This window comes from Hyperoodon ampullatus (assembly GCF_949752795.1).
Source record: "Hyperoodon ampullatus genome assembly, chromosome: 1".
Taxonomy (NCBI): domain Eukaryota; kingdom Metazoa; phylum Chordata; class Mammalia; order Artiodactyla; family Ziphiidae; genus Hyperoodon; species Hyperoodon ampullatus.
In genome coordinates this window covers 215,824,411-216,112,768 of record NC_136914.1, presented here as the reverse complement: position 1 = coordinate 216,112,768, position 288,358 = coordinate 215,824,411, and the positions used below count along the sequence as shown (strand labels likewise).

General features: G+C 44.3%; 3 protein-coding genes and 2 pseudogenes across 6 annotated transcripts; 2 read left to right on the top strand and 3 right to left on the bottom strand.

Moving 5' to 3' along the window:
• Window positions 1-2,638: 2,638 nt before the first annotated feature.
• On the bottom strand, window positions 2,639-7,574 carry EMX2 (empty spiracles homeobox 2; the record flags this gene model as incomplete). 2 transcript variants are annotated; one of them, XM_079707208.1, is made up of 3 exons in its annotated part: window positions 2,639-2,827; window positions 5,052-5,236; window positions 7,163-7,574. In XM_079707208.1, the coding sequence occupies 3 exons, from the start codon at window positions 7,572-7,574 to the stop codon at window positions 2,660-2,662; spliced, it is 765 nt and encodes a 254-aa protein (XP_079563334.1). In that variant the 3' UTR covers window positions 2,639-2,659. The 2 variants fall into 2 exon arrangements, with proteins under 2 accessions (XP_079563334.1, XP_079563335.1); XM_079707209.1 differs by lacking the exon at window positions 5,052-5,236.
• An 83,658-nt stretch (window positions 7,575-91,232) lies between these two features.
• LOC307049405 (non-histone chromosomal protein HMG-14-like) lies at window positions 91,233-91,537 on the bottom strand (annotated as a pseudogene). The gene has a single exon. The product of its transcript is annotated as a non-histone chromosomal protein HMG-14-like (transcript).
• Window positions 91,538-150,670: 59,133 nt separating this feature from the next.
• Window positions 150,671-235,202, top strand: PDZD8 (PDZ domain containing 8; the record flags this gene model as incomplete). The annotated part of the gene is made up of 5 exons (XM_079698083.1): window positions 150,671-151,536; window positions 178,453-178,578; window positions 198,125-198,227; window positions 226,888-227,050; window positions 231,942-235,202. 5 exons carry the CDS (start codon window positions 150,671-150,673, stop codon window positions 234,143-234,145), a joined length of 3,462 nt encoding a protein of 1,153 aa, XP_079554209.1. The 3' UTR covers window positions 234,146-235,202.
• LOC307048858 (gamma-aminobutyric acid receptor subunit alpha-5-like) lies at window positions 166,294-167,676 on the top strand (annotated as a pseudogene). Its single transcript has one exon. The product of its transcript is annotated as a gamma-aminobutyric acid receptor subunit alpha-5-like (transcript).
• A 4,932-nt stretch (window positions 235,203-240,134) lies between the features above and the next one.
• On the bottom strand, window positions 240,135-277,343 carry SLC18A2 (solute carrier family 18 member A2; the record flags this gene model as incomplete). Its single annotated transcript, XM_079707692.1, has 15 exons — window positions 240,135-240,239; window positions 246,708-246,841; window positions 246,980-247,099; window positions 248,820-248,883; window positions 249,920-249,971; window positions 250,140-250,218; window positions 262,821-262,916; window positions 265,496-265,556; window positions 265,626-265,669; window positions 265,777-265,866; window positions 266,581-266,673; window positions 266,946-267,029; window positions 267,306-267,364; window positions 275,465-275,816; window positions 277,223-277,343. 15 exons carry the CDS (start codon window positions 277,341-277,343, stop codon window positions 240,135-240,137), a joined length of 1,554 nt encoding a protein of 517 aa, XP_079563818.1.
• Between the last annotated feature and the right edge of the window lie 11,015 nt (window positions 277,344-288,358).

Genomic DNA, 288,358 nt, shown 5'->3' with positions numbered 1-288,358 from the left:
CCCAAGGAGTCTGCGTGGAAATGCACCATAAACAGCCAGCGTTCTCCAGAGAAACAGAGAGGGAGAAAAAAGGAGAGAAAGGCAGAGATAAAGGGGAAGAAGAGGGAGAGAGGCCAAGAATGAATTCTACTTTCGAAGTAGAGGAGGGGAGGGGAAAAAAAGAAAGAAAAATTTCCATAGTGCCCTATAGTCCCCACACGTGCATGGAATGTCTAATCTTAACTTTTCAAGGCAGGATGTTAACAAAGCTTGTATTTTCGCCCTGCATTGTAACTTGGCCTTATCACAGTGTAAAGGGTGGGGAGATTGTCCTAAATTATGTCCAGGCAGCCCCCCTGGATCCGTGGATTAAGAGATTAAAGGAGACCACTGGGCAAGGCCTCCTCTTTCCCCTTCATATTCCTGGTATGATAATTGCTTAAACTGATTTGCACTTTCACAAAAGCTCGCAGGACGCTTTGTAGCTCGAACAGAACAGACGAGGTTTCTCTATCAATGGAAATAAAACTGATTAATGCAGCCTATCAGGATAAGAAGCAAATGAAGCATGCAAAAACAACCTCGTACCCCCAGAAGGGGGAAGGAGGGGCGGGGGGAGAAAAGCTAAGTTTCCTCCAAGACTGGGTACAACTTTTTCTTTAATGTTAAAATTGAGAGTTGAAGGTTTCTCAAAACGCTTGCCTTATAAGGCTGCTGAGGCCCTTGGGCTCATCCCCTCACCTTTGGCAGATTGGGGCCAGAGAGAGGAAGGAAGGAAGGAAGGAAGGAAGGAAGGAAGGAAGGAAGGAAGGAAGGGAGGGAGGGAAGGAGGGAGGAAGGGAGGGAGGGAAGGAGGGAGGGAGGGAGGAAGGAAGGAAGGAAGGGAGGGAGGGAGGGAGGAAGGAAGGAAGGAAGGAAGGGAGGGAGGGAGGAAAAGAGGGAAAGAAGGATAGAGAGAGGGAGAAGGACAATTATGTTTTGGGGTTCGAAGTCAGAAACACAGTTTAAAAAGTCCCAGGATCCTGATTCTGCTAAGTGTTTTCCCCAATCTTGGGGGAATACTCTTCAATGCATAACTATATGTCCAGTTTTTTTTTAATAACTAGAGGTTAAGAGTAGTAAGCATTTTTAACCTGAAATTCAAATTAAACTCCCTCTTTAGGCTGTGTAGTGGGCAGAGGTCTGGATGGAAAACTTTTCTCCCATCCCTTTTCTGAAGGACTTAAGTTTTCCTAATCCTCTCCCTTTTCCACCCTCTTCTCTCTTTAACATGCCCAAGAATCCATCAGCCTGGCCCTTTTGTGGGTGGGGAACCTGGGCTTCTTGAGCCTAGATGGGGAAGGACCACACTCAAAGAGATACTTTTTTCAAGAATTCACTTCAATTTCCCAAGACAACTACTCTGAGGGCATATTGATAAATCTTTATTGACAAAATATTGACATTGACATACTTCTTGGAAGTATATAGTGTGTTAGAATTCTAACAAATTAACACAGAACACAAAAATATTTACATTCTGGTATAGAAGACATTAAGGAAGCATTTGTCACTCTCTTTAGTAAGTCTATGATCTTGGAATAGAAACTCAGTGCTTGAAAACTTGCTGCCGTGTTCTTGGCCACACTTATCATCCCCGCTAACTACAGTCCTTCAGTTTTTGCAATAGATAGATTGAAAGTTTGGAATGGCCTTTATTTACGGCAAATGGTTGAACTCGGCCAATACCTTCAACCACTAAAAGGAGTTTAGTTCGTGGTTTTAAGCCTTGGGATGTTAGGAAAGGAATGTCCAAGAAATAGAATTAATTTAGGGGTTTTTTTTCCCAGTACAAGTCCTGACTCCTCTTGTGGGCACCCTCCCCCTCCACCCCCAGCCCCCCATCCTGCTCCCCGTTTCTCTGAAAGAGGATCACTATCGCTGAGCCTACTTCATTTAGCTTTCACAATCACTTTGACGTCAGAAGGTATCAAAAAGTGTTTACAGACTGCACATTTCTTGCAAAAAAATCAAAATAATAAGCACGCAGAACCTGTCTTTAAAAGGAAAAGAAAATTACAATTCACTTTCTGTCTTAAGACACCATTCGCCCAACAACTGCTACATGCAATTCAAGTTTTTGAACAGGTGTGGGATGGGGCTGGAGGTGGAGTCCCCATTGTTACTGATTATTTTTAAAGATTGGGGAAAAAAACACTTCGAAGTGCAAAATAAAAAGTCCTGTGCCTGGTTGGGGTTTTTCTTTTATCATTATCATTATCATTTTTTTAAAAATCGGACTGCGAGATAACCGGAATACCTGCCAATCATCTTGTCTCGCTGGTTTGGCGTTTGGCTGACAGCTCCCCTTGTCAGAGCGCCTTCGGCTTTGCCACCTTTGGATCTCTCTCTCTCTCTCTGTCTCTCTCTGTCTCTCTCAAGCTGCCTCTTTAGACAAGGGTTGCGTGTTCATCCAGGAGCCTCCGTCCTCTGCCATCTCGGCGCGGCCTCGGATCAGGACCCTGCGCTCTTGCTGCCCAGCGTCTGCGTCGCGCCGCCCCTCTCTCTGACTCCCTCTCCCCTTCTCCGTGAACGTGTGTGTGGTTTGTTTTTGTTTTGTAGGGTTTTTTCTTCTTCCCCTCCTCTCCCTGTCTCTGTTTTGCTCCGTGTTGTCCGTTTCTGTGGGGTTCTGTTTGTGTTTTTAATCGTCTGAGGTCACATCTATTTCCTCGGGACTCGCCTGCTTTGTGGCGATTCTCCACCGGTTAATATGGTGCGTCCCTTTTTTCTTTTGTTGAGAATCTGAGCCTTCTTCCTCCAGCTTCTGCCTTTTGAACTTCGTCCTTCGGTTCTGAAACCATACTTTTACCTGCAGGAGAGGCAGATGGGGCGCGTTAGTTCCTGCACAGCGCCCTCCTACCTCTTCCTCTTTTGCCTGGCCCGGACCTGGGACTGAGACTACGGAAGTCCAGCACCCCAGCTGCGTGTCTTATTAGCTGACCTCCCCACGGCCTCCCCTTGGGGAACAGAGCTCCTATCCCGGGGCCGGTGAGAAGGCTGGCTCCCTCCCCTTCTGGGCCCTCCTGGGGCACACTTCCCCTGGTCCCGAGGCCCAGAGTGCAGAGTGCCCCCTTCTCACTTTGTCCTGCTCGGGACACCCACATCCCGCTAAGTGCAAAAGCCTGGCAAACATTGGGAAACCCCTATAAAATTATAAGTAAGGGAAAATTAAAAGAGACACATCCCTGACTCCCTCTACCTAACTAGTGCAGGGGAGATCTCATTCCCACTGCTGCAGCTCCTGCAGGGCCGAATGTGCTTTCTGTTTTCTGCCAGTTTCCCGCAGCCGCTGCCTAAATATAGCGCCTCCTCGGCAAGGCCTGGGCCCTGGGTAGGCAGTCAAGATTTGCCTGAGCTTCCTCCTCTCTGCCCGCTACTCTTGCAGGTGAGAGCAGGAGCAGTTGTGTGTGTGTGGGGGGGGGGGGTGCTGGGGGAAACCGGGGGGATGATGGGGTGCAGAGCCCTGGGGACCAACCCAGCTGTCTCTTTTCAGCTAGGAAAAGAGGCTCAAAAGTGAAAGCTTCTGAAAGACTGTGAGATAAAGGGGAAGTAAAAGAAAAACTGTGAAAGAGAAGGGAAGAGCCCCTCAGTCCTCCTCTTGACCAGCCCCAGGACAGTCCAGGGCCAAGCTCTCACCCCATCACATCACTTCCCACCAGGGCGGGGCCGGCAGCCTGGCCTCCTCGGAGCGCTGCTAGAAGTCTGGGGAGCAGTGAGGTGGGGCTCAGATGCTATCCCGACCAGTCCCTGGGGAAGCTGGCGATGGGGCCCCATACAGTGACCAGACCAGACAGTAACACTGCCCAAGCTTCTCAGCGGTGAGGTACAGGTGAGGAACATGGTGATGACTGCACCTCCCATGCCACCAGGGCTGTCCCATTCTGCTAGCAGCACCCCAGGCCCCTGAAGTCCGCTCCGCTTTCTCCTTTGAGTCGGCAGGCCCAGGTCCCGGCTTGCTCTCCCCGGATGCCCCCAATCCCCCAAAGTGCCCCCATGAAAAAGCCGAGCTGGAACACGGCTGAGTTTAATTTGCTTTGAGTTTGCTAATTGAGTGGGAGGACGGTTCATTTCTCCCCGGCGCTCGCCCAAGGCGCGCGTCGGTGCGCTCGGGGCTTGACACGCACACAAAGACTCCAGGCAGCGTGGGCAGCGAGGCGGACAAAGACCACCGCCGACTCGGCTATCCAGGAGAAATCAGCCGGGCCGCGGCTTGTGCCGGGCCCCGCACCAACCCGCGAGGCCCTCCTCGGTTTTGTCCGGGGGGACGTTTTAAAACAAAAGCCTCGACCTCTTTGCGCCTCCCAGGAAAAGTGTTACAACTTAATCTGCCCGAAAATGTTACTGTTTGCCGGGAACTTTGACCCCGCCCTGAGGCTCCGCGTACAGTAGCGCCTACTGTAGCCCTAAGCCCCCTCCTCGCCCCGGGGCAGGCCAGAACCTGGCCGCCTCGGGACCCTGTTGCGCAGGAAGGGTCTGCCCCCTGAGGCAGCTCCTCTCCCGCAGGCTTCTAGCTCTGTTTCCCGGATTTAGGGACGCACCCAGGATGCCCGGCTCGGCGGTCTGACTCTCCGATCCCCTCAAGGGGAGTAACTGGCTCCGTCGGTGTGAGCCTTGAGCCCCCGGTGCACAGAGCTCGCCCTAACCCACTCTCAGCTCTGTCTCCAGCCTAGAGCCCCAAACACCCCAGAACCCCGCGGCACTCTCCTTCCTGGATCCCAGCCGCGTACCCCAGACTCTCACCGAAAGTCTCACCAAAAGTGCAGAGCTATCACAGCCAGGAGCTGCAAGGCCAGCCCAGCCGCACAGAAGGAGCAACTCAGCCCGTCCACCCCCGCCCCCCCAGAGCCTCGGGCGGGTCATCTCCTACAGTCCCGTGCTGGAGCCCAAGGAAGCCAAGAGCACCTCAAAACTTACACATCCTGAGCCCGGGCGTGGAACCAGCTCCCGGCCTGTTTGCCGAAAGCCCTCCACACTTTGCGGGCTGCGTGTGTCCAGAGATTTGGGATGCGGTTGCCGCGCCTGGGCCCGCTCACCTGAGTTTCCGTGAGGCTGAGGCTGTGCGCCAGCTGTTTCCTCTCTGCGCCCACCACGTAGTGGTTCTTCTCGAAGGCGTGTTCCAGCCTCAGAAGCTGGGACGGGGAAAAGGCGGTTCGGATCCGCTTCGGCTTTCGTGCCAGCGCGTTGTGCAAAAGGAAGCTCTCCGGACTTGTGTCGTTCCCTGCGGGGGACACAACAGAAGTCCCGTTAAAGGGGGCCGTCCTGGCCAGGTCCGCGCGCTTCTCCCGAGCCGGGCTGACCCGGCACAGCGCTCAGGGCCTCCGCGTACGTAGCCCGTGCGGCCCGGCCCACGGGGGCCCAGGGCCCTCCACACGCGCGAAGGGAACACCGCTCCAGCTGCGTGGCCCGCTCCGCCGGGACCGTACCTGTGCAGCACCCAGCAGCAGCTGTCCCGGCGGGTCGAGTCCCAAGGCTCCTGACCTCTGCGGGCTTTGCAGCCGCCCGGGCCCCACGAGCCTCGCCACTTCCGCAACCGGCGCCCGGGACAGAGGAAGGGGCGGCAAGGCAGGGCCCGGGGATTGGCGCCCTGGACCCATAGAAACGTCTGTCTCTTCTTTCTAACCTCTGGGAGAACTTTGCCCCGGGGGTGAGGGGCGAAGAGGCGACGAACCGCTATCCTAGAGTTTTCTCGGGGACTTATTTTTAAAGTGCTTAAGTCTTTCTCCTCCGGAAAAGCGCAGAGGCCGGGCGTGTCGCTGCAGCCCGGCCTAGACCGAAATCTCGCCGGCGGGTGCGCAGGGTTTCTGCCGCCGCTGCCTCCCGAGGCCCCGTTCTCCCGCTGCCCTGCTCCAGAGAACTAGGAGACACGAGCGAAGGCATCGAAACCCGGGGAGTACGGAGCTGCGGTCACCCGATGGGACTGTCCGCGGCCCCAGAAGATCCTGGCTACTCCAGGCCTGGCGTGGGGACCAAGAGCGTGGCTGCCAGAGAATGAGGAAAGGGAACCCTAAACTTTTCGAGTAAAGCCAGAGAGTTTCGGATTCACTCATTAGGGTGGGAAATCGATTCACCAAAACCCAAAGAAAGACAAACCTACAATCCAGGCAGGGATGGAGGCAAATCCGGTCTGGGAATAAGAGTAAAATGTTGTTTTTGTTTGGTTTGGTTTTTTTAATTATGGAGGAGTGGAATCTACCCCATTCTAGGCTCTGGCAGGAACGCCAAGGGTTAATGAATGGGCAAGCCGCTGGGTATTGATCAGCGGCCTCGGGAGGTAGGTCTTTTCCCCGCTCAGATCGCTAAACTAATTACTTGCCCCTTTTTCTGGAGTTTTAACTCTCCTTCCACTCCCACCCCCCCCCACACACACACAAAAATCCAAAAAATAGCAAGAAAGGAAAACACCCAAAGAGATCTCCTCCAGCCCGTCTTCCGACCCGGTTCATTTCTTTTAAAAGAAAAACAAAAACAAAAACAAGACCGAACCTGCCTTCGCCGTGGCCGCTCGGCGCCCGAATTGAGCAGGTCACGGCGAGAGTGCTGAGCCTCAGAGCTTCCTACCCGCGCGGGTTCCCGCCCCGCCTGAGCCTCCAAAATAAGCAGGATAAAACAAAACTCCCAGACTTTGCTCTGGGGACGCGAGGGTCTCTTCGCCGCCGGAAGAGGGTCAGAGACCGAGAAGCTGCAGGTCTAGGATGCAGGGGCGCGGAGTGGATGGCAAACAGGGTCGAACGCAGTCGAAGGCGAACGTGGTGTCCGGGCCCTGTCCGCGCCCCTCGGAGCCAGAGCGGCGAGGGCATCGCCGGGAAGACAGAGAATCCGGGGACCCCCGCGGGCCACGGATTCCTTGGCGGCCGGCACTCGTAGCACGCTAGGAAAAGCCTGCCTCGACCCGAGAGCATTCGGGGACAACTCCTCTGTCTGCGCCCTTCTCTAAAGGGTCAAGCGGCCGCCGGCCAGCCCCCAAACCGGCCGCAGCTCGGAGACTAGGGACCGTGCCCGGCTCCTCGCCGCCCAGTTTCCAAACGCGGCGCGCGGGCGGGCGAACCGGAGGAACCTCCATCCAGGCCTTGCCGGGCGCCCACCTAGAGCAGGCCGAGGGCAGTGCGGGCTGCAGAGCGCTGCAGCCCCGCGACGTGGCACGTACCTTGGAAGCGGTGGCCCAGATATCGGTAGCGATGGATGAGCCAGGGGTAGAAGGTGGACGGGTCCCGCTGCTGCGAGGCGAAGAGGGGGTGTGGCGAGTGCGAGGAGGGCAGGGGGTGGGCGGCCAGGGCGTGCGGCGGCGGCACCGGGTGCACGGGCACGGCCGGGTTGGGCGGGTGCGAGACCGCCTCGGCGAACACCAAGTCCGGGTTGGAGTAGACGCCCCTGCCGGCGGCGGCGGCGGCGGCGGCGGCCGAGTGGAAGCCGTTGAGGAACGGGTTTATGGGGCTGGAGTTGGCGTAGCTGAGCGCCGCGGGACGGATGGGGTCCTCAGAGCGCGAGGCGGGCAGGGGACTGTCCTTGGCCACCAGCGACTCGATGGTGAAGCAGCGCTTGGGCGCCGGCTGGAACATGCTGCGCCGAGGAGCGGGCGCCCGGGGCTCCCAGCTCCCGGCGACCGCGGCGCGCTGCCTCCGCCGCCCGCTGCCCGCTGCCCGCGGCGAGAACGGACGAGAATTGGGGACTTGTTTGTTGGGGGTGGGGGTGGGGGTGGGGATGGGGATGGGGGTGGGGGAGGAAAGGGAGAAAGAAAGGAAAGGAAAGAAAAGGAAGAAGGAAAGAAGGGGGGAGGGGGAGGGAGAGGCAACACCGAGGATCCCGAGAATCTTGCACCAAACGCGCCCAACCTGGAGAGAGGGGGAAAAATCCTTCCAGAAGAATTTGCAGGCGTGGATTGGGGTAATTTTTTTTCTTTTTTTTCCTTTTTTTTTTTTTTTTTTTTTGCGAGATGGCGTGGGGGGGATCGAAGTTAGAGGCGGGAGGGGGGGGAAGTTTCTCGGGGGAGGCAAAAAAAAGTTTTCTCTCCTCTGCAAAAGGCGGGCAGGGCGCCCTAAGTCCAAGGACAATCCATGGAAGTGTTCGCTTCTTCACAAGTTGTGCAAACGATTTGTTAGTTCATGAGCCTAATTAGTGCGGGGATCACATAAACAGCTTCCTCCGAAGCCTGGTAAATGGCTTGATGATTGGTCGCTATTACTCGCCCTGAGGTGGAAGGGGGGAGACTCTTTAAAGTGCGTCAGAAGGAGGCGAGCGCCTGGGAACCCGGAGGCCTGGATCCAGGCCGAGAGTGGAACGGAGTCGGCGCCGCTGCCTCGGCCGTGCCTCCTGCGCCCGCCAGGCCGCCCGGCCTTTCGGCGCCGTCGCCGCGCGCTCCTAGCTCACTTGCTCCCGCGGCGCCCGCGGCGGCTTCTTCTCTTTCGCCTCCTCCTCTTCCTTTGGCTTCTCCTCCTCCTCCTCCTCCTCTTCCTCCTTCTCCTCCTCCTCTTCTTCCTCCTCCTCTTTCCCCACCTCCTCCCCCTCAGCCACCGCCTACTTCTCCACCACCACCATTCCCTCCGGGGCACCCCGGTCCCTGCAGAGTCCCCGAGCGGCGCCGCCTTCGCTGCGGCCCCCTGGATCCCGAGCCTGCTGAGCCCGAGCTGGGGGGACAGACGGACACACTGATGCACAGATTCCTCGCGCCTAGCGCTATGCTGCTGCTGCCCCCCGCGGGCGCGGGTCAGGGGAGCTGGAATCGCCCCGGGAGCACTCGAGGGTAAGCGAGCAGGGGTTGGTTCCCGGCGAGGGCTAACGGAGCCGTTGGGTTAGACCAATTCCCACCCCCAGCGAAGCTCCCGGAGGTTTCCCAGGTGAGGAGGGAGTCTGGCCGGGGATGGGGGTCCTCCGACCACGCGTAGCCTCTAGGTCCCAGGGTCCCTGAGTTCACGATCCTTGACTCGGCCCGTTCGTTTCCAAGCTGAGACCGGAGTGGACGACCCTGCCCTGGCGGTGGGCTTCCAACGTGCCCACAGGCTCTCGATTTTCCTCTCTGGGACGGTGCCCATCTCCTTCCCCCAAACAGCTCTTTTGGGAACTGGGGGTCCCAATATCTGGGAATGGGGGTCCAGGATCAAGGGAGAGGCTGATGTGATACTACTATTACCGTTACGTTGTCATTATTATTTTTGTTAGTGTTGTTATCATTGTTATTATCGCTATTATTATTATTATCATCATCATCATCATCATCACTATTTCTATTATTATTCTGCCATCTGTCGTCCTAGGGGCGGGTTGCTGTGCAAACCCAGGGCTTGCGATTAGGGAGTGAGGATCGCTTCTCCAGTCCCAGGCCGTGTCCGCATTTTCGAGCTTGCCTTCGGTTTTAGGATGATTTTAGGGCCGAGTTCCCTCGTCCCCATTGGCTCACGCTGCGGCATAATTATGATCACATCCCCCAGGCTGCTGGCGCTGCTCTCTGTTTATTGGTGGTTAAAGATCTATTATCTATTCATCAGCCGCCTCTTTTTTCCTCTTTTTTTTTCTTTTTGCCAATTACATTCTTCTAAAGTGAAGTACCAGCAGGTATTTTGCACGTTTACAATTAATGATTTAAAAAAAAAATCTGGCATCCTTTAAATCTCTTACTTGGAGGCCCATGTCACTTCGCTTAAGGATGAAGAAATGCCTGTGTTTGGTGATGAGGTTGCTGTGAGACCCAAAAAAATGTCGATTGGGAGGGGGAGAAGAGGGAAGTCCTGTAAGTCAGGCTTCAATGCCACCAGATTCATCAGTCAAAGGTCCCCAGGTCTGGGGACATGTTCCCCTGCTTTCCCAGCTACCCTCTCCCTGCCCTAGGGTCTCCCCCGTCCTCTGTGGTTTCATCTGCTGTGTATTTATGTTTGCGTCAATTTCTTCTTTATTCCAGGCATAGTCTGTGTTGGGGGTGTGTGTTGGGGGGGGGGTTGGATGGGAGGAGGATCCAAAGCCCCTTTCGGAAAACACTCCAGGCAAGAGAGGAGTTAGGAGTGTGTTTTCTGGCGTTGTCTGGGCACCTGATCTTAGTGAGGACCCAGCAGAGATCATGCGTGCTGCCTCCCCCAAGCTTCCCAGGGCACACACGCATACACACTTCCACACACGAGACAGGCATGGCCCTCAGCTCTGTACTCACGCCCCAAGAAGCCTGCCCCTACATCAGGCTTCTGCTCTCTGACGCCAGCTCTGGGCAGGGGTCTTGGCTGGGTTTTCACCCATAGCGGGTTCTCTCGACCTTGCTTTGTGGCATCCCCCCATCCTTTTCCCCAGGCCCAAGGATACAGGGTGCTCGATCCAGCCTCTTGGGGTGGGTTGCATTTTGAATAGTATCTCCCTGGGTCCTGAACCATGGACCTCCAAAAATATTGTCCCCGATTCAGAAATCCTTCCCTCAGTTAGGCTGTAGGGACACAAGCCCCACTGTGCCCAGGCCAACAGGGAACCTGAAGCCACCAGGAAAAGTGGAAGTCTTTGGGCTGTGCTAGCCAGCCAGTCTGGGGTGGAGGTAGAGGTCAGCCCTTGGTTCCCAGAAAGAAATACCCAATTTAGGTGGGTTGTAGATCCCCGATCCTGGAGCCGGTGGAGGAGGACCCCCTTCTCCATGGAAGGATCTCCAGGAGGGCTGGAGGTTCAGGCTCGCCCACAGGCCAGGCCTTCCAAACTCAGCCTTAGACTACAAGTGGGAAACTGAGGGCACTAAAAGCCCCACCCTGGCTGCAGGGCAGGGAATGGCCTTTTATTGCACAGTCAGTATTAGTGATCTTGGCTGGGGGGTTTGAGAGTTGATGACTTCGAAGGCAAAGGGGCTCCATTCAGTGTCTGGGAGGTGGGATGAGGCCCGCCATAGTGTGTGATAGTTTCCCCTTCTAAACTCTCAGGCTGAGCACTGAAGTGTTATTGGTACCACCTTAAGCACTTTCTCCTGTTTTGACCAAGATGTGTCCGGAGAGTGTCCTAATGAAGTGAGCAGTCTAGAGCCCAGACCCTCAGCCTCCCTCCCAAGGCAGGGACAGTCGGCCGGGGCAGAGGGCCCAGGCTGCTCCCAGTGTACAAGAAGCAGGCCACCCGCCTCTTGCAAACTGCCATAAGGGGGCCAGCTTTACCCTCAAAGGGCTCTAGTTATTGGCAGGTGGGCGAGGCTGAGAGAGTCTGGTGGCTGCCTTCTTGGCGGCAGTAGGACACGCCTGTTCGCCGCTGGCCCCAAGCCTCTCCCGGGCCCCCACAAGGAAGAAGCAGGATTCTAGCGAGTCAGGGGCCGCACGCGGAAGCCCTGGAAGCGGAGTAATCTATGCTAATTCATGCGCCGGGACCGAGGAGCTTGGAAAGGTTCGCTCTGCCAGGCTCCGACGTGCAGGGGAATTAACTAGGAGAGTAACTCATTAACCAGGCTGGAGGGCAGAGGCGCACCGAGGCGCTGGGCAACCTAGTCTGGACTCGGACCCTGAGCTGCCTCTAGACTCTGCTCCTTGGACCCAGCGGCTGCCATTCTCTTTACTTGTGGCTTCTTTAGCCTTTCAGAATGCGGCCCCTCTTTGTTCCCTAGCTGCTCTGGAAGGGTGGGTGTTGGGTTAAGTACCGGTGTGAGCAGTGGGAAGTGGGGGGATTTCTGAGGCTCCATCTTAGAGCAACGGGCTCCCAATCTCCACACCCCCACCCGATGAGGGTTGTGCTCTGTAGATTTCGGAATCTACACTCTGCAGGCAGCTGAACTAGCAGACACATGATGAAGGTTCGAGTCTCGGATCTGTCACTTACTGACTGAGCGATCTTGGACAACACCACCACCTCTCCCAACCTCCATTTTGTCATCTATAAGATCACGGCCAATGCTGCCTGCGAGGCCGTGGAGGGCAGGAGGCCGGCCTGTTTTAGGGAGTGATAGAACCCTTCTACTTCCTGATTGTGGCGGCAGTTACACATGTGTGTTTTAAAAACTCATAGAGTTGTACACAACAAAGGGTGAGTTTTACTGTATGTAAGTTATACCTTAGTAAAACTGACCCCCGCCCCCAAAGTCAGGCCTGGATGACCTTAGGCAAGTTACCTAACCTCTCTAAGCCTGTTATCTCTTCTGTGAACTCGAGATAAATAATAATATCTTGGCCCTTGAGGTTGTTCAACAAGATAAGCCAAGCAACATGCTTAGTGTCCAGTATATAATGAATGAGCTATAATAAAAGTAAGTTCCTGTCCTTGACATTGCTGTTATTGTTATTACCTACCCACCTCCAAGGCTTCTTGCTGGGCTTCCAGACTGAACAATAAAGTTGTACAAATATAAGCTGCTGTTCTTCTCACACTCCTGCCATACTCCCCTCCATGCTCCTCCAAAGGCCAGGGACTTCTCTAGAGGGACCCTGGGAGTGAGAGAGGCTTGGATTCCTGGCTAGCGGGAGACATCAAGGGGCAGAGCTTTCTGGTCATCTCCCGCACCGTCTGCTCTGAGTTTCCCACCAGGCCCTCTACCTTTGCAGGAGCAAACAGCAGTGCTTCTCCCTCCCCCAGCTCGTGCTAGGCCTGTTTGATAACTGGGAGTGGGTGCATACCTTCATGCAACCCCGGAGAGATGCCCAGGTGCTGCCTGGGTCACTACCTGTGTGACCTTTACCTTCTTGAGCCTTGGTTTTCTCCTCACTGAAAAGGAAATACCAATCTCTTAACAGTTGTTTGAGGGGAGCAAGTGAGCTAATGCTTGGCACAGTTATCGTTCATCAAATAGTAATGGCAGGCCATGGCTTTGTACGGCCCGCATACCCGCCACACTCTGCTAAATCTAGGTCGCGGCGGTTAGGACCCTCCTGGTGAGCCGGTACCGTGAGGCTGCACTGTGCGCCAGCCAGGCAACGCGAGAAGCGCGGACGTCCGTGGAGGGTAAGCCCTCTCCCGGGCCCAAGGCATGCGAAAGGTGTCCCGGGATAGGGAGATCCTCGGGACCCGGTTAAGAATTCCTCCAACCCACGGTGATTCCCAGTCACCCGGCCTCTCCGAATGCATGGGGCGGCGGTAAAACTAAGAGAAAAATTAATGTCCTAAAAACATTTTTTTTTTTAATCGTCATGACGGCAAATCCCTTTCTGGTGTCCTCCCTAGAGGCCGCTCGCTGGGCAGGCGCGGCGACCCGGGACGTGTATCCGCGTGCGCGCAGCGGCGCCTAGTGGCGGGGGCCGGGCGCTGGCTGCATCCCCGCGAGCGGCTGAGCCCGGTACGCCCGGGAGTGCCGGGGTTGCGCCCCACTGCCAAGACCGTGCCGCGACCGCAGTCCGAGCCGGGCGAGGAAGTCAGAGTAGGCTCACTGACCACAGAGGAAGAGAAGACGACTTGGAAATGCGTCCCTCCTCCCTCCAGCAGCTGTCCGCTTCAGAGTTCACGACCCACGCTAGAATTCCAGCTCCAACCCGAGTCGGGCTTCCTTCGGAAGGGTGCAAGGAAGGGGCGACGGGGTCTGTTCTAAAAAGGACGATGAGGCCGTGATCACCTGTGCCAGGGGGATACCGCGCAAATGAGGCCACAACATCATGCGTCAGGTCCGAGATCCCGCGGCCTGACTACGGGCCCATTCTGGCCTGCGCTGGCTCCAGCTTGGGTAGAGTCCGAAGAGCTGGGGTCTCGGGGTGCAGCTCTCCTAACTTCATGCCCCCTCGTGGCCGGCCGAAGACTCCCTGGTGGCTATTGCTGAGATAGCTATTAATGAACAGCTGGATTGAGCGGCCGCGACCTGGTCAGGGTAACCCGCCCCTTCCTCCTGGAGCGCGCGGACCCGTATCTGTCCCGGCGCAAGTTGGTTCCTCCAGTGAAGTGAGGCCCGTGGAATCCGAGCGGGGTTCGTTGGAAACCCGTGCATAACTGTTCAAGCGTCCACTGGGGAGACTGAGCCCTCTCGGGAGGGTTGGACCCTGGTCCAGGCCTCAGCTGCCCCAGACGACTGCAGGAACCAGGTGCTATCCTTCTCCGGATCTTATCAGGAGGCTGCCAGCGTGTGGGTCTCCGAGATCCAACCGTTTTGAGAGCCGACGTTTCAGAGCCAGGAACTCCGCACTGAGGCGTAAAGCCACGCAGGACTTGACCATCGAATTTACTTCCTTCACCACGTGAAACTCGTCAATCTCTCAACACACAGGCTGTCCCGATTCATTAATGAAAGCAAGGAAACAGATCAAAGGAAGTCCCGGTTTCTTTCTCCCTGGGCTGCCTTCGAATGAAAGTCTAAAAGCCAAGCAAGGACAGGCGTGGGGCAGACTGACTGACGCAGGGGCGCAGGAATTAGGGGAGAAGGACGCTCTTGCTCGGGTGACTTCCCCGGGCAGGGGTGGAGACAGCTCGGTCTCCCCTGCACCCTTCCCGCTGGTGGGTGGGTGGCGTTACCGCTCTCCCCTCCAACAGTCCCGAAAGCTTTGGCTTCATTGAGCCACAAGGTCACCGACTGTTGCCCGGAGCTCCCTGCCGCCGCATAAGATGACCTGCAGCGGGCCTCAGGTACTAGCATGGGAGGTGGCGGGGACGCACCTGCCGGCTTTTCTTCCGCCTTCTCCGGCAGCTTTTCGTTTCAGACTCTGCTCTTGCCAACGGTCGCGGGCCTTGTAACTGGGGGTCCAGTCCTTTAAGGAGCTCCTTGGGGTTGTCAGCGGCAAGCCACCTTCGAACCTAGGGGCAGTTTCTGAAACCCTGGCGTCTCACCAGTCCCTCTCTCAGGAGCTTAATTGTCTTTTATTTTTGTACTTCCCCATTTTCTGGACTCCGGAGGCTGGACTAGGGCTTAGAAAGAAGATCGTGGTCATTTGAGGAAAGAAACTGGAGGCTTTTTCTCTTGGACGATGCAGCTCTCCAAGAAACTTGGGGAGGATGTCAGGAAGACAAGAACAGTTCCTCTCCCTGTAACGAATTTTCGCTTTTAAAGGCATGTTTCCTCACACCCAGTTCTCAGTGAACCTCATCATCTGGTGTGGAAGGAGTCGTGATACCCATTTTCCAGATGAGGAAATCGAGGCTCAGAGAGGTCACTCTGCGAGGAGCCTTGTGACAGCCCCGCCTCCACCCCCAGCTCCCGCCAGTCCAACATCGCCAGACCCCTGCATTCAAGCCAATGAGGAACGGTGGCGAAGACGCTGCTGGCTGACGGGGTCCAAACCACCGCACGCAGCGAGTCTCCTCCAGGCGCCCCATACCGTGTAACTCCATCACCTGCCTCGAACCCACTTGCCCACCATTGTCCTCCAGGCCACTGTTTCCACCTTAGGCCTCGCCCCATGCCCTTTTACTTCTTCCCGGGTGCCTCCTGCGGACCCAAGCCCCGGGTTTAGGACCAGAGGGTCGACGGCCTCACTGCGGCCAGTAACCGAGGAGCTGACAGGGCAGTACTCGGAGGTTGGCCGGGACTCCGTGCGCTCCGCACCCTCGCGTTGCTCTTCAAAGCGGCCCTGAGACCCCCGGGGATGCCCACAGAGCGGCCCTGCGCCGGCGTCAGGGATCCTGGAGCGCGGCCTGAGCCCCCCTCGCAGCCAGCAAGGCGCCCCGAAAGTCCCTGGCCCAGCGATCTCTACCCCCTTAGCTCTGCCCAGCCTACGAGGAGCTGCAGGGGACAGAAGAGTGGCCGGGGCTGGGAGCTTCCGAAGAGGCACACAGAGAGGGTCTGACCTCCCCCTTTCTGAGGAGACCGCCTCCCGCAGCCTCTGCCCTGGCGATCTTTACGTACAGGCTGCCGCTGCGGCGGCCAGGCCCTCCCCCCTCCCCACCCCACCCCACCCCCGGGACAGTCGGGAAGGAGCCTTCTGGTTAGGGCCCCGAAGCTGCATGGCCCCTCGCCACAATCACATTCAGGGGACCCTAGCGCTCGGAGGTTGGACACACTCCGCTCCCCTATTTGCGTCCCTTCTGTGTCTGGGCGTAGGGACCCAAGGTGCGCCCCCGCTTCCGCCAAGACCCCGCGAAGCCCCTGGCGGCTGGAGGCGAGGCCGAGAGAGGGTCCCTCCAGGGGCCTGCAGGCGTCCGAAGCTCGGCTGGGTCCCGCGTGTCCCCCACCCCGTCACCCCCCCGGCGGGGTCCCGGAGAGGCCCGGCCGCAGCCGCCCTCCGCTTAGCCCGGCCGCCGGCGGCTCGCCGGGGTCTGCGCAACAAAGGGTGGCATCGCGGCGGCGCGGGCAGGGACCTCATTGGTTCAATATTAGCTTTTCATTCCAGTCTATTGTGCCCATCTGAGATAATATTGACTCTGAGGTGAGAGCCCACAGACGACAGAGCTTCTCTAACACTCCGCGGCCTGGCGCTCGAAGGGAAGAGAACCAGAAATGAAAAGTTAAAGAGTCTGCAAATAAAAGCTCTGGCGCGGCGGCGCGCCCCGGGGCCGCGCACGGCGCGGCAGCCAGGCGCTCCCCCCGGAGTGCGCCGGGGCCTCCGACCCGGGAACTGGGGGTCGGGAGAGGGTCTTGGGGTCCGGAGGCCGTTCTGGGGAGGGGCACCGCGCGTTCCCATCGAAAACCGCCCTCATTTACCACACAGCCCCATCTTCCAGACAATTGATTTTCAGGTTCCGCTCCTGGGAAACTCTGGAGAAAACAAATTCCCATGCACATTGTTTTGAGATATTTTCCCCACTTAAACGATGTGATTTCTTTAGGGTAACTTCGCTGTCAGTTTCTTCTATTTCCCCAGCACCAGAAGAGTAAACACGCGGAGCGATGTTCGATGATCGTTAGGCTGCATTACTTGCGAGTGCGCGGTTAATATCAAATTTCTAACTGCATTTTGCTTTGCTTTGAATCGTTTCCCTGCAGCCCATCCTCGGGTTTCTTAATCGCCTTTCTAACCGCAACTTTAAAGGGCCTCCGGAACGTTCAAGTCTTGCTTATAAAGATCCGTTTCAATTTCTAAATTGCCTGCGTTGGAAAATGGCACTTTAAGTTGTCTTAGGCGTCTGAGAAAGAGCGCTCAAGTTTACGCTCGCGGGACCAAACACCAAACGCTGAGGGCTTGCAGTGATCCTGGGAATGGATGCCTTCGGGTCTCCTTTAGGAAATTTGTGTCTCCCCCTCATTGGAGTCTGACCTCCGTAAGAGATGGTCTGTTAACTCCGTTACTCCAATAAGGAGTTAGTTGGTCGTTTGGAATCTTTTCATCTACCCCAACTCACTTGGATGTGTGGGGAGCTGGGATGCGGCAAGGGCCGGGGTGGCGGCACCAGCATCCGGGGAACCGTTGTGTGCCTCCCTCCTTCCTCTTAGGTGCCCTGTGCTGAGCTGAGGATCAGCGATACCGACCGAGCTCCAGCACCTTGGATATTTCAGAGGAGGACGTTCTGGTTAATATATGTGGTCTATATTTTATATATGGCCCGTGTGTTTTATACATTATTTAAAATAGAATCTGTATTATATGGTTTCATCATATTGTGCACTGTTTTGTATAGATTTAACCTCTAATTCTAATATTACATGATTACATTAGTTACTTAACATATTTTATACGTTATATATTATACTGTATGTGTAGATCGTTCTGAATATATATGTACGTATAAATATATTTATTTAATATATATGTGTAAAAGTATTTGAGGGAGCCTTTAATCTCCCTGCAAGTACATATTTGATCGTTTTCATGCAACGTTCCAGAAAAAAATCCTAATCGAAACCACTTTGACACCAGCTATGTCTTTATAACAAATACCCTGAGGTCCAATTTCAGCTCCAGGGACAGGCGGGGCAGGGGGAACTCTGCCATAAGGGACAGCAGGTCCGCTCTGGAAAGTGGTTTTCCAAATGCCCATTCTCTGGGGACAGAGGAGACAACGTTCTGGACCTGGCGGCCGCCTCCTCTCCCCGCTCGCATTGTGGTGGTGGTTTTGGTTTTGAGAGAGGCTGTTTAGAGGCTCCGATGGTCCCTACACTGATGTCATGAATTAAAAATGAATTTGGGGAGTGCAGCATGTGCTCAGCCGAGGCGTCTGGGAGAGCAGCGAGGGCCTTTCACCCCGGGTTCTGGGCTGCAGACGCCAGTACGGCTCCGGCCTCGGCGCCCGATGCGGGCGCTCACAGCGCTCCGGCTCACGCGGGTCCCGGCTCCAGCCTGCACCCGCCCTCCAACACCGCGTCAGGAAAAGCTGTCCTAGGCTTGGACCGCTTGCGTATCAGGTGGTCCCAACTACAGCCTGCTTGTAACACCGATTAAGAGCCGAAGAAAGCAGGCATTTAGGAGCTCCCGCAGGAGGGCGGGGGCCAGGTGGAACAAAATCGGGATTTCAGAAGTCCGCAGGTTATCGCCCCCCGCGCCGGATATCCAGTTTATGGAGGGGGAAAAAAGATAATCGAAGTCAGGTAAGGCCGACTAAAGCATCAGAAATGAGAAACGCCCAAACTTTACAGCCTGATGAACAGGAGGAGTCTACTTCTGAGGCCTGGGAGATAGGAAGAGAAATTGGAGTGGAAGGGAGGGGAGGGGAGGGAGGGGAGGGGTGGGGGAGGGGAGGGAGGGAGGGGTGGGGGAGGGGAGGGAGGGAGGGGTGGGGGAGGGGAGGGAGGGGGAGGGGAGGGGTGGGGGAGGGGGGGAGGGGTGGAGAGGGGAGGGGTGGAGGGGAGGTGGAGGGGAGGGAGGGGGTGGGGAGGGAAGGGGAGGGTGGATGGGGAGGAGGGGGAGGGGAGGGGGAAAGGAGTGTGGAGGGGAGGGGGAGGGGGAAATGGGGTGCGTGAGGAAGACTTAGTGGAGGGGAGGGGGAAGGGGAGGAGGAGGAGGAAATGGGGTGCGTGAGGAAGACTTAGTGGAGGGGAGGGAGAAGGGGAGGAGGAGGAGGAAATGGGGTGCGTGAGGAAGACTTAGAGAAAGGGCAAGAGAGGTCAGAGACCACCAGGATGCAGCGGGCAGTGGGCTGTTTATTTCTTGAAAACAAACCCCCCAAATGGCTACTTGGCCAAATGGCTAGAACAAAGCAATGAAACTTGGCTAAAATCTGACCAAGAGATGGGGTCCCACTTCAGGCAAAACCCCAAGTTCAGTGAGACCCAGAGCCCTGCTCTGTTCTGGTCCGTCCCCAGCCTTGGGGAAAGGTTCTTGCAGACGTGGAAAGAGTGCAGGCTATGCCCACGCTGCTCCGTCCCTGGCTGGGCTCTGGGGTATACGCCAAGATGAGCTGGGGACCAGGAAGTGGGAAACCGGCTTCCTGTGGCTAAAAATAAAACAACTGACCCCTCTCCCTCCCCATGGCTGCAGTCTCCGAGCCTGACTGCCTAGGGAGGCATCTGAACACCCACAGGGTGCCAAGGCTTCCAGATGAAGGGTGGCTCACAGTGCCAACCATGTGGATATGGATCTCCCCCAGATAGACTTCAGCACACCTGGCCCATCTGTATAGTAGTTCCTCCATCCAGGTGATCCATCTTACCCCTGCCCAGTGTGGTAGAAAACTTCATTCTAATTGTGTAAGCATCAGAGTTCCATATTTCTGCCCCTTGCTCGGAGCCCCCATGATCCTGGTTAAAGGATCAGCTGCTCAGGTGTTCTGGGAACAAGAGGGGGTCTTTTTCATTGTTCATTTTCCACCAGAGCATCTTACATGAGAGACAGTCCATTTCTGTCACCCATGGCACCTGCCTCGGATACTGTGCTAAGCACTTATCACGATCTATCTCACCCCGTCCTCCGAGCCATCTATCAAAATATCTCTTCTCACTTTTCAGATGAGAAAACTGTGGCTCTTTTCAGATGAGAAAACTGTGGCTCGGAAATGTTAAGGGGTTCACCCAAGGTCACACACACAGCTAGTAAATGAAGGGGTCTGGATTCCAATGCAGATCTATCTGATTCCAACATTCCCTCCCCCCTCCAACTCTTATTTCCTATCAAAATTCCCCTTTTTTCCCAGTGAGGGAGTCCCACAGGGTAAGAAAAGAGATAACACTTTGCTCCCGAGTCCTCCCAAAAATCAATGACCAGAGGATACAGAGCCATTCTGTCTCCAGAGCATTTATTCCAGGTCGGGAAGAGAGAATAAGCAGTTGGCACATGGATAGCATATATGGTTTACAGAGAGCTCGTTCACACACCTCACTTCAATCACCTCTCTCACTAGCCCCGTCAGAAGGATACGGCCATTATCACTCCAGTTTAGAGAGGCAGAAACAGGCTCAGGGAGGTTGAACTACTTGATCACTGCCCAGTCAGTTCTCGCAGAGCCCTGGCACTGGCCTGGGCCGGCCCATTCCAAGCCTCCCAGCTCTGCAGATACCACATATGGGACCATTTAACCAACGGAGTTAGGCCTTGCATTCTGTTGTGAAATTGCTAGGTTATTTTCTCTGTTTTAAATGTTTCTGCAAATGTTATTTCGCGATTCAAAACTTTCTCTTCATTTATGCCTCTTTTATACTCATTCTTTCTCCATGTATGCACCAATCTGTATTGCAGAACCATCAAGGAAACAGAACAAGGAGTTGCCCCTTATCTGAGTTCAAATGTTACTCGGAGACCACCGTGTAAAGATTTTATCTACAATTTTTGCTCTATTATTATTTGTATATTGTGCTCTATTGCCATTTGCCTTACATGCATCACTCAAATGTGTGATCAAGAGTTTAAAACTGTATATGTGTGCATCTTTTCATGACTTTAATAGTATTTTTAACCCTTGCTTGGCCAATGCTTTTCTTTGCTAAGATTTAAGGGAAAGAGTTTGTGGTCAGAGGAATCCTTTGATCAAATAATTCCACATCCAAAGGGATAACTGAGACTCCAGATAGGAAATGGCTCAAGGTGTCTCTGACCTTGAGATGATGTACCAAGTCCCCTGCCACCTGCAAGAACGTTGCTAGGGAAGGGTCTTCTCAGCCTTCAGGTGGCCAGGGCTCCATCTCCACACTCATTCAGGACCTCACTTACTCACTCTCCACAAGAGCCATGGCCACACATCCCATGAAAAAACTTTATTTGTTCTCATTATCATAAAATTATATGTATATCTGTATGCTACACTAGTAGACTAGAATGTATAAAGAAGATAGTAACAGGCATTTAAATTCCCCCTGGCCAGAGGTCACCACTGTCAAACATTTGGGATGTTAACTTTTGACACAAAGGAAGTTTATGTTTACACCTTTTCGTTATTGGCGTTCTAGTAAATAAAGGAAAGGAAAGAAATACGCTATATGATTCTGTTTACATGAAGTTCACAACTGGATCTAGAATACAGAACCCTCTGGGAAAGGGTTCACTGGAAAGGAGCACAAGGGAACTTTCTAGGGTGCTAGAAATGTTCTATATCTTGATTTGGGCCGTGGTAACACAGATACATACAACTGCCAAAACTCATCGAACTTAAGACCTGTGTATTTTACTGTCAAATTTTATACCTCAGTAAAGAAGAAGAAAGAAAGGAAAGAATCCTGGACAAATAGTGGGTTGGCCCAAAAGTTCATTCGGCTTTAAGTAAAAAGGCACATTTTTCATTTTCACCAAGAATTTTATTGAACAGTGTATTCACTAACCAAACGAACTTTTGGGCCAACCCAATACTGTAGCAAAAGACCAAACTGGGGAGGTGGGGAAGGAGGAGGAAAGAAAAAAAGCCTGAGATGCTGAGCTAAGACAAGCCACACACAATACCTGGAACTTTACAGAGGAAGATACCAGGCCTTGGCCCCCGGTACACCAGCCTCTCTCAGCACTGCTCCCCTTTTCAGGGCTGCAGTTAAATCCAAGAGGGCTGGATCTTTAAAAAGGTAATACAATCTTAAGATCCTGCTAGGGCCCACCATCTACCAAACTCTCTCTTCTCTGATGCTATTACTTCCATGTTTGTAGTGAGGCACTGTATTTCCTGATAGGGGCAGGGGAGGGAATGGGTCCCTTGGAACCTAACAAGAATCTGTGCTTGACTCAGGAAGGAAGGTTGAAGGCCTTAACTTTCAAATAGATTATATTCCAAAAGTTTCTTTCTTAATCACTATCTAGGACTCAGAATGTTTGTGTCTCATAGAAACAGTGTTATAAATGATGGTCAAAGTTCCAAGTTTCTCCTCCCTAAATATCTATTAAATGCCTACTCATAAGATATAGAATTTTAGGCTTGGTAGGAACATAAGTACAGTGAATTATAGTGGTTGTGTGCCATGTAAAAAATGGGAAGAAAGCAAAATTCTTTTCTTTTTCCAAAAACATACGTGCTATCTGCCAGGCACTATGTTGACACTTGGGATTCAAAACTTTTTTAATCTCATGATGTCTTCCCTCAAGCAGCTCATTGTCTAGTGGAGAAAGACTACCTTGTAAATAAATAAGTGCAATAAAATCTTATATGCGTTTTGATAGAGGTTGTCATAATTTTTAAAAAACAGAAAAAAAGAAGTGAATGCTAGCTGGCAAGGGAAAACACATTTTGAAGCAGGCAGAGTTGATGGGATAAAGAATTAGATGAAGACCTATAGAGAGATTCTAAAGGGTCATGGGGCACTTTGAAGGTCAATGGCCGTAAATCTGATTCTACTTCAAAACACGTTTTCCCTTTTCACTGCTATCAGAGCATTATAGCTTGACTTCTCAGTCATGATTGGGGTTGGTTGGTTGTGCTTGACTTTCAAATTACTTGGAAGGAGCAGAGAAGGATAAGACTTACAATTCCAAAGAGAAAAGTAAAGAAAATTTAGAAGGTATGTAAACCTTGGAGGATTGTCAGAGGTAGATATGACCCCGGTAGTGATGGAGGAAAAAGCATAACCCCCAACACTGGGGAAGAAAGAAAAGGCCATTGCCCACACCAGCTACCAGATGGTGAAGTTGGCTCAGGGCAGCTTGGTTGCCATCTTGAAAGCAGAATGGACCAGGAGGCCCTGTGCCCTCACAAGTATGGGACCACTTAAAATTTATAATATTTGGGGATCATTTATTCATTCAACCAGTATTGTGCATTTACCATTGATAAGGAAATTTGCGATTGACTTGCAGTTAACAGGGTTAAGAAATTTAGTGAATTATGGTCCTTGCCTTCAAGGGCTAGTTGGGGAACTAGAGAACTATTATTGAATGTGCCCAAACATGAAATGTTTTTTCACCCATCAGTAAGTTGGGAGTAATAACAACACAGGATCTACTGACCTCACACAATTGTTCTGAGACCAGAATATAATTAGGGAGTAAAAATGTCTTTGTAAAGTGCAGGTGTTAGGTATTAATCATGAAAATGGTTTTCAGCTGTGTCCTCCCCTTGTGGTCAATTATTCATTCAACAAATGTTTATTATGCGCTTATGCTGAGCAGGCACTGTTCTGGGTACTGGGAACATAGCAGTGAAGAAAACAGATAAAATCTCTGCCCTCTTGGAGCTGACATTCCCCAACAGGGTATTCTGCTGACATGAATAAGACTCATCAGTCATGTGAGAGAGGCATAAAGCTTAAGGCTTGGAAAATTGAAGAATTGGAAACAATCTAAGTATCCCTTAATGTGGGACAGGTTTTAAAAAATTATGATGCTTCCATACTGCTGAAAACTGCATAGCTGTTTAAAAAGATGGAAGTAGGGCTTCCCTGGTGGCGCAGTGGTTGAGAGGGTTGAGAGTCCGCCTGCCGATGCAGGGGACACGGGTTCGTGCCCCGGTCCGGGAAGATCCCACATGCCGCGGAGCGGCTAGGCCCGTGAGCCATGGCCGCTGAGCCTGCGCGTCCAGAGCCTGTGCTCCGCAACGGGAGAGGCCACAACAGTGAGAGGCCCGAGTACCACAAAAAAAAAAAAAAAAAAAAAGATGGAAGTAGCTATCTGTATATACTATTAGAGAAAGATTTTCAAGGCCCGTTAAAGGGGGAGGAAAGCAAGTTCCAGAATAATACATAATATGATCCTATTAATGTTTCACATAAACACTATCTATCTGTGTTTTACTCACATTCTAATATATAGTTACATGTGAATACTGAGGTGTAATCTCAGAGAAAAGCTCTGGAAAGATACACAGCTGACAATTGTGTTATTTCAGGGGAGGAGTGGTGACCTGATGGGGCATGGTGTGGACCGGGGACTTTTAAAACTTACGATGGTAATTTCTGACAATGAGAGTGCATTCACCAATTGCTTATGTAATTAAACAAGGAGACACACGCATGTGGGTACAATTGAGTTATAGCAATATAATTATGGATGACAATTGTTACTCTTTTAATCCCCTATAATGTTGTTTTAATATGTCTATAGAGACATGTACACATATAGATGAGATGATGCCAAAACATAAAAGGTGGAATTAAAACATGGTGTCCTGGCTCAGAAATCTTGCCTCTCCCCACCCCACCTGCAGTTTATAGTGAAACCTTTTTTAAGAGCATCATGGGATATTGGATAGAAACCCTTGATCTCCCAGTTCTGAGGCACATGTAATTATTTCACAGTTAAGTAGCCTCAAGGATCTTTGCAAAAGATATGATTTCGTTATGAGAGCACCATGCATCTCCCAGCAGCAATTGAGCTTCAGCTGGAGCCAATGCCGGGGTTCCAGTATGTGATGGGTGGATCCTAACAGGGTCCCCTGGTTCCCAAACCAAGCCAAGTGAGCTAGCCCTAGCTTCAGCTAATCTCTGAAAATCAGCTCATGCATTCCAGCTGAATCTGTTCCACTGTCTCTCTCTCTCTCTCTCTCTGTGTGTGACTTTAGGCAGGCCTTTTGCTGCTTCTGGGTTCAATGGCGAGAGCTGAACTGTATATCCTATAACCTCATTTCCACTCCTAAACTTCTGATTTCTATTGTGGCAAGTTGTTACAAGAGGAGACCGCATTTGTTCACATGCACCTGCCATGTGCTGCGACAGAAAAGGCAAGCAAAGCCCTTGGCCTTAAGGAGCATGTTGGAGTCAAATTCTTGGGGATGTTGAAGCTGATGAAACTGCCAGGAAGGTGGACTCAGAACAGAAGCATGGAGATCCTCCTCCACTTCTCTGCAGTCTCTGGCTCTAAATCTCTGGGATAAAGCTGGCCTCTGTTCTTCCAGCCCCTTCATTCTGAAATTAAGCTGGCAGTAGGGCCCCTAGCCATGCTGGGTAGCTTCAGGTCCTAGAGACTAACCACATCCATGTTACATGGGGAAAAAGAGTCTTGGTGAGGACAGGGATAGCCTGAGGTCAGGGTGATCTCTAGGAGGACTGGAGATGGGACCAGGGTCCTTACAGCCAATCCTCTGATTCAGCAAACTCTTAGTGAGCATCTACTGTTTGCCAGGCTGTTTGCTAGATTGTGGGAGCACAGGTGTGAATCGATCAAACCTAGGGCTTACAGAGCAGGGCTTCAGTGGTTAGAGGCCTCTCCTGGGCAGGACAATACCCTCGGTTAGAAACCCTCAGATCTGTGCCCTTCTCCAGGGCCCCCCAGAGAATCGGCACATACGGTCTTAACAACCAAGAAGCAGAAAGCTGCTGGCGGAGGCCCAGGCACACTAGACACTGAGTCAGGGGATAGGGATCAAAAGTCATCCTAGACTGTGCCCTGGGTCCCAGCCAATCTTGAGCAAATGTAACTTGCTTCCATGGGCCAAGGGTGGGAGGGTGTTTTCCCAGAAGAGAAGAAGCAGTGTGGCCAGAGCAGAGCATCAGCACCAAGCTGACCCACTCTCTCATTCCCTTTCCACACCTCCTAGCTGTGTGACAGGCCAACAGCTCAACCTCCCAAGCCTCAGTTGTTTCTTCTGTAAAATGGGAATAATAACAATCCCGCTGATTCTTCTTCCTTCAAGAGATGAAGATGGAGATCAAATGAGGTAATGGGTGGAAAAATAAATTATCAAATACTTTAAGCTACAAATTGATGGTGCTGTACACTTTGAAGCGGTGAATCTTCCTGCCGTCTCCCCTTTACGTCCCCCACCCCACCAGGAAGAACCCTTTGCCACACAGCTGTGTGCGGTTTCCCAGTGTAGCGAGTGCGGGAGCTGTCGTAGGGGAGGCGGAAGGAATTCTTGGCCCGCTCACCACTCATGGGCTGGAGGGGTCATTCCTGAGCCTGAAGATTCCCTCACAAGGCAAGTGGGCAAACTGGCCCTGGCCCTGGCTGAGCAACCCCTGGACACGGGGCTGGGGTGGCCCCATCCCTACTGGGGGTTCAGACCGTGCCCTGAAACCCATTAAACTAATGCCTTGTATGCCTGACAGCTGGGGTCAAGAAACGTTTTCAGGGTGCTTACGGGCTCCTCTAGGGGAGAGGCTCTGCCTGGGTCCGTGGACTCCTCTGCAGGAAGAAGGGGCTCTTGGGACACAGTACCTCTGGTCCTCATGTGCTGTCAACCTTGGGCAGGTCACCTCCTTTCTCTGGGTGCAGCTGTTAAGAGGTGCATTGCTTTTTATTTTAAAAGTGACGCATGCTCAGAAAACATGCACATGTGAAAGAAGAGGACAAAGTCAGTGACAGTGCCGCCCCCATCCTACGACCATGGCCAGTCGCTATAAAAAATTCTTCTCAATATACAAATAGCTACGCTCACTTCTTCAACAGAATTTGGGATCACACAGATACGTTGTTCTCTTGGACTTGCCCTCTGTCAAGGTCAAGGTTCTCCTGGTCTACCCCTTCCTTCAACCAACTGCAGAGTATTCCAGCATTGGACAATTTTGTGACTATTTCCACAGGGTAAACCCTGAAGTGAAATTACAGGATCAAAAATATTTCTCTATGCCCTCAATATGTTGAATATTATCATTCCTTTTTAAAATTTTGGTAGCGATGAGTGAAAATAAAATTTTGTTCTAATTTTAAGTTGTTTGATTATTCATGAGGCTGAGCATCTTTTTTATTTTTTGCATGGTAAGTGGCTACTTGTGTTTCTTCTTCTGTAAAAAGCTTGCTTGTGTGTCCTCCCAAGTTTTTCTGTTGGAATGATGGTCTTTTTCTTCCCTTAAAACAGCACTTTATATAGTAAAGCCCCTAATCTATTGCTTGTCATACATTACATTTTCCCCTAGTTTGTCATCTGTTTATAGTGTGTTTCCCACACCAAAGATTTAAATAGTTATGCAGGTAAAACTGTTAGTTTTTTTCATTTCTGGATTCTGAGGTATATCTCTTTTCAAGAAAGGCCTTTCTCATTCTCAAGATTATACAGTTCCTATTTTTAAGTTTCTTTTCAAGCTTTAATAATTTTTAAATGTATACATCTTTAATACATTTGGATTTTTTTCTGTGACTGTAAATGGATAACTATTCCAGCATCATTTATGGAAAAATCTAGTCCTTCTCCACTAACAAGAAATACAATCTTTGTCATATACCAGGTTCCCATATATACATTTTATTTCATTGACCTATTTTATTCTATTCTACATACTATTTTATTCATTTATCTATTTAATATTCCTACAACATTATCATAGTGCTTAATTGCTCTGACTCTAATATTTTTTAAAATCCAGTAGAGCAAGCCTCCTCTCATTTTCCTCTTTTACAAAAATTTTCATGTATCTAATCTCCTAGGGAAAATTTATAATCAATTTTCCATTTCTTTTAATCAGAAATTTTACTGAAATTGCATAAAAATTATAAACTAATTTGGGGGAGAATTGAAACCTTCACAATATTTAGCCATCTCAAGCAGAAATACAGTAATTTACTCCATTTAGATTTTCTTTGATGTACTTCAGTATTTGCTTCTACCCAGGTGATAGAGATTTCTTGCATGAATAAGTCATTGTATTTTCAGTTTTGTGGGTGATTTATGCTTTGTTTTGTTTTTGCTGTGGTGAATGGAATAATTTTCACTTTATATTTTTAACTTATTACTATTATATGAGAAAACTGGTTATTTTTTCTATAAAGTAGTCAGCTAAGTCACTTGGATTTTCCATTTAATAACTCTTTTACTTATTACCAAAATAAAGCATGTCTATTGTAGAAAATGAAAACATAAAAGGAAAGAAACCAACAGTAACTGTAAAATCTATTCTTCAGAAGTAGTCATTTTTAACATTTTGATGAATGTCCTTCAAAAAAATATGTTATATATATATATACACATATATACTTAAAAATAGTATCATAATATATAACATTATACATATATCTACTGAAGTAGACAGATGTATATGTCTAAGAATTAAGTAGATAATGCATATGGAATTTTATGAATAGCATCATAATTTGTTTTCTAAATCACTTTTCCTACTTAATAAAGTATGATAAATCTTTTTTCCATGTTACTATTCTACATTATCATTTTAATGGCTGCATTAAATATATGAATTTATTTAAGCAATCCTCTAACTTTGGACAGTTAGTTTGAGTCCTTTTTTTTTTTTTTTTTTTTTTTTTTTTTTTTGCGGTACGCGGGCCTCTCGCTGTTGTGGCCTCTCCCGTTGCGGAGCACAGGCTCCGGATGCGCAGGCTCAGCGGCCATGGCTCACGGGCCCAGCCGCTCCGCGGCATGTGGGATCTTCCCGGACCGGGGCACGAACCCGTGTCCCCTGTATCCGCAGGCGGACTCTCAACCACTGCACCACCAGGGAAGCCCCCATTTTTTAATATTATAAATTGATAGTGAACATCTTATTACCTCAATCTTCATGAATGGTCATGATTATTCCTTTAGAAGAAATTTCTAGGAGTGATCTTTCTGGATCCAAAGGCAGAAACCTAAGGCTTTTGTGATAAACTGGACAAATTGCCCTTTAGAAAGCTTATTCTCCTACCTCCACTTTTTAATACATATTTCTGCATCATATCTCCCTTTCTTCAATGAACATTATACCATAGGCATTTCTTAAGTACTGAAACTCACTGGCAACATTATTTTAATAGAAACAGAGTGTTCTGTCAGCCACCAGCCCTCCTTGGATCTCAGTTCCTTCCGTTTCCTGGGATAACCCAGAAGTTCCTGACTTCCAGACCAAGCAGCTTCGTTTGACGACTGGGTGCCTCAGCTTGGGGTTCCAGCCTCTAAAGTAGAAATAAAATGATAAACTCAACTTCAATCTCGTTTGCTCTGTGCAGCAGGAAGGTGGCCAGGAGACTCCATGAAATGTTCATCATTCTAAGAGTTTGCCACCTACAAGGAGCAGAAGGTCCATTTGTGCTTTAAATAAAAACTCCCCTTCCCTGTCATTTTTTATCAGTAAAAAAAGGTGTCATGTTTCTCCCAATCAGGTGTTCACTTGGCAAGAAACTCCTAATTCAGAAACAGTTCCAGCAAGGGGATAATGTTTTTCTAAGCAGCAAATGACTACAAACACATCTGCATTGACAAGTCACAACTTATATCCTTCTATGGTGTTTCTGCTCTTTTGAAAATGTTAATAAAAACTTAATGTGGAAAAAAAACAACTTTTTCCATATATGTGTACCAATGAGCCTGAGGCAACTCATACTTTCTTATAAAACAAAGTAGGTCACTCACATCAATCATGTTGTCTTAGCACATTTTTTCCAAATTAGGAATTCTCAATCCATCATACCATGTTATGGCATCCCTTTTCCAAACATTTCCTTTTAATATGCTCTTTAACATGATAAGCAAATCTAATAGAATACATTAGTGTCACTTTTCAGTGATGGAGTGTTTCCTCCTGTTCAATCCACGATGAGTTCAGGGAAAGATTTTTACTGATTCACCCTCTAACAGCAATCGCTTATTGAAAATATGACAATGGCCTCAAAACTGCCAAGGCCGCACTTGGGTGTTGGCCTTAGAAAGATCATGGGCCCCCCTACCTCACCTCTCCATGTGTCATAGATGTAGAAAACTCAAAAGATGTGTGTGTCCCAAAGCAAAATAATAAATCCAGATTCTGTACGTGAGGAGTGTTTAAATTTAGCCCATTGACTCAGTAGAGTTGCACATGCACACATTCTATCCCATACAGATCAAAAGCTTGTACTGGGCTTCATTTTAAAACCACATTGCTCGCAGAACATTTCCAAATCTCCTGAATCATGCAGAAAGGGAGGATCCTTGGCTTAATGTGTGTGAGATTCTCCAAAACCAGTTACCATCTTCTTGCAAGTGAATTTGGACCCCATGTTAGATGCACGCTCTGTTTACAACCCACTTGAGATATATTTGCGTGTTCTATATTTGACAACATTTACCTAGCAAAAACAGTCTTTGTTTCCACTCGTATCTCTAGTTCTCAGACTCATGTGTTCAGTGTTAGCACTTGACTTTCTTTGGAGATTTTTTATTTGGACAGAGTTTTGGAATAAAACATTTGTGAAAGTTGGGAAGGGGAGTGGTTTGTGGAGCACCCAGGAATTCGACTGTTTCGGGCTTTTGGCCACCCAACAGGAAAACATCTGAAGGGAAAAGGGAGAGTTCAGTTTGTGTTCTGGACCTTTCGTTTGGACACGCGGTGTCCTGCAGACAATAGTCTTGATTGCCCGTTCCATAAGTCACACCACTTCCTCCTCAAGTCTTGGGAAAGAGGAAGGTAGCTTTATGGACCCTGATTAACCATAGCTTCCTGACACTGCCCCATTCTTGCCCAGAGCTAATGACTTGAGGGTGTGTATGTCCAGGAAACATGATTAACTCATTGCAAAAATGACTGTGCTGGGGGCAGTGAAGGACACAAAAACAAGACATAGCTCCTGCCCTTAAGGAGATTGAAGTCAGTCTTGATATCAAGTAGAACATGATAAGGAAAAGAAAAAAAACATCCAGGGAGTTCAGAGGAGGGAGAGGTCACTGGCAGGTAAGGGTGGATGTCATAAGAGATTGAGAAGAAGATGATCTTTGAATCAGGCCCTGATGGTGAGTAGTCTTTGGACCTACACAGATGGGGGAAGGGCATTCTAGGTCGAAGGCACAGAGAGAGTCAAGGGGCAGGCGTGGGAAAGCATGTAGGGAGAGGGGCCATGACAAACAATTCAGGACCCATTGAACTCAGGCTGCATAGAGAGAAGCATGAGAAGAAATCGGGGAAGGGAAATTGATGCAAGTGTGTGAGGAGCCTTGAGTGCCAACGCAAGGAGCAAAGTCTCCAGGGAATGCTCCCCCTCCCACATCCCCAGAATTGTTCTGGTCACATCACCACATTTGCCTGGAATAGGAAGATTATTAGGGTGACCATATTTACATGGGTGCACTTGAACCCCCTCAATCTTCTATCTTTTTCACACTTCTCCTTCTATACGTAGGTAAATGCTGTGGCAAATTACAGTGTTTCCCATTGCTGAGGTTTGGAGCACCATCCTGGAAATTCCTGTTGGTCTCAAAACCATTGCTCACAGAGGTTCAGGATTCTCCCAAGTTTCCGTGTTTTCTATGAGCTGACGAACATTTGTAGAAGCTGCCCCATTCCTTCTGGTCCATAGACCCAGAGGGGACTGTGCAATGCAAGAATTGAGGTGCTTTGGGAAATCCATCAGTTTGTTCAACAAACATTTATTGAGCAGCTGCTGTGTGCCTTAACATTGCTCTATGTGCTGGGGACAAAGTGTGTAAACAAGACAGACAGGGTCCCTGTCTTCATGGGATTTACTTTTTGGTGGGACAGACAAAAAGTTATCAAGATCATTTCAGAAGGGAAGTTAAGAAGGGAAACAAAGGAAATAAACAAGGTACGTGATAAAGAGTGACAGGAGCAAGAGAAGGACAACCACGTCAGAGAACATGGTCAGAGGCGACCTGAAGGATAGGGGCTGAGAAGGAGCCAGCTAGATGAACGGCGGCCAGGAGAGAAACGTGGCGAGCAGGGGACACAGCAAGTACAAGTGTGTGGTGAGTTGGAAGAAGCTAGTAAGTGAGACGGAGAGGGAGCAGATGGGGCTGAGCAAGGCAGGAGCCCACTGGGGATCTGAGGTACAATGGGAAGCTCCTGCGGGGTTTTAAGGGAGGAACGACTGAGCTATGAACATTGGGGTCCACTTTAGAGCCGCCATTAGCCACCATCTTCTCCGGCGTCACCCTTGCCGACTTTCCCCACAAAGTCAAAACGAGTGCTGGGAGTACATCAGCTTTTATTTTTACAGCAATCTTTGTACCCAAACCACCATAGCATTTTTAATAACAAACTGGCAGGGAATCAGACATCTGTACTTGAAAAAACAGGCGAAGCCAAGTATTTCTAAATGTTTTATATTTACTTGTAACATTAGAATAACCATGAGGCTGCTTTTTGCATAATCGGAACCATTCTCATTAGGGTTCGACAGATCTCATCCTTCATGGGCTTGGGTGGTGGTTTTCATTACGGCAGTGACATTGATCTGACGAGAGTGAATCTCTTCTTGAACACTTGTGGATAAAAGGGGAAGAAGTTGAGAGAAGCCAGGGCAAGCTAGGAAAATAAGAACTCTGTAAAGATAACCATCAGCTTGGCATTGGGGTGCCATGAAAAAAGCCCAGGTTTCGAAGTTCAGCAGAGCTGGCTCAGAAGTTCAGCTGGGTGACCCTGAGCGAGTCACTTAACCTCTCTGAGCTTCCGTCTACACATAGGCAAAATGAAGATGATAATAGAAACTACTTCATGGAGTTGTGATGAGATCTAAATGAAATAACATAGGTAAAGAGACTTGGCACGAGGCTGATTTCTGCTTGTCTTCCTCCAAGATTAGTATTTAACATCCAAGATTGAGATACTACCCCTCATCCTTTCTCTAAAGCAGGCTTGCAAGATTTATCAAACAAAAATACAGCGTACCCAGTTAAATTTGAATTTCAGACAAACAACAAATAATTACTTAGCATAAATATGTCCCATGCAATATTTGGGACATACTTAAACAAGGCATCCTGTATTTTATCTGGAAACCCTATTCTAAAGGTTTAATGATCCTAAGAAAGAGGAGTTTTGAGACCCAGTTGGGTCCCGGTAGTCCACCTGGGCACCTGTGCCAGAGGTGGTTTGATATCCTTGTAAAGACTGTGCCTTTCTAGCTCACTGAACCCCCAGTGCCTAGAATAGAACCTGGCATATAGTAGGTGCTCAGTAAAAATGTATTGAATGAGCAGCTAAGACCTCTTTATACGTCAATCAGATTGGGAGGTATATATATTTTAAACATGCCTTATAAGTCATGCACCTCCTTTACCTGAGGTCGATATGAAGACAGAGACCCGCTGACCACCCCAGCCCTCACTCCCCACCCCCAGAATCAACCTGGAATCGAAATGGAGCACGACCATCATGCCCTCACTGCCTCTCAGCCACCTGCAGCCAATGTGGAGCCAGATCTGTGCAGTTTACACCACAGCCTATGTCCTGAACTCCCCTCAATGGCGCCCCCAAACAACATGGGTTACAAAAATATTTCATGCCAACTCATTTCATACTTCATATATTCTATTAATAAAGAAGATAAAACTTCCATGTTCAGAGTCCGCTTTTTTCTCCCCCTTCCTCTGGCAAACAGGACACATCTGGGCTGGAAGGTGGGGAATGGCAGGGTCTCAGGCTGGGAGAAGCTGCTGGTGGAAGGTAATGAAGTCAGGTGTGGCCCCTTCTGAGCTTCCCAGGCTGGCAAATGTCTACATTTCTCGGGAAGTTGTGAGCACAGAGGATTTCCCCAGGAATCCAGGCTGGGCTTGTAAAGAAATGATCCCAACATCAAGAAAAGAAACCGGCCAGTAAATTCCTATTCAGTTCATTTTCTAAGACTTCTGAATGTGTTTTGAATTTTCTCTAAATTAAGATAATCATAAAAGGTTAAGATATTTAAACAGAGCTCCACCTGATCCCAGGGTTTGATGTGTATGCTTAATTAGTTCCCGAACATATGGTTCAGAGCTTCTTATAAAAACAGGGTAATGACTCGAGGTATATTTGGGTATTAGATTGAACGATGTTATAGGGACATTCAAACCCATCTCAAAGGCCTTAACCTGCCCTTGATCTGTGCTGGAAGCTTTTGCTGACATCTGTTTCAAAGAGATATCAAAAAACTTTCCAGTGGTCCCATGATAAAACAAAAATCCACACGGAGATAGATATCAGGCATTAAAATACTTAGGATTCAACATTGCCTGAGGAATGTGTGGCCCCAGAATATAACATTTGGGGTCAGGGGTAGCTGAGGAGGGGCTCATACAAAGACAGAGAGGGTGGCTCTGAGAACTGCCATGCCTCCATACAGAGAGTCACCGCAGCTGAGTCACAAATGTCCCCAGGGCCCTTTGTTCTTTTGTGTGTTTCAGCCCCCGATAATAAATCAGGTGCTCCTGTGTTGGGGACATAATTCAGGTAGCCAGGAGTCACTTCCCCGGATCCCTGGCCGCCCCACTCTTCCCCGGCCCCTGCCAGGAAGGCACTTGTAGAGCCGCCCCCAGGAGGAGCAAGGTATTGCACTGACTCACCTGCGCTCCTGAGTCTAGTTGTGTGCGGAGCCCCGCCCCTAACCCACGTCTGCAGAACACAGCTGCCCCTCCCCAATCTCCAATCGGATTTCTGCCCCTAACCCCTTCCTGTATGGGCACACTGGGTCCATTCTGTTGGTGAAAATTTGGGCCATAAAACAGGAGGGGTTCCGACTCATCTTTTCGGCTTCAGTGCCCCTCACTCTACCCAAATTCATTCATTCATCCGTCCAGTCACCTATCCTTTCAACAAGTACTCCCCAGGCACCGATTGTGTGGGGATACGAAGTGCTATGGGAAAACCAGAGCTGATTGGAAGTATAGTCCTGCCCTCCAGGGGCTCACCGTCTAAGATGAGGCAGATACGGGAAGACAAATCGTGTAAGGCCATCACGGGTGTTTGAGAGCACGTGAGCAACATGATATAAGAAACATGAGAGGAAGAGGTCATTTCGAGCAGGGTGACGAGGGCAGCTTCACCGAGGACGTGGCATGTGCCCTGGGCTCTGAGTGATGCGCCCATCTGGACAATGGTAACTGAGGGTGACAAGGCACCCCAGGTGGAGGGAACAGCAAGAACAAAGGAGACCACTGTGGTCCCAAAACTGGGAGTCGCTTTCCAGATAGAAGCAGCATACCCATCCCCACTCATCTGATCCTCAAACATCCTTGTGAAGTTGATAAGGCAGGGATGATTATTGCCATTTTACAGATAAGAAAACCAAAGTGCACAGTGGTTATATACATTTCCCAGGGTTTCACAGCTCAGATGCAGCAAAGCCCAAATTCAAATTCAGGCTTAACCTTTTTTTTTTTTTTTTTTTTTTTTGCGGTATGCGGGCCTCTCACTGCTGTGGCCTCTCCCGTTGTGGAGCACAGGCTCCGGACGTGCAGGCCTAGCGGTCACGGCTCACAGGCCTATCCACTCCGCGGCATGTGGGATCTTCCCGGACTGGGGCACGAACCCGTGTCCCCTGCATCGGCAGGCGGACTCTCAACCACTGTGCCACCAGGGAAGCCCCAGGCTTAAACTTCTTAGATCCACCTAAGGCTGAAAAGTTAAGGTGAGGTCAGATTGCCAAGGGTCTTAAATTAAAAGCTCAGGAAGTTACTATTTCCTCTGTAGTCTCGGGGAGTCTTCGAGGACTTTGAGCGGGGCTGGAAGATCCACTGGGCAGCTGAGAGCAGAAGAAGCCAGAGCAGAAAGAGGCTGGGTGCAGGTGGATGAAGGATGAACACATGGCAGTCCCTCAGAGGTCGTTACATCCAACCTGGGCCACAAGCCAGAGGAGAAAAGAGAACAAGGGCGCGAGAGAGGGAATTCAACTCCAATCATGCCGAAGGCAGGGAAGAGGCTCCAAGAACCACTGTAGCTGTGCTTCCGAAGAGTTGGCTCTGATTCCTCCCAAAGTCAGCTGAGACGTCAGCATCCGTGACAGCTATGGTTTAGAGTGATTACAATGAGCCAGGCGCTTTCACATATATGTTCTCATTTAATTCTCATAACAACCCTATGAGGTAACTAATCTTATTACTTCCATTTTACAGATGAGCAAACTGAGGCCCACAGTGATTGAGGAACTTGGCCAAGGTTACCCAGGTATCACCTGGCTTAGACTGGAATGTGAACAGGTCTTCCCACCTGGAGCCTGAACTCCTGACTGCTACCTCCAACCACCCCTCTTAGGTCTTACATACGACTCAGCCGGCCAGGGATGGGGTGGCTCCCATTGCTCACCAAAGTGCGTCTGCCTAGCTGCCCTTGGCCGGCAAACCTCTCCCCAATCTGGCCCAAAGTTACCTTTGTCCTTTGTTACCTGCCCCTGGGTCCTGAGGGATCCTGCTGCCACAGCCCAGCAGGCAGGAGGCCAGATCCAGGCTGTGATACAGAACGAGAGGGAAAGAGTCCCTGTGAGCTGGAGTCCCAGCCTGAGGCGTCACAGCAGGAGACCTCAAAGCCTGGCCAAGCTCAGTGGGACTGAGATCAAAACCAGCGGGGGGTGGCAAAGCAATGAGGAACAGAAATGAGCAGGGGTGAGGCTAGTCCCATATCATTCCTGCGGCTGCACCCCAGGGCCGGGGCTTCTTTGAAGGTCTGGGACCCTGGGTACAAGGCAGAAGACCTCCCCCCGCTGGTTTCCTTCCAGGGGCTGAGGGGTCAATAAAATGGGGGCTGAGAAAGTTGTCTGTGGATAAATGAGAGTTCAGTCTCCCAGCCCGGCCTCGGTGACCTCTCCTCCTTCAATTCACTGATGGCTGGCAGCACCTCGGGATGCTGTGCTCACATCCATGCTCTCTGGCAAAGCTGCTTTCACTTTCCTACATGGCAAATGGATGTGGATCCCTCCTGGCTTGGTCTGTTACACTCTGTGGCTCCGGGCATAGCACCACGCACAGCACCACGCACACTGTAGGATTTCCAGAAATCCTTGAGACCTGCCTGATGAAGAGATATATCCTTTGTGTGGTCCTAGGTCCGTAAAGGCACTGGAGAGGAACATTTACTGAAAGCCAAAGTGGCACACAGCACGGGAAGAGCACTGTCCAGGGAACCCAGCCCTAGGGTCCTATCCTGGCTTTGCCACTGACGTTCAAAGCAAGCCATGTCACCTCAGTTTCCCCATCTGTGGCACTAAAGAAAGGCTAACTGTCCTAGAGTATCCATAAAGCTTCCCTATCTTCTCCTATTGGCCACTGCTTGGTCGTTCTTCGTTCTGGGTCACCTCCTCCAAGAGGCCCTCTCTGACCATTCAGGCTACAGCAACCTCCTTCCCTCCTCCAGGCAGCCACTACCATGTCACTTTGTCTGTTGTCTCCATCTGACCTTTTCCTGTTTGGGCATTTTTCCACTTGCTTATTAACTGTCCCCCTGAATAGGCTATATGCTCCAGAACAGCAGAGAACCTGTCTGAGCTTACCTCTGCTGCTCCCTGCTCCGTCTCCAGAGCTCAGGATAGAGCCTGGCATGGAGTAGGTGCTCAGCTAATGTTTGTTGAATGAATGAATGAACTGTGAGCACTTTTCTGTGTCATAAGATATTCAAAAACCATGTTTATAATGGCTACAAAATAGTCTAAAGTGTGGGTATATTAAACCAATCCCGTATTGTGGGCTGTGTAATTTAGTAACTACCACTTACCAAGTGCCTAAGGAAGGTCACTTTTGTGTCCCTATTTTCTGTCTCCCACTGTAAGCACATCAGCTCCAAGGGAACAGGTGCCTTCTCTTCTTATGTTTCACTGTCCACAGCCCCAAGCACGACCTGGCACACAGGTGCTCTTCAAAGGTATTTATTAAATAAAGTAAGGACTTTCCTTCTCCCCAGAACACTTTCAATTATTTTACTCTTCCCTATGGTTCTACGCTTTGAAAGTTGTTTGTTTACCAAGCAAATGCGCTTATCATGTACTAATTGCTTTCTTATTTTAATGTCAGTTTTAGCTGCAGTCCTGCCCTTCCAGCGGCTTCTGGCCACCACGAGAGAAGAGGCGTCACCACGTGCAGCTGATGTCATTCCAGATCACTGCAGAGGAATGTGAAGTATCAGTCAGCCCAAGTGATCTTTTGACAAGTACCTTCACCATTTCATGAGACTCTTAGAAATAGCAAAAGTGCTCAGGAGTCTACAGAAAAATCTCAGCCAGCCCTAAAGCTCTGGGATCCCTGTACTGTACATCCTCACTCCCACCAGGTGCCCGAGGGATGGCAAGCCTTTATCTCTGTCTCTTCTTACTGCTGTAGGCCACTGCAGGCCACCTGCAGACAAGGCTCAGCGCCGAAGCCAATTAGGTCAGGAGGAGAGCACAACTTCCAGGGTGTCCACTTGGTTCTGGGCCCCCAAACACATAGAGTATAGAAAGTTGGCTGGACACATGAGCTTCTCTGTGACTGTGCAAAGCAAGTCCAAATGGCAAGAGATGCCAAGAAATCTTGGGTGTGCCCCTCGGGGTGTTCCTCCAAGGGCAGACACAGCGCAGGCATGGTACATTTCCAGATGGCTGTCTGAATGAGCACAGAACCACCAGCCTGTAAAGAAAACATGGTGAATGCTGTTAGATCATGTCACCTTTAATGTGTTTCCATAGTATTAATAACACACCTGTGAGGAAACTTTTGACTCTTCAAAGGCTTCCCACAGGCAAAATACCCTTTAAGCCTCATTCAGGAGGAAGACAGAGCAGATATCATGAAGATCAAGAAAGATACTGTGACAAATCTGAAGCCACCCAGAAAAATAGGTGTGGAGAGGCCGGGACTGGAGCCTTGTTACTCACATCAGGCTCCCACCAGAGGATGCAGACAAGGACTGTGTACCTCAAGAAGGCCGTCCAGAAGTTAGGAGGAGGATCACCTGCATCAGGGCACCCTGTCCCAACCGAAGAGGTGCCAATCACATCTTAGACATGGTAGATTTATGTAGTTATTCCATTTATCTGGATTGCAATAAAATGTCTAATAATCAATCTATTATAACACTTTTCCAACAGAAAAAAGTAATGTGTCTTAGGGAAGAATCCCCTTCTTCTAATCTGCACAGAGGTGCTGTATAACTGGCAGCAACACTGAGAGAAGCCACTCATATTTGGGAGGCCTGGGCAGAAACAGAAAGGAAGAGTGGTGGTCTTGCTACGCCTCCAGAAACTCAGCTGCCCTAGTGGCTGAGGCATCTGGGAAAGGGAGCATGCAGGATAAAGAAAGCTAACTACAAGTCAATAAGATAATAGACAAACAGCCTAAGAGGACAATGGGCAAAGGGCATGATCCACTGACTCACAGATGAAGAAAAAGGCAGTGAACATATGAAGGTTGGTTGTGGACATTTGTCATTGTTTGGCCAGCACAGCATCCCAACCCCATTCCTTGTGCGCCTAGCTGACCTTTCAGGGCACAGCAAGACAGGACTTCCCCACTGCAAGTTGTCATGGAGGAAGGTAGGTCTCCTCTCCCACTATGGAAGCCCAAGGGGCCAATTCCTCCCTTTCCACATCCCTGGGGCCACGGGGGCCAGGCATAGGAACATTCTTGGCCAACTGGATGGCCTCTTCAAGTGCCAGAGGTTGAGGAGGAAAGGTGGGAGGTGCTTGCCTTCATCCTGGCCAAGGTCATCTGATGGTTCAATTGTTGCTGTATTGCTTCTATCCTGGCCCCTGGTGTTCAAAGCCCCTCTAGTTCTTGTCTATTCCTGAGCCTGGTCTGAGAGTCTCCTGCAGATTCTGTTAAACCCTAATATTCTTCCAAAAGTTGTCTTTTACGTAAACTAGCCAGGATCCATTGCTTGCAAACAAGATCTTTAATTAATTGTATTCATTTAGATTAAGATTAGCTGCATAGGAGAAATAACAATAATAATAGTGGCTTAAACAAGATTGACATAAGTAAATGAAGTATGGAAGAACACAGTCCAGTGCTAATATGACAGCACTGAACTCCTGCCATCTCACCCCTCCACCCTCCTTAGCATGCCAGTCCAAGATAGCTGCTCCCACTCCAGTGATCTTGACACATTTCAGGTAGCAGAAAGGAAACTAGGAGTGGAAAAAAGTCATGCTCTCTCTCTTTAAGGACACTTCTAGTAAGTTGCCTACAGCCCTTCTACTTGCATCTCATTGGCCAGAACTTAGCTGGATAGCCACACCTAGCTGCAAAGGAAGCTGGGAAATGTAGTTTTTATTCCAGGAGCTCATTCCCTCTGCTAACAATGAGAGGCTCTATCAAAGAGGAGGAATGAGGGTTTGGATATTGGGGTATATGAAAGATTCCATGTTTGTCACACAGATGCAAAGCTCAACTTCATGTAATCAAAAGGAACACAAATCAACAAGGAGAATATTTTTGTACCCATCAAATTAACACAAGTCAAGATAATTGATAATATCCACTGTAATGAGGCTGCGGGGAAACACATACTCTCATGCATGATGGTTAAAATATAAATTGTACAGCCTCTTTAAGGGAGAATTTGGCAGTATTTATTAAAAAGCACCTATTCTTCCACTCAGTACTTTCACTTCTAGTAACCCACCCCAGAGAAATTGTCACACATGTGCACAAAGGTACATGTACAAAATACTCTCGTAATAATGAAAATTTAGAAATGATTTTAACATCTAGAAATAGGGCCAAGAGTGTATAAACTGGAGTAGTTGGTCTATGGAATAGGCAGGGGTGAAAAAGACTGGGATAGTGCTCTAATCACTGACATAAAGATAATTCAGAGGTACATCTAAAATTGACAGTTGAAAAGACAGATTCCTTTTATGTTTAATCTCCTATGAGCACAAACAAAAAAGAGGATTGTATTTCTGATTGTACCCATGTAATCAAACACACAAAGAAATGTCTGAATAGACAGTCTACAAGCTATTGACAGTGGTTGCAGCTAGGAAGAAAAGTGGAATTTTGCTGCATTTATTCAAACGTTCATAAATGAAACTTCTTCCTATCCTTAAGTCCCTGGATAGTCAAGGGGTTAAGTTCATTGACTCTTAACTTAAGAACTTAAGTTCAAGATTTGAACTTGAGTTCAAATCTTGGTCTTGCTGTTTTCTTAACTGCCTGACATGACCTGAGCATTAATTTTCTTAACTAAGAAAATCCATATAATATGCTTAGCACAATACCTAGTGTATGGGCGTGGCTCTATAAGTGTTACTTATTATCTTGGTATCTCTGCTCTCTTCTTGCCCCCAATCCTTTCAAAACCTTAGTAGATGCTAATAAATATTTGATGAATGAATAAGGTTGCTAATAGTAATACTGTCTTTCTGGGTGTAAAGAATATGAAGAGAATAGGCCTAGAGAGGCCAGATCTTACTATTTTCACATTTCCTCCAACTCTGTTTTTCAAACGGTAGGTCATAACCAATTAGTGAGCTGTAAGTCAGTTTACTGGGTAGCAACCAGCATTTAAAAATATAAATAGAAAATATCAAAGTGTAAGTAAGAACAAGTATTGTTACATGAACTTCATTTTGTGGATGTGTGTACTAGGATGCAATGTAAGATGTGTTTCTTACTGTTAATCACAGTAAAAATAACATGGGGAAGCCCTGCTCCAAGGGCAGCCTTACTTCATAGTCTGGATGTGCAGTTCCCAGCCCACTGCTGCCCAATTCTGTGCTAAATGTCATGGGCCAGGGGGAGGCAGAGTCTTATGCAGCAGCCACGTGGACCTGTTGGGTGGACAAAGGTGGCAGGTGTCCACATGGCAGCATTCTCTCTCCCTGCCTGCTGGGGGTCTTCCCTTCATCAGGGTGATGCTGACACTTGTAGGAGCAGAAACCTCCGGCCATATATTGGTTTCCTAGGGCTGCTTTAACAAAGTACCACAAACTGGGTGACTTAAAACAAAATAAATTTATTCTCTCTCTATTAAGGAGGCTAGAAGTCCAAGATCAAGATGTCATCAGGGTTGGTTTTTTCTGGAGCCTCTGAGGAAGAATCTTTTCTATGCCTCTCTCGTGGCTACTTGGTGGTTGCCAGAAATCCTTGGCTATTCCTTGGCTGTGGCAGTATAACTCCAATCTCTGCCTTCTTCATCTCCACCTTGCATTCTCATCCCTATGTCCCTATGTATCTCTGTATCTCAATTTCCTTCTTCTTATAATGACACCAGTCATTGGATTAGGGACACCCTAATCCATTATGACTTAATCTTGATTATATCTCCAAAGGCCCTATTTCCAGGTAAGGTCACATTCACAGGTTCTGGAGAACATGAAATTTTTTTAGGGCTGGAGGGGGACATTAGTCAATGCAGTATCTCCAGCCCCAGAGAGAGAAAGGAACCACACTGATACTTCAGTCTGGAGGGGAATCAGGATGAAGGTGATAGTGAGGTCCTTCTCTGGCCTGTGTGCTGTGAGCATCAGTGTGGACACCTAGAACTCAAGACCCTTGGAATAGAAGGGACAAGTTCCAGTCTGTGGAACCTGGGTCTACACCTTTGAAACAGCCAGACTAATTGGCACTAAGATTTGGGCCATGACCATAGACCGAAGTTTTTTGCTTGGGGGACATTAGAGATCACACCCAACATCTTCTCATTTTATAGTTGAAAAAACTGAAGTCCAGGGAAGTTAAATTTTTTCCTTAAGTCACACAGTTGGTGAGTGGCCAAGTCAGGTCAAGAGCCCAGCACTGGATGCTGCCCTGGGCCCTTCATATATGGCCTTTTGTCTTAAATACTTAATTCTAATAATAATGGTGGCACTTATAGGTGGCTTGCAGGAATGGGGGAGAATTCAATTCCTCTACAACCTTCAGCCTCCCCTCAAAGGCACCTGAAATTTTTTAAAAATATATTATTTGATATAGATTGCTTTCAACCCTTTAAAGTGTGAATAAAAGCATCTTTAGAAAACTTTGCAAAAATTTTTTTGAAACTTATGACTTAAGCTGTTGCAGTAGACTTGATTTGTAACTCCTGCAGCTTCAGTCACCCCTCCCTTTCCAACCAGACTGTCCCCCACAAGCCCCTCCAGCATGAAATTCTAGAGTCTAATGGAAGAGTGACAAGGCCTACTGCTGTCTCCTGAGTGCCTAGCATATGCCAGACTCTGGGCTAAGTCCCTTTGAGCAAGGAGCATCTATCTCTTCTAGCAGATGGGGAAACTGAGGCCAAGTCTGAGCCAAAACAGGCATTTTTTTCTTAAATCTGAATGTCTCTAGAGGAGACACACACTGTCCAGTGTCACAGGTCCCATCACCCCCTGTTACGGTAACTGCACTCGCTTAAAAACATAAGATAATATTTTATTTTCTTTTTTAAAGAGGTGATGGAAATGTACTTGTACCCTTTAGCTATCACCTCTCTATCCCTCTATCTATCTCCCCACCAGCCCTAAGTAATCATTAATCTAACTTTCTATCTCTATAGATTTACCTGTTCTAGACATTTTGTATAAATGGAACCATACCATATGTGACTTTTTTGTGTCCGGCTTCTCTGACTTAGCATAATGTTTTCCAGGTTCATCCACATTGTAGCATGTATCAATATTGCATTTCTTTTTATAGGTGAATAATATTCCATTGTATGGCTACACCACATTTTGTGTATCCATTCATCAGTTGATGGACATTTGGAAGATGTTTTCTTTTTTTTTTTTAACATCTTTATTAGAGTATAATTGCTTTACAATGGTGTGTCAGTTTCTGCTTTATAACAAAGTGAATCAGTTATACATATGTCCCCATATCTCTTCCCTCTTGCATCTCCCTCCCTCCTACCCTCCCTATCTCACCCCTCTAGGTGGTCACAAAGCACCGAGCTGATCTCCCTGTGCTATGCAGCTGTTTCCCACTAGCTATCTATTTTATGTTTGGTAGTGTATATATGTCCATGCCACTCTCTCACTTTGTCCCAGCTTACCCTTCCCCCTCCCCATATCCTCAAGTCCATTCTGTACATCTGTGTCTTTATTTCTGTCCTGCCCCTAGGTAGATAATGTTTTCTTAACACTATATGCCAGTCCCTGTTCTAAGTGCTTTATCTCATTTAACCCTCATAACAACCTTATGGGATAGGTGTTAGAGAGATTATCTAACTTGCTCAAAATCACACAGCTAGGAATAGCTGCTTGGCCCCTACATTTGTTTGTAATTCCGAGGGGCACATGATTCCTGTCTTTATTGGGGTCTTCAGGGACAACTCATACATACCTCAGCCTGTTCATGTATCCCTACATGGAATCCAAAATGGCGTACTGAGAGCCTCCGCATCCTCATTGCCCACCTCCCCACTCTTCACCCCTCCCCCACTGGCCAAACTTGGCTCCTTCTCCAGCCTGTTCAATCACCCTCTCAGCCAGGAACATTCCGGAAAACCACTTCCACAGTACAGACAGGCACCTTTATTTAACAATTGATTTTTGGTCAACAAACCCCTTCAAGAGGTGTCGTCTGAGCTCTGTAAAATCCTCATTATTCGGGGCCTCGAATAATTCAATATTTGTGATCTTTTTATGATGCTGTGCTGGAGTAGAGTGTGATTTGGTTAGCAAGCTTTTCTTCACTATGAATTACAAATTCATAGTGTAAACAAGATTGTCGAAAGCATGTTTAAACAAAGTGTTTTCAAGTCTTCTCAAAAATCACAGAACTGCCCACCCACCGAAGCAACCCAATAGCTGACATGCAAGTTACACACAACTTTATCCATTCTGCAAGTAGATCCCCTGAAGACTTGACAGGTAACCTTGCTAAATGTGGTAGTGACAAGATTCATCACGTCATGGCGCCTCCCTTCAAAATATGTGGTATTTCAGACTCATTCTCTGATTCTCCAAACCTGTCCTGGTCCTCAGCTTCACTTCTTCTATGGAAAAGCTTGCTTCTGCCAATCAGACATTCAGCAGAACTAGGTCGTGAACCCCAGATTCCCTCTTGGGCCACACCAGGCTGAGAAACGTTTAAGTTCAGGTCCTAGGAGGGGACCAGCAGGAAAGGGGCTGTGGGAACGGGGAACTTCTGAGCTTGAAGACCCCTCCTTCCATTCACAAAACCATGATTTTCCCCAGAGACAAATTCTGCCTGGCTGAAAAGTCTGAGGACGTGGGTGACAGCCTGCAGCCAGCCCAGACAAGCACTCAATACCTTCAGCCTACTGCATCCTGGTTGCCTTTGATCTAGGCATTTCCTGTGGTCCAGCAAGTGAGAGAGGGGTGGGAAAGGCTGCAGTGGGGAAAGTCTGCCAACCCTAGCATCTCCAAAGTGAAGCCCTCCACTTCTTTCCAGAATCTTAAGCCCCGGATTGTAACATGTCGTGGGTTCAAGCTGCACCAGTGTGTCCCAGTTTAGGGGTTAATTAGTTGAAAGTAACAGTGAGATCTCAATCTTCAACACTTTTCCAGGGGATGCCTTTCATCCTGTCTGCAGAGCAGCTTCAGTGACATCCTATGGGGTTTGGGGGCCCAGGAGAGAGCAGAGACCTGGCAAGATGCAGCCCCACTGTACCTTGGCTTCCACCAGCTCCACTGGGATGGATGCAGAGAATACCCAGCAGGGAGGCCAGACAACCACTGCTCAGAACTGGCTTCCTAACTGGCTTTGTAGCTGACTTCTCTCCGGGCCCCTATTTCTCCTGCCACAAAATGGAACATTCGACTGGAAGGGACTGCAAATGGTTTTCACGTCACGCCCTAGCTCTGATCTTTCCGTAGAGGCTTCCTGGAGCACTGTGTTGAGAAAGATTTTGAAGGTTAGAAGGAGAAAGAGAGCTGGGATCAATTAGCAATGTCTGCTGTGAGCACGGGAAGGAGAGCAGAGCCACGTTTCCTTGCCTTGTATTTGCCACTCCTGACGTAGATGTCCAAAGTCCTCTTTGGCTCAGCTCTTGTACGATTTTATGGGTCTTCTTTTCTGTGTTGTTTTCTTTGCCTTCTCTGAAGACCTACCTCAAGGGCTGTTCCCACCCACTGGGAATTGACAGTGGTCTGCAGACAATTGCTTATAGGGTTTGGGGCATGCCAGTTAGAGACCACCAAGGCCAGAGGAGGCCAGCTCTCCTCCTGGAGACTAGAAATAAGCCCCAAAGAAAGTCTTTCTCTGCCAACACTGAACTGAAACCCACAGGACATGAAGCACGGCCAATGGGGATGACCCTGTGCAAGGTTACCCACTGTAAGACAGATGCTGGGTGTGGCCTCGATCTGTACGGTTGGGGCATGAAGGACTGAGAAAGCCAAATAGCATGTGAAACAAATTTTGAGCAGAGGGCTGCTGGGAATAGGGGAGTCTCTCTGCCTGTAAAGCAGAAATGATAATAGTGCTCCTCCAAGAGGGGTGGTTGTGACAGTGCAGTGAGATAATGCATACAAAGGCTCAGCACAGAGCCTGGCACCAGTGCTCAATGCCCAGTAAAAGTGATCCAGAGTCCACAGTATTATTATTCTCTATGATCACCCTTTGGTGGCATTGGGCCTAAGGATACAAAATCTATTCTGAAACTGGCCCTCCCACCGGCAGGGCGAGAGCCTGCGATCTCACCACTGGGGCCCCACGTTGGCCAGTTCCAATAACATGATTAGTCATTTTTCATTCCTGAGATGTCTACCCATGGGTGGGTGCATGTGTGCACGTGTGAGTGCGTATGTGCCTTTCAGAGCAGGGGAAAATCCATATTCTCTCTTCTGACTGAATTAATCAAATAAATCTTCTGTAAGGAGCTGCTAAATGAATCACAGATGGTTCTGCCCTTTTACAGGTTGCAGAAAGCACCCGTTACAGTCCTTTTAATTTATCAGAGGAAAAAAGATGCCCTTGTGTGCCCCTTCCCGCTTGCAATAATAATCAGAACCAGTCTATTTTCCAAGGGTCCCAGACTCATTTTCAAAAAATGTGTATCAATAGATGTAACAGCAGGAAGATTATTTTCCCAAGTTCCAGCCTCCAGCACCGCAAAGGTGCCCTGGCTAGGGAGAGCGTTTATAAAACCACATTTAATAAAAGAGAGTGTTACATTAAGTATGTTTGCTAGTGTATTTAAGCATATGGTTTCCATATCAGGCGTAAAGATGGCAAACACATGCTTTACCTTCTTTCTAACCTTTCCTAGAGACGTCCTTTCTAGGGGATGGTGGGATGGGAGGATTTGGGGTGGATGTGAGTGAGTGTATGTTGTTTTGTTTTGCTTTTTACAACTCTGGCTCACGTGGTAAAGCACCGAGGAATGTTCAAGAAAACATGGGAAGACTCTCTGCCTTTTCTATGTATGTAATTAGCCCAAGAAACTTGCTTTGCTTACTTTCTTCAACTGCCCCAACATTCTCCCAGCTCTCCCTTGCCTCCTCCAAGGCGCTAGGGGCTGGTTGACTTTAAAGTGTGAATCAATCTCAGCTGCAAAGAACTGGAGCTCCTGGATTTTAAACATGTACCCTTTGGTAAAGCAAGAGCTCTGAGGATGGCTGCCTGGCCTTGTGTCCATGAGTCCTCGTTAACCAGCGAACTATCCAACTCCAGGATTTGTCTGCCTAGAGATCTCCTTTGGGTACCTGGGTTGGGTATTGAGGCTTTTATGTTTTTCCTTCAGGTCAGAGGCAACGGGCTGTGGTCCTGCAGGCCTGGGGTCCCCAGAAAGTTAGCCAGGAAAGGTCTCCACAGCCCACCCCCCAAAACAGTTTCGACAATCCCTCCATTCTGAGACAACCCCAGAAGCCAAACTGCCAGACTTGGAAGAGGATTGGGCGGGGGCGTCTGCAGTGAGGTCACCCTGCCCACCTCCACCAGCCCAAACAGATTTGCCTGAGCAAGTTATAAATCTACTGGTACCATTGCTTTTTCGTCACTTGCCTAATCCTGTGCCCTTCGTTTCATGTGCTGTAATTATTAACATCTGCTTTCTGAGCCTGGCCCTCATGGAGTTTGCAAAGGCAGTTTTCAGTCCAGAACAATGGTGACAGCTGTTTCATTTAGCCTAGGGCCAGCACTTCCTGTTCAGTCTGCATCTGCCCTCCTGTGTCCAATTTCTGATTCGGGGTTTTCTGTTTTGTTTTCTGGGTGTTTTTTTTTTTTTTTTCCCTTCATCTGACCTTACTATATGTTTAAGAAGAATTTCTAACTTAGCACTCCAGCTAGTATTTCTAGCACATATGCTTATTAGATTGGTGACAGCCAGAGAGAGATAGGAGAAAGCCAGGGTTGTCTTTAGCAGCTAACACGGTGGAGGGCAGAAGCACAAAGGAGGCCTGACCAGGAATCCGGTGGACCAGGCTCTAAGGGAATTCCTGGGCCTTGAAGTTGAGGAACAGGCTGACCTCTCTGGAAGCCAGACACAGGAAAAATGGGTTTAGCTCATCCGTCCCCTGGCCGGGTGTCATCTCCACAAGCTTATTTGGTAAGAGGTCACCCAAACATACCACTGAGGGAACCGTGTGTCTGGGTGGCCACCAACACACAGGGGCCCTTCTTCTTTGGGAACCAAGGAAGGTCGTCAGGTGAGGCAAGATTCAGAGGCCCCAGATTCCCACTGAGTCTCCAGCAGTGCAATACAAATCCTTTTTAATTTGTACTGGGAGGTGCATGGCATGGGGAGAGGCCGTGCCGTGGTCAGGCAGTGCTGGATATTTATTGCCAAACAGGGCAAAACCCAGTCTCCGCTTGGATAAGAGCTGCAGGAATGTGGAAGCGTCCTGTAGGTTCACACGACAGAGTGTGCGAGACGCGAACCGTCTGTGACCACCTCTCGAGACATCCGGAGTCTGTCTCTGCATCTCGCGGGATCTCGAGCGTGCGTCTGCCCCTCGCGCGGGATCTCAGGGCACCAGGATTGGAGATGCCCTGGAGAGCCGATGCGCAGCCCCCCCTTACGTTTTTGTTTTTTGGGTTTTTTTTTTTTTTTGCGGTACGCGGGCCTCTCACTGTTGTGGCCTCTCCCATTGCGGAGCACAGCCTCCGGACGCGCAGGCTCAGCGGCCATGGCTCACGGGCCCAGCCGCTCCGCGGCATGTGGGATCTTCCCGGACCGGGGCACGAACCCGTGTGTCCTGAATCGGCAAGCGGACTCTCAACCACTGCGCCACCAGGTAAGCCCAGCCCCTTACGTTTTTTAACAGAAGAAGAAACTGAGCGCTAGGGAGAGAAAGTGCCTGTTCCGTGGTTGTAGCTTGGTCAAGCTTGATGCTATCGACAGAGAAGCAAATGAAGGTAAATCTGTGTTGTTTCTAGGAGCTTGAGGCATTGTCACCATTTCCACATGAAATGTCTCTTTCAATCCCATACCCTCTCCACTCTTCTCAGTGGCTCACACGAAAACAGCTTGGGACCCCCTCCCAGGTGGGAACAGTGGGGCGAGTTTGGGAGACCCCAGCTTGGGAGACCCCAGCTTGACCCCAGACCAGTCCAGGACCGATTCTTCTGGCTGCCAGGGGAGAGCTGGACCCAGCAGTCTGGAGAAAAGAGTTTGTGCCGACTGGACACCTGGGGGTCACGGAGGTTCCTGGCAGGTGGCCGAGGCCCCGTGTCTTTGCAGGAGTCAGCGTGCAGAAGGTAGAGCTCAGGTGTGAAAGAGAGGCAGTGGAGAGGGCCCTTCTCCCCCAGCATCCCTGCCAGGTGTCAGGTGTGCTGAGTCAGGAAGGCCCCTGACCCGAGGAGACCCAGCACTCCCAACGCTTGGCTTGAGCCTGGAGCGGCAGAGAGGCCGACCCAGCAGGCATAGGGGTCACAGGTGACTGTCCCTAGACTCTGGACTCGAAGGAGCTGATGGTCCAAACGAGGTTGGGCCCTGCGCCACTTTGCCCCGCGGGAGAGCCGGTCCCCCGGCCCTTCCTGGCCTGCCAGCTCCGCCCCTTTCCCTGCCCCCACTCACTGTCTCCCGCCCCTCCCCCCTTCCTTCTCTCTACCACTCACTCCTTTTCTTCCTAAAGTTAATTGCAACTTGTTTCTCAGCGCCCTGATCTGGATAAGCCACATCTCATTAGAAAAAGATTTAGCTGGAGCCAAAGCAGGCTGGGGAAGGAATACCTAATCAACAGAGAAAAGATTTGGGTGTAATTGCTCTCTCCCGCCATTCTCCCCCCCTCCCTCCTCCAACCTTGCTCTGCTCATTAATCTGAAAAGAAAGTCGCAGTTGAACGTCTTGGTGTTCAAGTACCCGCTGCTGCGGCAGACAAATCGAAGTGCTTCGGGGTTTTCTTTTGCGCAGGTGTCTCTACGGAGAGCTTTGGCTATTGCGCGTAGGAGTAAAGCATTTTGCTGCTGGCGGGTGTGCATGAAGCACCTTGGGTGGGAGAGTAAAGCTCTTTCGGGTGTGTGTGTGTGTAAAGTGCTTGGTCGTGGGGAATGTGTGAGCGGGTGTGTGAACCTTTTGGTTGTTGGAGTTTGTATGTGTGTGAAGCTCTTTGGTTATTGGTGTGTGTAAATGAGGTGCTTTGATCATTGAAAGGGTGTGTGAAGCTCTTTGATTATTGAGGGGGGTGTGTGCGTGTGAAGCCCTTTGGTTGGATGGGGGTGGGTAAAAACTCTTGGTGTATGTGTGAAGCACGTTGCTTGTTGGTTACATGTGCGTAAAGAGCTTTGGTGGTTGGGATATGTGTGTTTGTGGGTGTGGAATATGGCTGGGGGGGCCTGGGAGGCAACCCTTCAGCTGTTGGTATGTCGGGGTGCAGTGTAACCCTTCGGTTGTTTGTGTTTGCTGGGGTGTGTGTGTGTGTGTGTGATGCTTTGATTGTTGGGTGTATGTAAGTTCATTCATATACGCTAGTAGCCCCTTTGGTGTTTTCCTTTTGCCCCAACTAAATCCTAACCGATGCTAAAATGGTGACACACAGAAGATGAATTTAGGAGCAAATCATCTCTCCAGGTATAGGGACCCCAGGTCTTCACACATCCAGCAATGAAACGACACAGTATTTTCATGCCTTCCTTCAAAATATGGAAATTTTCTACAATGACCCTGCATGCCTTTGTAATTGGTGGGGAGAGGGCAGGATATTTTAATTAGTTTTATTTTTTATGAAAAAAGTACTGCATGCTCAAAAAGAAGAGAAGCCGTAATACACACTCCTGGTATAATATGAATATTACAAGGGGCCAGGTAGTGAAAAATTACTGCATGCTCAAAAAGAAGAGAAGCCGTAATACACACTCCTGGTATAATGTGAATATTACAGGGGGCCAGGTAGTGAAAAATTACTGCATGCTCAAAAACAAGAGAAGCCGTAATACACACTCCTGGTATAATGTGAATATTGCAAGGGGCCAGGTAGTGAAAAATTACTGCATGCTCAAAAAGAAGAGAAGCCGTAATACACACTCCTGGTATAATGTGAATATTACAAGGGGCCAGGTAGTGAAAAATTACTGCATGCTCAAAAAGAAGAGAAGCCGTAATACACACTCCTGGTATAATGTGAATATTAGAAGGGGCCAGGTAGTGAAAAATTACTGCATGCTCAAAAACAAGAGAAGCCGTAATACACACTCCTGGTATAATGTGAATATTAGAAGGGGCCAGGTAGTGAAAAAGTACTGCATGCTCAAAAAGAAGAGAAGCCGTAATACACACTCCTGGTATAATGTGAATATTAGAAGGGGCCAGGTAGTGAAAAAGTACTGCATGCTCAAAAAGAAGAGAAGCCGTAATACACACTCCTGGTATAATGTGAATATTAGAAGGGGCCAGGTAGTGAAAAATTACTGCATGCTCAAAAAGAAGAGAAGCCGTAATACACACTCCTGGTATAATGTGAATATTACAAGGGGCCAGGTAGTGAAAAAGTACTGCATGCTCAAAAAGAAGAGAAGCCGTAATACACACTCCTGGTATAATGTGAATATTACAAGGGGCCAGGTAGTGAAAAATTACTGCATGCTCAAAAAGAAGAGAAGCCGTAATACACACTCCTGGTATAATGTGAATATTAGAAGGGGCCAGGTAGTGAAAAATTACTGCATGCTCAAAAAGAAGAGAAGCCGTAATACACACTCCTGGTATAATGTGAATATTACAAGGGGCCAGGTAGTGAAAAATTACTGCATGCTCAAAAAGAAGAGAAGCCGTAATACACACTCCTGGTATAATGTGAATATTAGAAGGGGCCAGGTAGTGAAAAAGTACTGCATGCTCAAAAACAAGAGAAGCCGTAATACACACTCCTGGTATAATGTGAATATTACAAGGGGCCAGGTAGTGAAAAATTACTGCATGCTCAAAAAGAAGAGAAGCCGTAATACACACTCCTGGTATAATGTGAATATTAGAAGGGGCCAGGTAGTGAAAAATTACTGCATGCTCAAAAAGAAGAGAAGCCGTAATACACACTCCTGGTATAATGTGAATATTACAAGGGGCCAGGTAGTGAAAAAGTACTGCATGCTCAAAAACAAGAGAAGCCGTAATACACACTCCTGGTATAATGTGAATATTAGAAGGGGCCAGGTAGTGAAAAATTACTGCATGCTCAAAAAGAAGAGAAGCCGTAATACACACTCCTGGTATAATGTGAATATTAGAAGGGGCCAGGTAGTGAAAAAGTACTGCATGCTCAAAAAGAAGAGAAGCCGTAATACACACTCCTGGTATAATGTGAATATTAGAAGGGGCCAGGTAGTGAAAAATTACTGCATGCTCAAAAAGAAGAGAAGCCGTAATACACACTCCTGGTATAATGTGAATATTAGAAGGGGCCAGGTAGTGAAAAAGTACTGCATGCTCAAAAAGAAGAGAAGCCGTAATACACACTCCTGGTATAATGTGAATATTAGAAGGGGCCAGGTAGTGAAAAGCACCTCTCTTACACCCCTCATTTACTCCTCGGCCCAATTTAGGAAGGAGCTATTATCGCCCTCACAGATGAGGACGTTGGTGCTAAGAGAGGTTGGGTAACTCGCTGAAATCACACAGCAGGTGGCAGAGTCAGAGTGTGAACCCAGGCCAAGTGAAGGCAGAGCCCTGGCCCTCAACCACTGCCTTCCAGAAGAAAGTAAGGAACTATCTGGGAGCTGGGGGTGAAGGGAGAGTAGGTGGGTCCCTTCTACCCTCAGAGCCTCTGGAGAGCCCAGGCCCCTGTGTCTAAGCTACCCCACCAGCATTTCCCACTCTGTCTCAGCCCGGCTCACGAGTCCCTCCTTGTCCTCATTGGCCATCCCGCCCCGGCCCTCTCCCTGAACCCCAGTGGCCACCGCTGTCAGGGAGACCCAGGCAGATGAGGGCTCCCATCCCCCCTCCCAGCCCCCTGAGGGTGAACCCCCGGCTTGAGCCACTCTGTTTCTCTGAGCACAGCCCTTGCGCAATCACTGCCCTGGCACCGGGGAATCAGCAAATGTAAGTCCTGGACACAGAGGTGGAGCGTCCTGGTATCGAGGGGGTTTCAGGGCAGGCCACGGAGTTGAACTGGGTGTGGCCAGGTGAGGTTCTGAGCCTGAGAGCAGGGGCAGCGTCCAGGTGACCACAGTCCTGGGCCCCAGGGTCCCACCAGGTGGAGGGGACACAGTTCCTCCAGCTGTCCTGTCACTTCACCCTCCTCTTCATGGGAGCGCAGTCTGTTGTGCAGTCATTATGAACGCTCCTGCCAAACCAAGGACGAAGTAGACAAGGATTTTTGCAGAGAACACAAAAGCGCTGCTTGTGACACTGAAGGAAATGGATCTGGGAAGGGAAGGTTTTCAAAGGTACCCAGTGACCTGAGCAGGGAGGGGCTGGGGATTTATCACCTCCCACTGGTGAGCCTAAAGACAGACCCTCCAGACCTGTCAGGGTCCCAGCACATCCTCTTCAGGTGAAGATGCTCTGCAGCAGACAAGGTATGAATACAGACTCTGCAAACATGGAGCCGTGTGCTCAGAACATCCATCAAGGCTGAGAGCACCGCTGTTCAATGCAGCAGCCACTTGCCACAGGTGGTTGGTGAGCACTTGAAATGTGGCTAGTCCAAGTTGAGATGGGCCATAAGCACAAAATACACACCAGATTTTTGAAGGCTTGGTATGAAATCAAACATGAAGTATCTCCTTGTAATCCACTGTATACAGTTATGTACATTGCAAAATAAATTGCATATTGATTAGATATTGAAATGATAATATTTTGAATATATTGGGTTAAATGAAACAAATTATGAAAATTAATAGTGATGTGTGCGTGTCAAGTGCTTTGGCTCTCCTGTTTTCTTGACCTTTGTTTAATGTGACTACTGGAAAATTTTAAATTACACCGTGGCTTGCACTTGTGGCTCACATTATATTTGCATTGGACGACACTGGCCTAGAATATAACATACCCGTTCATGAATACTGCTGTTCCCCTTTTACCAATGAACAAACCAGATCAGGTGAGTGGCTTGGCCAAGGACACCAGCTGCAGAAGCCAGAATTTACATTCTGAGAGTGATGCTGACTGGAGAGTCTACCACTTGATGAAACTCCTAAAACAAGAGAAGTATTGTTGTTGTGACATGATCTTACATAGAAGTGTTTAGTGCCAGCAGGACTGAAGCACATTTGGAGTCTGGGGGACATTAAATAAAATCCTGTGACTCAGGGATGAGGATGACCTCCTGACACTAGCCAAGAATGTTAAGGTACAGGATAGTTCTTAGTGGTGCTTGGACAGGCTTCTGGGTTCCTTGAGTGAACCTGGACCAGTTCCTTCCCCACTCTGGTCCTCACTTTCTCCACCTGAAGAGAAGGGGCTGGATTAAATGTTCTCTGAGGTCCATCAGGGTCCATGGTGCATCTCAGCAGGTTCCTCCCTCCCAGGGGTTGAGAGTGAGCTTGAGAGAAACTTGCTGGGTCCTGGGGCAAAGTAACACGTCTCTTGTGTCCTCTGTGAGATGGGGATGAGAGCAGTGTGGACTTGGGAGAGTTGCTCTGAGGATTGCTGAGAGAACGCAGGTGATGCACTCAGCACATGCCTGGCATACAGGAAGCACCCAATAAATGCTAGCTCTTGTTGTCAGTGTAGTGGTGAGCAGGTTGACCAGCTGGCTTGGATAGTTCTGGGTCAGCAGACTCAGATTCGCAAGCAGTATCTGCCTTGGAGCCTCCTCCTAACCTGACACACTCTAACAGCCGAATTTGATCCAAGGCAGGGTCACCTTGAACTTAGCTTTTGAAGGGTTTGTTACCACTGCAACTCAATTCCCTGATTGCATGGGTAACAGAAGCACCCAGGAAGAGCGCAGCTTGGCAGGGGCCCAGAGGACAATATTGCAGCGGGAGACTCAAGGTTCTTGTAACAGAGCATCTTCTGGCGTGTTCAGAGGAAGAAGTGTTAGTTCTTAGTGTTATTTCTGTCCTTTGGTTGTATAGTGGTCAAGTGTCACTTTTCTGTCCTTTGATGGTATAGTGGTCAAGTGTCACTTTTCCATCCTTTGGAGGACTGATGCAGATCCATGACCGCAGGCTTTCTTCCCTGCTATTTTCCCACCGTGGGAGGACTCTGACCTCAGTTCTTCTCAACAGCTGTTTTCATTTTTTTATCCCTGAATTGTGGGTAAACAACCTCCGATAATAGATAAAGGCTTTCTGAGCTCAGCAGCTCACCTCCTACATACAACATCTTTCTCACGAATACAAGTCTGTGTTAGGAGTAAGTTGGACTTGATTTTGTCTGCTGGGTCATTATCTTGAACTTAATTGGGAGGAACCTTGAGTTCAGAGTGTAGGCTCCCAGCTGTCTCTAGCGTTCATTGGCCGCCATCTGCTGGGCAATCCTAGTATGACATGATCTCCTTGGCTGGCAGGGCTAAAGAGTGAAGTGTATTTCATTCAATCAAAAAATATTTATCAAGCAGGAAGTGTGTGCCAGGCATAGTTCTAGGCACTTGGGATTCATCAGTGAACACAGAGACAAATAGTTCTTTTTCACACCGAAAATATTCCATTGTCTGGAATATTATTTATTCATTTACCTGCTGAAGGATATCTTGGTTGTTTCCAAGTTTTGGCAATCATGAATAAAGCTGCTATAAACATCTGTATGCAAGTTCTTTTGTGTACATTGTCAGTGCTTTGGATTTTGGCCATTTCAATAGGCATGTAGTGGTATCTCATTGTTTTAATTTGCATTTCTGTGATGACATATGATGTGGAGCATAGTTTCATACATTTTTTGTCATCTGTATATCTGCTTTGGTGAGGTCTGTTCAGATCTTTTGCCAATTTTTAAATTAGGCTGTTTGTTTTCTTATTGTTGAGTGTTAAGAGTTCTTTGTATATTTCAGATAACAGTCCTTTATCAAATGTGTCTTTTTCAAATATTTTCTGCTCATTCTCTTGACATTGCCTTCCATCGAGCAGAAGTTTTTAATTTTACTGAAGTCAAGTTTATCAATTATTACTTCATGGATGGTGCCTTTGGTATTATATCTAAAAAGTCATAGCCATACACAAGGTCATCTGGGTTTTCTCCTATGTTAATTTGCTCTTCTTTTTCTAGTTTTCTAATGTGAAAGCTAAAATTATTGATTTTAGATATTTCTTTTCTAACACACGTATTCAATGTTATAAATTTCCCTCTAAGCACTGCTGTCACTGCATCCCACAAATTTTGATAAATTGCATTTTCATTTACTTAAAATATATTTTAAATTTTCTCTTAAGATTTACAAGTGTACTGTTTAACCTCCAAGTGTTTGGGGATTTTCCAGCTATCTGTCTGTTGTTAATTTCTAGTTTAATTCCACTGTGATCTGAAAGCTGACATTATATGATTTCCATTTCTTTTAAATTTGTTAAAGTGTGTTTTATGGCCCAGAATATGGTCTATCTTGGTGAATGTTCCATGTGAGCTTGAGAAGAATGTGTATTCTGCTGTTATCGGATGAACTAGTCTATAAATGTCAATTATATCCAATTGACTGAAGGTGCTGTTGACTTCAACTATGCCCTTACTGATTTTCAGCCTGCTGGATCTATTTCTGATAGAGAGGTGTTAAAGTCTCCAACTAGGGCTTCCCTGGTGGTGCAGTGGTTAAGAACCTGCCTGCCAACGCAGGGGACATGGGTTCTAGCCCTGGTCCGGGAAGATCCCACATGCTGCGGAGCAACTAAGCCCGTGCACCACAACTACTGAGCCTGCGCTCTGGAGCCCATAAGCCGCAACTACTGAAGCCCGCACGCCTAAAGCCCATGCTCCGCAACAAGAGAAGTTATCACAATGAGAAGCCCGCGCACCACAACCAAGAGTAGCCCCCGCTCGTCACAACTAGAGAAAGACAGCAACGAAGACCCAACGCAGCCAAAAAAAAAAAAAAAAAGTCTCCAACTATAGTACTGGATTCTTCTTTTTCTCCTTACAGTTCTGTTTTTGCCTCTTATATTTTGATGCTCTGTTATTAATCATATATACATTAAAAATTGTTATATCTTCTTGAAATATTGACCCTCTTGTCATTATGTGATGCCCATCTTTATCCCTGATAAGTTTCCCTGCTCTGAAGTCTACTCTGTCTGAAATTAACATAGGTATTCTTCCCTTCCTTTGATTGATGTTAGCATGGTATATCTTTCTCCATCCCTTTACTTTTAATGCATATGTAATCTTTATATTTAAAGTGGGTTTCTTGCAGACAACATACAGTTTGGTCCTTTTTTTTTCCCAATCCATTCTGACAATCTCTGTCTTTTAACTTGGATATTTAGACCATTGACGTTTAAGGAGATTATTGATATAATTAAATTAATATCAGTATATACCATATATGTTACTGTTTTCTATTCGTTGTCCTTGTTCTTTGTTTCTGTTTTTGTCTTCCACAATTTTTCTGCCTTTTGTGGCTTTAAGTGAACATTTTACATGATTTCACTTTCTCCTTTCTTAGCATATCAATTATACTTTTTAAAAAAAAACTCTTCTTAGTGGTTGCTCTTAAGTTTGCAATATACATTTACAACTACTTCAAGTTCTCTACTTTCAAACACTATACCACTTCACAGGGAGTTGCAGGTACCTTATAATAACAAAAATAACATATAATAATAAAAGAACAAAAAACTTCCTAGTTCTTCCCTCCCGTTCCTTATATCATCGCCGTCATTCCATTTGCTTATATATAAGCATACTTAAGTGTACGTGTGTGTGTATTAGTTATATATCCTTAGATATATAATCTAATACATTCTTACTAGTATTTTGAACAAACTATATCTGTTCCATAGACCAATTAAGAATAAGAAAAATTAAGTTTTTATTTTAACTTATTCCTTCTCCAGTGGTCTTCCTTTCTTCATATAGATCTAAGTTTCTGATCGATATAATTTTTCTTCTCTCCTGAGGAACTTTTGACATTTCTTGAAAGGCAGGTCTACTGGTAACAAATTCCCTCAATTTTTGTTTATCTGAGAAAGTTTTTATTTCTCCTTCAGTTTTGAAGTATAATCCCCAGAGTATATGATTCTAGATTGGTGGTGGTGGGGGGTTCTCTCAACACTTTAAAATACTTTGCTCCATCCTCTTTTTCCTTGCATGTTCTCTGAGGAGAAGCTGGATATAATTCTTATCTTTGCTTCTCTATAAATAAAGTGTCCCCCCACCCTTGCTTCTTTCAAGATTTTTTTCTTTGTCTTTGATTTTCTGGAGATTTACTATGATATGCCTGGGTGTAGTTTTTTGGTTTTGTTTGTTTGTTTTGGCATTTACCCTGCTTGATGTTCTCTGAGCTTCCTGGATCTGTGGTTTGGTGTCTGACATTAATCTGGAGAAATTCCTAGTCATTGTTACTTCAAATATTGTTTGTGTTTCTTTCTCCCTTTCTTCTCCTTCTGGTATTTCCATTACATGTATGTTATACCTTTCCTAGTTGTCCCACAGTTCTTGGATATTCTGTTCCACTTTTTCCAGTCTTCATTTTTCTTTGCTTTTCAGCTTTAGAAGTTTCTATTGAGATATTCTCAAGTTCAAAGATTCTCTCCTCAGCCATGTCCAGCCTATTAATGAGCCCATCAAAGGCATTCTTCATTTCTGTTACTGTATTTTTGATCTCCAGCATTTCTTTTTGACTCTTTCTTAGAATTTCCATCTCCCCACTTGTATGATCCATCTGTTCTTACATGTTGTTTACTTTTTCTACTAAAGCCCTTAGCATATTAATCATGGTTTTAAAAAAATTCCTTGTCTGATAATTTAAACATTCCTGCCATATCCGACTCGGGTTCTGAGGCTTGTTCAGTTTCCTCAAACTGTGCTTTTTGCTTTTTAGTATACCTTGTAATTTTTTTTGAAAGCCAGACATGATGTACTAGGTAGAAGGAACTGCCTTAAAGAGGCATTTAGCAATGTAGTGGAAAGACGTGGGGGCAGGGGAAGCATTCTTTAGTCCTATGATCAGGTCTCAGTTTTTTGGTGAGTCCATGCCCCTGGTCTGTGAACTTCACCAATGCATCTGTTCCTCTCCCCCAACTTTGGTGGGACAGGATGGCTAAAGGGGGCTGAAGTTGGTATTTTCCTTCCTCCACATGGAAGGCTAAAGCAAGCTGGAGCTGAGTATTTCTCTCCACCTGGGTCAATTAGCCTCTGATAAAACCCCATAGTTTAGTCTCTAGTAAATAGTTTTGCTTGAGGGCTGGCTTGTTCAGAACAGAATTCTCTGGCATATTTCAAAATGGTTCCTTTTTCTATCCCCCTGCTGGGAGCACAAGAGGATTTTTCTCCATTATTCACTGGTGGATCCCCTGGAGATAAAACTCAGAAAAAATGTAGGGACCCCCTATGACTGTGAATTAAACTGGTGGAGAGTTTAATTCACAGACTTGTCCACACTGAGCGTCCAAATATTTGTCAATTACAGTTCCAGTTTTCCTACCCCTGCACTTGTTTCCATAAAGGTTTCTGCTCTGTTAAGTTGTGACTTTCTGTGTCCTCCTGTTTGTTTCTCCAATTTTTGGAGCAGAAATTTGCCCTATGACCTCACTTCTCTGGTGAATATAAGAAGAGTTGTTGATATTTTAGTTTATTCAGCTCTATATATGCCAGGATGCAGTGTTATTTTATTTGTTAGGATGCAGTGGCGACTTCTAAGCTCTACACATGCCGGACCAGAAACTTAGTCTCCTAGTTTTCTTTTCTTGTACTGTCTTTGTCTGGTTTTGGTATAACAGGGTAATACAACTTCATAAAATGAGTTGGAAAGTATTCTCTCTTCTGTTTTCTGGAAAAGATGATGTAAATTTTATGCTACTTCTTTAAATGTTTGGAAGAATTCTCCAGTGTAGAACTGAAGATTTCTCTTTCAGAAGCTTTTAAAATTACAAACTCAATTTCTTTAATGGTTATAGGGCTATTCCAATCATTAATTTTATCTTGGTTGAGTTTTGGTAGTTTGTGGTATTTGAGGAATTGATACACTTCTTTTAAGTTGTCAAATTTATGAACATAAATTTGTTCAGTGTATTTGCTTGATACCTTTTTAATGGCTGCAGTTTCTGTAGTGACCCTTGTCTTATTTCTGGTATTGATCTCGTGTCTTCCTTTTATCTTTGTCTGTCTTGCCAGATGTTTATGAATTTTATTGATGTCTTTAAAGAACCAACTTTTTGTTTCATTGATTTTTCTCTATTGTTTTTCTTTTAATTTCAATGATTTCTGTTCCAACCTTTAATATTTCCTTCTGTTTACTTTGGGTCTAATTTTGTTCTTCTTTTCCTAGCTTCTTGAAGTAAGAACATAGATTTTTTGTTTGAGATGTTTCTTCTTTTCTAAAGTAGTAGTATTTAGTGTTATACATTTCGCTCCCAGTTCTGCTTTAGCTGCACATCACATATTTTGATGTTATATCTTAATTTTCATCTAAGTTCTATGTATTTTTTTAATTTCCTTTGAGAGTTCCTCTTTGACTCATGAATTGTTTAGAAGTGTGCTACTTAATTTCCAAGTGTTTGGAGATTTTCCTGTTGTCTTTCTGCTCCTTAGATTTTAATAATTGTCTCTGATAATATATATATATATATTTTTAATATTTGGCTGCATTGGGTCTTTGTTACTGCGCGCGGGCAACGAGCGGGGGGCTACTCTTGTTGCGGTGCACGGGCTTCTCATTGCGGTGGCTTCTCTTGTTGCGGAGCATGGGCTCTAGGCACATAGGCTTCAGTAGTCGTGGCACACGGGCTCAGCAGTTGTGGCTCGCGGGCTCTAGAGCACAGTCTCAGTGGTTGTGGCACACGGGCCTAGTCGCTCCACGGCATGTGGGATCCTCCCGGAACAGGGCTCGAACCCGTGTCCCCTACATGAGCAGGAGGACTCCCAACCACTGCGCCACCAGGGGAGCCCTCTGATAATATTTTATCTCCATGAGAACAGACTTTTTTCCATTTATCCTACCATTATTTTGCTAGTGCTGAGAACAGGACAATAGTTTGTGCTCAAAAAATAAGGATGAATGAATGATGGAAATATTTAACTTAAAAATCAGTGAAGAGAATGCTGAAAGTTAAAAAGGGGGAGAGAGGCATCAGGACATTGATGATGATTATCGCCGAGTGGGGAAATATGGGTGCCCTTTTTGTTGTTTGTTTTTCATATTTTCCAAATTCTCTGCAAGGAGCATGTACTACTTTTATAATCAGGTAAAGGAATTATAAAAGTGGAAGCTACTCTTTCTGATCACTCTCACCACCTCTCTGGCAGGTCACATCGGAATCTGAATTGCTGAAAAAGCTGAAGATGAGAGGCCACAAAAAGACCCTGTAGAAGGTCCCAGAGCCGAACTGACCCCAACCCCCCAGGGAGACAGGTAAGGACCCTGCTAGCGATCCATTTTTGTAAGCTTCTGAGATTGCCGCCACAGTAACTTTATCACGAAGACCATGACCACTTTGAGTCACAAGGGTCAATTTCATGCTTCTTTTCTCCCCCCTCCCCCCAAGAGGCCCCTAGAGGTCTTGTGAATTAATAGTCATCCCAAAAGATCTAGTTTGCCATTGGAAATGAAACATTCATCTACCTAAATCCAGCCTTTAAAATTCCTTTGACAGTTTACTTTGAGGAAGCAGTATTGGCGTTTGCTTTCAAGATTCATGGTGTGCAAAAGATTACAAAAGGAATAAGAGGGAACGGAGAGGAGATACTGTCTTTTTAAAATATAATTATCTTTTACACCTTTAGTCACAGTCTCTTCATGTTTTTTGAAGGCAATTTCTTTGAGAAGCTGAGTAGACAAGACAATTTGATGGTAACCTCAGGTGGCCCGGGTCACCACACAAACAGTTCTTAAGTGTGGACAGTTTCTGAAGATGAGTGAATATGCTTTTCTACTTATGAAAACAATACTGAGAACTTGGTTTAAATTGTTTTAAATATTTTCATTCAACAAAGAAATTGCCTAGACCTGGAAATTTTTTTCACCCTTTCCTACTTTTGAAGTGAAGTGACTTGCTATAAGGTCCAGGGATTTTCTGGAGAACCAGGATTGGGCAAGTGTGTAACCTGATGCTTGGGGATGGCCCATGGTATCTCCCATTCCTGGGGGACACCCCCACACACAGTGGGAGACGAGTGTGGCAGCAGTTACATTCTCCTTGGAGCTGAGCCAAAGGAGGCATCAGGATCAACAAGCATATCTATATCGACTTGTCAGAGTCTTAAAAGGATAGCCAAGGACATGAGAATCTAGAAAATAGTGGTATAACCTGATGGGGGAGGGAAACAAGAATCCATATCCCAGTAACAATTCATAGCAAACAAAACAGCTTATGTTGAAACCAGCCAGAAATAGGATATTGTAATATAAACCAGTCTGTCCATTTAAAAAATCATTTAATTTCCATAATTCCTGAGCACCTGATTTCTGACTTTTTGTTGCTGTTGCTGACTTGAGTGATTTGAACTGAATATGTCAAAAGGCATAGATTTGTTTAGTCATTTAATTTTTATTGACACTGTTCAGTTAAATTCAACAGCATCAGTTGCTCCTCCAGAGCTCCCCAGTGGAGACCACCCTTGCCCACTGTGGAGACTGTTCACAAAATAATTCTGGCTCTCTGCTTTCTGAGCACGTTGGGATTCTGCTTCCCCACTTGCAAAGTTAGGTATGGCTATGAGTCTTGCTTTGGCCAATGAAATGTGTGCAAAAATGACACTTCGGGCAGAAAGCCCAGGCCAGTGTGTAATTCATTCCATCTTCTTCCCTCTTCTGTCATGGTTGTGGATGTGTGTGTCAAGATGAAGCCAGGGCTTCCCTGGTGGCGCAGTGGTTGAGAGTCCGCCTGCCAATGCAGGGGACATGGGTTCGTGCCCCGGTCCGGGAAGATCCCACATGCCGCGGAGTGGCTGGACCCGTGAGCCATGGCCGCTGAGCCTGCGCGTCCGGAGCCTGTGCTCCGCAACAGGAGAGGCCACAACAGTGAGAGGCCCGCGTACCGCAAAAAAAAAAAAAAGATGAAGCCATTCTGGGTCCCAAAGTAACTGTGACATGCAGAGTACCCCTTGCTGACCTGTAATGGACTGGTAGCGTGAATAGAAAGCATTCACTGTGTACATACAGCTGCTCAGATCTGCTTGTTGTTACGGCCCCATAACCTAGCCTATCCTGGCTGATGTGCACGTAGGCACATAGGCACATGAACACACACCCGCGCACTTACTGAGTACCTATGCGTGCGGGAGGGACCCAGGGCCATGGGTGGTAAGGGGGTGTGAGGTAAGGTGCAATCTCTGTGTCCAGTTTACAAGCTGGTTTAGCAGATTAGATAACTAGCCAGCGCAGGATGATGACAGCACAAGAATGCCTCCTGTGCTGGGAAGCTCCTCTTGGCAACTCCACGATCTCCCTGTACCCTCCTCACCCTGCTCTCGGCCTGGCGAGACCCCCTGTCTGGACTCCCTGACTAGGCCCCTTCGGCTCTGGCTCCTGGTCAGGTTGCGTCAACAGCGGGGCAGGGTGAGGACTCAGCAGAAGACCGAGGGCAAGCAGGACAGTGAAGCTGGAATAGCTCTGCCTCTGGCTGCCTTCTCGCAGATTTGCTCCGACCGGCTGCACCCCTGGGGGAAGCTCCTCTCAGCGACCTTCCTCACTTGACGGTCTCCTTCCAGGTTTCCATAATGCACTCTTCCCTCGTCCCTTCAGGCCGGGGGAGGGGTAACAGCCCAGTCAGTGACTAGCCTCAGCACCCTCCACTGTCCCCCTTGGTTTCCCTATACCCTGCCCGCACCTTTGTAAATAGTCTTTTTTTTTTTAAGGAGACCTTACATTTTCCTATTTGAGCATGCCCTCTGTCTCCTGGTAGACCCTGAACTCATTGATCCTGCTTTGGGGAGTCAGCAGTGGAACGGAAATGATCATGCTTTGTCTTTTTATAGGGTCAGTTGGTCAAAGAGCAGGACACTTTAAAAATGACCAATTCTTCATTTAGAAATGAACTTTTAAATGACTTTCCTTCTCCCACCCAAACTGGAAGCTTCTGCTCCTAAGTACAATAGGTTTGGAGGCAAAGCACTGGCCTCTTTGCACCTAAGAGGAGGGAGTGGGCCCCGCAGAGGCTTTGTCTCATGAAGCCCTTTGCAAACGCTGGGGCCACAGGAGCCAAGGAGGATGTGGTGTCACCTCCAGGGAGCCTCTGCATTCCCCCTTGTTTGGTAAAGTCGACACCAGAATTCCAACCACTATTTTCAACTTGAACCTGAGGACAGAAGCCTAATTTCTAGTTGCTCAAGGAAAAGTCTAGGCCTTTCTTTTAGATTCCCAAATATAGCATAGAGCTGCTTAGGAAAGAGATACCACCTCTTTGCCACAAGCTTACCCACCAGGAGTTGTCTTGTGTCCTGCCTTGGGATTCCTGTGTCAGCTTCACTGAATTTATTCATTGGTTGGTTGGTTGGTTGGTTGGTTTTCCATGTGGAAAGCCGAAGGAGCCTTTGCAAGATTTGGACTTGGGAGAGTTCTGGGTTCCGTTTTCTATTCCTCCAACCGCTTTGGCCCCCTCTCCTTAGCTGTACCCAACTCTGGAAGGTGCAGCCAGGAGGAGGCTGGTACCTGGAACCCCGGCATTTCCCAAAGCAGCTGGAATGAGTAGATGCTTGACTGCAGCTGCTGGAGCTGGACCCGGGAGGGTGGGTCAGCTCAGGCATGCTAGGATATAAAGTTAGAGGAAGTGGAGACGCAGTTGGGAAGATTTAGGAGCTCTTGGGCTGCGCTGGATTTTACTGTATTGTCATTGACATATGTTTGTATTCTCTCCTGAGCAGGTTAGGGGAGGGGAGAGTTAAGGGAGGGCGTTCCCGGGTGCCAGGTCTGCACAGCTGGGCGGATGGGGAAAGATGAGGGGAGGGAGGAGATTGTCTGAGAGTCTGAACATCCTGTTTTCTCCTCAAGTTCCAGAGGGTGCACGCCAGGGCCTGGGGTGGTACCACAGAGGGGTGATAAAACTCACAGCAGTACAGCTTGCATTAACAACTCCCTTGAATTAAAAACACGCTTTTCAAGGAAACAAATACGATTCCATCAGCAAACACATTATAATCATGAGGAAAGGCAGGGCCGTTGAGCAGCCTAAGAGTTTCAGAAAAGAAGAGGGGAGATATTCTGGCAGGAAGAAGTAAGCGCAGAGCGCATGACCCATGCAGCCTCGTCCTTTAGGTCAGACCCTGGGAGCACTTTCTGGAGTGTGGGAGAAATAACAACTCCTACATGCTGGCCTCTCTTCCAGAAGTGACCAAACTGTAGGTTCTCTGTGGCAGTTGCCCTAAAGCAGTGCTTTCACACTTTAATGTGCACGCACAGCCCCTGTGGATCGTGTTGAAATGCAGGTTCTGATTCCATAGTTCCGGCCTGAGAGCTTGCACTTCTAACAAGCTCCTAGCTGAGGGTGATTTGCTGGTCCATGGAACACACTGAGAATAAATAACAAGGCATGGGAGGGTGCTGCCTTGGCTCAGCACCACTTCCGCTTCCCTGCAGACGACTATAAAACAAAAGCAGGTGTAGATGACCCAATTCAGCAGCCTGGGAAGTTTGGGGAAATGACCCAAGACTTGGCCTGGTGGCCAAGTGGCTGCATCAGGAGCTCCTCCAAACTGCCCTGCTCTCTCGCCCAAGAGTAAACAATGTGCAGGGGTAGGTTGGGGTCAGCTGTCCCCAGGTAAAAGAGGCTGGTCACCAAGCACACGTGTGTAGGGCAATGTTACCTTTGTGAATTTACTACAGCCCTGGACCTATGGGCCCCCAAACTTGACTTGCCACCCACTAACTCACTTATTCATTCATTGCTTCAACAAACACTGAGTGAGCCTCTATTACCCCAGACACAGTGGTTAGCACTGAGGGTCCAGAGATGAAGAAGCAGATTGTGTCCTCATGAAACTTACTGCACAGCTAGCCCCTGGGAATGAATCCATTTCTCAAGGGCACGTGGCTGATGTATAAAAAATAAAACTGGGGCTTCCCTGGTGGCACAGTGGTTGAGAGTCCACCTGCCGATGCGGGGGACACGGGTTCGTGCCCCGGTCCGGGAAGATCCCACATGCCGCGGAGCGGCTGGGCCCGTGAGCCATGGCCGCTGAGCCTGCGCGTCCGGAGCCTGTGCTCCGCAACAGGAGAGGCCACAGCAGTGAGAGGCCCACGTACCACAAAGAAAAAAAAAACGAACAAAACTGATGTGCTTATTTATTATAATAATTGTAATTATGATGATGGTAGCTTACGCTTTTTTAAAAGCCTGGGATGTACTCGCCATTGTGCTAAGCACGTTGCATTGATCATCTCATTAATCCTCACAACAGCCCATGCGTCAGGTACTGTTGTTAAATCCACTTCAAAGATGAGGAAACTGAAGCTCAGAGAGGTTAGGTAACTTTCCAGAGGATACCAGCTAGTGAGGAGAGGAACTGGGATTCATACCTAGGCAGGCTGACCCCAGTCCAGGCTCTTAGCCTTTACCCCCACGGGCTGGGTCCGTACTTCTGCTCATGGGCACATTTCCTCCCTGGGGGGAGAGCTCCTGGGAAGCCAAATGACAGTCAGTGGCTGAGCGAGTTTGGAATCTGATGGTGGGCAGTGGAACATTGGATGATGGGGGTGATATTAATCACAGAGGCATCACACTGTACAACTTGATGCCTGTGATGTACCTGTCCCCCTAAATGGGCAGACCTTCAGCACCCAGGCACTCGGGTTCCTGGCCCAGGAGCCCTCTTTCCACTGGGGAAAGGCAAGAACACGCTGCTTGGCTTTGCTAAGTCTTGCTCTCTCTTCCCTGGGTCTCCCTAGCTGTATACGCATACGCGCACACACTCTCACACACACATACACATGATCATGCACAATCACACACATTCATACACCCACACATGTGCTCACACTCACGTGCAGCCACATACATACAACCACGCACAACAACACATATATGCACATACATTGACACACACACACAAACACGCACACTTCCGATGACCATATCCTCTTTTGGATATGTTAATACTGTGAATCAGGTGAAACAAAATGTTTGCTCCTCTTTGCTTTGAACTAGTATATTTGTTTTATAGGTTAACTCTCAAAAGACTTCCTTATTTCTCTGAACCCAGGTCCCATTGGGGCCTCTCACTGCAGCCCAGAGTTTCTTTCCAGTTTTAAAGCCCCCAAGTTGTGCAGCCACTTCCCTTGACACCCAGGTATCAGATACGAGGAGTCTTAAATGGTCTGGAGTGTCAATGGTTTCTTTTTTAAAGAAATACACATTCGGTGGGAGGTTGGATGACTTTGTACCCAGTCTTCATTCATCCCGGCTGACATCAGCTCTCCATCCCCATGTAAATCTGCTGTCTGCCGCATCCTGGGCCCAGGCTGCTAGCAAGCCTTCTGAGGGCATTCTTCTCAGATTTTCACTTTATCACCTAACCACCAGTCCTAATAGCATCAGATGAGAGAGTTTCTGCTGTGCTGTGCTTGTTTTATAAAATCGCAGATGCTATCCACCTGGAGTTAAGTCCAGCCTTAGAGAGACAGCATATAAACACCCAAGGAGACCAGGCCTACCCCAGCCACTGAGTTCCTCAGACACTCTGTGCTGTAGGAGTTCCAGAGAGGGGAGATTACATGAGCTTGTGTGAGTGCAGAAGGCTTCCTCGAGGAGATGAGATTCCTGATGGACCTTTATTATGGGTTGAATGGTGTCCCCACCCAAAATTCATATGTTGAAGTCCTCAAAATGTCCACCGTCTAATAATATAATCCCAACCAGCAGCTCACTGAGTACTTCCAGAAGCTTTGCGTGCTTTGCTTCATTTGTAATCCTCCCCTCCCCTCCTGCAGAAGCTCCGATTATTCCCATTTTGCAGACAAGGAACCTGTAGCTCTGAAAGGTGAATGTGGCCAAGGTCCGAATAATTGCCACTCAGTGTCCAACGTGCTCCAACTAGAGCCTGCCACACTGCCTTGGGAGCTTGGGACTGAATTTCAAAGTAGCACAGGCAGCGGTAAGGGCAGAACAGTATCTGAGCTGCTTCTTGAAGGACTGAGAGAATCCACAGCGGGCAACGCAGAAGGGAAAGGAATCCCTGGAGCAGACGCACATGTGCAAAAGCACCTGGGTGTAAAAGAGTACAGTTAGGGGCATACCTCCTTTGTTTAATTCTGGGATTTAAGAAGCTTTCGAGGTAGTGATGGGAGATGCAGCTGTGAAGACAGGTGGGGCAAGATTATAAAGACCTCTGAATGGCAACCGAAAAAGCGCAACTTGTGGAAGCAACAGGGAGCCATTGAAGTTTGTTAAGCGGTGAGAGAGCATCTAAAAGATAACAAGGCAGGGCTTCCCTGGTGGCGCAGTGGTTGAGAATCTGCCTGCTAATGCAGGGGACATGGGTTCAAGCCCTGGTCTGGGAAGATCCCACATGCCGCGGAGCAACTAGGCCCGTGAGCCACAACTACTGAGCCTGCGTGTCTGGAGCCTGTGCTCCGCAACAAGAGAGGCCACAATAGTGAGAGGCCTGCGCACCGCGATGAAGAGTGGCCCCTGCTTGCCACAACTGGAGAAAGCCCTTGCACAGAGATAAAGACCCAACACAGCCAAAAATTTTTTTAAAAAAATAATTAATTAAAAAAAAATAGATCTATTAAAAAAAAAAAAGATTACAAGGCAGTAGAAGTGAGCCGTATTGTCCCAGGGTGCCCTGGGTGATGGGGGAGAAGGGCCTGGGTGGGGGGATCTGAGAAGGTTCCTAGAGGCAGGGGCCTCTGCCGGGAAGGAGGATCCAGCTAGGCCCAGCGCCCCAGTGAAGGCAGCATGCTGAGAGGGAGAGGCAGGTTGTCGCATTAAGCCCCGAACAGAGAACATCACACCTGGAGCGTTTTAGGCTCAGCCCAGATTTTCCCTACACCCACCTCAGCACGGGAAACTAAAAGAGAAACAGCTAAGAAAGTGTCAAGTTTATTAAAACAGCTCAGTTCCTATCTCTCTTTCCCGCTATTTTTAGGTGTTCCGGAATTCTCCACCCGGACATTCCCCATACCCCCTGAAGAGTGAGCATGTTTCCTGCCTCGCCAGCCATTGCCAACCCCACTCAGCTTCCTGTTCGACCCCAAGGCCCAGTTTCTGGTGGGAGTCTGAGGGACTCCAAGTGTCACAGCCCCCTCTTCTCCCTGGGTCTCGATTCCACAAAGAACCACCCAGAACTTGGTGTTATTCTCCTCTTGAAGAAAAGAAAGCCTAAATTATTTCTTTGGCTGGGTTTTTCACTATGACTGGCTTTCATTAGCTTTTCAAGTGGAAAATAAATTCCCCCCCAGTGGAAAGTTGCCACTTGTGTGCAGAGAGTCATTGTTTGTTTAATATTTTTTATGGTGAATGACCCAAGCCCCAGTCTGCTGGAGCTCTGGCCAGGGCCCTGAGGAGTGTGCTTCAGAAACCTTCCTGGCAGGCAGTGTTTGTGGAGCTGGTGGTGGTTTGCCTCTTGTTAAAACTTGAGGGTTGGGCTTCCCTGGTGGCGCAGTGGTTAAGAATCCACCTGCCAATGCAGGGGACACAGGTTCGATCCCTGGTCCGGGAAGATCCCACATGCTGCGGAGCAACTAGGCCTGTGCGCCACAACTACTGAGCCTGTGCTCTAGAGCCCACAAGCCACAACTACTGAGCCCACGTGCCACAACTACTGAAGCCCGCGGGCCTAGAGCCCGTGCTCCGCAACAAGAGAAGCCAATGCAATGAGAAGCCCACGCACCGCAACGAAGAGTAGCCTCCACGTGCTGCCACTAGAGAAAGCCCACGTGCAGCAACGAAGACCCAACACAGACAAAAATAAATAATTAAAATTAAAATTAAAATTAAAAAATTAAAAACAAAAAACTTGAGGGTTGAGGAAACCTGGGGAACTTGAGCAATCTGCTCTCCACTGCCCAGCCCTGTCTGCACAGCCTGGACCCCCTCTCAGCCTTTTCCTTCCAGTCCAAGTCCTGGTTCACCTGGTGGAGAAGCTTCTCAAAGCCACTTCTGCCTCCTAGCCTTCCTCACCCTGGAGCTGATAAGGGGGGAAAGAGAAAACTGAATCAGGAAAGAAATCCAGCTGATAGAACTCCAGGTCATGCTGCTTTGTGGAACCAGCGGGGGCCTCCCTGGGCAGAATTCTCCCTCTGAGGGGCCAGCTCTACAGGGGCTGAGACCAAGAGGGGTCTGGGTGCCCAGGCCAGCCCCAAGGTATTGAGTAGCAGGTTAAGACAGGTGAGAAGAGGAGAGACAGGCAAGAAGTAGAGACGGGAAGTAGAGACTGAGTAAGTGGGGATAGAGGAAATGGAGAGATAGGTAGAGCAGAGAGACAGGAAGTGGAGAGACAGGAAGAAGAGACTTGGCCAGTGGCAGGAGAAATGGCCAGCAGGGACCCATGTTACTCAGGGTTCCTTTGCCAGCTGTATTCCCCATGCAAGAGGATGAGGAAAATTTAAGTCTCTACTGGGAAAATTCAAGCCTGGAGATCATTTAAGCTTTCCTGGGACTCTGCCAGCCATCTCCAGGGTTTTGTCAAATTTTCCACCTACTCCCCTTTGCATGTGGAAATTCAGCCTGCATCTTAGAAACCCCATCCTCAACACTGGCTTTTTTCAGCTCTCGGTTATTCAGGAGGGTTTGTGGATGAAGATGCGCGGGGTAAGGGGTTTTATAGGGACCGGCTGGAGCTATGCCCCTGTGCCCCACTTCCACCCATCTTCGCACATACACTCAGCAATCAGTTGTGCAGGAGGCACTGGTTGGGGGGCACACTTAGAGAATCAGGTATTGGGTTGTCCTGCTTTATCCCCCAGGGAAATACCAGGTGTCCACAGAACCCCAGGACACATCCCCCACTGCCTGGAATGACAGCACCTCCTCAGAGTAATTCAGGAATTTTTTTCTATTTAATTGTGCAAATATAGAACCAAATTGCACAATATAAAAAGTATGATATAGGTATATATATATATATATATATATATATATATATTTTTAAGTTCATGGTCTTTCCCTCTCTCCTTTTAATCCTACCTTTCTGAGGATTACTATTTTGATGTGTACATTTATTTTTTTTTAATGCTTATAAAAACACACTGACCTACTGGCTTTTTTCCCCCAGACAAAATGGTGACACATAGTATTACTAAACTTGCTTTGTTAAAAATATTTAGCAGTATGTCCCAGGTATTGTTCCAGGTCATGACATAGGGATGAGTCATTCTTTTTTAACAGCTCTGTTGCATCCCATTGTGTGGATATACCATTGTCTTCTTAGTCCTTTCAGGCCATCGTAACAAAAGTATCACAGATTGGGTGGCTTATAAACAACAGAAATTTATTCCTTACAGTTCTGGAGACTGGGAGGTTCAAGATCAAGGCAGGTTCAGTGACTGGTGAGGGCCTGCTTCCTGTTTCATAGACGACCTTCTCACTGTGTCCTCATGCGGTAGACGGGATGAGGGAGCTCTACGGGGTCTCTTTTATAAGAGCACCAGTCCCATTCATGAGGGCTCCACCCTCATGCCCTAATCACCTCCCAAAGCCCTAGCTCCAGTTATCATCATGCTGAGGGTTAGTTTTCAACATATGAATTTGAGGACACAAACATTCAGTCTACGGTAATCATGATTTTAATAACCAGTCTTCTGTGATGGACATTCAAGTCATTTCCAGGTTGGATTTTGTGGTTGTTGTTGTTTGGGAGTTTTGTTTTTATTTTGCTATTATTATAAACAACCCTGTAATAATTACTATGCATCTCTCATGACATACTGGGGTTTTGATGCTATAGGGCAGAGTCCTGGAGTGGGATTGCTGAGTCAGAGGAAATGTGTGTTTAAGTTATACCAGGCACTGCCTGATAGCTTCTCAAGAAGATCTTGCAATTCACACTCCTTCAGAATAATCTTCAACTCCAAAACCAGAGGGTGATAATTTCTCAGGGAAAGCCTTTTTTAAAAATTTCATGTCACTTTTAGGTATGAATAAGATGTGAAATTACTTTACAAACTCCGAAGTGTTTACGGATCAGACATCGGCTGGTGATGACTTGCTCCTTAAATTCTAAGTAATAATGCTTCCAATCCCCATTCTCCAGATTTTCCCAAGTCAATGCTCTGCCAAGTTTTTTGGAAATTCTCTGAGAGAAGGGGGAGGAGTTTGCAGTTGCAGGGTCGCCTCTGATTCCTCACCCTGGGCAACCCTGAAATCATTCTGTTAGTAATCCCACACATGCTGTTTTGTCCCATGCCACGTTTATCCAGATTAAGCCCTTCTCTATAATGCACACACGTGCGCGCACACACACGCACACATCCCTCATACACAGTTATTCATATGCGTACAGAGTACTGAAACTTTAGGGGAACTGAAAGGATTTATATCTTAAGATACATATAACTTAAAATTCACAGTTCAATATACCTGTTGCTAAAAATTCCCCCAAGCGTTTCTGAAATAGGGTTCTGATCTTTGGATTTTTATGTGGTCTTTCCCTTCCTTTCTCCCTATATTTCTGTCCTCTCTCAAAAGAACAACTCCAGGGGCTTCCCTGGTGGCGCAGTGGTTGAGAGTCCGCCTGCCGATGCAGGGGACACGGGTTCGTGCCCCGGTCTGGGAAGATCCCACATGCCGCGGAGCGGCTGGGCCCGTGAGCCATGGCCGCTGAGCCTGTGCTCCGGAGCCTGTGCTCCGCAGGGGGAGAGGCCACAGCAGTGAGAGGCCCGCCTACCGCAAAAAAAAAAAAAAAAAAAAAAAAAAAAAAAAAAAGAACAACTCCAAAGATATAATAAATCCTCCCCCCCTCTTTTTTTTTGCCGGGCCACGCAGCTTGAGGGATCTTAGTTCCCCACCAGGGATCAGCCCTCCGCCCCCTGCAGTGGAAGCACAGAGTCCTAACCACTGGACCACCAGGGAAGTCCCTTCCCTTTTCTTAGACGCTGAAATTCAGTTCATCCCAGCCTCTGCTCCAAGATTTTGTGACCCTGGACAGAAGGGCCTTTCGTCTAATGGGATCCACCTTCCTTAGAAAGGTTCATGGGTTGTAAGTAGCAAAAAGTTTTCTCTCCTTTCCATACCAAAAGGTTCGTTCTTTTAATCCATTCTCCACCCAGAGCAGAGTGTTCTTTAAATAATGTAAATCAGATTCCATTACAGCCCTGGTCCATCCCTGCTGGCTTCCCAAAGCCATTAGAATAGAAGCCAAACCTCTTTCCTGGGCACACACCTGCACCCTTTCCTGCGTCCTTTTCCTGGGCACATACCCATTTCTGCTCTCAGATCTCCAAATGTGTTTTAGGTTCTGTTGTGTCCCCTCCGTGCCCTCTCCCTGCTTACAATGTACATAGGAACTCAGACAGGGAGGAGGAGCCCACCCCAGGCCTCTTGCTCCCCTTTATAACCGCCACTACCCAGCCTTCACTGGGACTCGCTGGATCTCTTCTCCTGGGGGCGGGTGGGGGGGAACTGGCTTGGGGTGATCACCCAAGATCTTCCAGATCTTTCGTTCCAGAGTTGGACCTTGGCTTTCAAAACTCAAAAGCCAAAAATTGAACTCTTGTTCTCCTCACTGTGCTACAATGATCCTGTCTTGAGGTGATGGTCCGACTGCCCTAGATTGGGGAGGGGCACGGCATGACAGGAAGAAGCTGGAGCGAACACTTCAGTGAATGCATCAGCTTGTATTCTCTTGGCAAAGACACCATAGCAAGACGGCTGGCTTCTTTCTGTGAATACTTTGATAAGCTCTTGGATGGAGAGGTGGGCAGACACCCCAAGGGGCAACTCGAGGGACAGAGAGCGGTTTCTGTCCAGCTAACCACCTGGCTTACATCAAGATGGGGACGAGTGCGGACAGTGGACCCAGGAGTGCTCAGGCTAGTGAGGAAGTTTTGAGAGACTGTACATTAATAGTAAGCGGAAACGTGAAGCAGGGAAGAGAAATAGCATCTGATTCCACTTAGATGACACACCTAGAGTAGTCAAATTCATAGCGACAGAAAGTAGAGTGGTGGTTACCAGGGGTTGGGGGAGGGGGAAATGGGGAGCTATTGTTTAATGGGTGTAGGGTTTCAGTGTGAGATGATGAAACGGTTCTGGAGGTGGAAAGTAGTGAAGGTTGCACAACGATATGAGTGTACTTAATGCCACTAAACTGTACACTTAAAAGTGATTAAAATGTTAAATTTTCTGTTATGTTTATTTTATCACAATTAGAACAGTTTTTTAAATTGCATAATAAAAATTATAGAGTTCATGGGAAAAATGGAGCTGGGACCTAACACTCAAAAATTCTGTCAATTACACATTTTAAAAAATATGTAGGAACGTAACAAAACAGTAGCACAGTTTTACAAGTGTTAAATGGTTAAAAAACACATAAATACGACAATAGACATAGTACTTCACCTTGAAGGAAAAAAAACAAGAAAGATACAGAAGAGAGATTCTCAAACTTTTTGGTCTCAAGACCCCTTTACACTCTTAAAGCGTTTTGAAGAACCCCAAAGGGCTTGTGCTTATATGGTTGATATCTATCAATATTTTCCACATTCAAAATTAAAGCTGAGAAATGTGTAGCAAACAAGAACACAGAAGCACACAGGCCATCAGGGTGATGACATCATCACACGTCACTCCGGGAAACCCCACCACACACTCGTGAGAGAAGGAAAGGGAAGAAGGCAAATAACAGCATAATATTCTCCTATGAGAATAGTTTTGACCTTGTGGGTCTCCTAAAAGGGTTCAGGGGACTCCCAAACATTCCCAGAACACACTTTGAGAGTGGCTGGTCTATTCTAGAGCTAAGGCAAGGTCTCTAGAGAGGCCTGTAGAGAGGATAGGAAAGGGGGAGAGGAGGGTATCCGAATGGGAAGTCAAGCACAGTCGGGAAAGGCCCCACTAGGAGGGGCTCCAGAAAGGCCGATGGAGCAGGGAGACTTGCAGAGAGACACAGCTGTGCCCACCTGACCCGCTATAGCGGTCCCTGCAGTTTAGCAAGTGGGCCCAAGGCTGCCCACACGCAGCTGCTCCCCGGGAGTGCACCTTCCGGCCCTTCCCCAGGGCCCCCAGCAACGAGGCTCTCCAGCTTATTCCCGATTTGACACAGGAAGGAGCAGTTGTTTGAAAGCGGTTTTCTGCCGGCCAAGCGAGGGATGGCCAACCCCTGCCCTGTGATGCTCCCACAGATCCAACGTGAGTGGCAGCCAGTTTAATAAGGCTTATTTAAAAACAAAAACAAATCAGCTTATTCTCAGTGTGAAATGAGTTGTGTTCGGCCTTAATCCCCTGTGGTCAGTCAGCGCCCTGCGGCTATGCCAGCTGTCCCAGTCCCCGCAGACCGCCTTAGTGAAGGTTACGTCCCCTTTCCAATGACGAGGAGCAGAAATCCAGTAATGCATTCAGTGCAGTGAAAACTTAATCCCAGATATCATTTTTACTCATCTGAGCAAAGTTAACCCGCTGAAGATTCAATTCAACAAACACTGCCTCTGAATTGGGGTCATCCATTTACTTAATTGTAACGTTGCTGCTTCTTGCACGAGATCTGATCAACACCCAGGTCAAGGCTCTGTAATGGGTTTTATTCATCATCTTTTCTGCTTCCCTCTGGGTAAGTGAAGCCAGGATGGAGTGGGGATTGGCAACGTGCTTGCGCTGATGCCAAGCGAAGCTCCCAAAACATGCAGGCGTTTATGGGTCAGGAGGGGGTCACAGGCACAGGGGTGTCAAGTGACATGCCCCTTGGGAGGGCTAGGAAACTGGAGGAGCCTCTTCAGCAGGGGGCTCCTGGGCCACATGGGAGAAATGGGGAAAGGGCTCTGGAACCTGAAAGGAAGGCCCCTGCACTACCAGAGTAGGGCACTGTGGTGGTCAGGGTTCTCCAGAAAATAGAACCGCTAAGATGTACATATACATAGGAAAAGACTTATTCTACAAAATTGGCTTACACAATCATTGAGGCTGACAAGTCCCAAGATCTGCAGGGTGTGTCGGCCAGCTGGAGATCAAGGAGAGCCAATGGTGTAGCTCCAGTCTGAGTCTGAAGATGAAGGCCTGAGAACCAGGAGAACCAGTGGTATAAGTTCCATTCCAAGAGCTGGCAGGCCAAGGGCCAGTAAGAGCCCTTGGAAGGCAGTTGGAAGGCAGTTGGAAGGCAGGAAAAAGCCAACATCCTGGTCAGAAAGCAGTCAGACAAGGGGAATTCTACCTTACTCAGAGGATGGTCAACCTTTTTGTTCTATTCAGGCCTTCAGCTGATTGGATGTAACCCACCCACAGTAGGGAGGGCAATCTGCTTTACTTAGGCCACTGATTTAAATGTTAATCTCATCCAGAAACAGCCTCACAGAAACACCCATAATAATGTATGACCAAATATCTGGGTACACTGGAGCCCAGGCAAGTTGACACATAAAATTATTCATCACAGGGCTTCCCCGGTGGCACAGTGGTTGAGAATCTGCCTGCCAATGCAGGGGACACGGGTTTGAGCCCTGATCTGGGAGGATCCCACATGCCGCGGAGCAACTAGGCCCGTGAGCCACAACTACTGAACCTGTGCGTCTGGAGCCTGTGCTCTGCAACAAGAGAGGCTGTGACAGTGAGAGGCCCGTGCACCGCGATGAAGAGTGGCCCCCACTTGCCACAACTAGGGAAAGCCCTCACACAGAAACGAAGACCCAACACAGCAAAAATAAATTAATTAATAAACTCCTACCCCCAACATCTTCTTTAAAAAAAAATTACTCATCACAGACACCCAAAGAAAAAGGGAGACAAAGATTATCTCCAAATCAGGAGGGAAAGGGTGAGTGCTCATTTAGGAGCAAGAGAAAGTGGAAAAACTGGCTGTTCCAGGTCAGGCTGATTGTTGTGGCTGGGCTGGGGGCTTCCCCTTGTGAGTTCTTCCTGGTCCTGCAGCAGTGGGGAGCATACCATGGACGTAGGCTAACTTGGAAGGGCCTACAGGGCCTGGACCATTAAAAACCAGGCTTTTGGGCAATAATCACCACTCCCAACTCTGGGGCCAAGGAGGACCTGCCCCTAGCTTCTGGGCCTTTCCAGGCAACGCGACATCTTAGACCAGGGTGTCTCCCCTCCTAACTGCATTTCTACAGCTTTATTAATTAAAGCTGAATCTCTAACAACCAACAATGAAGGAAAAGGGCCTTCACCAAGGAGAAAAGAAGGAATAAGAATTCAGAGAACCTTCCCGGGACCCTTGCAACACCTGGCAAGTACATCATCTTATTGAGCAATGAAGAAGGTCATGGTGGCCCACCTGTACTTAATCACAATTAATTATGATATGATCAACATAAGGGAGTGCCCATGATAAACCTGACCCTGTGCGTTATGGTCTTAACTCGTTTAATCCATTGATGACGTTAACTAGAACAACCCCAGAAGGTGGGAACCATTATCCTTCCCATTTTATAGAGGAAGAAAGTGAGGCACATAGACAGGTGCTGACACGGGGTCATACAGCTACTGAGGGATAGAGCTGGGATCTGAACCCACACGGTCCTTCCGGAATTAACCACGCCACTATGCCACCTCCTCTCATGAGTGGGTTCCCCACGTGGGGTCCCTCGGGTTTGGGTCATGCCCTGAGCACCCGGGAAACTGAATGGAGAAACAGCTGGGCCCAGGCCTGAGGGCACAGCTGAGTGGAGTGAAAAGCAGCCTTGCTGGGGGTGAAGAAAGAGCCAACCGGCTTTCAACCTGGATCCTTCAGTCTCCTGTCTTCCTCTTGCCATGGCCACATGCAGCCCCTGGAAGAGGATGACCAGCAAATTAGGAAAGAAACAGACGGCCACCTGTTAAAGGGAAAAACCAAAGGCCCCAAATGGCCTCACCTGTGCTAAAACCCATGCTAACTGACCTAGATTTCACACCTGACCTAACTGTAGTTTTGACCTTCCCCAGGAATGTAGTGGCAATCGGCCAGTCTGGAATTTTCTGGTCAGCACCAGTGAAGTACTCTATCACAGGGCCCTGTCCATTCCCCCACCAAGGGATGAAGAGGTAAACTGCATGATAGACCCTCATCCTCCCCCCACCCACCCCCCGAAAGAAGGTGATCTGGTCTGAAATAATCCTCTTTTTTTTGCTGCACGCGGGCCTCTCACTGTTGTGGCCTCTCCCGTTGCGGAGCACAGGCTCCGGACGCGCAAGCTCAGCGGCCATGGCACACGGGCTTAGTTGCTCCGCGGCATGTGGGATCTTCCCGGACCGGGGCATGAACCCGTGTCCCGTGCATCGGCAGGCAGACTCTCAACCACTGCGCCACCAGGGAAGCCCAACAATCCTTTTCTTTTGCTGATAGCTTCTGTGTGCCGCCCTCCTCCTGCCTATAAAAACCTTCCAGTTCATACAACCCCTCTGACCACCCTTCTACTTACTAGGTGGGATGCTGCTGCATTCTTGAATCATTGAATAAAGCCAATTAGATCTTCAGATTTACTCATTTAAATTTCATTTTTTAACACACTTAAAGCAAGTCTAAGGGGGAGGTGGCAGCCCCAAGGACAACAGTATGGGTACCACTGCCTGCAGGGAGGGCTGATGTTCTGGAACAGGGAAGTCAAGAGGCTGTTCCCTGACTGAGGGCCCTTTAGCCTCCTGTGCCCCCTCCAGGCTCCCCTGTTACATCTGTAAACCCCGTGGTGACAGAGACTCTGTCTTCTTTCAACACTCAGCAGACAATCCACCAACCCAGTGGCCCCTGTGCTCCAAACTGCTGTGACGACGCTTCCCAAGCCAGCCTTGGGCCTCTCTTTATCCCTGAGGAAAACAGCTAAGTCTGCCCTTCGAGTCCAGAACAAGTTCTCAATTTTAATTCTGGATTTAATTCCATGTGGGTTGAGCCAGGAGCCATTCGGAGATGGATTAGCAGCCCTGACACTCAGCCTCTTGTCTTTGGGAAAAGGGACATGAATCAGCGCCCACTAAGCCCACTGCCTGTGGAAGTCTCCCTGCGACTCAGTGCCTTTGGGAATGACCCCTCTGGGCCAGTTCACCATCTTTTCGGGATCACTCTGCCTACCCCAAAGCAGGATTCAGCAACATGACTGGGAGGCAGCCACAGGGGAAGGACACAGCAGAAATAAGAGGTATAATGCCAACGGCCACGGATTCCTGGGGTGGGAGGTTTTCCTCTTCATGGCCCCTGATAGACACCAACACACACCAAAAGTAGGAGAATAAAAGGAAGTCCGAGGAATTGGGGCTTGTGTCAGTCAGGGTCCTTCAGAAAAACAAAACCAGCAAGAGATAGGCATGTATAGTCTGAAGGGGTCTGAGAACCAAGAGAGTTGATGGTGTACATTCCAGTATGAAAGCCAGCAGACTAAAGACCCAAGAAGAGCTCATGCTTCAGTTCATGTCCAAAAGCAGGAAAAGACTGACGTCCCAGCTCAACAGTCAGGCAGGAGGAATTCTCTCTTACTTGCAGAAGAGTCAACCTTTTTGTTCTATTCAGGCCTTTGACTATTTAGATGAGGCCCACCCACAGTAGGAGGGCAATCTGCTTTATACCATCTATGGATTCAGATGTTAATCTCATCCAAAACCACTCTCAGAGATGCACCTAAAATAATGTTTGACCAAATATCTGGGCATCCTGTGGCCCAGTCAAGCTGACACATAAAATTAACCATCACAGGGCTCAAAGTAGAAAAAGAAAGCGTACTTAGCATAAAAACACATAAGTGCTATGCATGAGAAGTCGCCTTTGACCCAGGAAAGGCTTGATTGTGTTGCAGGTTCCCCAGCCTGAGGTCAGAGCAGGTGCAAAGCCAAGTGGGACTGAGTGACTGCAGAAGTGAAGAGGGACCCTGAGGAGGATCCCTGGGAGGGACCCAGGTTAAGGGGATGTGCAAAATATGTACAGCCTGGGCCATATGTAAAGCCAAAACAGACTGTTACCTTCTATCTCTAACTTAACAAAATTATTTATGCCGACATTTCATCTTAGGAATAAACAATGTAACACAAATCATTTATTCAATCCCTCTAATAATTATCAACTCATTTGTGGAGTGATTTTTTAATTTGTTCTGGCTGTCACTAGCTGGGAGGTCCCTGTCTGAGCCACGGTTCACTATCAGGACTGCATCAAATCCTTCCAAGGTTGTCCCCATCAGATTGATGGTCACTGGGTCCCTGGCACTTGGTGTTCTATTACAGCTAGTGAAGCATGGCCTTGTGCCCACACATCATGGCTAGGAACACACACCTACCCTGTGACCTGGAGGCAAAGAGCCTCTGCAACAGTGGCTGCCTGCCTTGCCACCGGCTCTGTTGTGCCCACCAACGCTGGCTGCTCTGGGGCGGTGGGCAGGCACAGCACTCACCCTTGCCCCCATCCATTTGGTGCCAGCAAGGGCTGCCAGCATCCTCTCCAGCATCCGGCCACCTGGTAACCTCTGGGCTGCCTGGGCCAATGTCATTTGATGGTTTAGAGTCTCATGAACTCATACTTTTTACCATCTGGTATGAGAGGATTTCAATATTTTAATCACCATGAGGACTTTGCGGTGTGTCCTCAGCAAATAACAACCCTGAGTCAGAAGGACCTAGGGGACATGAGGAAGGGGGTGGAGATAGAGGGGGACGAATGACGAGGGCTTTCCCTATTGGCTAGACAGGAACAGTTCAGGCAGGCAGCCCAGGGATCTAGGATTAAGACCCCCAGTGTCACTGCGGAGATGGGGAATGAGCTGGAAAGAGAAGCTAGAAGTACAGGTCTGCCTTGAACATCTCAACTCTGCACACTTAACCACTCAATGGTAAGAATTAAGGGTGGAGTGCTGGGCATATATTACCATGTACCATGCACACATACCATGGCAGTCCCCAAGGAAGGCATGCCCCAAATAGTTTTCTTTACATTTCTCCAAAAAAAAAATCTCTTTAAAGAACATATTATTGGGCTTCCCTGGTGGCGCAGTGGTTAAGAATCCACCTGCCAATGCAGGGGACACGGGTTCGAGCCCTGGTCCGGGAAGATCGCACATGCCACGGAGCAACTAAGCCCGTGTGCCACAACTACTGAGCCTGCGCTCTAGAGCCCGCGAGCCACAACTACTGAAGCCCATGCATCTAGAGCCCGTGTTCCGCAATAAGAAAAGACACCGCAGTGAGAAGCCCTCGTACCACAATGAAGAGTAGCCCCCGCTCGCCGCAGCTAGAGAAAGTCTGTGCACAGCAACAAAGACCCAATGCAACCAAAAATAAATAATAACTAAATAAATAAATTTTTAAAAATCATATTAAAAAAGCTATCAATGAGATTCAAAAAAAAGAGAACATATTATTATCTCGTATTTCACATGAGGAGAGTAAAGCTCAGAGAGTCTGGATTTATTCATTCATCCCACAGATGAACATACCAAGTACTGTGCCAAGCACTAGGTAAGAACTGACCCAATAGACATGGGCCCTGCCTTCACGGAGCTTGCAGGCTGGTGAGCAAGACCCACATTAAAGAAATGAGCCCACAAATAATTATACAATTATATTATACATCGCCATAAAATACAATTAAAAAAAAAAAGGCCAAGGGTGCCATGAGAGTGAATGACATGGGGACCTAATATAGGCAGACCACTCAGGGAGAACTTCCGTCTGCAGGAGCCCACAGTGACTCAGCCAGTGAGCAGCAGAACCAGGATTCTAACCCACAGCGTTGCTCTTCCCACCGGTTTCCCCATCACTAAGCCAATGGGAATGGAGGGGCTGAACAATCTCCCCTTATATTTAATCTATACATCTTGGATATATCTTAGGCTGCTGAGGCCCAAGGTTCTCACTTCTACATTCCCACCATTTATCCTACCTACCTTCCTCAGTGTATGGGGTTAGGATAAGTCAGACATGGGAGACTGGTGTTGGGACACTTTAAAAAAATGTTGAACAGTAGCAAGAGGCCTTGAGGCCCATTCCTGACTTTGCTACTTGCCAAGGATGAGACTGAGATGCTTTGGTTTACCTAAACTCTAAGGGGTCATGCAGTGATCATGGTTACCTTTTACTAAGCACCTACCACATGTCAGGAGCTGAATAGCGGCTTTGAATGAGCATTGTCATCTGTGGTTGCCTGAATTACCAACCCTGATTCTTCACTCCTCCCTGCACCCATGCCTTTGCCATGGGTCCATTGTGGGCAGGCTGTGTTTCCTGATCCCTGTCTCTGGGCTCAGTCACGTGATTTATTTTAGACAATGGGATGTTAATAGATAAGATGCAAGCAAGGACTTGAAATATGCTTGAGCAGTCTTTTTCTTGTGTCTCTGCCATTGCTGTGAGAAGAGATTCCCCAGGCAGCTATTGCCACTTCAGCCTGGGCCCACAGTGAGGCTCATGGAGGAGACTGGAGTCATCCAGACATGCAGCTGGAACCAGAGCTGCCCAGCCTGGCCCAGCTACAACAGCTGGTCCCAGCCAACCCTTAGAAACATTAGAAATAAATAGTTTATTGTTGGATGTCACTGAGATGTGGTGGTTGTTACACAGCAGTAGCTAGCTGATACAGTATTTCAACCTCATAACAACTCTGAAGTAAGTATTTTCTCTACCATTTTACAGATGGATACACTAGACTTGAGGTTTATACATTGGCCTATGTCATAAAATTAGCATGTGGCAGAGTTAGGATTTAAATCTAGGACCTTCTGGGGCTAAAGCCCAAAATGTAGGTGTTGGTGCTGCTTCAGGAAGACATTTGCATTAATACCGATCCTGTGATGATGTAAATTTGGACATGAGGTAATTGACAGCTGGCCCCTAGAACCTGGAGCTGCCCAGCTGCACAAGCTCATCCCGGTTGTTTTATAAACTTATCAGTGATGCCACCCTACTTCATACGTGTAAAATTTTTATCCCCATTTAGTAGCATTTCAGCAGGTTTTGTTCTATTATAATTCTCTAGAGATCAAGAGGAATTTTTAGAATAGAACTTCAGTGTCTGGGAAAGGGAAAAAGAGAAATGAAGGAGTGGATTGTGTTTAAGGAGATAAAAATCACATCAAGGGAAAGAAGGAAAAAAATGATTACTATTATTCATTCCAAGGGGCTGGAGTGGAGCTGTCATTCCAACCAGGAGATCAGGGAGGAGGCTCTTGTGGTTATAATCAGGCAAGTGACAATGGTGACTTGATCGAGGGTGAAAGGGTTAAGTGAGCACCTGAAGAATGAAAGCACATGATGTGACCCAGTGCCCTAAAGCCACGCTGTGAAGGAACTGGGCAAGTAAACCCACTTAATCACAGTGACATCCTCCAAGTTCTTTCTCCCTATCCAAAGTTACAAGCCACAGAGCCCAACTCTGGCTCAGAGCCAGTTTCCAGTTAACTGGGCACCTCATCTCTTCTCCAGTCTGAGAAGCAGCCCCCAAATGAGCTGGAGGAAGGGTCCCCAGCAGGGACCTTGTCCTCACAGCAGGAGGGCAGCTGTGCAGTCAGGACACCTCACTCTCCCCATGGGCGCACCCACCCGGGCCCGAGGTGCATCCCCACTCCATCCGGGAGGACTGCAGACCTGCGTGGAGGCTAGAGAGATTCTGGAGAGGCTTCTGGTTTTCACAGAGGCCAAACTGGGGGTGGGGAGTAGGGGCTAGGGAACATCGTGTAGGAATCCAGGGTTGAACTGCTTTGGGTCAGAGATTGGTCTTCCATCTTCAGTGTGTGAACTGAAAGCCAGGAGGGGGGTTGATTTGTCTGCCAAAGGATGCACCAGACCTCCACTCTTCATGCCTTCAGGCTCAGCTCTCAAGGAAGGCCTGGGGACAGGGATCAGAAGCCCTTGGCCTGTGTCAGGCTATCCCTGGAGGCAGCAGGCATCTGCTTCCTACTCCCTTAAAACTCCGTAGTGGAAACTGGGGGAGAATAAAGGACAACCATGTGGGTCACTGAAATATACCACCACTACAGCCTTGCTGCCTCCAGTGTCCCCAGACTTGGCTCCAGAGGCCAGTTCTGCCGGGGGGTGGGGGAGTACCCCTTTCCCTGCTTAAGCATCTGGGTCATGGCTTTGCTAAGTGTTTGTTTCTGAGCAGACTGACTTAGGCAGCGACTAAGCTTGGAAGTCATAAAACGTGGTACTAAACCTGTCAGTGAGGCTGTCAGCTGGGCCAGGATGCAGACCCTGGGTGTTGTTTGCAGCAAGGAAAGTCCTCTTGCTTCCAGCTCTTCCAAGTGCCCCAGGCCATCCCTGTCTGATGTGCTGTGAAATCCACAGGCTTTCAAGGTGCTTTCTGATGGGTAGGAGGTCCAGTTGGGATCCACCTCGGATGCAGAGCAGGACTGAGCCATGGTAGAAAGATGGGCCAAGATCAGTGGGACCAGTTAACCTACGCTGGGTCATTCTCTGAAGCCCTTTCTGAATGTATCGGCAGAGGACCCTGGGATTTGACAGAGGGGGCTGTCTCCCTGGGGGTTTCCAGCTCAGCTCATTGCAACACTGTCTGCTTCCTGTGGATGGTTTCACACACAGTGGCTGTGCAACCTGCAGTCTGAAGAGCCTGACCTCAGCTCAGCTCAGCCGCGTGACTTAGGCAGGAAGCATCCTCTCTCTAAGCCTCAATTTTTTTCAGCTGTAAGATGGGAACAACAGTGTCACCTAACCTGCCTGCCCCACAGGCATTGGGAAAGGCTCAAGAGTAATAATATATTTAGAGGATTTGAAAAAGGGCAAAGTGCCTTATAACAATGAAGAATAACAAGTCTTGAGTCCAACCCAACAGACCTTTACCAAGTGCCACCGTTGTGCCAGACGATGTCTGGGCACCAGAGATGCAGAAATGAGGGAAAGAGATACAGTTCCTGCCCCCATGGGCTCAGCACTCTGATGGATGCTTGGAGGAGACAAAAATGTATCCTAATAGTAGCACTAACAATTTTAATAACAGCTCATTCACTGAACGCTTTTATGGCTCAGGCTTGAGCTAAATACTTCACATAACTGAAAATTCTTGAACAACTAGGCAAGGAAGACATTGTTATTTCCATTTTGCAGATGAGGAAACTGAGGCTCAGTAGAGTGTAGTCATTTGTCCAAGCGCACTCAGCTAAGAAGTGATTTCAAAATCTCTCCTTACCAGATGTGCACCTCCTCTCCTGGACTTAGCCAGCATGCACGTGTTTTATATAGTTTCCTCTTACAACCTTTAAAACAGAACTAAAGAGCTTCGTGCTTTATTATATCCATGTATAAAGGGATGTGTGTGTAGGGTCTATATAGAGCGCCAGTCTGGAAGCATCTTACCTGTCCTCCTACTTAGGTTGGACCCATCTCCCAGCAGGTGAGCAGCCTCTCTGTCCAGGTGGCCCACAAGTGGTGGTCACATCATACCCTGGCCCAAGCTTCTGCTTATTTAAAAATAAGCAGACTGGGGACTTACCTGGCAGTCCAGTGGTTAAGACTCCACGCTTCCAATGCAGGGGGCACAGGTCCGATCCCTGGTCGGGGAACTAAGATCCCATGTGCTGCACGGCGCAGCCAAAAAGAAAACAAACAAAAACCAAGCAGACTGGCCCAATCTAGGCCTCCTTTTCCTGCTGTGGAACCTTGGGCACGTTCTCGCACTGAGCTAGTGTTCTCTGTGAAATGGAGAGAAGAGTGACACCTGCTTTGAGGTGATTTTGTGGAGATGACAGAGAAGATGCCGCTACAAAGTGTGTGGATTCCAGAAAGACATCACTGCCTGCTCGTCCCCTTCCCCTGCCCTCCTTCCTGCCTTCTCTCCTCCATGTCTGTTCCCAGGCCCTCAAGGTAGAGGACCAGCAGGCCGCCTGGCCTGCTGCTGCTCTGGAAGCTTCTCCCACTTCTTAGAGGGCTCGGCCCAGCAGAGGCTGATGGTTTTTCCTTGTTAGAGTTAGAGGATTGTGGTGACTGGCCTGGGCACACGGGAAGGTAGGGAGACTGTCCTGCAACACAGCATGTCTTAGATGTGGCTCTAAACAGATGTCTGGGCCAAACACCATTCATTCAGCTGGCAAGCGCTTGAGGGGCTCCAGCTGGTCTACAGGCTCAGGGAACGTGGAGGTAAACCCTCCCTCAGGGGCTCTCCAAGGCCAGAGGGGACATGTGCTCACACCCATGCTATAAAGGGCTGCAAATGTTTCCATGAAGTCTTCATGGAGAGCTGCTGGGACCCAAAGGTGAGGGTGGGGATTCCTGCAGGGAGGGGAGAGCTCAGGACTGGCTTCCTGGATGGGCTCCCGCATTGTAAGAATTGAAGAATGAGTCAGAGGAGGCAGGGCTGAAGGAGAAGTCAAAGCAATGGCGTGGAGGCATTTGGGGAGCCACAGGGGATTCCGTGTGGCAGAGCAGAGGGGAGACCCCAGGGGAAGCAGAGGGGCGGCAGAGGGGTACCAGCTGGGGAGGCAGGGCAAGGGGAAGATCCAGGAGGGCTTGTGGGTGTGTTCTGGGCCAGGGGGAGCCCGGCATTCAGGGACACGGATGACCAGATTCACCCCTCATGCAGCATGGACTCAGGGGAGACTGGAGACCTTGAAGCTTGAGGGTCCCAGTTAGGACAGTTCTGACCTGGAAGGTCACTGTGTTCAGCTTCCTGTTTCCATTTCACTTGTTCCAGGATAAGAACCGGCTTATCAAGGAGTAGGGTTCAATTAATATTCTTCCCAGAACTTCATGAGAACCTTAAAGGAACACACACACCTGAGGGTGGCATCCCATGCTGCCTCTTTTCTCAGGACAGAATGGCTTTCCCAGGCACAGAATTGGGCCTGTCACTGAGCACACCTCCAAGGCAACTCAACTGTCCTCACCATGTTAATTTTCAGAGTTGATTCTTTTCAGCCCCACGAGCCAATTTGAAGGCAAGCATTTTCCATCTTCCCAAGTCACTGTGACCCAAAAGAAAATAAGAAAGCTAATATTCAAGCTTCTTCCTCCTGGAGAAATTGAAAACTTGACCACTTTTTCTTTGTTTCTGCTACATCTAATTCAGTTGTTCTTAAGCTTGAGAGTGAATAGGAACTCACTTTCGGTGTCCATTAAAATGCCAGTCCTTGGGTCCCACCTTGAGATACTGTAGTTCCACAGGTCTGGAGTGGAGCCCAGGAATCTGCAGTTTAAGTTGCCCTGGTGGTCAGAGACCACACGGAGAAAACTGAAGTTTGGCATCCCCATTACTCACAAAATCTTTGAGCTCATGGAGCCTCCCCCAACCCCGGCCCCACCATTGTCTCCTTTCCTTGTATGACCTCAGCTCTGGATTGCATCACTGAAGGCATCTGATGAGTCAGGAAAGAAGAAATTTCCTAGCTGTGCGGTAACTCTGCCAGAATCCTGGCCTCCACATGCAGGGAGACGTGGGGGGAGGCAGATGTTGGAGGCTGCCTCCCAGCAGCCACCGCCCCTGCCCCCATCCACCCTTGCATGTTCTTTCTTGCTAAATAGAACCCCAGTCCTGTTCCAGAATCAGGTGACATGTGTTTCATGGCAGGCTGGTCCCCAGCCCCAGCCCCAGGGAGGAATCTTGATTGGTCTAAATGAGGGGTTTTCAATCCTGGCTGTACCTTCAAGCATCAGGGGAAATTTTAAAGATAGCCATGAATGTATCCCATCTGAGATCAGTTAAAGCAGAGTCTCTAGGACTGGGATTTTGGCATAGATACATTTTATGTTTTGTTTTTTAATTCTGCAGGTGATTCTAGTGTACAGCCATGGTTCAGAACCAAACCAATCATAATAGTAATTCCATTCTCCTTGCCAATGGTTGACTTAAGAATGAACGCATGGCATGTTTATGGCATAAAAGGAGATATAAATGGAAGGATCCATATTCTTCAAAAGGGGCATGAAGAAAAGTTATGTCTTCTTCTGACCTTCTGGCCTTTGGACATTGTGTGAGAGTGATGGCAGCCATCTTGCGACCATGAGGGACAAGCTTGCAAAGGTCAATGTGCTGATGATGGCTGAACAAAACCATGGCAGCAACCTGGGTCTTGCATTTGCTATTGAAGCCTTGCATTCAATATTGAACTGCTAAGTTAACCAACCCTGGAGCCACCTTATCTCTGGACTTCTGGTTATGTGAGATAGTAAATGTTTTCCTTATTAGTTAAATCACTGGTTAGGTCTTTTTGTGGTGGTGGTTGTTTTTTTTTTTTTGGTTGTTTTGTTTTGTTGCTGATTCACCAGCAAAAAGCGTCTTAGATGACACAAGAAGACAGAAAATTCTATCAAGGCTGCCTGTTGGTTCCAATTGCCCTTATAATGATGCCCTTCTTATCTTTCTGTAATGAATAACCACACCTCCCCAATGGAATCTGGCTCCCTTAGGACTCCAGAGAGGTAGAACACCATACTGACTAAGCCCATGGGTTCTGGCCCTGATGTCAGCCTGCCTGATTCAGATGTGCACTCCACTACTAACTAGCTGTGTGATTTCTGGTAGTTATTTAAGCCCTCTAAGCCTCAGTTCAGTCATCTGTAACTTAGGGATAACTTTTACCTATTTCCCAAATTTGGGGATTTAACATGTGGATTTCATGAGATAATCCACACAAAAGTCCATTTCACAACATTCTTGGTGCCTACTACTCAGTATTGAGTTAGACATAGGGAGTCTGAATTTACTGGAACAGCCCCAACTTTTCAGTAAAGGCAATTCAGTAGTAAAACTAAATGCCTTTCTATGACTGTAATTGTAAAAGTCAAGAAAAGCCCTTCGCCAAGCTCTGTCTCAGTTCCTGTTTCAAGCAATGAGGTCTCCATGGCTCTTTCAGGGAATGGAGTGAGCATAGTTTTTATATCCTCTGACAAAGCAGAGATGAGCTGAGGTGTTCCATCGTACTTTTACTGGGCACAGCACAGACATACGTGTCACCACAAGCTGTTCTTGCCGCTGCAGCCGTAAACCCTCAGAGGCTGAGGATGCCAGTTTCCTGACACATGATTCATTGGGCTCGGGATATCCCACAAAGTTGCTGGTCTATCTGTGTGTTTCTGTAATGTCTATTGCCATGTACTCAGGAGCACTTGAAAGAGAATCACAAAGGTGGGAGAAAGCAGCCTCCTGGGTTCTGGGGCCTCTCCCAGTGAGATGTGGCCAAAAGGCTGAGGGCCAATCAAGACAAGAAGTAGGGGGGCTTCCCTGGTGGCGCAGTGGTTGGGAGTCCGCCTGCCGATGCAGGGGACACGGGTTCATGCCCTGGCCTGGGAAGATCTCGCATGCCGCGGAGCGGCTGGGCCCGTGAGCCATGGCCACTGGGCCTGTGCGTCTGGAGCCTGTGCTCCGCAACGGGAGAGGCCACGGCAGTGAGAGGCCCGCGTACCGCAAAAAAAAAATAATAATTAAAAAGAAAAAGATAAGAAGTAGGTCTCCCTCTTCTGGAATGTTCTGATCCCAGGGGTGAGCCTGGGTTACAAGTTCAAGGAGTTCCTAAGGCTAGCCCCTCAACAGCAACAGCCCTTTCCCCACCACTGCAGCCTACAGTATCTGTGGGCAGTATCCAGGCAAAGGACACCAATGGCTAAAGACGTCTCCCTGGTCTCCCTGGGGTTCCAGCATTTAACTTGGCTTTGCCAGCAGTCACATGCTTGCTCTGCTGTTCAGCATGGCTAGCTCTGAAGGGTAGGATTAGATCGGAGGAGGAAACTATGTCCATATTTTACTTTAATCACATCTGGCTGAATTTGTTGCAATGAAAATGTGGGGTTTTAAGTACACTTTTTTTTTTTTACTCCCTTAAAATGACAGTGGGGATTGGTGGAGAACAGAGGGCTGGGGCTGGTGGATGGGGTCAAGAGACCTTTCCATGACTTGTCTGCAATGAGAGCTTCCTGGTGACCCAACCCAGACAGGGTCCGGGCAGCATGGGGGAGGGAGTGTTGCCCAGCCCTTGCTTTCTTCTTCTTCCCTTCTCGCTTCCACACACGGGTCTGGTACCCACAGACCCCTTCAGGTCTTGCTCATTCTGTCCATGAGGCTTATTCAGAGGCTGCACTCAAACCCTAACATCAAAGACGATCTGGACACGGAGCCAGGGTGAAGCCCCAAACTGCCACCATTTGATGATTTTTCCATGTGTTTCATGGTTTTGCTTTGACACTATTTCTACCAGTACCTTTTTTTTTTTTTAAAGATTTAATATGTGATCCTTAGATATACCCAAAAAGTTTAAAATATAATTACCACCTTTATGCCCACCACCCAGTTTAAGAAACAAACTTTTTACCCATAGAGTTGAAGCTGATCACACTCTCTCCTCCCCCTCCTCAAAATAACCTGAATTTGGCACCATCCTATGTATCAGTTGGGATTAAGTTTAGCTACAAATCACAGAAAACCCAAAACAGCTGCTCAAGCAAGACAGAAGTTTATTCACTTTCATAAAAAGAGATCTGAAGGAAAGCATTTCAGGGCTGCTGTGGGAGCTCCATGATACTCAAGGACCAGCTATCCTGTGTGCCACCATCTACAGTACAGTTTCCACCTCCTGGACTAAGATAGCTGCAAAGATCCAGCCATTTCATCTACTTTCAAGCCAGCAAGAAGGAGAAGGGAAGGAAAGAAGGTGACTTCTTGAAAACTGCATGCTATGGTTACATCATATCCCACTGCCCAGAACTGAGTCACAAGGCTGCGCCCAGTTGCAAGAGAAGGTGGAAGATGCAGCTTTATTCCACCTGGCTCTGTGCCCGGTTAAAGATCAGAAGTTGCCTTCCAAGGCAGAAATGGAGAGTGAGATTGAGAGACACCTAGTGGTCTCTGCCACATCACAGTCTTTTTTTTTTTTCTTTCATAATTGAGATTTTATTGGTTGTTCTGAGGATCAGTACACAGACATTTCAATTTGTACACAATTCTTAACATACGTACCAAAAATCTAAAAAATCATGTACTTGTGATTCTTTTCTGAACAGTTATTCCGGTGACTTTCCAGCTTAAAATTTGGAGGCAAATTTTCCTTGACAGGAAATCAAGTACCAATATCTTCAAATATTGATATGCTGTTACATCGTAAGTCCCCTTAATTCACAATTTAATATCGTATACACTACATACTCAAATTGTCAGTCACAGCACATTAACAAAGTTATTAGAAGAACTGGACTACCATGACCAAAGACGTTACAGAGGGCACAAAATTCACAGGTGTGTGATATTAATCAGACTTGGCTTCTTTCTCTGCTGCTTCATCAGAGGCTGGGCTCTCCTCGTTTTTAGTTTCTCCATTTTCTGCAGGGAAGTCTTCTTTAGTCTCTTGGTTAGCCGCCTCGGCCTGTTTTCCTTTTGCTCCCGTCTCCCTTCTGTTTGAACTTTTTTGTCTGAAGATTTATCCTTTCCGGCCACCTTTTTTGGCTTCGTTTCCACTTTTGCAGGAGCCGGTTTAGCTGACAACCTCGCCAATCTCCTCTTGGGCTCCTCCTTCGCCGCCCCCTCGGTGGAGGTGACCTTCCTCTTGGGCATCGTGGTGGCGGGGCCGGCGCGTGCCAGGTGCCTGCGGGCCGAGATGCGCCAAGAGGCTTCGTGACGCTGGGCTGCCTGACCGCTGCCACTCCTCCCGCCGCCGCCGCCGCCGCCGCCGCCAGAGCTGCTGGGACCCGCCCACATCACAGTCTTAGCCAGAATGCCAATTTAGGACCTTTTTCTTTTTTTAAAGAACATTTCTAAGTATTTAGTTTAATTCAAGTATGCAAATAATAAAGCTCAATGAATTTTCACAAATGGATCAAGATATAGAGTGTTACCAAAAGCCCAGAAAGCCCTCCTTAAAACAAAAAAAGAATTCAATCAGAAAATAAAATCCCAGGTTAGTAGCTAGCTCATTCTGTGTTGGCTCACAAGAATTTATTTTGCATTACTCCGTGGTCTTAACATTTATTTTGCATTACTCCGTGGTCTTAACAAGAGGGTATTCCCACTTTCTCTTCGGTAAGTCTTTCTGCTGATGAACAAACAAGTTGAACTTCCCTTAAGAGAAATGCTGACCGACAAGGGATATGTCCATGGATTTGATACAGATGACTTTTACCGTGCAACTATGATGTGCCAGCGGCTATGCTGAGTGAAGATGCCATCCCCACTCCTGGATCTGCCACTGCCTGGGGTGTGTGACGTCACCTGAAACTGAAGTCACTTGAGCCAGCTCTGCCTTAGGCTTCTCATCTGCAGAATGGGGATAATATTACTGTGATGATTAAAAGAGAAAAATGTTGCCCAAGTGGTCTATAAATATGAACCTCGACTTAAAGACGTTGCCCATTCCTCTCGGGAGACCCAAGTTTCTGAGTTTTACCTGCACCGTTATCGCCCCAGCAAACGGCTCCATTTCTCATGGTGCCTCTTGGCGCTCATGAAGGCGGGAGCCAGCCACTTCCCATCACAGAGCTGATGGCAGACCGAGCACTGAAGAAGCAGAGCCAACGGCTTGCTATTTTCTCCTTTTTTAACTGGATCTGAGCTGTGACCCCTTTGCCTCATGCTACTGCAGCCCTCCCCTAGGTTTCTGGAACTCTCGGGCTGTCTACATGCCTGATCTTTGTGTCGCCTTCTTCCCTCCCACCCTTTCATATTGTGCCAGCCCATACAGACTTAGCTCTTTTAATCTTGCTTCATAAATCATTTCTGTACGTCGAGTCCCTGAAAATGTTTCCCCTGAACTCGCTCCAAACCGAATCTAAAACACTTACCTTCTGGTAAATGCATCATAGCCGACTCAGTCTGCCACTGCTGCTGTCATTACCAGGAGAAAGATGATGTGGAAACTGCAGAGGAGCAGAAAAGGCAGGCCCTGGCCCTCTGTAGGTTGCCGTGTGTCTCCCTTTTTTAAAGATGCTGAAACAGCATTGAAAAGCCTTGCATGTAATTTACATTTTGGTCTTTACCATACCACCACCAGGTGGTGGTTAAGGGTTGGGACTCTAGCATGAGTGCTTGGGTTAATGACCTGGCTTCATCACTTGTTTGCTGTGGGACCTTGGCCAAGTCACTTAACGTCTCAGAGCCTCCACTTCCTCAGCTATAAAATGGGAATGGTGAGTGTTTACCTTACTGGGCAGTTATGAGAATTAAGTGAGATAATGCATGCAAAGTTCTCCACATGGTGCCTGCTACTTCATGAGTGCTCAGTAAGTGTTAGCTGTTGTTGGTTTTTCCTGTGGCCTACTTAATAGCCATCCTCTTGTCATTATTAGCAAAACCCTGGTTTTATGCTGGATGCCAATACACCTTGGTTTAAAAACAACGATGCTAATGTTTTCTGGCTTCCCTTGCACTCAGAAGTAGTCATGTGACTCAGTTCTTTCCAAGGTGACTTCAGCTGGAATCCTCAGTAATGCACCCAGGAAAGCTCTTTAAAGGGAGCAAACTGAATTGGCATGTGCCTGTCTGCCCTTCTCCCCTTCCTCCTTTTTCTTGTTTTGAATGTGAGTGTGATGTCTGGAGCTTCAGCAGCCATATTCTGACCATGAGCCAGATTTGAGAATGGCAGCCATATGCTCAGAATGATGGAACAGAAGAATAAAATGAGGCTGGGCCTCTTCTCCCAGATGATGCTGTGGAGCTGCCATACTAGCCCTGGAGTGCCTTCCTTCAGACTTCTTGTTACCAAATAAACGAATGAATGAATAACACCCCCCCCAATCTGCTTAAACCTTTATTTGTCAGGTTTCTATTACTAGCAACCATGCACAACTCCTACCTGCCACAAGCATTAGGCTTCTTCTGATTAGGAACAACTCCAATTAGAGCTAGATGGGAGCCTGAAGTGGTTTTCAAACAGTGTGCCACAGAAGCTGGGAGGTTCCGTGGAGCTCCCCTCTCAGACTGGAGATTGGGAGTGGGGGCATATGGGACCATGCTGCCTCTTCCTAACCCATCTTTTTTTTCCCAATTTCGTCTTAATGTGTTGTAGGGGGAGAGGTGGCCCAGTTAGCTTTTGTTTAAAGAACAGATTCCAGGGCCAAAAAAGTAAAAGGTTTGGAAATCAATGTACCTTTTCCAACCCCCTCATTTTATAGACAAGTGATCTGAGGCCCCAAAAGTGAGGTCACTTGCCCAGTCAAGCTCAGCCAGGCAGAGCCAAGAGGAGAACCCCAAGTTTTCTGCTCTTTACGGGTGCCTGCCAAGTGCTGGAACTGCCACAAAAAAAAAAAGCAGATCCAAAGAGTTTACAATCCCTGACGAAGCCCCAACCCGCCAAGCCCTGATCAGCTGCCCACTCTAGGGGAAATGGACAGGCCTCTCCAGTTAGAACTAATGAGGGCTGGGAATGCCCTTTCAAGGCTCTGGGCAGCCAGTCTGCCCTCCTGCTGAGAAAAAGTTGGACCTGTTTCCTCTTCTTTCTAAGTAATTCATTAATTGTTTGTTTATTTTTTTAAAACACACACACACACACACTAGATGCAAAGGAGGTGAATGGATGGTGTGAAGTCCTCAGTACATGGGGTTCTTAGTCCCTGTTCCTGTAGTTCTGCTTTTCAAAATGCTGGCTTAATCAATTCAAGATCAATGGCTGCTAAGTTGCAGCTGTAAACACCGCCTCATTCAAGGTCAATTAGAGAGCAACCCAATGTTCTATAGCAGGAAGCTAACTATGGGAGGGCCTTATTCACAGAGCCTTCAAATACTGTTTAGACGCCCTGTCCTTGCAGAGTTGCCCTGTTTGGGCACACTTGGTCTACTCAGTAGAAAACAAATTGCCATTTGGGTGGAATAACCAGATGTAATAACAATGCAAAATATCTCATTCTAGGACTTTAACTAGAAACTCTTTTCCTCATCCCTCCATTCCATCCAACCATCCATCCATCTATCCAATAAGTACTTATTGAGCACCTACTCATGTGTCTGGCACTGGTCCCAGAGAAAATAGGCAAGGTCCTCACTTGGAGCTTATTTGGGGGGAGTGGAGAGAGACTGAAAACCAGCACATAAACAAAGACCAGAGCCTTTGCAAGCCGCCCAGAGGAGGCCACAGGGCACCTCCTCAGGGATGGCCAGGACAATGTAGCCCCAGCCCCTGCCCAGCCCCCTGATTTAAAGCTGTGCTTAACTACCTTATAAGTATCCCACTGTGTAGCTCTCTGATAAGTAATCGTATCAGGTGTTTACTAATTATCAAGCACTCAGTGTTAAGTGCATAACCCTGGATTCTTCAGCTTAACTCTTTTAGGAAACAGGCTTTCTTCCCTCCTGCTGCCCCCAGGCAACCAGTGGGTGAGAGGGACCCCCAGAGCTCTCAGGGAGACCCAGATGTCAGGGTGACCTCCGCAGCATTTCCCTCTGTGAGCAACGGGCAAGGCCTGGGGCTGCTTACGGACTCTTCTTTATAAACTACAAAGCTTTCAGAACATCTGTGTGAGCCAAAAGAAAGAAATCAGCATAACGTAATCTTTCATAAATTCATTAGGCAACTATTTGAAAAGGCAGTGGAGGGGAACCAGAATAGACACTCAGAATTAGAGACCCAAGTTCAAATCTCCCTTCCACCACCCCTCCCTCCTTTTGGCAAGCGCTTAATTTACTGAGGCTCACTTTCCTAACCTATAAACCAGTGATAACACTATCTTACTCATGGAACTGTTACGAGGATTTATTTTTTATTTATTTATTTTTTTTTTTGCGGTACGCGGGCCTCTCACTGTTGTGGCCTCTCCCGTTGTGGAGCACAGGCTCCGGACGCGCAGGCTCAGCGGCCATGGTTCACGGGCCCAGCCGCTCTGCAGCATGTGGGATCCTCCCGGACCGGGGCACGAACCCGTGTCCCCCGCATCGGCAGGCGGACTCTCAACCACTGCGCCACCAGGGAAGCCCGAGGATTTATTTTTAAGTGATGCTGAGCACATTTCTGGCATAGAGGGGGGCCTTCATAGATGGTGGCCGAATCTGCCTTGAGGCAGGGAGTCTCACTAAGAGATCAGGAGGGTGGCTTGAGCCAGAGGCTCAAGACCTAAAGAAGGAGCCTTGGGGATGAGAACAATGGCTGGGAAAGATGTTGAGGTACTAAGGTCAGTGGGCCTTAGCCACTACCTAGGTAGGAGTGGGGGACAGCAATTCAGGAGGGCAAGGGACTGTGAGAAGCTTGGGAGACTTACTGGGGGTGGTGCCATCGGCAAAGACTGGGGACACCAGAGATGCTCAGTTTGGGGGTGCCAGTGGACCACCAGGTAGACCTCCGTAGGCACCTGGCCGCTGGGGGCTGTGGAGTTATCCACATGGTGGTAGTCATGGCAGCAGTGGTTGGGGAGCTCTTGAAGGAAACATCCACTGTTTTCCACTGTCCAGCACATGCACACACACCCCTTCGAAGAACTTCTCCCCCTCCGCTCCCATTAGGGGTGTCTGGCAGGACCGCCGAGCCCTGCCCCACAAAATACAAGGGTGGACAACAGGCCTAACCCCACTTGATCCCAGCACACAACTCCCTTGGTCACACAATTGCTCCAGTGGTGAGCTTATGACCCAACACAGAGTGTTCAGAGCCCTTCCTCAGGATTTTTAAGTTGCAGTTGGAGGAGAAGGGCTTGGTCTTTGAGTCCCAGAGTGGGAAGGAATTGAGAGCTGCCAGGTACCATCCTCTGTGGTATGTGAGAAAACTAATTTACAGGAGAGAATAAGCCAGGCAGAGACAAGCAGAGTTGAGAAATCGAGAATCCTGACAGCAACGTGTTCCTGATTCCAGTCCCCCAAACCCTCAAAGCTGCTGTGCTTCCTTGAGTTCTTTGAGCTACTCCAGGCATGTAAGTCATTAAATTCCCTTCATATTCAACTTGGCTTAATGTGGGTTTCTGTCCCTTGCAACTCAAAGTTTCTTGGCTACCTCAGTTCTCAAAGGCAGAAAGATTACAACACTTTAGTATTCATGGACCCATTTGAGAAGCAGATGAAAGCGATGGATACATACACAAAATGTTGTCTACAATCTAAGCTTCCACCTATGGGCTTCTAGAACCTCTGGGATACAGGAAACAGCAGAGAGCCTAGGCTGACCATTGGGGGGCAGTTCCTTTCAGAAGACCAGGGGAGACTTGGGCCACAGGAGAAGCAAGAGCATAGAGATGGAAGGAGAACCAAGAAGAGGCATCATGGCAGAAGCCAAGGATGAAATATTCCAAGAGGGAGGTTGCCACCAGTGACTGACCAAGGGTTGAGAAAGGCCATGAAATCTAGGAACCGCAGGATGGACGTCATGGGGAGCTCAGGAAGTAAAGCGTGGGGCAGGTTCACAGAAGCCAGGTTGCAAGGTACATAAGAGTGAATGACCCTGGGAAACACTATGCTTAGGGAAAAAAGCCAGGCACAAATGGCCACGTGTTCTATGATAACATTTATATGAAATGTCCGGGCTAGAGTAGGCAGATCCATAGAGACAGAAAGTAGTTTAATGGTTGCCAGAGACTGTGGGAGGGAGGAATTGGGAGTGACTGCTGCTGAGTGGGGGGCTTCTTCTTAGGGTGACGAAAACGTTCCAGAATTAGAGCGCGGTGATGGTTGCACACCGTAGTGAATACACTAAAACCACTAAATCGTACAATTTAAAAGAGTGACTAGGGGGGCTTCCCTGGTGGCGCAGTGGTTGAGAGTCCGCCTGCCGATGCAGGGGACACGGGTTCGTGCCCCGGTCCGGGAAGATCGCACATGCCGCGCGGAGTGGCTGGGCCCGTGAGCCATGGCCGCTGAGCCTGGGCGTCTGGGGCCTGTGCTCCGCAACGGGAGAGGCCACAACAGTGAGAGGTCCGCGTACCGCAAAAAAAAAAAAAAAAAGAGTGACTATTATGGCATGTGAATTATATCTCAATTTAAAGAAAAAAAAAATGAGTGAGTGGTAAAGGATGGGAAGCAGCAAGAATAGACCCTCCTCTGAGGAGCTTAGCATGGGTGGCAGGACCAAAGAAAAATGATTTTTCAGGATGAGAAACCCTGACTTCAGAGAGAAGGTAGATGTGGAGGGCAAAATAATGACGCCCCCAAAATGTCCCTGTCTTAATCCCTGGACCCTAGGAATAAGTTACCTAACATGGCAAAGGGGAATTAAGGCTTCAAATGGAATTAAGGTAGCTAATCAGCTAACCTTAAAATTGACAGATTATCCTTGATTATCTGGATGGGACTACAGTAATCACAAGGGTCCTTAAACGTATGAGGAGGCAGAACAGTGTCAGAGTGACTCAGTGTGAGAAAGACATATCAGCTCCTGCTAGCTTTGATGATGCAGGACGAAGGGGCCACAAGCCGAGGAATGTGAGCAGCTTCTAGAAGCCAGAAAAGACAAGGAACTGGATTCTCCCCTAGAGCCTCCAGAAGGAAAAGCAGTCCTGCTGACACCTTGACTTTGGCCCAGTGAGACCTGTGTCAGACTTCTGACCTGCAGAGCTGTAAGATAAATTTGTGTTGTTTAAGTTCTGGGTACTTTGTTACAACAGCCACAGGAAACTAATACTGTGGGATATTCCAAAGATAGAGATGATTAAAGTCCAGTGGATATGAGACGGTGGTGATATGGGAAGAACTTTGGCTGAGAGCCAACTGATGTGTGAAACCCCAGACTGCCACTAAATTGACTGAGGAGTCATCCCTTCCCTCTCTGGGCCTCAGTTTTTCCCATCTGTGAAATGGGAATATTGGAGTGGATGACTTCTAAGAGCCCTTCCAGCTCTGACACTCTGACTCCATAGGCTGGTCCTCTGGGCGACGTGGCTGCAGTCACTGGGGGCAGCTCACACTGCATCTCCCTGTGCTGGGCCTCATGAGGGATGCTGATCTCATCTTTGGTTTTGCACTTTGGTTTGTCAGAGAGGCTGTCCTGCCAGAGGATGATGACAAAGGGAGTTCAGCTGCCTTCCACAGAGGCAAGAAGTTTGAGGGGATTTGGGATAACCCATCACCACCACCACTACCACCAAACGTGTCTCTCCAACCCCCTGAAATTCCCCCCTTTGTGTGTAGGCATGTGCAAAAGGGGCTCCTGGACCCAACTCCAGTGCATGTGCGTGGAGGCTTCCCTGCACCAACAAGCAGTTCTCAGACGCCAGCAGAGTGTCCAGAAATTCAGCTTAATTCTGACACTACCTTCTCAGAGACAGAATCAGATTCCACAGGTAAAGGGCTCGGTCACACAAGACCGCCCTCCACTGCAGACACCAGTCTCAAGGCCAGGTTGTTACCTGACCAACGGGCTCTAAATCAGAGGTTCCCATGATGCCCTCTTTGGGTTTGATCAACTTGCTAGAATGACTCACAGAACTCAGGAAAACCTGTTTACTCACTAGATTACCAATTGATTGTAGAAGGATATTAAAGGATATGAATCAACAGCCAGATGAAGAGGTACATAGGGCGAGGTCCCAAACAAAGGAGTTTCTGTCCTCATGGAGCTTGGGACCTGCTCCAGCGGTGGCACATGCAAGTGTTCTGGGTCTCCCAAGTAGAAGCTCTCTGGGAAAGGGAGCCGAAAAGCTGTCCTTTGGGGGTTTTATGGAGGTTTCATTACATAGTCATGATTGACTAAATCACTGGCCAAGGGCTCTTGATTCCACCTCAAGCCCCCTCTTCCCTCCCTAGAAATCAGGATGGGACTGAAGTTTCCAACCCTCTAATCACAGAGTTGGTTCTCCCGGCAACCAGTCCCCACCCTGGGATGGGTCCAAAAGTCACCTCATTTCCCTAACAAAAGACACCTGTATCACTCTCAACAGTTAGGAAATTCCAAAGGTTTGGGGAGCTGTGAGCCAGAACCGCAGACAAAGATCAAATATATGTGAGGAATATATTTTGGTCATCTGAATAACCAAATATATCTTTCTCATAAAGCACAGTATCTCAGCATGGAAAGCATCTGCATGGTAGGGGCACGGCCACACTTTACCCTCTCCCTACTGGCAGACATCACTGGTGAGTTTTAGCTTCAGAATCCTCCGCACAGCACCCCATGTAGCCACGGCCAAGTGAGCAGAGCTAGCAGGTGAAGTAATGTCTATGTGGCATCCTCAAGTTGACGTATCACTGATGCCAGCATCCTCCTTGACACCTAAACATCTTTGGGATTAGGTGAGACCTTAACATGGTTTCAATCATGAACAGCAAACTGCGAGGTAATTAGTTCATCAAGGTTCTGATTGAGGTTCCTGGTTACAAACAATAGAAATCAACTCTGAGGGGAAAGGTGTGGGGAGGGATAAATTAGGAATTTGGGATTAACAGATACACACTACTGTATATAAAACAGATAAACAACAAGGACCTACTATATAGTACAGAGAACTTTATTCAATATCTTGTAATAACCTATAATGGAAAAGAATCTGAAAAAGAATATATATAACTGAATCACTTTGCAGTACACCTGGAACATTGTAAATCAACTATACCTCAATGTTTTAAAAATCACTTACAAAAAAAAAAAGGAAAAAAAAAAGAGAAATCAACTCTGGCCAACTGAAGAGAAAGCATCAAATCCTTACTGAAGGTATTGGGTTACTCACAAATTTGAACATGAAGCAGAGAAAGAGGCAAGACCATGGAAGTTAACAGCGATTACAGTCACGTTCATGCCACAGGAAAAGCTTGATTGAGACATCACTGTTGACACCACTGGACACGCCCCACCACGGCCGTTGCATTGGCAATTCAGCTGCTGCCACCCTGAACAACATGAGCCCATCTCTCTGGGTCAGCTCTCCAGGTTCCAGGTCCTAAGGGAGAGAGCCAGTTGCCAGCATAGGTTAGGTGCTGCCCCCTAGGGGGCAAGATCAGAGAAACGACCTCTGCCCCACGCCCCCTTCCCCAAGGAGCTGGAGGCTCTGCCCCGTCCCTTAACCCACACTGTGGGAGAATGCCCCCTAGTACCAAGTGGTTTCACACGCTAGATCCCCTTAAAAGGGTCTAAGGCCCCTTGTGTTCAGATAATTAGCATGGAATGTTCCTGCTGGAAAAGATTGAGCTCTATAGTGCAGCACTCCTGTTTGAGAAGCTCAGAGCTCCTTGTTACCATCAGAGCTGGGACTAGAACACAAGCCTCCCAGCTCCCCTTCCAGTGGTTCTCTGCCCCACTGCACTGTCCTCCAGCCTGCAAATGGCCTGCTCCGGTGTAGGACCAGGACAGAGACGAGGCGAGTGTGGCCATGGCAACCGAAAATCACAGCTTTTCCAAGACTGGATGAATTTCTTGAGCTGTCATACTTTTCTAAGAAGAGATGAGTAGTAGCTCTATGTGATTTAACCCTTATACCTTTGTAAACATAGCTTTCAGATGAATACATTAACAATACAACAAAACAACCCTTTTCCTGGTTTTGTATGTTCTTTCTGAGAATCTGATTGCCCCAGGGACAGACAGGTTACTGAACACCACAGCAAAGGTCTCTGGGCAGCAGGGGGCCACAGTGCCTGGGGTGAGAGGAGGAAGAGGAAGCCGGGGGGGAACGTGGGCAGACAGGGAGGGAGCTGGAACTTCTGGTGACTTCATTATTTTTCATCCAGCTGGCACGGCAGCACTGCATCTTGGCTGGACAGGGCAATTAAACAGCTCCCCAAGCGCCTAATGAGTTGTTTTCTCAAGATTTAAGCCGCCCTCAGAGTTTCCCAAGGGAATTTATTCCTGGAAGCTAACTTCTCAAAAGTGGCCTCCCCTGGGTGCACCTGGTCCAAGGCTACTGGTTTGGCCAGTTGGTTGGAAACCGGGAATTCTGGGTTCAGAGCCATGGCCTGTAATTTGCAAGGGGTGATCGGTAACAGCTCAGCCCTGACTTCAGCGCTCGTAATTGTAACCGTGCCTGCCAAGGACACGTCCCCTTCTGGGGCAGCTTAGGGGTCCTTCGTCCTCACAAGCTTCTTCTGAGACACTCTTTCCACAGAGGGTCCACAATGCTTTGCACCTAGTTCACCTGGAGTTGGACCCAGCCCCCAAAGGCAGGATTTATAGTTGATCAGGAGGCAAAGCTGTCTTAGAGCAAAACCTAAACCAACCAGACCAGACTCTCTCCTGGGGAGCTTAAGAGTTGCAGAAAATCTGTTACTGCATGAACAGTGGAACGATTTGCTGAGAGGAGGTGAGTCTTGGAGGGAGAGGTGGCTCCTGGGGCATGGCTGCTTGAGGATGTGGAGAGCACCTCACAATGGGCCCTGTAGCCTCAAACAACCTGAGTGCATCTCTGATCTCTGTGACCCAGAAGATCATCTGTCACACACCCAAACACACACACACACAGGGCAAGGTGGACAATAGGACACTTCCTTTTTTTTGGCCGCACTGGCATGTGGGGTCTTAGTTCCCTGACCAGGGATCCAACCCATGCCCCCTGCATTGGCAGCACAGAGTCTTAACCACTGGGTCACCAGGAAGGGACAATGGGAAACTTTCATCCGACTAACTCAAGCCTGAAGGACTCCGCCTTTGCCTCACACTGAGAAGATACGTGGGATCCAGCAAACTTCAAGAAGTGTCCTCAGTTCCTCACTTTGGTTTGCCTGTGAAACATGAGCAGGGTTAAAATATAGGAGCAATTGATTCCTCAACAAAGAAAAATATTCTCAGTGGAATGTAATCTTCTAAAGTCCCAAACTCTAGCCTTTAATAGCCATTCAAGAACCTTTATCCTGAGAAAATGGGACATGGAGGAGGTCTTTGGTTCAGTGGAAAGCGCTGAGCTTAGGTAAGTTATGGAGGTTTGCAGGGCCACAGTCGCCAGGGCTGCAAACTTGAGTGTGGCTGCAAAGCGAAGGTGGGCCCTTGTGTGCCTCCAGCCCACCGCCCACCTTCGCCAGCAGCCCCAGCCATATGCAATGCTTCCATAGTGCTGTTTCATATCTCCATATCCAAATGCCTTCCCCATAAATTCCTTTCCAATCTTCAATACTGTAGGAACTAGGATTTTTTTCATTGCAAGATATGGAAACTGACATTGAATTATTAGAAGGCTCTGGGATGCCTCACAGAATCAAAAGAAGAGTTTAAGTACCATATCTCAATAACGGCATGGATAGGACAGCTCACGAACTTGAGGGCCCTCAGTCTAGAGATGTGGTTCTCAACTTGGGGGAGGTGATTTTGGCAATGTCTGGAGCCATTTCTGATTGTCGTGACTAGAGATGAGGTGCTAGATCCATATGCTGAGTGGGGATCAGAGAGGCTGCTAAACATTCCTCAATGCACAGGACAGCTCTCCCAACCCCAAGAAAAAATTAATCAAGCCCAAAATGTCAGTAGTGCCAAGACTGAGAAACCCTGCTCTAGAGGACTACCATCACCATGATTTGGCTCCAATGACACCCAGCCTCTGAGGCTCTCCATCCCAAATTTCAGTTTACTGGGAGACAGAACTTGATTGGCCCACCTTGAGTATTTGTTCACCCCTGGATCTATCAGCTATAGCCAGGAAAACAGAGTGACCTAATATAAGTTGGCCACTGGGGACCCTTCTCTCGGTATTAGGGGATTCTTAGGAAAAAATGACTTCTTGTGGGCCATGCATCCCAAGAGCAGTGGCCAGAGCCCAGACAGACATCACTCCTTCAGAAAGCCTTGCCAGCCCCTTTTAATTAGAGTTATCTTGTACATGTTTGGTTTTGCCAAATTATGATTGGTTTGTTCATGTGTCCATCTCTCCCAAGAGACTATGAGCTCTCTACGGGTTGAAACTGGGTCTTACTCATCTCTGGAAGCCCAGTGTCAATGTTCTGGTTACCTATTGCTACATAACTAACCCAAAACGTACTCACTTAAAATAGCAACCCTTTCACGTCATGATTTTGTGAGTCAGGAATTTAGGCAGGACTCAGCTTGGTGATTCTTCTGTTACACACTGTCTCAACGGGGGTGACTCAGTGTTAGTCAACTGGCCACTGGGCTGGTCTGGAGAGTCCAAGATGGCTTCTCACATAACTGGAGCCTTAGTGGGATGGCTGGAAGGCTGGGCTCAGCTGGGAGCCTCTCTCTAGTCTCAGGGCCTCTCAACATGGTGTTTCCAGAAGGATAGTAACATGTCTTATGTGGCAGATCCAAAAGCAAATGTTTCGGGCTTCCCTGGTGGTGCAGTGGTTAAGAATCCGCCTGCCAATGCAGGGGACACGGGTTCGAGCCCTGGTCTGGGAAGATCCCACATGCCGCAACTAAGCCCGTGCGCCACAACTACTGAGCCTGCGCTCTAGAGCCCGCGAGCCACAACTACTGAGCCCATGTGCTACAACTACTGAAGCCCGCGTGCCTAGAGCCCGTGCTCCGCAACAAGAGAAACCACCACAATGAGAAGCCCACACACCGCAACCAAGAGTAGCCCCTGCTCACCGCAACTAGAGAAAGCCTGTGTGCAGCAACGAAGACCCAATGCAGCCAAAAATAAATTAATTAATTAAATAAATTTTTAAAAAAAGAAAAAAGCAAGTGTTTCAAGAAGATGTATGCTGAAACTGAAAGGCTCTGAAGACCTATCATTAGAAGGCCCAGAACATCATTTCAGCCACATCTCATTAGTCAAGCAAGTCACTGAGAACAGCCCAGATTCTAGAAGGGAATTAGATTCTACTTCTTGGTGAGGGGCAGCATTCATGAACATGAAGGAAGAAATTGGTGGTAGTCATCCTTAGAGATTAGCTACAGCAACCTAGTACAGTAATTGCCCAATAAACATTTAATGGATAAATGAATTAATATGAAGACAGATTAGCCCTACTTCACACAGTTGATGGAATGGTTCAATGAAAATAAAGCACATGGGAACTTCCCTGCCTGCGCAGTGGATAAGACTGTGCTCTGCCAATGCGGGGGCCCAGGTTCAATCCCTGGTCAGGAAATTAGATCCCATATGCATGCCACAACTAAGAGTTCACATGCCACAACTAAGGACCCTGCCTGCTGCAACTAAGACCCGGGACAACCAAATAAATATTTTTAAAAATAAAACAAAATTTAATTTAATTTTTAAAAAAGAAAATAAAGCACATGAAAATGCTTTCCAAACCATCAAATGCTACAAAGACATAAGGGGTTTGTGTTAGGAGAAAACTACCAAGCTTACTCTAGTTTACAAATGAGTGTTTGCAGGGTTCCCTCTGGGCTCTCCCCTCCCACGCAGAGATTCATGACAGACATCACTAATCAATCACAGCTCTTTTCCATTGATGCTGTACATGGTCTCAGAATTCTTCTGAACACAACACTCCACTCACCCATTTCTAATTGATCAAAGTTGTCGTGGGACTTGAAACCTATTTGCTTTTGTTGTTCTTGCCTAAATTCCTGTTGCTAAATTATCCCCTAAAAGCCCCGGCCCTTAGTTTCTTAAAACATACACACAAACCGCTTCCTTTTTTACAGAGAAAAACATGAAGTTTAAGCCCTGAAGAAGATGAAATGGCAGACACCATCACCTTCCAAAACTGGATTCATAATGGAAACAGAAACTGATTTATGGCCGTGAGTTCTGCCATTACGAATTATTTTAAAAGGAAAATAACTGCATGCAAGAATAGTCATAAGACATCTCATAAAGGAGAGAATCTGTCTACCTTGACATATTTTCCCCCATGAGAACTGCCTTTTAAGGTGAGGCAAGCCAAAACTTGTATATCTGGGTGAATGCAAGCCGTGCTGGCTGACCACCACCTGCCTCCACACTCCCCGCCCACCCACAGATTCCCCTCACACCCACCCTGTTGGCTCTTCAGCCTTTTGGAAAATACATTTTGACTGCTCAACTAAAGTCCTCGAGGAAAGACAGAGAAAAATCCACACAACAGCCTCTGGCTCTAACGTGGCTTTCTGCCATGTGATTGCTGATGCTGCAAGGCCAGCAGCGGGTCACGCCTCCTGCGGGGTGAGTGGTCCCGAAAGCTGCTTCTCTTCCCTTCTCAGCCTCGAGGGAACCACCACTGTCCTCAAGCAAGAAAACAAGAGGCTGAAAATGACTGATACAATTTAGGGAGAACAACTAGATGGCTAGAGGCCACAGGATTTGGAATGAAGAGACTTGGGTTCAGGTCTCATGGAAGTCACTTATTATTAGCAGGTCACCTCACATCTCTGAGCCCATCTGCTCATCTGTGCAATGGGAACAATACTAAGGGTGGCCTCAAGGGAGCTGGACAGTTCAAAGGCAGTGATGGATGGGAGCCAGGAGCCCTCTCTACACAACTGTACCAGGAGCCACCAGCAGGATATGGAACCAAACAGTTGGACAGTCAGCTTTCCAAATGTGGAATATCCAGGTCTGTAAAGCTGCTTTTCCCTCCATGGCAGGAGTCAGGCCCTAGTGACTGGGATAATGCTTCATGGAGATATGTTCCATACTGTCTGCTTAGAAACAACCCAAGTAAAAGAGTAATAGCTAACCCTGCTGGTACTGCACTACCAGCACCTGCATGAAATGTTTACAAGCAGTCCTCTAAAGCAGGCATGAGGTGTTATTGTTCTCATGCTACAGATGAGGAAACTGTGGCCCAGAGATGTTAAGGAGCTTACCCAAGGTTTCCCAGCTAGCAGCTGGCAGACTTGGGGTTCAAACCTACAGAATCTGGTTCCAGTGGCTTTAACCTCTAGGCTACACTACCTCGCCACAAGATGAGGGTGGCTAGAAAGAAGTTGGAACCAAGCAGCTCAGTCGTAAAGGGTGTCTTACCCTCCACTTCTTCTTATACTTCGGGAGCAGCATTTTCATCCTTATACTGCAGGGAAAATAAATGAACCAGAGCTGCAGGTAAAAACACAGGCAAATCTCACATTTGACGTCCAGCATTGTGTTGAGTGAAAAAAGCAGAAAGATGATATACTATGATGTCATTTACATAAATGTTTTAAAACATACAGAAGATAATATATTATCTAGAGATTCAAACATATACAGCAGCACCGAGACATTCCTTGGAATAATAAACATCACCTGTAAGATTCACCTTGGGGACAGGTGCATATTGGGGCAGGGTACACAATAGACTTCAAATATATCTGTAATTTTGAAAATCAGTTTCAATGGTGGGAACATGAATGTTCAGTAAATCCCTATGCCTTTCTGGATGTCTGAAATGTTTCCTAATTAAAAAAATAATTTTCCAGGCTTCCCTGGTGGCGCAGTGGTTGAGAGTCCGCCTGCCGATGCAGGGGACACGGGTTCGTGCCCCAGTCTGGGAAGATCCCACGTGCCACAGAGCAGCTGGGCCCGTGAGCCATGGCCTCTGAGCCTGCACGTCCGGAGCCTGTGCTCCGCAAGGGGAGAGGCCACAACAGTGAGAGGCCTGCGTACCGCAAAATAAATAAATTAATAATAATAATAATAATAATTTTCCACCTTAGAATGCTGACATCTCAATATTGACATCTGGTTCATTTGTTGTCCCTTAGTTTATATCAGCTTCCATCCTTTTGTCAGCTGATGATCAGGCGGCCTTGAGCATCTGCTAATAATAACATTAACAATAACAATAACCAACACTTATTGAGAGCTTAGTATGTACCAATACCGTTAAATGCCTTACAAATATCAACTCACTTAGAATTCACAGTGACACTGTAAGTTAGAGACTGTTATTAGCCCTGCTTCATAGATGAAGAAACTCAGGCTTAAAGGGATGTGGAAAGTTCCTGTGGTTCCTCAGATAAGCTGTGGCAGAGCTGGGATTTGAATCCATGTCGGTCTGAACCCAAAGCCTGATTTCAAGCAAAACTCAGGTGCTAGGGGAGGGGAGCGGCAAGCAGGAAGGATGACATGCCCACCCCACCCCCGTCTCAAGGGGCTTCCCATTCGTAGTAGACACCATGATGCCCCCGTTTCCGCCATCTGCTGGAGGTGCTGCTAGCCACAGCTCTCGGCTGGGTCCCTCTCCAGGACTTGCCCTTGGCTGAGGAGAGACAACTCGCCCAAGGTCACGCCTTCTTCCCGGAGCAGCTGCATCCAACGACTGTAGATGTGGGGTATAAAGGTCCAGTCTTTGTCCAACTCTGAGGGCCCTCCCAGGTTCAGAGATCCTGGAGGTTGGCTGAGACCTTGGCTGCAGCTTTGCCGTTCAATTTCTCCCTCTGCCCATTCCTGCAGCTGTCACTCCCCCACGAGGCTGGGCACAAGAGCATCGCCAAGAAACTTCTTGCGTGCAGAGAGCCTGCTTCCCAGGGAACTGGCCTGTGCCACCATCTGATGGGGGAAGAAAGGACACAGGAAGGATCCCATGCTACACTGTAAATATCCCAGGGAGAGGTCGGAAGGGCCCGAGGAATTACAGAGGCTTCCTGGAGGAGGTGAAGATTCAGCTGAGTTTTGAAAGATAGGGAGAATTAGAATATTACTACTTGGCCATAAAAAGTAATGAAGTACTGACACATGCTACAACACAGATAAACCTTGGAAACATTACACTAAGTGAAAGAAGCCAGTCAAAAGACCACATGCACGATTCCATTTATATGAAGTGTCCAGAACAGGGGAAATCTATAGAGAAAGAAAGTAGATTACAGGTTGCCTAGGGCCAGTAGCATGGGACTGAGGGGATTGGGAGGTGATAGCTAAAGCGTGTGGGGTTTCTTTTTCAGGTGATGAAAATGTTCTAAAATTAGCTGTGAAACAATGCTCATACCTGTGAACATACTAAAAACTATTTTATCTTACAACTTGAACTAGATGGATTGTATGGTATGTGAATTATATCTCAATAAAGCTTTTTTTAAATTAAAAAAGAGAGAATGTGGAGGAGGGTGGGAGAATTGCAGATGGGCAAAAACACAGGCAAATATGTGGAGACTTATGTGAGTGTGTGAGAGAGAAAGAAAGAGTGTGTGTAGGTATGATGGGAAAGAGCAAAAAACAAAAGTGGCAGGAGGCTATGGCCAAGTAAGGAAGGTCAGAAATCCCTGCAGGGAGGAAGTTCGCCTTGGAAGATCTGGGAGTAATGAGATGAACATGGTGCTTTAGGCTGATTAATCTGTGCAGAAAGGGCAGTGCAGAGGGGAGGCCGAGAGACCAGTTAGGGGGCTCTTGAGGCAATCCAGGCATGTGGGCTGGGGGACAATGTCCTTGTTACAGCAAGATATTACCTGGTTTACAAGAGATACACACGCACACACGCTGTAGTGTTAAATGTCCTTTTATGTCTTTCTCAACTCACTGTGCTCATTGTCCCTGCTTCTTTCCCAGCTGTCCACCTGTCCCCCGCACTGAACCCTCAACCACATCAATATCCACCATCATTATGTTCCTAGAAAGTCTTCTTCACCAGGTTATAAGGTTTTCCCTTAAGATGGGGGTGAATTTACAAGAATGTCCAGCCTTCCTATAAATCTTGTCACTTACCTCAAAGGTGCTTTCTCACCTCCTAAACTAAAACTGTAATTTGGGCAACGATTTTCATTTAGTTAAAGATAAGAGTAATCTTGCCCTTCCCCCAGAACCTCACGCCCCTGCAGTCTGGGACTTCATTAAATCACTCTTACCCACTGTCAAGGGTGAGCTGAGAGTCTGCCTACCTCTCTTGTCCTGAATGAGGTCAGCCAAATGCGACTACCCAGGCCACGCCCCAAGTTCAGCTTCCTTTAGGAACACAGAATGGTAGCGCTGGATGGACATGAAAGGTTCCCCAGCTCCACTTGGCCATTTGACAGGTGAGGAAACTGAGGCCTTCCACTGATCACTCACTGGGGACCTGTGGGACTTCTCCCTCTAGTCCCACCACTGGAACCACTCCAGTCTGGCCTTCAACCCAGAAGTCAGGGCGGTTATTCCACTCCCCAGGATGGTGGGCAAGTATTCCTGAAGAGGCTTTTCTCCTGGGTCTTCCTTCTTTCTAAAACCCTAGAGTTTCCTATACAGATACCATGAAAGCTCCCATGCTCACCCAGCCACCATCAGACCTTGGGTCCAATGTCAGCTGAGGACCCCAGCAAATCAGTCCCAACCTAAAACTGAAGGCCAGGGTCTCTGGTTTCTTATGGTTGTAACCTCCATGGCCCAGGCCTCACCAGCCTGGGGACACAAAAGTAGTGATGGGAACCTACATACCCAGTGTCACTGCTCCAAGCTCCTTCCTGCTTCTTGGCTTAAGAAAGTTATATGCACCAGATATCAACTCCCACAGGCAGGGACCAAATCTGTTTTCTTCCCTGCTCAAGTCCCAGAACCTAGGTAGTAGTCAAAACATACATTTTATGACAAAGGAGCAAAAGTGTTTGGAGACAATGGAGAAGAGATAGTCTTTTCAACCAATGATGCTAGAACAACTGGACATCCACATGCAAAAAAATGAATCTAGACACACACCTTACAAAAAAATTAACCCAGAATGGATCACAGATCTAAATGTAAATGCAAAACTATTAAACTGCTAGAAGATAACATAGGAGAAAATATAGATGCCCTGAGGTTGGTGATGTCTTTTTAGATAGAAAATCAAAGGCACAATCCATTAAATAAAATAATTTGCAAGCTGAACTTCAACAAAATTAAAAACTTCCACTCTGCAAAGTATGATGTCAAGAGAATGAGAAGACAGGCCATAGACTGGGATAAAATATTTGCAAAAGACTTATCTGGTAAGAGACTATTATCTAAAATATACGAAAAATGCCTAAAACTCAACAGTAAGAAAACAAACAACCTGATTTAAAAACTGCCAAAATATCTAAACAGACCTCACCAAAGAAACTATGCCGGTAGTAAAAAGCTTATGAAACTATGCTTCACATCATATGTCATCAGGGAAAGGCAAATTAAAACAACAGTGAGATACCACTACACACCCATTGGCATGGCCAAAATCCAAAACATTGACCACACCAAATGCTGGCTAGGATTTGGGGCAATAGGAACTCTCGTGCGTTGCTGATGGGAATGCAAAATGGTACAGCCACTTTGGAAGACAGTTTGGAAGTTTCTTACAAAACTAAACATATTCTTATCTGGCCACCACACTCCTTGGTATTTATCCAAATGAGTTGAAAACTTACGTCTGCATAAAAACCTGCACATCTACATTCATAGCAGCTTTATTTATAATTGCCAGAACTTGGAAGCAATCAATCTTTTCTTCAACAGATGAGTGGTGGTACACCCAGACAATGGAATATTATTTAGCACTAAAAATAAATGAGTTATCAATCCATGGAAAGACATGGAGGAAACTTATACATGAGTATTCCTCAGTGAAAAAAGCCAATATGAGCAAGCTATGTCCTGCATGATTCCAACTCTGTGACATTCTAGAAACCTCAAAACTACTGCTGTTTACTGGAAACAGTAAAAAGATGGGTGGTTACCAGGGGTTAGGAGGGAGGGGGGCATGAATAGGCAGAGCATAGAGGATTTTTACGGCAATCGGACTTCTCTGTATGATACCATCATGGTGGCTACACATCGTTATACATTTGCCCAACTCCATAAAATGTACAACACCAAGAGTGATCCCTAATATAAGCCATGGACTTTGGGTGACAGTGATGTGTCCACGTAGAGTCACTGATTGTAACAAAGGTTGTTAGTTGGGGAGACCGCGCACATGTGGGGACAAGGGAATATGGGAACTCTGCACTTTGGACTCAATTTTGCTGTGAACCTAAAATTGCTCTAAAAAATATTCTATTTAAAATACACTTTATGGGGCTTCCCTGGTGGCGCAGTGGTTGGGAGTCTGCCTGCCGATGCAGGGGACACGGGTTCGAGCCCTGGTCCAGGAAGATCCCACATGCCGCGGAGCGGCTGGGCCCGTGAGCCATGGCCACTGAGCCTGCGCATCTGGAGCCTGTGCTCCGCAACGGGAGAGGCCATCATAGTGAGAGGCCTGCGCACCGCGATGAAGAGTGGCCCCCGCTTGCCACAACTAGAGAAAGCCCTCGCACAGAAACGAAGACGCAACACAGCAAAAATAAATAAATTAATTAAAACTCCTACCCCCAACATCTTCTTTAAAATAAAAAATAAATAATAAATAAAATACACTTTGAATAACTATTTCCATTTTCCCCATGTTTCCAAGGTCCACAAAGATGCCTAAGTATGTCCATGAACAAGCTCTGATCATTGCCTGCCTCAGAGTCCATGATTACACAGCCCCAAGACTGACCCATCCCTTGGGGTGCCTCTCTGAGGCTTGAACTGTCTCCGGGACGGGTAGAAATCCACACCACAGGCCTAATGAGATAAAGGATAAATACAAATACCCTCTGGGTTATGCTCAGTCTAGAGATGACCTAGAGCAAAAGTTTCTGGGCCCGAATCATCACATATCCACCTAACCTTTCTCTTAAGTCGTCTCACACTGTGCCCTGGGTGGCTAGGTCAGAATGCACTTGGCTGCCAGACACCATGGTCCATCCTTGATGTCCCTGTTGCTAGGTTTCCATCTATGAGGAAAAGGTCCCTGACAATATGTGCACCAGATTGAGAGGACAGGAAGGCTGCCTGGAACTAAAAACAGCTCCAGGGCCAGAGGAGGAGGAATGGGGGAGACAAGGATCATCTGCCAGTTTGGAGATATCAGGATAGGTTGAGGGGTGCAGGCTGCATGAGGAAAGGAAGGGAGGGTCCCAGGAAGTGTGAGTTATCTTTTGGGCTGGTTCAGAGCTGTGCTTGTGTGGGCTGTGGATCTGCCTTCCCGCTCCAAAATGGCGCCATGGCCATCCGGGCCACTCCCCAAGACACAAGGCTCCTTGGCCTCACTTTCCCCCGGTTCTAACACAGACATCTGGACAAGGCCCAGTGAGACCACGGAAAAAACATTTGAGACAGTCAGGGAACTTTGTCCCTGCTCCACTCCCTAGCCCCAAACATTGTGTGATTTTGGACAAGTCATCTAGACCCTCTGGGTGGATAAAGGTGAAGGAAGGCAACATAACAGAGCAGTGGAGAGATGGGTTCTAGAATCAGGCACCAGAGTTTGAAGCCCAGTTCCACCACTGGCTCCTCGGGCAAGTTACTTCATCTCTCTAAACCCTCATTTCCTCATCCAGCAGTACCTCTTGAGGTTGCTGTAGGGCCCAAAAAGGAGTGAATGGTTTCATCCAGGGTCACGGAATCTCTAACACCCGGTGCCTTTGTGGCCAGTCCATGAGTCCATCCTATATTCTTTCCCCACCTCCCACATTTAGTGGCTGCTTTTAACACTTTTTTGCTTCTATTTTATTCAAACTGCATATTCACATAATTTTAATTTAAAGAATCACATAGTTCTACAAGGTTCCCCTCCCCCCAGTTTCTCCATCTCAAAGGCAACTACTTAAACTCTTTGCTTGATGATACTTTTGATACATCTGAAGTTGTGCCATCCTTGGAAAGGGAATTAACGAACCAACAGAGATGTCCTAAGTTTTGCTTGGAATTTGGTTGTTCTCTCTCTCTTGCTAGATCAGGTCCACAACAGCTAAATCAAACAACTTAGAGGGAGGATCCAAGAACAGCAGCCTTCAGAGATGCGGCCGCAGGAGCCCAACTGTTTAACTAAAATATGTAGTCACTGTACACTTTGCTTTCAATCAACGTGCCTCTCCTGTTCCATTTTAAATCCCGGCGCTAGGGGCTCTGCCCGGCCTGGGAAGAGGTTCTGCTCTCTGGCATAGATCAGTACTGACATCCAGTGGTCACAGAGGATTCTCTGCCTGAAGCTCTCCATCTCTCTCTTCCAGAATGCAGTGGGTGTTCACCCAGAGAAAGGAGGAGTAATGGAGGCTGACAGCTACAGATGGGTGCTGTTAACTTGGATCTGTGTGATCTGTGTGATCTGCAGCCAGAGGCAAGCAAGCCAGACCAAGGCCTTGCCAGCTTACAAGATGCCCAGGGGTTATTTGAATGATGACCCTAGCTAGTCACAGGGAGAAAAGGGGGCCATCACCAGCAATGTGACAAGACCATAAAAAATTAAAATGTTAAGGGGCCACAGGGCCTTGGAAGACACACTGGGTTTTTTTTTTGTTTGTTTGTTTGTTTTTGCGGTACACGGGCCTCTCACTGTTGTGGCCTCTCCCGTTGCGGAGCACAGGCTCCGGACGCGCAGGCTCAACGGCCATGGCTCACGGGCCCAGCCGCTCCGCGGCATGTGGGATCCTCCCGGACCGGGGCACGAACCCGCGTCCCCTGCATCGGCAGGCGGACGCTCAACCACTGCGCCACCAGGGAAGCCCCAACACACTGAGTTTTAAGTTAGAAAACTTGATTCAAGACTTGCTCTGTGTCACCTTGAGCAGTCCCTTAAACTCGCTGTGCTTTAGCTTCCTCACCTTCCTCACCTGCTCAGCCAGCCTCCCAGCGTTGTGGTGAATGTCAAACGAGAATGTTTGCAAAGCATTTTGTAAGCTGCAAAATGCTGTACAGCTGGGGCTGCTAGGATGGAATGGTGATGGACAGGACAGGGCAAGCTGGAGCTGGTGAGGAGGTGCTAAGTATTGATACTATGACTCTGGAGGCTTGGCCAGCTGACAAATAACACTTCCAAGTTCCAATTTCACTGAAACTTTGGAGACTCAGCCTTGGACTGCCAGGGGGACCTCACCAGAAAAGGGCATTCTGCATTTTTCTCTGGGCTCAAGTCTCAGAGATAAACATGGGTGAGTAACTTCAAGGGCCATCTAACTTCAAAAATCATATATCAAGGGCTTCCCTGGTGGCACAGTGGTTGAGAGTCCGCCTGCCAATGCAGGGGACACAGGTTCATGCCCCGGTCCAGGAAGATCCCACATGCCGCGGAGCGGCTGGGCCCGTGAGCCATGGCCGCTGGGCCTGCGCGTCCGGAGCCTGTGCTCCGCAATGGGAGAGGCCACAACAGTGAGAGGCCCGCGTACCGCAAAAAAAAAAAAAAAAAAAAAAAAAAAAAAAAGTCATATATCAAACAAGTTTTTAAAAATAGAATCATAACCCAAAGGAAAAATATGAGGCACCTTTTATTCTAATATCCGAGGGAGCTATTGTTAATGTCAATTGCACTGGTAGACTACACCCTTGCACATTTCCTTATAATTGTTTTTCTTGTTTTTCCATGTGTATTTGGACTAGGGTTTTGCCTAGGAAGACCGGTCTTGCAAAGTGGCTGTAAATGAAATTATGAGATGACCAGAGATAGAGAAATGGTGTGTGCATAGGAGAGAAAATGTAGGGAGGTGATTCTGAAGGCTCAAAGACCACATTCCTGACTCTTTCTGTTTGTGCCATCAGATTTCATAAATTACCAGAGTGGAATTTTTAAAAGTTTAGTCTAGTCTTTCTACTTGAGCTTAATTTAAAAGAAACAAAAGCCAATCCTCTCGTGTTTTCTAAAGGTATCAGAGGACTTTGAACCTAAAGAAGTATTATGCTGCTGCTTCCAGATTTCCATACAAGTGTATCTGTCAAGGAAAAAAAAAAAAAACACAATTCTAGTCCCAGAAGAGCTTTATTACAGTTAATAGAATTATAAGAAGGGCTGAAAGAAACAAGTATAATTTCCAGTCGCACAGTGGAATCAGGCCACAAGGGAGCTGATGACTCTTGTACTACCAGGAAGCCACCTACCGACTTGGGAAGTGTCCAGCCCTCAGCAGCTCCAATCCAGAGCAGCAGATGTGTGCCGCACCCTGCACCCACAGAGCAAGTGATGGGACATGGATACTTTTGCTAACACTGATTCAAAAGAGCCTGATTCCCCCTCAGCTGGCTGAGCTTGTCAGCATAAGCAACAGCTGAGCAGTCTCTATTTCACATCCCCTTCCTAATCTCACCTAAAGGTGTCTCACTGGCTAAATCTAAACTACACCCAGAATCCTAGCTGTAAAGGGGTCTGGGAAATGTAGTTTTTCCATTTCTGGCTTCCGCCCTATGGAAGGGACACCAGAAGAAGTGAACAGTGAGCACCATGCCCCCACAATGGCTTGTTTTTATTTTATTTTAGAGTTATTTTTTTAATTGAAATCTCTTTTAATTACAAAAGTAATACATGATCACTGTCAAAGACAACAAACAATACAGAAATGAAGTAAAAAATGAATCCAAATGAATGAATGAATCCAGATGAATCCTGCTCCAGTCCCATTCTCCAAAGGGAATCACTGTTCAGAGTTTGGAGGGTAGCCTGTCAGAGGTTTTTGTGCATTTGCGGAGCGGGGTGGTTGTACTGCATACTGTCCTACAATTTGTTTTGTCACTTGGATGTATATCCTAGTGGTCTTTCCATAAGAAGAGAGGTGATTGTAAGTCACATGTTTAAGAAGAGCCGCCAAGTGTCCCATCAGAGGAACCCTACCAGTGGACATTGAGGTTGCCTCTAATTATTCCCTATTATACATAATGCAAAAGGAACAGCTGTTCAGACATTTGGAAAGGTCAGATTTCCAGAAGCAAAAGACCTGAACCATATTTTGAAGCTCTATCTTCCGAATCACCACACAGTCAGGGGACTTTGGCCAGAATTTGACTCAAAAAATTTCATCGGAGCCCTAAAGATTTTGACTCAGCACACATTAATGGAGCCTCGGTTGTCAGCATGAGGGGTTCCTAAGCATGCCCCCGCCGTGCCTGCCCTCTGCTGGAAACAGATAGGACTATGCCCAGCTAACTAGTGCCCAGTCCAGGGAGGTGAAGCCAGAAGGCAGGGAGAGCAGGAGAGAGGACATGGCTTTGACTTCCATGAGCAGTAGAGTTGGGAGCGTCAGAGAGCTAAGGTTAAGAATCCTGCTCTACCACATGGGGATCCAGGGGCCAGGAGGAAGGCTGGGTCACCTATCATCTGCTAGGTCCCCAGACAGCCCCCTAGGACATGTGCCATCTCTTGGCAAAGTGGACACCAGCTGCTGCAGACCACTTCAAAGTGTGTTCCCCCTGCAGTTGTTTTTAAAACCTTCACTGCAGCTTGTCTCTGTGCAAGCTAGGCTGCCCCAGCATCTCAGCCAATTCTATCCCAAGCCTGGATACACAGTGGCCTGAGTGCTAAGTGTTGCGGTGGGATGTGCTGCTCTGTATGTCACATCCTTTCCCTGCTTCTCTCCCAATGGTGTTCGATTTTCCTTTACAGAAGTCTCCCTCCTCCATCCTCCACCATGAAATCTGGACGGAATTGCCTCCCGCCTTCCCTGCAACATATCCCCGTTCCCAGGCTAGCTAGTGACTGATTCAAGGATAGGCCTCGGATGCAGCCTGAGCCATTAAGGAAAAGTAAATCCCAGCCCTTCTAAAAAATCAATGGTAAAATATCCTCTCCTTTTCTGAAGGCCTGAAATGGATGCATGCTGCTCCTTTAGGGGAATCTTGAAGCCTGAAGCTTCTGGGGGTCGTTCTGTGAACCCTGAGAAAGGTAGAGTAGAGAGGTAAAGAAATGACTTCAGGGACATCATTAGAGCCTGGATCAAGCATTACCTGAAAGCACGCTTTCTCTAGACTTCTAAATCGCATTAGCTATTAAATCTACTTTATTGCTTAACCCAGTTTATATTGGAGTTTTCTGTCATTTGCATCGTACAGAGACAGACACTTTTTTGCATATCATCCACAGGGATATTTCCCTTAAATGGCCTCTAAAAACAACCTATATGCAACCTCTACCACTGCCCCTTGGCACTACCCCAGAAACAGCTCAAGCTGGCTTCTCAGTGAGAGCTCTTTGAATGTATGGCCTAGAAAGTTAACCCAAACTGGCTTAGGCAAAGGAGAGGAAGGACAGGAGGAATCAAAGCAAGGGCTTCCAACACTTCAGGATATTCTCTGTCTCTCTTCAGCCTCTGGCTTCATCCCCCAAACGTGCTTTATTCATGAGGCTGGAACACAGCTACCCTCAGCTCTGGGCTCACATCTGCACAATTATTGCTTAAGAGAAAAAGGTTCATTCCTCCAGCTCAAAGTATAAAAATCCCTGACAACAACTCTGATTGGCTCAGCTTGGGTCACATGTACATCCTTGGGCCAATCACTGCAGCCAGAAGAATGAGCTTCCACAATGAGCTCTGCTGTTTGGTTGGTTGGTTAGTGTGGGGCAGGATCTATTGCCATGGCTCTAGACCCAATCTGTTGGAATGAGGAAGGTGCAGTTCCTTGAAAAGGAGAAGCAAAGCTGAGAAAGAGAATAAGGAATGCTGATAAGTCATAATAAAAATGTCCGTGACACATCAGAGCCATTGTGCAGATCAACTGACAATGAGTGCAAAAGAGCTCCCATAAAATGGCTTTGTTTAAAGCCTGCTATGTGATGCTTTCTGTCATTTGTAGACAGAGAGTCACTGGTAAAACTCAGAAGCCAAGTGGCTGGGTGACCAACACAGGACTTAGAGGCAGGCGTGACTGGTTTATAACCAGCATTGTGACCTAGGGTGAGCCACAAAACCTCTCCAAGTTCAGTCCTATAAGGATTAAATGATATAATGTGCCTGGTACAACGTCTAAGGCATTAGTGCCTTCCTCCCTACATTTAGAATCATTTTGGAAGAAGGATTTAAAAGCCCAGTTGTGAAAGTCTTCTCTAAGGATGTCAGCGGCTGGACAAACTGAGTGGGACACAACTGTCCAAGAAAAAAACTGATGCCAAATCAGCCTTAACCTAGAAAAGTTTCAAGATATCCTCTATAGCAAAGAAATGCCAAAGGAAGGAAGCAAAGGAAATGTGAGTTCGGGTGGGCTTTTTTTCCTTACTCAAGCCATTGTTCAGTTAATATACTTTTTTTTCTTGAAGTTGAGTCTGATATCAGTTCTTTGGGTTGCAGAGTCCAAAACTGGGTAGGCAATGTACATGGAGATCTTCAGCCATTTATCCACATCCTCCAGTGGCCATAGGCCCATCACTGCATGCTGGGTGTATGACCTAACAAGACAGGTTTATTATCATGGTAGCCACATGCCCCAGATCTTCTAGGACTGGCCCAGTTTCAAATAGCCTGCCCTCTCTTCAGGAGCTCACCCACTCACTCTACACCCCATTTCACTCTCTTCATAGCACTTCTCTTTATTCAAAATTTTCCTATGTGCTCATTTCTTGGTTGACTTGTTTATTTGCTGCCGTCCCCATGAGGACATCAGCTGCATAGGAACAACCCTCATCTGTCCTGCTCATTACAGGATCATCAGCTCTCAAAACAGAACTGGCATGTGCGGGCCACTCAGCAATATTTATTGAATGGTGCTGCAGTGAATCAAATGATTGAAGAGTTGTCAGACCATGTGGCCTGTTTTTTTGTTTGTTTGTTTCACAAGAGATAGCCACAGCACTTGAATTTGGAACTTCACTCCCGTTTAGGCCCTAAAATAAACTTGTGAGTTAGGCATTATTATTATCTCCATTTTATAGGTGAGGAAGCATTCAGAGAGGTAAGTGGTTTGTTTGCCATCAAATGATAGAAAGGAACAGAATCAGGGCTCTCAGTCCAGTGTTCCTTCTACCCTAGCAACACGTGGAAAAGTTAGGTGAAGGATAGCAGGTCAGAGCAGCAGTGAGGAGGCTTGGGCATCAGAAGTAGTTAGGGGAACACCGGAAGTTGCACTTTGTTTATTTGTTTGGTTCTGAAAGCTTTTTCTGGGAGCCTAATATAATTTCAATACAGATGCTTCCAATTTGTTGAACCCTCTCATGACATCATCTCCTACAGATGCCATGGTCTTTCTTAAGATCCAGGTGGGGATTTTAAGGACAAAGAGCTCCGAGCATGTGAAATGCTTGATACAGTTTTGTTCCTGTGAGTCCGGACACTTTGGGCTGCACGTGACAGAAATGCAACCCAAAGTAGCTCAGACATAAAGGAGGTATCTCATCCAGCCACGGGAAGGAGAGAGCTGCAGCTGGGCCACAAAAGCAACTGAAACCAGGAACTCCAACACCACCTCTCCTCTGCCCATTGAGTCAATTCTCTCTCCCTGTAGCCCAGTTTTCTCCACGTAGCTGAGAACACGCTCACTCACATCTTACATCTCACATCCCGACTCTCCCACCTCCAAGTGGTTCCAATTTTTTAAATTCACAGGGAAGAACTCTGATTGGTCCAGATTGAGTCAGGGCCTCAGCACCGAACTAATCAATTGCATGGGTGTGGCACAGGCACAGGACCACAGAACCCAGACTTGGTCCTATTTCTGGGCCTTCACCTCATGGGTATCTACTACAGTTGGGTGCCTGATAATTTTGACTGCCATGTTGCCTCTTCAGTCACTTTCATAGTGCTAAGAGATTCATGTTCTTCTTGAATTAAAACAAAACAAAACCCTCCAACTTTCTGCATTCTTAAGTGGTAAGACAGAAGTGGGCTGACTGACCTCTCAAGTCCCTGCCAACCCCTACTTATCTGTGGTTTCTGGACGGCAATTTCCCTATAGTCCCAACATTCTCCTCAGATGTGAACCTCCCTCTGCTCTATCTCATAGAACCAGAAAACCAGGTACCCAGAGACCCTAAAGGGGCTGGAGAATAAACTTGGCTGAAGAGGATGAAACTCTGTTGAACTGTAAGCAGCACGAAGAAACTACTGGCCTACAAGTGCAGCAGTGGGCAGAGTCCAGGTCTTCTAGCTCCCTGTCCACCAGACTGCCACCCCTGTGAGCCCAAAGCCTCTGAGGCCTCCCTGCCCTACATGTGGACACTTAGATGTGCCCTGCCCATCTCTCCCTACAGCGATGTGGGTGTCCCCCCCCACCCAGGGGGAACCCAGGGCCTCCTGAGGACACAGATCTCCCTGGATTTAGGAGTCAAACATGTAAAAGGCTCCAGTACCACAATGGTGCGCTGCCCTTTGCTCTGTGGGACAGAGACAGTGAAATCCAAGGAAGCGGGCAGTGCTCCTCATCCACAGGGATTAACACTCCTAGAATTTACTGCTGAATCTTAAAATGAAAATAAATGCAATAAATGCTTCTCATGGTGGCTCTCAGGCTCAGGAAGACCTTCCGAATCTCAAAAGAAAATTGAGAGTCTGGTGCCTCTGTAGCAGGATTTCAGGGTTTAGAAATGGGTCCAGTGCTTCCACCCCTAAAATGTGCCTGTATTTTACAAAGTCATGCCTGAGTTACCTCTACTGGGTGTATTTCTTTGGTATATAGTACTGAGATATAGACGTGTATAGCAGTAAGTGAGTGACATTTACCTGCCATTTAGAGGGCAGACAAGATGTAGGGATTACACACAGGAGGAATAAGGCCTTCTGAGAAACAAGGAGGAGGTGATGCTGCAGCTAGGACTTAAGGGAGGAATAGTAAGTAGCTAAGTAAAGTCATAAAGAGCAAAGAGAGGTTATATGACCATGGGGCATTCTGGAAAACTCTTGACCAGGGCATAGGGTATGAGGTCAAGGGTAAGCTCATGAAAGCCCTGAGTGTCATCTGACACATTTAGACTATATCTTCTAAGAATCGAGCAAGCACAGATCACTTTCCAGGTGAGCTAACTGTGACCAGAAAGAGGAGGGGGCTTGTGAGCCATACATGCCCAAAGCAGAACACGGCCTGTGTTTCTCTGTCACCCCCAGCGGGCACCAGCCCGTTCACTTACCAGCACCCTTACCACACTCAGCTGCCTGGAGAAGGTGAAAGAAGACCAGGGAAGGGCAACGAGCAGAAGATCCACCCAAGACCAGCCCAACGCAGGAGATGGCAGACAGCAGCTTGGGGGCTGGCCATGGGCCATCAGCCCCAAGTTAGAGCTGCTGGTGCCAGGCCAATATTAGAAAGGAGGGCCGTTTTGGCTCAGAAGACACTGTGCCTTGCCGGCGAGGCTTGGAGGGCAGGACTCTGGACCACAGAAGGTTTATCACACCTGGACAGGAGGAAACCCCGCCTTCACAGGCAGTGAGACTCCCCATGAGGAAGCATGGTGGTTTGGTCAGAATTGCAAGCGCTCAGGCAGCCCGGAGAGCCACCTGACTGCTTCCCCTGCTCCTAGGGGCCACAGGAGCCCTGAGAGAAACAGGCACAGAATCAACAGGAGTTGGTATAATGGCTGCCCTCGTGCCTGCTCTCTCCCTGCCCCGCCCTTTAGTAAAAGGCAACTCTCCTGATTAATTTCTGGCTGCCTGTCATTGTTCCTAACTTGTCATCAATCCCAGGGTGTGCCAGGATGCTTTATATTTATCTGCAGTTGCTTGCCTAGGCGTGCTGAGTTGGCAATCCTATTAGCAGAATTTTTTTTCATTGTGTTTGTGAAATGAAATAAAATAAAAAGGCCCTGTCTCCAGAGAGCTCTCCCTGCTTCATTTCTCTGAGCACCGTCAGGCTCTGGGGAGATCATGAGGTCTTTTCAGGGGGCCAAGGGTACACCTTTACCTTTGGTGCTGAGAAGGCCTGGGAGGACGTGTTGCTGGCTCCTCCAGCCAGGAGCAGGCAGCATCGTGGTGAGGAAGAGAGGCCTGGCTGGCCGCAGCGAAGAGGTCATGCAGCTGATGCGTGACCAAGAGGCGGCGGTGCAGGACAGGGCGGATTAAGGCGGGGAGATGCGTCCTAGTCCCCGTTCTACCCTTCCTACGTGGGGGTCTTAAGCAGGTAATTCAAGCCCTGAGGGTCACTTTCCTCATCTGCAAAGTGGGGAGAACACTTCCGGCCTCACCAGGATGAAATGAAAGCTCATATGCGTAATTCCTTGGCACAATGCCTGGTGCAGAGACATTCAGCTAATATTTCAGTCATCCCTTTTGGGGCATTACATTCTATAGTGCTGTATATTAGAGCTTGCCTTCTGATGGTGCAGGGAGACGAGGGGACCTTTTTCTGGGTCCTTTGGAGGGAATAATAAAGGTTTGGGGAAGGCTTCAAGAGCCTGAAACATACATATGACTAATGAGACCCGTGGGCAGTGAGCCTCCTGAAACTGCTCCAAGGAAGTGATTTATTGCCCAGAAGCAGCGGTGCTCCAGCATCACTGACTGGGGAGAACTCGAGAGCACTTTCCTGGGTCCCAGACCTTAGCCTTGCACTCACCATGCTCCACGTGACTAGTCTTTGTGTCAGAATTTATAAGAAGTCCATTCTTAGCTGGCCTTTGTGGCTGCCTGCCCCATCAGCACGGCGGGCCCTGTGCAAAATTCAGCCCTCTTATTCATGCTGAAGAGGGAGGGGGGAGCGAGTTCCTGCCTCAGTGCGAGGCTAGGAAACGTTTTAAGCAATTTTCGTAGAAAAAAAAACCCTCCTGCAAAGCCCCACTTGTATGTAAATCTTGGTCCAATACTGCAGTGGGGTATTACACAGTCAGTAGAAGCTGTGTGCAAAAAGGCCTGTGAAAAAAAGCAGAGTACACAGTTGTGCATACTGCATGATCCAAGCTATGTTAAAATGCATTAAAAATGTTTTAAGATAAATAAATACCTTCTTATGTCTAGCCAATGGACACAGAAGCCAATGAGGCTTTTTTTTTTTTTTTTGGTCTTCTTCCTGCTTTTCTGTGTTTTACTAATTTTTCCATGAGCATGTATCTTTATAATGATAATAAGGACAAAGAGGGACTTCCCTGATGGCGCAGTGGTTAAGAATCTGCCTGCCAATGCAGGGGACACGGGTTCGAGCCCTGGTCTGGGAACATCCCACGTGCCGCGGAGCAACTAAGCCCGTGCGCCACAACTACTGAGCCTGTGCTCTAGAGCCCACAAACCACAACTACTGAGCCCACAAGCCACAACTACTGAAGCCCGCGCACCTAGAGCCCGTGCTCCACAACAAGAAAAGCCACCGCAATGAGAAGCCCGTGCACCGCAATGAAGAGTAGCCCCCGCTCGCCGCAACTAGAGAAAGCCTGCGCGCAGCAACGAAGACTCAATGCAACCAAAAATAAATAAATTAATTAATTAAAAGAAAATAAGGACGAAGAGAATAAGGAAGAGGAGGAGGTCAAGAACTTTGAAAGTCCTCTCAAGCCTCTGTGTATTGCTGGTTCCCATTTCAAATCTCACTTTCCCTCTCTGGATACCAAGAAGTCATTGGGGAGGGGGAAGCACCATGGCAACAAGTCCATGGGCATCAGACCAGAATCTACAGCTACAGAACCTAAGGCCACTTCCCAGGCCTGCAGTGTGCTGACAACCTAGGGAATTGCACCCCCTCATGTTGACTTTCTTAGCATCTCACATGCTAGAGAAAGAAAAGATTGATGAGGCCAGTGGTTCTCCAAAGGCAATCTTACACACAAGTTTAGTACATAAAACAGGTTAAAAAGGAGCCAGACAGCTTATTAGGAGGGAGGAAAAGAGGAAGGGAGGGGGCTTCCCCTGGTGGCGCAGTGGTTGAGAGTCCGCTTGCCGATGCAGGGGACACGGGTTCGTGCCCCGGTCTGGGAAGATCCCACATGCCGTGGAGCGGCTGGGCCCGTGAGCCATGGCCGCTGAGCCTGCGTGTCCAGAGCCTGTGCTCCGCAACAGGAGAGGCCACAACAGTGAGAGGCCCGCGTACCGAAAAAAAAAAAAAAAAGAGGAAGGGAGGGAAGGAGGGAGGGAGAGACAGGGAAGCTTCAACCACCCCCCTCAGTCCCACACTCCCCACCCTCCATCCCCTGGTCCATGAGGTCCTTCTTTGGATTTCCATGGAAAGGAAACACAGCGTGAAAACCTTGTAAGGTTCAACAGGCCCATCGTGTGGAGAACAGAGACAATGTGAGAAAGGGGGAAGGATTCTATTTCTAAGTAATTGAGAAATATCTTTTTGCTGAAAATCCATTTCCATTTAAACAGCTGCATCCAGCTGTTTTAGAAACAAGCAATAAGGATGTATTTACCAAACAACTATGTCTCCTGGGAAAAGTGTAAGGTTTGATATGTGAATACATTTAAGTCTGAATTATCCAGTTGCTTCACAAGCCCTGCGATTTATGAGATTGAATAAAATCGTGATTGCTAGCAGTTGATTCAGGCTGACAACGAGTTGTTCCCAGTGAGTTCTCGGCTGGGCTTTGCGGGGAGTGGGGATGGGTCGGAATACCCTTTTAGATTTGTTTCTACCTAATTGTCTCTTGGAAGAACAGATTGCTGTGGGTGTTAGTTTCTTTTATTTATTTCTTTCTTTTTTTAAAAATAAAAAATGAGTTTGTATATTATTGGAACTCATTTGCAAATATGACCTAAAATATTAAAGGCAGGAAATGTGTTTTCTCTGCATTTGGACTATTTCACTTGGTACCTTTTCAAGGTCTAGATCCTGGTGAATGGGAAGCTCTCAGCAGCGTTCAAACACATCTGCAAATATTCGGAAAAACTCATCAACCTGCAAATGATTCAGAAAGATGATGATGATGTTGATGATGATAATGTGTGTGTAAAATATGATCAAACAAATGTGGTAAAATTTTAACATTTAGGGAATCACATTAAAGAGTATATGGGAATTCTTTGTATTATTTTTGTAACTTTCTGTAAGTACAAAATTATTTCAAAATAATAAAAGTTCAAAATAAAAAGAAAACTCATACCTGTACACTTAATATCTATGCATTTTACTGTATATAAATTACATGTCAAAGAAAAATTAAAAAGGGGGATTAGGAAGTATACATAGCAAGATCTTGATAAATGTTGAATCTGAGTGATAGGTGTATGGAGGTTCATTATACTATGCTTTCTACTTGTGAGTATGTTTGACTATTTTTATAATGCAAAACAAATTTAAAAAAATTAAAAACAGGGCTTCCCTGGTGGCGCAGTGGTTGAGAGTCCGCCTGCCGATGCAGGGGACACGGGTTCCTGCCCCGGTCCGGGAAGATCCCACATGCCGCGGAGCGGCTGGGCCCGTGAGCCATGGCCGCTGAGCCTGCGCGTCCAGAGCCTGTGCTCCGCAACAGGAGAGGCCATGGCAGTGAGAGGCCCGCATACCGCAAAAAAAGTAAATAAATAAAAATTAAAAACAACCAAATATCTGTCAAGCTCCTGGCCATGTGCCTGGCAGAGGGAGGCTCCCCCCTCTGAGAATGGCCCTATTAGGACCACCCTGCACCTTCTTGTAGGATGATCAGGGAATTATATGTCAGCCTGCTAATGCTGACATTGCCTGCGACCATGCTGGACAAAAAACGCACCCAAAGTTGATTTTCTCTGCCCTTCAACTAAATAAGGTGAAACCAACATCCAGACAATGTTGGAGAAACATGTCCTTTCTGAATACCCACCCAGGTGAATCCCTTGCCTGGGTGTCTTTCTCCTGCAGAAGCTGCACTCATGTGGCTGCAGCTACAGCAAAGCCGCAAGGAAAAGTCAGGGAAGGCAAAGGCAGAGTCATGAAAACACCTTGCAAGACAAGCAGGAACCACACTGGATCTAATTTCACCTTTGCAAGGTAAACATTTGCCTTGATGGAGACAGAGGGAAAAAGTGAGGGCTGATGACCTTTGAAGTGAATCAAGCACATCTCTTAAGAAAGCCTCCATTTTCATGAGGACGGGAGCGCTGTCCCAGGAGGGCGGAGATCTGGGTACTTTCCCATCGCATCAGTGATGATCTGTGTGACCTTGGGTGAGTCACCTCCTCCTCCCTGGGCCTCTTTCCTCCACCCACAAATGAGGGTTTGGACCAAAGGAACCTTTGAGTACAATCCAGCTTTGTGATTCTTTAAAACAAACATCGAGCCTTAGCTGGGGAAGGACCCTAGGTCAAGGAGTGAGCAGCAAATGGCCCATGGAATCCACCAAGAGTTGAGGCTTCACGTGCTTCCAGAGCCCAGGCAGAAGACAAATGAGGATGCAGGCAGGACAGAGACTGTGGGAAAGATACCTGATATGGTCAAATCTGAATTTCCCAGAGAAACTGAAAATCTAGATTTTCATATCCAACCTCCTGATTTTCAAATGATAGTAATGATTTCAAAAATTTTTACCAATGCAATGTGAGCCTAACAAAAATATCTGTGAACAGAATTAGGTCCCTGGGCTGCTAGATTGTGCCTTTGGTGTGATGTTATAGCCTCCTGGCTGGGGGCTGGATGTAGAGCCTTTTCAACATTAGGATTTGGTGTCTCCCTAACTCTCAGAGATCATTGCCTCAAAGATGAAGGCAAATTTTAATGACAAATATTTCAAACTTTTTTTTACTGTAACCTACAGTAAAAAAATCCATTTACAGTCCGTCATTGCTCACACACACGTGCACACAAATATATAAAGCTGGAAGAAAAGATTCACAGAATAAGACTGACCCCTACTACAAGTGATACTCTCTGATATTTTCTATTCTTTTTTATCTTACTTCATTTTTTTAATGCTGGTGGCAACCCATTAAACTGATTTCATGGGTCATGTTAGAAAAACATTTCTTTAGAGTTCACAGTTACTTAATTCTCATTTAGTTGTCCCTCTCACCTTATGAGGTAGAAATTAATATCATCCCCATTTTACAGAATGGAAAAATGAATCTCAAGCTTCACACACCAGATCGATTTTCTCACTTTTATTCTATTAATCAAAAAAGGAAAGAATGAGAAGAATTAGGAGACTCCAAAGGGCAAGATCAGAGAGGAAAAAGTCACAGAGTGTAAGCAATTAAGGAGGGCCTTGGGGAGAACAGAAAAATCTAACAGAAGGATTAAGCTGTATACTGTGGGACATGCAACTTAAAGGCTCCCCTTTGCCTACCTTGTGAAATCTGCAGTAAAATCTACATGGCTCCCCACACCATGGGTGTGTGACTTCTACAAGGAGGAACCATATTTGTCATCCAGATGACCCCAGCAGACTCAAAGGGGATAAGGAAGTGGCTAATGTCTAAGGTCACATTCATGAACTTGAAACTCCAACTCCCAGACTTGTAGGGATGGGTGGTTGGTGGGAAAATAGGTAGGATTCAAATTCAGATCCATTGGACTATCAAGGCTGGCCTAGGAAACCTTGTCGCTCAACTTTGCTACCTCCCAGTTCATCATTAGTGAACTGACAAAAGCTCTGTGTCTTCTCCGTAGGCAATGATCAGAGAGGACAAGAGATAGAAGCCTAGCCTAGGGATGTCAGTGGGGGAGATTTGGTTTCTTAAGACACTGATGAACTTTGCTTCTAATTGGACCAGTCAGCTGAGCCTAATACTGTTTCTAATCAAACGTTGCAGCCATCTGGTCTGGAGTAGAGAACCTGGCGACACTCTACACAGCCCAGCACAGCCCAGCACTGCCCAGCACAGCCTGGCCCTCATTTGTAGCATGTCTGTGCTGTATTCTAGGATGGCTGAGTCTATCCCCATCTCTCTGTGTCTTTTCCTTGTGTCTTCTACCTCCAGACTCCTAAAGAGAAGGAGCGGAGGTGAGTGTCTGTTTATAAAGCCCAGAGACAATGATTTCAAGCATTTGTATTGGGTGGCTTTCTGCTTTCTCTAAAATGTTTGGTGTAAGCGCAGTTGTTGAGTAATGTTTAAAGCCAAGGAGTCCTAGATTAGCATCACAAAAGTCAATGAACAAGGCAATTTCTTCCCTTGGTTTGTATTTGTGTATTATTAATGAACTACAAGGCCCCCTAGTGCAGTAAATTAGCCTAGGTAACTGGGGAGCAGTGTACAAACATTTTTTTCCCTTAATGGCCCCAAACTTTTATCTCATACAGAGAAAACTATATATAAGCACGCGAGAGCTCCCTGTTCTGGCAGCCGCCGTGGAAGCACATCGGAGCAGCTTTGATAAATATTGATGTCTGTTTATCCAAATGCCTCGGACCATGCTGGCAAGCCGCCACCCGCCCCCACCCTCGTGCAGCCCTAACTGGCAGGGCTCATTATGCAAGGAGGAGACACAGGAACCGCAGCCGCCTTTGCTGAAGGACTTTCAGCCTTTGTTTCCTGAACACACATACACACACACACACACATACACATACTCACATACAAATTAGGGGAACTAGTTGTCCTGACCTTCAAGGGTCAGGAATAAGACAAAACAAAACAAAGCCCCTATGTCCTATCTTTAATGGAAGGGCAGAAGTATATTCTCTTATGTATAAAGAGAATGGTAATTGGCAGATTCTGCTTCACTGAAATAGCTAGCTTAGGAATGTATGACTCCTACCCCAAAGTGCTGCTTTGTTACAGAATCAATGCCGTTAAGAAATACATTGTGCTACATATATGTACCAGATATGTAACATCTCCATGTTAATAACCACTCATTCAATTAGTCACAATTGAGCACAGACTATGTACAAGGCAGTGTGACCCATACCCTTCCTTTAATCTCCACTCATCTATTTCTAAGCAGCATGATTCAGCCTCAGAATGTTTGGGACTAAAGCGGAGTGTAAATTAATAAGGCGTGTGTATTCATTCCTTTGATAAGTATTTATTGAATGCTTATCATATGAATGCCAGGTGCTAGGCACAGAACAAAAACTGAAGAAGACACAGTGCCTCAAAGAGCCCAGTGGCGAGTGGGGGAGAGAGACAGGTCGGCAAAGCACTACAATGCAGGCCACGGGAGGGCCGTAGCCCGGGCTCCTGGGACACCCAGGAAGGAGTGGACCATCAGGAATGGCCAGTGACGGTTAATGTCCTGGGGAGAAGCCAGGTGCCCCTCCTAATATCCTCTGCTTTTCCCTACATTGATTCCTTCTCCTGGGGTGATAAACTTACTCCTCCAGGTGGGCTTCTCAGGAGGACTGGCAGACCTCAGACGGGCACCCCTCAAATGGGAAAATCTCAGGTCGGCATCTCCGCATGCCCCAGGAATCCCATCTTCTCCCTTTAGAGACAAAAGAAAACAAAACAGTTCCTCATTTCAGAATAAATTTTCTTTCTGACAAAATCTACTGTTTTCTGTCTGCCTAGGCTCCTGTAGACTGGGCTCCCTGATAGGCTCTAGAGGATGCTGACCCTGAGGCAGCCCTGAAGGCTCTCAACCAGGCCAGGGATGCCGGAGGCTCTAGGGAGAGCTCCCTGGGGCCAGAGGCCTGGTGGAAAGCCTCACGCAGCCTCTTGTACCTGCAGGTATGCAAAAAAGCAGAGCATAACTGCCTGATGTCTCATTGCTTCACAAGTCAGTGGGTCTGTGTGTGTACATATGTCTCTAATTTACATTTTATGGCTTTCTACCTGGATGGCATAATGAATATCTGCACACAATGTTCCCTTTACCTAGAATATCCCCCATCTCCCCACCCCTTTCAGCTTCACCTAGTTAAACACCTACTCACACTTCAGATCTCAGGGAAATGCGCCTTCCTCAGAGAAGACTTCCCTGACCCCTTGGGCTGATTGCCGGAGTTATTCATTCTCACTGTGCCAGACCCCTCTCCTCCATGACATTTGTTGTAGCTTGCAATTATGCATTCCTCTCGGTTGTTTTCTTTTCTCTCTGCCTGCCTCTCCCATGGTCATAAGCTCCATGTGGGAAGCACAAAGTCCCGCTTATTCCCCTCTGTAATCCCAGCTCTAGCTCAGGGCTCTGCGTGTACTATGCACTCAGCAAATTCTCCTTGATTACTCAATGAATTTCAAGGAATGAGTTTCTCCCCAGAACCTGTTTCTCCTGTTCTGCTACCCCTCTGCCTGGCTTGGATTTCTGTTTGGTCTGAAACTTGGCTTTTCAGATCAAAGGCATTATAGGCAAAGGCAAAATCATTCTACCTCCCAATATCTCCTGTGCCACTTGGCCTCAAGGAGCCCTTAGAAGCCAAAATACAAAATTAGTAAATAGGAATTTTTAAAAATTAAGATCTGAGTGCAAACAAGCCAACTATTTTGCCAAGAGGAGCACACACTGGTTGTTTCAGAAGGCTATCACAGATACAGATCAATAATGTTTTTGTTCCAGTAGATTAACTTCATGTTTAGAACAAGAAAAGAATCTAATGGACAGCTCTTTGCTTTTTCCCCTTCTGCGACATGATGCGCTTACGCCAGAGAGAGGAGTCTGAGGACACAGAATGTTAGAAAGCTAAGGACATTGTCTATAATGCGGGAAAGAAGACTTGGAAAGGTCAGATTCTCCCTGACCTGTCAAGCTGGTGGATCAACTGTTTATGCACTTGAAATGCAATGTGCAGACAGGTCACGTTGAAGGTGACTGTTTTGGCTGCATGTGTGAAGAACCAGAGAAAGCCAGCCTGCAGATAGAGAGAGGATGACAAGAGAGGTCAAGTGTCCATGAACAAGAGAGCCACCCTATTCCCAACTTCTTAGATCCTGGTCCATGTCCCTTATGAGGCCAGCCTGAATTCCCATCCTCGGAATCCATGATACCCCCTGTGTCTTCCTAGAAAATGCCCTCTCTCCACCTTTCTTGTTGCCAAAGTTAGTTTGAGTGTGTTTCTGTTCCTTACATATTAGTTTCCTGTGGCTTCTGTAACTAATTACCACAAACTGGGTGGCTTAGAACAACAGAAATTATTCTCTCACAGTTCTAGAAGCTAGAAGTCTGAAATTAAGGTGTTAGCCGGGCCATGCTCCTTCAGAAGCCTCTAGGGGGGAGAATCCTTCTTTGTTTCTTCCAGTTTCTGGTGGCTCCTGGCATTCCTTGGCTTGTGGCTGCATCACTCCAATCTCTGCCTCTGCCTTCACATGGACTTCTCCTCTTCTGCCTGTATCTCTCCCCATTTGTCTCTTCTAAAGACATTTGTCATTGGATTTAGAGCCCACCTGGTTAATTCAGGATCATCTCATCTCAAGATCCTTAACTTAATTACATCTGCAAAGACCCTTTTTCCAAATGAAGTCACATTTATAGTCACTGTGGGTTAGGACTTGGACATATATTTTGGGGGGCCACCATTCAACTCACTACACCTTGCAACCCACTGAGCCCTGGGGTGAGTTGATCAAACATTCCTCATTAGCTTTGCAAAGTGTCAGTGACCAGTTGATGTACAGCCCACAACACAAACTGTTTATAGATTCTAAAAGATGCATAAATGAAATAAAAAGCAATTTGCATTTTTTTGTGGGAAAAGTGCTTTGTGGCAAATTGTTTTTGAATATTCTGGGATGGAGTCAAGCCTTGGTCTGTCACATCTGAACTCATTATCTTCTCTAGAGTCTTTTAGATTTGTATTGATGATAATATAGTGTGGTGTACTGAACACTTGTTAGGTACCAGGCATTGTACTTAGCTCTTTATGGGGCAAAACAATGATTTTCTAAGCGTGGTATTATTATGCTCAGGAGTCACACTCAAGTCGGTCTAGTACCAAGTCAGAGCTTTTCACCACCAGGATGACCTTTTTGGAGATCTGGCACATTTGAGGGCTGTGGATATTAGAGAAAAGAGAAGAGCCTAATATGGGCAGCACCTACTATGCGCTAAGCACTGCCTTTGGTTCTTCACAATTGTTATCTCCTTTGATCTTTATAGTTCCTCCACAAGAGAGATGGTGCAGAAATTCATGGAAGGCTGATCACACTAGCCAGGGCTTCCCATGGACACGAGTGCTCAAGTCAGTAGGGCAAAGTCCCAGATGTTCCTGCTTATCCATTCCCAGAAGTACCAGCCCCTATAGAACTACTCCTAACAACTTAAGGAAACATGACACAGGTAGACACCAGAATGACAGTTGTAACCTGAAGGTGAGAAAGTACCTCCTGAATTAGAATACTCTTCTTGCTGGAGAAGCTGCTAATGTCACCTCCCAAGTTGTGGACCTGGATGGGAACTGAAGGGAAGCAGCCTCCAAGGTCAAGCCCCAAAGAGAAGGGCTTCTCTTGGTACATGTTTTGTCTTAGCAGTTTTCTACCCCAACCCCAGGGAAGGATTTCCTTTCAAAAGCCTCACCCTATTCTCATAGTTTCCCTCTTCCTCCTTGTTGCCAATGGTATCTTTCCCCTCCTCTAGCCTTAAAAGTTGAGGACACACAGTGAAGATCAAGATCACAACTCACCTCCACCTTTATTCCACCCACACAGTCACCCACGTCAGCCACCAGGACATCATCCTCAGCTCCCCTGTGCCCCATCAAGCCCTGCCCACCTGTCTGCCACCTCCGTGACTTCCTGTCTCCCCTAGCCAGCATTGCCCTGGATCAGGTCCCCAGCATCTTTTTCCTGGTCTCAGTCAGATCTCCCTACCTATATTAGCTCTTGATTTGATCTTGTTGTTCCTTTGCTTTCAGCTCTGTGATGGCCCCCCATCAACCTACCGCAGTGGTTTTCAAAATGCATCTGGAGGCACTCCAGTGTAATGCATCTTGTTGATGTTTTAATGAGCCAGTAAAATGGGCCTGAGTTTTGAACAAATGGAGAGACACAGTATTCCAATAGTTGGAAATGAAAATATCTCCTTTCTTACTGATAAAGCTATAATAGAGGGCATGGCTTAGCTCTGGCCAAATAGCATGACAACTCTTCACTGAGTTAAACCAGAGATGCCCTAAGCAGTAGGAATATTCCTCCTTTTTGAGAAGTGATTGTTTTTTGAAAGGAGGGTTCCTAGGTATGAAAAAAAGTATGAATTAATGTGCAAAACCAGGGGTTAGACTCTTGTCAGGCAGAATTTCTCAAAGTGTGTTCCATGGGACACTAACCTTGAAAAGACATGATCTGGGAAGAAAGTGTTCCCTGGTCAAATGCCTTTAGAGAAAACTGCCCGCCATGTTGTCCCTTAAGAATCGCAGCACACATATTAGAGGCTCCCAGGTCTGCAGTAAGGAAATCAGACTGACTTTGCTTATCAGAGGTCAGTCCACTGTTTCCCTAAATTATCAGACTAAAAAAAAAAACCTTTTGAGAGTGGTGAGTCTTTTTATATTTCCACGTGAAAGAAACTCCATCAGAGTGAGGCTACAGGCCTTTTTCTGCCCCCAAGGGAGGAGGAAGAGGTGAGCTACTGATTGGAGAATAGAGGGGAAGGGAGTACAGCTCAGACCCTTTCTCCCCCATCTTCAACTAGGGCTTTCCTAAGTGGACCTTTGTTGTTCATTTTTGTTGCTTCTAACAGACTGTAGCTCTAAAATCTCTTCTGAAATGTTGCTGTTTTGATAGTAGAATGAGTTAAGAATGTTTTAATAAAAGTGTATAACTAAAGTGCAGCAAAAGGGTATCCTTAATTTCACAAATTAAATGCAATTCATTCAACCTTTACATATGACCTCTGAACTCTGACACAAAGGGTAAGGGAAGGGAGTAATGCAAGACCATTTGTAGCGGCTTTGTGGTTAAAAGTAGTATGAAGTCCTTGGAAGGATCCTTTGCAAAGCAGAGAATAGTTTCAAAGTAGAGGATTCCTAACCTTCATATTACATTGGAAATATGTGTCAGATTTGTTCATTAGACAACATGAATGGAGTATTAAGTGCTGCAGTGGGAAATTGTCCTTGGTCAAAGACCTTTTGGTTCCTCTTCCTTAAGAAAGAGACCCACGCCTGACTCCCACCTCATAGACCTTTGAGGTAACTAAAGAACATGGAAGAGAAAAGGTCTGCCCAGCTAAGCAATTTTATGGAAAAGACCGTACACTCATCAGTCTAGAGTCTTAATTACGCTCACTCTGATGGGAAGGACCATAAAAAGGCATGTGGTCTAAATTGGGCAGGATCAATGTTTTTGGCCAGCTCTTGAATTGTCTTCAGTCCAAAGATATTTCGGTCTGAGCCAGGAAGTGAGACAGTGAGGGTAAAAACATCTGAAACCCATGAGCATCTTCCACCTATTGATCCAAAGGTATTGGAGGAGGTAATGAGCCCAAGTGTGGTTTGAGGAAATTAGCTTTAGGGCAAATGAGAACAGAATTTCCTGGGGTTGAATGAGCGTCTAGGTCAGTTTGTATAGAGTTCCAGGAAAGGAGGAGTTCTGACAGCCATCAGTTTATTTGATCAATGCATTCAGGTCCTCAAATGGTTTTCTCTTAAATATGTGTGTATAAAGCCTGATAAGTCTCTTAATAAACCAATACTTGTCAATGAATCCAGTAATTGTCAAAGCCCCTCTTCAGTTTGTATGAGAAACATGTGCACAGATGTGACTTCTCGGGTCAATTGTTGCACAATTTGAGTGTGCTAGTCTACCCACAGGAGTTCACATATACCAAGTGAATCCAAATCGTTCATTCAACACACTTTGAATTCCTGGGCCTGGAGTTATAAAGACAGATAGGATGTAGTCCCTGCCCTCAAGAAGCACAGTCTTGTTGGAGTGACAGACATGTTAGCAAATTAAAGGTCCCTGTGGAGTGACAGAGTCAAGGATAGAAGTGTGTACTGACAACAGTGAGGTCCAGAGGAAGGGGCGTCAGAGTGCCTGGGGAAGGGATAGAGAGTCTTCAAGAATAAAGGGGGAGTCCGGCAGGAAGCCAAGGGCCCTCCATTATGAGAGAACTGCTTGTGCAAAAGCCCTGAGGTGTAAAGTCTTAGTATTCAGGGGACTGTTGATGGTTATGTATAATGAGTATTGGAACAGAGAAGGAAGGCATGTAAGATAAAGGGGAAAAAATATAAGGAGAGGTCAGATCTTTTTTTTAAATCAATATTTTTTATTGATGTATAGTTGATTTACAATGTTTTGTTAATTTCTGCTATAGAGCAAAGTGATTCAGTTATACACATATATACATTCTTTTTTTAAAATTCTTTCCCATTATGGTTTATCATAGGATATTGAATATAGTTCCCTGTGCTATACAGCAGGGCCTTGCTGTTTATCCATTCCATATATGATAGCTTACGTCTGCTAACCCCAACCTCCAACTCCATCCCTCCCCCAACACCGTCCCCCTTGGCAACCACCAGTCTGTTCTCTATGTTCGTGATTCTGTTTCTCTTTCATAGATAAGTTCATTTGTGTCGTATTTTAGATTCCACATATAAGTGATATCATATGGGATTTGTCTTTCTCTTTCTGACTTACTTCACTTAGTATGATAATCTCCAGTTGCATCCATGTTGCTGCAAATGACATTATTTCCTTCTTATGGCTGAGTTGTATTCCACTGTATATATGCAGCACATCGTCTTTATCCATTCATCTGTCGATGGACATTTATGTTGTTTCCATGTCTTGGCTATTGTGAATAGTGCTGCTATAAATATAGCAGCGCATGTATCTTTTTGAATTATAGTTTTGTCTGGATATATGCCCAGGAGTGGGATTGCTGGATCATATGGTAATTCTATTTTTAGTTTTCTGAGGAACCTCCATACTGTTTTTCACAGTGGCTGTACCAACTTACATTCCCACCAACAGTGTAGGAGCGTTCCCTTTTCTCCACACTGGGAGAGGTCAGATCTTTCACTCACTGCTTCAGATAGCATTACTGAGTACCTGTTATGCACCAGGAAGGTAGTGCTCAATACAGCACTCAACAAGACAGATGCAGTTCCTGCCCTCATGGAGTTTATGTTCTGATGGGAAGAGACAGAATACACAACTAATAAACTTAATTTCAGATAGTGATGAGTGCTATGAAGGAAATAATCAGGGAAATGAGACAGAGTAATGGGTTTGGAGAGCAGCTTAGAAGGCATGGTCTGGAAAGGCTATTCTGAGATGAAGGCTATTAAAGAGGCAAAGGATGGAAAGGTCAGAAAGGACCCAAATGTGGAGCTTCCTATAATTTAGGGGACAGAGAGAGGAAGAAGAGGCAGAAAAGGAAACCAAAATAAATAATCAGAGGTTTCAGACCTAAGCTGGGAGAGGACAGAGTAATGGAATCCAAGGGGAAAACGGAGTATGAGGAGAAGAAAGGCCTCCACTCCATCACTCACCTTTCACTGGTATTTTTTAAATAGATGGTTATCAGATTCCCAGCTAAAGAGAGTGGATTAAGCCGAGCATCTGATTTTCCTCCTCTTAAAACCTCACTTAAAACAATATTAAAGGAATTTTTTGTAAGACTTAAACCCACAAGGACAAGGCTAAGAGACAACATCAAAATTCTAGAAAGCAGATAGATGAGTGTTAATTGACTTGACAGACACAAGGAAGCCAAATCGTAAACTGGCGATGGGGAATGTGAGAGCTAATGTGAAATAAAGGAATATGGAGAAAATTCAAAAGACTCAGGAATTAGTAGCACTGCATACCTTTAGAAGTGAGGGTGAGGTTGGGAGACTAAAATTAGGAGGACTGGTTTAAAGCTGTTTGAAATAGATTCCCTTCTCCCACTCTACATCACTGGTGACTGCCCCTCTCTCAGCCTGGCAGAAGACTGGAGGTATAACCCTTGGAGCAAGTAAAACACAGCTGAGGGTAGGAATGCTGTAGTAAAATAATGGGAAATCAGTAATGGATGCATACTGATCTCTGAGTTCCTCCTGATTTCTTCCCTTATTCAATTCCCAGAACCCTGACATCCTGGTCTTTATCTTCAAGCTAGGAGAATCAAAGAGCATTCTCTAAGGAATCTGACTTGCCCAAGAGGAAATATCTAAAGATATAGCATGGACAATTACCCTAAGAATGGCTGATTCAGATCATTCTATAGCAAAGTTCAAAATCTAGAAGCCCACCAACATAGTCAAAGATCCCATCAGCTTTTTGGCCCACCTCTCTTAAATATATGCAGACAACCAGGATTCCCTGACTCCTGAGACATAACTCTCACATTCATGGTCAACTGATTTTTGAAAAGGGTACAAGACCATTCAACAGAGGAAAGAACAGTATTTTCAACAGATGGTCTGGGACAACTGGATATCTACATGAAAAAGAATGAAGTTGGACCCCCTACCTCACACCATATACAAAAATTTATTCAAGATGGATTATAAACCTACATGAAAGAGCTAAAACTATAAAGTTCCTAGAATAAAATATAGTAGTAAATCTTCATGACCTTGGGTTAATCAATAGTTTCTTAGGTATAATGCAAAAAACACAAGCAGCCAAAGAAAAAAAGACATAAATTTGACTTGATCAAAGTCAAAAACGCTTATGCCTCAATGGACGCTATCAAGAAAGTGAAAAGACAACTCACAGAATGGGAGAAAATATTTGCAAATCATATACCTGAGAAGGGAGTTGTATCCAGAAATACAAAGAACTCTTACAAATTAATAACAAAAATTAATAATAAAAGACAAGTAGCCCAATTTAAAAATGGGCAAAGGATTTGAATAGACACTTCTCCAGAGAAGATCATCATTAGACAAGAGGGAAATGCACATCAAAACCACAATGAGATCCTACCTCACACCCATTAGGATGGCTAAAATCAAGAAAACAAGCGATGGCAAACAAGTGGAGAAATTGGAACCCATATACACTGCTGTTAGGAATGTTAAATGGTGCAACTGCTTTGAAAAACAGTCTAGCCGTTCCTCAAAAGGTTAAACGTAGTGCCTCCATATGACCCAGCAATCGTACTCATAGGTATCTATCCAAGAGAAATGGAAATGTATGTCCACACAAAAACTTGTATACAAAAGTTCATAGCAGCATTATTCATCATAGACAAAAAGCGGAAAAACCTAAATGTCTAACATCTGCTAAATGCATAAACAAATTGGATAGTCATACAATGGCATATTATTTGGTCATAAAAAAACAATGAAATACTTATAAATGCTATAGCATGGATGAATCTTAAAGACATTATCCTAAGTGCAAGTAGCCAGTGACCCAAAAATCACATATTGTACAATTCCTTTTACATGAAATATCCAGACTAAGCACATAGATAGAGACAGAAGGTGATTCGTGGTTGCCTGGAGTTGGGGTGAGAGGAAATGGGGAGTGACTGCTAATGGGCGTGGGGTTTCTTTTTAGGGTGTTGAAAATGTTCTAAAATTAGATCATGGTGATGGTGTCACAACTCTGAATATATGAAAACTAATCAACTATACACTTTAAGTGGGTGAATCTTATGGTATATGAAAAATATTTCAACAAAGCTATTAAAGATCTCACTAATCATAAAGATATCGACGAACCATAAAGATACTGTCAACATCTTCATAGCACTACAACATGTTTCCCCACCTTGCTATTCAAGGTCCTCTTGGCACTTTTTCAACTTGTAATAACGTTGTAAAGCCGCTTGGTCTTCAAAATTATGATTAAGCAAGTCAACGTTTTGTAATTAGAAGGAAGAGGTAATTTAAAGTTCAACGGTCAGGTTTTTACTCAATAGGAAAGGGTAGGTCAGTAAGTGTTGTTTTACAACATCTTATAACCCAACACTTTAACACATGCTTATTAACTGTTTGCATGGTGTTAATAAGACTTATTTGTCTTTTTGAAGAAACTGAAGACTCAGCAGAATAAAGATGCTCAGCCAGGGTTCCGACTGAATTTTTCTTCACTAGTGTTGATTATTTGGTTTCTCTGGATGTGAGGCAGTAGGGAGCAAAGAGCCGGTGTGTCATGGTGGTCACCAGGTCAGAATCTGGACACAGGTGAACCTGGATTAGAATTCTTCCCTTGCCACTTAGTAGCTGTGTGACCTTCTGCATGCTGCTTAGCCTCTCTGTGCTTCCATTCCCTCTCTGTAAAATAGGAATTCTATCCTTACCTCAGTTTTTATTTGAGGGTCTAACCTGTTGGAGGTACCTGTGCGTTAAAAAAAGCTTTTAATAGGCATTTATGAGCAATACATCTTTGTGACTTTTTCCTGACTTAAAAAAAATAGTGTTGGCATTTTCTGCAGATCAGTATCTTATTCTTCTTTCATTAGTTCTGTTTTATTTTGATGTGTTTATTATTGAGTTACTTGTCAAAGTACTTCCCTGAAACTCTGGTATCAATCAGGAAATAAAGAAGTAAAGCATTTGGTTGCTGTGTCTTTTGTTACTTAACAGTTGTGGCTCTACTTCTGCTTAGCAAAAGCATAGAGAGTGCAGAGTCAGAATGAGGACGCGGAGCTGAAGAACCCCATTCTTCTGATGTGTGGGGGCCGGTAAGGGACAGTGAGGGCAGGAGGCGCTGTACATCTTTTTGGCTCAAAATTGCCTTTTAAGGTCCCATTCATCCCAGGGATTCTTTGAGGTTGAGTAGGAGTCTTTGTTAACAATGCAAATATTTCTTGGCCCTCGATAGCAATGCACAATAATAATTAAATTCAGTTGCCTTTGTGATTTTGCCATCTTTCAGTCATGTAAAAACTAGAGTTTTCCAATTTTTAAAAAGTTTTGCCATTGTGAAGCCATATTTGTCAATGTAGAGGGAGAAGACAGACAAATCTTATTTAACAGCTTGATTTATAATTTTCAAACATTTCAAGCATTTGTACTCTAGCCCTGATCCCACATTTTTATTTTTTATTTATTTATTTTTTTTTGCGGTACACGGGCCTCTCACTGCTGTGGCCTCTCCCATTGCGGAGCACAGGCTCCGGACGCGCAGGCTCAGCGGTCATGGCTCACGGGCCCAGCCGCTCTGCGGCATGTGGATCCCACATATTTTAAGGATGGGCCTGATAGCTTCAATCAGATAATCAGGTCGTTCTTTTTCTAAAATTTAGCTAGTAATAACTTATTGATACTAAGTATGTGTCAGACGTCCTATTAAGTACTTTCTACATATTACCTTATTAAAGCCTCCCGACAGCCCTGTGTCACAGGTAATTTTATTATCCTTGCTTTACAGAGAGGAGACTGAGGCTTGGAGGGTTTAAGTGACGTGCTCAAGGTCATATAACCACTAAGTCCTGGATCTGGGATCTGACCCCAGGAGGCCTGAGTAACTTTGGGAAAGGACACTTAGGGGAGATGACCTTGATGCACATCCTGTTGGGAGCTTAGACAGAAGGAAGGCGATGCGGGAGGGTCAGGGTGTTGGAAGAAAGGGCTGTGAGGACAAGTCCCCACCAACTCTACAGTCAGACCTGAGATGTGAGGTCACCTCCAGGGAACATCCCCAAGCACCAAAGGCTACCAGATGTCTGAATAGGTGGGGAGGAGTGCCAGTGTTGCCAGTTCTTCCTGTTCTCCTGACTTTAACAATGCACAGGTAAGTAGAATGTCCCATTTATTTTTGTTACTCTTAGATGCTCAGTCATTTAACAGGCAAGTTCAGAAGACTGATTCCTTCTTCCTTCCTTTCTCTCTCTCTCTCTCTCTCTCTCTCTCTCTCTCTCTCTTTCTTCCAGGAAATACACACTGAGTTACTGCTATGCACTAAGCACTATGCCAGCTACTGAACAAAACAGACAGGGCTTCACCCTTATGCCTAGTGGGGAGACAGACAGCAAATTAACATGAAAAGACTGAAAATTACAACGATGATCCAAAATGCCATGAAGGAGCAGTAGGTGCCCTAGGAAAGTGTACTAGGGGAATCAGGGAAGACTTCCCTGAGGACATCTGAGCAATGATCGAGGTGGTAGTAGGGGTTAGCCATACAAAGGTTCAGGAGAATTTTCCAGGCTGGGAGCCCTGTGAGGAAGGGACCCTGTGGACTGGAGCATGAAGATTCTGAGAGGAGGCAAGGGAGGATGGATTGTGAATAGAGGGCAAGGTTCCAGGCCTTCCAGACCAGGAAATAGGCAAATTATGGCCCCCTGCCTATTTTCATAAATAAAGTTTTCTTGGAACATAGCCACACTCCTTTGTTTATCTACTGCCTATGGCTGCGCTTGGCTGCAATGGCAGAATTGACTGGCTACAATAGAGAACTGAGGGCCCACAAAACCTAAAATATTTACTCTTTGCCATTTACAGAAAAAGTTTGCAGACCCCTGATCCAAGGGGAGTTCCCAAATGAAAGCAATGCTAGGCAGACCAAAAAAAAAAAAAAAAAATCCAAACAACATAATAGGCCTGTCATATCTGCCAGGCTGGTACCCACAAGCTTTGTAGAGGAAGCCACCTCTGCTCTTGTGGCCAGAGCTAAGTGGACCAGAAATCAGTCCCAGAGCAGCCTGCAACACATATATCAGCTGGACACAAGGGAGGCTGATCAATACCAAGGTGACTCAGCACAAATGTGGGGTAGGGGGCTTTGGGGGCTCCACGGAAGGAAGCTAACCAATCAGACCTTCTCTTTTGGAACTGTAAGCGCCAGGTCAGCAAAACAAGGAGGGCTGTTTGCACTCAGATTGACAAGGCCAACAACACTTAGAAATGTGTCCTGGTTTCTATGTAAATCGCTCTACAGGGTATAAACAGGAATCCATACAGCAAACCTCCTTGGCTGAAAGAAAGGCAGGCCTGACTTTTCTTCCTAAGGAAGTTGGCTGTCTCAATCACTACAGTCTGATGCCCTGGGAATATCTTCCCCTGCCTTTTCAAGGGAAAATGTTTCTGTCTTTGAATTTCAGACAGCAAGAAATGAGCTACTCTCTGCAAGGAACAGGGTCAAAAGAAAGATAACCGCATTGGAGGAGAATTTAAACACCAGTAGGTGGCCAGGGAGATGTAACCACAAGAATTTCTTGGGGAGGAAGCTGAAGTAAAAGCTAAGTACCATAGAATTAGTAGCCCACTGGTAGTTGGGCAGGAGTCCTGAGTTCAAGTCCCTGCTGGGGCACCAGGGGCAGGTCACCTCTCCTCTCTTTCTTCTGGAAAATGAAGTTTCAAAATCATTCATTCCTCTACAAAGCTGTAGATTAATGGCTGGATCAAGAGGGCACTGTGGCTGATGAGTGAATAAGGTGGAAAGTGGGAGATGATAGGTAACAGGGACCAGGTCATTTGGAACTTTGGACTTCACTGCTGAACTTCAGCTTTCACCTTGTATGCGACAGGGAACTGTATTAGTTCTTGTGGCTGTTATAGCAAATTGCCATAAACTTAATGGCTTAAAACAACACAAGTTTATTCTCTTACAGTTCTGGAGGTCAAAAGCCCAACTTCCAGCACATCTCACTGGACTGAAATTAAAGTGTGGGCAGGGCTGTGTTTCTTTCTGGAGGCTCTTTGTCTTTTCCAGCTTCTGGAGGCTGCCCACATTTCGTGCTCCTAACCCCCTTCCAGCTTCAAAGCCAGCAATAGTGGACTGAGTCGTCCTCACATCACATCACTCTGATTTTCTTCTGTTCTGCCTCCCTCTTCCACTTTTAAGGACTCTTGTGATCACATTGGACATAACTGGATAATCCAGAAAAATATCCCTCTCATAAGGTGAGCTGAGTAGCAAACTTAATTCTATCTTCAACATTAATTCCCCTTTGTCATCTAACACAACATACTCACAGGTCCTAGGGATTAGGATGTGGACATCTTTGGAAGGGTCACCATTCTGCCCACCACAGGAACCACTGGTGGTTTTGAGCAGATGAGTGGCACAATCAGTCTTGTCCTTTAACGTAATCACGGTGGCATCTCTGTTTGAATAGACATCAGGGTAGCAAGAGAGGAAGCAGAGAGGCCAGTCAAGAGTCCATTCCAAAACTCCAGGCCCAACCTTGTGCTTGAACCAGGATGATGAATGTGGTAAAATTCCAAATATATTTTGAAGATAGAGCCAACAGGATTTGTCAACAGACCAGGTATAGATATGAGCAAAAGAAAGGTGTCAAGGACAACACAAGGCTTTTGGTCTTAGTAACTGGAAGAACAGAGGCACCATTAACCGAAGCCTTCCCAGAGAACCAGTGGGGCTGAATATCAGCTCAGTTTTGCACACAGTAAGTCATTCTACACCCAAATGGAGATGTCCAGTAGGCTGTAGGATATATGGGTTTCCTAGAGGAGTTCAAGGGAGGGGTCCAGACTGATTAAATACATTTGGAAGCACAGCAGATGGATAGTGTTTGAAGCCATGAAGTTGGATTAGACCACCTAAGGAGTGAATATAAATACAGAAGACGTGAGTGTGCCTGGGACCCCAACAGTTATACCGATTCCCAGCAGTAGATTTGGATCCACCAATAGATCTCAAGGACTTACACAGTCTCCAAGCCTCTTGCTGCTGCAGCCTGTTATTCTCTCCCACAGTTACCTTCCCCTGCTTTGCAGGGGAGCACAGCCAACAGCAGTGCCTCTTCTCCCAGTCTCCTGGGGCATTCTGCTCCCTCCTCCCTAGCCTCTTCCTTCAAACGAGTGGTCCCAAAGTTTCAGGAGAACAGGGTAGCCCTTTCTCACCAAAAGTGGTGAGGGTGTCATGTGAATATATTCATTCATTTAATAAATATCAGTTGAGCACTTGCTATGTTCCAAGATTTATGTTGAGGACTGGGAAACACTGTGGTTTATAAGACACATTGTACAAGTGATAGCAAAAAGGTGTGATGAAGTTTTATCAGGATTGCATTTGGCAGCTAGCAACAGAGACCTGAGAAGTACTAGCGTGACAGCTTAAAGGACATGTTTCTCAAATGTAGAAGAAGTCCAGAGGTAAGGATTGCAAGGTTGTATACAGCTTCAATGTCATTAGTGTCCCAAGGTTCTTCTATCTTTCTGTTTAACCACGTTCAGTGTGTGGCATCTATCCTCAAGGTTACCACATGATTGTCAGATGGCCATGACGGCGCCAGTCATCACATCTGTATGTAATGTGAATAGGCAACTAGCAGTCTCTGTCACAAGCATCAGGAAAGCACAGGTTGTTATATGAGTATGTAGCAGGGGGCCAAGTTAAGGCTAGGAGCAGGGACAGTCTCCTCGAAATAAGTATTTAAACTTGAAGGGTAGCAGTTGCCTACAAAGGGAAGAGGGAAAGAGTTTCAGGTAGAAGAAGTAGCATGTGCAAAGCCCTAGAGATAAGAGAAAGAGCAAGGGACAAGGAGGAGTCACAGGAACTTTAGGAATCCTGGAGCACAGCCACAAGTGGGGGCATATTGTGAAATGGAGTGGAAGATGTAGGCAAGGGCTAGATCGTGAAAGCCTGAGGGATCGTGCTCAGGAATTAGCACTTCATCCAGAAGCCTATGGAGAGCCGTTGAAAGATTTTAAGCAGAGAATAGCTTAATTTGGCTTGGCTGAGAATGGTGAATAAAGTAAGGAAAGGAAAGTTGGAGGTGGTAGACCAATAAGAAGGCAATGGCAGGAATTTAGATAAAAGATGACAATGGCCCAGGCTAACGCAATTTCAGAGGATAGAGAACAGTGGAATGGTTTGGAGAAGAATTTAGGAGGAATGTAAATGCTGATTAAGGCCTCATCTACCTAGTAAGAATCTGATTATGGTTGCGCTCCCTGTTCTCTGGGTCCACGACCATGTGTAGGTGATAGGCCTACAGCTTGCTCTCCTGTGTTGCTTGTCTTTGCTTTTGGAACCCCCATCTCCCTACTCACTCAATTATAAAACCTCAGTTGCCTTTGAGTTCTTCTCCATCCACTTAATTTCAAACCAATTCCATTCATTTGTCCTCTACAATGTCTCGTAAGTCCAACCTACTGCCTTAGTCTAATCCCTGATCAACTTTTGTCTGGATTCTGGCAAAACTTCTTCACAAATCTCACTCTCCCTCCATACAGACTCCACTTGCAATTTGCTACCAGGTATCTCTTAAAGCAGATCTCACTCTACCATCTCTCCATCCACTCAGCCATCCATTCATCCTATGAGCATGCTTCCTAGTATGTGCTTTGCGGGCTGAGGATACAGAGACAAAAAAGCCATGGTCTTTGCTCTTGAGAAGCTCACAAGTGGACTCGTGATTCCGAGCAAGGAACAGGGAATCTCAGAATGTTATAAGAAATGCTGCTTCCAAGGTGACCTCAAACCGTGCTGAGGACAATGGAGAAGCTCCTAACCCAGACTTAGAGGAGGTCAGGAGGGACAGGGGTGTGAACAGTCAGGGAAAACTTCCTGGTAGAGGTGACCCTTCTGCTCAGTCTTAAAAAACCCCAAGTAGGAGTTATTCAGACAATGGGCAGGGGAACCAAAGGGTTAAGGTCAGAAGGAAAAGCGTTCATTCACATCCACAAATATTTATGTAGCACCCACCATGTGCTAGGCAAGACTGACAAAAATAAAGGAAGTAAGATAGATAATTGTGTGTTTAGGAGTCTGCAAACAGTCCCAAATGGCTGAAGAGCAGGGCCAGGATTAGGGTGAGGTGAGTGAGGTACTCTCCTTGGGCAGAAAATTTGAAGGGGCACCCAAAAACCAATCAACAAGATAAGTAACATTTAATGCAACATCTAAAAAATAAAAATAATATGTTCTCTATGATAAACAAAACATCAGGATTTTAAATAAAGACACGATCTGACAGTGCCAGGCCAAGAAATACCAGAGCCTGAGGCAAAAGGACAAATGTGGGTGGACAAAAAAATGTTGCCTGCCCTTTCCGTAAACACAGAATGTTGCCCACCATCAAGTCATCAGGCACTGCAGCTAACCCCTGCAGTGTGCCCTGAGGAAAATTCAGGGTGGAGAAAAACAGGATACTGGCCCTAGACAGTTAAGATTCATATCTAAGGAATAACTTCAATGAACTCAGACTCTTGCATCTTCCCATACACAGAAAAGCACTAAAATCATTAACTCGAGATGTCTGTTCTTCATGACTAGCAGTAATCTTTGAATGTTTGACTACATGTTTTGTTTCGTCTTCAGCAAAAATTCCCATTCATCTGGGTTCTTCCCTTTCCTCTTTGGAGCAGTTCCTCAGAGCTATCTGAGAGGCTGTCTCCCAGGCTGTAGTCCTCAGTAAGTTTCCCAAATAAAACATAACTTGCAACTTTTAGGTTGTGTGTCTTTCTTCAGTCAACATGTGAAACCCTGTATATACCTTTTAATATTTTTTAATGGCCAGTTTATTCCAGAACATTAAAGTAGTTGAAAAAATATAGTAAATTTGAAAAGTAGATATATTAAAGTTCACATTAAGTTTAAATATTTTGTTTGTACCCCAAACAGCGTTTATTATAATTTTACTTTCTGGCTTTAACGAAAGCAAATTCATCAATAATATCTTCATCCATCGACTGATGAGTGGATAAGGAAGATGTGTTATACATATACAATGGAATATGACTCAGCCATAAAAAATAATGAAATAATGACATTTGCAACATAGACAGACCTAAAGATTATCATACTAAGTGAAGTAAGTCAAAGACAAATATCATATGTTAGCACTTATACGTGGAATCTAAAAAAATGATGCAAATGAACTTATTTACAAAATAGAAATAGACTCACAGGCATAGAAAACAAACATGGTTACCTAAGGGGATAATGGAGCGGGGGAGAGATAAATTAGGAGTTTGGAATTAACATATACACACTACTATATATAAAATAGATAAACAACAAGGACCTAAAAAAAAAAAGACAGGAAAAAAATCTTCAAAATCTATGTCTGGAGTAGTGAGAGAAGCTGAAGTGTAAGCAAAGGCAAGCTCACAAAGGATGCTAATGAGTTTGGACTGTATCCTAAAGGAATATTGACCTAAAATGAGAGGGCTTGGGGTTAGACAGAGTTTATTCAAATCTCCACTCCTCCACTCATTAACTTAGTGACTTTTGGCAGGTTATTTATCTGCATTAAGTGCCTGTTTCCTCATCCATAAACTGGAGATGATAGTACCTACCGCAAAGGACAATTGTGGGAGTGTAAATGCTTCTAAAGTGCTTAGCACAATGCTTCCCATTTACTATGCTCTTGATGTATAATAGCCATCATTATGAATATGGCTGTGGGGAGCCACTGAAGAACTTTTAGCTACAAGGTGACAAGATCAGTTTTGTACTGGAGAAAGATCATTGTAGCAACAGTGTGGAGAACGATTACAGGAGGCAAGACAGGCAGAGTGACTAGGTAGGAGATAACGAAGAACTAAAGTCATTGCAAGAGAAAAGAAGAGGGCCTGAAATAAGGGCCTGGTGATAGGGCTAGAGAAGTGAGGACACACTTGAGATATACTAAGGAGATAGAATTAAAATAATGAGGGGGGGCTTCCCTGGTGGCGCAGTGGTTGAGAATCTGCCTGCTAATGCAAGGGACACGGGTTCGAGCCCAGGTCTGGGAGGATCCCACATGCCGCGGAGCAACTAGGCCCGTGAGCCACGACTACTGAGCCTGCGCGTCTGGAGCCTGTGCTCCGCAACAAGAGAGGCCGCGATAGTGAGAGGCCCGCGCACCGCGATGAAGAGTGGCCCCCGCGTGCCACAACTAGAGAAAGCCCTCGCACAGAAACGAAGACCCAGCACAGCAAAAATAAATAAAATAAATTAATAAACTCCTACCCCCAACATCTTGAAAAAAAAGTAATGAGGGGGAGTAAGGAGGGCAAGCACTGTTTGGACAGGTGGGTGAATGGTAGGGAACATAGAGGAGGGGGCAACTTGGGAAGGATGGTTATTGGATGAAACAATTAAGATTAGGTTTGACCAAATATAACAGAAAATCCAGGGCTGCTGTGGTAGCTCCAAGAAGCCGTCAGGGATCCAGGCGTATCTGTCTACTTTGCCAGCTTTAGCATATGGCTTCCATTGTCAAAGTTACTTCAAGATCCAAAGTAGCTGCTGGAGCTCCAGAAATCATGACTGCATTCCAGACAGCTGGAAGGAGGAACAAAGAGAGGAACAAATATAACAGAAAATCTAGGGCTGCTATGGTAGCTCCAAGAAATCATCAGGGATCCAGGCGTATCTGTCTACTTTGCCATCTTTAGCATATGGCTTCCATTGTCAAAGTTACGTCAAGATCCAAAGTAGCTGCTGGAGCCCCAGAAATCATGACTGCATTCCAGACAGCTGGAAGGAAGAACAAAGAGAGGAAAGCAAAACGGTGTAGCTTCCAGCTGAGTCAGTCCCCTTTAAGAGATTCCAGAAGGTCCTACACAACTTCTTACGTATCAGAAACCAGTAACATTGACACATCTAGATGTAAGGGAGATTGGGGAATAAGTGTCTTTTATCTCAATGCATTGACATTCATGATGTCAAATGGGAGTTCTGTTACTAATGAGGTAGGAGGGCGGGGAGAAAAGGGAGAAGCCTGCAAGATGGAGTGTAAGACTGAGAACTCACTCCCAGGAAAATCACCAACTTTCCTTGTGGGGGAAGGAGGTAGTTGAAGAATATTTTAAGATGCAGAATGGATTAATACACAATTTGAGGACATTGTATCTCAGTACTGTGAAAATTACTCAGATAATCTTCCACCCCAACTCCAGCTTCTGAGACATTTATTACAATGGTGCAGGAGCATTATAAATAAGGTTTTTGGTGGATATTAAGGGTCTGCATTTCCCATTTGGGTTGAAACAGTGTAGAACTGAGACAGCAGCCCAGAGATGATCACAAGAAAAGAAGCTGCCTGGAGCTCCCAGATATCCCGGCAGGGCTCTGGACTTCGATAGGATGTGGAATACGGTTTTGAGCCTGGCCCTCTCAGCAGGCTAACATTTTTGCAACAAAGGAGCCATTCTGGTCTCACACCTGGGGATGAGTAAGTAAGATGAGAGCAGCTTGGTTCCAAAGTTCTGTACCTCCTCCAGTTGGGTCAGAATTCTGTTTTTTCTTCTAGAATCACCCAGACTCAGGACTGTCACTGGCTTGGGGATCTTCCAGGGCTAAAGAGGAGCCCTGCCCTGGCCCCTTAAGGCCAGCCAGAACCAACCTGACTTTTAGGTATGGAATATCTGACCCTTGTGGGATTAGGGGTGGATCTTTGTGTTGTCCATGTGGTTGGAGCACATAAGCATTTATGAGGTAACCAGATGGCAGGAGGATAACGTTGTTGCTGGGCAACCTGGCTTCATTAACTCTATGGCTTTGGTCAAGGTGCTACCTTGTGCAAAATTCCCTGAAGTCTTTCCTCACCCCCCCCCCCCCCTTTCTAACGCCCCCTTCCTGTGCACCATGGAACCGATAAGCCCCCTTCCAACTCTAGCAATCTTGGTATCCTAGTACTGAGTAGTGACCAAGGACTTAGGGTTTAGTTTTAGACAAAACCAGGCACCATTGTGTGACCTTAGGCAACTTCCTTTGCCTCTCTGCGCCAGTGTTTGCATCTGTAAAATGGGTGGTGGCTAACTATAACTGTCTCTTAAACGAACTAAATGTGGTAATACGCTCAGGGGCTTAACGCACTGCGATAGCTTGACAGTGACTATTCATCTTCCAATCATCTGGCAAGTTCATCCCACTCATCATTCCTCAAACCGGCTCTTTTTTTTTATGTCCTTCTCGTTTAAATCTCGAATATCCGCCTAGGTAGTAAAGTTAGTCCGCATCTGACTCCTTTTTTCTCTGTCCCTCCTTCCCACGGCCCACCCTCCGCGAACGCAGAGCGTCTGCTGGTCAGATTGTTGATCGGCGAAGGCGGTCTCAGAGGCAGTGTAATCTTGTCCTCGGCTTGGGAAGTCTCCGAACTGCCAGCTCAGATCTTTTGCGGCGCTGCCCGGCAGGGAAAGCCGCCAGCCCATTCTCAGGGACGGGAGTGGAAGAATCACACAGCAGCAGGGGTAACAGGGACCGCGGCCAGTGAGGGGGGATGGGCGCATTAGAAGATAACGGGATGACCGGAGTCAAGAACGCGCCGCCACATCTCCGCCCGGCCTCCTTATCCTCCAACCGGTGGCCCCAGTTATGCTCCCAGATCCGCGCAGCGGCTTCAGAAGTGACAGCCACGTGTATCGCGGGGTACTGGAATGTTGGCGTGGGGGCGGGGTTGGAAGGGCGCCCGAGAGGTGAAGAAGGACCCGCGTACGCGTGCCCGGGCGCCGGCTGCCGGGCGACGCCGCCGGGAGCGAGTACGCCCCTGACGTCACCCGCCGTTCGTCCAATGAGCGGCGGCCAGAGGAAGGCGCCGTTCCGCTCCCTGCCGCCCCCGCTGCCGCCACCACAGCAGCCGCCTCCGGGAGCTTCTGAGGAGGCGCGGGCCGTCGCAGGCTGTGGTGCTGCAGTGCGCCGTCCGGAGCCCCTGGACGAGGCCCAGGGAGCCGCTCGCCCAGACCCCGCCGCCCGATGTCCTCAAGATGGAGGCAGGGGGGAGGGCGGCGTGAAGAAAGCGGCGCTGTGGGCGCGGGGGCCAGGGCGCGGGCGCTCCGGGCGGAGGCGGTGGCGGGATGGGGCTGCTGCTCATGATCCTGGCGTCGGCCGTGCTGGGCTCCTTCCTCACGCTGCTCACCCAGTTCCTGCTGCTTTACCGCAAACAGCCCGAGCCGCCGCCGGACGAGGCCGCCCGCGCGGCCGACGGCTTCCGCTACATCAAGCCGGTGCCGGACCTGGCCCTGAGAGAGTACCTTTATGGCGGCGGCGGGGCTGAGGAGCCCTCCGGCGGGCCACCCGAGGGCGGCACGACTCCGGCCCCCGAGACCCCCGCCCCGCCGACGCGGGAGACCTGCTACTTCCTCAACGCCACCATCCTGTTCCTGTTCCGGGAGCTGCGGGACACCGCGCTGGCCCGCCGCTGGGTCACCAAGAAGATCAAGGTGGAGTTCGAGGAGCTGCTGCAGACCAAGACGGCCGGACGCCTGCTGGAGGGGCTGAGCCTGCGGGACGTGTTCCTGGGCGAGACCGTGCCCTTCATCAAGACCATCCGGCTCGTCCGGCCCGTGGTGCCCTCGGCCACCGGGGAGCCCGACGTTCCTGAGGGGGAGGCGCTGCCCGCCACCTCCCCCGAGGAGCTGGCCTTCGAGGCGGAGGTGGAGTACAGCGGGGGCTTCCACCTGGCCATCGACGTGGACTTGGTCTTCGGCAAGTCCGCCTACCTGTTCGTCAAGCTGTCCCGGGTGGTGGGGAGGCTGCGCTTCGTCCTCACCCGCGTGCCCTTCACCCACTGGTTCTTCTCCTTCGTGGAGGACCCGCTGATCGACTTCGAGGTGCGCTCCCAGTTCGAAGGGCGGCCCATGCCCCAGCTCACCTCCATCATCGTCAACCAGCTCAAGAAGGTCATCAAGCGCAAGCACACCCTCCCGAGTTACAAGATCAGGTGAGAGGGGCCGTGGGGGGAAGGGTCGCCCGGGCGCGGGGGCCTGGCTGCTGGGACCCCGGGCCCGGAGGCACGCTGCCGCCTGCGTGGGTGGGAAGGGCCACGACCGAATCCCAGTCCCTGCTCTCCAGGGCTCTTCCCAGCCCTGGACAGGGCCCTAGATAAAGGCAGGTAGTGCCTACGTTCTTTGCTTCCGAGGGGCCTTAATGGGAGCTGGAAACCTCTTCGTGTGTTCTTGGGCATCCAAGGTGCTGACAGCATGGGTCGAAGCAGCATATTGCAGATGGAAGGGAAGTCCACCCTCCGCCCCGGGGCGGCTGTGGGACTGTTGAGAAACTCCTCCTATCCGTGGTTGCTGCATTGAGGGCAGCTTTGCAGCATCACCTTGGCCCCGTTGAGACATTGTTCCTGGACGCAAAGTACAGGCGTGAAGAGCGTGCTGGTAGCCCAGGGCTGTTGTCGGTCGCAACTGCAGGCCCGTTTCGCCGTGCTGCTTCGGCAACTTTCCGGGTAGAGGGAGTGTCTTGGGAAGGAATACTCTTCCGCTGCAGACTGGAAACGAGTGGGGAGCCTGTGCGTGTGGTAGTTCTGTGTACATTCTGTGTTAATGTCGCCTGCCCTTTGGGGGTAGGTTCTGTAGCACAGACCCAGACTGCCTCTCACGTTTCAGCTCTTGCTGCCTCTGAGTTCCTCCCACAGTACCCGGAATGGCCCTGCAGATAGTATTTGAAAGATTGGTAGTGATTTTACCTGTTTTAAGGCCTCTCTCTATCCGGCGGTTTGATTTTCTCTAGTATACTATTTTGATTAATGTACAAGGGTTTGGGGTTTTGTTTTTTTTTTTAATATCATAGACGTGGAAGGGGAAAGGAAGTTTTGTAGGACTAGAGGCTTCATCCACTTTGGTCTGGGAAGGCTTGTCGGTGTTGAAAGGGTCATGTATGGCTATTTCTTCCAAAACAGATGAATTTTTAATTTTGCTTTCTGTCCTCCTTTAATTTTGTGTTCATTAAAATGTTTGACCCCTGTAGATTTTGTTCTTTACTATAAAAATATGTCAGTCTGGTATTTGCCTTACCTCGTTTCCTTTAGTGGAAGTTACATGTTTCTAGATCGCTGATTTTCTACCACAGTTTCAAGCATCAGTGACCCAAAGAATTCAGGAATATTTGATGGTTGGGTTTGGGATGGAGTATTGACTTGTGTTCTGTGGCAGATTTACCTTAGTAATTGTGTTTTGTTTACGCTAATAGCACAGAGTGACAGCTTAAAACCGTCAGGTGGCAGGAGAAATTTATAATGGAAATATTTCCAGAGATTTGCAGAGGATGGTGAACTGGTCATCCACTGTTTGATTTCCTGTTCTGTGAAGTAGAACATAACTTGATGAAACCTACTCTTTCAGCTCTGGAATATAAGTGACTAAATTATAAATGAGTTCTAGTGTTTAAGCAGTGAGGTGTTTATAGCAGTGTGTGGCTAAGAAAGTCATGAGAGAAAGTTGTTACGGATTTTGATAATTCTATCACAATTTCAATTCTGATGTTTTCTGGGTAACTTGCAGGTGATAAAACTTGACTAAGTTATTATTTGGGGGTTATTTGCAGGATAGCCAGTGGTAGTGAGGGTACATGTCATTTTGAGGTGGTTTTTTTTTTTTAATGTAGACTTGGAATTCGTTAAATCTGAAGGAAATTATGATTAGAAGTTATGGAGCCATTAATAGGTGTATTGCTTTGAAGGAACTTTATGAGCTGTATCATTGAATAGCATCATCATTTAAAATGTAGCAAAGTTGCTTTTATTTACTGTATCCAAAGGGGTTTTTAAACACATAGCATGCCTGTGTTTGGTTATGTATGATATTTCAACTTTTAAACCTTAAGCATTAAATGATCACCTCCAGAAGTGTACACACTTGTGCTCTTTATATTCGAAGGCATTTCAATGGTCAGTCAGTAAATACTGTACGGAACATATCACTCAATCTGTAAATATTTATTGTACACCTGCTATGTGCTTATCATTGTTCTAGGTGCTGGGGTTTCAATACTGAACAGGCTCAATCCTTATGGAGGTTGGAGTTTAGTGAGAATTGAATTAGCTCTACTTAATAAGATGTAAACTAGAATGTGGTTGATGGGGTTGAAGTAACTAGGAAGCTGATTATAGTTTAGTAAAAGAAAATGATAGAAGTGTGAGGATGAAAAGGGCTGCTTCAAGAAGTGTTGAGTTCTCTCACCTGTGTGTAGCTGTTCTGCCAGGAATATTTTAAAGTACTGTTGTCGTGGTACAGATTCAAGTTTCAGCTAAGAGAACGAATTAAAATACATTTAAGATGTATCACAGTTCTCATCATGAGAATTAAAGTAGCTATGGTTTATCCTTTTTTATAGATCAGGGGATAGTGCCCAGAGTAGTTAAATAACTTGCTTAAAATCACACAGCACACAGCTGTCAAGTTCTGATAAAGCCAAGCTGCCCTTTTTCCTTAAACTCTGCTGTGTTGTTCTTAAGGATCTTTTTTTAAGTATGTCATCAAAATAATATATGTGGGGGTAGCCTTCCAAATTAACTGAGAACTCTGAGTATGACTATAAAGCTTTTTTTTTTTTTTCTTAAAAATTTTTTTTTGGAAATTTTGAGAAACGATCCTTTTAAGGTTAAATCATAAGGTTAAATCTTTGGGTGCTGCCCCACGTAGCATTTCTTTTTTAATCCAGCAGATTTTATTTCTAAATAGAAGGTCTTGCTAGTTTATCCTTTTTAGCTATCTAATCTACTTAGAGCTAAAGCAGTAAAGAAAGTTGTATTGAGTCTTAGGATCTTTTGGCACTTGAAATTATTATAAAACAGAAATACCTCGCCAACTAACATTGTTGTCACCTCTTGCCCCTCTTCATTTGTTTTTTATTTTCATGTTGCTAAAGTAAAAGTGGCCCATCAGGACTACCCGTTCCTGATGTCTCATAAAGAGATGAGAAGGGAGCTCAAGTGATTGGTTGCTTTCTGGGGACCCAGCTGATAGACATTTACCCAACTAACACAGTTTGTAAAGCATTATAGTATTTTTTAATAAGTATACATTTTCTACATATTCTAATTCTAATTTTATTAACTTTACTAATATTCTGATTTCACCACCTCAGTGTTCATTGTTTTGATTTTTTTCCTTAAAATGTATACTTTAAAATAGTAAAAGCCGTAGTTTTAAAAAAATTATTATTAGTCAAAAAGTAGTCTTCAAGAGAGAAGGATTACCACCAGTGTTCTTGACTACACGGAGAATCCATCTTCAACATGAAATCTGAGTAACAGTCCTGAGGAGTTTAGGGTTTGGGAGTCAGACGTTTGAGATTCTTACTGATGCTTCTGTTCCTTGGGTATTATTGCTGTGTAGTTAGCAGTCGTTGCATACTGAAAGGCCAGATTCAGTTTGTAGGCACTATGAATTTGGCCTGCACTGTGGTTTTCTTATTTCTTAATTGCCAACATTTAAAAATGGAAAATTTTGCATGATTTGGATTTCTGGCCTTTTTTAGGAAAATTTGGAAGATCTGGTAGCACTAGGCCTGCATTTGTCCTAGCAATAATAAGATGGAGAGATGGAGTCTAGTAGCAGCTGCAGGAACCTCTTAACGTGTAGCTTGTAGTTCCCACCCACTTGCTACATTTACTGATGGTACTTGCCTGGCCTGGCAATATAAACTTGAGATGCTTACTAAATGAGGAGCGTTACTGTTGCTCTTCATCGAAAATGGGAAGAGTTAGTTAACAGCTGGATAGTAGAGGGTGATGATTTCTATCCCTCTTTAAACATTATATCTTTGAAGAGACTTTCACTGAGCAACTTTATTTTATAAAAGACATTATCATTATAATGTTGAATGTTAAAAAAATCATTCTGTTAGAAATCTTTTAAAAATCCCTTGAAACATTTTTCGTTTCTCTGCAGTACAGTGATAGTAAGTAGACAGTGGCTGCTTTTACCTTGAGTTTGGTGGACTTTTGCTTTAGTGCAAGGTTTGGGTCATTGATTAACTATATATAAGTGTTTACTTCTCTGACTCACAAATAAGGGTGAATCTACTTATTGACACCATTTGAATTTAATGAATGAGTATGGAACAAATATTTGGGGGAAACTTCACTTTTCAGGTTTACGGAGTGTCTTCTGAACATGACTGTTTTGTCATAACTGTTTTGTTCTTTTACTCTTGAAAATATTCCAATATGTATTTGTAGAAAACTTTCACATATTCTTAGTGACTGGAGATTGAGGAGGCGAGGACAGGACTGTATTTAGTTAGACAGGGTCTTTTAGCATCTTTATCTACATCTTCTCTAAATATACCATTAATTTCAGAGAACTAAATTAGGCTTGGTCTGGAAAGCCTCATACTCTATAATGTGGCTTGTAATTGTGTTATTTCTTCCTTGGTCTTCTGAGATGAGGAAGAAAAATATTTATTCTTAATGTTAATTATAACATTTTAAATTTTACTGATTATTTGAGGTAAAGACAGTAATCGATGTCTTCTTAAAAACTTTCAAAGTAAATTCGCTGAAACCTGACAAAATCATTTGTAAAGTTAAGTATAATGTGCTGTGTTTATTCACTTACGCTTTCATACTTTTCTTTCTATATATAGACAACTTCTAAAAGGTATCTTTGCTTAGGCTGGAAAATACTTTAAAATAGCGGCTAAAATTCCTTAGTGATTATAGGAATCATAGTTTTACTTACTAATGTTAGTAGGAAATATAACTCACTTTTGATACTTTGGGAGAGTAGAGACAAGGACGTTGGGGTATCACGCTAGCTGTTCTGGAGTAATGATGTAATGTGTTTGCTAATTTTTTATCTGTTATGCTTTTTCTTGTACTCCTGCTCAGATGAGTATCTCTATATAAATGGAATTGTAAGATCATTATCTTAGATAGTTGTCATTTTGAAAATAGACACTTATTTTCAGTAACTATTTTTCCTGAAGACTACCGTACCTCCTGGTGTGTGAGTACGGTGATTAAAAAATGGTTAAAACAGAGTTCATGCTTTCAAGCTGGTTAGTCTTCCAGGGGAAAACAATGAACAATTAAAGCTCATTATAATGACATTTGGATACATTTAAGACCTTCAGTTTTGTGAGAAACAGAGGAGAGATCAGTGTCTCTGCTAGGCAAATACTTGATTACTTTGTGTTGTATAATAGTTTGTGACCTTAGGTTCCTTGGTACACCTAAGTATGCTCCAGTTTAGTGTTGGTTTTAATAACTTCTTGCAAGTTGGGTTTTCTTAAGCTGTTTTGAATTACTATGATTTAGGCATTTAAAACACTTCAGATGGAAAATAATATATTGAACATTAAATCTTTGCTCTAGAAATTTGATTTACATATTGAAAGGAGAAGAGTAATTATGAGGGAACTGTTGGATTCTAATCAGTGGGGTACAGGTCTGTTGGCTTCTGGGAAAGCCCCACTTTGTTACTAGAAGTAGTAGCCAAAGCAGATCATTATAAAGTACATTGCATTGGAGGAGCATGCCTGACCAAAAACTTAATATTGACTTATAAATATTACTAATTTATCATATGAGATAGAGGCACAGGTAATAAAATCAGTTTGCTAACTATATGCCAGGCAATGTGTGTGCAGTTCCATACACTTGCTATCTCTCTTAATAGTTAAAGGAACTGTGTAGGAGGGTCAGTATCTCATTTTTACAAAGATGTGGAAACTTGAGACTTTGAGGGGGTTGTGACTTTCTCAAAGTCCTTTTAAAAAAAGTCCTGGACTCCCAAAGCCATGCTGTATTACTTCTGCAGAGATGTATCAATGGTTACTCTGAATAAACCAGGAGTTTGCAAACAAGCTGGTGTTAGGCCCACAAATTAAGAATGGCTTTTACATTTTTTTAACTTTACATTTAAAGTTGTTCCAAAAAAAAGAGAGAAGAAGAAGAAGAATGTGCAACAGACCGTATGCACCCACAGATTCTAAAATATTTCCTGTCTGGCCCTTTATAAAAAATGATTTGCTAATTCCTGCTCTAAAACCTTAAAGAGAAAACCCTAAAAAACAAAAAACTATGTTAAGTGCGTACAAAAAAGGAACGTGTATGCATATATTTTGAAAGGTACTTTTAAACCTTTTTTGAGGGTCCTTTTTGGAAAGCTAATGAAAACTGTGGATATTCTCTGCAGAAAAATGCATAAACAATTTAATTTCATGGAATTTTTAGTCCCCTGGAAACCTGTCTGGGGTCCTTAACTCCCTGTTGCATAGTAAACACAGACAGAAGGATACAACTTTCCATAAATATAACTAAAACTAACCTGCTAAAACAAATATTAAGCACTTAATACTTTTGCTGTCCTTCTTGTGTGCCTTCAATGGCTCCAGCATTTCTTTTCTTTTTTTTTTAAAATTTATTTATTTATTTATTTATTTATTTATTTATTTATTTATGGCTGTGTTGAGTCCTCCTTGCTGCACACAGGCTTTCTCTAGTTGCGGCGAGCGGGGGCTAATCTTCGTAACGGTGCGCAGGCTTTTCATTGCGGTGGCTTCTCTTGTTGTGCAGCACGGGCTCTAGAGCGCAGGCTCAGTAGTTGTGGCGCACGGGCTTAGTTGCTCCGCAGCATGTGGGATCTTCCCCACCCAGGGCTCGAACCTGTGTACCCTGCATTGGCATGCAGATTCTTAATCACTATGCCACCAGGGAAGCCCCAGGTCAGGCATTTCTAAAAAACCTCTCACTATCCAAGAAAGTATAACCTGTCTCTTTTTTTTTTCTCTTAGTAAGATTCCCTATAGCAGGCTGAGACTTTCTGAATCAGTTGTTCAATACGAACAAGTTAGTTAGTTTCTACCACTAAATATCTACTTTAGAAGTTAAATACTGACCCAGCATTTCTTCCCTTCACATTCTCCGTTTCCTCAGAACAGTGTCACCAGAAAACAAGTGCCGTTAAATACCTTTGTTCCTTTTTAGAGTCATAGGACCTACCAACACTTTGGGCATGGCATGAGAGCACTTCGCACTTCATTGGAAAGTCATAAAGCAACTACTGGGTCATTAGCAGAAGTTTTACAGAGTAGTTTCGAAATCTCTCTTGCCAAATTGCTAGGGCTCCCATAAAACCACATACTTACTGTATTTGTACTAGGGAAAAATGAGGTGTAAGTGTTAAATATTTACCTTCAAATGAGTAGAACTGCAGGTACTACGTAGAGACTGGCAATACCATGGAATTATTTCATTCTTTTGGTTGAAGCTATAGGGAAGTACTTAAATTGTCTATTCCAGTAGATAGAATTTTGAATTAACGTATACCTGAATTCAGCACTCTACCGTGCAAAAAGGCCTTGGACAAAAGGCCTTATCTTCTCTTAGTCTCAGTTTCCAGATTTGTAAAATGGAAATGGAAATAATATCTATCTAATTGGAGATAATAAGTGTCACATATGATACCTGCTGAATAAATGTACTCCTCTCCGTTTTAATTTCATTCCTCTGATATACCGAAGCGTTAAGTTTGAGTTGTACACCCAGCTCTATGCTCAAACACGCAAATACAAGCCTCTTACATGCTGAGGAGGTGCCTGTCTCTTCCTCTGTCCCTCCCTCTCCATCTTCCCCTCCCCATCTCTCCCTCCCTCTCCATCTCCCCATCCTTTTCTCCTTAATAATAAAGTGGGGAGTATAATATAAATGTGACCCTGAAAATTGGTTTGTAGGTATAACATAGACATTTCTCCAGGCACTATGCATTGGTCTAAGTTATTTACTGATTTACTCCACTTTGGGCCATACCTTATTTTCTGTAACTCTTATTTTCTATAACTCTTCCTCGCACTTACTCTTTTCTGGCTTCCTGGGTGTTTCACACTCCAAGCTTGCACCCATCACAAGGCCTTTGCTAGTCCTTCTCCAAAAATGTTTTTCCCACAGATAGCCAAAGAGCTCACCCTTTCACTTTTCAGTTCCTTGCTTCCGTATCACTTTTTGACTATCCTATATAAAAAAGTACACTAGCCTGTTAAACGCAGAATTTTTTTTTTGCACAAACTTTTTACTGACACAGTGTGTGTGTGTATATTTCTGTGTGTATATACAGAAACTGCCCAAATCGTAAGTATACAGTTAATAAATTTTCACAAAATGAACTCAGCCTTGTAACTGAAGTCCTGGTATTTAGAAGTTAGTCTGTCTAAAGAATACCTGTTAATTGAATTTCTTTAAATAGAATCTATAGAACATATTAACCTTTTTTTTAATGGTTGAAGGTTGTCGTTATAAACACAGACTGATGATATATAACCCAGTTCTGATTGTAGAATCAGTATTGAAGAGGAATGCCTTCTCCCCTGCACACACACAGGCACACACACACAGGCACGCATACGCACATGCACTCGAATGATGCTGACTGAGGTTTCCAACAGTTCACAGTGCTGACTTCAAGGTCTGTCAGGCACCTTACTGACACCATCTCTCCTCCTCTCATTCCCACACACAAACAAAGACAAAACACAAATGTGTTTGCAACCTTCTCTGACACTCCAGAAGCCTTGGATTTTAATTTCACATTCTTAGGAAAGGTCCAATATTGATAAACTGCAGATTATCATCGTTCCCTTGGACTGATATTGAATAACAATAAAACTTACTTTCACTGGTTTGGTGCATAATTACCAGTTTTCCTGAAACCAGCAGAATGCTTTAGAACATGTATTTCTTCTCTAATCAGCACATTGGGTCTTTATGCCCATAAATTCTTCATGTATTGTAGGGAGAATGGAGCTGATGATATGGTAGGTGGATTACTGGAATGTCCATGCTCTGATTTGCATAACTTTGATAAAAAAAAAAAAAAAAACTACACAATTTCCCACTCCCCAGCATAATTCTTCGTGATATGTACTTACAACAAAAATGCTGATTAGCAAGCATAGTAAAGATGTTTTAGTTGAGTTTATTCTTTTGTATTAAGTACCTGTTATGTGTACTTGTTTCATTGGTAAGGTATGTGCCAGTTGAATAGGTATTTGTAACCTAAGTATGTTTAGAAATGGTGTTTCTGCCAGGATCAACTCCATATCCTCCTATATAATCTGCAATTATAAGTGACTGTTGTTTTCTTTGCTGTAAAATCTTAAGTAGCAATAATGGGGGAGATATTTCTGTTTAGTAGCTGGCTATAAGAATCTCTGTTTTGAAAAATGACTGTGTTGTTTTCTTAGTACAGCTATTTCATGCAGACATCAGTATCTACTAAATAGTGCATCTGCTGTGGTGTGCACACTCATTGTTCTTTTCACACAATAGCTTTTCATGCATATTAGATTATACTCATACTTATTACTAAGGATGAATGTGGTTGCTGACTACACAGTCTTGCTACCTTAGTTATTTGGTCAAGCAAGTAAATAATTCAAAGCTTTTATTTCTGTGAAACTTGCTGAGGCTGAAGTTAAGAGCCATTCTTCCATAGCTAATTTCATTGTGATAATTATTTTTATAATACACTGAAAATTTTATTTTGTTCTCACTGTTATTAAGTACAATACTATTTTTGGAAAGTTTACAAAGATTATGCCTCATCTATTTTAATATTTGGAAAGGTTATTAGTTCTCAGTATTTAACTTTGGATTTTAATCAGAACTAGAATTGCAGACTCTTGACATGGGAAGAATTTAAGTAAACGTTTGTAGCAAAATATGATTCCTTTTGTTTACTGTTGCTGGAGTGGTAGATAGCACAGATTGAATTTAGTTCAGCTATTTTGAAATTAGTGAAGTGTAAGGAGAAAATTCATGACCATCTTAGTCTGTAGTAAAGCCCATGAATACAATTTATCTAAATTATAAGCCATTTTGGGGGTAAATTGCTTACTTAAAATATTTGAGTAAATTATTCAAACTATTTGAATTTTTTAGTACTATAGAGTTAGGATTTGGATTCATTCTGAGATTCATGCCAGTCAACAAGCATTTTAGACCAGAATCTGTGGTAATAATTGTTGGAGCCTCTGTGCTCTTAAGGTTTTTCTTGAAAGTAACTCAGCCTCTTGCCCTGAAATAGTAGGATTATATGATGAGGAACATCTGTTTACAATGGATTTCTTTATTTAGTGTATAGTTGGGTAAGTCATGTAACTTGTAATTTTTGATACTGAATGAAACAAAAATCTAAAGTTTTTAAAGTTCTTAGAGAAAAGAATGAGGTGGCATTATTATTCACTTCTCTGTCATTTCTGCATAGGTGTAATGTAGGAATTTCTCCTAAATGTGCAGGTACAAATCATCTTTAATATATTTTCATATAATAAGTTCTGACTTTAGTTAGGTGATTGGTTATGAACTAAGTGTAGCATAGATATGGATAATATTAAAAATCATTTATAGTTCAGAAAATGCTTTGCTACTTTTATTTGGATAGAGAAAATTGAGGGGAAAGCTGGACATTTATAACCTTAAAGTATTAACTTTTGCCTCATTTGTCTTGTTCAGATCTTTTGCTGTTTCTTACTTCATATCTAGAATGGAGTTTTTGTCTGTTCAATACTAAGACAGACCTCTGTGTTACATACTTCATCTTTCTTATCTTTACATAGTAGGGAGGTGATAATTTTGGCATAAGATGTTTTCTTTTCCCCCCTCCACTAGATTTCAGAAGAGATTCAGTTTACTCAGTAAATGTTTGATACCATCTTTGTCCAGGGCACAGTGCACTGCAAAGAGAATTAGTGCAGTGAAGGAATAAATAAAACAGTCCTTCCTTCCTTCAAGATTTTTTTTTAATCTAGTGTGAGAAACAATGTACTTAAAGTAAAATAATGAGTTACAACTTGGAATTTAAGAAGATTTGCCATGACTAAGAGTTGTTACTAATGGTTTTCAAAGTATGGTTTGAGGACCCCTTTGGACTTTGAGAGCCTTACAGGGCAGTCTACCAAGTCAAAACTATTCTCATTATAATACAAACATGTTATTCACCTTTTTCACTCTCATTCTCTCATAAGTGTACAGTGGAGTTTTCCAGGAGTTTCCTGATATGCGATGACATCATCACCCTGAGGGCTAATGGAATGTGAGCTTTTGTAGTCTTATGTTTAAAAGTATTATTTCTAGTTTCTAATGTGGCAAATATGAATTCATATAACCCATATAAACAACAGCTTTTTGGAGTCCTTAATAATTTTTAAAAATATATAGGGGCCCTGTGAACAGAATATTTGAGAACTGCTGGTCTAACCTGAAGTTTATTTATTTTTTGCCATATGTAAAGGAGATAGCCCTATTGCTCACTTTCTGAGTCAGCTTTAATGAATATTAAATACATACATTATTTTTTGTTGCTTTATAGTATTGCTTGTACATCTTGGTGTTGTAAGGAGCACAGGCTGGGTGGATGTGTTGCAGTTTTGACTGTACCATTTGCTATGTGATCACAGAAGGCTATTACTTGAACTTCCTCATCCTTAGTTTTTTTTTTTTATCCTTAGTTTTTTCACATGTAAAATAAGACTTATAATGCTATACATTGTTATGAGTTATGAGAATCAAGGATGTCTATGAAATTATTATGTACTTTGTAAATGTGCTAGAGTCATATAAAGTGGTAATTTTTATATTCCCTTATTCAAAGGCATGTATTGGAAAGCTGGTAGAGAGGAATAGAAGGACTTGGGATTTGAGGACAGTTCTCATTGCTCTGCCCTTTTTTTTAGCTTTGTGAAAGCTGAGAGTTTCAATTTAATTGATCATAGGCTATGGTAAGAGACCTTCACATTGTAGGTTGTGATGAACATAAAAAGATAGGCGATTTATTGGACATGGTCAAGAGAATTACTTTGGTTCCCTGAGCCACTCATCTCATTTGATACTTTATCTCTCTCCTGCATAGGAGATCAGTTAACATTGACTCATCTTTGAGTCACCAGCTATTGAGTTCTGTTATGAGGGACTTACAGCCTCTATTATCACTCTTGTTCAACGTATATATAAAACCGCTTCAGGAAATTTTGAAGCATTTTAGATCTTGATCAGTCTGTGCAGAATTAGGAGTTTAGGTAAAAGTGAACCTTTCATATTAGGTAGACGGTGTATGGATGAGCAGGTAGGAAAAGTTTCTGTGTAACAGTATTTGTTATCCTTGTTCGTTTTAGTTTCATTACCACTTAGGAGTACTTTTTTCTCCCTAGGAGTACAGAAATTAAAATCATTTTCCCAAATATGAACTTTGTCAGCCTAGTGCACACCAAGGAATTCCATAAATAGAACAATTCTGCATGGGTTTCCTTAAGGCAGTTTCTTAATATATTCAGCTTAATATAAGCCTTAGTTAAAAAGCTTAATGACACGGAGGTATAAAGGTGATACCTAAGGTAGGAAAGTGCACTGGCTATTATTAACTTGTTTCCTTGCACTTGCAAGTTTATATCCTCACAAAGGACAACTAGTATAGTGACTGAAATCATGGCCGTGGGAAATCTGAAGTCCAAGGAAGACAAACAGCTATAACCTTGAACATCATACGTGACGAATGCTGAGTCCTGATATGGTTCCTTGTGGAAGGAAAGAAGTTTGCTGTCTGACATGTCTCTAGGAGACCAGCCTTCAAATAAATAAATAGAAAGCTTGATAGGAAATATTTCTAGAGCACTTCCCTGTGCCAGAGGCTTTATGTGAACTTTCTCGTCTAATCCTTACAGTAACCCTAACATAGATGCTAGTTATTATCCTACTTTTACAGATGAAGAGACTGAGGCTCTCAAAGTTGAAATAGTTTGCCCAAGGTCTCAGAGCTAATAAGTGTTGGATCTAAAATTCAAAACCAAGCCCTAACTAAAACCTGTGTCCTTAACACTGCTTTAAACTACCATGTCACAAAGAAGCTGAGAAGTGAGGGATGCTAAGTGCTTTAAATTATTTCATGTAATTCTTATAACAGCACTGTGAGGTTGGTGTAATTATTATCCTCCTTCTGCATATGAGGAAACAGGCTTAAAGGCAAGAGTTTGCTCAGGGTCATATTGCTACGAAGCAGCAGAATGGGATCCCAAGCCAAGCTGTCTGGCTACAGAGTCTGCTCTTACCGCAGTTCTGTACTACCTGCCATATATGTTTCCTCTCTTCAGGCAACTCCCTATTTAGTTGGGAGGAGTGGGAGGTGTGGGAGAACTACAGAGAGACAGACATGTAAATGGGGTGATTAGTGGCATAACAGAAGTGTGTATAAAGTGCTTGTAGAACACAGATGGGGAAGCAGTGACTAGATGGTAGGGGGGTAGGGGTGCTGGTTAGAGAGGAGGTGGCTCTGAAGGAGAACTTGAATAGTGAAAAGGAGCTTACCATGTGGGGCTAGTTATGGGATCAGAGTGATTAGCAGGCAGACACGTCTCTCAGGAGAAATAATGTGGCTGTGTTAACCTTGCTAAGTGTGGAGGAGCTTGGTGTATGAATTGTCTTTTTAATGTAATATCAGTTGAATTGTCTATGTAAAACAGATTTGAAATTTAGGTTCATGGTTTATGAATATAGAAAATTAAGAATGTTTCGAACTATTTGTACTTTGTTTTCTTTCTAGTTACATGTAGTTTTGTATTAGTGCGCCATACTTTGCATAATAATGTGCACCATACAAGTAATGGCTAATAGAGGTTTGTGATGATATTTAAATGCAGCAGGGGAACTCATTAAAGGACCACTGAGGAGCCTCTGAAGAACGTAAATGAAGACACATTTTGAAACGATCACCACTGATTTATCTAGTTTATATATTTGGTTTAGGAGATTTGGGGGCACATTTATGTTTGTTCCTAATGTGAGAGAGTCAAGACTGTCAGACTGAAAGGCAAAAACCACACAGAACTCCCAATTACCTAATTTATATCTACTTGTTCTCCTCTCTTCCTTAGGCAGGATGTAGTGATGCTTGCATTCCTAACCCTGAAATAAGTCTGTAGTCTCTGAGTGCCTGACTTTGATTGGTCTCTCTATTCTTGAATACAGTAAACATATTTGTTGAAGGGATGAGATGACATTTGAGCTGCTTGTTAAGGGATAGTGTAGCTTTAGACGTAGGAAGATGGGATGGAAGTTCAGTGTAGGTAGGAGAAATAGCAAAGGAGCAGAATCAGGACACTGTATGATATCTTTAGGGATTCAGTAAGGAAGCCAGTTTGATGAGACTCAAGCACAGAGAAGGAAGAAAACCAGGATTCGTGTACCTGTTACATGCTGGGAATTCTACGAGGTGCTTCACATGTATGAACTCCTAAATCTTTGTAATAATCCTGTGAGGTAGCGTTTTATTAAAGAAAATAAAAGACACGGACTTTTGCTTTTGGTTAAGAAAATAGTCTTTTTTGGGGGGTGTCTGCAGCAGGGCAGAGCGCGGCGTTGGTTGCGGAGCGGAGCCGCAGGGTGGCGGCAGGAGCACGGTGGGGGGCACTGGAGCCCTTCGCCCGGGAGGACTGGGGAAGTTCACGCTGGCAGCATGGGGCGGTGATGCCGCACTGGCCTTCCGCTCCTGCCAGCTGGTTGAGAGCAGGCGGAGGAGGAGGAGGATGCACCCTCGCTGACGGCTTGCCTTCCTGGGCGGGCGTGCAGGCACCTTGCAGAACAAGGAGTAGCTTGCTGACTTTGAACGCGTGGCAAATATTTCAGAAAGCTTCAAGATCAAGGTGGAGAAAGGAACAGTTATTCTTCCAAATTTATCTGCTTCAGCTATTATTCTTATTGGGAATGGACAATGGAACGTTCTCTAGCCTTATCATGATCAAAAACCTCCTTCTGTTTCCATGAACTTAGCCAGTCACTTTGGCTTTTCACAAATGCCAACCAGTTCTGTAAAAGATGAAACCAATGACAACATCACAATATTCACCAGGATCTTGGATGGGCTCCTGGATGGCTACAACAGCAGACTGAGGCCTGGGCTCAGAGAGCGTGTCACTCAGGTGAGAACGGACATCTACGTCACCAGCTTCGGCCCAGTGTCTGACACGGAAATGGAATGCACCATAGACGTGTTTTTCTGACAAAGCTGGAAAGACGAAAGGCTTCAGTTTAAAGGTCCCATGCAGCGCCTGCCTCTCAACAACCTCCTTGCCAGCAAAATCTGGACTCCAGACACCTTCTTCCACAATGGGAAGAAGTCCATCGCCCACAACATGACCACGCCCAACAAGCTGCTGCGGCTGGAGGCTGATGGCACTCTGCTGTACACCATGCGCTTGACCATCTCAGCAGAGTGCCCAGTGCAACCTGAAGACTTCCCGATGGATGCCCATGCCTGCCCTCTGAAATTTGGCAGCTATGCATATCCTAATTCCGAAGTTGTCTATGTCTGGACCAACGGCACAACCAAGTCGGTGGTGGTGGCAGAAGACGGCTCCAGGCTGAACCAATACCACCTGATGGGGCAGACAGTGGGCACAGAGAACATCAGCACCAGCACAGGTGAATACACAATCATGACGGCTCATTTCCGTCTGAAGAGGAAGATAGGGTACTTTGTCATCCAGACCTATCTCCCCTGCATAATGACTGTGATCTTGTCGCAAGTGTCCTTTTGGCTGAACCAAGAATCAGTCCCAGCCAGGACAGTGTTTGGGTTGACCACGGTGCTGACCATGACAACCCTCAGCATCAGTGCCCGAAACTCTCTGCCCAAAGTGGCTTATGCGACGGCCATGGACTGGTTCATAGCCGTGTGCTACGCTTTTGTGTTCTCTGTGCTGATTGAGTTTGCCACCGTCAACTATTTCACAAAGAGAGGCTGGGCCTGTGACAGCAAAAAAGCCTTGGAAGCAGCCAAGATCAAGAAAAAGGAGTGTGAACTTACACTAAATAAATCAATAAATGCTTATACTACTGGGAAGATGACCCACCCCCCAAACATCGCAAAGGAGCAGACCCCCTGCAGGGACCTCAAATGCCTCTTCAGCCTCAGTAAAACCTGAAGACAAGACTTCTGAAAACAAAAAGACTTACAACAGCATCAGCAAGATCCACAAAATGTCCCGAATTATATTCCCAGTCCTGTTTGGCACTTTCAACCTAGTTTACTGGGCAACATATTTGAATAGGGAGCCAGTGATTAAAGGGGCTACCTCTCCAAAATGAGCTGCCATGCTCCCAGACTCCAAGACAGCCATACGTTCAGTGACGGGCACCAAGGAGAGGTTGAGCTTGGGAGACCCCCCTTATTTGGGCACTATCTTTCAGGAACTTTTTGCATATTTAATAATATGTACAAATAATATTGCCTTGATGTTTCTATATATAATGTCAGATGTTTCAAAGATGTCACATTGACAAATCAAGCCACTTTCCAGAAAAACAGGAGACAATGGCTCTGACACTCAGATGCTCAGTATCTTACATTGATAGTTTACAAACAGGTATATTTTTAACTGTTACAAGTGTTACCTAACAATGTTTTTTATACTTTGAATGTCATTTCATACAAATTTTCCCAGCAAGTAAATATTTTAGGAAATACTCCATGATTATTACTTGACCAACTCTCACAAGAAACAAATATCACAAAGAGCACATTTTTCATTGAAAAAGAAACTGGGGGCATTTATGTACAAAACTAATTACCTTTGATAATTCTTACTGTTCTGAAATTAAAAGTACTGCATGATCTTATGTTAAGAAATAGAATGAACAAATATTTATGCAGACATTTAATAACAGAAATATATGGTACATCAGATTAACAGATACAATGTTTCCCCAAGGAAAAATTTAACTGCTTAAAAAATATTTTTTGGGTGGGAGGTGGGAATGAAACTTACTTCTCTCCCTCCGACTCCCCCCACTAACTGAACAATGACCAAGAAAGAAAAGATCTTAAAACAAAAAGTAGTGTGATGACAGTCATGGCATTTGGCCTGAGCATCCACTGTCTGAAACATTGACCACACCTCACTGCAGCCAGTGTGTAGTGCTTCAGTGGTGAGAAATTGTAAATGAGTTATTTTCCATTTTATTTCCCTGTATGTTATTTCATGATTGACTTATTGCTCTGTTAGCTTTTATATATGAACCTTAAATGTTCATTAAAAAATAAAAAATAAAAATAAATAAATAAAGGAAAATAGTCTTTTTTAAGAAGAGGAAACACAATTTTAGAAGTCATAAAATTCTAAGTAATCGTTGAAAACCTGAACCAAGCCAGTGGGGAACACAGAAGAAAAGTAGAAGACATATTTTAGCAATATGAAGTTGGGGACATGGAGGTGGAACTGGTTGGTTGTGAGAAAGGGGGAAGTAACAGGTAACTTCAGGTTTCTTAGAGTCTATGAAATCAGTGGTGCCAGTAAAACAGGGGAGGAGGAGCAAGTTGGAAGAAAAGGTGTTCCATTTACTTTTAAGCAGAAATATATGGAATTTATAGAACCAGTGAGAGCAAATGATGTTGCTGAGGAAAATATAGAAGAGAAAGGAAACAGGAAGAGAGAACCCAAGTTGTTTTAGTATGTACAACAAACTTCTTCTAATTCTCCATTATGGGGAATTTCAAACTTACTCAAGAGTTAAGAATTCAGTGAACCCCCATTATATATGTAGCCAGACAATCATTAACTTGTGGCCACTTTTGATCATCGGTATCTTCCCATGCTCCCCTCCCTTGATTATTCTGAAACAAATCTCTAGGAGTTGGGACCATAATCTATGTTTGTATGATTCTAAATTTTGTGTTCTTTATACACCTTCCCTCCTTGACGAAGCCTCATCCAACCTCTACCTGAATATTTTTAGAGATAGAAGGCATGCAGTGCATTGAGACAGTTGTGTTCTTTTTGACTGGCTCTAATTGTTAGAAAGTTTTCCCTTTTATTGAGTTGAAAACTCCAGCAGATTTATTATTTTGGCAAGGACACAAGAACCCATGCTGAAGTTAAGAGTACATTTAGACTGCAGAATATTTTTATATTGGGTTTGTAGTAAACCCTTTTTCTCTAAAGATCACAGTGTTTGCAAACGGTTTTACTGCTGCCATGTGATGGAGATGTCACCAGCTGGCATTCAGGGTGCTTATAGAACAGTCTTGAAGAAACATCTTGGAGCAAAAACATATTTTAGATGTTAAAAAAGAGTATCTCAGATCCACATATGAGAAGAAGGCTTGGCGTCTCTTGTAGGTGTAAAATTTTAAATATGTATTTTAAAAATGTTATCAGAGTAACATATTTTTAAATTAAACATGTTTTTCTTTTAAACTTTTACTGAAGTGTAACTCACTGCTTAAAAAGTACACTAACTGTAAAAATTTAGTTCAATGAATTTTTACAAAATGAACAGAACAGCAATCAGAACAAGTAATAGAATTATTACCAGCATCCAGAAAGTCCCTCATATGCTACGCTGCCTTCCCTGCTCTGCCTAAGAGTAACTACTATCCTGACTCCTACCACCATTGCTCTGGGTGTGGGGCAGGGAGGTGCCTGTTTCTTAACTGTACATAAATTGAGCCATAGTGTTTACACATCGTTTTTCTAGCTTCTTTGACTCAGCAGTATGTTTGTGAGATTAATCCATGTTATTGTGTATTGATGTACTTTGTTTATTATATTTGCTGTGGCGTCTTCCACATGTACCTCAATTTATCCCTTCTATTGTTGATGGACAGTTGGATATTGCTGTTATGAATATTCTTATACATGTTTTTTGGTGAACATTTATGCATATTTCTATTGGATATCTAGGATTGCTGGGTCATAGGTTAAGCATCTATCCCTGTGTAGCAGATAATTGCCACACAGTTTTCAAAATAGTTATGGCACACTAGCAGTTTCACATCCTTTCAACATTTGATATTATCTGTCTTTTCATTTGAGTTAATATACATAATTTAAAAATCAAATATAACAGAAGGACTTAGAATTAAAATCAACAATTACTTCCCTAAACCCTCTACTTTCCTCCCCTAGGTCACACTCCTCAGAAGCAACCATAAGTACTATTTCTATTTTTAACAACTTTTAAGAGGCGGTGATTAATAACACAGGTTTTGAAGCCAGACTGCTTAGATTCTTTTCTTGGCTTCACTACTTACTGTGTAACCTTGAGCAAGTTATTTAACCTGTGTCTCAATTTCCTCATCTACAAAATGGAGATTAATTATAGTACCTATCTCACAGAATTGTGAGAATTAATAAATGTAATAACTTTTTTTATAAGGGGGAGATTTTTCTTTGTTTTTTTTTTTAGATGTTGTGGGTAGGAGTTTATTTATTTATTTTTGCTGTGTTGGGTCTTCGTTTCTGTGCGAGGGCTTCCCCTAGTTGTGGCAAGTGGGGACCACTCTTCATCGCGGTGCGCGGGCCTCCCACCATCGCGGCCTCTCCTGTTGCAGAGCACAAGCTCCAGACGCGCAGGCTCAGCAGTTGTGGCTCACGGGCCTAGTTGCTCTGCGGCATGTGGGATCCTCCCAGACCAGGGCTCGAACCCGTGTCCCCTGCATCGGCAGGCAGACTCTCAACCACTGCGCCACCAGGGAAGCCCAATAAATGTAATAACTTTTATTATGTGGTAAATACTCAGTAAATGTTAGCTATAGTAATTAATTATGACGTTACCTATATCTTGCTCAACAAAGTCATACAGCTGTCTTGATTCAGCGACTTTAGATATTTTCTACTGATTGACTTCCTGCTAAGATAGATGAAGATTTAGCTAAGTGATATCCTCTCTCACCTTCCCTTCTGTCTTTTCCCAATCTAGTTATGTCACTATTTTCAATTCATTCATTGAACTACATCCTTATTTATATATAATAATATTTATGTTCAGACAAATCTTCCTTGATTGAAATATTTATGTTATTGTTAGGTCTATACAATTTTTTTTATTGCAGAGCTGCCTAATATGCAAGTTTATGCTTCCTTTTCTATATTCCAGTTTCAAAATCTTTGTGCCATTAAAGCACTACGTTCCTAGAGTCAAGTTTGAATTCTTTTTTATTCTCTTACCAAGTTGCCTTAACCAAATCTTCAAGATTTAATTGAAAAATGAACCTCTTCTCATGTCTTCTGCCTCTTCTATTCATTCCCTATTTCCTGGAGATCTCCTTCTTGGAGTTCTCATCACCTTCCCCAAATTGGACTTCTCTCTTGGTTTGCCAGACCTCTGTCATCTGGGTTTGGGACATCATTGCCTTCTTGACTTGGATCCACTATTTTCTGGATCACTTTCTTCTTTCTTGCTTTAGGCCCTCATTTTGCTGGCATATATCTTCATGTAACTTTTTAATAAAGTATTCAATCTGCAGCAAGGCTCTTTGTTCTCTCTGCACCTGTTGTGTGAAGTGGGGAAATGGTTTGCAACCGTGCCTCACCATGTTATTGTGAGTGAGGATTAAGCACAGTAATATACGTGAAACCATGACCATCCTCGTCAGATAACTTCAGACCAGGTTTAGAGCATGTATTCCAGCAGAAAACAGGTCGGTAATCAAATCAGCCTCTGGAACTATGGACCAGGCTCCAGAGTTATATTTGAGTTCCTTTATGGACAAATTGTATCCCCCAAAGTGTTGAAGCCCTAACCCTCAGTGTAACTGTATTTGAGGTTATAGGACCTTTAAGGAGGTAATTTAAGTTAAATGAGGTCATAAGGATGGAGCTCTAATCCAATAGGACTGGTGTCCTTAAAAGAAAAGGAAGAGATACCAGGAGTATGTGTGCAGAGAAAAAAGTCATGAGAGGATACAACAAGAAGGTGGCTGTCTGTAAGCAAGGAGAGAGGTTTTACCAGAAACCAGCCCTCTTGGCACCTTGATCTTAGACTTCCACTGTGAGAAAATAAGTTTCTGTTTTTTAAGCCACCCAGTCTGTGATATTCTGTTGTGGCAGTGCTAGGAAACTAATATAGGTTCCAATTTTGGCTCCAGTGTATAGTGTTTGTTAGACCTCTAGGACTGTTTCCTTATGTACAGTGTGCTAATGCCTGGTTTGGGGGGATTAAGTGAGCAAATAAATGCTTTATACAGTCAGTACCTGGTATGGTAGCCTTTCAACAAATCTTTGTTTTTCGTAAGCCTTAAAAGGGGCTTTAAGTTATTTTAATGGAGCTGTGTCATTTGTGGTTTTGTTTCTTTAATCAGATAATTCTAACTAAACATTTACATACCAAAACAATGACAAGAGCAATTATCTCTGGGCAACTGGGTTAAATTTTTTTTAAAGTAGCTTTATTGAGATATAATTCATACTCTGTATAATTCACCTTTTTAAACCTACAATTCAGTGGTTTTTAGTACATTCACAGATATATTACAACTATTACCACAGTCATTTTAGAACATTTTTATCACCTCAAAAACAAAACCCCATACCCTCAACCCATCATCCTCCTAGCCTACCTACCACCCCCAAACCTAAGCAACCACTGATTACTTTCTGTCTCTGTAGATTTCTCTATTCTGGATTTTCATATGAATGAAATCACATAATTTGTGGCTTTGGGGCTTACTAGCTACCTACCTCTATTTGAATATTTTTTCTGCTCTTCCCTCTCTTCTCCCCTCCCCTCCTGCTGGCACTCCCTTTATGTGTATGTTGGTATACTTAATGGTATCATTTCTCTAAGGCTCAGTTTATTTTTCTTCATTTTTTTTCCTCTGTTCTTTGGCTTACGTAACCTCTGTTGCTCTGTCTTTGAATTCACTACTTTTTTTTTTCTTATGACAGTTCATATCTACTATTCAGAACCCTTTTGGTGAACTTCAAAATTGCATTGTACTTTTTTTTTTTTTTGGCCACTTTGGGTCTTTGTTGCTGTACACGGGCTTTCTCTAGTTGCGGTGAGCGGGTGCTACTCTTCGTTGTGGTGCGCAGACTTCTCATTGCGGTGGCTTCTCTTGTTGCAGAGCACGGGCTCTAGGTGCGCAGGCTTCAGTAGTTGTGGTGCACGGGCTCAGTAGTTGTGGCACACGAGCTTAGTTGCTCTGCAGCATGTGGGATCTTCCCGGATCAGGGATCGAACCTGTGTCCCCTGCGTTGGCAGGTGGATTCTTAACCACTGTGCCCCAGGGAAGTCCCTATTGTATTTTTCAACTCCAGAATTTCCACTTGTTTTTTTAAAAAATTATTCTTATATCTATTGATATTATATATTTGATGTGACATTGTCATAATACCTCCCTTTACTTCTTTAATCATGCTTTAAAAATTTTTTTGTGAACATATTTGTAAGGGCTATTTTGAAGTCTTTTTCTCTTAAGTCCAATACCTGGTCACTTTAACTGGCAGTTTGTGTTGACTGCTTTCTTTCTGCTTTATGGATCATGCTTTCCTGTTTCTTTATATGCCTCATAATTTTTGTTGGAAACCAAATATTTTAGATAACATATTGTAGTAACTCTGGATACTGGTTCCCCCTCCCAGGATTTATTACTTATTTATTTGTGTTTTAGTGATTTGCCTGGATCATTATAGTGGAGTGTTAAATCTCTGACGTTGTACCTTTTGTTTTCAACAATGCCCTGGGACATTGTTCTACACACAAATCCAATCAAAGTGTGGGAAGAGTTTAGGAGCTGTTTTATGTTCTGCCTTTCCCTCTCCTTCTCCCTCAGCAAAATCTTTGAGCCAGGGCTCTGGAGCTAGGGTTGGGGACAATGGCAAGCTTCTCTGTGAGTGACAGCCCCACTCTAGCTGTTGGACACTAGATGGAGGTGGGATGAGGGGTGGTAGCAGCCTAAGGTTCTCTTGGCTTGCCTCTCTTGGCATAGAACCACTGTTTCATGAGCCAGGGCAAGGACAGTCAAGGCCTCAGTATTCTTAGTGTGCTATGCCCAAAGTAGAGTCTCTGTTTCTCAAGTGGGAACTTGGTCAAAGAAAGGAGCTCCCAACTTCTTGACCATTCTTTCCCAGAACTTAGCCTAGTAATAGGTGTTCGAGGGCCAGATGAGAAACATTGATGCCCTGCTCTTAACCAGGAAGAAAGCCCTCTGACAGTGTGCTGGGGAAGTGAGGCAGCCTGTGTTCTTCGCTTCAGCAGTCCAGAGTGGAATCTCTTCCCTGCTGAGCAATCTTGGCTCCAACACCACAGACTCTCACCTTTCTTACCATATTTCTGTAGGTTTTCTTGAATGGAGGTTTCTTTGTTTGCCCTTAGGACCATATCCAGAGGCTTTAATATTTGTTTTAATAATTTCACCATTTTCACTGGGAGCAGCAGGTCAGTGGAGTGTCTCATGCTGTCATTATAAAAGTCCATCTTCCCAGGTTGGTTTTTAAAGTTTTCTACAAGAGGAAGTACAGATAGCTTGTAAAAGAAGGTTTGAGTGAGGGGACTCAAGAAAGAGAAAGAAGGGGAACTTGAGTGAGAAAACAGTGACATTTTTAAGTTGATAGGTTCACAGGAGATATAGGCTAATGAGGGAAGGATTTTGTGGTATGATGGGAAGATAAAAGGAAGGGATAGAAGTGGCCTACTTCATTGTTTGGATTCCTTTATGAGTTTGGGCTATTTAAAGACTTGGACTAAAAGTTTTGAAAACCAAGTGTTCTTTGTGAATGTGTGGTTTCTGTTTAGTAGCTTGCTGAACAAATAGCTTTTGTTTTGTTTTATTGACGTATAGTTGTTTTACAATGTTGTGTTAATTACTGCTGTGCAGCAGAGTGACTCAGTTATACGCATAGACATTCCTTTCCATTATGGTTTATCACAGGATATTGAATATAGTTCCCTGTGCTCTGCAGTAAGACCTTGTTGTTTATCCATTCTATATATAAAAACTTACATCTGCTAACCCCAACCTCCAACTCCATACCTCCCCCAACCCTCTCCCCCTTGACAACCACCAGTCTGTTCTCTATGTCCATGGTTCTGTTTCTGTTTCATAGATAGGTTCATTTTTTGTGTCATATTTTAGATTCCACATATAAGTTATATCATATGGTATCTGTCTTTCTCTTTCGGACTTACTTCAGTTAGTATGATAATTTCTAGTTGCATCCATGTTGCTGCAAATGGCATTATTTTGTTCTTTTTTATGGCTGAGTAGTATTCCATTGTATATATTTAGCACATCTTTATCCATTCGTCTGTCAATGGACATTTAGGTTGTTTCCATGTCTTGGCTATTGTGAATAGTGCTACTATGAACATAAGGGTGCATGTATTTTTTTTGAATTATAGTTTTGTCTGGATATATGCCCAGGAGTGGGATTGCTGGATCATATGGTAATTCTATTTTTAGTTTTCTGAGGAACCTCCATACTGTTTCCCACAGTGGCTGCACCAACTTACATTCCCATCAACAGGGTAGGAGGGTTCCCTTTTCTCCACAGCCTCCCCAGCATTTGTTACTTGTAGACTTTTTAATGATGGTCATTCTGACCAGTGTGAGGTGGTACCTAATTGTAATTTTGATTTGCATTTCTCTAATAATTAGCAGTGTTGAGCATCCTTTCATATGCCTATTGGCCATCTGCATTTCTTCTTTGGAGAAATGTCTCTTTAGAACTTTTGCCCATTTTTTGATTGGGTTGTTTTCGTTTTTGTTGTTGAGTTGTATGTGCTGTTTGTAAATTTTGGAAATTAAGCCCTTGTCGGTCGCATCGTTTGCAAATGTTTTCTTCCATTCTATAGGTTATCTTTTTGTTTTGTTTATGGTTTCCTTTGCTGTGCAAAAGCTTGTAAGTTTGGTTAGGTCCCATTTGTTTATTTTCACTTTTATTTCTATTGCCTTGGAATACTGACCTGTGAAAACATTGGTATGATTTATGTCGGAGAATGTTTTGCCTATGTTCTCTTCTAGGAGTTTTATGGTATCATGTCTTATGTTTAAGTCTTTAAGCCATTTTGAGTTTATTTTTGTGTATGATGAGAGGGTGTTGAACAAGTAGCTCTATCCCACTGTTTAGTGTGTTATTTTAAAATGGAATACATTTTTTTCTGATTTTAGTTTATTTTTGTGCATAAATCCTTTTAGCAAACCCCCTAGAAGTATTAATAAACCCAAATTAGACTTTACTACTTATAACATTGAAGTCACACACCTGTGAGAAATTTTTAAATCAAATTTTAGCTTTATACTTCACAAGAAAAGTTGATTCACAGAGCAGCTGTGATTTAGCAAACTTGGATTATTATATTCAAAGTTGCTAGTGTATGTAGTGCTTTTTGTGATTTTTTTTAATAGAGTGACAGTTATATGTTCTTCAGGAGCCATAAGGCTTGTTTATTAAAAACACTCAGCTACAACATCGTATTAACATGATAAATGTAGTTGCTTTTTTTCCTCTCAAAAATTTGGTGCCAGTCTGTCTGAATCAAATGATTTCAATGGAAATTAGGAAACTAAAGGGGCTTTCTGTTTTCCATCTGTTTTCAGAAGCAAGAGAAAAGCACTGAGCATTGTCTGTATACCTCCTTATCTTTCCCTAAGAATTTTTTCTTTAATCCTGTTCATTGGGAAACTGTAAAATAGTATTTCTCCCTCTCTATCAGTATCTTTCAGTATAAATTGTTGTGGGCTATTCATATTTTCTAAATGTTTGTTTCATTTTTCATGTTGGATTTTTATAAATCACATCAATACATACTTCAGTCCTGATAGTGTGTGTGAGGGGTAAAGATAATTGTGAAACCAGGTCACATTTGAGATTTCAAGGCATAGGTGCCCAGCAATTTAAATGACTGCAAGATAAAGAAGAGTGAAAGCAGTGCGTGTGGTCTGCTGTGATGTAGGACCTAAAGCTGATTATAGAAAGTGTTTAGGGTTTGGGTAGGCTTTGAGGAATAGGGGAAACCTCCAGTTGGTACAAAAGGCTTGAAAGCAGCAATATGCATGGCATCTTCTGGGTACATGAGGTGACTACACTTCCTAGATTGGAAGGTTTCTAATAAGGAAAAATACCATTGGAAAGATTAATTGTGGTAGACCTTGAATATGAAACCAAGAACTTTTGACTGTCGTTTATACCGTGTGTGGTTAGTGAGAAGGCATTAAAGCTTTTGAGCAGACAGATGTCATGGCTAGTGACAGCATGTAGGGTTAGTTGAAAACTATAGGCCCTCAAGCCCAATTTTCTCATTTTCTTTGTCCTTTGCTTTAATGGAAGAGTATGAATTATGTTTCAAATTAAAGTTTTTAAAGCTTACAGTTTATAACTCACCACAAGCTTCTACATAAAACCCAAGAGTATTAACAATGAGCATGTAAAGACCTGAATAGTTCATAGGTAACTGAAGTGTTACGTAGTCAACTAGTCAAGCTAGCTTGAATTCTGGTTATGCCACTCACTGTGTAATGTTGAACAAATTCTTTAACCTTTCTAACCCTGACCTGGAGTGTCAGGGTTAGACCCTGGAGTGGGAAGCTAATCATATTGCCCACTCAGGATTTTGAGCATTGAATAAGATAATATAAAGCATGTAAAGCTCTTAGCACACTGCCTGGCAAATAGTAAACATCTCTGATAAATACCTTTGCTGCTGTTAATTGTTGTTGTTGTTATTATTTATCATTATCTAGTACTAATTGCTATCCAATTTTATTGTTTCCATGGAACATTGCATTCTGAATTTTGATCTTTTATTGTAGGAACACTCTTCCCATCTGGTCCAGAAAGAATCTCTCTCCTGTCCCACCCAAGTTTCAGGGCCCACTGGTGGCTTCTAGATTTTCTTTTCCTTTGTTCTATTTGTCCTGCCTTGTCAATGAGGGCATGCCAAAAAACCAGGAAGTCTGGGTGCCACCAAGAAGGCACTGTTTGCTGCCAGTTATGGGGGAGTGTGGTAAGCTCTGGTTTTATAGGGCACATGCAATATTAGATGTTTGTTTTGTGTTGTTTTCCTACAGGTAGGTTTTGTTATTACGCTTTAAAGTGTGGTGTTTATTATTCAGAAATTTAGACTTATCTTTACTTTTGTCAGGTTTAAGCCGTTTTTCCCATTCCACACCTTGCAAGGATTCGAAGAAGATGATGAAGAGCATATCCATATACAACAATGGGCACTTACTGAAGGCCGCCTTAAAGTTACATTGTTAGAATGTAGCAGGTATGTTCTTTGTTTTGTCATTACTACATTATAGGAAAGAAAGTACACTGAAAATGTACTTGAGCAGTATTTGTGTTTATTCCCCGCTGTGTTAATTTATATTGTAGTATCTGTAAATTCTTTAATTGTAAATTTCATAAAAGTAGTCCTTTCCAACTTATAAAAAATACAAACTATATTTTAGAAAGCATTCTAATGGCAGGGGTGATCATTTATCCTGCAGTAATTTCCAAGCTTTTTAGATACATAATGCTCTGTTGGCATATTTCTTACTACCTATTAGAAAGCTGTTCATAGCATAACAGTTTTGAGAACTGTTTTTGATAATTGGAAATACCCTGGAAAGTTGCAAAACCAGACTTGTAAACTCCTGTGATTCTTAAAATTTTAGAGCTGGAAGGGAATCTCAGAAATAATCTTGCCCAGCCTCTTTATTTTTCCAGCCCCATAGTCTAAGCTATGTTCATACTTTGCTTGAACTACTTACTACATTAGCCTCCTTACTTATCTCCTAACACGGGTTACCATTATGACAACCAGAATGAGCTTTTCAAAATGCATATCTGATTGTCACTTTCCTACTTAAAATTCTCTAATGGCTTCCCCATTCCTCTTAGAATATAGACCCAAATCTTTTTCATGGCTTGCATGCCCCTCTTTACCTCTCTAGTTTCTTTCTCCACCCAGCCCCTCACTCACAGTGCTTCAGCCACATAGGCCTTCCTAAGAGAAGAGGTTGGCAAACTTTTTCTCTAAAGGCCCAGATAGTAAATATTTTAGGCTTTGTGATTCACATGGTTTCTGTTGCAACTACTCAACTCTGCCTTGTACTGTGAAAGCAGTCATAGATAGACAACAGGTAAATGAATGGGCATGGCATGGCTGTGTGCCCGTAAAACTTTATTATATGAATTTTATAATTTTTATGTGTCATAAAGTTCTTTTGATTTGTTTTTTTCAGCCATTTAAAAATGTGAAAACCATTGGTAGCCCACAGGCCGTATAAAAACAAGCAGTGGACTGGATTTGGCCCATGGACCATAGTTTGCCATTCCCTGCCTTAGATATTTTAACATACCAAGCTCCTGTGTTGACTCTCCACTATTTTCCTGGCTGAAGGCCCTACCCCATCTTCTGTTCCTTGAGACTAGCCTTTCTTGCTTCACCTTAAAAGCTGCCTCCTTACTGTGTCTCCTGATCATTCCAACTACAAATATAGTATCCTTATGCTACATTTCTGTGACCACTTATTTGATGCTTAATCACTCTATTTTTATTTTCAGCCCATAATAAAAAATAAGTGCTTGAGTCCAAGGTTTTATTTTGTACCAGATATATCTGTATCCTTGCTAATAGGTTAATTTTGAGTATACTAATAATATGCTAAATATTTTTTTAAGTCTTGGAGTGAATCAATATTATGTATGATTATGTCAGAAAGTCTAGTTTAAAGGGAATTCTTTTATCAAAGAAAGACTGAATATGCTGTAAATTTTGTAAAAGGGACTTCAATGTACAGTAAAATGATATATACAATAAAAATACGGCTCTACATAAGTCTGAATTTGAAGTAGCTAAGCCAATACGCTATGGTAAGCATAAGTATTAAATATCTAATTATAATTTGGGCTTGTCATTTTATCATTTGGAAGGATGTTTTTCAAGTGGCCTGTGTCTGAGGAAATTTTGGACTGATACTTTCTTTCAGTGAGTTTTCTTATAGATTCACAGGCATCAACATCATACCATTGGATTACCTTTTCCAAAATAATCATAGCAACTTCTAAACATTTGAAAGGCAGCTTTGTACAAAATTTCTTGACTCTCCTGTTGTTAATTCCTACCTACCTATTTACCTGCCCATCCCCAAACTTGCAAAGATAGCCTTGAAGAAGATTCATTGATTGATTCATTGAACAGATATTTAATGCAGTGTATATGATGTGTAATAGGTACTGTGCTAGGAACTTTAAAAAACTAGTTCTTTTGTCTTGGTGTTGCTGATGGGATTATGGATTAATTATATGTCTGTTGTTTGCGGCTTTTTTTTTTTTTTTTTTTTTTTGGCAGTACGCGGGCCTCTCACTGTTGTGGCCTCTCCCGTTGTGGAGCACAGGCTCTGGACACGCAGGCTCAGTGGCCATGGCTCACGGGCCTAGCCGCTCCGCAGCATGTGGGATCTTCCCGGACTGGGGCACAAACCCGTGTCCCCTGCATCGGCAGGCAGACTCTCAACCACTGCGCCACCAGGGAAGCCCCCTGTTTGCGGCTTTTTAACCACTAGCTGTTGTTGTCTCCTTTGCTCACCATTCTCTTGCTTTATTTGAGATACTGCTCCCTTAAAACCTTGGGTCAACCTTGAACCCAAGACTGCATGAAGGCATTGAGAGAGTGTAGTCAGGCATTATTTAGGACATGTTGAATTGAGATAAATAATACAAAGAAAAACATTATAATTTGTGAAGTATATGTATCCTATTTTATTTTAATAAGGAACTGTATAATGAATCTCTGAAAGAATATACAAGAAACCAATAAAAATTTTTATGGGGAAAAGGTTGAGGGAACTGGGTTAACGATGATGGACAGGGGTGAAGGTGAGAGCCAAACTTTTCACTATAACCTTTTTTATACTGTTCGATTTTTGTGACTGTATCACCTTGTCAAAAAATATAAAAATAAAGACCAGTATTTCTGGAGAGTTGAAGGAGAAAGCATGGACAGTAGTTCATGTTCTTATGTTAGTCCTTGTAGGCCAGCACCTTTCCCCAGGTGACAGCTTAATCTTGGGAACAAGCACACTATCTCAATAGTGTTTTAGTCACTATCTTTATAAACCCAACCATGTAAAGTTACTTAGTGTTGTGGTGCTATGTGTTATTCACACAGTTTAAGGATTACTTAAAATTGTTAATGAAGGAGAGAATAAATTACTAATTACTATTTTCAACTCATTCCTGCTTTTTTATTCTTCTCATATTCTTATTAAAATCTTTCTTACATTGTTGTTTTTCTTCTGAACATTTTTGTTAGTAGAAAAAAAAGAACTCTCAATTCATATAGATTACAAGTTTGTAAGAGTCAAACAAAAGAGGAGATACTACTGTAATCTAAGTATTTTCATTTTTCCTGCTTCTGAATATAAATTCATCTTGTGGGGTTTATTGTAATCTCTAAAACAGAAAGAAAATGACACTCTAGAGAAAATGGAAGAACAAATAACAGTGCCCCCTTTTTTGGAGGAAGGACAGAAAAATGCTTATCATTTATTTCAATTTTGGAAATTTAAGGCTTAAGACCTCTTGAGATATTTTTACCGTGACAACTTCACTTAGTGATATGAGAAGATTTGAAACAAATAGAGGAAAGTTTTAGAATGATCAAATTTTTAAGAGCACATAAACCAATTAAGATTAGAACACTTCCATAGACCACTTGTATGTATATAACGTTGTTTTGAATTAGCTTACTGTCATGAGTTGAAGTTTCTTGAGTTCTTAGCCTTTAGGCATACATATTCACATTTCTCCTGCTTGACCGAGCACTATTTAAACATGTCCAGGTTGTTATAATGTCATAGGTTGTTATAATGTCATTGTTATAGTTTTAGCTTAATATTCTTATAAATGTTTATTTTTTAAGCTTTTTATTTTTTTAATAGATCTTTATTGGCGTATAATTGCTTCACAATACTGTGTTAGTTTCTCTTGTACACCAGAGTGAATTAGCCATATGCATACATATGTCCCCATATCCTCTCCCTCTTGAGCCTCCCTTCCATCCTCCCTATCCCACTCCTCTAGGTCACGTGCAGAGCACCGAGCTGATCTCCCTGTGCTACGCGGCTGCTTCCCACTAGCTAACTATTTTACATTCGGTAGTGTATATATGTCGATGCTACTCTCACTATGCCCCAGCTTCTCCCTCTCACCCCGTGTCCTCAGGTCCATTCTCTGTGTCTACATCTTTCTTCCTGCCCTGAAACTAGGTTCATCAGTACCTTTTTTTTTTTTTTTTTTTTTAGATTCCATATTACATGCGTTAGCATACGGTATTAGTTTTTCTCTTTCTGACTTACTTCACTCTGTATGACAGACTCTGGGTCCATCCACCTCACTACAAATAACTCAATTTTGTTTCTTTTTATGGCTAATATTCCATTGTATATATGTGCCACATCTTCTTTATCCATTCATCTGTCAATGGACACTTAGGTTGCTTCCATGTCCTGGCTATTGTAAATAGTGCTGCAGTGAACATTGTGGTACATGACTCTTTTTGAATTATGGTTTTCTCAGGGTATATGCCCAGTAGTGGGTCGTATGGTAGTTCTATTTTTAGTTTTTTAAGGAACCTTCATACTGTTTTCCATAGTGGTTATATCAGTTTACATCCCCACCAACAGTGCAGGAGGGTTCCCTTTTCACCACACCCTCTCCAGCATTTATTGTTTCTAGATTTTTTGATAATGGCCATTCTGACCAGAGTGAGGTGATAACCTCATTGTAGTTCTGATTTGCATTTATTTCTCTAATAATTAGTGATGTTGAGCAGCTTTTCATGTGCCTCTTGGCCATCTGTATGTCTTCCTTGGTGAAATGTCTATTTAGGTCTTCTGCCCATTTTTGGACTGGATTGTTTGTTTTTTTGGTATTGAGCTCCATAAGCTGTTTGTATATTTTGGAGATTAATCCTTTGTGTGTTGTTTCATTTGCAAATATTTTCTCCCATTCTGAGGGTTGTCTTTTTGTCTTGTTTATGGTTTCCTTTGCTGTGCAAAAGCTTTTAAGTTTAATTAAATCCCATTTGTTTATTTTGTTTTTATTTCCGTTACTCTGAAAGGTGGGTCAAAAAAGATCTTGCTGTATTTTATGTCAAAGAGTGTTTTTCCTGTGTTTTCCTCCAAGAATTTTATAGTGTCTAGTCTTTCATTTAGGTCTTTAATCCTTTTGGAGTTTATTTTTGTGTATGGTGTTAGGTAGTGTTCTAGTTTCATCCTTTTACATGTAGCTGTCCAGTTTTCCCAGCACCACTGGGAAAGAGGCTGTCTTTTCTCCATTGTATGTTCTTGCCTCCTTTGTTGTAAATTAGGTGCCCATATGTACGTGGGTTTATCTCTGGGCATTCTATCCTGTACCATTGATCTATATTTCTGTTTTTGTGCCAGTACCATACTGTCTTGATTACTGTAGCTTTGTGGTATAGTTTGAAGTTGGGGAGCCTGATTCCTCCAACTCCGTTTTTCTTTCTCAAGATTGCTTTGGCTATTCGGGGTCTTTTGTGTTTCCATATGAATTGTAAAATTTTTTGTTCTAATTCTGTGAAGAATGCCATTGGTAGTTTGAAAGGGATTGCACTGAATCTGTAGATTGCTTTGGGTAGTATAGTCATTTTCACAATATTGATTCTTCCAAACCAAGAACATGGTATATTTCTCCATCTGTTTATATCATCTTTGATTTCTTTCATCAATGTTTTATAGTTTTCTGAGTACAAGTCTTTCACCTCCTTAAGCAGGTTTATTCCTAGGTATTTTATTCTTTTTGTTGCGATGGTAAATGGGATTGTTTCCTTAACTTCTCTTTCTGATTTTTCATTGCTTGGTGTATAGGAATGCCAGAGATTCTGTGCATTAATTTTGTATCCTGCAACCTTACCAAATCCATTGGTTAGTTCTAGTAGTTTTCTGGTAGCATCTTTAGGATTTTCTATGTATAGTATCATGTCATCTGCAAACAGTAACAGTTTTACTTCTTCTTTTCCAATTTGGATTCCTTTCATTTCTTTTTCTTCTCTGATTGCCGTGACTTCCAAAACTATGTTGAATAAGAGTGGGGAGAGTGGACATCCTTGTCTTGTTCCTGATCTTAGTGGACATGCTTTCAGTTTTTCACCATTGAGTATGATGATTGCTGTGGGTTTGTCGTATATGGCCTTTATTATGTTGAGGTAGTTTCCCTCTATGCCCATTTTCTGGAGAGTTTTTATCATAAATGGGTGTTAAATTTTGTCAAAAGCTTTTTCTGCATCTATTAGTATTACAATCATATTAAGATTATTATTTTTAAATTTATAATTTATAGTCCATCTTCTAAAGGATTTTAGGTATTTTGCAAAGAAAATAATATACCCATGTGCAGTTAAATAGAAAATAAATTAGATCAAAAACAACCATGTAGAGAAGAGAAGATCAGTTTTCTGGCAGCAAAGGAAACTTGGTGGAGTTCCTAGTTTTTATTTCTTGATAAACTGTGCATGTTTTTCAGGGGAAAAGAAATTCTGACCTCAAATTCTAGGAGGGATTTGTCCCCTACATCTTTGTGTAAAAAACATTGAACAATGTAATGGGTCTCTTTTCCCTTCTCTTCTCTTCTCTCTTTTCTTTTCCTGGTTTTAGCAACCAGTTATATTTTTTAGAAAACAAACTTAAGATTATAGTCAGTGAAGGCAAAGCCTATAAAGTTCTGTTGTGTGAGAGTTCTGTACTCTAGAGCAGTATATTTAGGATAGTCTGTCCTAATTATAGATAGAAGATCTAATTAAGGTCATTTCTTCACTGAGTCACACTTACAGTGTTCTAAAGCCTCTATTTTCTCAGCACCTTTTAGAGAGTTGTTTTACTGGGTTCCAAAAATACATCATTTTTAAAATTTTTAAATGTTAACACAAATACAGAAAAACCACAGCGCTTGACATTCTTCTTTCATTACCAAGAGTTCTCCCTTATTCCATAATTATCTATCATCAGCATGGACTCATGGATTCCTATTTTTTTCAATCACTATAATTCTTTACCATCCTTAATTATTTTGGTGCCTAAGTTATCTCATATATGACCACTAGGAGCCTCTTCAAATAACCCTGTGTTTTTTTCTTTGCTTTTCTTCTTCTTCTCCCCCTCCCCCTCCTCCTCCCCACCCCCGTCCTCCTCCTTCTTTTCTTTCTTCTTTTTTTTCTTTTTTTCTTCTTTTTAGGTCTTCACTACTTTCTGGTACATATAACAAGCTGTTCCAGGTTCATTTTGTATCTTCCCCATCACAGTCCTAGAATCAGCTATTTTTCCAAAAAGCCCTGGTTCCTTTTAGTAGAGAATGATATTAGGAATCAAGATCTGGGTGTTGGGTATGTTCATTGCTACTTCATGTATTCATAGGGCCCTTCAGTGAGCAGAGTAGGAAATACATATATGTGAAGACACTTGTAAACATACACACACACACACACACACACACACAATTTAGAAATCATGAGTTCACCTGATACTTCCAATTCTATTTCATCCTCATAGGGTTGTTCCTTGCCTTGGTTCTTTCCCGCCTTGGTTCTTCCCCCTTTTGTATTTTTATGTCCCTTGAGCCCTGACTCCCAATAACATCAGCACTTTGACTCATTTGCTCAATCCTATACTACATCTCAGATAGTTTTGAAATTGCTTTGTCCCTACGTGAACAGAGAACATACTTACTAAAAGGAATTCAGGATTTATTTGCAGTTCTCCCCTACCCTACCCGTTGAGGGCATGTGGTCATGTACTGTATTCATAAATTAGAATAATTTTTCCCCTTTAGTGTGATTATGTTGTTCATTTGAAATGTAGCTGGGTTCGTTTCAGTTTGCTCTCAGTTTCAGTCTCCCCCCACCCCTGCCTTTCTATCCTTATTGATTCCTGTTTTTTCATATGTAGAGCATTAACATGCTTCTATGACACAAAACTACAAAAATATCTACAGACAGCCCTTACTCAGCCTGGCACTGTGTTAACCAAAACCTTGCATGTCAGAACAGTGCAAAGCAGGGACACAATTCTGATATGCAGTTAACACAAAGTGAGGACCGCCAGTACTATCATTTGGATCTTCTTTACTGTTGTTGTTGTTTTTTATCTAGTTCTGTCAGTTAGTGAATGAAGTGTGTTAAATCTTCAACCATGACTATTAATTTATCTCTTCTTTTGTAATTTGGTTATTAGGTGCATATTTCTTCATTTTTTTTGACACCTTTATTGGAGTATAATTGCTTTACAATGGTGTGTTAGTTTCTGCTGTATAACAAAGTGAATCAGCTATACATATACATATATCCCCATATCTCCTCCCTCTTACGTCTCCCTCCCACCCTCCCTATCCCACCCCTCTAGGTGGTCACAAAGCACCAAGCTGATCTCCCTGTGCTATGCGGTTGCTTCCCACTAGCTATCTGTTTTACATTTGGTAGTATATATAAGTCCATGCCACTCTCTCACTTCATCTCAACTTACCCGTCCCCCTCCCCGTGTCCTCAGGTCCATTCTCTACATCTGCATCATTATTCCTGTCCTGTCCCTAGGTTCTTCAGAACCTGTTTTTTTTAGATTCCATATATATGTGTTAGCATACGGTATTTGTTTTTCTCTTTCTGACTTACTTCACTCTGTATGACAGACTCCAGGTCCACCCCCTCACTACAAATAACTCAGTTTCATTTCTGTTTCATATTTCTTCTTGACATAATGACTCTTTTATCATTATGAAGTTTCCCTCTTTGTCTCATAATATTTCTTGTCTTAATATTTATTTCATCTGATATTGATATAGCATCTACAGATTTCTTATTATTTTCATGGTGTGTGTGTGTGTGTGTGTGTGTGTGGTAGATATATATATATATATATATATATATATTTTTTTTTTTTTTTTTTTTTTTTTTTTTTGCGGTACGTGGGCCTCTCACTGTTGTGGCCTCTCCCGTTGCGGAGCACAGGCTCCGGACATGCAGGCTCAGCGGCCATGGCTCACGGGCCCAGCCGCTCCACGGCATGTGGGATCTTCCTGGACCAGGGCACGAACCCGTGTCCCCTGCATCAGCAGGTGGACTCTTAACCACTGCGCCACCAGGGAAGCCCTATCTTTTTTTTAACAACCTTTTACTTTCGATCTATTTCTGTCTTTATATTTAAATTGTATCATATGTCATAAACAGTTGGCTCTTGCTTTTATGTGTATAACAATCTCTGCCTTTTCATTGACATGTTTAGTTCCCTTATACTTAATGTAGTTATTGATGAGGTTGTGTTTTTAGGTCTGCCATTTTGCCATTTGTTTTTTGTCTCGTGTTTTTTTTTTCCCTCCTCTGTTTCTTTTCATCCTTCCTGTCTTGTGAATCAAATCTTTTTTAGTATTCCATTGTAATTCCTTTATTGGCTTGCTAACTATAGTTTTACACTGTGTATATGGTTACTCTAAGAATTGGAGTATGCATCTTTAATGTATCCCATATACTTAGAATATTGTTACTTAAGGTGAATTACAAGAACCTCATAATAGTATATTTCCATTTATGCCCACATCATCAGTGTTGGTCACATACAGGTATCCCCTGCTTTTTGAAAGTTTGCTTTACACCACTTGACCTTTATGAAAGACCTACTTTAGTACCTGTTTTTGCTAACTGAAAGAAATTTGAAGAGGATTTTTACTTTTACAGAAATTGAAAAGAGAAAATGTCATTCAACCTTTGTTTTGCAGCAAGCTGTTATAGAGGTAGCTGTGTACCCTAGCAGCAGTGAGAGTGACACCACCAAGCTCCTTCTCTGGGAACCACATTCAGCATCCCAGCATCAAGCCGCTGTAGCTTTGAACTGTGTCTGTGAACATCTGTGCTTTATCTTGATTTATTTTGTGCATCCGTTAGTAAGATGTGTCCTAAGATAATTGCTTCTGCCCTTTACACCATTTTTGCTTACAAAAAGTTTCATAGGAATGCTCTACTTTTGGATAGCGGGGGGAAACCTGTATATTACATTCATATATGTTATTAACCCATCAGTAGTGTTATTTTTAGCTTTAAACAGTCATATGTCTTTTAAAGAAATTAAAAGAAACAAATTTTTTTTACATCTACTGTATATTTAACATTTCTATTGCCCTTCATTCCTTCCTTTAGATCAAAGTTACCATCTGGTATCCCGTCCCTCCAGCCTCAAGAACTTCCTTTAGCATTTCTTGTTATTTAGGTTTGCTGGCAACAAATTCTCTTTTTTTGTTTATCTGGAAATTTATTTTTCATTCAGTTGTGAAGGATAGTTTTCCTGATATAGATGTCTAAGCTGACAATTATTTTCCTTCAACACTTTAATTGTTTCAATCCTATATTCTGATGAGAAGTCAGCAATCAATCTTACGGCTCCTCTCCATGTGTCATTTTTCTGTAGCTGCTTTCCAAGTTTTCACTTTGGCTTTCAGTCCTTTGACTATGTCTAGGGGTAATTTTCTTTGTTTGTTTTTAATGCTTCTATTTCAGTGAACTTCTTGGATATGTGCATTAATGTTTTCAGTCAAATTTGGGAAGTTTGGGGGCATTATTTTTTCAGATATTTTTTCTACTTCTTTCTTTTTCACCTCTCCTTATGGGATTCCAAATTACATATATGTTGGGCTGTTTCATTTTCCCCATAGGTCCTTGAGGTTCAGTTTGTTTCTTTAAACTCTTCTTTTTTTCTCTGTGTTCTTTGGATTGAGTAATACTAATCTGTCTTCAAGTTCACTGAGTCTTCTGCTATCTCCAGTCTGCTATCTCCAGTTTTTAATCTCATTTATTATGCTATTCAGCTCTAGAAGTTCAATTTTGTACAGTTATCATTTCTCTGTTGAGAATACCTATCTTTTCACTCATTATTGTGTTTTCTTTCATTCTTTGAACAAGATGTTCTTTCAATTCTTTGAATATATATATATTTTTTTCTTTGAAAAAAATACATAAATGCTGCATTGAAGTCTTATCATCTGGACCCATTAGGAGTCAGTTTTTATTGACCCCTGTCCTGTTGACCATCGGTCATACTTTCCTCTTTTCTTTGATTGAAAACTGGACATTGTAGATAATGAGTTGTAGCAACTCTGTATTCTCTTATATTCTGAGGATGATTGATTTTCTGTTCTAGTGGGCAGTTAACTTGCCTATTATCAAGTTGCGAACTTTGTCTCCGTACTCTTCCCACCCTCCCCATCTTCCCAGCAAAGCATATATTTCTCTCATATATTTCTCTTCTTCCTTTGTCTTCCCACTGCTGCCTTTTTAGACTGGTGCCCTAATTTTTCCTTCTTTATTTAGCAATCAGCCAAGGATTTGAGCAGAGATGGGACTTACCCTCTCAGTGATTTCTTTGTCTCCCCATAATTTCTAGCTGCTCTGCTGGCTCTGCTGGCTTTGCACTGTATCCTGATTCTTGAAACCCATAAGGCTTCAACTTTCTGCTGCTTGAACTACACCACCGTTTTCCTGCAGCCATAGCCCTGAGCTGTGAAAACCCCATGCTAGCAGTTTGTACTCCTTGTTGCAATTTTATGAAATTAGACTGTCCTCTGCCTTCTGTCTGCTTTGGGAAGGTTTACATTGTCTTTAAATGTGTTTTTAAAATTCTTTTTATCCAGTTTTTATAACTTCAGTCTGTTGGAGAGTTTGTGTGACCACTTTACCACTATTACCAAAAGTACTGTTCACTTGGTTTTCTTGTAGATGTTGTTGACAGGTATTGCCTTTGTTTTCCTGGTTGTTCTTTGTGCTTTAATGGGAGGATTTGGGGAGACTCAAAACCATGCTACCACCACTGCCATCCTTCTAGAACCAGAAATACATATTTTTACTTTGATTTTATAAGGCAAAGGAAAGGATTTAATTATGTGATTAAACTATTTTGAAATAAAATCAGCTGTTTCTTTTATTAGGTGAGGCAGCTCCAAGGTAAAAATTTGGTAGAAGGAATTAATACTTTAAGTAGCATTATATCCATATTATATAGTGAAATGTTTAGTTCTTCTATAGAGAAGGCTGTTAACATGGAATTTTGAAATTCGTTTACAAGATGAGCTGTTTTAGAAGTTAAAACCAAAGAAATATTTCTAGCTTGCATTTGTTTCTGGTCTTCCATTTATTTTAGTATTGAGTTTGATTATATTCACTTGTTTATTTTTGACTCAAGTGGTAACTTTTTAAAAAAATTTTATCTGAAGTAAATAAGGCTAAATATTAACTCCCCGCCACCCCGAGTAGTTGGTAAATGTGTGTTCCTTATACTCTGCATTTATTTTAATGTTTGACAGTTTATCTTTTTTAAAAAGAGAAAATATCTAGCTAAATTTGAGTATATTTGGGGACATGACTCTACAAATACCTCTGTTGTTACTAATAGCGTTTACTTATTACCTGCAATATATAATATATGGTAGGTACTTTGCATTCATTATTTCAGCCCTCAGAACATCTTTATGAGATTAGTATTATATCCATTTTATAGATGAAGAACTGAGATCCATAAGTTACTTGCCCAAGACCCCATAGCTGGAATTTGAATCTAGGTTTGTTTGACTTCAAAATCCTTCACTCGTTCTATCTTCATAGCCTTTTTTTAAAACTTGTTGAAGAAAATTTTGTTTCTTAAATTTTTCATATTATGTTAGAGTATATAAATTTTGGAAATTTTTTTTACCTATTTGAAGGCAAGTCATTATATTTTTTAAAAAATTACCTTTTCAAGAAGATCTTGGGATATAGAAATGTGCATTCGTAATGAAGCATCATTAAGATAAAGGCTGAAGTTGTTTCCTTCATGGAGGAGAGATGAAAGGAAATTAGCTCAAACATGAGACATTTAAATTTTTGTAAGGGAAAACTTCCACTCAGAACGAATTACTTGGAGCTGTTGCTGAATATACTCCTAGTGGTTTTTAAAGCTATATAGATCTGTAATCATAAAGGCCTGTCAAGGTTGCTTTTGACTAGAAGAAGACTTTTCAGAAGATTCCAAATTTAGAGTTCATTTGTCCTGGGTTTATGTAGGTATTCTTTCCCCACCTCCTCTTTCCTAAGATTACTGTGTTGGAAAATAGTATTGTTTCTTTTGTAATTGTACAGGCATAGCTCCAGAACACCACAACAAAGTGAATATGACAATAAAGCGAATGACATGAATTTTTTGGTTTCCCAGTACATATAAAAGTTATATTTATACTATACTGTAGTCTGTTAAGTGTGTGATAGTATTATGTCTAAAAAACTGTACATACCTTAATTGCAAACTACTTTATTGCTAAAAAATGCTAACCATCATCTGAGCCTTCAGCGAGTCGTAAAATCTTTTTGCTTGTGGATAATCTTGCCTCGATGTTGATGGCTGCTGCAACTGATCAGGGTGGTGGTTGCTGAAGGTTGGGGCAGCTGTGGTAATTTCTTACAGTAAGACAACAGAGAAGTTTGCTGCATTGATTGACTTTTCCTTTCACAGATGATTTCTCTGTAGTGTGCAGTGCTGCTTGATAGCATTTTACCCACAGCAGAATTTTTTTCAAAATTGGAGTCAGTCCTCTCAAATCCTGCCACTGCTTTATCAACTAAGTTTATGTAATAGTCTAAATCCTTTGTTGTCATTTCAAAAATCAGTTGAGTTTGCCATCTTACATGGGAATGATTGGTGGTGCCCCCAAATAATTATAATAGTAGCATCAAAGATCACTGATCATAGATCACCATAACAAATATAATAATAATGAAAAAGTGTGAAATACTGCGAGAATTAACAAAATGTGACACAGACACGAAGTGAGCAAATGCTGTTGGAAAAATGGTGCTGATAGATTTGCTCAATGCAGGGTTGTCACAAACCCTCAATTTGTAAAAAAATGCAATATCTACGAACTATATAGTAAAGCAAAGAGCAACAAAGCAAGGCACAATAAAACGAGGGTATGCCTGTATACCTCTACTGCTACTTCATACAGCAAAACAGCTGTTTTAATTCTTCTGATGTCTGAATTGTAAAAGAATTTAAGAAATTAAGTATGAACCCAGATGACATAAAGCCAACACTATGTTTTAAAATGCCAAACTCCAAAATGTTTAAGTGTAATGTTGGCATGCTATATACTTATATATGATACTTTCAACAAAAGTGAACTGTAAAATGAACTGTGGTCAGAAAAATAAGAATTCAAAATAGTGTTTTATCTGAATTTTCCCTCTCTTTGCACCATTATTCCATGACTGTCAGTTAGTTCTTCTAATGAATTTATTGATGTCTGAAGGTGATATTAAGATACACTGTTTTCAGAAATTGCTGTTTATATATGGATTGCATAGAAAGAGAAATTGAAGGCCCAGAGACAAGAGGTATTTAGGTTAAAGGTGAGGAAGTAAATTCTTGAAAGACGTGTATTAGTAGAAACAGGAAGGGATAACTGGTATAAGTAGGATAGGGTTTAGTGACTGATTGAATATGTGGATGGGCATAGGTGGAAGAGGCAAAGGAATGTTAAGGATTTGCGTTTAGGACAATTATGGTCTCATTGACTTTGATTTGGTCATCAAGTATTGATTATTTTCTAATATTAGAGATATAAAGATCAAGACAAAGCTTCTCCCTTTCAGGACTAGTGGGGGCAATAGAGGTGCTTGTTTCAGAGGGAGATGAGTTTGACTTTATATGTCTTAAGTAGTAGGGCATGGTTAGATTTCCTTGTAGAAGTGTTCTGCAAACTTGACGGTTTAGACATGGAGAAGGAGAAAGACAGGGACTGGAGATTGGGTTTGGAGGTCTTCGTCATAGACAGGGAGAGTTAAGTCCTGGGTGGGATAATTTCCAAGGGGGAGGAGTATAGACCAGAGGTAAGCATATATAGGAGGTCAGCCAAGTTTGATTCTTTTCACAACCCTTGAGGTGATATTTGACTCCCTTCAGGTGTGAGATTCTTCTTTCAAATTAAGTTTAATCATCCAAAAAAAGAAAAAAAGATTTTTGGTTTTCACTTTTAATTATAAAAATGACTTTCTTATAGAAGGGTGCACAGGGAATTCCTTTCCTTTTCTCAGTGGTTTGGTCTTGAGTCATATAAATTCTCTGTTTGTTTCTTTCTTTTTTTTTTTTTTTAATAAATGTATTTATTTATTTATTTTTGGGTGTGTTGGATCTTCGTTTCTGTGCGAGGGCTTTCTCTAGTTGCGGGGAGCGGGGGCTACTCTTCATCACAGTGCGCGGGCCTCTCACTGTCGCGGCCTCTCGTTGCGGAGCACAGGCTCCAGATGCGCAGGCTCAGTAGTTGTGGCTCATGGGCCCAGTTGCTCCGCGACATGTGGGATCTTCCCAGGCCAGGGCTCGAACCCATGTCCCCTGCATTGGCAGGCAGACTCTCAACCACTGCACCACCAGGGAAGCCCTCTGTTTGTTTCTTGATAGGTGATGTTTGTGCTTATGCTCAACATGAGGTTTCAATATACCTTCGCCTTTAAAAAAAATAACATTTTGAAATTGGAAAGAACTTTTATAGAGCTAATAGCTCTTTCCAGAGACAGATGTCTAAAGGCGATTTTCTTTGCCTTTTTTGTTTGCAGTACAGACTCCTACTCCCTTAGGAAGTAGTAATAGTACAAATGTATTTGTACTCGTTTCTTGCTAATTCAGTATATGTTGAGTGTTCATTTCACTCAAAATATGTATTAACCAGTGACCGTTGCTACTTGTTTCTGGTGATTATATAATTTGAATGGTAAATCTTTGTTTAACTCAAGACTGAATTGTAGATGTACAATGAAAGTGGATACTTTTGTTTTAAATGTTCTATGTAAACTAAAGCAAATGCCTTCTTAATTCACCCAGTTGGCTGGTACTAGTGGTACAGTGGAAACTCCTTTCTGGCGTTTATCTAGAAAATTATATGTTTTTCCAAATCAGTCAAGATATCAGTCAAGAAATCAGGAAAATGGGGGATACTATTATTATTCTTCTAAAAGAATTAAATCTTAATCAACATAGAGTCATTAGTAGTTGAAGGAATCCACTGATTGCAAGTCAAAAGCACATTCAGGCTAACATAGGAATTATGTCCTGGGAACCAGATCTGGTGCTTGTAGGAGAGAAACAGTCAATCTACGCAGTCAGTCTCAGGTATCTCTTTTTCCCTGTCTGTTGCTAATGGTGGGTCATTCTTGCAAACAAAATAAATATTAAGAAGTTTATACACGTAATATACTTTATACAGATCCTAAGAAATAATACTTTTTTAAAAGAAATAAATTTTCTAAGCAAAATAGATCCTTACTAAATTGGCATTTATGACACATGGTTTAGTGTAGTGTTGTTAGCTTTTCTAGAGTACTAGTAATGTTTGCTCAGTTTTTCCAGAATATTCACCATTGGCTACAGATCTTTGTAACTACTTTAACAGAAGAAATGTAAAGAGTAGAAGTGAGTATCGTGGAGTGCTCTGACATAGAATCAGAAGTTGATCTAAAATCAGAATTAATAAAAGCAGTATCTATTTCAATGGCAAAATTAAATTCAGGGTAATCAGACAAAATATTTTCATCCTTAAGAAAAGAAATAAACATCTGAAGCAACATAGAGCCTAACAAACCAACCTAAAGGTGTTTTTGGAAGTACTTTTAATAGTTGATCAGTTGCTTTTAAAATGAAAGTTTTCTGTATCTGGAATATTTGTCACAAAACAAAGATCAAGGCTATCTGATAGGGCAGTTAATGTTTTATGTACTTGAAAATTTCATTGTTGGGCTTCCCTGGTGGCGCAGTGGTTGAGAGTCCGCCTGCCGATGCAGGGGACGCGGGTTCGTGCCCCGGTCCGGGAGGATCCCACATGCCGCGGAGCAGCTGGGCCCGTGGGCCATGGCCGTTGGGCCTGCGCGTCCGGAGCCTTTGCTCTGCAACGGGAGAGGCCACAACAGAGAGAGGCCCGCCTACCACAAAAAAAAAAAAAAAAGTCATTGTTAAGAATGATAACTATTAAATGTTAAATATTTGTGGTATTTCAATATTTTAAATGATTTTTATTTGGAATTTATTTTAAGGGACCCTTCTTTTAATATTTTCTGTTATCAAATGTCAACATCAGATAAAAATCCATTTTCTATTTTATTGAAATACATAATCTTATTGCAGTGTATTGATTCATAGTAAAAATAAAACAAGCATTTATTATTATATCTTTTTGTAACAAATCTCTGAGACTTTTGATATAACCCTAATGAACGCTCATTATTCTTTTTCTCTTTAAACAGCTTTATTGAGATATAATTCACATACCATACAATCTATCCATTTAAAGTATATGATTTAGTGTGTTTTAGTATGTTCAAAGGGTTCTACAGCCATCATCACAGTCTAATTTTAGAACATTTTTGTCCCTCTCAAAAAAACTCCATACTCATTAACAGTCAATTCCTAATCCCCCTAGTCCTCCTCCCCCAGCCCTTAAGTAATCAATAGTCTACTTTCTGCCTCTATAAATTTGCCCATTTCCAGACATTTCATACAGTATGTGGTCTTTTGTGACTGGCTTTTTTCACTTAGCTTGTTTTCAGGGTTCATCCATATTGTAGCAGGTATCATTACTTCATTTCCTTTTGTTGCCCAATAATATTCCATTGAATGTATATGCCATGTCTTATTTACCTATTCATGAGCTGATGGACATAAGGGTTGTATTCACTTTTTGACTATTATGAATGATGCTGTTATGAACATTCATGTCAAGTTTTGTATGAATGTATGCTTTCATTTTTCTTGGTTATTTACCTAGGAGTGGAATTTCTAGGTCATATGTTAACTCTATGTTAACTTTTTATGGAATTGCCAAAATATTTTTCAAAGTGGCTGCATCATTTTACAAGCCCTCCAGCAATGTGTGAAGATTCTAGGTTCTCCACATCCTCACCCATACTTGTTATTGTCTCTTTTTTAATTAGCCATCTAGTGGGTATGAAGTGGTATCTCATTGTGGTTTTGATTTGCATTTCCTGATGGCTAATGGTGTTGAGCATATTTTCATGTGCTTATTGGCTTTTTGCATATCTTCTCTGGAGAAATGTCTATTCATTTTCTTTGTCCGTTTTTAAATTAGGTTATACTAGGTCCTTACGAGATACATGATTTGCACATATTTTCTCCCATCTTGTGGATTATCTTTTTGCTTACTTGGTGGTATCCTTTGAAGCACAAAAATTTTAATTTCAGTGAAGTCCCATTCACCTATTTTTTCTTTTGTTACTTGTGCTTTTGGTGTCCTATCTTAAATCATTGCCTAATCCAAGGTCACAAAGATTTGCTTTTATGTTTTCTTATTAGACATTTAGGTCTGTGACTTATTTTGAGTTAATTTTTGTTGTGCTTTTTTAAAATGTAAAAAAAAGGCGTTATGAAAAATATAGAATGACTTATGGTTTTAGGGGGAGATTCCAAGCATTATGCTTTCTTATTCCTGAATCCTGTAATATCTGTTGAGAATTTGAGAGTACTACTAGCTGGTGCATAGCCTTCTCTGCATGACCATAAAGGCCTTTAGGTAGTTTGCTCTTTTGGACACATGGTGGCAGCAGAGCTTTGATGAATGAAAATTCTCATTTTCCTAAACTTAGTATTTTATAATTATGAATCTTCTTAATGCTCTTGGCAGTAAATTGTTGAGCAGTAAGTTTAAATTGCCTTTCAGATTAAAAATTATTTAAATTTATGAACTTTTCTTTGCCATGAGTTTATTCTGACTTTTCAGGTTATGAAGCCAGTTTGTGAGGTATGGACATGATTTGCTTGAGTTCTCCAACCTTAGGACACAATTTTCTCTTATTACTCTAAGGTCTTTTATCCACTTTTCTTTCATTATCTCACTCCTATCCCTATGATCTTCGTGTAGAGATAAAGTAATAGAGTAGCAGTCAAAATGTTGATTAATGCTAAAGATAGTCCCAAACTTAGTCCTAAAAAACATTGGCAGACTTACATTCTGACTTAGAGGGTAGATAATATAGAAGTTGAGCATGTGGGTAACAGTTTTTCCCTTCAATAAGAAAAACTGCTTTATGTCTTCTCAAGATTGGACCCAAGATTTCCTTTTTAGATCTAAATATTAAACAGTAAAATTAAGTGATACAATTATTCCTTGACAGTTATTTTCAAGATAATAGAAATAATAAACATTTATTGAGCACTGACTGTTTGCGAGACACTATGCTAAATGTCTTATATGCATTGTCTTTTATTCTCACAACAGCTCTAAGAGGTAAGTTTTATTTTTGGCCTGAATTTTCCAGAGGAAGAGATGGGTTTAGAGAAGTTAAATAATTTGCCCAAGGTCACATTAGTAAGTAGAGATGTACATGTATGTATGTGTGTTCATAGCAACTATATTGTACTATTTTGTGTTTAATTTTTACAGATATGGTATCATACTGTATATATGTATCACTCTGCAACTTATTTTTAAAATTCAAATCTATAGCTGATTTGAAAATCTATAGCTTTTGCTACTGTGTATAGATATCTGGTCAATTTGTTTACCTCATGAATAGATACCACTTTCTATTTCTTTGATTTAGCTGCTGAATAACAGCTTGTCCTAGAATTTCACCTAATTTTTAGCTTTACTTTTCCAGTAGAGGGTATACGAAGTGTTTAATTAAATTTTTTCCTCTGTTGACAGTAATTTATTACTTTTTAGTATGATGATCAGAAAGAAAAAGTTTAATGCATATAATTGGTATAATAGTCCCCTTGTTTTATTTTATACTGCAGGTTACTTATTTTTGGATCCTATGACAGAGAGGCAAATATTCATTGCACACTTGAGCTGAGCAGTGGCGTTTGGGAAGAAAAACAAAGGAGTTCTATTAAGACGGTAAAATAGATTTGCATAGCTTTACATCTGTATAAAGTTTATATTCTATAAGTGTTGTTTTATTAATATTTCTGTATCCTAGAGTTATTTTTGGTCATATGCAAATAATTACGAATAGCTTTTAATTTGTCTTGTTGCAATATATCCATAATAAAATGAATCATGTAAAACTATAGTATTAATTGCTTGCATAAGAAACCTTGTCTAACTAATTTTCCTTTTATAACTTTAAAGTTGTTTCATAGTTGTGGAATCAGAAGGAAATGATTCCGAACACCTTAGAAAGCTTGTAAATTCAGAGCATTCATTCATTGATCAGATATTTCATGAGCACTTACTTTGTACCAGGCACTGTGTTAGATGCTGGGGAAACAGTTCAAGACAAGAGACCCTGTTTTTGTGGTGCTGTCATAGGGGAGAGGTTTGATAATCGTCTGCCTGTAGAGAGAAAGGATTATAGGACGATGGGGTAAACCTGAGAGATCAGATCAGTTAGGAGGTATTTAGGGGGAGGTGTTGGCTACTTTAACTAGGTGGTAGCCAAGGAAATGGAAAGAAGAGAATGGATTTGGGACATACTTTTGGTGTGTGAAGGACTTAGAGTTCCAGTTTCTTTTTTGATCTCTCTCAAAAGAAACTCACCTAAATTGCAAGACTTTGAAAAAAAATGCAAAGGCTTTTAAAATATTTTAAGTGCTATAATTAAAAATACACAAAAACAGTGCTTTACTCTCAACATTTTTTAAAAATTTTATTTATTTATTTTTGACTGTGTTGGGTCTTCATTGCTGCATGCAGGCTTTTCTCTAGTTGCAGCGAGCGGGGGCTACTCTTCATTGCTGCGCCACGGGCTTCTCATTGCAGTGGCTTCTCTTGTTGTGGAGCATGGGCTCTAGGCTCATGGACTCTAGAGCGCAGGCTCAGTAGTTGTGGCCCACAGGCTTAGTTGCTCCACTGCATGTGGGATCTTCCCAGACCAGGGCTTGAACCCATGCCCCCTGCGCTGGCAGGCAGATTCTTAACCACTGCACCACCAGGAAAGGCCCTCTCAACGTGTTTTAATTGGACTTGTTTGGGTTCTTTGGATTCCTAAATGAGTAAAACTTGTCACTAGTTATTAGCTAATTTGTTGAGCTAATAACCAACAAACAACTCAACCAAAGTTGAGTTGGTGTTTTCTGAATATTCTGCATAGCAATTTTAATAGCAGTTATGTTATGCTTCTTGGAATTTGCATAAATCTAGTTGTCTATTAAAGATTTTAGAGCATTTATCAAGATGTTGTCTACAGAATTTCTTTATTAAGCCCATGAAGTTTCACAGTGAAAATAGAATCCCAGAATTTTATGGCTGAAATAGGGAAGGAAAAAAAAAAACAGTGTCCTAAAGGGATCCTCAGCCGTTTTTTTTTTTTTTGTGTGTGGTACGCAGGCCTCTCACTGTTGTGGCCTCTCCCGTCGCAGAGCACAGGCTCCGGACGCGCAGGCTCAGCGACCATGGCTCATGGGCCCAGCCGCTCCGCGGCATGTGGGAATCTTCCCGGACTGGGGCACGAACCCGCGTCCCCTGCATCAGCAGGCGGACTCTCAACCACTGCGCCACGAGGGAAGCCCAGCCTTTTTTTTTTTAAAGAAAATTTATTTAATTTACTAAGCATATACTGAAATATTGGGCTGGCCAAAAAGTTCGTTTGAGTTTTTTTCACACCATCTTAGGGTTTGGTAATAGTAAAATTCTAAGAGTGATTTTGGAACCCCCAGACCTCTCCAGAGTTGCTTTTAGTCTGTTTTAAGGTAAGATCTATTTAGCACTTCAGTAGTTTTTTGCAGGAATAAATTATAGTTGTGTTCTTTAAAACTGTATTTAATAAGTTAGATGTTTAGCTATTTCTATCACATTTAACTCTTGGTGGCAGTATAGCAAATCCTATGATTATTATTTGTATCCAATATTTAGGAAAACTCTCTCTCTATTATGTCTTCATTATACTGATGAATATACTTTTGAACTGTACTACCTAGCTGTTTTATAGTAGTAGTAATGGGCTTTTTGGTATTTCTGGGATAGTCTGTTATTCTTCATAGCATTTTAAAAAATAGTTACCAAAAAAAAAATAGTTACAATTCTCTTAGATACATAAGCATATTGCCATGCTCTCAAAAATTATGACTTTTAATGGTTATGTGGTATTTTTTTGGATGCCTCTTTGACTTTTAAAGTGTTTCCAATTTCTCCATGTAATAATTGTGAGCATTCTTATATAAACAATTGAGCAGTGTGAAATTCTTTTGGAATAAATAGAGTAATTTTAATGAGTATGGGAAAGTAGGGAGAAGTAAAGCTGGAAAGGGAGGATGGGCTGACCCCCAGAGTTTGAATGTATGAAGGTAGTTGGGAGAATAGGATTTGGGGCATGGGAATGACAGGGTCAAAATAGTTTTTTTTAGGAAAATCTCCCCTTTCTCTCATGGTTGTTCATGCCACCTTTAAGTTACATCTCAAGCAGTTTGAAGCAACTCCTCAGAGAAAATAACCAGCTTTATAATTTGTTCTGAAATAAATAAATACCTGAAAACGCAGTATTGTTTTGTCTAGGTATGAAATGGTCATAACTTGCCATTGCTATTGGCATTTTCAGTTTCCTTTATTATACTTGCAAAACTATGAGATTAGACAGCTTTAATATTTTGTAGCAAAGGTTAGTAAGACTTTAATCTTGAGTCATAATTTTAGATCTTAGCATATGTCATAGGTAGTTTTGGAGAAGGAATTCTAGGTTACTAATTACACCTGGTGTCAAAAATGTCAGCAGCACTGAAGTGTCTCCAGGCACTAAATTACATATGTCTGAATTTAATAACTCTAGGGAGGAGAATTAGACTGTTTCTCAAGATTACATAAAGCATTACAGAATAGGATTTGATAATTTGAGATACATTGCAAATTTGGCTAGCAAAAAAGTACATCATTAAAAAAATAAGTATGCTAAAAAGTATTTGAGTTTAGAAGCTATCTTTGTATAAATAAATAATTCAGATCTGAAGCCCTAATGGCGCAGTGGTTAAGAATCCGTCTGCCAATGCAGGGGACACAGGTTTGAGCCCTGGTCCGGGAAGATCCCACATGCCACGGAGCAACTAAGCCCGTGTGCCACAACTACTGAGCCTGCACTCTAGAGCCTGCGAGCCACAACTGCTGAGCCCGTGTGCTGCAACTACTGAAGCCCACACGCCTAGAGCCTGTGCTCCGCAACAAGAGAAGCCACCACAATGAGAAGCCCACACACCACAGCGAAGAGTAGCCCCCGCTTGCCGCAACTAGAGAAAGCCTGTGTGCAGCAGCAAAGACCCAACGCAGCCAAAAATAAAATAAATTAAATTAAATAAATAAAAATTAAAAATAATAATAATAATAATAAAAATTCAGGTTTAAATCAGTTTTTTAATTTTGAAATTTATTAAGTGAAGTTAGCCACCAATTTCAATGAATATGCAGAATGGAAGAAAAATTAATTACGTATTTTAAATATGCCTTTGAGTTTTTCAGACATTTTTTAAAGCATAATATACCTTATCGTGCTGTTAAATTAGGGAAGATCAATAATAGATGGAAAGTTTTAAATTTGTAGTATTTTCACAATTATGGGGGGTGGTGGAGGTGGGTTGGGCAGGTGTGGAGATGGAACAGTTGTAATGCAATAGCTGCGAGTCCTAGCAAAATCTAATGAATAGTGGCTTAAGCAAGAAAAGGAATTATCTGTCTTGTGTGATAAGCCCTGGGTTAGTATGGCAGCTCAGCAATATTGTAATCAAGGAGCATGGCTCTTATTGGCTTTCTCCTCCATCATCCATAGCACAGGGTTTTTGTCTCCATGGTTGCAAGATGGCTAATGCACCCCTAGGTATCCATCTTTCAAGAAAAAGAGTGAGGCGTAAGGCATGCCAAAGAGACATGTCAGCCAGGTTTTGGTTTTTTAAAATGCTTTCCTAGAAGTTCCACTTATATCTCATTGGCTAGAACTAAATCACGTGGCCTCCCCCAGCAGTAAGGAAGTATAGGGAATCATTTTAGTTTTTCAGCCTTAGTAGAGGTAGAAGGCAAGGGAAAAAGAGTTACGAATGCCTTTTAGGAGTCCAGTCCACAGTCTTGCCACAAGAAAAATTCGAATTTATTTGATGACTTTTTATTTTTAATGGAATTTTTCTTGAATTGGGATATCAGGGAATAGTTGAAAAGAAGAATTTAATAAATACCCTGCATAGAACCTACTTCCTATTTATTAGATATCTGAGGAAAGTTTGGATCAAAATCAGACACTTAGGTCAGTGCGCTGCTTATTAGCTCATTTGCACAATGAAAGAGCTCATAGGGTAAATGAGGTACTTTGTGGTAGTGTTTGTTCCTTAAAAATAATAAATAAGGAAGGCTTCCCTGGTGGCGCAGTGGTTGAGAGTCCGCCTGCCGATGTGGGGACACGGGTTCGTGCCCCGGTCCGGGAAGATCCCACTTGCCGCAGAGCAGCTGGGCCCGTGAGCCATGGCCGCTGAGCCTGCACGTCCGGAACCTGTGCTTCGCAACAGGAGAGGCCACAACAGTGAGAGGCCCGCGTACCGAAATAAGTAAATAACTAACTAACTAAATAAATAAATAAATAAAATTCCTCATGAGAATCCCATAAGATTTCATAGCAAATAAATTAGAAATTAGGCTTAAACAATAATTATAAGATCATCTTGCAAGAGTTGAGAGAGCCAATACTAAAAATATGTTTACCTACACCAAAAGAGACAAGGCACTTCATGATTTATTTCAGTCTTGCATTATGCAGGTTTGGCAATGATAATTTGCTTCCCTTTCACTAAGGAAGAAAATTCAAGGAGTTTTCAGATTTTAAAAAAGTTTCAGGCCATGATATTTCAGTAGGAAACTATGAAAACAACTGTATAACTCTAGAATTTATAGTACTTATCAAATAACATTCACAATAAAATTAATCTGACGTATATTAAACATATTGAGTATACATAATCATTATTATATGCATGGTAAAGCAAACAGATCTCATAAATGTCACATAGACACACATAGTTTTTAAGAGGGAGAGATCCTGAGTCTTACCCTCCCAGAGTTGGAGTCCCCTCATCTTTGACCACCCACTTGCTTTACCCTTAGCCCCAGACATAAAATAGGTTATCAGTAAATGTTCTTTTCTCTTACTCTCTCTCAACTATCCTGCCTGTGCCATCCATGTCTTCTCTTCCATCATTTATCCCCACTGTCACTGGAGTCTTCAAAATTGTTTTATTCTTGGTGCAACCTGGAATTCTTGAGGCCATTTGGAGAGAAGAGAAGAAGGCACCATGAATATGAGTTGTGGAACCTCTGAATCTGGGAGTTCTGGGGCAGAGGAAAAAGCACTGGGGGCCTTTTGGCATCTGGCTGTTCAATCTAGTTCTTTCCCTTGTTCTCCATTCTGAATAAAAGGAGTTATGAAAAGAGTTTTAATTTTAAAAACAAGCTTTTTAATGTACATTTTTTGATACTAACCCTATTCCCTCTCCTTCCACCCTACCACACTGTGCACTCAGACACTTGATAGCAATTGTCCTTTGTAAGGGTCAAGTCTTTCCTTCTCTAATTAGAGATAGAAAGCTAAAAATCTAACTTGTTAAGTCAGTCCATTGGCATAAATATGTCACTGTCAAAGAGGAAGGAAGAATATCGATTTCTTCCTTTGAAGTGGAGATGAATTTAAAAAGAATCTTCCCTGAATATATTAGGTGGACAAAAGAGAGATCCTGGAACAGTCATGTGTTCATTGTAAAAAGAAGTAGAAGCACTTCATGTCTTATGTAGCCCAGTATGCAGGTACCAGAGGGAACTATGGTTAAAGACATTAGGAAATGTCATATTTCAGATCTGTCTGAAAAATAAGAAGTAATAAATTCCTGAAAAGCATTCAGCAAACAACTTGGGGAGAGTCCATAAATAATAATTTGGAGCTCTTAATCAGAATGAATGTATTCCTTTCAGAGGGTTGTATGGTGTCAGCTGGCAACTTGAAATTGGCCACTGCTATAAGAAGGGCTTTAGATAGGGTCTACCGCACCCAAAATTATGAAGTCAGAAGAATTATCTAGAGTCTAGACTTTATCTTTTTGTTTGATTTGAGTGGTACTTTTCCTTCTCTGTACTGCTGCTTCCCTATCAAAACCTCATTTTTTATATATATATAAATTTATTTGTTTATTTTTATTTTTGGCTGCGTTGGGTCTTCGTTGCTGCATGCGGGCTTTCTCTAGTTGCGGAAGGCGGGGGCTACTCATTGAGGTGGCTTCTCTTTGTCGCAGAACACGGGCTCTAGGTGCGTGGGCTTCGGTCGTTGTGGCACGCGGGCTCAGTAGTTGTGGCTCGTGGGCTCCAGAACACACACACAGTAGTTGTGGTGCACGGGCCCAGTTGCTCCACAGCATGTGAGATCTTCCCAGACCAGAGCTCAAACCCGTGTCCCCTGCATTGGCAGGCGGATTCTTAACCACTGCGCCACCAGGGAAGTCCCAAAACCTCATTTTTTGAAAGGATCTGATTCTGAGAAATAAATAATTTATATCAGGTTCCCTTCCATTTTCTTTTAAACATACCCTTACAGTTAGACATTTGAAGAGATGGTGCCTACTTTCTAAGAACTGTCAGTGTAGGAAAAGGGACATGTGAACCAAATATGTCACATATGTAATACTTCAGCGTCTATGAAATATTGATACTTTTACCATATACAAAGAGCCAAAGTCTTTTGCCCATAGGATCTGTACTTGCTCCCTTAAATCCCACTACCTCAAACAAAACTAGACTGTGTGTGGTATTCTGATAATTAAGAGACAATTTGGGAATGGTGTTAGTGGAATCATTTTAGAGCAGAGGCAAGGAAGGCTCTGAAACTATGGGGAGATGGAATTTGAGTGGAAAGGCCTTCATAATAAGATCAGCCATGTTTAAATGCCAAAGATTGAGCCTGATAATATGCCTTATCATAGAGTCAGTGAGTCTCCCTTTACTTCCAGAGTACAGGTTAGGGCCACTGAATACAGGAAACATTTGGTAGAGGGAAAGTAGTCATTTTGGAGAAAATACAATGTATAGGGAAATCCTTCCTGTCTAATATGAAGATGCCAAACAAGCAAATAGAAGAAATGGAAACAGTAAATGCATTCTCAGCTTTCAGAAAGCTTTTGATGAAGATCCATACCAGAGGTTCCCCAAACATCTAATTACTAGGAGAATATTTTGTCACAGATAGATCTGCATTAAGGATAGGGGAAACAGGGTAAAAATGACCAGGTGTAATATCCTGAATGCTTGAGTCCGGGACTTTGATCAGTTTTCACAAATGATCTAAAATAGCACTGTCCAATAGAAATAAAATGCATGCCACTTAGGTAATTTTAAGTTTTCTTCCAGCCACATTTTTTAAAGTAGAAATTAACAAGTAAACAATTTTAGTAATCTTTTATTTGACCCATACACCTAAAATATTGTCATTTCCACATGTAATCAACATAAAAATTAAGGAGATTTTTTTTTATAGTCTTTGAAATCTGGAGCATATTTTACACTTATAGCACATCACAATTCATCCTAGCCACACTTCAAGTGCTCAGCCACATGTGGGTAGTGGTGACTGTATCAGACAGCACAGATGTAGAGGGAGCAACGTACAATATAATATTCAGATTTGCACATGTCATTAAACTTCTGTCGATAAAACGTTCCAAGTTAAAAGGTACAAAATTGAGAAAGCTCTCTGAGGACAAATATGTAAGAAAGAATTCCAAACTGCCTAAAATATGTGAGATCTAGGCTCCCTAAAGAAATAGACAATATATCATTGTACCTCCAAAACAAGACAACTTTTCATTAGAGTGGGTGTCAAAAAATGAATATGCTTATTTTAAAACTATGAAGTTCTCAGAGAGAATAAATTATTTGTACATTTCTGGTTTCTATAATACAAGAAATTTATAATTGCTAGATAAGGTGGGGAGAAAGAACTGAACTTTATATGGAAGTGAGATAGCCATATAAAGATAAATAGATGGGAAAAAATTAATGTTCTTCAGCTGAAAAGACAAAGGTGGGTGAATGATTAACAGAAGCATATAAATATAAAAAGTAAACAATAGAATGATAAACAGATTTACGGAGCAAGGAACTAAGTCTCTGGGTCTATGAAGATAAATCTCATAGCACTAATGATAATTACATGCTAAATGCTAAAAGAAGGGCACTTAAAAGGTCTTTGGTAATACTGCATACTACGTACTTGCTGATAGACTTTGCAGGAGCACAAATATGCTATATTCTATTTATGCTGTGTGTCCTGCACCTAGTAGAATTCCTGGCATGTTGCAGTTGTTCAGTGAATGTCCTGGGAGGAGGGAGGGGAGGATAAGTGGCCTTCATGGCTCCATACTTCTCACAGGACAGGCTCACCATGCTTCCAGCTTCTGCCTGATGCTCCAGCCCCAGGCCTCACCTAATACTACTTCTTCCCTCTGTCCTTCCAGCCGAAGGGGTGGTAGTGACTATCTGAGACAAAGTTGCTTCACTGTCTCCTATTTGGTTCTCAGTTCTTCCATCACTGAGTAGCCATTTCCTCTTTTAAAGTCCTTCTGTTTCAGATATTTATGTGTGTCTGCCTTCTTATCAGTCCCGAACTGACTCACCAACCAATCATCATTTCTCTGGGAAACTTTTCCTAATGAGCATGAAACTCTTTGGTAATATTTATCACAGTTGGGAGTTTTCATTTATATTTGTATGATATTTTGATTTGGGTTATCTCTGCCAGTATCTTCCTTTACAGCAGATACCATGATTGTTTTTACTTTCAGCACTTGGCATTTAGTGGGTATTCAATAAATGTTTTGGGGAACACTGAAGCTGTCTGTTTAGCTATGAGCCTCCATTTACCCTTAACCTTTTTTCTTCCAAACTTTCAGCATGACATAGTCACATTTCTGTCTCTTTTCTTCCTTCAAGGCTATCTCTGATGTATGGTTTAAGCAAATAAAAATGTTTAGGTTGAGGAGGTCCACAAAATTAGATTAACTGCTCAATATTCCTTCTGTATAAAAAGCCTGGTTTTTAGAGTGAGGAGTTTACAAATATGGTACATAATGGTATAATGGCATTATTTAACATATCAGAAGAACTTCTTACCCAATGAGTGTAGTTCAGCATAGCCTAAATAAAATGACTGTGGGATCTAAAATTTTTACTTGCCTTACTTCCCTTTTAGTTTTGGAGAGTTTTAGAAGTTCTTGCTGAATGATATTTGTCCATGAATTATTGAGTGTACATACAAAGAGTCTCAAAGAACTCCCTAAAGAACTGTGGTTTCAAGTAAGAACATCAGAGACAGACAAATTTATAAATACATTAGGCTAGATGCTTCAGAGTTGGCATTTTGGTGTGTTTGTTTAAGGCCAGATGTCTTGCAGATAGTATTATTTGGCGCTCCTATTTAACCATTTGCCATTTACAGTCTTAATCTTGTCAAAAGGAAGAGAAAGATTAAAGCAAATAAAGCTTTTTTGAAAATGTCAGTTTTTATGAAAACTCTGGTTTAGTTCCATTTGATAATATTTGTGAATACAGTAGGGACCCAATGAAATTTTAACCATATGTAATGTTCTATAATTTGGCTTCTTAAATAAACTAAATGCCTTTAAGCTTTAGTAGTAAATCCTATTCAGCATTTCCACTCTTAAAGTTCATCTTGGTTAGAAATGAGGGATGCAGTTTTCTGTCTCATATTTTCTAAGTGTGTTTAATATGATTGTGAAATTCTGTGAAAAGAGTAGAAACTTAGGTTAAAATATAGAAGTGTCTCCAAATCAAGTCAGTGTAAGGCACTGGGTATGAGAAAGAAGAAACTGAGTATGAGGTGCAAGGCAATGAGAATGTGGTCCCTTCCTTCAAGGAGGAGGAAATAAGGTCAACAGTATGATGAGCATCAATATTACTATAGCATATGAATGCTCTAAGAGAGTTTCATAATAAAGTACTATGAGGTTCCGTTGAAGGGGAGATAGCATTCTTTTGGAAAAACCAGGAAAGGATATTTTGAGGTGACATTTGAGCCAAGCCTCACAGTATATATAGGATTTTAAAATGGTAGTAAGGAGGGCATTTCAAGGTGGAAAACATGGGGTAAACTCAAATAAAGAGTATGAATGTTTGAGTATGTTTAGGATACATTGAGTCATCCAGGTTGGCTGAAGAATATGGTAATGCAGGAAGATCATGCAAAACAAGAGTAAAAGGATTGGACCATGTTATCCAATTAAAGAAGTGCTTTAAATACCAGCCTAAGAAGTTTGGCTGTTACTCCCAGACAGTTAGCAGTTATGGAGGCTTTTAAAATGAAAGTAATCTCATCACAATCTTGCTTTAGGCAGACTTGGCTCTCACTTTGAGTCTTAGCTATTTCACTTATTGACAGAAGGATATTTCATTTACTGACAGTCCCCAAACCTATCTCATCCACAAGTATTTTATTCCTCTATAAAATGGGAATGATAGTGCTTCACATGGTTGTGTAAGGGATAAATGAGACTCTGTATATTAAAATGTCTAGCACAGTATCTGGCATATAGTAGGTAGTAAGATGTTTACTAAATCTGGCAGCAAATGGGTAAAGTCAAGGATAATTTGACAAGGGGAAGACTTGAAATAGAAGAGGTGAAGGGTAATGAAGGTCTGAAACAGAATGGTGGTGAAAATGGAAAATAGAATCATTGTGGCTTAGATACCACTGGAAATGGAGGGGGTTTTGGAGAATGAGAGAGGAAGCCAGAAAGACGAGAGCCATGAGGAGGGAGAAGGAAAAAGAGGAAGAGGAGATCTCATTCTGGATGTGTTGAAGCTGAGGTACAGTGATGGTCAAAAGTCAGTCCAGGGCTTCCCTGGTGGCGCAGTGGTTGATAGTCTGCCTGCTGATGCAGGGGACACGGGTTCGTGCCCCGGTCCGGGAAGATCCCACATGCCACGGAGCGGCTAGGCCCGTGAGCCATGGCCGCTGAGCCTGCGCGTTCGGAGCCTGCGCTCCACAATGGAAGAGGCCCCAACAGTGAGAGGCCTGCATACTGCAAAAAAAAAAAAGTCCGTCCAGAGATGGATTTTTTTTTATGTGCTGCTTTGATTATTCATTTTCATTTGTTTGTTTTTAATATTTTCAGTGCTGTCGATGAAAGTTTTAGTATCTGGTAAGTTGAACACTTTATTTGGGGTATATGCTTTGTTTTTAGATTTCCTTTTTCAAGTAGGATAAAGAGAAGCCAAATGGTTTCACAAAAGAATAATAAGAATCTAAATCTTTTTTTTGAAAGAGCTTTTGAGAACAAGTTAAGGAAATAATATTAATGAAATTTAAACATTGGTTTTAATGAAACTTAAGCATTCTGTTTCTTAGAACCCTCCAGTTCACTGCAATCCAAGTAAAACTGATTCACTAAGTTCATACTTTGTCATGAACTAAAACATTCCTATTCAAGGCACAGTAGCACCTTACCGTAGAAATCCATTTAGCCAAATAGCTCATTTTCTGAGTCATACACTCAGATGCAGGATATAGAACTAGGAAATAAACAATTTAGAAAAGTGTTAGAGAGGTTTTGTCAGAGATCCTGCAGTGTATACAATTCCTTGCCCACGTGCGTTCAGTCCAGTGATATTTAGGAGCAATAACAAGATGTGAGTGATTTCTGTGTGCCTCTGATGATTTTAAGACATACGCATTAACCACTTAATTCTTATAACAACTCCATGAGAATAGGCACTATTATCATCTGCATTTTATGTACGAGGAAACTGAGACACAGAGAGAAAGTAACCTACCCAGATCATCCAGCTAAGCAGGTGGTAAAAGCAGTCTGCACACCCAGAGCCGGTATTCTTCATTACTATACCATCTCCATGAATGGTGGCTTCAGGTCCAGCTCTTCCACTCAAGTTCTATGCCTGTGAACAAGTTTTTTCATAATCTCTAAAAAAGAGATAGTAGTAATGGTTAAACACTTCGCCCAGTATCATGGTAGCTGTAACAGTAACTCTTATCACTGAACTTGACCCAAATGCCGCCTCTTTTGCTCCGGTGTTTTTAGTGCTATCTGATATTTTATATATCCTCGTAAATCCCCCTCTCCCGTCTAAATCCTTCCTGTAACAAGGGGAGGAGGACAAGGAAATAGCCTCCTCAAAGGATAGTGTTGTTTTAAGACAAGAGTTTCAAATGGTGACTTTTAAGAACCTCAGCAAGTTTATTAAAGGCTCTTATAAGAAGGATAGAGATCAACTAGCTGTTGCCCATCTCAGCTGAGGGTAAAGCATTGACAAACTTTTAAATTTCAGGAAGGTTTAAGACAAGTAAGAACTTCTTAGGAATAAAGAGTGTTAATGTCATAGCACAGTAAAAAATGTCTAGATGTCTGTAATAATATAATTTTAGAACATATAGGAAGTAGTAGCACTCACTTTTGCATTTTACTATAAATGTGAAGTTTATCATTTACTTATTGAAGGTACTTTAAGATGCATAGGCCAAAAGTAAAACCAGGTTGAAATTTGTGTTATCATCTTCAAACAGCCAACTGGAAAGGGCAGCAACAACAATGCTTAATACATGTGCCCTGTTAAATGAGTATTTCCATAAGGTGTTGTGTATTTCTCCACATAAATATTGACCATAAATAGCATTTAAAGTGGGTTTAGGGGCAGCTGTGTTTCCCATTTGTAAGCATGTTGATTACATTGATACTGGATTGTACTAGGCAAATATGTGGTTATATTTGAAAGCTGTTTATATATAAATAGTATGCTCTATACTGGAAGAGTTAATGTTTTTATTAATCACTGTAAAAAAAGACTACTTCTGGGTCAAACATTATATTTCTTTAAAGGTTATCAAGTGATTATCCTAGAGTATAGAGAGATGGCTTGTTTTCTAAATGATGTGTGAGTTATCTTTCATAAATTGATCAACACTGAGAATGTTGTCAGAAGTCTAAGTAAGAAACCATTGAGCATAAGGAAGTAGCTATCATGAAGCAGAGTTTTAGTTTTTGTGGTGATACATTCATTTGTGAAATTGGAGGATACTTGCATATTTTAACAGTAAAATCAGTAATTTCTAAAAGATAAAAGTGATATGTGTTTGGAAATTGGTATGAGCTTTCTTTTTTTGCCCATATTAAAAATAAATTCAGAAGGCTATAAAGAAAACTGCAAAAGTCAGCCATAATCCTACTATCCAGAGAAACCACTAATAACTTTTTAGAAGAACTTTATAAATACAAGTATACACACACTATTCATGAGGTATGTTTATGGTTCTCTTTTTTTTTTTTTTTTTTTTTTACATCTTTTTTGGAGTATAATTGCTTTACAATGTTGTGTTAGTTTCTGCTAACAAAGTGAATCAGCTATATGTATACATATATCCCCATATCCCCTCCCTCTGGTGCCTCCCTCCCACCCTCCCTATCCACCCCTCTAGGTGGTCACAAAGCACAGAGCTGATCTCCCTGTGCTATGCAGCTGCTTCGCACTAGCTATCTCTTTTACATTTGGTAGTGTATATGTGTCAGTGCTACTACTCTGACTTCATCCCAGCTTCCCCTCCCTGCCTCCCGCCCCTGTGTCCTCAGGTCCATTCTCTACATCTGTCTTTATTCCTGTCCTGCCCCTAGGTATGGTTCTTTAAATAAGAATAAAATAAGACTGTGTATTTTATAACCTACTTTTTTCCCAACTTAGCAATATACTGAGGGCATATTTTTATCTCCATATACATGTATTATTGTTTTTATATCTGCATGATATTCCACTGGGTACCATAATTTATTTAACCAATCATTTATTGATAAACATTTAGACTTTTTCCAGTTTTTTGATGTTGTAGAGAAATCTATAATGGCAGTGTATATATATTCATGCACATTTAAGTCATGGTTTGGCACACTTTTTCTATAAAGGGCCAGATAGGAAATATTCTAGGCTTTGTGGGCCAGATAGTAACTGTTGCAACTATTCACCTCCGCTGTTTTAACTCTAAAGCAGCCAGAGACAATACATAAACAAATGAGTGTGGCTGTTTTCCAATAAAACTTTTTTAAAACAGCTATAGTTTGCTGACCCCGATTATGATTCCTTGATCAAAGATTATGCAAAAATAAAAGGCTAGTAATATGTATTTCAAAATTGCATCCCAACTAGAATCAAGTCTATAAATTAGATAATAGTATTTGTATCAATGTTAATTTTCTGACCTTGATAATTGTACTATGGTTATATAAGAAAATGTCCTTGTTAGGAAATATACACTTAAATATTTAATGGTGAGGGGGCATCATGTCTGCAACTTATTTTCAAATGGTTCAGGAAAAATATGCAGAGAGAGAAAAAATGTTAATGGTAAATCTAGATTTAGGATAAATGGAAACCCTTAGTACTATTTTTGCAACTTTTCTGTAAGTTTGGAATTATTTCAAGTTAAAAAGTAATAAAAAACAATCTGGCCCTAAAGCTCTCATACTTCCTTAGTGAGGTGTAAATCACCCTGTAGAAGGACATTGGTAATATAGGAAGCTGAGGGTTGACTTGGTGATTTGGAATCAGAGCTGTTTCTATTTGACAAAGGAATTAGAAAGGGCAAGAGTGTTCCACTCCATTGTGCCCATAACAACTCAGACTTTACATACTTTTAAGAGTTTTTTATTTCACTGGAATAGTTGTATAAATTTTAAATTATTATAGTTTCAGATCAAAATATTAATGGAGAATTCAATCACATTTAAAAAGGGAGAGAGAAGAAACCCTTTGTATTGCAAGGTAATCATTTGGACATGATTACTTTCCTAACAGGCTTTGAACCGGGGCAAAGGATCAGTTTTATTCTTTGGATCTCTTAGGTCAATTGTATTTGTATAATGGACTTTATTTTCTCAGCATATTTCTACATCTTTGTTGTCTCTCAGATGAGGCAATGAAAGGATGCAGTCCTAATTTACCATTCAGTTGCTTTAGAGACAAGGTTATCAAATAGCCAAGCTGGCATTCCGTTTTAGAGATTGAGGGGCCTCACTTGTATTTTCACCCCAGAAAGAGGTCTTCCTAATCCACCTGAAGAGAGATAACAAAAGTGCCTGGATTGTGCTAGATATTTAGTCCGGGAGTTCATTTAATCTTGACAACAACCCAGTGTGGTAGACATTAGTATCCTCTTTTTACAAATAAGACTCACAGAGGCTAACTCACTTGCCTGAGACCACAAAACTAGTTAACGTTCGAGCTAGAATTCAGACCCAACACTGAATACAGACCATCCCAGACACTTCAAGAAAGAATTTTGAATCTGTCCTAGTACTGAGGAGGAGTTGATTTCAGTATTTTTGTTGTTGTTTGTTTTGTTTTTTAACTATTCATTGAAAAGTGATAACTGAAAATTTAGGCATTCTACTGACAAAGAAAATGTTTACATGTAAAATCCATGTGAGAGAATTCAGGATTTATTCCCTGTACTGTGCAAATATGCCCCTTTAAGAACCCCCCCCCCTTTTAAAAATAATTTTTGTCATCATTTGGGACGGGGCATGAAAATTTACTTCTGCAGTGGCACTCTTTTTTATTTATCTGGCGTATGAGTTTAAGATCTGTTATGATTTAAACCTTTATGAAGTGGTTACACTTTAATGACAGGTCTTTGAAAGGTTTTGTGAGAGTTGATAGTAATTTGTATGCCAAGAGATAAAAACAAGACATTTGCCGTATGTCTGTTTCAAGAGTTATACTTTACGTGAAAAAGTATCTCCTTTTTTCTGTTAGAGTGATAAATCTGAATGGAAGACGATTGAGAATTCAGCTGAATCCTTGGAAGCAAAATAGTTACCCAGTAGTTGAGAGTCCCATGAACTATTTGTTTGAATCTTCTGTGCTGTTAAAACTGCCTGAGTGTAAAAGTAGATTAAATTGATACAGAATGACCCTTCAGAGACTCAGTATTTTCTCTTTCTTATGTGTTTCCTTTTTCATTCTAGAACCTAGACATTGTTTTATTAACTTCTTAGAATTATAATTTATTGACATATGCTTTAAAAGCAGAAATTGAGTAATAGTACTCTACTTCTAACTCAGTTACTTCATAACCGAGCCAAATGTTACTTGCGTTACTTTACACTCAGGTGTGTTTGTGTGGGGGAGAAGAAGAGAGGAGGGGAAGGGGAGACAATGAGTGTGAATAAGAACATGCACTTTCCCTTGTGAGTGTTTAGCATGGTACTGATGAAGTTAGTGGAATCATCAATTATGGTTGTGATTTTTAAAGGTGACGGATGGTAAAATATGAAATCTGGCTCTAGATCTTCAACAGCCTCATTGCTGCTTCTAATTGAGATGGACAGTAAGCTGTTGGTCCCTGTAATCTGTGCAGTAATCCGTGCCCTGTAACCGAAATCTGTGCCCTGTAACTGTAAACAAATTGGTTTGAAATCTGGTATTCAAGCAAATGACCAGAAAGTTACACCTCTAACACACTCTGTGCTGAGTTTGTTGTACATCGAAGTTCCCCTTGCAAACGGCTCAGTAACTTATTTAATATAAAAGTTGTTCTAGTTTTAGAAATCTTGACCTCTCAAATATAAATCAGAGTTTGGGGATAAATCTTTAATACTCTAGTCATAATTGCCTGGGTCCCTGATATTCAGAATTCAATTGCCACGTCTCAAAGCAAGCCAAGTAAAGGTGATCTGTACAATGGCCCATCAAAAATGATGATTTTTAGTCACCTTCTGGAAGTCCTTAGCATGTAGAGTTTTGGTTACTTTGACCAAAGGAGCTGTATTGTATTTCATGAACACAGAAACCAAATTTTGTAAACTCAAGTGGCTTTCTGACAGAAATATTTGGATGCTGCAATAATAGAACAACTTTTTTTTTAACATCTTCATTGAAGTATAATTGCTTTACAGTGGTTTGTTACTTTCTGCTGTATAACAAAGTGAATCAGCTATACGTATACATATATCCCCATATCCCCTCCCTCTTGCATCTCCCTCCCACCTTCCCTGTCCCACCGAAGACCATTTTAAAAATTTGAATAATCTCAGAATATCCAGGGTATTTGGTTGGCATAAACAAATAGTTCTACTTTCAGGCATGAATTTTTGAAAGCTTGAGTTTATACGCTAATTGCTCTTAGACTCTCTGTACTTGTTACTCTAATTCTACCCATGTTTAAGATGTTTCCCCAGCCAGAGGAATAGTACACTTTTCTGGGGTAATAGAAGTAGGAAGCCAGGATGCTAGGTGGTGTCAGCTTTTAAAAAGGAAGGGAAAGCAGGTCAAATCTCTGTAACCTATGAGAAAGTAGGTAAAGCTGGAGAGCGGGCCTGGTACTGAAAAGAGACCTGGAGGAGGAGGAGAGGGTAGAGGTTTGACTTGACAGAAACAGGAGTTTCCCATATAAACTGTTCTATATAGGTTCCTTAGACAGTCTACAAAAGCCCCTGTTGTAGCTGACCGGGTGCATGTTTTCAATTTTTAAAAAATATAGGCAAGGGCCTCCCTGGTGGCGCAGTGGTTGAGAGTCCGCCTGCTGATGCAGGGGATACGGGTTCGTGCCCCGGTCTGGGAGGATCCCATATGCCGCGGAGCGGCTGGGCCCGTGAGCCATGGCCGCTGAGCCTGCGCATCCGGAGCCTGTGCTCCGCAACGGGAGAGGCCACAACAGTGAGAGGCCCGCGTACCGCAAAAAAAAAAAAAAAAAAAAAAAAAAAAAAAAAAAAAATATAGGCAACAAAACCACTGCAGATCAGTGCAGTAGTAATTGACTACTACAATGAATAGGAAATGCCCTTCCAAGAAACGTTTAACGACAGGGATTAAACTATGTAGATGGCTCCTTCTTCAAGGCACCCCCCTTTTGGAATCAGATGCTATTTGCCACTAGCCGTCTGGCATCTTTTTCTTCTCAAAAAAAAATCGCTCCTAGAGAAGGCTCTTCTGTTGTTCCAGGCCATCACTGCCCTGAGGTAATCTGGCCCCTAACCATCTGAAAAGAGCTGTGTTAAGTGTACTTTCCCTTCCTCGTTTAACCTTGTTGTCCTGGGTCTTTGGTGGCTGGCTCTGGGCCTTATCCACTGCACAGGAGAATGAAGGAAGGGAGAAAGGAGATTTAGGTTTCAGTTCTCCCAGATAGGTGGGAAAGTATTAGTCCAGAGACCTTTCCCCTTGAATCTTGGCTGGTCCTGGGGCCAGGCAGACAGCAAGGCTGGGCTGAGCTAGCCCAGGAATTTAGAGCTTGCATGTGTGCTGCCCAAGTCAGACCTGTTTCTGTACTTCTCACCATTTTGGCCATTGTGTGTAGGATTTCAGAACTAGGGCATTCTGTCTTTCATTATTATCTGTGAGGGGTCAGTCTAAGCAGTCTCTCCAAGTGACAAGTGTGCTTATCTCAACAGCAGATTTCCCTGAGAAAAGCAGGGAGAACTTTATGATTTATTTTCAGGGCCTCAGCCTTCATTTAGCAATTTCTGAAGTGCCTTCTTTCTCAACATTCAAACTTTGATTAGGTAAATACAATGTATCCATGGGAGAGGTTTGTTTTCTGACCCCCTAGTTTTGTACTTTATGGCCTTGAGAGTACTTGAGTTTGGGGAATATGGATAATGTTGAAGTATCCTTTGAAAGGAGAAGCACTTAATGGTTTACAAATACAAGTATCTTTATGGAAGTTTCTTGTAAATGGTATGTTTTTTAGCAAGCAATCAAACTTTGAAGTAATTTGAAACTTGCTTCACTTTTAAACATTTGACTTTAAGTTTGTTGTTGTTTTTTTAGGGAAAAAACCTTCGTCTTCTGATAATATTCATGAAATTGGGATTATTTTTAAAAGGGCTTGGATGGATCCATGTGGATTAAATATTACTTGCTTTCAAGTTTTCAGCCACATCATAGCATTAATTAGCACATCCAAATGCTTTTTATACCGTTTACCATTTATTAACTTTGACTATTTAGGGCATGAAATCGGTAATGGAATTGATGTTATGCTGCTTTCTTTTAAGATATCTTTCAGCTGAATGAACCAAGATTCCCTCCCTCTTCACATAGACTGAAACTTGTCAAAGAGCTGTAATACTGAACTTTTTTCACTTCCTCAAATATGTTATGCTAGCCCTCATCTCCTCCCTTCAAACCTGCCGCTCTCAGATATATTGCCTCCACTTCTGACCTGGCCTAGCAAACTACTACTAATCCTTCAGGTGTCAAATTAAACTTGTTTTTTAGGAATGCCTTCTCTGCTCTCTAAATGTTAGTTAGGTGAGTCCTATTAAGTCACACAAGTAATTATTTGTTCATGCCTACCTTTTCTACTACTATGAGGCCAGGGAAGCTCATCTAAGTTGTTCACAGTGCCTAAGCACTTGAATGAGTGAGTGAATCACTTAATGCATTTTTTTCCATTACTTTTCTTCCTCAGCAGTCTTGTAATAGGTTATGTTAAATATGTGTTTTTTTAGGTCAGTATTGGTTTTCTGAAAATATTACCATCATTTCATTTTGGGGAAAGGAGGTAGAGAATACACCAATATGCCTGAATATCATGGGCATCTTTTTTTTATTTTAATATAATGAGAATTCTGGTAGAATAGGTATTGGCTTACGTTATGGACCAGGAATGGTTATCCCATTATGGAATGGGAATGGTTATCTGCATCTAAAAACCTACTGTTAAAAAGTTCAGTTTTATACAGGTGTTGTGTACATGTATAGGTTATTGTGTCACTTTTCCCTTTCCTGTCCCCCTACTCTACTAAAAAAGCTAGGAAATAGTCCTCATGATGTCTTTTTCAGAAGATTTTTTGATGAAGGAATACTCAAAAGTATACCTGGTCACAGTTATTCAGGGTCTTTCACTTAGTGATCCTTTTACTCTTTCTTGCATTTTTGGTTTTTTGCTCAATGTTACAAGCTCAAGTAAGAGAGAACAGTTTGTAAAAGAGTTATATTGATGTGTTATTAAAATATATCCTCTTCTTATCCATTGTATAAAATTATGTCCATGTTAGGAAGGGATTAAAAAATCAATATGTTGTTCCCCACCCTGCCCCCCGCAAGGTGAAAATAAGGCATCCCAGCTGGGTCCAGGAAAGGCTAAAAGGATGTCAGAGTGTGAGAGCTCTTAAAGGCTATCTTGGTGTTTTTACTAAATTGCTCTCCACCAGATAGGTACACATACAGCTAGAATTTTTTTTTTAATACAACAGCTTTCTTTTATTAATTAATTTTTTATTTATTTTTGCTGTGTTGGGTCTTCGTTTCTGTGCGAGGGCTATCTCTAGTTGTGGCAAGTGGGGGCCACTCCTCATCGCGGTGCGCGGGCCTCTCACTGTCGCGGCCTCTCTTGTTGCGGAGTACAAGCTCCAGACGCACAGGCTCAGTAGTTGTGGCTCATGGGCCTAGTTGCTCCACGGCATGTGGGACCCTCCCAGACCAGGGCCCGAACCCGTGTCCCCTGCATTGGCAGGCAGATTCTCAACCACTGTGCCACCAGGGAAGCTCACAGCTAGAATTTTTTAACCTGTGCCTAACATGATTGGTGAAGTTAAATGCAGGCTGTCTGCAATCTTGTATGTGTTGACTAGTGATTAAGCTCATGTAATTGCTGTTTAGTATGTGTCAGCAATTCTTGACAATTGATAAACTTTTTTTTGGTATGTCATGCAAAAAAATACTAAAAATAGTATTTCTCTTCCAATAGAAGTTTATCTTTTGGTTTCAACAAAATTCAGGCCAATTGACACAGGCTAAGCCACAGAGAAAGCACTTTACATCCTACTTTTTTTTTTCTATTCCTATGATAGATTGGTTTATTGATTATCTATGTTGACAACAATATTAAAGAATTTCTTCATAACAGTTCAGAGTATAATCAACTACTAAAATATGAGTTGCAGATAATAAAGCCCACTTTATTTAGCACATGGAGGGTGCTACAAGGGCAGGGAGCAGGGGTGTGCTCCTGGCCCAGCAAGGATGGCCTCCAACAGTTCTCCACTCCTCCCAGACTCTCCGAAGCCCACCGCACTGCTCCTGGGAGTTGGGACAGCAGCTCAAGCCTGGGGACGCAGCTTATGAGTTTGGAGGTGCCTGGGCCTGCACCCTTCAGAGACCTTCTCTGTCGCTAACACTCCAGGACCTGCAGCTGCCAGCCTGGGGCGTCCTCTTGTTATGGAGCAAGGGCTCATGTGGACTATGAGGACTATTTCCTAGCTTTTTTAATAGAGTAAGGGGACAGGAAAGGGAGAAGTGACACAATAACCTGTACACATATGTACACAACACATGTATAAAACTGAACTTTTTAACAGTAGGCTTTTAGATGCAGATAACCATTCCCATTCCATAATGGGAAAACCATTCCTGGTCCATAATGTAAAGGTGCAGAAGGAGGTGAAAGCCCAACACTGACAGCACGTGTTTGAATCAAAGTAAGGGTTTATTTGCAGGGTGCCAAGCAAGAGAGTGGGAAACAAGTCTCTGATCCACTCCAATTTGGACTTTGATTGAGGGGCTTTTTTAAAGGGGAAGAACAAAGAGGCTGGGATTAATCATCAACTTGTGACATTTCTTTTTTATTAATATGTGATATTTTTTAATTGAGGGGTAGTTGATATACAGTATTATATAAGTTTCAGGTGTACAACATAGTGATTCATAATTTTATAGGTTATATTCCATTTATAGTTATTCTAAAATATTGGCTATATTCCTTGTGCTGTACAATATATCTTTGTAGCTTATTTATTTTGTACATAGTAGTTTGTTGCTTTTAACCCCCTACCCCTATCTTGTCCCTTCCCTCTTCCTTCTCCCCACTGGTAACCCCTAGGTTACTCTATGTGACATTTCTTTTTTTTTCTTTTTTTGTAATTGAAATATAGTTGATTTACAATATTGTGTTAGTTTCAGGTGTACAGCACAGTGATTCAGTTTTATGTATGTATTTTTTCAGATTATTTTCCATTATAGGTTATTGCAAGATATTGAATATAGTTCCCTGTGCTATACAGTAAATGTCTGTTGCTTATCTATTTTGTGTGCAGTAGTTTGTATCTCTCAATCCCATACTGTATGTGACATTTCTTTTTCTTTTTTTTAAATTAATTAATTTATTTTTGGCTGTGTTAGGTCTTCATTGCTGTGCACAGGCTTTCTCTAGTTGCGGTGAGCATGGGGCTCCTCTTGGTTGCGGTGTGCGGGCTTCTCATTGCAGTGGCTTCTCTTGTTGCAGAGCACGGGCTCTAGGTGCGCGGGCTTCAGTAGTTGTGGCACACGGGCTCAGCAGTTGTGGCTCACGGGCTCTAGAGCAGAGGTTGTGGCGCACGGGCTTAGTTGCTCCATGGCATGTGGGATTTTCCCCGACCATGGCTCAAACCGGTGTCCCCTGCATTGGCAGGCAGATTCTTAACCACTGTGCCACCAGGGAAGTCCTATGTGACATTTCTTTATCATGGTTTAAGCAGTCAGGATGTCTCTGTTTTATGATTCTCAGGCCAGGTGGTCCATAGTTCAGGGGTCTGTTAGCTCATGTTGCGCTGGAGAAACAACTTGAGTTGGTATGTTAATGATGATATCTACAGCAGCAATTTTGGTACATTAATGATGTTAACAATAGTAATCTTAGCCATCTGACTCTAGTTGATTAATGTTCAGTTAGCACAGGATTGGGGTAAGAGGTGACAAAGAAAGGAAATAAAATTTTAGATAGAGTAACTGTAAACTCAGTAAGGGAACTCTGTTTTAGGGGGACTTGGCTTTACTCTGTAGGACGATGGTGAGGATAGCACCACACTTCTGAAGCCCTGAGCCCCCATCACCTCCTGGACAGGCCCCTATCTGCAGAAGGGGCAGCCTCTGGTGTCAGGAGGAGCTGCTGGTATAGCACTGGCCCAGGTGCTCCTCCCCTTCTCTGACCCATCTTGCAGGTGCTAAGTCCCTGCAAGGGCGGGCGGCAGAGGCCCCCGGCTAGGCTCGGGCAGATCCCATCCTACATTTATAATGTATTTGTAGCTTTGTAGTTAATAGATACAGCACTTTGAGTTTAATGAGATATTGTATATGATGGTCTCTAACACGGTGCCTAGTAAGCCAGAACCCGTTTGAAACAGATACCTACTAAAACTCACTTAAGCAAAAAAGGTGTGCTTATTTTGAGGATTCCATGGTATTTCATGCCACAGTCAGGTGTCAGGGCCACTGTTCATGGTTGTGTGGGCTAGGCTCTGCATAGCTTTTAGTAGGAGTACAGCCAGGCCTTAGCAACAAACTGGAACTAGAAACTAAATCACTGTCAGGCCTCTCTCTCTTTGCAGACAAAATGAGTTCTGTAGATGTTAATTTTTCCTTAATCATAGCTTATCTTTTGGAATAGAGGAGTACCCATATTTTGGTGGACTTAAAAACATCTAATTGGCTTTTTATGAGCAAGGAAAAGTTATTACATGATTGTTAGAATTGACTGAAGGTCTCCCATCCATAATCTATTCCTGTATTTGTTATCAGACATTTTACCTCCACTTTCATCCTGCTTTTCTTTTTTTTAATAAAGATTTCATGATCAGCAACCCAAAGGAAAATATAATATTGTTCCATGTTCACTTTTTCTTCACTATGCTTTTATTTGTCCATAAGAAATACAATTTTTTCTCTCTCTGCTATTCCTTTTTTCAGCCCCTTCCTTTTCCTTTCATTTGATATGTCTTTAGTCTACTACATAGAGGAAACCTTCTAGCAGGATGAAAACATAATTTTGTGAAAAGGTAGATATTTACCACCATTGGTATGATTTCTGTTCTTTGGAAGTAAAGACCATGCTTGAGCCCATTCTTCTAGTGGGTTGGAACTGGCTGCTGTTCTCTTACTGAATGTCAACATCAGTCAGTCTTTGTCTTTTCTAATGGGATAGTTTTTAAAGTCATATGATCATAAAATTAGCTTCTCAGTCTTGATCCTGTAAAAGTAAATTAAGGTTTGAACGATACAAGATAGTTTAAATATTCTAATGCCCTGAATTGATGTTTGTTTCATAATATGTTTGCCTTGTTTCCTCAGCTGTATATTGAGTTCATTCACAGCAGATTGGCTTTTAAATTTCCTTTTGTATCCTGTTTTAACTAGTAGTGCTGGGTCTTACTAATAAGTATAATAATAAATACTGAAACTTTTCATAGCTCTGCATCTGAGAAAGACATTGTTGAAGACATCATATTTCACCTCTAAATATTTCAGTATGAATCTTCTAAAAATAGAACATTTTACATAACTACAATAACCACCATCACACATAAGAAAATTAATAATTCCTTAATTTCACCAAAGTTTCAGTCTATATTAAAATGTTCCCAGTGTCCCATAAATGTTTTTGTAGATTTTTTGTCCCTGAACTAGGATCTTACCAAGATTCAGACATTACATTCGGTTGTTCCAACTCTTTAGTCTTTCTTTGTCTCTCTCTCTCTCTCTCTCTTTTTTAATCTAAATGTTTCTCTCCCCTTTTGGGTGATTTTTCAAATCTGCTCATTCCTTCTACATTTATTAACTGGCTTCTTTTTAGGCAGGAGTAGGGTGGAGGGGTAAAGAAAAACTTCGCTTTGACTGAGTGCTAAATAATTTAATATGTAAACAAATGGATAGGTGAATTTAAGAGCTAATTGCAGAAGCAGTACTTACATAAATCCTACATTTAAAGTGAAAGCTATGTTGTTGAAAGAAAAACCTCCAAGAAAAGCAAAAGGCTATACAAGACAGAAAATGTAAAGATGTCCAGGTTCTCAATAAATAATATTTATATAGTCACAATATTATAAACATGACTGACTTTCAGTCAACCTTGATAGCTTAAAAATAGTTTAAAAATTAATATAATAGTTATCAACTTTCATGGTAGAGTTTAGAAGGTAGAAGGTATAAAGGGGAGAAGTGAAGGGGAAGTCCTAGTATCAAGAGAGATATTGTCTGTAGTTGATGAAATAAGAAATATAGGGGTATACGTATATTAATTAAAGTTATAAAGAGGTTATGTAGAGGAACTAAAAATAATGATGTAACTCTACTGTAATTTGGGGGCAGGAGAATGGACTATCCTCCTTATCTATTATAGTAGGAAGTCAACACGTTGTCTAAAATTTGATATCTTAAGAAATGATGATGTTAATTTCTACAACTGATATCTGTCCTTAGGCTAATACCACACTGTCTTAATTACGCTAACATTATATAGTAAGCCTTGAAATTAGGTAGTATAAGTCCTTCAGCCTTGTTCTATTTAAGGATGGCTTGATTATTCTAGGTCTTTTACCTTTCCAAAGGCCTGCAAAGATTTTTACTGGGATTACTTTGAATCTGTAGATAAATTTGGGAGGAATTGGCATCTTAACAATAATGAGTTTTCCAATCCGTGAACATGGTGTCATTCTTCATTTATTTAGGTCTTCTTTAATTTCCCTTTGCAGAAGTTTTCAGCATACAGGTTTTGTATATCTTCAATTAAATGTAATCCTAAAAGAAGATGTGGTGTATATATATATATATATATATATATATATATATATATATATATATACCCCCCCCACACACACACAATGGAATACTACTTATCCATAAAAAAAAAAAGATGAAATCTTGCCATTTGTGACAACATGGATGGACCTTGAGGGCATTGTGCTAAATGAAGTAAGTCAGAGAAAGACAAGACCTTATGATTTTACTCATACTGTGGAATATAAACAAATAAAAACAAAATAAATGAACAAACCAAACAAAAACAAACATGTTGATATAGAGAACAAAGTACTGGTTACCAGAGAGGAAGGGGCCAGGAGGAGAGGTGGTGGTGAAATGGATAAAGGGGATTAGTTGTATGGTGATAGATGGAAACTAAATTTTTGATGAGTGCACACTGTAGTGTATACAGAAGTAGAAATATAATGTACACGTGAAACTTATATAATGTTATAAACCAGTTACCTCAATAAAAGATAAATTTTAAAAATTTAATCCTAAGTATTTTTATGCTATTACAAATTAATTTGGTTTCTTTATTTTCTAATTATTTGTTGGTAATATATAGAAACATATTTGCCTTTTGTATATTGACCTTGTAGTCTGTGACCTAATTTCACTTATTAGTTCTAAACGTTGTTTTGTAGATTTCTTGGGATTATCCATGTATAGGGTCATATTATATGCAAATAAAGACCATTTTTCTTCTCCCTTTCCATTCTTTATGTCTTCCCTTTTTCTTACATCATGACCCTAACTATACCCCCCAGTATAATAATGAATTGAAGTGGTAAGAACAGAAATCCTTGCTTTGTTCCTGATCTTGGGTAGAAAACAGGTCTTTCACCCTTGAGTATTATGTTATTTATAGATTTTTGTAGATGCCAATAATCAGATTTAGGATGTTCCCTTGTAGCTCTATTTTGTTGGGGGCTTTTATCATAAATGGATGTTGATTTTTTTTGCGGCTATTAAAGTATTTATATGGTTTTCTCCTTTCTTTTCTTAATATGGTGACTTATACTAATTGACTCCTGGGTGCTTGAATCAACCTTGAATTCCTAGAATCAACTCCACTTGGTTATGATTATTATCCTTTTCATATATTATTGGGTTGAATTCCCTAAAATTTTGTTAAGAAATTTTGCATCCATATTTGAACATTAGAAATATTAGTCTGTAGTTCTGCTTTCTTGTCTGGGTTTGGGAATTAGGGTTACACTGGCCTTAACACATGATTTAGGAAGCATACCCTCCTTCTCTATTTCTAAAAGATTCCAAGTAAGATTGTTATTTCAACAATTCACAATGAAGCAGTCTAGACCTGGAGGGATTTTTTTTGTGCAAAGGTTTATGAATTTGATGTTTTTAATTGATATAGGGGTGTTCAAATTTTCTATTTCTTTAGTCAGTTTTTCTCATTTGTTATCTTTCAAGGAAATTTTTCCTTTTCATCTAGGTTGTCAAATGTATTGACATAAAGTTGTGTATAATGTTGCCTACTCTCTTAATGTCTCTATATTCTATAGTGATATTCCCCTTTTATTTTGATTTTGGTAGTACACATTTTTCTTTATCAGTCTATCCTAGAGGCTTATCAGTTTTATTGACTATTTCACTGAATCAGCTTTCATGATTTCTCTGTTTTCGTTTCTATTACATTGATTTCTGTTCTTCTTTCCTTCTACTTTGGGGTTTCTAGTTTTTTAAGGAAGGAACTGAGATCACTAATTTTAGAATTTTTTTCCTGATATAAGTATTTAAAGCTATAAATTTCCTCTAAACACTGTTTTAGTTGCATCCCACAAGTTTTGATAGATTGTATTTTCATCATCATTCCACTCAGAATATTTTTTTTAATATAAATTAATTTTTTTATGGCTGTGTCGGGTCTTGGTTGCTGCACGCGAGCTTTCTCTAGTTGTGGCGAGCAGGGGCTACTCTTCATTGCAGTGCAGGGGCTTCTCATTGCGGTGGCTTCTCTTGTTGCAGAGCACAGGCTCTAGGCGCACAGGCTTCAGTAGTTGTGGCACACGGGCTCATCAGTTGTGGCTCGCAGGCTCAGTAGTTGTGGCGCACGGGCTTAGTTGCTCCACAGCATGTGGAATCTTCCCGGACCAGGGCTCGAACCTGTGTCCCCTGCATTGGCAGGTTGATTCTCAACCACCGCACCACCAGGGAAGTCCCCAAAATACTTTTTAATTTCCCTTCTGATTTCTTCTTTGACCATGAATTACTTAAAGTGTGTTGTTTTACTTTCCAAATGTTTGGGGGTTTTTCTAGGTTTCTTATTGTTAATTGATTGCTAATTTAATTCCATTCAAAGAATGTATCTTGGATTTCAGTCTTTTTAAATGTATCAACGCTTGTTTTATGACCATAGCACATCCTGGACTTACCAGGTGTACCTGAAAAGAATGTGTATTCTGGCATTGTTAGGTATAGTGTTCTATAAATGTCATTTAAGTCAAGGTTGATCATGTTCAGATCGTCTATGTCTTCGTCTGTTTTTTCTAGTTATATTGGTTGCTGAGAGAAGGATGGAGAAACAGGTATACCTCTAATGGCAGGTCTGGTAAAGTATTAATTGCAAAGGGACATGCATTCAAGTCAAGGAGAATTTGATACTATATTTTATAACCTACCACAGGGTTCATTTTAATTATTCTTTGTGCTTTTGTATATTTTTTAAATTTTCTGTAATAAAACCTTAAAAACCAAATCATCTTTGGTAATGATGTCAGAGTTTAACAAGTGCATGCCACATGCTATACCAGATGTAGGAAAAATATTTAGGATTTCTATTTGTTTATTTTCACCTCATCATTTAAGGTTCGATGGCACAAATGTGCAGTCTGAGCATATGTTAATTTATATTGTCACAATAAAAGATTTCCTCCCTCCTTTATTAGTCTGTAATAATAATCACCATGGTATAAAAGTCAGCGTCCACTGTAGTGCTCTCAATGTGTTAAGTGTTTTCTCACTCCACTACTGTGAACCCATTGAATCTGTTTTCATTTTCTTATCTTTATCAAAGGTTGAATTAATAAAGGGGAATTTACAAAGTGTCGGACTTACACTTCGTCTTGTCCAGTCAACTGACGGGTATGCTGGGCATGTCCTAATTGAGACCGTGGCCCCCAACTCACCTGCTGCAATCGCTGATCTTCAGCGGGGAGATCGACTGATTGCTATTGGAGGTAATTATGCTGATGTGCAACATACCTGACATGTACAGAGAAAACCAGAGAACAGATGTGGGGATTTTTCCTCTCTTCCTTCTTTATTTCTTTTTTTTTTATTATTATTTTTTATTTTTGGCTGTGTTGGGTCTTCATGGCTGCGTGCGGGCTTTCTCTAGTTGCAGTGAGCGGGGTCTACTCTTCGTTGCGGTGCGTGGTCTTCTCATTGCAGTGGCTTCTCTTGTTGTGGAGCACGGGCTCTAGGTGCGCGGGCTCAGTAGTTGTGGCTCGTGGGCTCTAGAGCGCAGGCTCAGTAGTTGTGGCACATGGACTTAGTTGCTCCACGGCATGTGGGATCTTCCCAGGCCAGGGCTCGAACCTGGGCATGTCCCCTGCAATGGCAGGTGGATTCTTAACTACTGCGCCACCAGGGAAGTCCCTCTTCCTTCTTTATTTCTATAAGCACGTTACTTTTACAATGGAAAGAAAGTAATAACTATACTATAAATAAAAATGTGAAGGAAGCCTTAAAAAATTAAAACACGTCATTTTAGTTCTAATTATAAATCTTGAAAATATTTCATCTTTAGACCATTTTCCTCCTTCTACTTCTATTTTTTTTTATTGAATGTGAAAGAAAGGGCAGGTCAACAGTTATCTTTCTGTGTGGCCACCACCATTACTACTCTGAGCCTAAAACTGACAATGTTAGCACTACTGCCCCCATCACTTAGGACTAGATAATTAACAGGAGAGAGATTCCTTGTCTAAGAGGGAATACCTGAACTGTCCTGTGGCCCCATATTGGTTGCCCCTATTGTTCCTGACTGGCCAGCCATTTGTTAGTAGATTGTCATTCAGAGTGCAGCCCAAATCACTGTCACTGGCAGAAAAATGTGTCACCTGCATGCCTTCCTATCAGTTGGATTGATAAAAACAAAAACTCTCTACTGTTAGGCAGATTATTTGCTTGCATGTTTATAAATAAGCACTAAGACTCACTGTGGACACCAGTGGGGGAGAAGTCCAAACCTTTTCAGACCTTTGTAGTACCTGGCCCACCCATTCTAGGCTTGTCAAGAGATTTCTTGAACCCATGGTTGGTTACAGTTGAGCTTTTAAAGGCAACATGGAATATTCTCTCACAGCTAAAACAATAAATAACAAGGTAGATTAGTTCCTAAATTAAGGAGCAGTTGTCTTTGGTTATATGTTGAAGAAACTCTACCTTTAATTCATATCCATCATGACAATAAAATAATGAAAATTATTTAATTGCATACCTGGAAGCCCCACTAAGTCAATATTTCACATGGAAATCCCTCTGATTATGTCATAAACAGTGCTTTTCAAACTCTCTTGTGTATTCCAATCACCCAGGCGTGGTGTTAAAATGTGGATTCTGATTCAGTAGACCTGGGGTGGGGCTCCAGGTTCTGTATTTCTAACAAGCTCCCAGATGATGATACTGGTTCATAGACACTTAGGATAATAAGGCTATACAATAAACCTCATCTGTTACATAGTTATTTAACATAAACATAACAGTCATCCCTCAGCTAAAAATCATAATTCAGTATGAATTTTTTATATGTATACATATACCCTGTTTGGTTTTACCTACAGCATAAAATTGTTTTCTTTTTTACGTCCTTTTATGAAAGATTTTTGTTTTCAATTATATAAGTAGTAAATATGTTATCAAAAATAAATAAATAAATCCAAGCAATATGAATACAGGCAGGGTGAAAAAGCAAAAGTCATCTCTTCGTGTCTAACATTTGTAAAAATAATAATAATATTCATTGAGATAAGGGGAGGGTATGATACACATTCTTTTTTTATAGCTATACTTTATTTGTATGGGTATACAACATTTAAAAAACATTTAGTGGGCTTCCCTGGTGGCGCAGTGCTTGAGAGTCCGCCTGCCGATGCAGGGGACATGGGTTCGTGCCCTGGTCCGGGAAGATCCCACATGCCGCGGAGCGGCTGGGCCCGTGAGCCATGGCCGCTGAGCCTGTGCATCCGGGAGAGGCCACAACAGTGAGAGGCCCACATACTGCAAAAAAAAAACAAAACATTTAGTAATGAGATTGGTGATAATTGAAATAAGATTGGCAAAACATTTGTTATATTTAAGCTCAATGATGGAGTTCATTTCACTATTTCCTCTGCTTTTGCGTATATTTGAAATATTCCAATAGAACAGTAATCCATATTTGGCTGAACAGTCCCAAGAGGCAGATGTTAAGTCACAAAGAATGATTTTAGATTGAGCTGAAGTGTTTTGCCTACCTCAGACCATTAGATGGACTTAATTTTTATTTATGTCAAACTACAGTTTTGCTGGGACATAGTGTGGTTAAAGGGAAGCAGCAGAAATTAAGCCTGGATGAATCATGAAGTCATACCAGAAAGCTCTGAATTGCAGTATGAGTTTGTAGGCTAAAGGTTTTTGAGCCAATGTTTTAGGAAAACTGGGGAGCAATATATGTTTGGTGATTAAAATAGGGAAGATCTAAGTGAGGGATCATAGTAAAAAGCTGTTTATTACTATAGTGGAAGCCAGTAGTCAGGAGGATCTGAACCAGGAATGAAAATGGACTGGAACTCTAATAGGATTGACAGCAGACTGAATCTATCTAGGGAGTCAACCATCTCCATGATTCAGATCGGGTTAACTGGGAAGGTGGCAAATTGATTCACATAGTCGTGAGAACAGGAAGATGAGAAGGTCAAAGAGAGATTTTAACTTCACTGAATTTGTAGTATCAATGAAACATCCAGGTGGTGATATCCAGAAGTAGCTGGGAATGTACAACTAGAGTGAAGAAGAGGGGATGCCAACCAAAGAAAACGTTGATAGTTGAAACTACTGAAATGGGTGTAATCTAGGGAAAGAACAAAAAGGCAGAGAAACTAATGACAAAACCATGGGAATGTTTGCATACAAGGGACAGATACAGGTGGCGGAAAAAAGAAAGCAGAGATGATCAGAGCCAAATTAGTACAGTGTTGTGAAAACCAAGGAAAACAAGGTTTTAAAGGAGAAGGAGGAAGGGAATTAAGATTTTAGCAAGGATAATTGATAGAGCAAAGTCCTGAAGGGGATAGGGAGTAGGGTCCAAAGTACAAGGGATACTTCCTCCTCTAAGATAGCTTAATCCTGAAAATGACTGGCAGGGAGAAGAGGTGGCTTCTTACTGATCTTCAGTAAATAGGTGATGTCATCTACAGAATAAAAGAGAGTAGGAAGGGTGGGTTTCAGGGGAATAAGAAAGGTTTGAAGCTGGTGTTTGGAGACTTAGTTGTTTAGAGACCAATTAAAAGAATGCTAAAGCAGCACTGAAAGCCTTGCTGCAGATAGATGGTATAACTCGGGAGTTGTATCCAGGTGATAAGCTCAGGAGCAGGAAAGGGCGATAAGGGGCTAGCAAAGCTGGGGATCAGAAAGACAGTAGACGGTAGAAGAGGCAAGGGCTGGGGCAAAAGAATAAAAAAGCTTGATGTGAACACCACTGAAGTCTTGAACTGAGGTTGGGGAGAAAAGCAAGTGGTATCAGGAGACCAGCTGGACCATGAGAGCAAAGGAGGAATGATTGGACATGGCAACTACCTCAAAACAGATTCAGTTAGCAGACAGGATTGTTAGAGGTGGAAATAGGAGATTGTGATCAGAGGTTAATTTCCAAGTAAAAGATCTTTGATGTGGAAAACTTCCAAGTGATGACCAGGTCTAAAGCATGGTCTTGCCTGGGCAGCCAAAGTAGGAGAATATAGAGGTTGAGGAACTCTGAAGTCAGGTTATTAGATGGGGCTGATGTTACTTTGATTTATTTAGGATGGCCTTAAGACCTTTGGAAAGCAAAGACCCCTTTTCACCTTTCTCTAACTCCTACAGAAAGGGTTGGCTTAGGTAAGTACTGTTTTGGGGAGGGTAGGGAAAAAACAGAGCCTTTAAAAGATACACCTAGAATATCCCTAGAAGAATACATCAGAAGCTTTGATTGCCTCAGGAAAGGGACAATACGTTTGGGAGATAGAGGTGGAAGGGAGATTTTTCACTGTACATCTTTCTGTACTTTTTGAATTTTGAACTAACTGATGTAGCACCTATTAGAAGATAAAATGAAAACTTAAGATATTGTTGATATAGATACAGATAGTAAACAACTTGTTTAACTTTAAAGCCTTCCTATTATGCCTTCCTTATTCTTTCTGGTCCTGAAAAAGATTAGTTTGATGGGTAGGGCTACTGAAAAGAATCTGTAAGCATCCACTATTCATAATAGTATTGGGGTGGCCAAAAAGTTTGTTCAGTTTTAAGTGAAAATAAAAGACATTTTTCATTTTCACCAAGACTTTTATTGAACAATGTATTCACTAACAGAACAAACTTTTTGGCCAGCCCAATATTTTGCTAAGTTTATTTCAAGCATTGGTCTCTTAATATGAATCATTCACCGTACAGCTTGTAATCCCTGATGCATTTTACAATTTCCCTCAATATAATCACAGTTTCCCATCATTTTAAGCCTGATTTAACCGTTAATAAAATCCTTTTCAATAGGTCTCACTCTGCTCACTTCAGTTCAAACTGAGGAAAAATGTCTTTTAAACCTAGGAAGGAATGGGAAGCAATTAGGAGTTAGCAGCTTGACACCCTCCTCAGGATTTTCATGTCATCATTTGGTTTGAAAAGGTAAACATTTCCAGGACATCGGAGCAGTCAGTGTTTAAGAATCAGTACACTGATGTATCCATAAGCCCGTAAGATATTTTAGAGGTTTCACTATTACTTTTCCATTAGTTAAGTAATCATGAATGAATGGCAATTACACTTAGTGAATTTAGGTAATTTTTACTTCAGTAATTTACATGTTTCCCTTTTAATATCTTAAAACAGGTGTGAAAATCACATCTACACTGCAAGTGTTGAAGCTTATCAAGCAGGCTGGTGACCGAGTCCTGGTATATTATGAAAGGCCTGTTGGCCAGAGTAACCAGGGTGCAGTGCTGCAAGATAACTTTGGACAATTGGAAGACAACTTTCTGTCAGGCTCATGCCAACCAAACTATGAAGAGGAAACAAGTGGGTTGGCAGTAGATGCTGAAAACAGAGACCTGGATTCTGAATTTGAAGACTTAGCAAGTGATGTGAGAGCACAAACTGAGGTCAAAGATGAGGCACAGTCGTTAAGTCACAGTCCCAAACGTACTCCAACAACACTTTCTGTGAAACCCCTTGGAACTATATCACCAGTTTTAAACCGTAAATTAGTTGTAGGAAGTTACCCACCACCCCCAAAACTTCCATCCAAAGAAGGAAATAAGCCCTTGGCCCTAAAATCTTCTGAGATAACAGAACCAGCACAAGTGTCAAAACCCACCCAAGGATCCACTTTCAAACCACCTGTGCCACCACGACCGCAAGTCAAAGTTCCTTTGCCTTCTGCTGATGCCCCAAATCAGGCAGAACCAGATATTCTCGTTGAAAAGCCAGAGAAGGTGCTGCCACCGCCTGCTGGAGATAAACCTGCTGAAAAGCAAGCGAAAAATCTGGATCACGTAGAAGAAGCAGCTGCAGCTAAGCAGTTTTTAGCAAAGCAAGAAGTGGCAAAAGATTTGACTTCAGAAAGTTCCTGCCCTCCTAAGGACAGTTCAGATGACCATCAAACATGGGAATCATCAGAAATTCTTTATCGTAATAAGCTCGGAAAATGGACAAGAACCAGAGCCAGCTGTCTCTTTGACATAGAAGCCTGCCACAGGTACTTAAACATAGCACTGTGGTGCAGGGATCCTTTCAAATTAGGGGGTCTCATCTGTTTGGGGCATGTCAGCTTAAAACTTGAAGAGGTGGCTTTAGGATGCTTAGCTACATCGAACATGGAATACCTTTCCAAATTCAGACTGGAAGCCCCATCACCTAAGGCCATGGTCACGAGAACCGCGCTACGTAATCTGAGTATGCAGAAGGGGTTCAATGACAAATTTTGTTTCGGTGATATTACTGTTCACTTCAAATATCTGAAAGAAGGAGAGCCAGACCACCAGGTAGTTACTAACTTAGAGAAAGAAAAAGAACTCCATTTGGTCGAAGAGGTTTCTGCCCTACCTAAAGAGGAGCACTTTGTTGGACAGATGGGTTTAACAGAAAATAAACATAGTTTCCAGGATACTCAGTTCCAGAACCCAACTTGGTGTGATTACTGTAAGAAAAAAGTTTGGACTAAAGCTGCTTCCCAGTGTATGTTCTGTGCTTATGTTTGCCATAAAAAATGTCAGGAAAAGTGTCTAGCCGAGACTCCTCTTTGTGGAGCAACTGATCAACGGATAGACCGGGCCCTGAAAAATCTCAGGCTGGAAGGACAAGAAACCCTCTTAGGCCTGCCCCCTCGTGTTGATGCTGAAGCTGGGAAGTCAGTCAACAGAACAACAGGCTTGACAAGACATATTATCAATACGAGCTCTCGTTTGTTAAATCTGCGTCAAGTCTCTAAAACTCGCCTTTCTGAGCCAGGAACTGATCTAGTAGAACCTTCACCAAAACACACACCCAACACATCAGACAACGAAGGCAGTGACACAGAGATCTGTGGCCCAAACAGCCCTTCTAAACGGGGCAACAACACAGGAATAAAATTAGTGAGAAAGGAGGGTGGTCTGGATGACAGCGTTTTCATTGCAGTTAAAGAAATCGGTCGTGATCTGTACAGGGGGTTGCCTACAGAGGAGAGGATCCAGAAACTAGAGTTCATGCTAGATAAACTGCAGAATGAAATTGATCAGGAGTTGGAACATAATAATTCCCTTGTTAGAGAGGAAAAAGAGACAACAGATACGAGGAAAAAATCACTTCTTTCTGCTGCTTTGGCTAAATCAGGTGAAAGACTGCAAGCTCTAACACTTCTTATGATCCACTACAGAGCAGGCATTGAAGATATTGAATCTTTAGAAAGTCTGTCCTTAGACCAGCACTCCAAAAAAATAAGCAAGTACACAGATGATACGGAAGAAGACCTTGATAGTGAAATAACCCAACTAATAGACTCTCAGCCATTCAGTAGCATATCAGATGACTTATTTGGCCCATCTGAGTCTGTGTAACAGTCTGTTTAAACTTTCAAGTGATTGAGGAAAAGTTGCATCTAAAGTACCACAGATAACCACATTTAAACCCTCATTATGCACTTTGGCCTGCTTCTTCACACTTATTTGCTTGTGTAAGAACTAGAGTGGAAAAGGTGGTTTTCCAGCAAAAACATAACCAGCTCACTAAATTGGTTGTTTCAGATTGCATTTATAGCTGTGCTTTTTGGGTTTATACTGGGAATTTATTTTTACTAATTTATTTTTAACTTTTTCTAATTATGTAATTATGTAAGCTGACTTTTCGTGTTTATGTAGGTGTGATGTCTCATTGTGTTTTTTTTCTTCCTCTTCCTAGTTTTTGAATTAGTGTTGAATAGGATACTGTCCAGATTCTTGAAATATTTTCATTTCCATCACAGTTATAACAACAAATTTGCTGCATGCCCAAATTGACAACAGCAATCATTGAGGGAACAGGTTTTGAATCTTTGTGTTATGAAGTTTGTCATATCTACTTGCTTGAGAGTTTTGTTATTTTGGGGTTTGGGGGAGTGCTTTTTGTTTTGATTTTGCCAAATGTAACATGAAAGCAGATGCCGCAGCTTTAGTTAGTTATGCTGATTTAGTAAAAAAAAAAAAAAAAGTTTTACATATAGTTTGTTTTTTATGCTTTTGTGAAATTTTTTTCTAAAGCTTATGTGCAATTTAAGTATAGTGAGAATATAGTGATTAATTTGAAGAGCTTGCATTGAAAAACAAAATGCAATAGGGAATAAATACAGAATGCAGTTGGTCAAGAATTTTGAGAGGATGACCAGATTACTAAAACAAACAAAAAAACACAGGAACCAGTTGGATTTTGAAATATAATCTTTCAAAATGTTGACACTTGCCTTTCAAATGGAAGTACTAAACATTTATGATTATTTTTCATCTTCAGTTCTCCCATAGGAAATAAAGCATGTAGATATTTGAAGTTTCAGAGGACTGTTCTTAAAATGACCCTGTTGATATCTGGTTTGGCTGTTTTGTTTTAGAAAAATAGTCATGCATGAGAATGCTGTAAGGGAGAGGAATCATGCAAAATAGATTTATTGCTTTGTCTGACATCCTACAGGCTTAAAGGAATGGTGATCGTTCTGAATGCTTCTGTAGTTCAGACTGTCTTATTAAAAAAAAATAGCTACAGCATAGCTACATAGGAATTGGAACCATTTCTCTTAAAATGAAGGTCTAGTCTGATACTCAGGCCATCGTGTGGATCCCAATAACACATGACTGAGGGAAAACATGTGAGCATGACCTCTGTTGGTATACCATAAAAGTTTTCGCCTTTTATATTTCTATAAAATAGATATGTACATGTTTTTCCCTTTTGTAGGTAACTACTATGATAATTGCTATATAGTGAAACTGACATGAATTTAAAACTAGATGGCAGTTTTTATGGCTGGCAGGAAAAGGCATAGTATAATAGTAAGGATTCTGGCCCAGGTCTGTAACCCAGGACTCCATACAAGAGTTTAAGTTCAAGCTCTTCTGTTGGCCATTAGTGAACTGTGTAACCATAGGCAAGCCACGAAAGGGATCCATGCTGTAGGCTCCCCAGCTATAAAGTAGGAATAAACAAAATTTATTCTACCTCACAGGATTGTTGTGAGGAAAACAACAGCATAACTGCAAAAGTTCTCTGAACAGTAAAAAGCTATTGAAATTAAAGGGTTATATGGATGATAAAAACATTTTTATGGGTAGAAAAGCCATTCCACTTTTAAAATCAATAGCCAGTTCTCATTCTTGCTATTATTAAGTAAAATATTAGGAAACTAAATACCTTTCTTGGCCAAGTTTATAACAAAAATATATCTGTGTATACCCCCCATTTTTGTTTAAACATGCTTGCATTTTAAAAGAACACTGCTGTAGAAGTCTTTATACACCAAATTCACTGAAAGCTAAAATGTTGTTCTGTAACAATAGCTTGAAACAATCTGCCCAATGTAATAACCAACTGTCATCTTATCATAAAAAATCACTTACCACTGACAACCTGGAAGGCAGAGTAAGTGGCTGGTGGTTTTGGATTATACCATGGAAGTTTTAGTGACATCCAAGCATGCTGCTGAAACTGATGCATTTGAAAGAGCTGTAGAAATAATGCAAAACTTTGGTTTCATAAAAATCTACTCATGTTTTAAAAGTATTTAACTCTGTAGAACCACAATTATGGAAAGCTCAGTAATGCTGCTAATGATATTTGTAAAATATACCTTCAATGTAGTGCAATATTTTTCTATTTACTGGGAGAGGCAGTAGAGGCATCACAGTTGTAGTTTCGTGCAAGGCGGGGGCGGGGGGGGTGGGACACTCCAATAGCCTAAGGAATAGTAAGGTATAAGGCTTCAGTGAAAACAGTTGTATTATATCACATTCCTGATGTAATCTTTCTGCCATGCTATGTTATCAATAGCTAAAAAAATAATATTAAATAAAAACTACCACAGAAAACAAGAATATCTTCATTTGATGTCATCTGGAAAAGGTGACTGCTGCATCTCTATGGAATTATTGCCTGGTTTAATTGGGCCGTGAAGATAAACTTAACAAAGTCCGCTTTTGCTAAACAAAATTGCTATTCTGAAAATTGTCTAAGAGCATTAAATTTTGGTTTTACTATTTTTTTATGCTGTGAAAATCAGATTTATGGATTTGCCAATGCTATCTAGTAGTAATTGGACTAAAGTGTATTTGCTACATTGGTATTTAGATGAATTATTAGGTTAGACAGTCAAGCTGAGCAATATTTTAGCATTTAGAATCAATTCATATGCTACATTTCTTAATATCAGACCTTACATTCTTCAGTATCAGAACTAGTTAAAATACTATGTGGCCATTTTGTGAATTTGAGAGGAGAAAACACATGCTAAAAATTTGAGGGTACTGTCAATTCTAAATTTAAGTATTTTTGAATTTTTTGAAAGGCAGTTTGAAAGTATTTGGCTCTTACTAATATTAAGATAATAAAATCTCAAGTCCCCTAAAAGTGAATAAATTTAAAATCACTTTAATTTTAAAATGTATTGAGTTTATTTCTAAATTGAAAGATAACAGCTTTCCTTTAAAAACAGGGTTGGGGGAGGTTCCCTTAAGCCTTTTTAAGCCATGGATCCATTTTAAGACCTGTTTAAAACCATGGAGTCTCACCCCTGAAAGGTGCACACAGGCGCACCCTAAGTTTTATGGAACTTCCAGGGGCCGTGGACCTACTGTGTCAAGTGGCTGCATATCATAGTTATTTTCATCAGATACAGTTATTTGTTCGTAGTAATCAGGAAAACAATATAACTTTAGAGATGCAAGGATAACTTACTGGTTGGTTCCACACTGACACCATGTGGCTAGTTACACACTTCAATTTAAAACAAATTTTGCAAAGCCAAAAAGTATGGTTCAAACTAGTCTGGAGTAGATTTTACCTGATGCCTGCAAGCAAAGAAGAATAGTTTTTAATTGAATACCCACAGTTAAAACAGTACCTTCTTACATATTTTATTCCAATGATAATATCTGGTTAACAAAGGAATACAACAGGCACAGTAGTGTTCAGAAGATTTATTAAGTAAACTAGCTAAAACATGACGTAGGTGGATACACTTAGCAGTCAAAAGAAAGAATTGAATATTCATCACTACCTCATTAAGCTTTTTGTATCTGTTTTGCCAGGTACAAACATAAAAACCACCTCTGCTCAAAAAATAAATGTTCAGAGAGCTGTGTGTTCATTCTGATACACACATTAAAAAAAAAAAAAACTGCTCTTTTCATAGTCTTGCCAACCCCAGAATACTAGTCATATAAAAGACCTTACAATTTTTTTCTCCTTCAGATACAACTGATACCTTTTGCTCTCAAAACAGTTCTGAAAAATATATATCTTTTATATGATCTCTAGGGATCACCAGCAGACATGGCTGCCAGTCATCCTTGAAGAGACTGAAGCCTTGCAGGCAAAAATAAAAGAGGGAAAAGTTACATGGTATTGGGAGTGAGGAGAACCACAAACCCCGCAAGAGAACTGATTTGCAGCACATTCTTTTTTAAGGCTCTCCCCTACAGAAGTAGAGAACAATCCTGCCTTTTTACTTTAGCCATAGAAGTGCCTCCAGCAAAGCAGCGTCCTTGTGTAAGTCGCCCAACGCAAATACACGAGTAGGACGCTTGTCTGCTTCCAACACATGCACTTGAAAACCAGACTTCAGATCAAAGCTCCACAAGAAAAGCTTCATAAAGAAAATGGGAAGTATTAGCTACTTTCTTAGAGAACTATAAGGTTGAGGGGTCCTTCCAAGTTAACAGGAGCACAATTTTAGCTTAACAAAGAACTGACATTAAGTAGTTTTTGTTTACGATTACAGAACTACAGAATGAACAAGTGTTATTTGAGACATTCCACACTATCTTCATATCTCATACAAAACTCGATATAAACTAACAATGTTCACTAACACGGTACTTGTTATCACATCAAAAAGGCACATCAACGTCGTCATGCTTAGAAAAACTACATCACACAGCACTAGGTGATACAGTATTACAGACATTTTTAGATGTTTGGGTTTTTTCCTGCCTGTGAAAGGGGGTGTGCCCTGACCACCCTATTATTTTTACCTGTTTTCCTAACACGATTCAAGACAATTTCATTCCTTCTTCATCTTTATGTAAAATTTGTTTTCACATTGATGTGAACAACGTTCAGAAGTCTAAAAAATAATAGTTTCAAACAACTCAAAATTAGTAGATCCCTAGAAAACACTTGGATGACTTCCAGCTCAAAGATAATTATAGTCTGATTTTTTCACATCACAGCAGCTATTAGCCTTTTAAATTTCTTTTCTAAAACCTGAGCTAGGTGTCGACATATCTCATCATGCTTAAACAACCCTGACAGTATAAGGTATATCTATCCTCAATTTTCTGTCATCTGGTAAGACAAGTATATATCTGAAAGGGAAAGCTTCTAGTTGTTTATAACTATACGTTTGGGTGCTTTTCTCTGCTTTCAGAACATTTACTATTTTACCCTTACTGGCTTTTATGTTTGCTGCCAACCACATGACATGTAAACATATAATTTACAACCATCTGTTTCCAGGTAGGTGATTACATAGAAAACTAATGCCCGCTGAGATTCATGGATAAATCCAAAAGATGACTGGCTCAAGTTCTTGTCTTCTGCATCTGAGAAAACTAGCTTTTAACTCATGAATATATTGACAGTACAGTTGACCCTTGAACAACACGGTTTGAACTGCACGGGTCCACTTATATGCAGAATTTTTTCAATAAATACAGACTGCAGTACTACATGGTCTGTGGTTGATTGAATCCAGAGACGTGAAACCATGGATACAAAGGGCTGACTGTAAAGTTGTACGCAGGTTTTCGACTGCATGGGTTGTCGGCACCCTCAAACCCCGTGTTGTTCAAGGTCAACTGTAATTACAAGTTCAGTAACTCAACATTCAGTGTCACTATATAATATATGCCACCTTACTTGATTCTGTTTTTCAGACTTCCTTCTAGTTCCTCATTATTGGAAGTGTCTCGGAGATAATGCGTGCTTTAAACACTCATTACCAATATTCAGAAAATATATAAGACTTTTTTGCCCAGGTGTTTGTGAATGTAAGTTAAAAAATTATATTGGATTTGGATTCAAATATTTATAGATTTACACTATTTCGTCAAAATATATTGTATAATATTTAATAAAATCAAATACATAAAATAAAGTTTTCAACACTATTTATACAAACCCCTAGAAAAGCTGCTTTTTCTTTATAAGGCTGTTGGCAATCGATCATAACCATGGAAAAGAAAACCTTTGGTTGTTTTACTCTTTCACCAGGGATGAGTGGTATCACTAAGACAGTTCTGGATGAGTCATTTCACTGGAAACACTGTTTTATACAATTAGATACTTGGATGACTTTTGAGGGTCTCAGTCACTTTCAGATTCTTCATCCTCATCTATCGGATATGACTGGATATTATTCTGAGTATACATTTTTGTTTTAATGGGGCAGTTGTGATCCATAAGGATAGCCTAAAAGAGAGCAAAGTGCAGATATATTAACTGTTTCATAAAGAGAAGATAGTCTTACCCTGTTTCTAAGGATTAGTAGTTTGAAAACTACATATAGTACCACCTACTATCAACCAACCAGTGATTTGGTGCAACTGCCAGGTGCCTCCCCTAGAAGACCTGGAGTTCTAAACTGAAAATTCCAGGCAATAGGAAGCAGCAGCAGTAGTCTGCACTATTCCCATTATACCTGCCAGGAGCCGTAAGTCGATTTGGAGGAAACTGTAAGCTAGGAAGAAAGGGATATGCAGGTTAGGTTTAGGTTATACTTAGAGTCTTTGAATTAGGGTGGGGGGATCCTGGAGGTCACCCAATGCACCTTCACAGTGGCAACACTTAATAAGGAGGTCCTCCCTCCTTAATGAGGCAAGCTCTCGTGTTAAAAACATCCCTGAGGCTAGACTAAAACCTGTCTCCATGTTTCTATTTGTGGATCAAGTTCTGATTCCAGCCGTCTTCACAGCCTGCCCTTACAATATTTTAAGACCACGGCCATGCCCCCTTAGATTTCCCTAGACTAAACGTCACAGGGCCCTTATCTTTTTAAAAAATGGCATTTCAGGAGGACCTCTCCCCAAATCCTGGCTGGCCTCCTCTTGCTCAATTGTATTTTAAAAACTACATTCCTCTCATGTACATAAAAATCTTGTGCACTCCCTTATTGTTACTGAAAACTTTTTTAAAGGTCAACTGATCCTCAGCTGACAAACATCCTCAGTTGATGAGCACTGCAGTCATCATTTCTCGTGAAAGTGTACAGACCAAGCACGTAGTCTGAGTGTCCAGCTGGGGTTTATCATGCCAGGACTGTGCTAAGCATTTTCAATGCAATACCTCAACTTCACAGTAACCCTATGTGGTAGCTTGATAACCCTCCGTGTGGGCGCAAAGGTTAAAGAACTTGACCAAGGGATGTACAGCTAAATGGGGCAGATACGAGCCCAGGCAGCCTATGCCAAAGTCTGCTCTGGCGATGCCCCACAGGACAGCAGGAGCATAGAGCACAACATCAGGTGCAACTGAAATGAGTTCTCTCATCAAGAATGTCTTCCAGAGTTTTCCTCCACGTAAACTATTCCCTCCAGTGCCTTTCTGTGCAGTTTGAAAATCTAAATGGCAGCATTTATCTGGATTAAAATTTATCTTCTGTTGGCCTACTGCAACTTATCTTGGCGCTTGTTAGCTACTCCCAGTTCTTGTCCCACAGATTTGATAAGCTGCTATGTCTCCACTCAAGGGCTTAACCCATTTATCATTTCTCAAGAAATGCTAAATTGATCTGCTGTGTGGCATGTTAAGATAAGGACTTCCGGGGCTTCCCTGGTGGCACAGTGGTTGAGAGTCCGCCTGCCGATACAGGGGACACGGGTTCGTGCCCCGGTCCGGGAAGATCCCACGTGCCGTGGAGCGGCTGGGCCCGTGAGCCATGGCCGCTGAGCCTGCACGTCCGGAGCCTGTGCTCCGCAACGGGAGAGGCCACAACAGTGAGAGGCCCGCGTACCACAAAAAAAAAAAAAAAAAAAAAGTAAGGACTTATAGGACCCTCCAAGTTAGGCTGCCAGCTCAAATTGTCAGCTGCAGGGGCCTCCCTGGTGGCGCAGTGGTTGGGAGTCCGCCTGCCGATGCAGGGGATACGGGTTCGTGCCCCGGTCTGGGAGGATCCCATATGCCGCGGAGCGGCTGGGCCCGTGAGCCGTGGCTGCTGAGCCTGCGCGTCCGGAGCCTGTGCTCCGCAACGGGAGAGGCCACAACAGTGAGAGGCCCGCATACCACAAAAAAAAAAAAAAAAAAAAAAAAAAAAAAAAATTGTCAGCTGCAAATTTAACTCTATTTTTTTGATTGTGCTTCTTGCCAAGTGAATTGATACATGGACTTCATAAAGAGCTCAATTTCTAAAAATAAGTAATTGAGGCAACAGACACTGTATACCAGGACCATTCTCTCCACGTGGGTGTGTGTTCGTAACACAAAAGGTCTAGCCACCAAAGAGCTCGATGTCTTGCCTCTCTGGATTAGTGATCCTCAAAGAACTGTGCCCAAGAATCACTTGAGGGGGCAGGTTAAAAATGAAATCCCCCATCCCTACCCTCACATGAGGGTGAGAAACGCGCTGCGAGAAACACCGCCCGACTTATGTGGCATTTTCTAGGGCACAGTAGGGTCACATGGCTGACAGCAGGTTACTGGGCACCTACCAGACGTGTGTGTCCGTGCCCTTAAGGTCCTCTGCCAGCAACTCAGGTACCTCACTGCACACGAGTGACAGGTTCCATAGGGTTTGCAGGCGGAGCGCTCACTGTGGGTTAAGTGCTCAGGGAAAGCAAATGTGGAAGCGATGGGGGTGGACTTGAAGCTTGAACGACGGAAAGGATTTTCGCAGCGAGGGAGTTGGGAATGAGCGCGGCAGAGGTTATTTACCAAACGAGACATTAAGTAAAACAGCCTCCCTCCCCACCAACCCCCCCACCCCCGATCTGATGATGAGGCACAGGGAGACGTTCACGGGAAAGCCCAACCGGGGCCAGACTGCAGGGCCCCGAATGCCAGGCAGGGGCCTCGACCCCAGGCCCACAGGTGGCGAAGCGGGCTTGGAAAGGACGGCCATCATTCTACCTTATTGCCTCCTGTCCCTTGGTTGTCCACCATTATACCTAACGGTATGTACATGTAGATTTAAGGACCTCTGGAACCTAGCACTGGGTACGTAATACGGACTCAATTAAAAAACTGCATTGCAAGGGAAGAAGTTCAGTCAGACCAGTTACTTGGCATCATATAGACTTAAACAGAATTTATCAATTAACCAAACTGCATTTGTTGACACTACCTATATCAGGTTAAGAAGTTTTATTTCTTAAAAGATCATCTGTTGCTTTCAAAACCTAGCTTACTGGCTTCTGAACCTCTTTTGAAAGATTTATTGTGCCATAGTTGTTGTTGTTTTTTTAAGTTGTACATGATTAAGCCAGATGGCATCTAATAGTCCAAAAGTGCCACGAAAAGAGGGGCCTGAACAAGATCAAGTGGGTAAGTCAAGTGCATGGGGGACGTGTGCAGAGTGGCCCAGGGAGCAGCCTGGTAATCAGAGCAGTGTTCCACGCACTGCTGTGTGGAAAAAGGTGTGTTTGACTCTGGACTGAAGAAAAAGTAAAAAAAAAATGAGAGGGCATTTTCATCTGAATTCAGGGCAATGCCTGGTTCCTGAGAGTTGAGCCCTGGTCCTACCAAATGCCTGGTTTCATATCAGACACAGGAGAGTCAGAATTTCCAAACTGGTAAAAACATGCTGGACCAAGTGAAGTGTAAAAATAACACAAATACAAAGCTGGGACAGTGAAAAAGTAAAAGCATTAAAATGTAAGAGTTCCAGGCTTCAAGACTTTGAAAGATACCAGGCCTATGTGCTAGAAAAGATTTATTTACCACATCTTTTAAAAAAAAAAAAAAAGTGATGGTTTTGCATCAGGGTCGCCCAGTGAAAGAAAGCTGCAGTCTTCAAACCTCCTACTTTCCTGCCTGGGCAACAATTAGAAACTTCAAGAGTAAGACCTAAGAAATGTGCCCTATCTTTAAAAATAATTCAACCAGAAAAAATAAAACTCCATTCCAGAACACAGCTTTCCTCCTCACTGGGTATTCTGACAGAGGCTGTAAGCAGTTGTCTTATAACTGGAACAGTTTCCTAAATGACAGAGTTGGTGTTTCTTATACTTGCAGAGGAACTGGAGTAACAGGCTTTTTTCTCTGCCTGTATTGATAACACTGATTATTTAAAAAAAGAAAAAAAAGCAGAAATCCAATAAACCAAATGGAAGAAAAACTCAAGTGCTCACAAACTGGCTCATGACTGGATGACTTAGCATCCATAAAATAGCACTCGAATTTTCCATTTCTAGCTTAAGTCCAAACACCACTTAATCAGAATGTTTACTAGTGAAAGAATGATTTGCCAAGGTTTGTATACCTTCTTCTGGCTCTCAGGTCCCCTGCGTTTGGTAACTGCTGATCCTGAATGCCAGCACTTGTCTGTATTGGATTTTCTCAAGTGGGCAGTAATCGATCGTCCCTCCTCCATGGCACACACTGCTTCCTGCCCTCGCTCCCCTCATCATCCGGCGCTATTGGTTTCCACCTGGTTCCTTCCTGCTCTGCCTGCACAGTAAGTAGGTGGCAGCTATTGGCTGCCACCTTCGCATGCTGCCATTATGACAGTCAAATGGCGTCTGACACGATGCATTCAATTATGGGCATCAATTATGGGCATCAATTATGGGCAGGCAGATGCGCATTCTCTCAAGTTTTTAATGATTCATCTTGCCAGGCACTTATTGAGGATTTTGACATTTTACAGTGGAAGTGGCTTCTGGAAGCCTGTCATTCTTGTTGCTTTGCCTTTCAGAATCGTCTCTTCCACTTCCTTCAGCACTTTTCTTTTTAAATGAACTAAAGCCTTAGTTTAAATGTGGGAAGAGGCACTGAGGCCTGATTGCCGCCCATCACGTGGGGGCCCCAGAGTGGGAGCTGGCAGGGCAAGCTCACCCCACCCTGGTCCCCTGACCTCATCCACTTCCTCCAAGACCTCAGATAAGCCCTCACACTGCTGCCGACGAACGGATAACACAACAGCCACTAACGTCTGCTGCTCGGCGAGGGAAGCCCACTGGGCAGCCCTGGGCTCTGAGAGTAAAAGGAGGCTCTCATCTCAGAGAGGAAGAGAGGGAGGAAACTGGGGTACTGCTGGGCTGACAGAGTAAGTCAGGGTTAGGTGAGAGCAAGAAAGGAGACTGGGGTGAGATGGGAACGTGTGACAATTTATTGAGCATTTACTGTGTAGACTCCGGGGTCGCACTCCACTGGTATTCTTTCATTTAATCCTCACAACCACTCTGTGAGGTTGAGGCTATGTCTTCCTGTGGGACAGACAGCTCAGCTCCAGGGCTGCCCATGCTGGCCCTGCGCTGTCTCCCGAGCCTTAAACAGTCTCTTGGATGACAGGAGCATTTGTAGGTGATTTTTTTTTTTTTTTTGGTCAAATAGGGTTGGGAGTAATCTTCATTCGGCCTTAATCAGATTGATACGGTGGCAACAGGACAAGCATTGTTTTCTGTGGTTGCACAGAGAATTTTCTGACCCTGATTGGGGCCAAGATACTGTGCTGGGGTCGGACAAACGAAGGTAGACAGGAAACCTAGACAACCAGGCTGGAAAACAGGAAGTGCCCTGAGAGAGATATGACATAGTGCTATGGCTGTGGCTGTTCGGAGCTGGCAAGCATAGGCAAAGAGGAAGAGTCAAATGGCTCGAGAGTAATTCAAAATCACCTACTTAAATCCTATAGAGTAAAGGGCACAAGACCAGTGCTCAGTGCTGGACATATTTTTTAAATATACTGCACATATTAATAAATACAAAAAGTGCCCAAAACAAAGACTGCACACAACCTAACTTCAGGGCCTGTGTCTCTCTTTAAATCCACTCTTTAGGGATAATCATGTAAAAGGGCAGTCAAGAAATGCCAAAAAAGCCTTAAAACCCACTTCAGGTCAAACATCAGAGAGAACTTCTGACGTACTCCCTAGAGAACAGCAACAAGGGAACCTCACACCCATTCCTAAACGCCAAATACCATCTCTCCCAGCCTTGTTTCTCTCATTTACCTTTAACCTAAGGCCCTCATCTTTCAACTAGACGAGTGTCTATCACCATTTGATGTTTAAAAAAAATCAGCAGCAGCACCAAACCAGGTATGAATGCTTATCAGAAAGGGTAAAATGACCAATGCATTTCAAAATTCAAATTTAGAATCAATAAGTTTGAATTTATTCAGAAGAGGAACACTTAACACTCAATACTACATCTTGCCTATGGCTATGATTCTGGTCATGAAATTATGAACTTAAACGTTATATATATGTGCTAACATGTGCCCAAAGGTGCATAAACAATATTTTTCCATAAACGTCTGTTACCTACATTAAAATCATCTCCAGAATCTTATGCAGTAAGGACTAAGACACTATTACTGAAAGCTGTAAGGGTTAGGAGAAAAGCAAACAGGACCAAAAATGGCTGATCTTAGAAGTAAGCACAAGAGGCAAAAAAGTTATCTTCAAGATTTTCAAGAACCTTAGAAAATTAAATTGAACAATCCCTGTTTATATTTGGTTGATGAAAAGAGCTATATTGACTGCTAATCTATGTACAAAAATAGTTTCATTCTTCAAAATATATAAACATAATGCTTGATACAGTAAAACAAGTAGCTGCCTTATGTGGTATAAACTAAAAAGGAATTCTTACCATTTACATTTGGGGAGTTCTGTTCAAAAGGGGCAGAAATATATTTTAGAACTAAGCCATAGGACACTATCCAGGAGACCATGCTAAAATTATCCAGAAATACTTCATTGCATCCTAAAATTTGCTTACCATTTTTTCTTCCTTGGCAGGTGGACTTCGGAGGAAAAAGCAGAGAGGAGCAAAAAGAATATCAATTATTCCAATAATTGTCATGAGCCATGGAAATCCAATTGCCTTTGCGATAGCCCCACCAGCGGAAGGACCTTTCAGGAAACAGAATTAGATAAAGCTCTCTCTAAATGTCTTGTAAGCAGAAAGATGCAAAGGTTTACATAATTTTCAGTAGGCATTATCAATCATGCACTGAGAAAAAAGGTTGTTTTGAAAGCCAATGTCCTTACCTATAGCATATCCCATACAAAATGCTACATCGGCAATGGCATACACGCTCCCATAGACGGACACGTGCCGCAGGTCAACCAGGTAGCCCATGATGGGCATCATGGACGAATCCACCATGCCTGTGGACAATCAGGGAACACAGTCTATAGAAAACTGATGGAAACCAATAATGAGCTGAATGTCAGGGACTGTGTCCTAAACTCACGACCCTGCCAAGATCTCTCACTGCTACCTGCAAGTCTTGAGGCAAACTCCCTGCAACATACCTTTGGCTGAAGACAGACTGAAAGCGCTTGAGGCTGAGACTGGAACCCAGACCACCATATGCCGTTCTCCACCTTGCCTCACCTTGTCCTCCGCTGTCTGGTGGACAGCGCCCAGTCCTCTGGTGACTCACCTGCCATTCTTCAGATCCAGAGGGATGCTGGTTACTGGTTGTGTGGACCCCAAGCCTGCTTCCTGTGGGTGTTTTCCTGATTCACTATTTTCTGGTCCACTCGTCCTTTGCCCTCAAAGACTGGGCAAACCTACATGCCTCACTCAGCTCCCTCCCCATCCACACTGTGGCCTCACACTTAGATTATGAGAGTTAAAGTTGGAAAGTATTAGGGAGAATCAGAAGGAACCAGACAGGAAGGAGTCTGAGGGATCATCTGCCCTACTCAGGAAATTAAAATCGAAAGAGTTTTGCTCATTTAGTTGGCTAAAAAAACCAAAACCGCCACCACCACCTCCAAGACCTGTATTAGAATCTCTGGTCTCTTGAATAGTCGGGGACAGGAAGCATAAAGAAAAAACACATATATTCAGAGTTCTGGGTCCAAATCCCTGGCTGGGTGAGCACTGTCATGCCTTATCTCTCTGAACATCAGTCTCCCCATCGATAAAATGGAGATGATAATGACTGGCTGAATGAGGTGATGGCTGTGAACACGCCCAGCAGGGCGTTCAAACGACAGACCCCTTACCCGAACACCCACCAGGGGCAGGAGGGTAAGGGACATTTCTTTCATTCAGCTAGTATTTGCTGATCACCTAACATGTGCAAGTTGCTGGGACACAGGGGAGAACAAAACGAACAAAGAGTTGGAAAATAAATTACGACTGTGATTGAGGCTATAAAGGCACTGTGAGAGGTTATGTATACGTATACATACAAGCTAGGAGAACCTAACCTGGTCTAAGGGGTCCACAAAGGCTCCACCCTTTCTACTGTACCAAAGAGTCAACTCCTGCCTTTACTCTGTGACAGATTTACCTTTACTTTTATCATGATCAATGTGTATATTATAAATGAGAAACAAGCATATGCTATTTATCCAAAATATTAACAAAGTTTTTCCCTAACGTATTACTTACTGTTCCTCACATCACTGCAAAGACTCAACCCCTTTGCCTGTGAAAATTCCTGCAGTACAGCTGGTCATCAATACATCAGTCTACCTTTTCTGTACCAAACCTTATACAAGAAATACATGTGAAGTCTCTTTGTCCCCCAGCCTCATATGAGAAGGTCTGTGCACAGATATGAGCCCAAACAAATGGATTCTGGGGAAGCAGTTCTCCTGTTTGCCCAAGCTCAGCAGTGGAGTGTTGCTTTGCTTCTGTAAATAGCAGGCTTTTATATGACCGGTTTTCAGGAAATAAATGACTAGTACATGGAAGCCAGTACCTTTCTATGGACGATCTACAAGCCGTACATGAGCTAAGCTGCCCACAGCCTCCTGTCAAACTTCTAGATATTTTAGATTGAGTAGCTATAGTCTGCCCAAGTAAGAGGAACTCTGTCTTAGTAATGGGAAAACAAAGTTTTAAAAATAAAAGACTTGTGTGACTTACCAATTGCAAAACCAACTCCAAAGTTGGGAGCTATGAGTCCATAAATGTTTTTTGCAAGAGGAATCTGTAAGAGGAAATAAATGTTATGCTAAAATAACATGCTGGGGCTTCCCTGGTGGCAAAGTGGTTAAGTATCTGCCTGCCAATTCAGGAGACAGGGGTTCTAGTCCTGGTCTGGGAACATCCCACATGCCGTGGAACAACTAAGCCCGTGCGCCACAACTACTGAGCCTGCGCTCTAGAGCCTGCAAGCCACAACTACTGAGCCCACATGCCACAACTACTGAAGCCCACACGCCTAGAATCCGTGCTCCATCACAAGAGAAGCCACTGCAATGAGACGCCCAAGCACTGCAACGAAGAGTAGCCCCTGCTCTCCACAACTAGAGAAAGCCCACATGCAGCAACAAAGACCCAACGCAGCCAAAAATAAATAAAATAAATTTATTAAAAATAACTAAATAAAATAACATGCTATCCAACTCTAAATCATCTTGGAAAGTCTTAAAGATATGCTTTCTTTGGCCTGTTATGCGTGTTCCCTCCTGGAGGAAGTAGGAGGAGAAGCAGGATGAGGTTTGAGCAGAAGTAGACCCTCCAAATCTTTAACAGTCAGAGTTGAAGTGGGTTTTGTGACCACCACGAACAGCTAATTCACGGCCATATGTGAAAGTTCAGCCTCGTCCATACACCATTTTTGAAAAGAACCATAAGGTCTCATTTGGGATAGATGTTGGCCTTTAGTAGATGTTTTATTCTAGAAAAACATCTTGCTATTGTTTCTGGCTAGCTGCCCTAAAGTGTTTAAGACACGGCGATGTTTAAGATGTTGGGGAGTGGGCTACAAAGTGAAATAAAAACTATGGAATAAAACATTCTAAATAATTTCCAACCAACATGAAGTGAAAATAAACCCTTTGGAGAGTCTTGTCCAAAATTTTTAAGATGATAAAAATTGATGAGAAGAAAATGGAACATGTAATAAAACTCAATGTCAACGAACTTCAAACTGCTATAAAATATTTCTTGGTGATTCTTGCCCAAAGCAAAAGTTTCAATCACAGATTATTTCCACTTGCCAAATGTCATCTTTCACTCACACATAAAATGCTGATTCCAACAATTATCATTCCTAGAAGAGCACAAAGCCACCTGTCAAAAAACAAAAAAGCACCATCAATACATGATTTCCACCCCCATCCAAGTTTTCATTGGAAATCAAAACAATAAGTTGTAATCGTGAAGGCAGAAACACTTGGAATTTTTTTTTAAAGAACTACATTATTATAACAGAGTGAGTGTTGTCTCATTTCATCTTACCTCCCCATCTTGTGCGCAAGGATCCCAAAAATATTGGTTCCAATGAGATAAGAAATACTAGCTGGTAAGAAAGCAATGCCTGCAAATGTATGAAAAGGACACCTTATCGGTACTGATATCAGACACATGTGAGAAAAACTAATCATTGTGAGACACCACGCTGGTGATTAGAGCTGATGAAATGAAGCCCTGGGGCCTGCACCCAAGCAGCTAATATCCGGCGGCTGCCAGAGCCCGTCTGGGCCCCACGCGGCTTATCCGGCCGCCCAAAGCTGCCGAGACGCTGCAGAAATGAGATTCCTCCCTCTATCAACAGCTTCATCTCGCCTCCACCTCTGCCTGCTGGCGAGCTTTACACGGAGATGACACTGACACCTCCCAGCATGGGCAGTGAGCATGGTGGCATCTGCTTCTGTTCCCCACCCCCCCTTCATGATTTGTACGACAGGAGAAAGACATGGGCTTTGACAAAATCGAGGAACATTAAGATGAGGGCAAAAAAACAATAAAATTATCCCACGCCCCTTCACTCATATAATCACCACAGTTTTCCCTTGTAAGTTTTACATACATAAATAAATGTGTGTACACAGGATTTAGGTTTTTTGTTTTTCAAAAAAATCTGGGATTACACCTATGGTTCTACATCCTGCTTTTCTCAATAACCTTCATGAACATCTTTCCATGCCAGAAAAATAAATAAGTAAATGTCTACGTGGTCATTTTTTGTGGCCAGAATGGCTTGCTGGTGACTCCTGACTCCCAGAGTGAAGCATGGAAACCATCTCTGAAGCCAAAACTTCAAAGCAGGGATGCAGACCGGCTCAGGGGAAGCCCCAGACAAGCTACATCTTTCTGAAGCGAGTGGGGTGCTGAGCTCACGCATGTGACCCGGAAGCCAGCATATGTTATTTTCCACGGACAGCAGATACAGTTGACCCTTGAACAACATGAGTTTGAACTGCACAGGTTCATTTGTACGCAGATTTTTTTTCAATAGTAAATACTACAGTATTACACGCTCCATGGTTGGTTGAATCCACAGATGTGGAACAGCAGCTACAGAGGAACCACAGACGGAGGGCCGACTATAAATTACAGCGGATTTTCATTCATGCAGAGGGTCTGCGCCTCTAACCTCCAAGTTGTTCAAGGGTCAACTGTACTCTCAGACAGCAAACACCCACTTCACGATTCTCAAGCCAAAAGCATGGGATTAGGAGGCATGAAACAAGGTGTTCATTTCAGCTGGAAACTTACCACCCAAGGCTTAATTAAGTGGGTCACTTGAACCCCTTAGAGCCCAAGAGACAGTGACAGCTCCTACTGCACACACCTCACGGGGAGGCTTTGAAGATCACACGGCAACATGCGCAAGAAGGGCTGTGGCACCAGCCCTCCCAGCCTGACCCTGTGCCCTGTCACTCCACACAACCCCCACTCACCATTCACCCCAGCCTGCTGACCTTCCCCAAACTGCGGTAAGCGCCTGCGGGCAGGGACCACTTCATCTGTCTCCTGGCAGCCCAACTCCACGGTGGCACACAGGAGGCGCCCAGAACACGCTGACCATTTAGAGGAAAGACCCTGCGTGAGGACGTTCACTTCACAGAGCTGGAAGTATTCAAGGCCGTCCCTTGAAGGCACCCCCGTTGGTCCAGCATGGGCTTACTCCATGGGGCAACAGGCAGGGTGTGGTCGGGGGCCCAGAGTCCTCCCTTCTTGACTTTCAAGCTGCGGACGGGGCCATGCACTCTTTGGACCTCAGGTTCCAAGTTCCCTTTTCCTGTTCTGACACAGCCTCAGCATCGTCTGCCTCGCCAGGACCTCCACCACCTCACACAGTCCACAGAACCTGCCTCTCGGAACTCAAAGAAACCTCAGTGTGCCTCGGGGAGGAACGGGGTCCCAGGAGGGGGCCATCTAGCTCTGCTGGGAAACCTGGGGCCGGGAGCCCACTACTCTTCCAGACGGCGCTTCAGGGGCGCCTCCTACTACAGGGCAGCATCCTACCACCAAGCCCTAAGCCTCCCACCACTTCCACCCGCCGGCCCTGGTTCACATTCCAGAGCCAAGACAAGCTGGCTTCAACCCCTCCCCTAGCCCCGCTGCCAGCGGCGCGTGGGAAGAGTGAGAGGCATCCCTCCCGCCACTCAGCTTTCGCCACGAAACACGGCCTCAGGCTCTGGGTTGTTCCCCAGCGGCAGGGCGCCTACTGCGGCCCCCTCTGTACAAGTTCACGTTATTCTCGACTTTGAAACCTGGTTCCCAGAACTGCCCCAGCCCACGATGGACACACAGCACAGGACCACTAGCATCCGAGGAAAAAAAGAAGGGCTGAAGGAATCCTACCAGCTTCTTCCGAGGTCTGGCCCCTCGGCCACGCCCCTCTGGGGCAGCCACACAGTGAGAGCCTCTGGAGCCCCAGCGGCGCATGCGCTCACCGGGCTTGCCGCGCAGACACCTGCGCTTCCTCCAGGCCCCCGACCTCGCCTTCGTGGGGTGCTTTCCAGCCTTCAGCAGGGCTTCACACTCTCACCAGAGGATCCCCCCAGGTTCCTTTCAGGCCTTCATTTGTGCCTGTGGAGAGTTTTTTGAATCTGCGACTAATTGGACATCTTTATCCCTCCCAAATTTGTATCACCAGCAAACACAACAAGACTTCTCTCTAGGCCTTTCCCCAGCCGCATGAGAAGTGTTGACTGGGGCTGGGCCACACGCGAGCCCCTTCTCTTCCCCTGGGGTGCTGGTGCCTGCTCACTCGCCTCTGCTCAATCCAAAAATGGGCAGAAGACCTAAAGAGACATTTCTCCAAAGAAGATATACAGACTGCCAACAAACACATGAAAGAATGCTCAACATCATTAATCAGTAGAGAAATGCAAATCAAAACTACAATGAGATATTCATCTCACACCAGTCAGAATGGCCATCATCAAAAAATCTAGAAACAATAAATGCTGGAGAGGGTGTGGAGAAAAGGGAACACTCTTGCACTGCTGGTGGGAATGTGAATTGGTACAGCCACTATGGAGAACAGTATGGAGGTTCCTTAAAAAACTACGAATAGAACTACCATATGACCCAGCAATCCCACTACTGGGCATATACCCTGAGAAAACCATAATCCAAAAAGAGTCATGTACCAAAATGTTCATTGCAGCTCTATTTTCAATAGCCTGGAGATGGAAACAACCTAAGTGTCCATCATCGGATGAAAGGATAAAGAAGATGTGGCACATATATACAATGGAATATTACTCAGCCATAAAAAGAAACAAAATTGAGCTATTTGTAGTGAGGTGGATGGACCTGGAGTCTGTCTTACAGAGTGAAGTACGTCAGAAAGAGAAAGACAAATACCGTATGCTAACACATATATATGGAATTTAAGGGGAAAAAATGTCATGAAGAACCTAGGGGTAAGACAGGAATAAAGACACAGACCTACTAGAGAATGGACTTGAGGATATGGGGAGGGGGAAGGGTAAGCTGTGACAAAGCGAGAGAGAGGCATGGACATATATACACTACCAAACGTAAGGTAGATAGCTAGTGGGAAGCAGCCACATAGCACAGGGAGATCAGCTCGGTGCTTTGTGACCGCCTGGAGGGGTGGGATAGGGAGGGTGGGAGGGAGGGAGACACAAGAGGGAAGAGATATGGGGACATATGTATATGTATAACTGATTCACTCTGTTATAAAGCAGAAACTAACACACCATTGTAAAGCAATTATACTCCAATAAAAAAAATAAAATAAAAAATAAAATAGTTAATTTAAAAAAAAAAGAGAGAGAGTTAAACCAAGAGGGACCACCTACCTGCCCCTGGTGCCTTTACGGAAAGTCTGGCTTTGACCACAGGCTTGACCTGCACACAAGGGAGAGGCCTGGACCATCACAAAGTCCACAGAGAGCTGATCCTGGACACGCAGCCCCAAAGTGACCATGAGAATGAGGCCTTGGGCTTCTTCCGAGCTCCGGGTGACCCACCCCTGTCGTCCCCAAGGACTCAGCTGGGAACCAGAATGGGGCAGTGGTCCCATCTGGACTCTCCAGAGGGAGGCTCGGAAGGCTGAAGTCATCACATCCCAGAACCACAGGAGGTTGGCCATCATCTTGTCTTTGCCACCCAGCTAAGCTGGCACGGGACATGCCTGGGGTCACAGCTGGCTGGGAGCAGTATGGTCCCCCACCAGCAGGCCAGTGTCCTTCCCTCCATCCCACACTGCACCACCACACCTTGTTAAAGAACCAGAAGAAAAAGTCTGTTTCCACCCTTGTCTGGGGCCTGCTTCTCAGAGCCTATGCTTCCCTTTTGGGGTCACAGCCCTCACCATGAACATGACCTTTTTGATTCCCTAAGCCTCAGTGTGTCAGGGAGAGGTCATCTGACCCAGGACTTGAGGTAAAGAGATGCCATGATGATTCTCTCTCCACCAACCCAAACCCAGGGCCACACCCAAGTGGCAGCACAAGGAAAGGCTTGCAAGGGAGCCCTCTGGAGTAGAGACGGGCTGCGTCTTTACCTCCCCCGAAATGATGGCCCAAAACACCGCGTTCAACAAGAACAATCATGCGTCCCCTACGCAGCTCATAAGACTGTTTTGCTTTTTTTTTTTTTTTTCGGTACGTGGGCCTCTCACTGTTGTGGCCTCTCCCGTTGCGGAGCACAGGCTCCGGACGCGCAGGCTCAGCGGCCATGGCTCACGGGCCCAGCTGCTCCGCGGCATGTGGGATCCTCCCGGACCGGGGCACGAACCCGCGTCCCCTGCATCGGCAGGTGGACTCTCAACCACTGCGCCACCAGGGAAGCCCAAGACTGTTTTGCTTTGACTTCAAATCTTACAGTCTTTCTCCAGAAACAGTCAGAGAAGCAAAAGGTAGAACGGCTTCCGTTTCCACACTGGGCTGGAGAGGGCTCACACAGGGAGGGGCTGAGCTCCCCGGGCCTCCGGGGAAGTCCTGTGCCGCCTCCTAGAGCTCGGTCCTCACCTCGGGGACAGGCCCACCCAGCGGCCTTCTCGCCCAGGCTCGGAGGGGCCTGAGGGGCTCGGAAGAGGGGGCCGCAAGGTGGCAAGGCCCACCTAAGAGGAGAGCTTCCCCTCACTGGAGATGACACTGCAGACGGGCACAGAAATCTGATTCTCTTGAGGAAACCCAAGTCTAGCTCTGAGACAAGGAAGGAGCCATCTCGCTGGTGGAAAGGTACAGGGTCAGGGGAACATCTGGCCGGGGTGATAAGCCCCACAAGAGGACCTCCTGATGAAATCTAGGCAGCCTGCGGCCTGCTATCTAACCCGGATGGCCTGGGTCCCTGACTGACGTGAAAGACTTTCTACAGAAAGCCTCGGGCTGTGTCTGGAGAAGAATAGGGCAAAGCAGCTGAAGAGCCCTGCACATGGCCAGGACGTGTTCAATTAGGGTGATAAGTCAGTTAAGTGGAGAAAACAGAAACACCAGGAAAGCATCTCTGCCCAGGAGCACGTGCAAAGCCAACACGGGAGCTCCACTCACAGCCACACGCCACCGACACGGGGAGCCTCCTGAGGAGACCTGAAGGCGCCGATCAGCACAGGCACAGAGGGAAAGAGCCCTAGAAAAACTGCTCCCGTGGTGTCATCCGCTGGTACCAGTACCGAGACACGAAGAACGTCTCCTCATCTTTTGCAAAGCTGCTATTCGCTAACTTGAGGACAGAAAACGTCCACCCCTCCTGCAAAGCGGTGAGCGCTCCTTAGAACCTATGAGAGCCTTTGGGTTTCCTCTGCTCTCTCCATGGCCAGGAAGTTCAGGGAGAAATTCCTGCTAAGAACTAGCCTTAGTTTACCTCCCAGAATCTTTCCTCCTTCACTGAATGATTCGTTGTTGGGGGCCTGGTTTGGTTTGGTTTTGCGGCATAATCCACAAACCATACAATTCACCGTTTTAAAGTGCACAGTTCACTGGGTTTTAGTATATTCACAGGGCTGTGCAACCATCACCACGATTTAACTCCAGAACGCTTTCATCACCCCAAAAAAGAAACTTCACACCCTTTAGCAGTCCTTCCACATCTGGCCCGACCTCCAACCATTTCAGGCTTTTTAATGAAGGATTTTTGGGGGGTTTTTAATGAACGAACACAGAAATTCAATGCAGAACCCAAAAGGACTAGTGCCCAGGCCAGGCCAATTGGAGTGAGGCCGGAAGATCAGGGACCAGCCCAAACCAGGAGGCAGCATCTGCCAGGACGCCTCCGCAGAGGGAATGCAAGTTCACCTGAGGAAGGGTGGGGGCGCTAACAAGTGGGCTTACTCAGAACTGAGAGTGTCCATCTGAAGCTCACAGTGTTTAAGGTGAGAGAACGATGAAAAGAAAAGAAACCTCCAGAAAGGACAACTGATAAATTCTTAAAGAAATGTGTGTGTGCAGGGACTAGCCTTCCATGTACTAAGCAGTATTCTCAAGCTAATTAAATAGGAGGGTATTGACACAGGAATACAAGCAGACACATGGAACACAGGAGAGAAATCCAGAAACAGACTCAAGAACACACGATCATTTCCAGCATGACAGACGTGGGAAATACCAGATGGACTCCTAGGGCTCCTGGCTGTAGGGCTGACCAGCCATAAAGAAAACAGTAACACCACATCCCTATCACACACCTTATAGCAAAATAAATTCCATGCAAATCCAAGAGTTTAATGTAAAAAATAAATCACAAATTTACTGGAGGAAAACATAGTGAAAAAATAATCTTGGCATGGGAAAGGCCTTTCTGAGCCTGACTTGAAATGACAATGATGTAAAGGGGAAGCTTGCTAAATCTGACTCAGAGCATTATGAATGTTCCAAGTGGTAAAAAATTTAAAATAAAGTAAAATAAAATCCCACCTATAAAGTCAAAAGACACACAACAAAGGGCAATATTTGCAAAACATCTGATAAAGGATTAATAACATACAAAGAACACTTAAAATCAATTTTTAAAAAAGGACAAAACTCAATACAAAAAATGGATACAGGATATTAATAAGTTCACAGTAAAGGGAATAGATATGGATAATAAACATATGAAAAGGTGCTCAATTTCACTCACAAAGGATTTGTAAAACTAAATCAAAATGAGACCCCATACAGATTGCCAACAAACACATGAAAGAATGCTCAACATCATTAATCATTAGAGAAATGCAAATCAAAACTACAATGAGATATCTCATCTCACACCGGTCAGAATGGCCATCATCAAACAATCTAGAAACAATAAATGCTGGAGAGGGTGTGGAGAAAAGGGAACCCTCTTGCACTGTTGGTGGGAATGTAAATTGATACAGCCACTATGGAGAACAGCATGGAGGTTCCTTAAAAAACTACAAATAGGGGCTTCCCTGGTGGCGCAGTGGTTGAGAGTCTGCCTGCCGATGCAGGGAACATGGGTTCGTGCCCCGGTCCGGGAGGATCCCACATGCCGCGGAGTGGCTAGGCCTGTGAGCCATGGCCGCTGAGCCTGTGTGTCCGGAGCCTGTGCTCCTCAACGGGAGAGGCCACAACAGTGAGAGGCCCATGTACCACAAAACAAAAAACAAAAAAAAACTACAAATAGAATTACCATATGACCCAGCAATCCCACTACTGGGCATATACCCTGAGAAAACCATAATTCAAAAAGAGTCATGTACCAAAATGTTCATTGCAGCTCTGTTTACAATAGCCAGGTCATGGAAGCAACCTAAGTGTCCATCAACAGATGAATGGATAAAGAAGATGCGGCACATATATACAATGGAATATTACCCAGCCATAAAAAGAAACGAAATTGAGTTATTTGTAGTGAGGTGGATGGACCTGGAGTCTGTCTTACAGATTGAAGTAAGTCAGAAAGAGAAAAACAAATACTGTATGCTAACACATATATATGGAATCTAAAAAAAAGAAATGTCATGAAGAGCCTAGGGCTAGGACGGGAATAAAGACACAGACCTACGAGAGAATGGACTTGAGGATATGGGGAGGGGGAAGGGTAAGCTGGGAGAAAGTGAGAGAGTGGCATGGACATATATACACTACCAAACGTAAAATAGATAGCTAGTGGGAAGCAGCCACATAGCACAGGGAGATCAGCTCGGTGGTTTGTGACCACCTAGAGGGGTGGGATAGGGAAGGTGGGAGGGAGGGAGATGCAAGAGGGAAGAGATATGGGAACATATGTATATGTATAACTGATTCACTTTGTTGTAAAGCAGAAACTATCACACCATTGTAAAGCAATTATACTCCAATAAAGATGTTAAAAAAAAGAGACCCCATTTCTCACACACTCGATTGGAAAAGATTGATAATACCCGTGTTAGTGCAATGCTACCAAATATCAAAATGCCAGTTTAAGTTTAGGAACTTGCCTTACAGATATATGTACTTCCAAACATGTGCAGGAATACGTGGAAAGGATACTTCACTGCGGTATGGTTTCTGATGGCAAAACTGGAATGAACCTAGATGTCCAGCAATAAGGACAGGTTGAAAATGTATGGTATAACCTTAACATGGAATAAAAGGCAATCAGAGCAGAAGGAATGATGGGTTTCCAGTTAAACAGGGCAGACTGAATCTACGAGCTCTTCTCTGTTCCCACTCTAAATTCCATTTAAATTTTAGTAAAGGAATAAAAGAAAACTATAGACCCTCCCCCTCTGCCCAAGGAGAGGCAAAATGAAAGGGGAAAAAGCAACGAGAGGGAGGAGCAAGGGGAGGGAGAGCAGAGAGGGACACAGCCCAGAGCGCTGGAACCTTCCACCTGCTCACGGAGCGGGCAGAAGCAGCAAGACCTCTGTGCCTCAGAACCCAGAAAATTAAGGAACTGAAGGCTCCAGGTACTGTGAACATAGGGCTGAGGGCGGAGGCTGTCAACCAGAAAGAGAGCGGTTGGACACCCCAGCCCTCAGTGGTTCGCCTAGCAGGAGAGGGTTTCTTCAGAGAAACTGAACTGAAGAGGTTCAGGGACCCCAGGCAGCATGGAGACCAGGGATGTCACGAGAGGCTGAAATGGGAGGTGAAGAGAAGGCTTCCTACTGAATGGTAAAGGGAATCATTTCCACATCCCTCCACCGCCCCACACATACACAAAACCCCTTAGGGTAAATGGGAAAGAGCTCTTCAAAAGTGTGATACGATGCCACCAACTGTAAAAGTTCAACAGACTTTAGAGGAGGAGGATGAAGAAATCAGTGGAAATAAGGGAAGGCAAACTAAGAAATTAAAAGTATAAAACATAGAGGCCCCAACATCCAACCAACCTGAGCACCAGAAAAGAGAAGAAAGAAAATGGAAGGGGGGGAGGATTAAAGAAATAATACAAAAAGGTTTCCCAGAACTGAAAGAAGGGATTTCCCAAATGAAGAGGCTGACCAAGCAAGTGCCCAGCACAGTGGAGGAAAAGACTCCCTGCAAATCAGCATCGTGGATGCTCATAACCTAGAGAGGAAGATGGGGAATGAGGACACTGGCCTCCTCAACAGCAACCCTGCATGCCCGTAGACAACAGCAACCCTGGCCTCAAGACTCTGAAGGAAAAGGATTTCCAACCAAGAATTATATACCCAAACAGACTAAGTCAACCAAACTCAGGATAAAGTTGAGGTAAGGATAAAGATGCTGCTGATAAGCAGGATCCCAGAGAACTTTACCTGCCGTGCACCCCCCTCAGGAAGCTGCTGGAGGACGGGTTCCAGCATAATGAGAAAGTAAACCAAAAGAGAGGAACACAGGAGAGAGGAGGATACAGGAAACAGAAGAGAGGCAAAGAAGATGCCCAGATATTAGAAGAGGAAAATCTCTGGATGGCCTAGGGAACCACTCTAGACTGGAGCAGGAAGTCAGAGTGATGTGGGACAGATGTCCACAAACAAGCAAAAACACAGAAAGGTTACGTCTGTGGATGTGCTTGTCCATATTTAGAGGGTCTTTCATCTCTGCAAAAGACTTGGAGGGATATATTCATAAATGCTACACAGAAAATTAAGAAAATAGAAAGACACCACAATTACTAACACCAGGAAAAACAAGAAGTTTGTAAAAAAGAAAGGAAATAGTCACAGAACCCTACAGAGCTCGTCTTTGAATAATATTTACATATTCACAATAATGTCAATACTGAATGCCAATCTAACCAAAACCTGTAATACAATTGCTTTAGGAGAACACAAGGTGAGAAAGCATGTGAGTTGGTTGGTTGATATTTTCAGGTAAAGCAATAATGGCATTAAATCCTCATCTACTGTATTAGGAAGCTGGTGGACAATGTCAGAAATTGGAAAATCAAAAAACAGGAGTGTACACATTATTTAGAGACATAAAGGAAATTAACAGAAGAAACAACTATAAGAGTTGAAGGTGATCAAATCTGAGGAAGAGATTTGGAGATGAGGAGGCATGGGCCAAAGACTGCTGTCTTTTCATTATGATTTTTATAACATATTTAACTTAAAAATTGTGTACATGTGTAACTTTGATCAAAAATTAAAATTTAGTTAATTGTGAAAAGTAAATCTACCCATTCTGACACAGAAACATAGAAAAACAAGAGGTCACACAGTGTGTAAATGGCAAGATTCCACATGTGTTGGGTTTTCAGGCATTTCACAAAGATGGTGATCAGTGCAGAACAATTGAGGAAAAGACACACAGAACTATTAACAATGAATGTCACAGAGGACTGGGCTGGGAGAGCAGGAAAGATGAATATGAGATTTTTACAATTTTTACTTCCTCAGTCCCTGTACTTTGATTTTTTTAACAATAAGCATGAAAAGGACTAAACAAGCAAACCTACAAAAACCCAAAAAGCAAACAAACAAAATCCATCTTATTTTACCATTGAAATTATTCCCAGATGTGAACACCAAAAAATTTATATTCAGTAATTCAGCCAGTAAATCGTAATTTAATTTAACATTTGGGAAGGTGAAAGTATAGAAATAGGTATCTATAGCCAGAACTACCCAGCATTTCAAAATATGTAGACAGAAACAAAATAACAAACAAACAAAACTGAACAAACGATGGAACACTGCAGTTATGAACAGTATTAGAACAGAATGTTGCTGTTTGCAAAGAAAGAGGACGTTTGCCATCTTCTGTACACATTCAAAGCCATAACAGAATAAGAGTATTGTCAGTTGCTTGAAAATTTTCTGCATTCAATCCTTCACCCCATATTGGTTGAGAGAGGAGGGGTCAGTTCTTGCTGATTACTTCTCAATGCACTTCTACTATTTGCACTGTCACTTCCATTCAGGGTAATGATGTGTGCTGTTATTTGCACAGATGGTCCCATGAGTTTTGAGACCACAACAAAGTTTCTTGCAGGAGTCCAAAAAGGAAACATTTAAGAATTCTCCAGACATTGATTTCTCTGTCTTCTATAAAAAATCAGTTATCTAATAAAAAATGGACTTGTCTCAGATTAAAGAAAAACTACAAAATAATAAAGAAAAAAAATCAGTGTGGTCAAATGAATGAAAAAGGGATCAAATTTTTTTTTAGTGAGGATCATTTTATATCATTAACAGCCAAGAAGTCAAATACAGTGAACTGTACACTAAACATCTGTGTTGAACATCTATTTGTTCTCTTAATTAACAAAACCATTTGTAATTTGTATTTGACATATAAGAGATTTTTATAGCCATTTATCTATGCTTCATGAGAAAATGTACTAGACAAACAGCATTTTCAGTTTATTTTTCTAAATAAATGTGTTGTTTGTATTAAAAAAAAAAAACAATAAGCATGAATTACTTTCTAAATAAAAAATACTTTCAAAAATTCATCCTCTTAAAAACAAAGTTTGTAATGGATAAAGAAGATGTGGTACATATACACAATGGAATACTACTCAGCCATTAAAAAGAATGAAATAATGCCATTTGCAGCAACACAGATGGACCTAGAGATTATCATACTAAGTGAAGTAAGTCAGACAGAGAAAAACAAATAGCATATGATACCACTTATATGTAGAATCTAAAATATGACACAAATGAACTTATTTAGGAAACAGACTCACACACATAGAAGATAAACCTATGGTTACCAAACAGGGAAGGCGGGAGGAGAGATAAATTAGGAGTTGGGATTAGCAGATACAAACTACTATGTATAAAATAGATAAACAAAAGGTCCTACTGTATAGCACAGGGAACTATATTCAATATCCTGTAATAAACCATAATGGAAAAGAATATGAAAAAGAATACATACATGTATGTATAACTGAATCACTTTGCTGTACACCAGAAGCTAACATAACACTGTAAATCAACTATACTTCAATTAAAAAAAATAAAACTACGTTTGTTGTTCTCTTTCCCATAAATTTTATTACTGTCCACATATATTTAGTATAACTTGTCCAGTTCAGAAGTGTGAGGAAATGCTGAATGTATTCGTCATCTCTCATTTCTGCCCAGGTCTGATGTCTTGATATTAATTATGCCTCTATTGGGGATGATACAAAAACTGGAGCCAAAACAAACCCCAAAGCTCATTGCTAACCTAAGCACTGACCCCATTAAGTGACAAACAGAAACAATCACTTTATCATCCTGCTACCGGCAGCTCAGCAGGACTACAGTAATGAGACCCAAGCTGGGGACAAAAATTCTAGAACCAGAAACTCGCAGCCCAGTCTTACCCAGCTGCCACTTGTGGGAACACATGGTCTCCATCATCCAGATGGGCAGGGCTGGCTCCAGCATGGCAATCCCCATGTTTGCAAAGCAGATGGACCCTTTAAGGGAGAAAGAAGGTTAGCATCCTTCTGTTTGGGGTCTCAAGTGTCCCCTACCATTTCCAAACACAGTTCAATCCCATGTGCCCACAACCAGAACAATCAGCTCAGATACCCAGAACGTCTACTTTTGTAAGAAAAAGACAAATAACAGGCCAAAGGGATAGTGGGGAGTGTTGCTTTTTAAATTATCATTATTACTTAAAACAACTAGAATCCCAGGATCATAAAGTGTGGAAGTGGAGGGAAGCTTAGTGATCACTGTGTTTAACCTTCCCAATTTATTAATGAAGAAATGGAGTCCCAATTTATTAATGAAGAAATGGAGTTCCACTTTATTAATGAAGTAACTTGCTTGAGGCTACTCAGCAGCTCAGGCTGACCATACACAGACTCAGGCAACCTGAGGCTCCTACACCTATGCTTCACAGTATAACAAACATAGATATTTCTAAAGATGCCCTTGGTTGCCCAAAATTCAAGTGTATTCAGTGCAAATATGCTGTTGAGGGAGTTTTGTTAAACCAGCTATACCTATAGGGTATCCATGCAAATATCCATTATCACTGTGTTAACCAGAACCCTTTGTAAATGTAGAACCACCTGGAAAAAATCACACATTGCTGTCCCCATTGTTCTGAGAGCTTCCTGTGCTGTGTGCGGTGGAAACTCTAATTTGCTAGACTCCTGATTCAAAGAACATTGTGCGATCATAATTAAGGTGTTTACATACGATGAAAGATTTTTTCATTCTTTGTAGCATTTAAAGACAGAACATAAAAATGACGCTGAAATGGCTGGACTCCACTCCCCCACCTATTCCGTGTTTTCTTAAATTCTGTATTTGTCTATTTGACGTTAATTACAGGGCTAAACTAACAACCAGAGTTGTTCACGTCTCCCCTGTGATCCGGAACCCATACTCTGAGTCCCTGCTTTATCTAACTCTCACCCACCTCACCAGTATCTCCTGCCCTAAATCCACCCAGGCAACTGGGGAGAGCACCCAGACTGGAATTATTTAAACTAGCCAATCCTGAACTGCTTACCCTCCCCTACCTTTCCCACGGAAACTCCACTTTCTCGTGTAAACGCCTCGGTTCTGGCCCGGGTCTTCCCGTCGCCCCTTTCTGCCTCCTGACCAAACCCGGTGCCTCCCCACGTGGCCCTGAGCGACGTGGCATGCCCCCTTTTCTCCAGAAACATAAGTAAGAAAATCATCCTTTGGTGGCATTAATCTCTCCATGTCATCTCGTCACTCAGTCGCCTCTGTAAACTAAACCCCAGCGGTACAAACGAGACACCGCCTGCCCCCCAGCTCCACCCCACACCCCACCATCCAGGCTGCCCGGACCTGCCGACGGCCTGACACTGCGTGCCGGCTGGATTTCTACATTTCCTCCCAGGGTGGGTCGGGGTGAGACAGTGACGGTCCAGGCAGCACGGCCTGCCCACACGTGTGCCCCAGGGTGCGGGGACTCGCATCTCTGGGTCCCCATCTCTCACCACACATGTCCTCACCCCCCAGCTCGGACAGCCAGGGCTCCAGGGGAATCTCAGCTCTGGAATGTTCCCTGTGTCTTGCTGGGGGCACAGCGAGGTCCCCCTGCATGAGGAGGTCACCACACCAGGCTTATAACCCTTTGGTCAACAGGCATGACAGACAAGGTCTAGACCAAGGCCCCTTATGTGTTGCCCTGGGCCAAACCCAGCAGTATACACCTTAACAAAAGCAGTCGGGGTTTTGAAAGCGGCTGAATCTGAATGCCCTCAGGCGGGGCGTGCCTCACCTCACCCAGGCTCCCCCCAGCCCTAGTGTCTGTAACTGCTGCTTAGACACACCTACCCCTACCTGGAGGGAACCCTGACCGGGCCTGAGGCCACACTGCATGGATGCCCTCTCCAGCCTGATGCCAAGGGCCACTGGTGACCACTGTGTCCAGGCCCAGGCCACGTAAGGCTAGTCCCTCACGAGGCAGCTCCAGGCCTGTGTCACTGGGGTGCTCTTGGGAGGTCCGCTGCTTGGGTGGATGCAGCCCATTATCCTCCCCAAGAGCCACAGAACCCCAGGGCGCCCTTTGAGCCCATCTCGGCCAAGAACCCAAAGGTGTCTTCCAGCCGCCTGTCCGCCGCTGCGCAGGATGCCCTCTGCAGAAAGAGAGACACCCCTTGGCCCTCTGGGGCCCTGCTGTCAGTCTCTATTCACAGGTGCCAAGGTGAATCAGAGCACCCACCTAAGGCACCGGCAGGGAGGCCATGGACCCATTCCAGAAGTCTAAGGCCAAACGACGACAGCCTCTGACACAAACACAGTGAGCAAGTTTAGCCCAAAACAATCCTCTGTGCAGGGCGTCTCTGTGACTCAGGCATCTTTGCCCCAGATGAAAAACAACAAAGGAGCTTGGCTGCGTCCGAAATTAATGACAGAAGAAAACCATTTCTTCTGGCGTGTAACCCCTTTGGGCCTTTTATGTTTTTCTACAGCCCAACGTTTCCAGCAGCAAAATGAACGCTGGTCCTCACCACCCACCCCACCCCCGCCTGGCTGGGAAGAACCAGGGGTGCTGGGGGAGCCCCACCTGCGGCGATGATGATGTACGGGTCCCTCAGCAGGGTGGTCAGCGGCGTCCCCTTCTGGCTCTGTCGGGACAACAGGGGTTAGAAGAGGCCACGCGGCCACCACAGCACCCACCTCGGCCCGCCGCTCACCTCCGGCTGCACCCGGGATGGCTGGAGCACGAAGAGCTGAATAGCTACAGGAGAAAAAAAGAAGAGGTGTGGCCCCCAGCACCTGCCCACAGGGGTGCCAAGCTCAGGGCCCCCGAGGTCACGGCCACGGGGTCCACGTGGACTCACTCACCTCCATCCAAGAGCACCAGGGCAGCCAGCACCAGGAACGGAGCTGTCTTCCCCACAAACTCGTACAACACACTCCCAAAGGGGGGGCCCACTACAAGGAAGAGAGAGAAGGGCCAGTGCCGGGCCCGGGACTGATGACCGCCCCCTGCTCTAGAACCATCTTGCATTTCTTCCTCTACTTTGTTCGAAACACTGCGTGGGGTGGCCACCCTACATTCTGTTCAGGACTGTTAAGTTGCCCTGGCAACTTCCTCCAAGTGGTTTCACACCTGAGACGTGGAATCACTCCCAAAGTAAAGGTCAGAGGAAATAAGACCCAACAGAAGTGCACAGGAAAATGGACCAGCGAAGACTTCATGGTCATGACACAGCAGCACAGACAGGGACTGTGGGCTCCCAGATGAAGGCCAGGAATGTCCCAGATGAAGGCCAGGAATGGAACAGAAAAGGGAGAGGACCTGGATCACTCAGGGAAGGTGTTTGCACCTGGTCTGGGAGCTCAGCCAGGGCAGGTGGAGGAGGCAGGCTCAGAAAGTGGGAAGGTCCTCAGGTGGGTGGTAACTCAGAGAATGTTCAAGAGGAAGGGCCTTGGCCGACCATCCTGTTCAAGACTTGGGTTTACATCTGGGCCCAGGAGGGAGGTCTGGGGAGTCCAGGTACTCCCAGGTCAGGACTCTTCCCACCATTTTTCAGAGGCTCCATGAAATTAGGGAAGAAACAGAGGACCGTAGTGTGAAAGGGGGCTCACTGTCCAATGCCAGATAGGCCCCTCCCCCCGGTGGCCCCCACAGTGGCCTTCACCCACCTAAGACCCCCATGGCCAGGCCTCCCAGGGCGATCCCCATGGCATTGCCTCTCTCCTCGTCAACTGTGTACACGCTGGCCAGCATGCCCATCCCTAAACAGGAAAGGAGCACGAGAATAAGCATCATGACTCGCCCTCCCCCACCCCCAGCCCAGACAGTGGTCTTGCCACACCTGCCAGACCAACAGAACATAAGGCCAAGCAGCATCCAACAAGAGAACCAACCACCAACCACCACCACCAATACCTAGATTCCCTGAATTATTCCAACTCATTCTGTAAAGGGCCGCCAGCCTGGGCAATGACGGTGGCCCCTCCAACAGATGGAAGCCCCGGGGCACTGACTTAGGCGTTTCCACACCTACCAGCTACAGAAGAGCAGGAGGAACCGATGCCCTGCAGGGACCTGGCGATCAGCAGGAAGACGTAACTGCGGGAGAAGGCGAACACTGCGGAGAGAGGGGCCAGGTCACTGTAGACCCGCTGGTGCTGTGGCCAGATCAGCTCGAACAGGGACCTCCCTTAACCCCATGGGGTATTTCCGTGTTAACCACCCTGTGCTTTTGCTCCCTGAAGACCTCTCCTATCAACTTCTTTCTGCAGTTGTTGCCAAAACACACCCCCCACCCCCACCCCACCCCTGGGCTGTGTTCTCAATTCCCAGCTGGTGGTGGTCAGAGCCCACCTGGTGACCCACACTCAGAAGGCAAACATCAGACACTTACTAACTGTTGAGATAAACATGATGCAGAATCCCGTGAACATTGGAATTGGATAGCCGATTCTGCAAAACAGAACCACAGTGAAAACCTGGTGACTGCTTTGTATTTTTATAAGCCTTTATATTGAGTCTCTCCTGCTTACCCTTTGGGATCAGGTGCATAAGTGTTCGGTCAACTTTTCTAAAAATTCATATAGTTGGTGCTTCCTATATGACCTTTCTGTGTTTGACTGTCTTGGAACGTGAATACATTTACGGATTGCCATTCTGAAATTTCTCTGGAATAAATGTTAATAAAATATCGGCAAGTAACCCAGAACACGTTCAAATACACAGCCCCTGTTTCCATCATTTTGTAAAAATGTCTTTAATTATAGTCTTTGCTAGAGCTTCCCCAAAGAAACAGCTGCAATCAAATGACTCTAGTAAAAGGTCATCAAGTGATTCAATGGGCAGCAGACGCAATGGCACTACATCTAAGGGGCATTAGGAAGCAAGGAAGTTTTCAGATCTGTCTTCACGTTGACCCCGATGAAGCCAGCTGAGAAAGACAGGCCTTGTTTTCTGTGCAAAAATGCAACATCCTATCTGCTCTGTAAGACCACCGTCTGTAGAGGGCTCTGCCACCAGGCGGACAGGCGAGGTGGGGAGACCTTGGCCTCCTGGCATCACACCCCTGCCTGGACACCTGGCCCTGCCACTTAACCCAGGCAAATCTCCCCTCAGTCCCGTAGAAAGACCACCACCCACCTCCCAGAGCTGGAGTGGGTATGAAGTGAGATATGGATGTTAAACTGCTACCAGGGCATCCGGAACAGAATAAGTGCCTCAGAAATTTTGTTTCCTCCCTCATTCTCTTCCTTTTTTCCTCTCTGTTTCTGCAGATTAAGCAAGCAGGTTGGTCCCCGCCATATGGACAGGGCATGAGAGTGAAGGCAGCTTCTTTCCCTCCCACCACACCTGGCCTGAGAGGGGCCAGCACTGGCTGAGCTACTGCCCTAAAGGAGATTTGTGTCAGCCCAGAACAGCCCCTGAGCATCTCCAGGCCTCATCTCCCTCCAGCCCTGGACCCTCCAGATCCTGTAGAGAAACCAAATGAGGAACAGGAACCCCGAGTCCCAGTCAAACAGCCTGGGAGGGCTCTTCTATTCCAGGCTTGGACAAAAAAATCATAACACAATACCTTCACCTTAAGGTTACACTCCATTCTCCAAGCACTTACACACGAGCTCAATGATTTGATAAGGGCAGACGACCACCTCCCCATTTTACAGTTGAGGAAACTGAGGTACAAAAAAATGACCTGTCTAGTGTCCTAGGGCTAATTTCACTCAGAGCCATTCAATCCATTCCAGGACTTTTTCTTGCAAACTTTACTACCTCCTCAGGTATATGCCAAAAGGCCTATGTGGCTCTAAATAGAACCCTTCTAAAAGTTCTGGGCACACTTACAAATTTTTTTTACTGCTTCATGTGCATCCAGAAACCAAACAGCATCACAAAATCATAGCATTCTCAGGCAGTCGCCCTCCCACAAACCCAGGCAAAGATTCCTCTACTGTGACCTGAAATGAGCTTGTAATTCACAAAGCAGGGCTTGAAGCCAATCCTGTGAACTAGGAAAGATACCAGAGTTCTGAACAGCAGTTCGGATGCCATCAAATGACAGCTTCTCCTGTCTCAACTAACACCGAGCTGACTGCTCTGTGCTCTTATTCATGTAGGAAAAGAAAGCCGTTCACAACACCAGGTCCAACATGGCACTGCTGGATACTGATGAAGGAAACTTCCAGGAAACTCAGAGAACTCACAGGCAGTTTATTTTCTCAGCAACTATTGCATGTCTGGGGGAAGAATGGACATACGACTGCCCTGGAATAAACACAGGCTTCTCATCCCTTTCAACATCCTACTTGGAAAACCATACATATGTCAAAGCTATTGGAATACCAGCAATATTATGTCCAGTCTACAGCCCAGCTACTGGCCAAGGTCACCTGGCAGGACACAGCTGAGGTGGGCTCCTTCTTACCAGGAGGCTCCAGCACTCCCAGAGACTATAAGGGTCACCTGTGATTCTCACCACAATTCCGTGAGGTAGCTGGCTTTATCCCTATGTTCAGATGGCCACATTGAGGCTTGGGGAGCTGCCCCAAATTCAGGGCAATGGGCATATCTCGTGTGTCTAAGGTGTGGCAGGGCCTGCTAGCATACACTTTGGTGGGGACACCAGTCACAAGAGCAGAGGTTCACATGGGTTGAGTGGAACCCAGGGTCCACAGTATCTTTTAAAACCAGGTGGCTCCGTACCCACAGGGCTGTGTGCTTATGGAAGATTCTTTTTACCAAGGCCAGGTGCTGTGTTTTCTTTAAAAATGCTGTAGCTACTGTTTTGTTTTTTAATTCCTTTGGGATTTTAATAAAGCATGAAGGGAATAGCCAAACAGCAAAGCTAGAAGGAAATTCAAAGGCTGGCCAGTCCAAACCCCCAACGTGGATGAGAAAGCCGAGGTTCAGAGGTGAAGCAAGCCAATTGCCTCCGATGCCACTGGGCTCCCGCTGCTTCCTTCTTGTTACCAGACACATGTGCCCTATGCTTTCAACATCGGCCAAGCCGCTGGCAGGGCTGCCCAGTGGAAAGTGCTGGGCAGCGTCCTTCCCTGGAGCTCAGCCCCATGGCCAATGTGGCCCAAGGGGCAGCTCCTGGCTCTCCACCCTCAGACTCCCCTGGCCCCCTGAACACCGACCTCAGGAGACTTGCTCAAGGCCCCAGGGTCACTGAGTGATGGGCAGGTCGGCACTGTCCTTTCTCCTTCCCCACAATGTCTCCTAAATGGACAGAACCCCAACTGACATTAGTCATAAATGTCTGATTCGGCCTCTTGTCCCAATTGAATGCCATCTCAATTAAAGGGCTACTAAGCAGAGCCACGTCTGATGTGGCAAACCTTTAACCAAATATCCCTTTATCACCCCCTCGTGAGTCATCCTGGCCCACAGTCATCTTCACAGAGCATCAGGGAGCAGTTAATCCAGTTGAATAAAAATAAAAATAATATATTTGAATCCTAGAAAAATGTGCAAAGCAGTAAAAGTTACATTCATTACCTATCCCTACCCAGTCAGCAGAGAAACCCCACTATGTCTCTAGATTGTCACTGGCAATCAGTACTTATTCTCTAATGCGACTAACTAGTTTGTCTTTACCACAGAGATTAATGTAAGCTCTCTTCCCAGGCTTGCTAAGACCTGGGTTCCCTCTGCTGTGGTAAGTGACAAAAGCAAGGACACAGAACAGGGGACAGGGAAGGGTACAAACTGTCACCAGATGAGACAAGAGGTGACATCTCCCATTTCAATTACCTCAACATCCTCCTAAAAGATGGGCAGTAGTAAATGGAGAGGTATTTTACATTTGCCAGGACACACTAGGAAGCTTGTGGTCAACCCTTTCATAAATAAAACAAAATTCTTAGGTTTAGCCCCTGGGTCTGTCTTTTTCAGCTATCAGATGTGTGGGGGGAATTACGCGAGCCTTGGATTTCTTATTCTCCAGGGTGTTCACCGACACACAGGTCATGTGAGGGCTTTGCTCCCGTGAGAAGTACCCAATTCCACGGCCAGCTTCTTCTGATTTTGAAGCAAAGACGCTGTCACACCGTCTCCACCACCCTAATGACATCGAGGATGGGAAATCCCTCTCCAGAATAGCTGGTTTCCCTGTCCACGGAGGAGCTTTTTGAAAAGGTCACTGCTTATTCCTACAAAGCCCACTTCAGACCAGCTGCCTGAAGCTAAAGGAAAAAAAAAAAAAAAACCCACAGTAGATTTTGTAGAGATTTCATGCCCTGCGGCTTTCTCCCTGTCTTTCAGACGTTAGCTAAGATTTGTGAGGAAAAATAACTGGCTTTCAAATATACTAGGTAACTATGGAAATAAATTAAGTCACTGACGCTGGCTTGATAAAAAGCAGGCCACTAACACAATGACAAGCCGAGGAGGGAACCATCCCCACCCCTGTTAACCCTTTCCCAAGCTGCCGGCTTCGTTTGGAATATCCTGGGTCTAAAGATGCAACTACTAGGTAAGCCTTACGTTAAGCAAGTGAAGATCATGATGCCTCGTTCTTAACCTGACTTACAGAAGAGAGAAATGTAAAGGTGGTTTTCACATTGTTTACCAGCCTGGAACATTCCTTTTATGTGTGTATGTCTAAAATCCACTTGCTGGGCCAAAAGACAACAGGTGTTGCTAGTATAAGTCCTTCTACACCCTTTTACTCACAACTGCAATCATGAAATGAATACTTAAACTGGAATTATAAAATAAGTCACACAAGCCTCAAAAGATGGCAGTCAGACCAAGCAAGGCACCCACAGGCTTTCGAAAGTGCGTTACTGGACATGTGATCACCACACTCGCCAAAATCAAAAGGTCCTTTGCTCCCTATCTGGTCACATCTTATTCAGTAAAAATATAGTTCCCAAAGCGTAAATGAAACAGGAATTACTTGTACCATATTAACAGCCAAATGAGCATTTAAATGCTTCCCAAGAATTGTCATTTTCTATTTTCAGGCTTTGGCATGAGATCTTATCCACTATTTAAAACAGACAGGCCGCCTGCGTCCTGTGTCACCACAAAGCCACTCACTCAGCAGCATCGTGACCATGAATTATGGGGCCCCAGGTTGTAACATGGGGGTTCGGATTATGACCTGTGTGATGCTGGGTGTCTCATTGCAGAGTGAGTCCCACTTACGGCTTTAGAAAGGAGCGGCTCCAACCAGCCTGTCTCTATGGAGCTCCCCTCCCATCTTTGGGGACGCAGGAGGCCTTTCTTTTCCCCACTATCAGAAGCACTGCAGAGACATTGGGAAGTTGGACCAGCTCACATCACGGGCTGGAAAAAGATATTTTTCTAGGGCCAGGGAGGTGAGGGAGGATCCATGTCCCAAAAATCAGGCTGATTTTTCCTAAACTCCCTCCCATTGAATAAAAATAGCACCCAACAACTTACTGTTTGGACCTTCCCTCATTCAGCCTGGCACATAGGGAGAGCCCGAGTAGATGCAAAAAAAAGCAGATTTTGACCTGCATTGTTTACATTTTGTAGCCAAAGGTACAAACTGTGTATCAGTAAGCAGATGAAAAGAACAGGAAGGAAGGAAGCCATTGGCCGGAGTGTCTGGACAAATGCTTTCTCCTCCTGAGTACCAAACCCTTTTGCCTATACTATACTAAGATGGGGGCTTCCCTGGTGGCACAGTGGTTGAGAATCTGCCTGCTAATGCAGAGGACACGGGTTCGAGCCCTGGTCTGGGAGGATCCCACATGCCGCGGAGCAACTAGGCCCATGACCCACAACTACTGAGCCTGCGCGTCTGGAGCCTGTGCTCCGCAACAAGAGAGGCTGCGATAGTGAGAGGCCCGCGCACCGCGATGAAGAGTGGCCCCCGCTCGCCGCAACTAGAGAAAGCCCTCGCACAGAAACGAAGACGCAACAGAGCAAAAATAAATTAATGAATTAATAAGCTCCTACCCCCAACATCTTCTTTAAAAAAAAAAAAAAATACTAAGACGGACCCAAAAGCTTTTGCTAAAGTCTCCTCAAGATCTGATGCTTCATGTTTTAACTACTCTTTAACCAGAAACATATTAACCAAGTGTAAAATGCTATTGTAAACTCACTTCTTTACAACACTGAAACCGTGAGTCACACGTCTTGTTGGTAATTGCGGATGTGACTGGCACAAATTACATCAGAAGGCTATTTGCAATGGCTCACGAAGGTAGAGTCTGTAGAGGGAAACGTATTTCTCACTTCTCTGAGCAGAGCCGTGGAGGGCCCAGAAATGCTGAAAGTCCCCAAATTCATATCTATCGGGCTTGGAAAATATTAGAAAAAATTACTTATCATGATCATTTTGGAGGCACAGCAGAGTTTGTTGTCCTACATCAATATTATAACCTGTTTGCATTTCCACATTACAAGGCAGTGCGAGAAGATGAAGGTTATTTTGAAATTTGCTGGAGAGCTGGGAGAAATCAGCTAGGGATTAAAATTTTGCCCTCAATAAGTTCCAGAGTGGATTACACACCATACCAATAGACTAAATCTCACAGGTCACTAAAGGAAATTCGTTTTCTCTTGGCAGATAATTTTTTGGGAGCCCCAAACATGAGCCTTAGGTGGCTGCAATGTCAAAGCATTTGGAGTATTTACTAGGGGTAAGGTCTCACTGGTTTTAAACAAGCTGCTGCCCGGTAGCATAAGCGAAGCACTAAAAACAAGAATGGGATATTTTTGTAAGCTTTTCATTTGCCATTTACGTTTGGAAGATTGGAACACTCACATCATTTCAGCCGAGTTTCTAAGTATTACACTGTGCAGCTAGTGACATTCACGTCCAAGTGATTGGCAAGGCGTTATTACAATAATGTCCTCAATTTTCCCATGTAGTATTTGAGCTGTTTGCTTTCTCAGAATACAAAACCCTGAGCTGTTTCCTGTAATTATACCAGATGCATTTTAAGAAGTGCTCTTAGTCTGGAGAAAAGAAAGAAAACCCTGTAACTATGAAGGTCTGTTTGGTTTTCCTCCTGAAGGACAGAGGAGCTGCCGAACATCACGGTGGTGATGGTGCCTCTCGGTGGGCTCCCAGTCAGCCCAGCGTCCTGCGTTAACTTGCTCAGGATTTTGTGCAGCAGCCTGATAACACTACACAGCAAACTGCAGGCTGGATGTGGCCTGGGACGGTTAAAATGGATTCCATGGCCCTACTCGGCGCGGAAAATCAAATCACAGAAGTTGAAAATGTGCTTCCATCGGACTCCCCATGAGTACGTCACCAGCAACCTGCATGCCAGAGGACAGCTCGCGCGGAGGAGGGCGGATCCCCTCTCTGAGCCCCTGCCAACGCCCCAGGCCTCCCACCCCGCAGAGTGGGCCCCGCTCTGAGAAGGGTCCCCTGCCTGGTTTAACGCTTCTGTTGTTGCCATCTTGAAATGCTTAATAATATTTTAATAGAAGGCCCAGCCAGCCCCGCTCCACCCTTCCCAAGGCCAAAGCCTGGTAAATGTACAGACCTCCCTGCTCCCAGCCTGCAGGGGGTGCTGGGCTGACCTGCTTAAAATTGCGCTCAGCTCCCTGACTCTGCAACTTGGCTTCGGAACCTCTAGTGGTTCCCAAGTGCCCCCCAAACAAGCCCCACTCCTCTCTCATCTAGCACATGGGGCCTCTTATAGCTCAGCCCCGCCGGGTCCCCCCAGCCCCGCCCTCCTCAGTTCACCCCGCCCCCTCTTTTATTCTCTTTTTTTCTCTAGTCCTTGTCTCGGTTCTTGCTACTAGGCCTGGTTCACAGGTAGGACTCTGGGCACCGCCCCATTTTTCACATTGCTGCCTTTGGGGTCACACGGTCATATAGCGGCCCACACCACCACTCCCACTCTACCAGCTCCCACTCTTTGCAGCTGACACCTCCTCCCCTCCTCTGCCAGTCCCCTGTCCTGTACTTGGAGTCCCCATATATCAGGCAGAGCTGGCCCGCCTCAGCTGTAGAAGAGCAAATACTTGCTGGATGGCCACCAGCAATGGAAATGTAAACAGTTATTCAAAATAATGTGGGTCCCAAAAGACTCCAGAACATTGAGATGAATATAAAGCTAGTTTGGGCAGCTTGAATTATCCAGGAAAAAAGCCTCTTCCCTTTGTGCATGTGGATGCAGCTTAGTGAGTGGCAGGGGAAGGACTGGTACACTGCCTAGGACCTCAGTGTCAGCGAGATGTTTCGTATACGCAGCAGGACTGCAGATCATGTGCCACGTTCCCCACCTGGCCATCCCCATGAGCACCGAGCACGCCAGCCCTGAAGGAAGCCACCTCAGCTGTCTATTAGGAAGTGCATGACCACAGGTGCAAGAGAAGAGAAAGCCACATGGTACATACAATCCCACAAGGATGGTCATGGTGGCAATGAAAAGCAAGACCAAGTGGGAAATCGTGATTGACTAAGGACAGAAACGTAAGGCGAAGGAGACTGGCTTTTTCCCCAGCTTTGGTTTTCCAGATTCTGATCAATGAATGAGAAGCAAAATCCCAGGGGGAAGTGATCTGGAACAATATAAATTGGTCAAACTTTTTGACCAAAATGATATAACCCACCTGTTGGTCAACAGTCCTATGAATGGGTTGGTGAGCAGCTGGACGGTGGCTTTCGAGGCAAACAACAGGCCGACCTGCACGTTCTCATTCAGGAGGTCTTTGTCTTCACTGGGACAGTCAGAAGGGGCAGTGGACCTGTTAGTCACTGTGCGCTGCGTGGTGGCCTCATGCAGCAGCGCCCCCTGAAGGCTGCCGGTGCTATTGCCGGCGACCACGGTGGAGTTGTCATAATAGGAGAAGATGTTCTGGAAGCCGCCGAAGGTGGAGGCTTTGAGCACTGGCTTCTCAGTCTGGATTTCTATAGCATCTTTCTCATGCTCGATGCTGTACAAGTAACTTGGGATGATGGGGACTGGGAACAAGAGCAGGAGAGTGGTGATTACACTGAAACCCTGCCCGGGACCAAAGCCAGCAAAACCGTAGTCTTGTCAAACGCTAAATGAGGCCCAGAGAAGTGGCACGTCTGCCTCGGGAATGGGACCTCCGCGCCGACACTGAACAATTTCACATTGCTCAGCTCTGCGAACAAAGCCCCAGAGGCTGTGAGAGCTCTCAGGGCCAGCTACTGTGCAGACCTGACCCACCCCAGAGATCCCTGTTCTTTGTGGGCTTTCCCATTACAGGGCTCCTTCACAGGAATATTTTAGGAAAGCAAGATTCGGTCTGAAGTCTAATCAGTGCTGACCTGGGGTCAACCAGTGCTTCTCAGAAAGAGGCTAGAAAGACCTTTAAGTGAATGAATCAAGGAAACAGAAATCTAAATTTCATTAGGTGTCTTAGAAAAGAATAAACCTGCAGGAAGTAATAATTCAGAAATTCTGCAGCAGGCCCACTTCATCTTTCCATTACTTGAGTGGGAAGCTTCAATGTTTCATACAACCTGGAAGATTTGAGACTTCTTGAGACTTTCGTAGAGGAAACGAAAAACTGATGTACTGGAAGCTCTGGGCATGTGCATCACAGAGCATTCAAGACAAAGGAGGACTCGGGCCCTTGTTACTGAACTCAGATGAGGGCCCCCCACCCCAGCTCTGATATTCCTGGAAGTGAAACCCTGACTGTGTGATGTTCTGAAAACCATCGAGAGAGAACCTTAAATGGAGAGAAGGGAAACAACCCTTTAAAAAATCATTTTTTATTCATTAAAAATTGGGATATTTTTAAGGAAAAGCATGTCAAATCTGTTGCTGTTAATGGTGCTAATTAAGAGAACTGGATGTCAATTATTTAGTTTTTCAAAAATCCATTACAGGAAAAAGATGAAAACCAATGCTGTTAAAATTGCTCTTGATGTGGGTCCTGTAATGTCTCCATGTCAAGTCATTTGTGGAATCACTGCCTTTAAATGTCCCTTCCTTTTATGCAGGGAAGGATTTTGACCTGTTCCTTGAGGTGATAGACCACATTACTGACCCACCTTTCTGGGTAGCATAATAATTATCATGACATTATTTTGAATCCTGGGACTTGCTCCTCCTTAATAGATATTTTTTTAATCGCGTTGAAAGTGACAAGGAGAAGCAGAAAATTATCAGGAGGAAACATAAGTCCTGGGTTTTATCTGCTGTCACATTTTTTGACCGGACCGCCAGGAAAACGAAGCCACAAACACGGCTACTAGCCTAGACGAGGCAGTCTTGGGGGATGTATTTTTGCAAAACGTGTTCTCCAACTTTCCCGAACCGCGCTCGGGTAAGCGGGACGCCCTGGGAAGGGGTACCCGGGTAGGTGGGGGGAGGGCGCCCGGTCCGTACGTACCCACGACGGTGAGCAGCATGTTGTCCAGCAGCAGCGCGAGGAACACGATGAACAGGATGAGCTTCCGCGAGTGGCGGCTCTCCTGCAGCCAGCGGAGCAGTGCCAGCTCGCTCAAGGCCATGGCTCCGGGGCTCGGCTCCGGGGCTCGGCTGCGGGCGCGGCGCGCGGTCGGTCAGGGGCTCTGCCGGGCTGGGGGCTCCCCCAGCCCCAGGCCCCAGACTTCGCCCGGCCCGGCCGCCGAAGGGGCGCTCGGGGAGAGGCGCGCACCGGGCGGCGCCGGATGGTCCCGGGCGTCCCACCCTCGGCTTACCTTCGGCGAGCGCGTTCTCACCGGCACCTGCGCTCCTTGTTAATAACGCCCGCGAGCGCCGTCTGGGCCGGATCCTGGGCGCCGCCCGGCTCTCCGCCGCCCCCGCGGGTCCCACTTCACCCCCTGCGCGCTCGGAAAGTGCCGCGGGACCCCTGCGTACCGTGCGTCCTGCGCCCCGGGTTTCCCGGGACGCCCTGGAGCCCCGCGCGCGGCGCCTCGGGGGGCTTCCCCTGCCCTCGGCCGGGCCCCGCTCTTCCCCGCGCCCCGGGCGGCGATCCGTCCCCAGCGCCGAGCCCCGCGGGCAGGGAGCGGGGTCGGCGTTACCTCGGGTGGTGTGCGGCTGCCTGCCCCGGCCGCCGTGGGCTCCGTCCGTCCGGGCGGCTCCGGGTCGCAGTCTCCGCACCAGCGCCCGGCGGCCGCCGCTCAGTTTACCGGCTCTGGCTCTGACGTCAGGGCCGGCGGGGGGCGGGGGGCTGCGGCGCCCCGGCCTCCGCCCTCCCGCGCCGTCACTGCGTCGGAGTAGCCATGGCCTTCCTTTCCCCGCCAGGTGCTCGACCGGGTTCTGAGCCCGGATCCTAAGGTCGCCCCGTCCTGAGCAGACCCGAGCCCCTGTCCCTGCACTTGGCCGCGAGCCCTGGGAACCCGGGTCCGGATGAAGTGGATGGGTCGCAGAGGGAGGATGTCAAAAGCCGCAGGCGAGGGGTCAAGGATCCCGGGGTGAAGGGTCAGGGGCCAAAGGAAGGAGTCAGGGATTAGTGGTTTCATCTGGTCCAATTAGGCGCTAAAGCGCTCTTTGAGCCTCCCTGCTCCTGCAGTTGGCCGTGAGAACAGGAAGGCTAGTGAGTGCGCCGGGGAAAGAGGTCTTAGGGTGTTGGGAGCCAGGGACCGATGTCTTTCCTGGAGGAGCCACTCTGCCCCCCACCACCCTCCCCGCTCCCACCGCGGGGCCATGATGCAGGGTGCCACTTGGAGTCTTTGACCATCGGGTCCTCGGGTACCCTCCAGATGGTGACGTGGAAACGGGGAAAGGGGACATCTCTCAGTGTCACCCCACAGTGAGAGTGGGGTTCTGAGGGCCCCAGGCCCTGAATCCAGTTCTCATAAAATGGGACCGTGTCACCCTGAGCAGGGGACACTGGAGAATAGGTGAGTGCCTGGCGCCTTAGTAAAAGGGCTTAGGGGGCAGCTGCCCCAGGCCCTGTGTGCTGTAGTCCTCTCCCCGCAGCGTTTTCCCCAGGGATTCTGGTTTAAAAGATGGTTGAAACAGGCAAAGTGCCTGTTTGTGGCTGACCTGGAGCTGTCACCCTCACGACCAAGGGGTAGCAGCCCGCCTTTGATTTCCAAGTCCCTCCATTTTATAAACAGAAGAGAAACAAACAGACATGCCCCAGACAGAGCTGGAGCTTTGAAGACCCTTCTGGGGGCAGGAGAAGCAGGAGCTGTTTTCTCGGAAATCCGTTGAATAAACGTTGTCTGCTGCAGCCTCAGCAGTAGAGTCTGGCCTCGTTTTCTTAATGTTTCCTTGTCAGCTGGAGACTGCTTAGAGCAGCAGGGTGATGTGTAGGGCTCCCGGCTCTCTGCACCTCCTTACTTCCTTCCCGAAACCCCCCTGTGCTGCCCCCGATGTGAGAAAAATGGTTGGATACGTAAGTAGGTCAGGAACATGCAGACCCCGGGATATCCCAGGATATGTGCAACTTAAATATTAAACAGGGAGGAGAGAAGGAAAACCACTTAGGAGGAGAGAACAGATGGCAGGAAGCTGTTTCAGCTGGCTGTGAAGGGTATCACGTTCATGGGGTGCCCCAAAGTACCTGGAGTTTCAGAACAAAGACACAGCTCCTGCCCCTGTGCCCCCTGGGCAGAGGGGCATCATGGGTAAGGGCTCTTGTCAGGATGCCTGGGTCCCAGTCCACTACGTCCTTGATTGGTGACCTCGGGCACATTATGTATCCGCTCGGTGCTTTAGTTTCCCCATCTCTGCAGTGGGGATGCCAACTGGACATACTGCAGGGTTGTTGTGAGGATTAAGTGGGGATCCACAGTCATCGCTTAACGCAGTGCCTGGCCCAAAGTGAGAGTCGGGGTCCACCATTCATCCATCCAACAAATATTTGTTGAGCTTTTAGTACATGCCAGGCACCGTGGTTGATACTGGAGAGACATTAACGGCCCAAAGAGACAAAATCCCCATCCTTGGGGTGCTTACACATTCTGGTAGCAACACCACAACAGTGAACACAGGAAGCCACACCAACTCCAGCCCAGCCAGCTGGAGGAACATGGCACTAGGGAAAATGCCAGTCCCTGTGCCCCCTCCGCCTGATCTCTGCCACCACCCCTAGAGCACCATGGCCTATAACAGTGTCTTCAAACTTCTTGTTGACACCCCCAAAGAGTTTTTTAAAAGATAGGTATGATGGGCTTCCCTGGTGGCACAGTGGTTGAGAGTCCACCTGCCGATGCAGGGGACATGGGTTCGTGCCCCGGTCCGGGAAGATGCCACATGCCGCGGAGCGGCTGGGCCCGTGAGCCATGGCCGTTGAGCCTGTGCGTCCAGAGCCTGTGCTCCGCAGAAGGAGAGGCCACAACAGTGAGAGGCCCGCGTACAGCAAAAAATAAAATAAAATAATAAATAAATAAATAAAATAAAAAGATAGGTATGCCTCACACGTTTCTCAGTTGACATCTAAAATATTCTTTTATCATACATTTTAATAGTTTAGGGGTATATTATGTAAATTCACCTTTATATATAAAACCATTATAACTCTCTTTTAAATGTACCCAATGAATTATAAAACTACCGTATTATATTTTAAAATACTAACAAGTTTCTCTTTAACTATGGAGAACAGTATGGAGGTTCCTTAAAAAACTACAAATAGAACTACCATATGACCCAGCAATCCCACTACTGGGCATATACCCTGAGAAAACCATAATCCAAAAAGAGTCATGTACCAAAATGTTCATTGCAGCTCTATTTACAATAGCCCGGAGATGGAAACAACCTAAGCGTCCATCATCGGATGAAAGGATAAAGAAGATGTGGCACATATATACAATGGAATATTACTCAGCCATAAAAAGAAATGAAATTGAGCTATTTGTAATGAGGTGGATGGACCTAGAGTCTGTCATACAGAGTGAAGTAAGTCAGAAAGAGAAAGACAAATACTGTATGCTGACACATATATATGGAATTTAAGAAAAAAAAATGTCATGAAGAACATAGGGGTAAGACAGAAATAAAGACACAGACCTACTTGAGAATGGACTTGAGGATATGGGGAGGGGGAAGGGTAAGCTGTGACAAAGCGAGAGAGAGGCATGGACATATATACACTACCAAATGTAAGGTAGATAGATAGTGGGAAGCAGCCGCAGAGCACAGGGAGATCAGCTGGGTGCTTTGTGACCGCCTGGAGGGGTGGGATGGGCAGGGTGGGAGGGAGGGAGATGCATGAGGGAAGGGATGTGGGAACAGATGTATACGTATGACTGATTCACTTTGTTATAAAGCAGAAACTAATAAAAAATAAAAATAAAATAAAATTAAAGAGACAAAAGGTACCTGAAACAAAAAACAAACAAACAAAAAAATTTACATTGTTTCATTTATGCCTTCAAAGTATATTTTCTTTCCACTTGCAACAGAATTTTATCCAACTGTAATGTTTTTATTATTTAAATCCAGTATTCACCACCTTATCTATTATATGAACTGCAACAAATATATGAATATGCATTCGCTTTTTAAAATTTTCTTATGGCCATAAGGTTCTAAGTTCTAAGGTTCTCTCTAAAATTGTGTTATTATAACAATTATTAGTAGTATATAAATGATAAAGCCTCAGACATATAATATGAATTTTGATAAATATTAAACACAAAAAGGAACACTGTATTAGAAGTGCATTACCTAATGAGATGGGTGGAGAGAGGATTTTTGGAGCCTTAGAAGAAGAGAAACTATATTGTTTTTATGCCTCAGAACAATGTAACCCAGTAAAATGGTAAGAGTCAGGTTGGGTGGGAGGTAAGCCTTTCCTCGTCAACTGAGAGACGGGAGATTATTGAAAGGGGAGGTGATAAAAGAGAATCCTCGTGTCTCTACCTGGGTCCATCTTAGCCAGATCAATTTTTAAATACAGGACATATGGAAATTGTGGGTCTCCTATGGCTTGGAAAGTCTTCATACATACCCAGTGTCCTGAAGTAGCAGGTCCTGAAGGAGCCAGCCTGGGAGGCCCTGCCTGATCTGGGACTTTGGGACTCTGTAGCCTCTTATTCAACTCAGCCCCTGCCTTTCCCCTCCAGCCACACTGGTTCCTCAGGACCTTTGCACATTCTGGTTCCTCAGGACCTTTGCACGTTCTCTGCCTAGGAATTTCTTCCTCTTCTTCTTCTAGTTATCACCTTCTCATTCTTCATTACCAGCCCTAGTGCCACTTCTTAGGAGGAGCCACACTTTCATGGACATCCCCCAAGTATCAGACAGGTCCCCTTCTCTTATAAATCCTCATGGAACTGTTACTTCCTCCGGAATACGTCTGTCCATGAGGAACAATACTCACATAAGTGTGATCAGTTATCTCTGTCTCCCTAGGTTATCAGGACTGGGGATACTCTTCTTGGTCATCACTGAGGTTCAGAACACAGCTGATGCTCATTAAATACCTGCGAAAAGGATGTGCTCTGGGTAAGTCGGGTTCCCTTCTGAGGCGGAGCCATAGGGACCAGAGAGAGAAGCACCGTTGCTGGAAGGCAAAGGTTACACCTCCCCCCACCAGAGGCCACTCCTCCGGGACCAGGCTTTGAGGAAGCCCCCTAGTGAACACAACACTTATTTGCTCTTCCTGGGCACTCAGACTGGTGAACTCAACCACCTTTTTCAAACACTAGGGACTGGGAAGGTACAAAGGTACCACCAGGGTTGACTTTTTTTCACTAAATTTCAATATTTAGGAAAGGTAAGGCATGGAGCTTTCTGGAACATAGCAGTTATTTGAAATAGGCATTATTTGAGATAAACTAACATGAGTTTAAGCTATGAATGGCATCCCGATTGGGTCACTTTTACAATTCTGTGAATTGGGGCATGTTACTTAACTTTTATGTGCCTCCGTTTCTCATCTGTCACTCAAGCATGCTAAGAGGGCCCCCTGACAGAGTTGTTTTGGGGATCAAGGGAGATGATCCTTGCATAGTGCCTGGCACATAGCAGAGGCTCACACTTTAGGTGTTCCCTGGCCTCGGGAAAGTGAAAGTGCTGATATGTGGGAGGTGTAGCTGGTCTGTGGGGAAAATCCTCAGGTGCTCCCCCAACCAGAGAACTTGGAAATAATGAAAACAAACTTATGACCTGGACATTATGCTGTGAAATGCAAACAAAGCATCAGAGCAGAAATGAACAATAGCATCCTGAAGAGACACATGGTTCGTGGGCCAGCAAAGCCTGATACTCTGGTTAACACGTGGGTAGAGAAAGGAGGTGAGTACCCAGTGGAGAGCCAGGCACAGGTTAGAGCAGGCTGTTCGTAGATAGAGGAAGCCCCAATGGCTCCCAAGCTCATGAAGAGACACTCAGACCCACTAGTGATCAAAGAAATGCCAATTAAAATGAGAGGGGGGCTTCCCTGGTGGCGCAGTGGTTGGGGGTCCGCCTGCCGATGCAGGGGACAAGGGTTCATGCCCCGATCCGGGAGGATCCCACATGCCGCGGAGCGGCTGGGCCCCGAGCCATGGCCGCTGGGCCTGTGCGTCCTGAGCCTGTACTCCGCGGCGAGAGAGGCCACAACAGTGAGAGGCCCACGTACCGCAAAAAAAAAAAAAAAAAAAATGAGAGGGAGATGCAGCGCTACACCCATTGGACTGGCAACAACTAGGAAGTTGGGTAAATGCCATATGTTGGTGAAGATGTAAGGAAATGGGGATGCTTTCCTTGGGGGGGGTGGGGACTGCAGGTGCAGCCTTTCTGGAGAGCCATCAGGAGTGCTTGGTGGAATTAAGTCAGCATGCACCCTCTGACCCAGTCTACGACTCGGGGAAATCCCTAAAGCGGAAGCACTAGGGTTGGCATCGCAGTGTTTCTGGTGGCAGCGGGAAGTTAGAGGCAACCTCAGTTTCCATCACTAGGGAATAAATCATTGAAATGTGGAGGAAGCTCGTGGTGGAGCGCCATGTAGATGGGATTCCCCGGGTGTCTGTGCACAGGTTTTACAGGTAAGTCTTGAGTATGAGGGAAGCAGGAGGAGAGCAAGTTCTGTAACAAGGTTGCATGTTAGTTCAGTAAAAGCACACAGAGCACCACTTATCTGGGAGGTTTCATTCCTATTCAAGGGGCCGTATTAAGCCCCTCGGAGTGGGTGCCTTTGTAGAGAAGGGGCCGAGGAGTGAGCATCTGGGATGAAGTGGGAAAGTGGAAATAAACCAAGAAATGGACCTTGCAAGGACCAATGATGACAGTACACTCAGAGCTGAGACAGATGATCAACTCAACTCCCTGTGCACGTGGTTCCCCCCAAAGCGGGCTGTGGCCTGTGGATGGCTAGAGAAGTCACAGCCTTTCAGTACAGAGTTGGCTGTTCTGAGCGCATAGGCTGTACGTGGGTTTTGTCTCCTGGGGCAGGCAGGGCTGTGCTCTGTCTCAAGCCAGGCTGACAGGAAATGAGAGAAGATGGAAACCAAGGTCCAGGAAAGAACGGAAAGCATCCGAAAAAGTAAGCTCTCTGGCTAAATGCAAAAGACACCGGTGGTTTTCTGTTTTATTTTGTTTTGTTTTTTGCCTTTTCCCTCTTATTTTCTTTATAAACTTTTAACTGTTTAAAATTATAACAATGGAGGGATTTATGGCACGGGTAGGTATATTATTTATAACAACGATAACTTAAAGGACAAGGTTGGTTGTGGGGCTATAAAGCAGCCAGATTCCTGTATTTTATGTGATGTGGTATATTATTAACTGTAAATGGACTGTAAAATGTCAAAGCTGTGTATTGTAATCTCTAGGGCAACCACTGTATAAGTAATACAAAGAAGAATAAATAGCTAACAGGAAAATTAAAATTAAATGGAATTCTGTAAAGTGTTCAAATACTTGCAAAAGGCAGGAAAGGAGGAACAGATGAACAAAAAAGAAAAACCCAGAGGAATCAAGCAGAAAACAAACAATAAAATGATAGATTGAAATCCAACTACATTAACAATTACATTGTGTTCAGGGACACATGATTAAAGGACAGAAATGGTCAGAATGGATTTTTTAAAAAATTGTCCCACCTCTATGCTGTCTACAGGAGACTCTTTAAATGTAAAGACACAGGTAGGTTGAAAGTAAATAGATGAAAAAAATACACCATGCAAACGGTAAGCATAAGAGGGCTGAAGTGACTACATTACTATCAAATAAAATAGATTTCAAAACAAAACTTTCAATGGTGACACAAAGAAGGAGATATCGTAATGAGAAAAGTGATTAATTCAATAGAAGACCTAAGAATCATAATGTGTATACACCCAACAGTAGAGCTTCAAAATGTATGAAACAAAACCAGACAGAATTAAAGAGAGAAAAAGACAATTTCACAATCCAAATTGGGGAATCTAACACCTAAACCAAAAAATCAGCAATGCAGAAGATCAGAATGATGCCATTAACCACCTTGGTTTAATTGATATTTATTTAGCCTGAACAAATAGCAGACTTCACATTCTTTTAAAGTGTTCATGGAAGGTCTCTGCCAGGAGCTATCTCATTCAGAGAGGTTTTTTTTTTCTCTTTGAAGCCAGCTCTACTGTTGTTGAACACACATGCAAAGAGTGAGGACACAGTTTTTTTTAAATGCATTTTATTTTTATTCTTTTCTGAGTTCTTCTGCATACTGCAAAAGCACATTTTCTGTATGAAATGGAACCAAATCTACTGTTCTGGTTTTAAGACAGAATGGCAAAGCAGATGTCAATTTACTTGAAGGAGGCCTTGCTGATGGCCAATGAAATTAAGTCATAGATGCTCTAACTTAATAATTCAATCACTGAATTAACTGGCTTCATGCAGCATTATCTGTAAAATGTGGGTCTCCAGGTTTGGCCACTTTGATAGAATCACTAACCTGTCTGAGGACATTTGCTGTAATTAGAGGCCGCAGAGGAGCCAGCCAGCTGTGAAGGGTAGTGTTTCATCAGCTTTATGCCTTGATTCTCCACTCTCACCTGGGCTTTTCAGTCATCCCCAGTGGCTACTCCGATGGCCACCCAGCCCTCCCACAGTCCACCCTCCTCACCAGCTCAAGGGAGTTTCAAAACACCAGGGTGGTCACGCTACTTACCCCCTGTCTAAACCTTCAGCAGCCTTGCACTTGGGATAATGTCAAATGTCTTCAATGTGGCCCAACGGGAAGTGCCTGGTCCAGCCTCTACCACTCCTCCATCTTCATTTGCCACATTGCTCTTGACTCTGGTCTAAAATTGGATTCCCTTATAATTATCTGGTCTCTCACATGGCTTCAGATATCTTTGTGTATCACGAGGGTCCCAGCATTGCAGCCTGAGGAGCCCTGGCCCGGAGGCCCTTCCCAGCCTGGGTTATGCAGCCTCCACACATCTTATGACACTTGGGCCCTGCCTTCCCCCTCCAGCCACAGAGGGCTCCTTTCAGTAGGGTTCCCTGCCTCAGGGCCTTTGCACTCTCCATTCCTTCTGCCTGCGAAGCTCCTCCTCTTCCTCTTTGTCTGATTATCTTTCTCATTCCTAGTCTCCTGACTGTTTATACATCCTGTGCTCCTTCTCACCCCAGAGCCTTTCTTTGCTCAGGCCATTTATGCTGCCTAGAATGTCCTTCCCTCTTACCCCTTTTAACTAGTTAGTTCCCCCTTAGCCTTTATGTCTCAGGTCAAGACACAGGTAGGTTGAAAGTAAATGGATGGAGAGGTATTTCTTCTCAGGGGAGTCATCCCTGACCCCTATGCATTTGTCCCCTGTACTATATTGATAGGTCCCTAAACCTTTCATTCCTGGTACTTTTCATTATAATCACAATTTTACTGATGAGACTGTAATTAATGTCTGACTTCTCTATCCCTCTGCCATGCAAGCTGAGGCCAGGGAAGGGCCTCTGGCGTCTTGCTCCCCACGTCATCCCCCCAGAGCCTCACACTGCCTGGCACAAAGTATCAATAAGTACAGCTGTTGACTCAGGTTTCCCTAATCACTTAAGCAGTGAGCGCCCTCTGGGGGTAACTCGAGGAATTGACCTCTATTCTCACAGGCCGTATAGAGACCGCAAAGTGCTATGCCCAGTCCAGCTCATGTGCCTTTGCAAAAGTGACGTCCTTCACCTGCACTGTCCACCCCCTTTCTTCTACCTACCCAAGCCCCTGCCTCCTCCTACCTGGTTGGGTTTGAAAAACCCTTTTCCCACTATCCCACCAACTCACCAAAAAACCCACTCAATTTATGATCCCATAAGGAATTGCCATCTCTGCTTGTTTAACAAGGCTCAAATAATTGAGTCGTTTCATGCCCCCTCCCTCCCCAGCAGTTACCTACAGCCATCCCGCCCCCCCAGGCCCCCAGCCTCTGTTCCTTCCTGACTCTGAGTCTTTGCTTAGGCAGATCCATCCACATAGAATGCCCTTGGGAAGGCGAGCCCAGCCAGAAGCCAAACGCCCAGATGTCATCACATGGTCACGTTTTCACCATCAAAGCTGAAGGTTCACGGCCATGGGACAGGCGTCCTCTAACTCTGTAGAACGGCTCCTCTTTCCTTTTAAGACCCCCCAACCCCAGTCACCACCTCCTGCACAAGCAGCCCCTCCCCCGCTCCCTGGCACCAGGTACTGCCTCCAATCCATTGGTGACTCAGCGGATCTCAATGAACCACTGCTTCCAACGAGCCCCTCCCCAGCTCAAGAGCCTGAGGCGGCTCCCTAACGCTCCTGTCTAAACCCTTCTGCCTACGTTTTTTTTGTTTTTTGTTTTTTGTTTTTTTGTGTTTTTTTTGGTACGCGGGCCTCTCACTGTTGTGGCCTCTCCCGTTGCGGAGCACAGGCTCCGGACGCACAGGCTCAGCGGCCATGGCTCACGGGCCCAGCCGCTCTGCGGCATGTGGGATCCTCCCGGACCGGGGCACGAACCCGCGTCCCCTGCATCGGCAGGCGGACTCTCAACCACTGTGCCACCAGGAAGCCCCCGCCTATGTTTTAGGGTCGTCCGCAATCCACCCACTGCACCCCCAGCTCCCACCCTCTGCTCTAATCACACTGGCCTCCTCGGTGGCCCAGCAACAGACATCGTTCACATTCTCCTCATCCCTCTGACTCTGCAAATCTTATTCCTAGCCCGAAGTCAAGCCTGGGATGACCCACAGCCCGCCCTGGGCCACTACCTCCAAGAATACACAAAGCCCTGATAGCCTGTCCCCCAAAGCATTTACCAGCCAGCGCTCTTCTGCAGTAGGTCCATCTGGGCTCATGCTTTTTCTTTTTTCCACCTGGGTCATTCACCCCTTGATGGCAAGGGAAGCGATTCCTTCCTCTCTGTCTCCCCCCAGGATGGTTTGTTCTATGCACTGTACAGAGTAGACCCCTGGGGCTGGCATCAGATGCCCAGTGAAGAGCCTGGGGCCAGAGCCTTCTGCCTCAGCGTCCTCATCTGCACAGGCAGAGTGGATGGGCCGGGTAGACCTGCCCTGTCCAGTCCAGGAGCCACTCACTGCCCATGGCCACAGAGCTCCTGAAATGCCACAGGCCGAAGTGAGATATGCTGTAAGTATAAAGCCTGCTGTGTAGCACAGGGAGCTCAGCTTGGTGCTCCGTGATGAC